General features: G+C 41.9%; 1 protein-coding gene and 6 long non-coding RNA genes across 25 annotated transcripts; 6 read left to right on the forward strand and 1 right to left on the reverse strand.

Annotated features, from left to right (window-relative positions):
• Positions 1-1,745: 1,745 nt before the first annotated feature.
• gabbr1b (gamma-aminobutyric acid (GABA) B receptor, 1b) lies at positions 1,746-116,945 on the reverse strand. 4 transcript variants are annotated; one of them, XM_080863578.1, is made up of 19 exons: positions 116,784-116,945; positions 115,397-115,557; positions 99,958-100,092; positions 70,031-70,201; positions 68,444-68,545; positions 65,809-65,874; positions 60,223-60,414; positions 58,262-58,507; positions 58,075-58,138; positions 56,444-56,521; positions 47,058-47,208; positions 46,322-46,454; positions 43,251-43,367; positions 40,915-41,025; positions 40,402-40,495; positions 40,043-40,170; positions 10,291-10,419; positions 9,586-9,729; positions 1,746-9,363 (listed from the first exon to the last, which is right to left on the reverse strand). In XM_080863578.1, the coding sequence occupies exons 2-19, from the start codon at positions 115,520-115,522 to the stop codon at positions 9,076-9,078; spliced, it is 2,475 nt and encodes an 824-aa protein (XP_080719704.1). In that variant the 5' UTR covers positions 115,523-115,557; positions 116,784-116,945; the 3' UTR covers positions 1,746-9,075. The 4 variants fall into 4 exon arrangements, with proteins under 4 accessions (XP_080719704.1, XP_080719703.1, XP_080719702.1 ...); XM_080863577.1 differs by lacking the exon at positions 116,784-116,945 and having other exon boundaries at positions 40,915-41,022; positions 115,397-116,768; XM_080863576.1 differs by lacking the exon at positions 116,784-116,945 and having other exon boundaries at positions 115,397-116,768.
• A 40,646-nt stretch (positions 116,946-157,591) lies between these two features.
• Positions 157,592-159,574, forward strand: LOC308384608. Of its 2 annotated transcripts, none has more exons than XR_013969359.1 (3): positions 157,592-158,217; positions 158,692-158,812; positions 159,509-159,574. It is a non-coding gene; the product is annotated as an uncharacterized lncRNA (long non-coding RNA). The 2 variants fall into 2 exon arrangements; XR_013969360.1 differs by having other exon boundaries at positions 157,592-157,993.
• LOC308384607 lies at positions 159,575-160,996 on the forward strand. Its single transcript, XR_013969358.1, has 3 exons — positions 159,575-159,595; positions 160,294-160,477; positions 160,742-160,996. It is a non-coding gene; the product is annotated as an uncharacterized lncRNA (long non-coding RNA).
• A 10,571-nt stretch (positions 160,997-171,567) lies between these two features.
• Positions 171,568-172,611, forward strand: LOC308385009. Its single transcript, XR_013969437.1, has 3 exons — positions 171,568-171,678; positions 172,014-172,220; positions 172,471-172,611. It is a non-coding gene; the product is annotated as an uncharacterized lncRNA (long non-coding RNA).
• A 36,236-nt stretch (positions 172,612-208,847) lies between these two features.
• LOC308384891 lies at positions 208,848-209,720 on the forward strand. The gene is made up of 3 exons (XR_013969422.1): positions 208,848-209,026; positions 209,105-209,161; positions 209,595-209,720. It is a non-coding gene; the product is annotated as an uncharacterized lncRNA (long non-coding RNA).
• A 5,205-nt stretch (positions 209,721-214,925) lies between these two features.
• On the forward strand, positions 214,926-220,894 carry LOC308384534. 15 transcript variants are annotated; one of them, XR_013969340.1, is made up of 11 exons: positions 214,926-215,661; positions 215,846-215,957; positions 216,094-216,176; positions 216,275-216,452; positions 216,599-216,698; positions 217,783-217,854; positions 217,948-218,602; positions 218,957-219,043; positions 219,592-219,634; positions 219,877-220,001; positions 220,825-220,894. It is a non-coding gene; the product is annotated as an uncharacterized lncRNA (long non-coding RNA). The 15 variants fall into 15 exon arrangements; XR_013969343.1 differs by having other exon boundaries at positions 217,948-218,585; XR_013969336.1 differs by having other exon boundaries at positions 217,948-219,043; positions 219,560-219,634.
• On the forward strand, positions 220,886-224,325 carry LOC308384537. The gene is made up of 9 exons (XR_013969348.1): positions 220,886-220,927; positions 221,678-221,879; positions 221,991-222,140; positions 222,310-222,453; positions 222,551-222,698; positions 222,815-222,880; positions 223,128-223,309; positions 223,407-223,520; positions 224,007-224,325. It is a non-coding gene; the product is annotated as an uncharacterized lncRNA (long non-coding RNA).
• The last annotated feature ends 30,649 nt before the right edge of the window (positions 224,326-254,974 follow it).

The following is a 254,974-nucleotide window of genomic DNA, read 5'->3' on the forward strand; positions in this document are numbered from 1 at the left end:
TTTTACATTAGTAATTCCTTTTGTGCATAATTTTATATTGTTGTTAATAACAAATTAATTAAAGCAAGAAAACAACCTGAAGAGCCGGTTGGGAGCCGAAAGAGCCGGCTCTCTAAAAAGAGCTGGAAATCCCATCACTAAAAGACATGCAGTTAGTGGGGATAGAATCAGAAAGACTTTATTTATCTCCAAGGGCCAATTAACATACGACAGAGCAGCATAACGTTGAAGATAAGGACAATAAGAACAGGCAATAAGAGTCAGATAATAAATACACAGAATATACACAGCTTTAAAATTACACAGTTTTAAAATTAAAGTGACTAAAAGTGAATAAAGTGTCGGTAGTATAAAAAGAATGTAGAGTAGTTGATGTTTCTGGTGTGGGAAAGCAGAGTGGCTTTGGGGACAAAGGTGGCTCTCCTCTCTCAGTCCTGCAGGAAATGCAGCGGAGGCGTCGCCCAGAGGGGAGCCATTGAAATGCGGGGTGAAGAATGTGAGAGGGGTCGTTGATGATTTTGGCTGCCTGTCTAAGGGCCTGTGGGCTGAAAACCTGTGCCAGAGTTCTGACAGGCAGGCCAATGATTTTAGAGCACACTGATGCCATGTGTTGCAGGCTGTTCCTGTTCTGAAGGCTGAGGGAGTGGAACCAGCAAGTGATGGAGAAGGTCATGATGCTTTCCAGGAAGGCATGGTAAAAAGCCATCATGATGGGTGTGCTGACTCCAAAGCAGTTGAGTTTCCTATAGTGATGTGCGATACCACTGATTTCCTTTCCGATCCGATACCAAGTAAAATTCAGGGTGGTATCGGCGATACTGATCCGATCCCGATACTCTGTACAAAAACTTAATGTTTCATTGCATTTCATAATACAATATATAATTGTATTATGTAATTGTAATAATAACATAACCATATTGCTTCATAATGATTAGAGGACATCAGACAACTTGTTTTTATTGCTTAATAATGCAGAATAATCATATAGAAATAAAAAAAACCTGACGTTGTGCGCTATTTGAGCATGTTTCCTGCCTGCAGCACTAAAGGACTGTGCGAGAGACATCTGTCTCGCCCTAGCAGCACCTGTCCCTGTCCTCCTCTTCAGTTCGCCTCAACATAAGCTTATCATATTCTGTGATGTGATTTCCTCCGAGGTGTTTGACGAGGTCAGTGGTGTTGCCACAACAACGTGTCCACACAGGACTCTGTTTGCGCTCAGCCATTGTTGTGAGTGTGCACGCCAGGGGCTGCGACACATTTATACAGCCGTATTCCGCATATGACTATGAAAGGCGTAAGAGGAAGTAGTTCCTTCCAAATTAGACGATCCGAATTGTATAGTTTCTTTCCACTGCATTCATTTTAATGGAAAAACTACAAATTTACCCCAGAGTACTAAAATATCGATATTATAATATGAGAATCGATTCTAGAACATAAATTGCTGGTATCGGAAGAATCAATATTTCAGTATCGATCCGCACACCACTAGTTTCCTAAGGAGGTATAGCCGTTGGTGGCACCTCCTGAGAATCTCCTCTGTGTTGGCAGAGAATTTCAGGAGGTTGTCAAAGATGGTTCCCAGGTATTTGTACTCCTCAAAGATAGGTTAATTGATCATTCTAAATTGCCCATAGGTGTGAATGTAGGTTGTCTATCTCTGTGTGCTAGCACTGCGACAGACTGATGACCTGTCCAGGGTGTACCCCGCCTCTTACCCCCCCCCCCCCTCCGCGACCCTGAAAAGGATAAGTACAATGAACAAAACATTTTGAGAAAAACAGTTTGTTTTATTTTCATTCTTGCAAATGAAATAATCTGCCATATTAAATGTAACAGCATATAGAAATATAGTTTGAATACTGTACCACATGAAAGACATGTTAAATATGCCAAATAATCAATTGTAATTATTTACATAACCAATATTTACACTCTGTGTGCATATTTTCATATGTATGAACAGCACATCTCCACTGCTTTACAGACTCTACAGTTAATTCACATCAACACACACAAACATACATTACATTAGATATTTACACAGGATCACCGGAAACAAATTTAGCCGAAGCACTGAACAATGTTTGCGTGGTTCACACATCAGTACCTCCTAATTAACTTGTTAGTCTACTTGGGGCAAGGTGCTTGGGACAATTTAGATTACCCGTGCTAACGAAACAAGCTGTGCTACCACAGAAAGAAAAATGAGTCTTGAGATCACACTGAATATTTGTCACGTGTAGAATATTCCCATATATTGGATTCAAAGAAACCGACATGACAACACAATGGAACGCTGGATCCTCAGTGAAATAAAAAGCTGTCACAAGAAGAGGCAGAAGTGAAACTCTTTGCTGAGAGGAAGACAATCAGTTGTGGTTGAAAGCGCTAAGAACAGCTTGTGAGAGGGGAGAATTTCCTTTTGTCTTTCCTTTCGTTTTTGGTCAAATGTCACGATTTTTGGAAATCAAACAAAATAACACAAAGAGGGGATGAAACGCTGCAGTTAGCTAACCTCTCACATCAAGCCATGTAGATGGTGTTCAGGTTAGGACTTAGCATTAGCGTTAGGATTATTTTAATTATTTCTTCAAAAAATTAATCAAAAAACTCCATGGCAACCTTACCATTATAAAGACACTAAATCTGTGATATAAATTATGGGTCTGTGCTCAGAAATAAAAACAGTGTGAGGCTATCAAAGAGTCATGAGTGGGTAATTTGAGCCTCTAATATGATTGAAGCTTACTCTGTTCTTTGTAAGAGTTTCAGAGGACACTACGTGTGGCCCAAGCAGTGTGCAGCCATGTAAACAGCCATACTGTTTCTATGTTTGTTAACATTTTTTCCTCCAATGCCCCTGCAGCCTGTGGCAGCTGCTTGAACTGTAAAAAAGTGGTGGCCCTGTCAGGGTCCTGGATGTGAGCGACCCAGGGTCCTTGAGCAGTTATGGACTTGTATTATATTATATGTGTTTTTGCTGCTCTGCACTGCTGTTTTTGTTGTCCAGGTGTGCGTGTTTGTGTGGGTGCGGCTGTGACAGGCACCTTCAGGCCTGGTGGGTGTGGCCCTGCCAGGTGGTTGGCCACACCTGAAGACCATCACACACCTGCAGCTGATTAAGCCTCGTCGGAGAAACTACTTAAGAGTGTGATGGAGCTCTCTCCAACGCTGGATCATTGTGTGACTTCACGTTAGGCTCTTGTCAAGTTAGTAAGGTTAGTCTGCTGCATTGTGGTGTTTCTGACGGCTGCCTCTTTGTTATTCCCTAAGAGAATGTGGAGACGAGAGGGCAGCGAGCACGGGGTGCTCAGACACTGAGGGGCGGAGACAAAGAACACTATCACTGGGAAGAGGACATGTCACGGGAGTCGGGAACGCACTGCGGATTTGTTGTTTTCCCTGCACTGTAAATAAACGCACTGTTGCATCAAAGAGTCCAGCATTTGGGTCCTCCTTTCCCCACATCCCCACGGTTGGGCAGCGTTAACCGTGACATATCCAGGACTGTATCTTAAGTTTGAGGTGCGCTTCCACGTGTACGGGAGAAATGACCTCATGAAAACTGCTGGATTAACTACATCTGATCTTTACTGTGAGCAGACCATACCACAAAGACCAAAGATATGTCAAAATATGGTTTGATATGATAAGAATCAGGACAGTAGCCTGATGGCATTATCCCAATGCCAAACCGAATGAGAAAAAGGAAACTGGTTAGCATTATTTATTTCCATTTATTTGCATTGAACACCTTTCTCAGCATCAAGATTTCAGTTTAGCGTGAAACATGAATTCACATTTAATTTATTTTAATTGTTTTCATGTTATTTTTCTTTTGAGAAACAGGAGGAGAATGTTGTCAAAGTTGTGGTCAGTTTTTGTATTGTTTGTGGGTATGGAAACCTTCCTGACTGAATTAATAATGCCTGACCTGCTTTATATTACAAGAGTGCCCTTTGACCAGTGCTGAAGACATAGATGGTCTCGTTTCACTAAAGTCGGTAAGACCCAGTTAAACCATTTATGTCAACATAAAGCTCTGAACCCAGCGAACTTATCTCTGTTAGGCGTACAGAAATGAAGCATGATTTCAGTTTCTCCTATGAAACCCCCCCCTCCACAAAATAGAAGCAGAAGAGAGAACACAACAAAAAACGGAAATACAGCAGCAGCCCATACAGGGGAAATCTGACACCCTGGTGGTTTTCTTGTTCTGAATAAGTTTGTTTATAGCTGTGGAGGAAGTGTGTGTGAACTGTTGGTGAAACTTGAGTTCTAAGAGGAAATGATATGATCAACCTCTTTTGAGGGGGATTCAGTAGAGACTAAAGTAAAATACCATCATGCATCTTTTAGCTCAGAAACAAACCCTGTTTCATATTAATGTTGATGATACCCACATCTAGATCTCTTTCTGACTGGTGTGCCTTTGTAAATAAAGTCCAAATGAAGGTGCAGCCCTATTTAAATGGAACAAACTGTTTATTGTATATCATTACCTTAAAAATAATGTCAGTGACTAATACAAGTTATATAAAATGAATGATTTCTCCTGGTTTGTTGACCGGAGAAGCAAAACTGCTATTATTTAAATTTAAATTTATACCTACATACCATTAGGAATTTAAGTTTTGGCATTCTAAATGATTAATTTTTAACAACTCAGAAGTCTGTATCCAAGTAATTAAAAAATAAATAAAATAAAATCTTGTGTTAATGTATAAACCCTCCTGTGAGGAGGCTCCCAGGGTCTGTACACTCTTCACATTCTACATCAGGGCACCTCCACTCCTTCCACTCCAGTCAGCTTCACTACTAAACAAATCAGGAACCAGCTGATGAGACTCCAGAGGTCATAGCCCATGTCACAACGAGACCCATGGTGCTCATTGTGAACATCACACATCATTTTTCACTATCTATGGCCCACGATTAGCCCACTGATAGTCCTCTCCATTTTACCTGGTTAGTGAGCACGGTGAGATAAATGAGAGCCAGATGCTTCTCCTTCAGCACCTTCAGACAAGCCCTACTGTTTTTTAAACTGACAGCGATGTAGGTAGTTATGCGTCCTTAGTCATCTGGATTGCCAACTATCTGACTGTCAGACCACACTATGTGTGCCTGCAGTTTTGTGTGGTGGACAGTATGGTCAGCAACACAGATGCCCTGCAGGGGACCGTCCTGTCTCCTTTCTCTTCACTGTGTATAGACTTCAGAAACCTGCCACCTCCATTAGTTTTATGATGATTCTGCAGTAGTGGGATGTATCAGAGAGGGTGACGAGGATAAATATATTCTGATTCTGAGCAAAGCCTAATCTTGACATAATGATTCCTGGTGTTTATGTGGGGATTTTGCACTCTGAGAGACATATGGATGCTAGCCATGGGGGGATTCCCATGATGCACTGAGTATTTCCTTTTTAATCACCTTTCTGCATTGAATCACACTTGTTATTTATCTCTGGCTCTCTTCCACAGCATGTCTTTATCTGGTCTTCCTTCTCTCACCCCAACCGGTCGCAGCAGGCCGCCCCTCCCTGAGCCTGGTTCTGCTGAAGGTTTGTTCCTGTTAAAAGGGAGTTTTTCCTTCCCACTGTCGCCAAAGTGCTTGCTGGGTTTTTTCTCTGTATGTATTATTGTAGGGTCTACCTTACAATATAAAGCGCCTTGAGGTGACTGTTGTTGTGATTTGGCGCTGTATAAATAAAATTGAATTGAACTGAATTGAATGGCCTGCAGTGAACTCTGCTTTGAGCTTTAAAAACAAGGTGACAGGAACTGTTCATTGGAGTTGTCTGAAATACACTGCTGGCCATATAGTCAACAGGCTTACCATTTTTAATTGAAAGCTAGTCTGGTATTACATGTAGCTACTGCGTTTATTATAATTAACCATTCTGTAGTTGACATATTACCTTCAAGCTTGCAGTTTGAATTCAACACCAATTGTCATTTCTCCAAACAGAAAAAGGCAAAACTGGTAGAAAATGTTCACAACAGAACCAGATAAATGTTATGATGTTTTTTCAATTCATATGTTTAGCTGACACCCATCCTGTCCTAAGATGGGTGTCCGTGTACTACATGCTGCTGTAAACTTGCCAGTGGAACAGTAAAACACAACAAATCATGACATTAGCACCCCCAAGTGTATAGGACAGTGTAATTACATCCTAAAAGAAATATATGCTCGTGACATAAATAAGCAGCAACAATATTAAGCAACTAGAAAAAAGGTCTAAAAACTGATTTAAAAATTGGTCATGTTGTATTTTACAGCCTTAAACATAAGATCTGCAAATGTAATTCCTACAGCAAATTTAGTTTAAATAAAACATTTTAAGGTCTTATTTTGTTTGACTCTAATTTTAAACTCTTGAAGACATGTTAAACGTCTTCAAGTGACAGTGAGGGGTTTAGCATGAACACACCCAACTATGGATTCTCTCTAAACAGCGACCAGGAACACTGTTTAAACCACCACCAAACATTTAACCAGAAGAGCTACAGTGACAAAGCGAATTAAATAATGAACATAACCACTAACAAAATTTGCAACATTTATTTAAAAAGAAAATCATATTTTTTAGTCAGTCTCTTAAATCACTATTTAACCACATTAGAAGACCATATTATGAGTTCTAAATGATTGCTAGGCTGTTGTTGCGGCATTTGATTATTTTTTAAACTGTGATTTAAAAGTGTCTTAAATGTGCCCTGTATGAACTGAGACCCTCTAGCCTGCATTTTCCTTAAGATATTTAAATAAAATAGTAATTTTATGAATAATAATAATGATGTACTGTAAGTTTTGTGCACGTTTTATGTGTTAGGAGCTGGGACGGGTGTGTTCTATTGTGTTTTGTGTCGTTTCCTTTTTTGGAATAGGCTGCTGGGCTGTGATCATCACGGTTTCCCTGATGCACCCTTTGAGCATCAGGCGTCATCAGCCGGACTATTTAAGAAGCAGCTCTCAGGTGTCAGATTATTGTCTTAGCCTCAAGCAGTAACGGATCACCCGTCTTTTATGTACTACTTTGATAACCAAGGTATTCACAGATTTCCTTCTCCTCTGCTTCCTGTCAAATGACGACACTCTCTGCCCAGCCAACCACCTGTCCACTTCACCGTGCTACCTCAGTTCATCTCTTCTGGACCCCGTCACTCCACTCGCCTACACTGTTGCTGGTCCCCGCCTCAACCTCCTGTTTTATGTACCTCCCCAAGTCCGTACTAACCGTGTGGCGACTAAGCTCTCGAATTCCTTGTGAACATTTCCGTATCTCCTCAGCTCTGTTGCTATCGGTCACTAACTTCCTTTTCTCCTCTTCCCCCTCTGGATAGTTTGAGTTTTCCATTCAATCTCATGTAAGTGTTATGTTTGATATTCGTCCTCACTGTAAATAAACCTGTTTAACTGCAACCGTGTCTGTCTGAGTGATCTGCCACCTGGGTCCACCTGACACTATGTCTATTACATACACCAGTGGGGGATGCTGACTATCATGCCTAGGTCAGCAGCTTTATCATGAATCTGTGAACATCATCATAATAGGCATGCTGATAACTGTGTGCATATCAAAGCGCCTTTTATATGTTTCTAGTTTTTTAAATGATTCAGCTAAAGAAACTCTCATTGGTCTAACTTCAGTGTTCAGTGTCAGTGGCAGCTGTTGTTCTTATGGTCATCGCAGACAGAATGCTCTTCTTCTTGTTAAATGATTACTTTGAATTTTGATAGTAAGCCTGTCAGTGCTGAAAATACCGTTGTATGCAATGTTCAACTTGATTTGTACTTCTGCATTAAATCTAGTACACAGAAATTTAGTTACACATTGTAGCAATGCACACCACAACCATAAAAGTCTGTAAACACAGTCTTTTGGTTTGCTCAAAGATGTTATCACTGGGGAACAAATGTAGAATGTAAGTATGTATGTAGGCTATAATTATGTCTATCTTGCTTATAACACAAATAGCCTAGTCTTCTGGGAATTTTGTTGTTCTACAACTCTACCACTCTCTATATAAACCCAACCAGTTTGAAAGTGTAATAACAATGATGGATGCAGCCACTCACCAGCATGTTATTAAAAGTAGGGCTTATTAGCCATCTCTTGCCTGGTTAGCAAACTGCAACCACTAACTATATTGGTGCACTGGGCAGATACTGTGGATACCTGCTAATTAGTACTAAACAACATACTAATGAAATAATAAAATTTCACTCATCAAAACTGGAAGACAGATTTCTTGGACAGACCTCTGCTCCTCTTTCACCAAACAGTGAGCACCAGGACAGGTTTAAAACTATAATTTATTTGATTCAATCCTAAGGCGCCCTGTCTAAACTAACCTCGCTAGTTTTGTAGGCTACCATTTAAATCTAATAGAGAACAGACCAGTTACAAATTTGGGAGGAAATTTATCCAGAACAATAAATCAAAAACAAATCCAGCAGAGATCAGCTTAGAAAATACTGGACTGGTACACATATAGCATTTTTCTACTGTATTTGAACACTCAAAGTGCTTCCTTACTACAACCCTTATTCACCCATTTGCACACATTCATTTACCGTAAGCACTTTTTTCTATGACTAAGTGCTGTTTACCTCATACTGTGATGGATGCCTTTGGGGCAACTCAGGATCTTGGTCAAGGATTCTTTGATGTCTGGAGGAGCCAAGCACAGAAGTACCAATCTTCCAACGGGTGGATGACCCAGTCTACATCTTGAGCTACAGCCGCTCTACTGTTTTCAAGTTGTAGTAGTAGTGGTAAACTGACCTCAAAGCCAGGGGACATTTAAAGACGCTGCTCATGCCTCAATCAAATTAATCAAAAGTACATGTGCTATCACAGGGTGTATATCTGTGTATGTGCCTTCTCAGTGTTTTTATTGAGCTGTTGCTTGACTGGAACATATTTTGCTGCACTCATTTCTGTCTGAGGGAAAATCCTTTACCTTTTTTTTAATCTTCATTTTAAACCTTAGATATTTATTTATTTTTCAAACTTGTATTACTATCCTCATCCTGCCACTGTTAACCACCATCTTACTTGTAGAGTAGCTGAAGCCGGCTAGTGTGACACTTATTTCGACTGATCTTGCTGTCTGACTGGTAGAGACTGGACGAGTTGGCGAAGGACTGTGGAACAGGATGAGGGTCAGAGGCAGGCGCTGGGTATCCTGGAGGAGGGGCCAACGACCTGGGGTCACTCTGGGTGATGGAAAAGGGAGGGGGGCTGTGGTTCTGATTAGTGATGGTGGACGCTCTTCTCCTTGATCGCAGGGCCTGTCTCTCAGACAGCTGGTTTCTCAGCTCTGACACACGTTCTTCTTTCTAAGGGAAAAGTAAAGTAAACACTCAAAAATTAAGTTATTACAGATCCAAAAAGACTTTTACATGATAAGCATCTGTTTTAACTGACTTAGTTAACAGGAGAACCTGCTTTCTTGTTTAGGTACTTCTTGGGAGAAAAAGTATTTGAGTCATTAACCTGTTAAATACAGAGGAAGAGCTTAAATGAAACAAACACTTGGATAAGAAAAGGGCCTGCCTGACCTCCTGGATGATCTTCTGCAGTTCCTTGTTCTCTCTCTCTAGTTGTCTGGACTTCTCCTCGTCATTGTTATTGGTGGATGAACCTGTCTTCATGGTCTCCTGGGCATCTGACTGCCACTCACCACGTGTTATCAGGCGCCGCATCTACAAATTGTGCAAATGTTTTTAATGTGATACATGAAAACTCCATAGTGCATCTATTACAACAGCAGGGCTTTGTAGTACTGTAGAAGAGTCCATCTGCTGATAGGTACTTCTTTTGCAGAACTTTTACCAACTCAAAACATTTTGCACATTATGAAACAAAGGATTTAACAAAGATCACCCAGGACTACAGAGCATCTAGAATCCTTTATCAGAGAGGAATGGGACCTCATTCTTACTAATTAAAATATGTTTTTTGATTTACTTGGCAAGTATGGACGTGATATTTGTGTACTTAGTTAATATCATCCTCCCTAAACTAACAGCACTCCAGGAATATGAACAGAGACACAGCACCATGCTGATTGGCCAGAGTAGACTGTTAAAGATCTGAATTGGTGATGCTGACACGGCAACACTCACCCAATTAGCAGACCCTCAGGTGATATATCATGCAATCTCAGATGCCGTCCATGCTAATGGATTTTCATCCGGTCTTACACTAAATGTGCTAGTTTAATCTGCAGGTATGGGATGAAGAGAGGTGTGAGATGGATTTACCTTGGGGACAAACAGAACCACCAGGGTGATGTAGACTGAGAAGACAATGGCTAAAGAGGCGAAGGCGAAAGAGGCATCCTGCTGGGAGGACAGAATCATGGTGACTGGAGCTGTGATCATACACAGTACCTGAAGAGAAGAATAAATAGAGTAGATAAGCTTAGCTTGTTTATTACAAAAAAATAACAAGAAAATTTTAGTCTTAGCATAAATTTAAAAAAAAAAGTGTAACAATTTCAACAGAGTTACCTATCACACTAGTAAAAAAGGACCAGGTGGAATTCAGTCCAACTGTTTTCTACAGAACATTAATACAAAACCTCTGGTTTCAATTTAATGGCGATTTTGAAGACCAGTGATGGGATTAACAGCGTTAAAAGTAACGGCATTACTAACGGCTAACACTAAATAGCCAGACTCTCACTCAGTCACCCTCACCGAAGCCTCTCTTTTCCCGTCTTCATTCCTGAAAACTCACCTTCTGTCAACCTTAACTCAGCTCTGGAATTAACCACCCTCTCCCTCAGTTGCCTTCACACCATTGACCGCCTTTGACAGTACAAACTGGCAGAAAAAATAGATCCAGCAGACGTAATTTGGACAGTGATCTCCAAACAGGGAGCAATAATTGGTGATCACGAGCAAATCCTGCAGTTTCAGGCAAAATCAGGTGCAAATCAATCAGTGACAGACAGTAGGAAATCCTATCCACATTTCCAAAGCTCTGTTCAGACATCACTCCCACCCCCAATCAGCCACCAGTACACTCAGCACAGTCCCCGTTTGCTGCTCCTGAGAAAGACGCTCCACTTTTCTCTGCCCTGGTCTCTGCAAACCATGCCTGTGTTCCATGATGCAGTGACCTCAACACTCAAACCTTTTTCCGGTGAGTTGGGCCGGTACAGGGCTTTCTCTTACAGTGCTCACTTGTGTTCGGCCAATCGCCTCTTTCTTTGACAATGCTGCTAAACTCTCCCACTTAGTAGGTCTGCTGAGGAGAAAGACGCTGGCATGGGCTGAAGCTTATTTTTCACTCACCCAGTCTCTGAGGGCAGCGTGGCCAATTATTAAATTTATGGCAGGGCAAAACGTAGTGTAGCAAAGTTTGTCACTGATTTGTACAACTGGAAGCCAGTTGGCCCGATCATTGGCTTCAGGGTTTATTTTTGCAAGCCTTAAATGTTAGCCCTTCCATTCATGCTAGAACCTCCCATACCTGCCATTGCACTCAATAACCAGGTTTTTGCTCTATAACTCATCAAACCGAATCAGTTAATCTGATCTTGTCTGGAAACCACTGGGAGACCCTCTCATTTTTCACCTTTCATTATCCTGACACCTCAGTTACCATAGTTAGAAAAACACAATTATCATATAGACTTCCACAGAAAATGGGTCCAAAATCCACATGTGTCCTTCTCTGGATTCCTCAGGGAAATATTTAGCAAATTTCTCTGTCAGTTGTGAAAGGTGCTGACAGACTGATCACTGATCTTCCCCTGAGGAGAGTTTTCCAAGATGTAAGACAAAAGTGGAAACATGTCCATCCTCTTTTCCTGGGCCCTCTCAGTCCACAAAGCAATTTCCTCTTGAAAGCTTCAACTTTGTCTGCAACAAAAAAACATGTTGCTGTTTCTCCCTTGAAGTGAGATGTTCATGTGCAAGAGGAGATGTTTTTTTCTCTGTGGGAAAAGAAACGATCTCATTCCCCAGTTCCAACAAACATTTGAGGTCCAGTCCTCTTGAAAGCCAGCTCACCTCACTGTGGTAGAGCAGCTAGACACGATCTGCTTCCATGTCCTCACAAAGCTTAGCAAAACATCTGGAATTCACACCATTATTTTTAATGAAGTTGATAGTTTTCACACTTACAATCCATCACCTCGTCACATACAGCACATGTGGCAGGGCATCACCAACTACAGGAAGATGGCACCTGCCTGTGATGGTGACGTCTCCCTACCTCTCCAACATCTATGCACGTTTTGACGCTCAGAATGACGTGTTCGTAAGGAAGACCCGGCTGCCACCCACACTGGAGCCACTGCAGTTTGCCTGTCCCCCCAGCTGGTGAACAGATTACGCCAGTGCCACCACCCTACATCTTGCCCTCGTCCACCTGGACAATAAATTCAATTTCAGTTCAATTCAGTTCAATTTTATTCATACAGCGGCTAATGACAACAACAGTAGCTCTGCCTCAAGGCACTTTATATTGTAAGGTAGACCCTAGGAAAATACAATAAAGACCCATATATACGAATGCTGTTCATAGACTTCAGTTCAGCATTCAACACAATCATTCCTCAGCACCTGATTGGAAAACTGAGCCTGCTGGGTCTGAACACCTCCCTCTGCAACCGGATCCTGGACTTTCTGATAGAGAGACCTCAGGCAGTCCAGATCGGTAACAGCATCACCAACATCACCACACTGAGCACTGGAGCCTCTCAGGGCTGTGTGCTCAGCCCACTGCTGTTCACTTTACTGACTCAGCAGCAATGCACAATTTGAACCACATCATCAAGTTCGCTGATGACACGACTGTGGTGAGTCTCATCAGCAAGATCGACGAGTCAACATACAGAGAGAAGGTGCAACAGCTAACAGACTGGTGTAGAGTCAACAACCTGTCTCTGAAGGTGGACAAAACAAAACAGATTGTTGACTTCAGGAGAGCACTGTCCAGTTAACTTCGATGGATCCTCTGTGGTGGTTGAAGAGCACCAAATTCCTTGGTGTTCACCTGGCAGAGAACCTCTCTTGGTCTCTCAACACCAGCTCCATAACTAAGAAGGCCCGACAGCATCTCTATGTCCTGCGAAAGCTGAGAAAAGCCCATCTCCCACCCATTCTCACCACCTTCTACAGAGAGACTATCGAGAGTGTCCTGCGTAGCGGCATCACTGTCTTGTATGGTAACTGCACTGTATCGGATTGCAATACCCTACAGCGGATAGTGGGAACAGCTGAGAAGATCATTGGAAACTCTCTTCCCTCCATCACAGACACCTATCACACCTGCTGCTTCTGCAAAGCCACCAGCATTGTGGAGGACCCAATGCACCCCTCGCACACGCTCTTTACCATGCTGCCTTCTGGCAAGAGGTACTGGAGCTCTCACAGCCAGACTGATGGCTTGGGGGAACAGTTTCTTCCCCAAGCCATCAGACTCGAGGGTGGCTCAGTGACTGGACTGACACACACACACACACACACACACACACACACACACACACACACACACACACACACACACACACACACACACACACACACACACACACACACACACACACTTCATACATCAAGTGACTTTTTGCAACAATGCTCAGTCTTTTGCACAACCCACTGTTATTGTTGCAGTCTACCTTTACACTGTTGTGTCTGTGTGTCTTTTGGGGTTTTTTTGGCAATTTTTGTACACTTGGACTTTATGTAGTCCTGTGTTGATTGTCTGTATATTATTCTGTATATTCTGTACGTTATACCTTATATGTAGCACAATGGTCTTGGAAGAACGTTATCTCATTTCACTGAGTACTGTACCTCTGCACAAAGTTGGAGTGACAATAAAGCCACTTGACTTGACTTCACTTTAAAGGGGCATCAACAATTTCACAGCTGAGGTCAACTGTATTCAGAGCAAGATCAGGTAGACCAAAACCACACCATCAGAAGACTAATATATTGAACTTACTCACTTTCCAACTTTATCACTGATAACGCATAATCATATTTTAATAGAGCATTTCATTCTATACACATTAATCATTTAATATACGTCAAACGAGTGGCCAATTGAGAATTAAAATTTAACTTAACAAACGTGTTTGCTTTAATGTGTGATGAAGCCACAGTAGCAGGATTTACCATACAAACCCATGCAAAAAGGACCTGGCAAGAGTTCATGCCACTACTTTTGAGCTGCACAGAAAGAGAAGCAGACCAATTGTCTGTAGAATTATATAATTATAATTATCTTCTGGTTTCATCTTTGTGGAAAAAGATTCTCATAGCAGCAGGACAAAACTCTGAAGTAATACCTGAAGACTAAAGAAACCCAAGGACTGTTGACCTGCCTACATAGTCATCTGATCTCAGTCATTGAATATGTACGGCCATTTGTAGACTGAGGAAGCTAAACATTCCTGACATGAAAAGAAGCTCTTTGTTATATTGTCAGATGGCATTTGGACTCGACTGTTATCAACAACCTAAGAAAGAGAACCACCTCTTCATACCAGCTACTGACAGCAAACAGGGAAGTTGGTTTTATATGCAAGACTCCCGTGTAGAGATGTGGAGAAACCTAAACCCTTCACAGCTTGTAACAGCAGTCTGGCGAGGAAGGAGCAGCTAGCAGGACCAGCGCACGTGTGGTAGTTAGCCAAATAACCCGAAGCCAGTCGGTTAAATCCAATAACAGACCTTTATTCGCTGTCAGCAACATTACATTATGAGCCAGGTCTCCACGGCTGTACTCGCCCGTCATACATGCGCTGAGATTGGTATCGCCGGTGCCAGCTTGTTACAACAGTACGGTGTTTCTTTTAGAATGGAACACGAGCAGCATGGAATGGCTGCCACGAACAATACACACCCACTAGGAGACTCTCACAGCTATTACAATAGTAGGGCAACCCCCCTAGTGGTGCTATAACCCAAAAGGGTTGTTACAAGCTATGGTCAGATAAAAAGAATTTTACCATTAGACAAAGATAACCTGATTAAATACAAAATGCAGTTTTTAAATAATGATGCATTTATTAACTGAAAAAAGCTCTCCATGTCTATAGTACATGGCCTTGTGTGAAAAGCAATTGCCCCCTGAACCTAATTAAGGTTGTGCCCTGCCTTGGAGCAAGAACTGCAATCACGCATCTGCGGTAACTGGAAATGAGTCTTTCACATCACAGTGGAATTTTGGCACATTCTTCGTTGGAGGATTGTTTTAATGCTTTAATGCATTGGAGGATTTTCAAGTGTGAATGGCCTGTTTAAGGTCGTGGATTTAAACTGAGAGTTCATGTAGACCAACCCAAAACCTTCATTTTGTTTTCTGAGCCATTCAGAGTTTTGGTTTACGTGCTGATGTAGTTTTGTTTTGTTTGAGATTAAGGGCACAAACTGATGCAGGGGCACAAATCATTTTCTTATTGTTGAATCATAAACACTCCTTTTGTGATCTCGTGGATGAGTCATCGATGGTTTCTCTCAAGTACTTTTGGCACTGTTCCAAGTTTTCTCCATTTGTGGATAATGGCTCTCATTGTGGTTCACTGGAGTCTAAAAACCTTAGAAATGGCTCTGTAACCCTTTAAAGATTGATAGATATCAATTACATTGTTTCTCAATTGTTCTGGAGTTTCTTTAGATCACAACATGATGTGATGCTTTCTGAGATCATTTAGCCTACTTCACTTTGTCAGAAGAGAAGTAGGCTAAATGAGTAGGACAACGCACCCACCACCACCACCATCAAACCCACAAATGAAGAAATTATTTTTGGAGGAATCAAATTTGGTGCTTATCTCTCTAGCAGAATCCTCCACTAAAGATAAGTGAAGCTTACCTCACACACTTTTTATTGTTTTTTCCTATGATCTTTGCCAGTCTTTACATGGTTTTCCATTGTGATTGATGAGCATTTCTTAATAACTTGCCAGCAGTATTCTTTCATTTTTATCATGCTAACAAACGGAGGGCAGATGAATTTGGCGGTGTCTAAAAATGTGACAGTGAAGAAAAGAGTGCATAGTATCAAATAAAGCAGGAGAAATTGGAGGTAAATCAATCGATATTAATCAGTAGTCAGTCATTTTGGGCAAGGGCTAAAAATTTTCTTCCAAATTGACAAATGCAAGCAGCAAGCTAGCAGCCATGTTTTCTCTACTATGTCAGTACTTACATGCAGCCTCGAACAAACACAATCCAGCCCTTAAATTATTATTAATAATTATTTATTAATTCATTAATGCATCGATCTTAGTGGAAGAAATAGCATTTCTGCGCACTGGGAATTGGGAAGAGCTAATCCCATCTGGAGACAGACTGTTTCCAGTGGCCTTCCATCTTTACAGAGGCACTTTTAAAATTTTAAAGTGTGCTTTATTACTGTATAACTGCATTTCTAGCCTTGTTTCAGGTGCCTTAATCTCAATTGTTGCCCAGAACTTGCTTAAATTCAAGCACTGGATTTCTGTCTATGACGTTGGAATGTTACTATGAAAAGTGTGCAGAGATTTTTATATTGTGATTTGCTGCCAAATGAAACAGAATTAAGTCAAGTGATTGAAATGGCCCAGGAGCAATTCTCCCACAGCTGAATGGAGAAATGAACTAATCAAGTGTCAGAAAATGGTCACAAAAATGTTACAAGCATGAGCTAAACAGATCTGACAAAAAAAAAAAAAAGATCAGTTCTGCAGTTTGAGCAACTTTAGGATTCTTTTTATATATGAACATGTTGCAGATAAATGATATAATTAATTGTTAAAATATCACTTATTATGTATCACTTTGCTAAAAGTATTTAAAATAGTACATATTAATTCTGCCTCAAGCAGATACAGGAGTACAAGCCAAGCCTGAAACCACATTGACTCATCAGTAATAATTAATAAAGCAATTAGAAAGGACATTTTCCAAATGAAAGCATATATTAAGCATTTATCTTTATATTTCCAGAGCACAACATTTGCTTGTGTTTCAGCATTTTTTACACATTACACACCACTTTTGTTTATCATTTGTAACAACACATCCCACACATGGCATGGTAATAGTAAAAGGGATGTTATGTTGGCATATAATATCATGTACAAATAAAAAAAAAAGAAAAGAAAAGAACAGGATCCAAGACAGACCCCAGTGAAATTCCTGATGTCTCAACAGCTGATGTGGAAGAGTATTTTCCAATGAGAAAGCCCATTGTTTAATATAAGATTGAAACCAGTTAGGAACCATACCCTTGACTCCTGCACAGTGTTCCAAGCACCCAATGAGTAAGTCATGGCTGACAGTGTCAGACAGCACACAAATCCTAGACAGCTAAGAGCTAAGACAGAACAGCCACTAGAATCAGCATCAAGTAGAATATTGTTTGTTACTTTTAAAAGTACAGACTCTGTACTCTGAAAGACCCTAAAAAAATGTCAGTTTTGATATAGGCTGACAAATGCAGACGACACAGCCATCATGGGGTGTATCTGGGATGATCAGGAAGAGGAGTACAGGAGCCTGGTGAGGAACTTTGTTGCATGGAGTCACACAAACCACCTGCAACTCAACACCTCAAAGACTAAGGAACTGGTTGTGGACTTCGGGAGGTCTAGAGCAGGTCCACTGCCGGTTCAGATAGAGGGGGAGGAGGTGGAGGTGGTCAACAAGTACAAGTACCTCGGGCTGTGGGTGGACAATAAACTGGACTGGTCATGCAACACAGAGCACCTGTATAAAAAAGCCCAAAGCCGACTGTACTTCCTCAGGAGGCTGAGGTCTTTTAACATCTGCAGGAAGCTCCTGAGGATGTTTTACCAGTCAGTGGTTGCTGGAGTACTTTTCTATGCTGTGGTGTGCTGGGGGAGCAGCACAGCAAAGAGGGACTCATCCAGGCTGGAGAAACTGATCAGGAGGGCTGGCTCTGTGGTCGGCATGAAGCTGGACACTCTGGTGACAGTGGCAGAGAAAAGGACACTAAAGAAACTGCTGGACATTATGGACAATGCCAGGCATCCTCTGCACACGGCCATTAACAGCCAGAAGAGTCTGTTCAGTGACAGGTTGCTTCTCCCAAAGACAAGAACTAACAGACTTAAAAACTCCTTTGTCCCACACGCCATCAAACTGTTTAACTCCTCCCTGGAGGGGAGAGGGAGGGGAAACAGGAGGACAAAGGAGGGGGGGAACAACTAAGCTGTAGTGCCTCTTCACCTCACTGTACAATACCTTGTGCAATACTTTTTGTAAATAGTCAACAGTGCAATAGACCTCAATACTCGAAATGTGCAATTCATTCACTTGTATTTTTATTTTTTATTCCTATTTATTCTATTTATCCCCTTCGTATATTTTATTTATATTGTCTCTGTGTTTATATATGTGTGTGTGTGTGTGTGTGTGTGTGTGTGTGTATATATATATATATATATAATATTCTGTAACTCTGGAACTTCTGTCGGTGCTGTGCTTTTTGGAAATCGAATTTCCCAGAGGAACCCACCCGAGGGATTAATAAAGTTCTATCTAATCTAATCTAATCTAAATAATCAGAACATGCACTTGAAATTTGGGGTTTTAAAGAATGGGTCAACTACTGCATGCTATATCACACAGGAGCTACGGTAAATGGTAACATTTACCGTAGCTCCTGTGTGATATAGCATGTCACACCTGTATTTGTTTAGTGCTTTACTTAGTCCCTAAGGACCCCAAAGCGCTTTACACTACATTCAGTCATTCACCCATTCACACACACAGGGCTGGACTGGGACAAAAAATCGGCCCGGGCATTTTGACTAGAGACCGGCCCCCCAGGTATTAAAGTCATAAAGCCTTTGAATGAAAACAAACGCTGTTGTGACAGTGATGTACAGTCTTGTTGGTATATGTATGATTTCTATACGTTGTACATCAGATAAAAACTTTGGTTGTAAGATTCAGAGAATTATTTAATGAAAGCGAGATATTTTAAATGAGAATAAGGAAGTATTTCTTTGTGCCCCCCCCCCCCCCCCCCTCCCTGTTAATGCCCCACCTGCCCCCCAGGCAAAACTTTGCTAGACCCGCCCCTGCACAGTTACCAGCTGTCAGCTACTTAGAAAAGGATCCTGGTGTTATTTGTCTCTCAGAAACAGTTCATAACTTCCCTTCAACTCATTCATGTCACCTAAAAGGTAAACCTGCTTCTCCATCACCTGTTCAGCTCTGATGATTCAGTAAGGACATCTCCTGGTTTCATCTTCATGTTTCCCTCTCACCAGATAACCAAACCAACATCATGACCAGCAGCTTTTACAGCTGTGGCTCCAGCAAACATCAGCTGATACTAGAAAGTAATATTAAATAAATTCTAACAACAGCTGATCAAGCTTAAACATGCTGCTGTTGTTTAGCGCGACATCCACTGGTTTCCTCTTTCTGGCACAAAGTGGGCGATAAACAAACAAGAGAGACGATCAGCTGATCATTGATCAGTTTCATGATTGAATGAGAGAAGAATGGTAAATGGTAAATGGTCTGTATTTGTATAGCGCTTTACTTGGTCCTAAGGACCCCAAAGCGCTTTACACTATACACAATCATCCACCCATTCACGCACACATTCACACACTGGTGATAGCAAGCTACAATGTAGCCACAGCCGCCCTGGGGCGCACTGACCGAGGCGAGGCTGCCGGACACTGGCGCCACCGGGCCCTCTGACCGCCACCAGTAGGCAACGGGTGAAGTGTCTTGCCCAAGGACACAACGACCGAGACTGTCGGAGCCGGGGCTCAAACCGGCAACCTTCCGATTACAAGAAGAGACAGCTGACAGCGTAAAGACAGAGAAAAACTCCAGCTTTGTGTCTTTTTCCATCCTGGCTGAAGTACGGGAAAAACTGTGTTCCTTTTCACCTCAATACGAAACGCGTAATATTTTCTCTGAATGCGGGACAATTCCGTTTTTTAGGGCACCGTTGGAAACTCTACTAACTAACCTTATGAATAAAATAAAGTTCACTATCAGTAACATAGCACCCACCCAGCTGTAGAAACTCCGTCATGCTAGCTAGTACGCAGTACAAGTTATTGTAACTGACGGTAAAAAGTCAGCACAACGAAAATAAACTCCACCTAAACTTGGTTTATTTCTGACCCAGACAGACTGAAGGTTATAACTTCTTACCTGAAGTTCAGTTCACCTGACACTCGGCCCGGCGGCTGCCTCGGGTCTCTCCTCCTCCTGCCTCACCTTTCCCTCATCCACCTGGCCTCTTGTGGCAGCTCCGCCATAGCCACCACCAAACAACTGAGTTATTTTTACACATCTGCCAGCATCTGGCCAATCCACCACCTTTCATTGTTTATACTGTTATAAAAATAAATAAATTAAAAAAAATCACCGGCCCATAAAAACAAAAAATCACCATCGACCCACCGGGCAAATGCCCGGTATGCCCGATGGCCAGTCCAGCTATGCACACACACACTCACACATTGGTGATGGCAAGCTACATTGTAGCTACATTGTAGCCACAGCTGCCCTGGGACACACTGACAGAGGCGAGGCTGCCGGACACTGGCGCCACCGGGCCCTCTGACCATCACCAGTAAGCAAACATGGGGTTAGTATCTTGCTATACCAGCAGCTAGGCTCACATTTACAATTCTGAGAACTTAATCACCCATTATATAAAAAGTTTCCTTAATAAACAAAGATAGAAGTGAAAATATGTTGTCTTTGCAGATCCAGCCCCCTCTTGAAATCAAATCAGGCATCCATCCATCCATCCATCCATCCATCCATCCATCCATCCATCCATTTCCACTTTTTCAGCTGTCTTAGTACTAGAATCTAATCTGGCGAGATTTTAAAAACTCTAATGGCACCTCATCTGTGCTCGGCTCTTTTACATTCTGTCCTGACAGCCCTGTTAGACAGAATTTAAACCTAGGGCATTTTATTCTGAGGTGGGCGGCCAAGTTCAAAGCATCTGCTCATCTGTTGCTTCTGAACTCCATAAGGTTTGAATCACTTATTTTTAGTACTGAATTAATGACCCCGCTGCTTTTCATTCTCATCTACAGTCCACCAAAAATAAAAGCTCTATTGTAGAATTCAGATCTTTTGTCCTCAGTAACAGTAATGCATGACTGCATATTGTGGGATTTTAATATTCATGGGCACTGAAAAAAACAGCTGTGGGAATCTTTTGATTTTATTTGACATGTATTCAACGGCCTCACTGATGACCATGTGAATACTCTTGATCTTCTTTTTGTCATATTTTCTTCTTTTGTCAATTTAATATCTAACATGTTGACATTGTAGAATTTTTTTTCTGACCATAAACTATAACTTTTATGACACTTTTACTCTCTAAATTTGTGGTCCTAGTATTGCAATACCTTTCGGTAAAAAGTTTGGTCCTTCCATAGCTACTCGTTTTCAAATTCAAATTTTTATTTGTCACGTACACAGTCATACACAGTACGATATGTAGTGAAATCGTACTGTGGGTGTTCAAGAGCGCACTTCTTTCATCTGTGCATCATCATGATCAGATGTCCACAGAACAAATACGCTTAATATTTAAACCCACAGTACAAAAAAACCCTGAAGTGTACGTCTTTTGGTACACTTTAGACACATATTGGGTAAAATTTAAAGAATCCATGATGCTGAACAGTGGTGGACCTAGCCTGTTTGGCGCCCCCACCCACACATTAAACATATTAAGGATTGTACATTAACATATTTTATAGTAAAAACTGTTGTCAGAACCATACTGAATTTAACCAGTGAACCAGAGAAGGTTAAAGCATGGTTAAACACACACACACATATATGAAGAGAGAGAGAGTATGCATAGTATGCAAACGGCTAACAAACAGACATCATAATTTGTCATACAATGAGAATAGGACAAATCAACAATAGACATTGACTAATTAATTTTGTGCTGAACACAGTCCAAAAGATTCAGTCAGCTACATCAGTGTCTACTGTTTACTATCATAGCCAAGTGGCTAACAAACGTAAACAGACGTTTACACTATCCCTACTAATTAATGTTTTCTTGTAGTATCTCTGTTGTGGTCAGTGCTATCCTGTATGCTGTTGCATGCTGGGGCAGCAGATTGAGGGGCACAGATGCCAACAGACTAAATAAACTGATCCACAAGGCCAGTAATGTTGTGGGGGTGGAGCCAAGGGCGTAGATTTGGCATGGACGGAAGGTCCCCACCAATAATTTGATCTCTTCGAGTAATGAAAAACAAACCCGATGAAATGAATAACGTGTTTTGGAAACTAACTGCACAACAGGCAGCACTATTAGTTATCTCAGTCTCAGAGCAGCATTTCTAATTTTGATTGAAACTGTCAGAGAAAACGGCAGTCTCTCCAGGATATTAGTTTACAGAGGCTGTTAAAATTATATGACTAACATTATAATGTTGGTGACACAATAATTTCATCCTAATGGCACTGACATATTCATAGGGTTAATTTTTGAGACAAAATATCATGAGGTAGTCATGATTTTGCAAATATTCCACCTTGTAGTGCAGTTTGCACAAATTGTTTTAAAAATGCACTCACCCTACAAACATTACTGATGAGTCAAGATCTGCACAAATTGACAGAAACACTGAAGCAGCTACACATTTTATTCTTATTGTCATGTATGTCCTATTTGTCAGGTGACAGAAGAACCAACACAAAGCTCAGAGAGTAATGGTGACACAAGATCACAGGTGGAATTGGATGATGACTTGTTGGTTCATGACTGTATTTGAAGCATGTGTGACTGCATGTATGTGGAGTGTCTCACTGTTATTTATCAGGTGACAGAGGCAGCTCTGCCATGTTGTAGCTCAGACAGAGGTGAAGCGGCGAGGTCACAGGTGACTGACTGATGTTTTGGTGCTCTAGATTAACGAGAGGAGCAGGCATGTGTTTGGCTCCTTCACATAGTGGACACTGAGTTGTTGTGTGGGGCACCAGTAGTCCATATCTGTTGCTGTAACAGTAGTTCATGTTTAGAATAGAAAATCTCAGCTCACTGATCTGATCGGGGCAATAGTGCCTAAAATGTTGCATAATTTTACTGAGAGATCTTTTACTTTGTGGTAATCTTAGATGAGTAGTTTTATGGACAAAAACCATTCAGTGTTGCCTTAGTGCTAATGTATAAGAGATGTTGGTGTACTATAACTGAACTAATGTTGTTAAGTCCTTAAAGTCATGTTCTTTTATTGACATGACTATATTTGAAGCTATTTTTACTTTTGTATGATACCTTATATCTATGGAATATGGCTGAAGTAAACTAAAGCCTAAAATACTTAGTCAGTCATGTGTAAGTACGCAAACTCGTTGCCTCAAAAAAAATTAAGTAAAGTTTAGTTAAGATGATTACGGTAAGATAGGGCAACATATTTATTTTGAGTACTGTACTGTAAATAGTGGAGATGACAATAAAGTTTACTTTGACTTCAGCACAGCAGCAAGCGGGTGCACCGAGGGCTCTTGCGCTCACTTTTCGCGTATAGAATTTCGAAAAACATCGGTGCAAATTATAAGTCTGTATCATAATGTCTGGTGTTTTCATGTTTGTTGGTTTGTTTTTATTTTGTTTTATTTTGCGAGTTGGTTATTAGGTGCCGCTTCAGCCAGCCGGAGAATCCCCCATCGCCCCACCCGCATAGGTGCATGAGTAGTTTCAAACCAAAAGCGGAAACCTTACTTGTCTTTTAAACTTTTATGCAGAGAGGAATACTTCATAATCTGTCAGGTAAAATTTGGCAATTTTTACTGTGTGCTACACATAGTAAGTAAGTAACATTTATTTATATAGCACATTTCACACATAAAAATCACGAAGTGCTTTACGATAAAACCATAAATATAAATAAAATAATATAAAACAGTGAAAGATTAAGGCTACGTCCACACGTACACGGGTATTTTTGAAAACTGAGATTTTCCGTTTTCGTTTAAAAAAATAATCCCATCCACACGTAAAGGCAGAAATGAAGGAAAACGCTGCTATGAACATGCCAAAGCAACAGGTGGCGATATATATTCCTAACCGTGCAGAAATGTTGGCCAATCAGAAGTCTAGAAGCCTCGGTGGGAAAAAGTAAACAAAGCTGGGGCATAGAAGCAGAACCGAGTCGTATGTGTGGACGGACAGTAACTGTGTGTATATGTAAGCATTTAAACACTGCAGAGAGTAGAATTAACAGTATTGTAGAAATTCATTTCACCGAAACAATAACGTGGCGCACAGTGTGACGTCAAAAAATGTGCACACCTTTGACGCTGTGTTTTCTGCGTTTTCTGCGTTTTTCTCATCCACACGTAAATGCACCCATATGGAAAAGATATATAAATCTTATAAAGTTTGTATCTGTCTTGTGTGAAACTTGTATGAAAAGCATATAAGAGTGAAAACAGATATAAGATCCCTTGAAAAATTATATAATGAAACTTGTATGTTTTGGATACTTACTAAAACAATATATGAAAGTAATGAGAAAGTGGCCACTTTCATGAGTAAATCATGTAATCCTTATATGATTTACTCATGAAAGTGGCCACTTTCATGAGTAATCACATATAAGTTTTTACTATTTCTTTTCCATATGGGCAAAAACTGAGTTTTCAAAAATATCCACCCTGGCCGGAGTTTTTAAAAATCTCCGTTTTCAGTGACCAAAAACGCCGTTTACGTGTGGACGAAAGGTGCAAACGCATAGAAAAATCTGCGTTTTCAAAAATACCCGTGTACGTGTGGACGTAGCCTAATTAAAAGCTTGTTTGTATAAAAATGTCTTCAGCTGCTTTTTAAAGGAGTCAGTGGAGAACTGATGATTCAGAAAACACTTGATTCATACAGACAGTAAAAGATCTCTCCTAGATAGATACGGCATGAACCATTTTAAAACAACACCAGTAATCCTGAACAAGTCCTTCAGCCTACTTATCATGATGCTGTGATTAACAGTATCAAAAGTAGAGATGGCACGATACCACTTTTTTATGTCCGATACCGATATCATAAATTTGGATATCTGCCGATACCGATATGAATCCGATATAGTGTTTTTTAATCAACAAAACTGTTTTTTAAATATCTTGCTGCATTTTGTATAAGTTCATACTCAAGTTTAAAACAACAACTACACTAAAGCTATTCTGTTATACCTGTATGCAAAAAAAAATATTTCATAGTTCAGCAATACTGATCAATCTAATAAACTTAAACCTATACCATCCTCCCTATTCTGGTATTTTAAAGAGTACTTAGCATAAATATTAAGCAACCTAACTAATAGGGTTCCAACTCCCAGCAACAACAAAAATAAATAAATAAAAAATAGGGAACCACCCCTCACGCTCCACCTCATGATGCTTAATCGACGTAATCAACCTTAATTTGATGCAGTGTGAAAAAAAATACACAGAAATCAATTCTTTTTCAAGAAATATTAAATAGATTCAACATCTTTCTTCAACAAAATTGCAGACTGCACAGATGGTACCTTCCCAAAGGAAAAAGTACTATAGCTTACTAGGGTATATTAGACTTAACAGTTACTATATACAATAATGGACTTCTATACATTTTACATCAGATTAAAACTTTGGGTGTAAGATTCAGATAAATATTAAATAATTAAAAGCTAGACATTTTAAATGAGAATAAGAAAGAAAAGTATGTCTTTGTGCCCTCTTTTCCCTGTTAATGCCCTATCGGCCCCCCTGGCTAAACTTTGCTAGATCCGCCCCTGCACAGTTACCAGCCGTCAGCTACGTAGAAAAAGATCCTCGAGTAGAAAGTAATAATAAATAAATTTTAACAACAGCTGATCAAGCTTAAACGTGCTGCTGTTGTTCAGCCGCTGGTTTCCTCTTTCTGGTGCAAAGTGGGCCAAAAGCAAACAAGAGACACGGACTCGCGACAGAAAAGCCGATCAGCTGATCATTAAGCAGTTTCATGATTGAAGTAGCAGCCGGAGAGCGAGAGGCAGTCGCTCGTTAAGCTTAACGCAGGAATGCTTTACAAACATTCAGAGATGGACTTACACACTTGCTTTACTTCTCTCGGGGATAACTTTGTCGGAGATGAAATGCGGGGTTGCTAAGCGAAGCTCCACATGCTATCCAGACCACCGACAGGTCCCGCATGCCACAGCCGCTCTATCACGTGATGCATACTGCTCCGACGTGCTAATGTTCTGAGGTGAGTTACAGCGTGTTGCAAGTTTTGTGAGGTGCTTTCGTGATATTTAATGGATCGGATTACATTTTTTATTTTTCTCCGATATTCGATCCAGTAATTTAGGTCAGTATCGGACCGATACCGATACGTAATATCGGATCGGTCCATCTCTAATCAAAAGCAGAGGTGAGATCCAATATAACCAGAACGGTGTACTCTCCAGAGTCTGCTGCCATCAGAATGTCACTAGACACTTTAAATGATGCGGTTTCAGTGGAGTGCAATTTGCGGAAAACAGACTGGAAAATGTCCAGAACATTGTTTTTCTCCAAAAAATTGTTAAGCTGCTCTGCGACCGTTTTTTCCAAGATCTTTGACACCAATGGTAATTTTGATATTGGCCTGTAACTGCTTGGAAGAGATGGTCCAAATTAGGTTTCTTTAATATAGGTTCAACAATAGCTTGGAACTGAGCAAGTATAAAGAGTAGTATTAATTATTTCCAGAATACAGGGGCCAATAGAGTCAAACACACTAATGAAAAAGGATGGAGGAAGTACATCAAGGTGACTTGAAGTCAGTTTCATATAACCAAGCAGAGCACTGATGTCCTGTAAGGTAACAGGAGTAAAAGAGGAGCAGGTATCAGAAGCAAGCAAAGTGTCAGTGTGATGCTGAGAGGATGATGGAGAAATATTAGACCTGATGGCAGCGACCTTATTAACAAATAGTTCGAAAAATTCATTACAATCAGATTTATTATAGATTGGTACAGGAGGAATTTCAGGAGAGACCATATTCTTAACCTCAGACCCTAACTGATCTCCTGCCTTTTGCCCCCGTATCAGGGTGCGTTGGGGCTTAAGTGGTTAATTGTATTAAATAGGGATGGGTATCGTTTAGGTTTTATCTGATACCGGTGCCAAACCGGTACTTTTGAAATGGTGCCGGTCCTTAAACAGTGCTCAAACTGGTGCTTAAAGAATGGAGAACACAAACTTTATCCAAAAACCTCTTATATTTAGCTGTTTTTTTTTGTAAAAAGATAACAATGTTAGCCTTTTCTGCAGCTATAGGGCATATAAGGTATCAGTCTATCAAGCAAGAAGACACCTGCATGTAACTACGACGGTGTTTGCAAGTTCACCTTACATGCATTAATGTAATAACGTGGTTAGTAGGGATGGGTATTGTTTAGGTTTTATCCGATACCGGTGCCAAATCGGTACTTTTGAAACGGTGCCGGTGCTCGAACCGGTGCTTAAAGAATGGAGAACACAAAATTGGTCCAAAAACCTCTCATGTTCAGCTGTTTTTTTGTAAAAAGATAACAATGTTAGCCTTTTCTGCAGCTATGGGGCATATATGGTATCACTCTTGGCTGGAAGCAGTGCTTAAACAATGGAAAAAACAAACTTTATCCAAAAACCTCATGTTTAGCTGTTTCCCTCTTTTTTCTTTGGTCATTTTAGCCTTTTTGGCCAGGGTGAAGGGAGTATCTGCCATCAAACAAGAAGACAGCCGCATGTAGCTATGACGGTGTTTGCTAGTTCACCTTACGTGCATTAATGTAATAACGTGGTTAGCCTACTCAACGTAAATTACACACGAACAACATTAAGCTGCTCACGCAGAGAAGAACGGCTGCTGCTGCCATCATTATCCATCACCATTTCTGCTACACTGGCAGGGCTAGGGGCCAGGACTCTCCTCTTCAGGTTCTTGGTGGGATGTTGCTAACTCCGGTTCCGATAACAGGCAACCCACCCGCAGTAGATGCGCTCGGTGTGAGGTCTTGCAGCAAGCTATCAAATACGGTGCATTTCTCGGCTTTTAAAAAAACGCTATGCGTCTCCAGGTGTTTCATCAGATTCGAGGTGTTACCTCCTTTGACAGTATCACAGTATCAGCTTAAAGCACTTGTTGCAGGCTGCTGAGTTTGCATCTTTTGCTGTGAAATACAGCCAGACTTTTGACCACTTCGCCTTGGGCGTTTTTAATCTGTAGCTCTGCTCTAAAAGAACGTACGTACCTGGGCCTGCCTACTCTCCTTGGAAAGGTAAAATGATTGGCTAGAATCCAAAGTGTATGACATCTCAAGAAAAAAAAGCACCGAAATAAAGCACCGAAATGTGCGCTGCTTTTCGGTCTGCTTACTACCGTTTATGTCAGAACCGCACCGGATACCGGTACCTATCCCTAGTATTAAACAACACTTTGGGATTTTTCTTTTTTGAAGCTATTAGATTAGCAAAATATTCAGTTCTGGCATTTTTATCATTTCTTTAAGTGAGAAAATTGATTCCTTGAGATGTACCCTAAGAACCTCGAGCCTTCTATAAACATTCTAATTTGCGACAATATTTTCTAAAATTGTGAATATTTTCATTTATCCAGGGACAGAAATTTGAAGAATGGACAATACTTTGTTTTCTCTTTTAACAAATGAGAAAATAAGTGAATCAACATCATTATGAGCCATGCGAGGGTCAAACATGACAGAGAACCTAGCAGCATCCTGGTTTATAATCTGCCTTTGGATCATCATCTTAGGAGGTTAAGGATCAAAGTAAAATAACAAATTAAAAAAATATGCAGCTATGGTCACTCACATGGACATCCTCCACACATACGTCATGTATAGTTAAACCCAGGGAGAAAACAAGATCCACTCTGTGGCCCTTTGTTTGAGTGGGGGCAGAAACACTCACACTGCTGCTTAAAGTTAAAAGACTCAGTGATAGCGATGAGCTCTGCAGCAGTGTTACAGGATGCATCATCAATATGAAAGTTTAAATCTCCCAGTATTATAACTTTCTCCAATTTAATGATGGAAGGTCGTTAAATTCAGTTAGAAAGACCCTGGCAGGTCCAGGAGGTTGATAGATTAAAATACAATGAAAGGTTTTCAGAGAACCGACCTTCATCATCTGTGATTCAAATGAAGAAAAAGAGTCCGAGGTCATCAGTCTGTATGTGAGTCTGTCCTGGTAAACAGCAGCAAGTCCTCCACCATGTCCCAAAAGACGCGGAGTTCCAATGACAGAGCAGCCAGCCGGGCAGATTTCATTCAAGTAAACATAATCCTTACGGTTCTGCCACATCTCACTCAGACACATAAAATCTAATAAAATTTAATAAAGAGATCATTTAGAATAAATATTTTGTTCATTGTGGAGCGAACATTAAGCAGGGCGAACCGAACAGATGATGGTTTATCTGCGAAATCAACAGCTGAATGCAGCGGCACTTGAATTAAACACCTGTGCACACCTGTGGACCTTCTGGGCAGGGTTGCGACTCTGTCATGAGCAAAACGGAGAGTAGCATGCACTCAGGTGGGGAACACACCAAAGGAGGAGAAAAAAGTTTTCCTGTAGCTCTTCCAGCTGCCACAGTAGCTCTCCATTGAATCTTTGATGTTTAACAGTGTAACCCGATCATAAATTGAAGCAGCAGAAGCAAAGTCAGAACACAAAAGAGAAAAAACTATATTGCAAACGACGATTGACGACAGTGAAAAACTACACTGCGAGACCTGGAGGGGCGTGATTGGGAGGAACGGACTCCCTGATCTGAAACCCGAGCAGTGTTTTGTTATTGGACTTCTGTGCAAATCACAGTTTGGCCATAACAAACACCTTGTTCGAACATAAGAGTGTCCATAAGTGCACGTGGCACGAGGATGCTCTAGGCCACACTTTGATGATCGATTTTGTAATCGTATCACCAGACCTGCGACCATATGTTCTGGACACTCGGGTAAAGAGAGGGGATGAGCTGTCAACTGATCACCACCTGGTGGTGAGTTGGATCAGGTGGCGGGGGAGGACGCTGGACAGACCTGGTGCACCTTCAGGCAGTGGCTGAAGCAAAAACTCGGGTGTGGGGGGAGTTCGGTGAGGCCATGGAAAAAGACTTTCGGACTGCCTCGAAGAGATTCTGGCAAACCGTCAGGCGTCGCAGGAGGGAAAAGCGGTATTCTGCTGCACTGTGTATAGTGCTGGTGGAGCGCTGCTGACTTCAACTGAGAAAATTGTCAGGCGGTGGAAGGAATACTTCGAGGACCTCCTTAATCCCACTGACACGTCTTCCGAGGAGGAAGCAGAGTCTGGGGATGAGGGGAATGACCCGCCAATTTCCAGGAGCGAAGTCACTGAGGCAGTTAAACAACTCCTTGGTGGCAGAGCCCCTGGTGTGGATGAGGTCCGCCCCGAGTTCCTGAAGGCTCTGGACGTTGTAGGGCTGTCCTGGCTGACACGCCTCTACAATGTTGCGTAGAGATCAGGGGCAGTAACCCTGGAATGGCAGACCGGGGTGGTGGTCCCCATCTTTAAGAAGGGGGACCGGAGGGTGTGTTCCAACTACAGGGGGATCACACTCCTCAGCCTCCCTCGGAAAGTCTATGCCAGGGTGCTGGAAAGGAGAGTTTGTCCGCTAGTCGAACCTCAGATACAGGAGGAACAATGCGGTTTTCGTCCTGGTCGCGGAACACTGGACCAGCTCTTTATCCTCTCGAGGATACTTGAGGGTGCATGGGAGTTTGCCCAACCAGCCCATTGCTGTGGGCCATTCGATCCCTATACAACCGTTTCAAGAGCTTGGTTCGCATTGCCGGCAATAAGTCGAACTCGTTCCCGGTGGGTGATGGGCTCCGCCAGGGCTGCCCTTTGTCATTGATTCTGTTCATAATTTTTATGGACAATATTTCTAGGTGCAGCCAAGTGGTGGAGGGCTTTCACTTAGGTTGCCTCAGAATTTCATCTCTGCTTTTCGCAGATTATGTTGTTCTGTTGGCTTCATTGGGTGATGGCCTCCAGCTCGCACTGGAAAGGTTCGCAGCCGAGTGTGAAGCAGCGGGAATCAGCACCTCCAAATCTGAGGCCATGGTTCTCAGCCGGAAAAGGGTGGAGTGCCCACTCCGGGTCGGGGATGAGTTCCTGCCCTAAGTGGAGGAGTTCAAGCATCTCAGGTTCTTGTTCGCGAGTGATGGGAGAAGGGAGCCAGAGATCGACAGATGGATTGGTGCTGCGGCTGCGGTGATGTGGATGCTGCACCGGTCCGTCGTGGTCAAGAGAGAGCTGTGCGTAAAAGCGAAGCTCTCAATTTACCGGTCGATCTACGTCCCTACCCTCACCTATGGCCACGAGCTGTGGGTAGTGACCGAAAGAACGAGATCACGGTGGTGGAAATGAGCTTCCTCCGAAGGGTGGCTGGCCTCTCCCTTAGAGATAGGGTGAGAAGTTCAGCCATCCGGGAGGGGCTCAGAGTAGAACCGCTGCTCCTCCACATCGAAAGGAGCCAGCTGAGGTGGTTCGGGCATCTGACAAGGATGCCTCCTGGGTGAGGTTTTCCGGGCATGTCCCACCGGGAGGAGGCCCCGGGGCAGACCCAGGACACGCTGGAGAGATAATGGCTGTATCCCAATTCAGGGTCTGCAGCCTTAAAGGCTGCCTTTTAAGGCCGATTACGTCACAGCGATGCGACGAAGGCTGTCCCAATTCAAAGGCTGCCGAAATGCAGCCCTCAAATGCCTTCTCTTGTGCTATTTTGTAGCAGTGTATACACCTGAGACTGTCACCTGTCTGTCTGTCCTTCACTCTCTCTCTTTTTCTTTCTCTCTGATTGTGTAATAAAAGTATGAACATGTATTTATAAGTTACACTTGTGTTTGAATCCTGCAGCTTATCACACATTTGATTTCCATGTGTGACAACTGCAAGTGTCCAGAGTGAGGACAGAATGAGGGACCCACTGCTGCACATCATCTGTGAGGCTTTGCACCCCTGATGATCCACCAGGACAAACTCAGCAGTGTGTGAGGCAGAGGAGGAGGAAGAGCCAGCAGCAGCTGGAAAGATGGAGAGAATAGACAGACTGTTCCCTGTTTGTGAAGGACTGCTAGAAAAGTTTAAAATAACTAATTGTCTGTGCTGAATCAGTCTTATTAGGCAATGTTCAAATAATTTTATCATTCCAGTGTTTTCAGTGTGGAAGAAAGTACTCAGGGCCTTCAAGTTACACACTATGAAAGGCAGAAACAAGTTTAATATTCAGAAACCTAAAGTATGTATCAGCAGCAGAATGGACCTAAAAATAAATGTTTGTTTCAGTTCTATGAAGCTTTGAGTATTTTGGATTAGTAGTACTGCTGTGTTTGTTGCAACATATTGCTGTAATTGTTTATTTGCTTTATATATTCTGAGGTAAGTTCATCTATAGTGTTACATCATGTTCTATAAGGATGTTATGTGTTTGTATACTTTCTGCCCAGTTTGACCCATTTAGCAGCAGAGATGGGCAGTAACGTGTTACTGTAATCCGATTACTTTTTTCAAGTAACGAGTAAAGTAAGGGATCACTATTGTAAAAATGGTAATTAGATTACCGTTACTTTCCCATAGGAACGCTGCGTTACTGCGTTACTAAAACCGTGATTTTTTTGCGAGAGTGTCTCATGACAGTGACGTAAGCAAGTGCGATGTTCGTGACAACAGCTGTGTGCAGATCAACAATGGATCATATATCGAGTGCGTGAGAGAGTATGAGCATGCAGCGTTTAAAGCGTGGAAGCACTGACCTTAATTTAAGTTTGATTCCATAAAAAGTGACAAAAACATTAGCGTCCGCTGTTCGTGGGAAGAAAACTTCTTTTTACAGCGAAAAAAACCCTAAACTTCCAAGCAAACACCGAGTGCGCTACGACGTAATGGGAAATTCACAGAGAAACTCGCGGATTCTTCAACTGACCGCTGCGGCACACCTGTACCATGGTAAACCTCCGCCTACCCAACTCCTGCTTTACAGGTGAAAATAGAGCAAAAGGACCGCTAGTGTTTGATTTTATTTATTTTCTGCTGTGTTTTACTTGCATCTATTTGAAAGAGTGAGTATAAACACAAAAAAAAATATTTTATTTTATGTGCTGGAATGTGCAGAAAATAGGTTTAAACAAATTTCTTCCAGTCAGAGAATGTTGCATATAATTTAATTTTTGCTTGATGCATAAAGTGAAAATATTAAAAGTATAAAACAAGTTTTAAAAAGAGACTTTTCCATTTGATTACATTTTGTATGATGGATTATGCAGAAAAAGTAGAATTGGGCTGACAGATCTATCGCTTTATCACCTATTCGGGTTTTAAATCGTGTTTTTAAAAAGTAACTAAGTAACTAAGTAATTAATTACTTTTGAAAATAAGTAATCAGTAAAGTAACGGGATTACTCTTTTGGGGAAGTAATCAGTAATTAGTTACTGATTACTTTTTTCAAGTAACTTGACCAACACTGTTTAGCAGAAGTCAGCCTGTTTAAGGCTCTGATATCTATTCTGTATGACTTAAAGCAGTTATGACATGGTCTGATTTTCTCACCCAATAAAAGAATATTTAATATATCAGTGTACTCAGTGTTATCACAGCTCGTACATTTCCTTTTTACAAAAGCACTGAGCAAAATTTAGTAATGCCAACATAATAAATTAACAATATTTGTCTCTTATATATAATATATCTATTTGTACACTGTCAAAGATACTTGTCTTTGAGTGAAGATATAAAGTGATAGGAAATATAAATAACTGCAACTTGAATGTTTACTGAAGCTCAGTATTTGACACAAAGTTCAAGTTCACTGCTGTAATAACTGACCATGATTAATATGATACTAACTTTAATATTGGCCATTTTATATTTACATTTACATTACAATGTAGCTTGCCATCACCAGTGTGTGAATGTGTGTGTGAATGGGTGGATGACTGAATGTAGTGTAAAGCACTTCAGGGTCCTTAGGGACTAAGTAAAGCTCCAAACAAATACAGGCCTTTTACCATGACTTTAGTGTCATGAACATCCATCCATCCATCCATCCATCTTCATCCGCTTTGTCCGGGGCCGGGTCGCGGGGGCAGCAGCCTAAGCAAAGAGGCCCAGACCTCCCTCTCCCCAGCCACCTCCTCCAGCTTATCCGGGGGAATACCAAGGCGTTCCCAGGCCAGCCGAGAGATATAATCTCTCCAGCGTGTCCTGGGTCTGCCCCGGGGCCTCCTCCCGGTGGGACATGCCTGGAACACCTCACCCAGGAGGCGCCCAGGGGGCATCCTTGTCAGATGCCCGAACCACCTCAGCTGGCTCCTTTCGATGTGGAGCAGCAGCTGCTCTACTCTGAGCCCCTCCCGGATGGCCGAACTTCTCACCCTATCTCTAAGGGAGAGGCCAGCCACCCTTCGGAGGAAGCTCATTTCTGCCGCTTGTATCCGCGATCTCGTTCTTTCGGTCACTACCCACAGCTCGTGGCCATAGGTGAGGGGACGTAGATCGACCGGTAAATTGAGAGCTTCGCTTTTACACTCAGCTCCCTCTTCACCACGACGTGTCATGAACAACATTAGCTAATTTTAATTTACTAACTAATCTTAAAATGACTGTTCAGTAAGGAAATGAAGCCCAACAATCATGTTTTACAGTCCCGTGGTCTCAGCCTCCGATACTTATCAAATCACACAAAGCTCATGTGAAAACAAACAAAAGATTTTCTCTTTCATTTCTGTCAAACAATGCTGTATGAAACATTTCCAGCGGTTGGTGTCATGGTTGCTAGGCAACCTGGGCAACGCGACGGAGGCTAGACCGTCCCATTTCACAAGCCTCGCACTTCCAGCCTTAGCGGTCTTTGAGGATTTCAATTAACAGTAGATATGCAAAGTTATGCTACAATGTTATTGATTAACTCAGTAGTGTATATATAAACTCATTAAAAATACTTCCAGCTGTAACATTAAAATTAAAAAAATGACTCAGTAGTAATGAATGAATATTGTACAGCATATGTGAGCTGGAATGCTGATTCAGCATACAAAGTACAAAGTACACAGGATCTGCGATTCTACTGCCAAGAGCAGAAAATACAAATAAATGTGAAACTTTTCTTTTTTTTTGGTTCATAAATGTTCAGATTATTGACATAATTAAGGATCAGCAGCCTTTTTCAGTAGGGATGGGTATTGATAAGATTTTCACGATTCCGATTCCATTTTCTATTCTGTTTAACAATTCGATTCTTTATCGATTCTTTTTAAAAAAGGAGATCACTAAGGTCGATTAGCTTAGAACTTTGTTTTATATCTTCTCTTTGAACAAGATAGAAATTTAAGAGTAACATGGCCTTACAAACCTAACAGTGAGATCCAGCCTATGGCTCTTCAATGAGGGTCCCCAGGAAAAAAAATTGTAGATGTAAAATAATAAAATAAATATTCTTCTGTAGCAACAACAAAGTATAACATAAATTATTCAGTAGCAATTACACAAGAATATCCAGTAATGTCCCTGCCTACAATTAAACACATTCACTTATCTAAACTCAGGGGCATCTGCTGTGGCAAATGGGTTCAAGCCTTTTACCACAAACTTAGTCACTGCTTGGTGACATTCGTCTATCCTGGCCTGAAAGGAGACGCTACCGGTAGACTGCAGCGAGAACTGCCAGCATCTGAGCCAGACTCTGTCTCTCTCATCATGGTCGCCTAAATGCACAGTAATGGCAGGTTTGTAATAAGGCAGATCACGCTAACATAATATGCACTGTTAGTTGATTATTTACCTGCTGCATTAACGGGAGAGGACGTGCAAACGTTACCGCTGCTGCTGGGTTGAGATCCACGAGTCCGGAGCGGAATTAAAAACACAACATTCATTTGAGGTTATCGCGTGTTTTGTGACCAAATGCTTTTGCATATTCGTAGTGTTTCCTCCCTTAAATGAAATATCTACTTTGCAAGTATTGCAAGTTTCCCCGTTGTCATCCGTTCTCGTAAAGTATAATCAAACTTTTGAGCGTTTGAGCCGCCGTGTTTCCTGCCAGGTAAATGACGCTCCGCAACGTGGTGACGTCATTCGGGGCGACTGGAATCGATAAGGGAATCGTTTGCAAAAATGGCAAACAATTCCAAGGAATTGAAACAGTGGGAACCGGTTTTCAACAAGAACTGGTTTTCGATACCCATCCATCCATCCATCCATCCATCTTCATCCGCTTTATCCGAGGCCGGGTCGCGGGGGCAGCAGCCTAAGCAAAGAGGCCCAGACCTCCCTCTCCCCAGCCACCTCCTCCAGCTTATCCGGGGGAACACCAAGGCGTTCCCAGGCCAGCCGAGAGATATAATCTCTCCAGCGTGTCCTGGGTCTGCCCCGGGGCCTCCTCCTGGTGGGACATGCCTGGAACACCTCACCCAGGAGGCGCCCAGGGGGCATCCTTGTCAGATGCCCGAACCACCTCAGCTGGCTCCTTTCGATGTGGAGCAGCAGCTGCTCTACTCTGAGCCCCTCCCGGATGGCCGAACTTCTCACCCTATCTCTAAGGGAGAGGCCAGCCACCCTTTGGAGGAAGCTCATTTCTGCCGCTTGTATCCGCGATCTCGTTCTTTCGGTCACTACCCACAGCTCGTGGCCATAGGTGAGGGTAGGGACGTAGATCGACCGGTAAATTGAGAGCTTCGCTTTTACACTCAGCTCCCTCTTCACCACGACGGACCGGTGCAGCGTCTCCATTACTGCATCTGCAGCCCTAATCCGTCTGTCGATCTCCGGCTCCCTTCTCCCATCACTCGCGAACAAGACCCCGAGATACTTGAACCCCTCCACTTGGGGCAGGAACTCATCCCCGACCCGGAGTGGGCACTCCACCCTTTTCCGGATGAGAACCATGGCCTCAGATTTGGAGGTGCTGATCCTCATTCCCGCTGCTTCACACTCGGCTGCGAACCGTTCCAGTGTGAGCTGGAGGCCCTCACCCGATGAAGCCAACAGAACCACATCATCCGCAAAAATCAGAGATGAGATTCTGAGGCCACCAAAGCGAAAGCCCTCCGCCACTTGGCTGCACCTAGAAATCCTGTCCATAAAAATTATGAACAGAATCAATGACAAAGGGCAGCCCTGGCGGAGCCCATCACCCACCGGGAACGAGTCCGACTTATTGCCGGCAATGCGAACCAAGCTCTTGAAACGGTTGTATAGGGATCGAATGGCCCGTAGCAATGGGCCAGACACCCCATACTCCCGCAACACCTCCCACAGGACACCCCGAGGGACACGGTCGAATGCCGTCTCCAAGTCCACAAAACACATGTAGACTGGTTGGGCAAACTCCCATGCACCCTCAAGTATCCTCGAGAGGATAAAGAGCTCGTCCAGTGTTCCGCGACCAGGACGAAAACCGCATTGTTCCTCCTGTATCCGAGGTTCGACTAGCGGACGAACTCTCCTTTCCAGCACCCTGGCATAGACTTTCCCAGGGAGGCTGAGGAGTGTGATCCCCCTGTAGTTGGAACACACCCTCCGGTCCCCCTTCTTAAAGATGGGGACCACCACCCCGGTCTGCCAGTCCACAGGTACTGCCCCTGATCTCCACGCAACATTGCAGAGGCGTGTCAACCAGGACAGCCCTACAACGTCCAGAGCCTTCAGGAACTCGGGGCGGACCTCATCAACACCAGGGGCTCTGCCACCAAGGAGTTGTTTAACTGCCTCAGTGACCTCGCCCCCAGAAATTGGCGGGTCATTCCCCTCATCCCCAGACTCTGCTTCCTCCTCGGAAGACGTGTCAGTGGGATTAAGGAGGTCCTCGAAGTATTCCTTCCACTGCCTGACAATTTTCTCAGTCGACGTCAGCAGCGCTCCGCCAGCACTATACACAGTGCAGGTAGAGCACCGCTTTCCCCTCCCTGAGACGCCTGACGGTTTGCCAGAATCTCTTCGAGGCAGTGCGAAAGTCTTTTTCCATGGCCTCTCCGAACTCCTCCCACACCCGAGTTTTTGCTTCAGCCACTGCCCGAGCTGCATTCCGCTTGGCCTGTCGATACCTGTCGGCTGGCTCCGGAGTCCCACAGGCTAACCAAGCCCGATAGGACTCCTTCTTCAGCCTGGTGGCTCCCTTCACCTCTGGTGTCCACCATTTGGTTCAGGGATTACCACCACGGCAGGCACCAACCACCTTGCGGCCGCAGCTCAATGCAGCAGCTTCGGCAATGGAGACGCTGAACATGGTCCATTCGGACTCAATGTCCCCAGTCTCCCTCGGAATGCTGCTGAAGCTCTGCCGGAGGTATGCGTTGAAGATCTCGCGGACTGGGGCCTCTGCTAGATGTTCCCAGCACACCCTCACTACGCGTTTAGGTGCACCAGGTCTGTCCAGCGTCCTCCCCCGCCACCTGATCCAACTCACCACCAGGTGGTGATCAGTTGACAGCTCAGCCCCTCTCTTTACCCGAGTGTCCAGAACATATGATCGCAGGTCTGCAATCGTATCAGGTCTGATACGATTAAAAAATTGATCATCGACCTACGGCCTAGAGCGTCCTGGTGCCACGTGCACTTATGGACACTCTTATGTTTGAACAAGGTGTTCGTTATGGCCAAACTGTGATTAGCACAGAAGTCCAATAACAAAGCACCGCTCGAGTTCAGATCAGGGAGGCCGTTCCTCCCAATCACGCCCCTCCAGGTCTCGCGGTTGTTACCCACGTGACCATTGAAGTCTCCCAGCAGGACAACAGAGTCTCCAGGTGGGGCACCTTCCAGCACCCCCCCCCCCCCCCCCCCCAGGGACTCTAAGAAGGCTGGGTACTCCGAACTGCCACTTGGCGCATAAGCGCAGATGACAGTCAGGACCCGTTCCCCGACCCTAAGGCGCAGGGAACAAACCCTCTCGTCCACCGGGAAAAACCCCAACGTACCGGTAGCAAGCCGAGGAGATATTAGAATACCCACCCCAGCCCGCCGCCTCTCACCAGGGGCAACTCCAGACTGAGACAGAGTCCAGCCCCTCTCCAGGAGACTGATTCCAGAGCCCAAGCCATGCGTAGAGGTGAGCCCGGCTATATCTAGCCGGTACCTCTCAACCTCACGCACTAACTCAGGCTCCTTCCCCACCAGAGAGGTGACATTCCATGTCCCTATTGCCAGTCTTGGCAGCTGGGGGTCGTCCGCCAGGGCCTCCGCTCCTGGCCGCCACCTGGCACGCAATGCACCCAACCCCTATGGCGCCTCCTGCGGGTGGTGGGCCTGCGGGAGGATGGGCCCATGTCTCCTCTTCGGGCTGTTCCCGGCCGGGCCCCATGGACTAAGGCCCGGCCACCAGACGCTCGCCCTCGGGCACCCTCCCCGGGCCTGGCTCCAGGGCGGGGCCCCGGTAACCCTATCCCGGGCAGGGTAAACTGTTCCCTCGATGTTCTTTTCATAAGGGTCTTTCAATACCCATCCCTATTTTTCAGTCTATATGAAGTTCTAAAGATGGCTCCAGAAATTAGTGATTTGTATTGTCAATTAAGTCGTAGTGACAAAACAATATGACTACAAGAGAAGATTGATAGGGAGGTAACTTGCTATATTTTGACCTTTTCCTTTTATCAGTTTGTCTTCCTCATATTTCTTTAGATAGCTCTTACTTTGGCCTTTCTTCACTAAAGGCCAACTTTAGCTAAGCTGCGTGGGACTTTGGGAAGATTAGTTTTATTTTGTGCTTGCAGGTGATTGCTTAAACATCTGTCTTTGATTGTAGGCTAACTTCAACTAATCAGATTAATGAGCCATAGGACATGGGGCCTGTAAAAATAAAAAATAAACCACACCGTGAGGGGTTTTGAATGCTAGCAAGCAGTTAGTGTAGCTAAGTGCTGTGTAGTAACTATTTTTGCCCTCTGAAAAGATATTGCCAGCAAAAACCACCTCCAGGGAGTTGCCACACACACACACACACACACACACACACACACACACACACACACACACACACACACACCACTTTAAACTTACGGCAACATTATAGATGGCCATGCCCACAGCACGATGATCATTGATTTTCTCTGTAGAGATGGACTTGGTCTCATAGGCGAGGAAGATGCCAAGCAGCAGTAGTAAGCCTTTATAACCATATACCACACCTGCAGATTAATTCGATAATAGCAGTGAGGAGCAATTCAGCTTGTATTTGCTGTTTTGGAATAGGTAATATATGAAACAGATCCAGTATATGGGTCAGTTTTACTATAAGGACTGCAGTTCTAACTGTCTTTTAACTTGGTTGAAATGCACTGCAAGTGCAAGCAACAATTTTGATAAAAAGAAAATTTGAGAGAAATAGTGAAGGCACGTTGAGCTAGTGTTCTGCTCACCAAGCCAGGTGTTCATCTTTTCTGAGTTGCAGTGCTCCAGTAAGGGCTGGATCAAAACATCAAGATCCCCCTTGGGAGCTTCTCTGGTAAATTTCTGCTCCAATAAAAACACAAGAAAAAGAAAAACAGGTAAACACAATAAATACACAGGTCAAGAACCTCACCAGCTACAAATTCAACAGCCTAGGATTGTGTAATGTTCTAAAAGCCTAAATGTTTGACTGGAAATGAATGTTTGTTTTAGTTAATGAATGTTTGTCTCGCAAGATTTACATGGCTCATGAAGATTTACTCATTAAAGTGCTCCCTTTTTAGTGCATGACAATTTGAAACATTACCATTGGTCTCAATCAAGGTAGCACTATGTTGTATAAAACAAATTTGCAAGGAAAGAAAAGACGTACGAGTCTTATGAAAACAAAGAAAACAAATGTTTACAACTAAAGCAAAGTTATCTACATGGGTACTCACAAAAAACTGTTACAACTAAACCAAAAATGAAAATGCTCATACCTCCACTGTGATGTGCAAAGGATCAACAATCTGCCAGATCATGAGGGACAGGATGTCGATGCCAAGCAGAACGCCAACAGTCGCATAGAGTTTCCATGGTTCCAGGTGCTGCTGGGAAAGAGAGTAGTGGTGATCACTAAAGCAGGATGATGAGGGATCAGAAAAACACATAAATCCTCTCTTTTTGATTTTGTGAGAGAGGGATTTATGAAGCCATAAGTAGACTAGACCAAACTGGATGTGAAAACAATAATCCATCATTAACTGAGGCCAATTCAATCTACCCTCTAAGCACTTAGTCATGGCAGGGGAAGAGACAAAGGGACCATACTGATGATACTCTTTTTCTTTGTTTTACATTTAGAGCTGTTGAGCTGCCACTACTTGAAATATTATTTACACTTTCTATTAACTTAAAATAGACTCTCACATTTCCATGTATTTCTACAGAATCTAATACAAGCATGTTTGTTTATTAGACGGCAATTGCCAGCGGCCTTCCAGTGTAGAGCATAGTGCAGCTAACTTCTCAGATTAACTCTCCAGGAAATTGAATGCACCACTCCATTAAACCATCCCTAAATCCGTTCAATGGAAACGGATTGTGGTAGTAAGTGTCTGTCCCAGAATTCGTGTCCTATAACCAAATTAACTGTTTTTTGAATAAACCAAGATTGCTCAACCTAACCTTAGTCTTGGATGCGATTTTCTCTCATATAAATGTGATGCTATGAGACAGACCATTTTAAAAACAACAAAAAACAAAACAAAAACAAACAAACAGAATCATGGATGCATTTGGCAGGTCATGCTTATTGGTTTCTCTTCTCCTCGCTGTCTCCTGCCTGCCTGGGCGGAGCTCATTATTGGGCTCCCGCCTTTGGCCCACACACCTGCTCTGATTGCCACTTCCTGCTGCTTATTAGTCCTGTCTCCTTGGCCACTATTTGAGGCCGTGAGCGTCTCATAGCAGAGCTGTTGAACAACCTGAGTTTGTGCAGCCCCATCTTAATCTAATTTTTGGTCGCTGTGTATTTGTGGCTTGTATTAATACTCGTTTCTGTATATAGAAAACGGACCAGGACCAGTTTGTGAACCTTGTTCCTAGATCCCTGAGTGCGGCAGTGTGAGCTGGAGCGTAAGAGGCGAAAGTGTGAGTGGCAGAAGAGGAGTGTGTGTGAGCGGAGGAAGTGTGGACATGAGATTGCTGAAGGAGATGTGTGGATTCCCTTTCCCTCATCCCTCGGAGCCTTGGACCCTCCATCCCATCCCACACCTTGTATATATTCTGAACCTTGGTGAAAATTGTAAATAAACTCGTGAACTCTTGTTTTCAGAGCTGTGTCTGCGCCTGAGTCTGTTCGGTCCATTGTGACATTTTCATTAGAAAATAAAGTTTCATTTTATGAAAAGGTCAAGAAAAGGATGGTATTAATATATATATTTTAAATTAACTGAAGAATAAATCTTGTTCTTTATGTCTACTATGTGTAAGTTATGTTTAGGGTTTCTTCTTCCTATTTCTAAGATTAACTAGTTAAACTTTACTTTGTCTGCAACTACATCCATACTGGGATTTCAGGGGTCTGTACACTATTAATGGGAAAAAAAACAAGCCCAGAATCCTTTCCCTAATCTCTGTTTCTACTATAGTCACAGTATGTGTGTTATTTAAAAGTCACACTTTTAAATAACACACAATATTTTCTCTTTAATAACTGAGCAGCAATATAATATTAAACACACTTGTTATTTCAGCCTTTATTTGGGGGGGGGGGGGGGGGGGGTAATGGTAATGTTAATGGTAATTAGTCCCATGGAAACATTGCTAGCTTACTTCTTCCACACTATTATTTCAATTCCTGCAGTCAGAATCGCTTTTCTTTCTTTGCCTTGGCAATGCAGACTTTTCCACTTTCTCAGCTTAAACTGGAGACAAATATGTTTCCAGAGATATAGAGATTTAGAGAAGTGGTGTGACGGTATGCAGACAATATAACGATTGCAGGAAGGGAACATGTGCTTGTGGACTTGCAATGAATCTGATTAACTAAAAAGACATATGGTGGTTAAGAACAAATTTAGGTGGTGTTATGAGTCTGACAGTTTTACCCTGAATGTTTCCATGCGCAAATGAGTAAATCTTGTGCAAATTGTGCGGTTACAGCCAAGATTTGTGGTCAACAGGCAGCTTCCCATTTGACTTTACAGTAGAACACTGGAATGCTCTTAGTATTGTACAAGTGTATTTAGTTTTTCAACAAACTGCATAAAGTCCCATAATTCAAATTCAAAGAGCTGTCAAATGTAAAGTTTCAACTCCCTGTCTCATTTACCTTCTTCTTATCCTTCTTTTCATCCTTCTTTGTGAAGACAGTGTGAACCCACCAGATCTTGGTGAACATGCTGCCATATGCAAGACTGAAACCCAGGCCAAGCAGCCACAGGCGAAACTAGTGGAGAAGAAGAGACATGAAAGGTTTTAAGATTACATTGATTAATATATCAAGTAGATGAATCAAATAAGCTCTTCAGTCATTCTTCATCATTAAGCCCTGTTTGAGTTTGAAATGACAAAAACCCTCTGTGAGGCTGTCAATCCTGTACACAACCCTCTGTGATAGAGCAGTGGTGACCTGCCTGCTATGGGCAGAATAAGTCAGACAACTGACATCACAAGGAAGAGTAAAAGTTTAAGTCAAAGTCTCATCAGGGAGGAAGGAGTAACAATGTTTTACTATAGGATAATATCTGTTTTTCATTCCACTTAAAGAAATCTGAAATAGTTTGAAGACTTCAAAATACAGAACAATTAGTTGCTTTATCTTTTTGTCCCGTTGATACAGAATTTGTCAAGGCCAATTCATTTATACAACAACCAGCCAAGTAGGGCTGGGCTATATCATACCGTTCACGGTAATACCGGTGTAATTTTGGGCAACGATAGGAAAATGAAATATCGCGATAGAATATGGGTAAAACACACAAGAGCAGTGCCTTTGTTTACATACGCACATGGTGGCGACGCAGAATCAGGAGAGCGAAAGTGGATCGTTAAATGAAACGGATGAAGCAGAACTGGTTTGTAAAAATGCTGCAACTTCAGTGGTGTGGAACTGGTTTAGCCTTTGTCCGTCAGATACACAACAAAGCACTATTTTTGGTAGAGCATGCTAGCGGGCCGTCGTTATTACTGTGTTGTTTGGAAAATACGGCATACTTAAAATCGATCCTTTGATTTTTCTGAAACTCGACAGTGCCCCTTATAATCCCATGTGCCTTATGTATGAATTCTGGTTGTGTTTACTGACCTGGAAACTATTTTATGTACACGGCGCTTGAAAATCTGTCAAATGTTTTAGTACGACTTTGCTGAGCTACGAAGCCGCACCGCTTGATGGATTGTCGGAGCATCACGGCTATCGTAGGCGGAGCCTCGCGGAGTGATACGTACTGTGCTTCAACATAATGTTACCGTATTGTGTGTGTATAACCTCTTTTTAAGTTTTGTGGATATTTTACATGGTTATGCTGAGGATATGTCGGCCAGTTTCCACTGGAAATGCCTTTTGGTTAAACTGTCAGCAAGGAATTTGCATTTGCACTGTTACATTTTATATAACTTTAATGCACATAAAAAACAGCTGCTTGTTTAAGTGAAAATACATTGATGGGTTTTTTTGCACTAATAAAGTTGTGGAGTTGTAAAGTAATTTTTCTAGTGCCAATTATATCGTCAGTTATATCATTATCGCAAATTTTCAAATGTATATCGTGATAAATATTTTTGGTCATATCGCCCTGCTCTACTTCCAAGTCTAACTGGTGTCATGATCTGGGTATGCTATTTTTTTTCTGTTCCTCTCTCACTTCTTATGAGAATCTTTCACTTTTTAGGTGGAGTTCTGGGTTCCTAGGGTCAACCTATTGGCCGAATCCTTCTGCTTGAGTTGTCCTCCCACCTGCTCTGAATAACCTCATCAAGCCCTGGATGGTACAGGAGGGCACCACCATATTGTCTTAGCCGTCATAGTTGTGTCTCTCCTAGCTACTTCTGCTTCAGTTTCCCATTGACAAACTTACTGTTACTCTGTCTGCCTTCTGATTAGGGGTGGGCGATATAAACGATATACGATAGAAACGATATAAATTTGGCCAACGATAGAGATTTTGACTATATCGCTCCATCGCGATAGCGCATGTTGATGATGTCATCAAGCTGCGCCTGTTTGGTCGAAAGCATCGCAGCGGTTACAACCATTATCATCTGCAAATTATGCCAGTCGACAGTCATAGCAAAGAGATGAAGCACTTTAGAAATATGGGAAAGCCAAAAACTGCGCTTCCTCCACTTCCGTAACATTGATTCATTAATGTTGAATTCTCTTGCAGCTGCTCTATTCCCATGTTGTTGCAGTATATTAATAACTAACCTTGTATTGTGGATGAATAATCTCAGTTGTTCTCCTGACTGACGTTTGGCCCGTGTATAGCATCCTGCTATGCGATTGCATTTGTCCCTGACCACCAGAATCCCTCACGTTAACTTTTATCGAGTGGAAAAAAAATTGGCGTTCATCCTCCAGCTTCACTGTGCTAATGTTATGCTAACATAGCTGTGTCGCTAGCAATCACGTAGCACAACATTATATACCAGGTAGTCGAACTTCAGTAACCCTGCAAACGCCACTGCTGTTTAGTTTTCTGTCTTCATTTATGTTGGAAGTGGTAGCAGAGCTGTACGTTTTAATTAGTTTCAGAAATCTCTCAGTCAGAACATGGTATGTCATGTTTCGGTGGAAACTAGCGAGCTAACTTCCTGTTAACTTCTAACTCCATTTTTAAGTCTCAGTGTTCGTTTGACTTTGGGACTTGAAGCGGAAGGAGTTTTGGACCCAGATTACTCCGCGAAGCTCCTCACTACGGCAGCCGTAATGCTCTGACAATCCATCAAGCAGTGCGGCTTACCAAAGTTGTATTAGAACATTTTTTAACAGATTTTAACAGATTGGTTCGAGGTCAGTAAGCACAACCAAAATTCATACATAAGGCACACTCTCGATTTTTGAGAAAATTAAAGGATTTTAAGTGTGGAAAATACGTTATACAGAAGAAAATAATATATCGCGATATATATCGTTACCGCACATGCTTCAAATTATCCCGTGATATGGATTTTAGGCCATATCGCCCAGCCCTACTTCTGATTGTCAGCCTATGCCTTACCATGCTAACCTGCTCTGCTCCACTCCTGCTGTCCTGTGTTATCCACCTGCCACTCATTTTCTGAATTTTGTAGTTGCCGTTCAGTAAAGAACGATAATTCTAATTAGCACTAGGAAATTAATCATCAGTGTTAAAAGTCTTTAGCTAAATCATTGTGTTAGATGCAACTTTAAAAGTGTACCTGGCAGATGATAGGAAACTGCTTCCTGTGGACATGAAGGCCATCAATACCCAGAGGAAAGACAGCAGCCAGAGACATCATGCAGCCTACTGCTGTCATGTTGTTAAGGTAGGGCTGAGAGTTCTGAATGTACCTGGAGCAACAGCACCAACAGTTATTTTAAAGAAGCAAGTAGAAACATAGTGTATGTATTGGGATGATTACTTTTAAAATGCATTTCACCACAAACCAAAGAATGCATGGCCTTCAGTGGAATTTGTGATGTATTCCACTAGAATACTCATAGTCAATAAAAAGTGAACCCTCTGGTGCTTTGAGCAGTAACGAAACCTCATAAAGGTTTGAACTAAATGCTGACACAGACAGCGAAAATGATTCTTTGCAACACAATGCACACTGTCTCCAATGATGTTACCCTTTCTATGACTACTTGTAGAGTACTTATAGAATATTCTATGATATGACATTTAATTTGTGTCATATCATAGAATATTAACAAAAGATTTAGCTGATTTATTTTTACTGCAGCTCAAAACAAAGTAACTCTCAGTCAGTCCTTGTTTACTTGTTTCAAATGACTCAAAAAGCTTTCTAAATGTTTTGGTTTTTCCTCAGCATCACCATTTCTGCATAGCTCTTGCGTGGGTAGTATCTCGCCTCTTGCATAACAAAAAATGTATTTGCTCTATTGTTTATATAATTAGTACAAAGTGAAAGTAGAGTTGAGTTTTTGTACCTGACGTTGCTGTTGTAAATATTGAAAGTGAGGCAGACAATTCCCAGAAGGATTCCCAACCCAGCAAAGACAGACACAGACACAAAGAGCTTCTGAGACAGGTAGCGAAACTCTTCAATGACCACTGTCTGGTCTGCAGGAGGTCCAGAGCCTAACAGACACACAAAACATGAAGGTTAAGAACACTTTAGGCAACAAAGGACATGAGCAAGTGGGATCAAGGGGAAACTAATTAGCAGAGCAGAAATGCTAAATGCATGCCAGTGTTTGGTCTCCTGTCAGTTTAGTGTCTAGCAAAGCCCATCCTCCAAGAGCCATTAATGTTAGTAGTGAGTCACACACAGCCACATAATATGTGGCCCCATTGGCAAGGTTAATTTACCATTCACATTGCAACCAGCACTAATAGGTACAGAAATGCAGCTCTGGACTAAATGTCTGGATTATTTTTTTATTAACTGATTTCCACGTTGTTCATGAGTCCTTTCCCAGATTTGCAAAGTAACATTATGAATCCAATTCACCTGATTTGGTCCAAATCACAGTAACAAAAAATGCACTGGAAAGGTAATAACAAGACAACCCCTCGAAAACAGAATAGTTTTTTCACATGTTACTAGTTAGTATAGTAGAATGTTATTAGAAAAATATAACAACAGCAAATAAGGACTGTTTGCACCTTATGGCTACAAGTCACAAGAATAGGCTGGTTTTAAATGACAACTGGCAATGATAAAGCATTGTTGGAAAGTTTTGTTTGACTCGGACCTAATATTTAGCATGAAGGGGTTTTTTTGGCTTTCAGGACTTTCAAAGGTTCAGAGTACCCCTGCTATCAGCTGCAGCCAGGGAATCGCTACTGGAAACAGATTTATTGAAATTGTCAGACGTAGGTAGACTTATCAGCAACTGAAAAGTTAACCAACCCGGTGGAGACCTCCAGAGATACATATAAATATACATTTTTAATTGTAGTTATTGTCACAGTCCTGAGTTTTGACCTATTGTTTTGAGTTTGTTTGGGCATTTTGTATTACGTGTTTTGCATTGTTTGGTCTTGTTCATGTTTTAGGGAATTAGGGGATTATTATGTTCAGTTTTGAGAGCCCTGGTGCTAGTTCTTAGTTCTTTGAGTTTTGTTCCGTTTCATGTTCTGTTTGTCCCACTCTCTTTTTGTGTCCGTGTGTCTGTGTTTCTGTGTCTGTCCCGTTCTCTCTCCCTGTGTCCCTCATGCTCGTTTTGTGTCCCTCGCTCTCTACTCTCTACTCTGGATCAATGATTCCACACTGCTCATTGGAAGCACCTGCTGCACCGGCTCCAAAGATGTTCCTTCTTCGAGGTGGAAACGGGGTTCTCATTGTCAGCAATCCTTTCCTCAGCAAGAGACAGTTTTTCTGCCTGAGCCTGCGTCAGCTTTGTTTCTGAGCTGGTTAACTAAAGAACCATTTTTTCTGTCCCTAAGTTGGCTAGTTCTTCTCTGCCAGTACAGACAAGGAATATGAACTATGGACTGTGGCCAGGATGTGGTCCCTGGTTCAGCTGCAGGGGAGAGGTGGAAGAGTGAGCTCAAGAGGCGGTGCCAGGCAGGTGAGTGGACAGGTTGTGGTGATGCGCTGACAAGCTCTCTACTGTTTTAGTGACGCTGGAGTGGAGAGGAAGGAGGCTTCAGACGTGTGCTGGGGAGGAGCAGTAGTGGGACATGCATGTTTGTCAAACCTGTGGAAATACACTGCTGTGTGGCAAAAAGGAATAAAGAGACATTCCGTGCACACTGTGTGTGTGGGGTCTGGTCTTTCCACATATGCCTTCAAGCTGGGCAATAAACAAATGTGTGAAAAAGTGTAATATTATTCAACTGTAACCACTGTTGCTACCATGATATTACTTGCATATTAAGGGGTTTTTACTTTGGTAATTGAGTGGTAATAACTTACTTGCTTCTTAAGACTTAGTGACTACACCCTGATATGATGTAAGAATGCAATCAAACTGTTAACAAAGTGTGATTTTTAGGACACAAAATCCTAACATTAGCTGGTGTAATGCTAGCTCTCATAGCATGTCTATTCTGGTGACAATAAATAACTGCAACATCATCAGGAATAAATAGGTATGTTTATGTGTTTCTGTGTGTTCGAGTTTTGACTTGAGTTCACGAGATGAGGCTTGCAGTGAGGAGGATGAGGATGACATTTTATTAAGGTGCTGCTGGTGTTGTGTCTTTCCTTTGCGTTTTTTGTTTTCATATTTTTTTGGTTAAAACAGACATTTCACATCAGCGCCTATAATATCTTTTCTCTTCCACCTTTGGTGATATTTGCATGGGGCGATCTCTTGTCACATAAGTAAAATGCAATTAGTCAAAACAGAGATGTCGCTCGCTGACACTGTATTCAAATATAGCTACTGTGTTTGTGTGTGTGTGTGTGTGCGTGCGTGTGTGTGTGTGTGTGTGTGTGTGTGTGTGTGTGTGTGTATATATACACTTTAAGAAACTGTCTGCCACATTAGCATTTTACATTGTAAGCACTGCTTCATTTTAGCTCTGTTTTCGTGTTAAAGTTTTAGGAAGCATTTTTCACCCTCTGTGCAATGCCTTGTAAATACACATTCTGCAGTAAAAAGACTAAACTGTAGGGAGCCAGGATCATAACTCATAAAGACTATGCACTGTGCAAGTGAGTGGGTGTGTTTGCTGAAGGGAGATAATCTACCTGTGTGTGTGTGTGTGTGTGTGTGTGTGTGTGTGTGTGTGTGTGTGTGTGTGTGTGTGTCCGTCCTTTGGGAAATGTGTTCTCCTACATTAAGACCTCTCCCTGCCCCTTGATGGTAGAATCAGGATAGTATGTTACCATGACAATTGGCTCCATAACGGTTACAATTACATTATGTGAGAAAGCCAGTGATTGTCAAAGAGACTGAAAGAATGAAGAGGAAGTATGGAGATGAACAAACACTTGAAAATAAAAGTGAGAGAGAGAAGAGAGAAAAATGACAGGTTAGACAGATTTATATAGATAAGAAACTAATGAATCAGGATGGATTATGAAGAAAGAATTTGCAGAAGAAAGAGACAAACATGAGGAACAAGGGGAAAACCTGTATGTCTCGTACAATACCCATTGCTGGAACACAAAGACACGTAAGAACCAATCTACAACAAACTCACAGTAAGGAGGCCTAATTCTGTCATGTCACCACCACAGCTACCTTTGGCACCAACCAATTATAAGGACAGGACGGACAGCAAGGGAAGGAGAGCAACTAGACATGTCCCTTAGGGTGACTGCCCATCATGACTGCATTACGTAACAAGTCCACTTGCTGAAAGCATCTGGCAACTTACAGATGTCCCTCACTTGAATATGCATGACTGCAAAAATACAACATATACAACAAGCCCTCCCTTGAAGGTTTGTCATACCAGAGAGAGGCCACTTGGATGACCTTGTTGTCTAAAAGTTACACTTTACACCCTAAGGAGCTACGAATGACACTGAGCACATTTATTATTCATGACTAGGGATGGGTATCATTTAGGTTTTATCCGATACCAGTACCAAACCGGTACTTTTGAAACGGTGCCGGTGCTTAAACGGTGCTCGAACCGGTGCTCGAACCGGTGCTTAAAGAGTGGAGAACACACACTTTGTCCAAAAACCTCTCATGTTTAGCTGTTTTTTTGTAAAAAGATAACAATGTTTGCCTTTTCTGCAGCTATAGAACATATATGGTATCACTCTTGGCTGGAAGCAGTGCTTAATCAATGGAAAAAACACCAATTTTGTCTAAAAACCTCTCATGTTTAGCTGTTTTCCACTTTTTCTTTGGTCATTTTAGCCTTTTTGGCCAGGGTGAAGGGAGTATCTGCCATCAAACAAGAAGACAGCCGCATGTAACTACGATGGTGTTTGCTAGTTCACCTTACGTGCATTAATGTAATAACGTGGTTAGCCTACTCAACGTAAATTACACACGAACAACATTAAGCTACTCACGCAGAGAAAAACGGCTGCTGCTGCCATCATCATCCTCATCATTTCTGCTACACTGGCAGGGCTAGGGGCCAGGACTCTACTCTTCAGGTTCTTGGGGGATGTTGCTAACTCCGGGTCCGATAACAGGCAACACACCCGCAGTAGATGTGCACGTTGTGAGGTCTCGCAGCAAGCTATGGAATACTGTGCATTTCTCGGCTTTTAAAAAAACGCTATGCGTCACCAGGTGTTTAATCAGATTCGAGGTGTTACCTCCTTTGCACAGCATCACCTTAAAGCACTTGTTGCAGGCTGCTGAGTTTGCATCTTTTGCTGTGAAGTACAGCCAGACTTTTTAATCTGTAGCTCTGCTCTAAAAGAACGTATGTACCTGGGCCCGCCTACTATCCTCAGAAAGGTAAAATGATTGGCTAGAATCCAAAGTGTATGACTCTCAGGAAAAAAAGCACCGAAATAAAGCACCGAAATGTGCTCTGCTTTTCGGTCTGGTTACTACCGTTTATGTCAGAACCGGTCCCATAATGGCACCGGATACCGGTACCCATCCCTATTCATGACTGATAGCAAATTAGCCCCCATTATAATTCACCTTGTTTGGAAGAAAACGATCTCAAGAGATGACAAAGAAAGTAGGTAGGTGAAACATATCTGTGTTCAAAACAACATTAGAGGTGTAACTTCCATCTCCCTCATGAATGCAATGTGCATGCTCTTCCATTTTGTATGGCAATAGCAAACTGCATCCCCCTTTGGTGTTAGTGCACATAACTGGGCATGTGCTGTCACCTCCATTTCAGCTGTCAGTTTTAGTGGTACGCAGTGCTGTAGGTAATCTTTTTTGTTGTTATTGTTATTTTCCAATATGAAAAGATATTCACCACTTATAAAAACAAAACTGTAACAAGTTCCAGATAAATGTTTGGTTTTATGTGTTACTAAATAAATTTAGTATCAGGCACATTCTGCAGCTAATTTGGTTAATTGGGTTCAGGTCAGTAAGATGATTGGGTAATAAAAGAGCATCTTACAAAGGCAGTGTTTCAGAAGAAACAAAGGTTAGCTAGACTGCAAAAAACATGTCTACAAATTGTGGAACAGTTTCAGAATAATGCTCCACAATGTAATACTCTAAAGACTATCAATATGTCATCATCCACAGTAAATAATATTAAAATTCACCAATCTGGAGAATCCTCTTTGTGAAAGGGACAAGGCTGAAAATCAGTATTGGAGGCTCATTATCATCAGGACCTCTGGTGGCACTGCACCAAAAGCAAGCATTGTGGGGAATTAGGGTGGTAAATATAGTAAATATGATACATAAACCTCAATTTTTAAATAATGTTTAACCTCCTAACACCTGAACTCTTCCAGAGCATGCATTTTTAATTTAATATTAATTTAATATTTAATATTTGGGCATATTGGGGCCCGATGAATGTAAAAACAAAGAATTATCAAATTTTTTTTTTTTTTTACCTGATTTTTGTTTCTAAGAAAAATGAGAGCCACAAATGAGGATATTTGTTAGAATTTTGATAGAACAGTGGCAGTATAACATCCTCATAAGTGGATATCAGGCCCTTGTAGGCAAGGCAAGGCAAGGCAAGGCAAATTTATTTGTATAGCACAATTCAACAACAAGGTGATTCAAAGTGCTTTACAGAGACATTAGAAACAAAAACAAATAAAAAGTATGATTTAAAATTGATTAAAACAAGCAAACAAACAAACTAACTAAACACACACATTTCACACCTGTTCGCGCGATCTGAACCCTTATCGTAAGGGGAGCTACCAGTCCTTCTGTGGACAAGTTACTTTCTATTTTAAATTCCCTGAATTTAAAATACTCTCTAGACCCAGTCTAGACCCAGCTGGGGAGCTACCCAGAGCTCTAATCCGACTTAACAAACAAACAAACAAACAAAACAGTATATAAAATCAAAACAGATAAAATCAGAACAGTAGATAAAATCAGTAGTTAATGTAAGTTTTGAAATTTAAGCTTAACTAATTAACAAACAAACAAAACAGTATATAAAATCAAAACAGATAAAATCAGAAATAGATAAGATCAGTAGTTAGTGTAAGTTTTGAAATTTAAGCTTAAAAGTGTGGATTTGGTGCTTTATTCAAATGCAGCTGAGAATAGGTGAGTCTTCAACCTGGATTTAAATAAACTGAGTGTTTCAGCTGATCTGAGGCTTTCTGGGAGTTTGTTCCAGATATAAGGAGCATAAAAGCTGAATGCAGCTTCTCCGTGTCTGGTTCTGACTCCGGGAACTGATAAAAGACCGGATCCAGATGACCTGAGGGATCTGGAAGGTTCATACTGCGTCAGGAGGTCACTGATGTATTTTGGTCCTAAACCATTCAGAGCTTTATAGGCCAGCATCAGAACTTTAAAGTCTATCCTCTGATGGACAGGCAGCCAGTGTAAAGACCTCAGAGCTGGACTGATGTGGTCCACTTTTTTGGTCTTAGTGAGGACTCGAGCAGCAGAGTTCTGAATGAGCTGTAGTTGTCTGACTGATTTTTTAGGTAGACCTGTAAAGATGCTGTTACAGTAATCAAGCCTACTAAAAATGAATGCATGGACTAGTTTTTCCAGGTCCTGTTGAGACATCAGATCTTTTATCCTTGAAATATTCTTGAGGTGATAGTAAGCTGATTTTGTTATTGTCTTAATGTGTTTTTCTAAGTTTAGGTCTGCATCCATCACTACACCCAAATTTCTCGCCTGGTTTGTGGTTTTTAGATGTATGGATTGAAGTTCTCTAGTGACCTGTAATCGTTTTTCTTTGGCGCCAAAGACTATTACCTCAGTTTTGTTTTTGTTTAGTTGGAGAAAATTGTGGCACAACCAGTCATTAATTTCCTCAATGCATTTACCAAGAGCCTGTACAGGGCCTCGGTCTCCTGGTGACATTGTGATATATATTTGTGTGTCATCTGCATAGCTGTGGTAGTTTATTTTGTTGTTCTTTATAATCTGTGCCAGTGGGAGCATGTAAATGTTAAACAGAGGGGGTCCCAAGATGGAACCTTGGGGAACTCCACATGTGATACTTGTCTGCTCGGATGTGAAGTTACCTATTGATACAAAGTATTTCCTGTTTTCTAAGTATGTTTTGAACCAGTTTAGTACAGTTCCTGAAAGACCTGCCCAGTTCTCCAGTCGTTTGAGTAATATGTTGTGGTCAACTGTATCAAATGCTGCACTGAGATCCAGTAAAACTAGGACTGACATTTTTCCACTGTCTGTATTCAGACATATGTCATTAAACACTTTGGTCAGAGCGGTTTCAGTGCTGTGGTTCTGTCTAAAACCTGACTGGAAGGCATCATAGCAGTTATTCTGTTTTAAGAAGTAATTGAGCTGTTGAGAAACTGCTTTTTCAATGATCTTACTTAAAACTGGGAGATTTGAGATCGGCCTGTAGTTGTTCATTTGTGTCTTGTCAAGATTGTCCTTTTTCAGTATAGGTTCAGTGGTTCTGGAAACACACCTGATAATAAAGAAAAGTTGGCGATCTGTAACAGGTCTGACTCTAAAGTCTTTGAGACCTTTTTGAAAAAACTTGTTGGCAGGACATCTAAACAGCAGGAGGAGGAGTTCAGTTGACCTAAGATGTCCTCCAGGTCTTTGCTGTTAATCGGGTGAAACTGTTTGATGGTGTTTAAACAGTTTTTCGGTGGACACAGTACATATCCTGGATCTGCTGTTGATGTACCAACTGCTTGTCTAATCTTTTGGATTTTGTCTGTGAAGAATTTGGCAAAGTCATTGCAGGCCATGGTTGAATGAAGTTCAGCTGCCACTGGCACAGGAGGGTTTGTTAGCCTGTCAACTATAGAAAATAAGACCCGAGCATTATGGCTGTTTTTAGTGATGATGTCAGAGAAGTAGGACCTCCTTGCACTCCTCAGTTGTAAATTATAATTGTGAAGTTTCTCTTTATAGATGTCATAATGAACCTGGAGGTTTGTTTTTCTCCATCTGCGCTCAGCTTTCCTACACTCTCTTTTTTCGTTTTTCACTAGTGTGGAGTTTCTCCATGGAGACTTTTTCCTTCCAGAGATAACCTTCACCTTAATGGGAGCAATAGTGTCCATTACATTTAACATTTTTTGCATTAAAGCTATTGACGAGCTCATTGACTGAACCTTTGGACAGGTCAGGTGTTAATGGGAAGACCTGGTTAAAGATCTCACTACTGTCTTCAGTTATACACCGTTTTGTGATCACTGCTGTTGATATATTTATGTGGGCTGAGATTTTACTTTCAAAGAAAACACAGTAATGATCAGATAAGCCCACATCAGACACAGTAACTTTTGAAATGCTCAGGCTCTTGGAGATCAGTAGGTCAAGAGTGTGTCCTCTATTATGTGTGGCCTCTGTTACATGCTGAGTCAGCTCAAAGTTGCCCAGAGTGTTACTCAGGTCTTTAGTCCCTTTGTCCTGAGGGTTGTCCACATGGATGTTAAAATCCCCAACAATAATTACAGAGCAAAAGTCAATATTTTGGTCTAAATAACCCAAAATGTGATGTCCACATATGTGGATGCAGGGTCCTAGGAGGTTAACTCTATTCATTTATTATTTATTTTGTATATATAAGAATTATATATATATATATATATATATATATATATATATATATATATATATATATATATATATATATATATATATATGCAACATTCTCCACAGTTTTTCAGTGCATTAACCACTGTGAGATCTGCGTTTTGTTGTTCGTGCAGGCAGAACGGAAATGGATGCAGTCTCAGATCTTCCGTGTGCTTATTAGAGAACACAGATCCACCCAGATTACTTGACTTCTAGCAGCCACCTTCTGTTTAATGTATCGCTGTCATGGCATTAAACTTGTTTTCATGCTTAATTAATAAATTGAACCTAACTGCCACTGCACAGCAGTGCTGTGCAGTGGCACATTGCTTAACTGTTGTTATCTAGGTGTGACTTAACTGGATATCTGGTGAGCTTTTAAAATTTAGCAAATTGTTGCTGTTCCCACATGCTTGTATATATCGTACTTACTATTGTTTGAGTACTTGCGATTATTTTATTGTACTTTTTATATTTTACATTTATATTTATTATTTATCTTGCACCAAGGGAGTGGCACTCCAATTTCGTTGTACTCTGTACAATGACAATAAAGGCTATTCTATTCTATGCTAAACAAAACCTAAAAAAATGTATGCAAATTGACCACCAATCTTTGACCACAGAGAGTGAGATGGTAAAGAGGAGAGGGTAACAACAGAGGGAGGAAAAAGGAATTTGGGGGAACAAGGGTGCAGGGTGGAGTACAAGACAGAGAAACAAAGGGGCATAGGAAGATGAATGTTCCTCACCTATCCACTTGTCATTCCCATACCAGGACAGATTGCCTTTAGTGCTGTCGTAGTATCCGATCTTTTTATAGCTTCCTCCTGTGAAATACAGACAAAGAGAGAGAATGAGAATGGAGGCTCACACTCTAATGCCTCTTAACATAATTAATGAAGATCCAGAAGTGTCTTCAACCTTACTAACAAGCCAAATATGTATAGGGACATTTGTCCTCTAAATATTTCAGTACAACAGCAAAATTATACCAGAACTGAACTCAAATTAAATGCTTGGCATTTTGTGAAGTGGGCTGCCTCACTTTCCTTTTGAAGGATGTAGGCAGCTTAACATACAACAGGAGAAACATTGCATCTCGTGACTTTAAGTGGACCTTCTGGTTTAATTGGGAACTTCACAGTGCTGGATCCTGAAAAGAGGATGGTCCAGTGTTGTTGACCCAATTTGTCATGCTTTTGGACTTTCAGGTACTGCTTATTATTAAATATCTTCTGTTTGTTTTTCTGTTTGCTGTTTATTTACATTTCCAGCCTTATGCATTTCAGACTTTCCAGTCTTAAGTTCTTAATTCCAGTTTGTATTAAAGTTTCGTTTTTGTTTCTCTCAGTGTCTGTGTTTGGTTCTCTAGTCAGGTTTCATTTTCAGTCACTTGACTATCTCATAATGTATTTACCTGTACCTTCTTTCCCCCCACTGTGATGTATTTCACTGACTGGTCCTCAGGGTGTTTATATATATGAATATAGGTAGTTACAACCGAGGGGATCACACTACCAGAAGGCAACATTGCAGACTTAGAGGACAGCTACAAGAATCCCACAGACAAATTTGAACCATGAAGAGGCCACTAGGAGAGCTGCAACCAGTAAGCACCTGCAGAGAGTCAGGCAAATCCTGAGGAGTCAGCTGAATGGTAAGAAGTTGGTGGGACAATGTCTGTGATCTGTCCCAGTATGTTCCTGTGGATTTAGGTTTGCCTTGCTTTTTGGACTTTTTGTTTGATTGAATTTGTCAGCAGCCTGAATAAACAGGCTCACCTTTGTTAAATCAAGTCTGCTTTTTGGAAATAAAATCACAATTTTCTACATGGCATCAAATCTAGCATTTTGACTGTGACAAGAAGACTCTATGAGCTACTGAAAATCTAGGTAAGCAAATAAGTTACAAGCTTCATGGGGACATTTTGTGTTCGTTTAAATAAATCTGCTTCAATCTGTTGGTATAGATGGTGTCAGACTATATTATCCACATCCTGAATGCCACTGTGTACTTAATACAAAGATGTGACACTGATGTCTTTTTTTGAATTAGATGAAATAGACCCCTACGACAAGACCATCGAGGGAACAGTTCACCCTGCCTGGGATAGGGTTACTGGATCCCTGCCCTGGAGCCAGGCCCAGGGAGGGTGCCCGAGGGCGAGCGTCTGGTGGCCGGGCCTTAGTCCATGGGGCCCGGCTGGTCACAGCCTGAAAAAGGGACATGGACCCATCTTCCTGCAGGAGGCACCGTAGGGGTCGGGTACAATGTGGAGGTCCTGGTGGACCAATCCCTGGCTACCAAGACTGGCAATTGGGACATGGACAGACCAAACAATCAGTTCTATTTGAAAGTAGACATGTTTGCTGTAGCATACCTTGAAGCTGTTCAATTAAAGTCCAGGCCATTCGAGATCCTTGAGCATCAAATACAACATGACCCTGAAAGAAGCATAAAAATGTTGATGATGCTATATCTACACACACCCTTCACACAGTACCCATGTGTCTTTCTCTTTGCAACTTTTTTTCTCTCACTCCAGCACCAGTAAGTGTTGCACTTACAGACACTCCTTCAAAAGAGCTGGTGTTCATTGCTCGGTAGATCTCAGCAGTGATATCTCGGTTGTTATAGTTGAAATCTTCAAGACGATGACCCTTGGCCCTAAGGGGCCCAACGGTTTTGTTGAGGGCCAGCGCTAGAGCCCACACAGCGTCATACGCCAGCGGAGCCTCTTGGAAACCACCTGTTTCTTCTGGATTTTTACCCCCAAGTTTGGACATGAGCTGAGCAAGAAACTCTTGAGAGGTCTGGATACGGGAGACCATGACAGAGCAATAGTTAGACACAGGACACACTGATCATAAGGTAAAACCCCAACAAATATGAAAGAGAAGCCCAGTGACTACATCATTTCACTTGCTTTGCATGGTCTTTTGTGTGCATGTGTGTTTGTGTGTGTGTGTCAGTGAGAGAGAAAGGGAAAGAGAGAGAAAGCATATTGTGACCTTGAAGCATTTTACTTGAGGCATATTTTAAGTTGTTAGATTCTTATATCCAGATATACCACAGAAAACATTTTCCTTTGTGTACAATGCTCATTGTTCATGATGTGCACAAACCTCACCTTAATTCTGTTTGTCTTTTTTTCCATGTCTGCCTAGCCCTAATTGCAAGTAACTAGGGCTACGCAAAATGGCTAAAAAAACCCTCTTCCTGTAGATTTTAAAAATCATTGCTACACCGTATATGATGAAAGCTTTAACTATGTTAAGTTATAAGAATTTTAGTTATTAGGCAAAAAATAATTAATAATTTGTTAACAATAATCAGTAATAATAACTTATTAATTAATTAATGACGTTTCTAAAAATATGTGCACTGTGTGAAGGTATTGGGGATTATAGGGTTAAATTCCAACAAAACAATGTTATGTTTCTTGTAACAGAAAGGGAGTATAAAATACTTAACAATATGGTCACATGCTCAGACGTTTTCACTGAGCATATGTACTAAAATTGCAGTTCTGCTCTTCCACTGATATGTAACAAAAGTTGTTCACACTGCAAGTTATTGTCATTTCAGTAGTGAACCTCCACGAGTCTTCATTAAATCTGCTTGAAAAAGGCTTGGCAGACAATCGTTTGATGCTGTACAATTTTTGTTTCAAACAACACTCTGACTTTACAACAGGGAACCCACAGTGACAGTTAGTGTCTACTTTACAGTTTTAATGGTACATGTAAAAAGATTCAGAATAATCTGTGACTGTTTAATCACTTAAAGTTTAATACAAAAACAAGTTTAGGCATAGAAAAATGTCTGTTTTCCATAAGTGACATTATTTCTAAGTAGTCACAAGGTGTGGCCTACTTATGTGTTTTAAAGTGCTCAGGGAATTCAACAAACACTAACTGTTGAAATTATTTCAGTCTTCTTGTCATTATTGCTTGTGATGATATAGCCATGGATTCAGGGATCACACAAATGACTGACCGGATTGCGAAACGTCCATCCTCTACACTTTTATGCATCTAACATCCTTCTGCCTTGCCTTTGCTTTACTGCATGCTTTCTTTTTTCTTTTTTTACCTGTCTTGTCTTGCAGTGAAGGCCAAGAAAAACTGCAGAAAAGACTTATTTTCCCAAGTGAACCATTACGGCTTTTGCTATATTGATTTTCAAAGTTTATTTGATGTTTATCATTTTTACAGTGGCTTGCAAAAGTATTCGGCCCCCTTGAACTTTCCCACATTTTGTCACATTACAGCCACAAACATGAATCAATTTTATTGGAATTCCACGTGAAAGACCAACACAAAGTGGTATACACGTGAGAAGTGGAACGAAAATCATACATGATTCTAAACATTTTTTACAAACAAATAACTGAAAAGTGGGGTGTGCTTTGAAATACTTTCATTTAGGGTTTTCTTTTTAGCTTTTTAAAAGGTTCGATTTTTTTTGCAACAATTTTTTTGAGCATCACTGATAAAGTTGTGTCATAAGATAATGCATGTCTTACCAGGTTAGAAGCTCCTCGTACTGTTTCTGGGTTAAGCATGACAATTTCAGTAGTTACATGACCCTCCACAGCCTCTGTCATCTGCTCCACAGTACAGTTGATGGATGGGTCTTTGATCTTAAACCAGTTGTCTGCATACCAGCCAATGAGGAACCAAACATACTTTTTCCCATATAACTTCTCCTTGTAAACCTGCAAAAAGATGATGGAAGAATGTGTGAAGTTGAAATTCAATTCAACACCAATTTTATTTAAGGAAAAGAGAAGTGAGAAGGATCTTGCAGAGCTCCTGACCCAACCTGCTTAACTTTAGCATCCTACAGTTTATGTTCCCTTGTTACACATTCAACATTATGGCATTCTTCTTCTGAACCTAATACAACCATATAAATAATACATCAACAATGATCTGCTCCTTGGGTGTGGATCTGTGGCATAAAAAAATTGTCTTGATCTAGGGTGGGCCATTTATATGGATACACCGTAATAACATGGGAATGGTTGGTGATATTAAAGTCCTGTTTGTGGCACATTAGTATATGTGAGGGGGCAAACTCCTCAAGATGGGTGGTGACCATGGTGGCCATTTAGAAGTCGGCCATCTTGGATACAACTTTTGTTTTTTCAATAGGAAGAGGGCCATGTGACACATCAAACCTATTGGTAATGTCACAAGAAAAACAATGGTGTGCTTGGTTTCAACGTAACTCTTTCATGAGTTATTTACAAGTTTCTGACCACTTATAAAATGTGTTTAATGTGCTCCCCATTGTGTTGGATTGTCAAATGCAACCCTCTTCTCCCACTCTTCACACACTGATAGCAACACCGCAGGAGAAATGCCAGCACAGGCATCCAGTATCCGTAGTTTCAGGTGCTGCACATCTCGTATCTTCACACCATAGACAATTGCCTTCAGATGACCCCAAAGATAAAAGTGTAAGGGGGACAGATCGGGAGACCTTGGGGGCCATTCAACTGGCCCACGACGACCAATCCACTTTCCAGGAAACTGTTCATCTAGGAATGCTCGGACTTCCTAAATGAACCCATAATGTGGTGGTGCACCATCTTGCTGGAAAAACTCAGGGAACATGCCAGCTCCGAGTGCTACGCTGTGGGCTCTTGCTGAATGAATCTAGGACAGCCACTGATGTTTCTTTATTAGTGACAGTTTTCTTGCACCCACATTGTGGCAAATCCAACAATGAACCAGTTTCACGAAACTTAGCAAGCAGTTTGCTAACTGTAGCATGGGAGATGGGTGGTCTCGTAGGGTGTCTTGCATTGAAATCTTCTGCAATGACCCGGTTACTGCGTTCACCAGATATCAATGCAATTTCGATCTGCTCCTCACGTGTTAACCTCTTCGACATGTCAATGGCTGTGAACAAAGAGAAACTTGTAAATAACTCATGAAAGAATAAAGTTACGTTGAAATCAAGCACACCACTGTTTTTCTTGTGGCATTACCAATAGGTTTGGTGTGTCACATGACCCTCTTCCTATTGAAAAAACAAAAGTTGTATCCAAGATGGCCGACTTCTAAATGGCCACCATGGTCACCACCCGTCTTCAGGAGTTTGCCCCCTCACATATACTAATGTGCCACAAACAGGACTTTAATATCACCAACCATTCCCATGTTATTATGGTGTATCCATATAAATGGCCCACCCTGTACTATAACTTTTCACCTGTGAGTGTTACTTTTGAGGGTTTAAGATCAACAACAATAGTGATATTCAATATATTAAAAAAACAAAACATTTTATACCCATCAAGTCTTGTGAAACAGTACATTTGAGACATAAAGTGTGTTGCTGTTACAGCCTGTGAAGGCTCTGTCTGACACTGGTTAGGTTTGAGACATTAACGTAAACTGACATTTAAGTGGCCTTGTAGTGTTCAAAAATATTAAATTGTTCTTGTGAATATAAACAAAGAAGCTCTAAGTAGTATGAAGTCTACTTTTTTTTCTCTCAGGCCTCTTTATATACAGAACTTATTGCAATATCTTCCGAGGCCTGTTAAAAATTGTAACAAAATCTATTTGGAACATGGAATAGTAAAATCCAGGATATGATATGTATGATATGTACATTTTGTAATAAACTGCTAGCACTTGGTGGTGGTAACTTAGAGAGTAAAATAGCAGAATTGCATATTTATTGAATGTGTATGATAATTCTAGCTCTCATTGCTATGTAGAATCAATGTTCCATCATGTATGATAATTTGATAATTTGGAGAATTATATTTATTATTTATTTATTGTTGTGTTTTTGGGGTTGGTTTTTTTTTGCATTTTACAGCCTTCAATGTTATTACACAGAAGGATTAATGTAGGTAGGAATAGGTAGGATTCATTCCAGCATTATAAGATGGTAAAATTTCAATTTTTATTAAATATTATTATGAGGTTACTATCAAGTCATTATGTTAAAATTTTCAATGCAAACATATTACCAATACATTACTTACATTACATACATTATTTCAAAAATACTATATTACCATCCATCCATCCATCTTCATCCGCTTTATCAGAGGCCGGGTCACGGGGGCAACAGCCTAAGCAAAGAGGCCCAGACCTCCCTCTCCCCAGCCACCTCCTCCAGCTTATCCGGGGGCACACCAAGGCATTCCCAGGCCAGCCGAGAGATATAATCTCTCCAGCGTGTCCTGGGTCTGCCCCTGGGCCTCCTCCCGGTGGGACATGCCTGGAACACCTCACCCAAGAGGCGCCCAGGGGGCATCCTTGTCAGATGCCCAAACCACCTCAGCTGGCTCCTTTTGATGTGGAGCAGCAGCGGCTCTACTCTGAGCCCCTCCCGGATGGCCGAACTTCTCACCCTATCTCTAAGGGAGAGGCCAGCCACCCTTCGGAGGAAGCTCATTTCTGCAGCTTGTGTCCGCGATCTCGTTCTTTCGGTCACTACCCACAGTTCGTGGCCATAGGTGAGGGTAGGGATGTAGATCGACCGGTAAATTGAGAGCTTCGCTTTTACACTCAGCTCCCTCTTCACCACGACGGACCGGTGCAGCGTCCGCATTACTGCAGCTGCAGCCCCAATCCGTCTGTCGATCTCCGGCTCCCTTCTCCCATCACTCGCGAACAAGACCCCGAGATACTTGAACTCCTCCACTTGGGGCAGGAACTCATCCCCGACCCGGAGTAGGCACTCCACCCTTTTCCGGCTGAGAACCATGGCCTCAGATTTGGAGGTGCTGATCCTCATTCCCGCTGCTTCACACTTGGCTGCGAACCGTTCCAGTGCGAACTGGAGGCCCTCACATGAAGCCAACAGAACCACATCATCCGCAAAAATCAGAGATGAGATTCTGAGGCCACCAAAGCGAAAGCCCTCCGCCACTTGGCTGCGCCTAGAAATCCTGTCCATAAAAATTATGAACAGAACCAGAGACAAAGGGCAGCCCTGGCGGAGCCCATCACCCACTGGGAACGAGTCCGACTTATTGCCGGAAATGCGAACCAAGCTCTTGCAACGGTTGTATAGGGATCGAATGGCCCGTAGCAATGGGCCAGACACCCCATACTCCCGCAACGCCTCCCACAGGACACCCCGAGGGACACGGTCGAATGCCTTCTCCAAGTCCACAAAACACATGTAGACTGGTTGGGCAAACTCCCATGCACCCTCAAGTATCCTCGAGAGGATAAAGAGCTGGTCCAGTGTTCCGCAACCAGGACGAAAACCGCATTGTTCCTCCTGTATCCGAGGTTCGACTAGCGGACGAACTCTCCTTTCCAGCACCCTGGCATAGACTTTCCCAGGGAGGCTGAGGAGTTTGATCTGTAGTTGGAACACACCCTCCGGTCCCCCTTCTTAAAGATGGGGACCACCACCCCGGTCTGCCAGTCCACGGGTACTGCCCCTGATCTCCACGCAACATTGCAGAGGCGTGTCAACCAGGACAGCCCTACATCATCCAGAGCCTTCAGGAACTCGGGGTGGACCTCATCAACATCAGAGGCTCTGCCACCAAGGAGTTGTTTAACTGCCTCAGTGACCTCGCCCCCGGAAATTGGCGGGTCATTCCCCTCATCCCCAGACTCTGCTTCCTCCTTGGAAGACGTGTCAGTGGGATTAAAGAGGTCCTCGAAGTATTCCTTCCACTGCCTGACAATTTTCTCAGTCGACGTCAGCAGCGCTCCACCAGCACTATACACAGTGCAGGTAGAGCACCGCTTTCCCCTCCTGAGACGCCTGACGGTTTGCCAGAATCTCTTCGAGGCAGTCCGAAAGTCTTTTTCCATGGCCTCGCCGAACTCCTCCCACACCCGAGTTTTTGCTTCAGCCACTGCCCGAGCCGCATTCCGCTTGGCCTGTCGATACCTTTCGGCTGGCTCCGGAGTCCCACAGGCTAACCAAGCCCGATAGGACTCCTTCTTCAGCCTGGTGGCTCCCTTCACCTCTGGTGTCCACCATTTGGTTCGGGGATTACCACCACGGCAGGCACCAACCACCTTGTGGCTGCAGCTCAATGCAGCAGCTTCGGCAATGGAGATGCTGAACATGGTCCATTCGGACTCAATGTCCCCAGTCTCCCTCGGAATGCTGTTTAAGATCTCGCGGACTGGGGCCTTTGCTAGATGTTCCCAGCACACCCTCACTATGCGTTTAGGTGCACCAGGTCTGTCCAGCGTCCTCCCCCGCCACCTGATCCAACTCACCACTAGGTGGTGATCAGTTGACAGCTCAGCCCCTCTCTTTACCCGAGTGTCCAGAACATATGATCGCAGGTCTGCAATCGTATCAGGTCTGATACGATTAAAAAATCGATCATCGACCTACGGCCTAGAGCGTCCTGGTGCCACGTGCACTTATGGACACTCTTATGTTCGAACAAGGTGTTCGTTATGGCCAAACTGTGATTTGCACAGAAGTCCAATAACAAAGCACCGCTCGAGTTCAGATCAGGGAGGCCGATCCTCCCAATCACACCCCTCCAGGTCTCGCTGTCGTTACCCACGTGAGCATTGAAGTCTCCCAGCAGGACAACAGAGTCTCCAGGTGGAGCACCTTCCAGCACCCCCATGGACTGTAAGAGGGCTGTGTACTCCGAACTGCCACTCGGCGTATAAGCGCAGATGACAGTCAGGGCCCGTTCCCCGACCGTAAGGCGCAAGGAACAAACTCTCTCGTCCACTGGGAAAAACCCCAACGTACCGGCAGCAAGCCGAGGGGATATTACAATACCCACCCCCAGCCCGCCGCCTCTCACCAGGGGCAACTCCAGACTGAGACAGAGTCCAGCACCTATATTACCAGGTTATACTAATACTAATTGGTTTTGTCTGAAAGGCATGTTTGTTCCCACATCAAGTGTTAGTTTATTATTACCCAGTTACAGAAATTTGATCCAAGATAATTACTTGAATATCATTTGGCTGATCACTGACAAGTGATAACTTGCTATCTCTATAACATTACCAGCTTATTTCCACCTTATTATCCCACTATTATCATATTATTTTAAGCTGGGCCAAAAAGTCCTCCCTAAAATGTTTCTGTTATGTAATATTTTAAAGTATACACATGAATCTGGTTAGAACATTACCTCACAGAAGACCTTCCTTGCCTCTGTCTCATAGAACAGGCCGACAATAATTCTGGCATCTTGACGCTTGAAAGTGAAAATAAAATGAAGACAGCACAGTCACAGAGAGAAGAGACAGAACACACACTTTAAAAGCCATGCCGGGCTGGGTACAAAGAAGCCAACCCTCATCCTGCATCAGACAATAATAGACGTTCTCTCCACTGCAAGACATTTATCCCGTTACCATGTTTGTGTTACTACAACTAGGGTGGCATGCTGGGCTGGGTCATTGTAAGGTATGTGTGTGGCAGGAAGAAAGCAAGTCAGCCAACACATGTCAGAACTTTTTTTTTTTTTGCAGCTTTCTCAAGCTTTGTCGCCAGCAAAGCTCTCCAGGTCTGGGATCCTGATGACTGTGCAGAGACAAAAATGACCATCTTTGGTCTGACAATACATATCTGATAACTTAACCAGATAAGACATAGAATCTGCTGCTCAGAGAGAGTAATTCCTCAGCTCTGTTGCTCCGAGTAAGAAATGTCCAAAAAGAGAGTGTTTATGTTTATCACTGTAGATTTTCTTCTGACATTCTAAACAGCTCGGTCAACTATCAAAGAACAGGATTTTATTTTTAAAAAAAGAAGAGAATTCGACATTTTTTATGTTTCACACGAGCTTCATTTCCTCCTAGAAATGAGGCTTAACACTTGGCATCCATCTTGAAACAACCCTGGTCACTTCATTTGGCAGTAATTTTAAAAAATTATCTGAATAAACATTATTTCCAGTGGTCACCAGACAATCACCACTTAATACAGTGCACCAAAGGTCTGGTTTGACTGTAGTTGTACAAACCCAATTCTGGGGTAAAATGTAAATACACAATTCACAATATAAAACTAAACATATCAAATATTCATAGTGACAAAAATGTACCTTTTTATGGTACACGGTCATAAATAAAACTTTGTAGTAACCCTTCATCTTTTGATAACAGTCCATATGTGTGTGGGAGCTGAACAGAGCAACTGCTGAACTTTTGACAGAGAACGTTATGCCATTCTTGTGATAGAGCATTCTAGCTGCTCTGCTTCTTTGTTCTATCGTTATATTATGCTCCAAATGTTTTGGAGCCTGAACTGTAGGTAGGTAAGTTCAGAACTACGATTCTTCTACTATGAAGCTGTGCTGTTTTAATAGCTGTAGTATGCAGGTTAGCATTATCTTACTGAAGTCATTTGGATGCGAGAACACAATGGTGTGAAAATTTGCAGTAACTGGCAATCTTTTATAGCGCTATGGAGGAATTTTGGCCGATTCATTTTGCAGAATTGTTGTAATTCGGCCACATTGGAGGGTTTTTCAAGCATGCACTGCCTTTTTAAGGTCATGCCACAGCATCTCGGTCGGACAGTGGTCAGGACATTGGGTAGGCCACTACAAAGTCATTACTTTGTTTTTTCTTAAGCCATTCAGAGGTAGACTTGCTGATGTTTTTTGGATCATTATCCTGCTGCAGGACCCAAGTGCGCTTCAGCTTGAGGTCATGAACAGATGACGGCAGAGCTGTGTGCTGTGTTAAGCCGAAGAAGGCAGCTGGAAAGCTGCACAAACTAAATCAATGCAAATAAACATTCACTTACCTTGCAATGCCATGTGCCATTTGTTACAGTAGTATTTTGAGTTTTTGACTACAAAATTTGCAGTTACTCATCAACATTGTCAACACTGAAACATTGTCACTGTATTGCTTTCCAAGGAGCTGGACAAATTTTGACCATCATTAATTGCATCGTAAGGGTATTTTCACAAATGCTGTGTTAAATCAAACTCTGGTCAGGCTCCCTCAGTGAAGTTCATTGGTGTGTGGATCAAAACAACCGTATTGAGACCCTTTGGAGGAGGTGGTCTCAGTAGAGTTCCAAACAAACTCCAGGGCACTTTATTTATGGTGTGAATGAGATCTGACCCTGATCTGAACCATGTGTATGTTACAAGTTTGGGCTAAAAAATGTCCCGTAGCCACGTGTGCTCTGTATTGTCAATGTAGGAACATACTATAGACGTGCAAAGGTTTGTACAGGCCACCCCAATGGGTGGCTGTAGCTCAGGAGGTAGAGCAGGTCATCTGCTGATTGGAAGGTTCGATCCCTGGCTTCCCCCAATCTGCATGCCAAATATCCTTGGGCAAGATACTAACCCAAAGTTGCTCTCTGAGTCCTCCGGGAGAGGTAGAAAAGTGCTATATAAGAATCAGTCCATTTACCATGAAATAAATGTAAATTCTTTGGCTTCTCCTGTAGTCCAGAACATAGCACCTTCTTACTGTATCTACTCATTATGTACAGGCCAAATCTACACACTTACAAACTCATCCAGTGATTTCAACCAGAAAAAACAAACAATAGGTGTGAAAACATCCCAAGGACACTACAATACAATTATGATCACACTTTTTACACCAGAGTTTCGTCCATTGGGAAGAACTTCCATCTGTTACTAACTCGACATTCTGAGCAGCAGGCTACCTCTGAAATTTCTGTCCTATTTTTGCCAAGTATCCAAACACTCTGGCAGTTAACTGGCCAGACAAGGCCTGACTGATCAGTGTCCAGCTGGCTGGTATGTGTAAGAATGATTGGGGAACTCGCACCTTGAGGTTTTTGACAGCCACAGCTGGGTCGGTTAGGAAGCTCTGACGAACACTGATTTCAATCCCTGCCTCCTTCACCCTCTCCTCCAGATCATCCAGAGTCTGTGACACACAAAAAGAGACAAGCACAATAATAAGCACACAGAAGAGGACTGAGCAACAGAAACAGCAACTAAAAAAGGAAAGAGAACGATAATGGAATAGTAGGCAGCAGGAAGAAATGCAAAGAACAGTTAACAGCAACTGAAATAAGTGCAAAGTAGTGAGGGGGAAGATGAACTGGTCATTCTGAAAAATGATGGTGAGTGGTGGAGGTGATGTTACTAACAATCAGATAAAACAGCACAGATAGAAGCCTGGAGAAAAATGAATCAGGAGAGACATAAAACCATATGTTGAGGATAAAAGATGGCAAATGGTGATGGAAATGAGAACAAAATCTTATACATATCACGAAGTGATACATATAATGTTGGAGAAATCAACAAGTACACTCATCTTCTCTTGTCCATATTTGTCTTGTCTCAAATAACATTTTATCTATTGATTTTTATTTTAAATTTGTTTTTATGAGCATAAATAGTCATAAACTGTAGTGCTTATAAAAACCACAAAGTCATCATTAGCCAGCAGGGTGATGACATGAGCAGCAGAATTTTCCTCAGGTTTTAATAAACACCATGGAAGGTCTCTGTACTTTGTTTTCACTCACAATTTGCTAAATGTTGTGGCCCAAAACTACTTGTGTAGATCAGATCATGGTTTGAGTTAAAAAGAACTCTTTCACAATCACATTGTCACGTCTTCGCTGGCAGATGTGTGGCGTGAGACAGGAAATGAGGGAATGAGACACATGAGACATGGAGACATGACTGACTGGGAGATGCACAAACATAGAGACAGGTGTGACTAGACATGAAACGTGTAACACATAGTAGCAGAAACCTAAAGACTAGAATTTAAGGATACACACATGGAGAACAATAAGGAGAACCAAAAACATGAATAACACTAAATCCAAAAATACAGATTAATCAATAAACATAAAACACTGGGTCACGGACCCAGTACCGTGACACACATGTTAGAAAGCAGCCTGGGGGACAAGTCCTTTCCACTTCACAGGACAGTATTGAAAAATACATGGTGCAACCATAAAATTTAGTTTCGAGTGAAATATTTTAGTGTCAAAGTGAGCTGTCGCAAAAAAACATGTTGTATTTTTAAAGTAAAATAAAAGCTTAAGATCATTATTCTTGTTTTAAATGGCAAAATATTTCACATTATTATAGTCTTATCCTTCAGTGAATTCAGAGTAATTTATTTTATAAAATGAGAGAAAGCTTTTCATGTTAAGTTTTCTGCCCTTGCAGTAATTGGATGTGTTAGTACACAGTTTGAGTGGAGCATATTATAAGACTATGCATCTAGTTCACAATTTTGCTTGTGTGCTAACAAAATCCTTAAATATACATTTAGCTAAACTTTGACTAGCGAGCTCCTATTTAAAGGTGGGGCCAGTGTAGTGTCTTCACCACACCCCTCATTGTACATGAGTTCACAGAATTATTGTAATATATGACTCACTGAGGTAAATACTTCTGTTGTTTGCTGGATAGTGGCAATCTTGGTCCATTTCCACTTCTGGAAGAGCTGTACCCGAGTGGGGTTGTGCAGTGTAGCAGATGGATGAGTACGGAAGAAAGTGGGGAAGCGCTGTCGGTTGGACAGAGCAGGAGAGCTGGAGCCATATGACAGCTAAGAGATGTAAAGACACAAAGAAATGCATTTAGTTTGATTATGAAACCCCCAAAGATCAGTTTGTGACGCTTATATAATTTTTTTTAATGTTCTCTCTATATATTAAAAGGAAACTACTGTAAAAACTAGAGACTATTAATTTCTTTTCAATTGGGCAAAATTACAAATTCACCAGGGGAATTATTTCCCCTACTGTATACCTTCTTTGTAATAAAGGAACCACTTTTAGGCCTCCTGATTACTCTTTGTGAGATTAATTTGGATACATGACAGCATAACAATGAATGTAGATGTGTCAAATGCTTGAAACATGGCAGTTAATTTTTCAAAACAATTGTGTCTTTTAGTGAACTCACTTATCATAATGATGACAGAAATGTCACCATATACAATCCGAATTAAGCTTGAAAAGAGATACATTACTACGTGCTGCTGTCATAGTTTTCACAGTAAAGACATGAACATGGTCAGAAGTCATCGCAATAAAAGAAAGGAGTGCATTTCTAAAGGGGGGTTTAAAGTCAGTTCACCATTTCTATTTAAATCATGTTGGAGACAAGAATTTAAATGAGTGCATTTAGGACTGTGAGCCTACTGACATCCTAGAAAATAAAGAGCAAAGAGAGGCTGCAGAGCAGTGGCGGAGCGGGGGGGTGGCTTACTGGGCTTAAGCCCGGGTTGTTTTTTCAGAAGCCCGGGGTCTTTTGGAGTGTAATTTTTTCATAGTTAGATGCCTGGCTGACAACTGTATAAAACAAAAACTACACACAATATTCGAAGCACATAGTGCACACTGTGGGAATTTACGACTGTGCGTAAATCCCCCCTAATATTGGTATGATCCGAGCTCAGACACTAAGCGACTGAGCGAGGGGGCGGGGCAGCTGCTGCCTGCGCGTGCGCTGTTGGAGAAGCGCAGCCAGGCAGACAGAGGAGAGCTGAAGTTTGAGCAGGTACCAAAGCAAATCATTCGTACTGTACCAATAATGTAAATATGACGGTGTATCACAAAAGATTGATATCAAACTGATCATTTGACCCATGTTAAGTTACTTGCTCTTCAAGTGAATCAACAAATGGCAACATGAAAAGCCGAACAACAACACTGCTGTTTTTTTAGAGAGTCTTAGCTTACATGTGTGTTTATTTCATATTTTCAGTTGTTACCCTCCACGGCTAAATAAATCGGTTTCAGTAATGCACTGATATACAAGAATGGACATAAGGAGCTTCTTTCAAAGAAAAAACTCAGGTAGATGTTATTTTATATATTGTACTTTGTATGTTGTTCAGTATATTCCTATGCAAAACAAAAATTTCAACACACAGCAGTATATTGACAGTTGAAACCAGATATTTACATACACTTTATGGAAAACACAAGAACATTTTTTTACTGCACAACATCAGTTTAGAGTAAACTTGTTTTGTTTTGGATAAATAAATATTGAAATATCTTTTGAATTAGTTAAATGTCAGAATAAAGAGAGACAGAGCTTTCTATTTTTTATCTCTTTCATCAAATTTAGGAGTACATATACACTAAGTTTATTGTTAATTAATAAGAAAACTCCAGACGATTCCATTCTGAGCTGAAGAAGCTTCTGATAGGTTAGTAGAGTCCATGTGAGTAAATTGGTGGCACAGCTGTGGATGCATATAAGGCAAAACACAGAGCCTGTTTCTTTGACATGGGAAAATCCAGAGATATCAACCAAAACACCTGGAAAAGAATTGTGGAGCTCCATAAGTGTGGCTCAGTTTGAATACAATTTGGTGCCATTTGCAATTAAGAAATACAGATAGTTTCTCTCTTTACTCTTAAAGTTAACAAATATGTTTTTATATTTATCAATCTAAAAAAATAAACATTTAGTCTGATTTGATGTTACAATTAAAAAAGTGTTTTTATCTGAAGAGTCTGTAAATATCTGGTTTCAACTGTATATTTGATGATGTTGGTGTTTGGCTTGATTGTCAGCACAAAGAGGGAGAGAGAGGAGCAGAGAGAGAGAGAGGAGAATGAGGACAGAACAGAGATGAAGAAGAGCAGGTGAGACACACATGTTAGTCAAATGGTTGTTTACCAAAAGTATCACCGTATCATAGGTCCTCATGTATCTCGTACCTAATGTTTCTTTTTAGGTTTGTTATTTTTCAAATTCTACATTTATTAAGTTATGCAGGCTTGTTTTCACAGCAAGGCTAAATAATTATATGAACCTTTCTGAATCTAAATAGTGGACTTCGGTAGAATTAAAAAATAAGTGTAGTGCAGGTTTTAGTGCTACTATCATCTAGTTCTGATTCTGGTTCTGTCTTGGTTAAGTCCTAAGTAGTCCTGATTTTGAACTGTTGTAGTCCTGTTTTAATTCCGAATCAGTTCTGGGTCTGGTTGAATTGGGGTTTAGCCCCGACTTTGTTCTTGCTGCTTAATTTAAAACCTATATGAAGTCCTGCTTTTTTGAACAAAACTCAAAACAGAGCCTATAACCCCCCGCCCCCATCCCACATGCATACTACCCTTTAGGGCTAAGCCCTGGGTGTATCAAATGTCTGCCTCCGCCTCTGCTGCAGAGATAAGCTAAAGAATTTATGAACCTCTAGTTCACAAAATGTGATATCTAAGATTTTCCTTTGAATACACATATTTTCAGGCAGTATATCACAAAGTGAACACTTCTTCCAGTTTTGGTGTAGGAAGTGGAGCAAAAGCTCTCGAGATGAAAATAGCAACGTGTATAAAAAATTAAGGAAACCGTCTGGAATTTTTAAAGATGTTTTTTTTTAATCAGTACACTTTACAACCAAATCTCCAAAAGCATGTGCTTTGCTCTCAGCTCAGACAGCCACATAGCTGTGTAGGTGATTTGTCTATTGGATGGCGTAAGACAAGTGTAAGATGACTCACTGTCATAATAACAATCATCATTTTCCAAAAACAATAAAAATAATAAACCTGTCATGGCCTGGGTCTAAGGACCCAGGGCTCATGTATCTTTTGTATATGTTTATTTTTCCGTATGTTGTGTTTTTGGTGGTTTTCGCTGCTTTTTTCCTCTTTCTTCCTGTGTGTGGTCATACGAGCTCCGGGATATTTTGGGTCGCTGAGAGGACTGCAACCCAGAAGTGTTCTCACACTGGAGGCTGCCACACCTGCCGCTTGTTAGCCTTCACCAGCTGCAGCTGATGGCCTCATCAAGAGAGTCCTATTTCAGAAGGTGGCAGAGCTCCAGTCAGTGTGGAATTATACTATGGCAAACCTGTAAAGTACCTCAGTTGATGAGTTTTTATGTGAACGATATCGCTACTGAGGGTTTCCTGCTAAGCTGTATGTGTTTTGTGTCACCAGGAGTCGGGAGCAAGAAGCGTCGTCATGAGGGGAAATCACGGAGCGGAATCGGGTTTTGGAGTTGTCACATTCTCACTGTTTATGGACACGTGCACTGTGTAGGATTCACAGAGGAATCGCCACGGGAGCCACAGTGCTGTATTTGTACATAGTTGTTTTTTCCACTCACTATAAATAAATCCACTGTCCTTCACTATAAGAGCGTTTGGGTCCAACTTTCCTCAACTCCACGGTCTGCCATCGCTGACCATGACATAATAATTCCGCTATAATGGGCCCAGCGGACTCAAATGTCGCCTCAGAGGAGAAGTTGCTCGCCCAGCTCTGGAGTTACTGCTAGAGCGTAACCCAGGCTGCAAATCAGCATCAGAGTCACATACTGGTAGTGTTTTTTTTGATACTTTTCTGTCATCCACTACCTTTTCTGTGAGCTTTTTGGACATTAAAAAACTAATTCAAATTGTAACCATGCTGAGGGCAAGCTCCAGCTTTGAGCTGTTTGGTTTGGGCAGTACGGGCAAGGAGGATGCAGCTGCCTCCCTGGGAGCCCTTGCTGCCTGTTTTTTTTCTTCATAGGCGGACAGTTTCCCTACCATTGCTTGCTGCTCACTTGTTGGACCCTCCACTGAAGGGAAGAAGGCTCCCTTGCCATTGCCAACCTACCCCATCTCCTCTCCCTCCTTGAACGTTTGTTGAGTCAGCAAACAAATGACCGGCAGTGCTAGTCACCACAGTGAGTAGACTGGACTCTGTCACAGAGGATAAAAATACAGATAATCAGGAGGGGACAGTTTCCATACATGCGGCCCCACCTTCTCGGAGGAGACGGTGCCCATGCCATCATCAAACCAAATCTCACCTCACTCCTGTGGCTTCAGAAGAATCAGCTGATTCTGGACCAGCAGTGCAAGGCGCCGCAGTGAGTAACTCAGACTCCACCATAGTTGTAACTCCATTTGCTATGAACAAGAAAATGAAGGATGTTTCTTCCCCGCTCACTAGCAATGCTAAGCCTGCTCAAAGTGGTGAGAGAGAGATTTTGGCTAACCTGTCCATCATGGGTTTCTCTGGGTCAGTGGGCCTGGAGACTATTAGTTCAGTGACTGTCAGCTCACTGTCAGTTCAATTTCAAGTTCAAATTTTATTCGCCACATGCAGTGGCAGGTTGCCCTGCAGTGGAATGAACCCGCCCCCGACCTTACACACACTACACAGACATCACATGGGGATACAAGTCAGAGAACGGTTGCATTACAGAAAAAAACACTAAAATGTACACTACAATGGGAAAGTACAAGAGGAAAAAAAGAGATCTCTACTCATGCTGGGCTATAGGAGGACAGCATGAGAACAAAAAACAAAAAAACTCCTCTGCACAGAAAGCACATAAATGTCCACAGTACAACATTATAGAGCACGTGACCAGCAACAGGGTTTGGTAGGGGGTGAGGAGTAATCCCAGGCAACACAGCAGCCATCCTTCCACTGCGCCGACTCTCCAGCGCGGGCCCAGACGGTTGCCAGGAGGTAACAAGCATCGAAGGCATTGGAAGGGGAGGGGGGATGTGTGAGTGCTTATCAGTGTAAGTGTATGTATGTGCGTGTCCATAGTTCAGCTGAGACAGTGTCCTTCGCTCTATCAGGTTAAGTAAACAGTCTACCAGCCAACCCAGGTGGCCTTGCACAGAGTGGGAAGAACAGTCAACACACAGTCGTTATCAGGGAGTTTTTGTTCGGCTCCAGCCTTCAGCCCACAGCTGGCGCCGAGGAAGTATCCGCATTATGATGTTGATGTTGTTGATTTTTCTTTTATGCGAGCAGCTCAGGAGAATTTCAAAGCTGTTCTTTAACACTCCGACACTGGTCTCTCAAACTCCCGTTGGAGAACCGCGAGCTTCCCCATGATGGTATCAAACTTCCGTTCCGTGGTGTTGTCATTCTTTTGCTCAGATAGCCGATTCTGAGAACTCACAACTGCAGTGAGCTGTTCTGCGATGTAATCCAACTTTCGCTCAAAGGTGTCATTTTGAGCAGGCCTCTCCTTGATGTAACCCAGTATACGCTTGGAGGTGTTATTCTGAGTCTTCACGGCAGTTGTAAGCGTCTCCAAGGTCTTAACTATGCTGCTTTCAATGAGCCCGTTCTTAGAAGTCGCGCCTCGTCCCATCGTTTCAATCCCAGCGGACAGCCTTGGGGGGGGTTTGAACAGCCGGTTCCGCTTTCTTAATTCTCCGATAAACCAGGGCCAAGCCAGCTCCGATCAGCAAGAACCCTGTTATCATGCTTCTGAATAGGTAGATATCTTCAGCGTCCTTGATGGACAGTCCCGCCAGGCACACGATCCTCCATTTATGCCACCCATCCATCGTGTATCTGTCAGGGAAAGTCCCTCCAGGGCACTCGAGCTCTCCCGAGCCCAGACTTCTCGTTGAGAAAAGGGTGTCAATAGCATTCAGAGACCAGTTGATCAAATCCATAATTCTTTTAGGTTTAGAGAACAGACTGTGAGAGAGTTTTCCAGGGAAAAGTAATACACACGAGACAAGACAAGGACACAAGAGGCTAAGCAGGGAAGATAAGGGGAAGGAGGAGGAGGAGAGGAGAAAAGTGCGACTGCCTTCGCCGAGAGCCAAACGAATTGGCCCTGTAGTTACTAATTGTGAAGCTGTTGTGAGTAACCGAGACATTTTGTCATTACCTGTTGAAACAGTGACTATTCATTCTGGGGAGGAGTGTTGTTCAGGGAGTGGTGGAAACTATTTTTCTTGTGCTCATTCTGAGCCTGGAGTGTTTAAACTAGAGCCCATTAATAACAATGCTGTGGATTTTCAGACTGTTTGTGTGGCTGTTAACCAGACTGCTTTAAAGTTAGTAACTCAGCCGGGGTTGATTCTGAGGCTGAACATGGTTCTGGAACTGCCCCTGGACCTCTGGAGAGTTTGCAACCAGAACTTCCCACACTTCCACCTTCGTCCTTGGCAGGGAGATCAAGTAAGCTGATTCAGCGGACTGTGGACAGTGTAGCTTTTTTAGTGGACTTTGAAATTGCACATGCTGAATTAGGGCACTCTTATTTAGGGAACTCTGAGTTGTGGCCAGAACACTCAGAGCCGCCAGCTCAGCATGAAACTCAGCAATTAGCTCAGTCAACTGCCCGGCCCGCAGCTTAGTCAGCCGCCCGGCCCGTAGCTCAGTCAGCCACTCAACCACCTGCTCAACTTCACCTACAAATGTCACTACAGTCAGAACCTCAGTTTCCTGTGTTGCCACGAGCTCAGTCTCTAGTGCAGTCTTCTGTTCCGTCATCAGTTCAGCTGTTAGCACAGCCTACTGTAGCTCAGTCAGCCGCCCGGCCTGTAGCTAAGCAGTTTGCAGTAACCACACCACCATCACTTCACCTGCCTATTGCTGCTGTATCACCGCCCAATCTACCACCAGTGGCTGCTACACTAACATCATCTCCACTGCCTGCAGCTGCCGTATCAACATCATCACCATCGGCTCGACCATCTGTAGCTGCGGCGCTGCTGGAGGGACCTGCTCTGCCCGAGCAGGAGGTCAGCGCGCCGGAGGGACCCGCTCAATCGGAGTTGGAGGTCAGCGCCCTGACTGGCCTGCACGTCCAGCACGGCCTGCACGTCCACGTCCAGCACAGCTTGCACGTCATAAACCACCTACTGTGCTTTGGCATTGCTCATTGGAGCTGTTATGTGGTCGGCCGCCGGAATTGCAACGTCACCTCCGCCAGGTCCACGGCTGCCTACCTGAACAGTTTCGATGCCACTGGATCCGTGGTCAGCCATCAGAGCTACTTCGAGGCTGTCATCAGACCCCTGGCCGCCCACCAGAGCTGCCATGTTGCCTCCACCAGGCCCGTGGTTGGCTGCCTGAACTGTTCTGCCACTGTTGCCGTCCATCGGTTCGGTCACCAGAATAGCTTTGTCGCCACCGCCTGGACTGTGGTTGGCTGTTATGTGGCCATCGCAGGGATTGCAATTGGGCCTACGGACTGGTTGAACTTTTGGACTGATTGAGGTTGTTTTTGTTTAGTTTGGGGAATGGTTATTGTACATGACTTTTCCTTGCAGTGGAAATGTTGACCATTTCTATATTAGATTGTTTCCTGGCATTTTTAGTATAACACATCTAAAATTACAAACTTTAAACAAGCATTTTGGCTTTGAGTGTTGAAATCATTTGTTGAATTTAATTAGATTTACTTTGAAAAGTAACATTCTTGCTAATGTTCTATTAAAGAAATAGTTGCCTCTTTGTTTTCATAAATGGTTATGACTGTTAGTGACTGTCTCTCAACCTAAGAGGACATGTTTTTCTGCAACTCCAAAAAAACTGAAGACAGCGACTGAATGCTGGTGCTGTAAAGGCCTGGCAGAGCCAGCATAGGGTGATATCCCTGTGTTCTGGACTTCACATTGGCAATGACTCAAATAAAATGCTCTTCTATTTATAAAAACAAAAGTCCTTATACTTAGAATCATGCTAGTTTTTGCAGTTACCTTTGAATCTCTGAAAATGGGGGACTATGTCTGTCATTTCTAACCTGTTACATGAATACTTAATGTTAAACTTCTAGAATCAAAGCTAAGAGAGGCAAAGTAAAAAAAATGTATAAAAACTTGCAGACCTACATAAGTGTACACACATGGAATCCTACTTTAATGTCTTAAGGCTTCACTGAAAAACCCTGAGTCTGTGTGTGCCAGTGTGTTTAGTCACCACCTGCCATACTTGACACCATAATTCACACCTTGTGTTATGGCCTGCAGGTTTTGTTTGGATTTCATAATTAAATTAAATTAAATTACATTTAAAAAAATGTATTCAGTTTAGGGTTAGAATTCCAATTTATCTCTCTGTTGTTGTTAGGCTACATTTTGATTCCTGTTAGTTTCCATGAGTATTTCCTAGTTTAGATGTTATGGAGTTTTTATTTTTTGTGTTTTTCTTGTACTTTGGAGTTTAGTGTTATTGTTTATTTGCTTAATGGTTTATTTGCCCTCAGTTTTGTTAGGTTTTGATCATTCAGTCCTTCACATTTTGAGTCTTTAGTTCCTGTTGTACTTTAGTTCTAGTCTGTGTTTATGACATTCACTTAGTCCCCACAATGTTTCCCTTTATCTCATCCTTAAGTGCCAGTCCCCTCTGTCAAGTTCAGTTTTAGTTGTATTTTATTTTGGTGGACAATTACCTATATTGTCCAGTAATTTTACTTCTGGGCCCCATAACTTGTCTAGATTTGGTTCAATTGTCTCTTGTTACCCTTTCTGGGGCTTGTACTTAGAAGAAGAATTTAATCTTATCCCGGTAACTTAAGAATTAAAATGACTTGCTACTATGAAGTTGGGTCACTTTTTACTGAGGAATATCAGTATGGTAACTTACTGCTCCAGAGCAGCCTCATGACTTCTTGGTGCAGTTGCCGAGGAGATCACTACCACAGACACATGTGTCGCACAACTATTCCCCAGTTGACCATGGGCACATCCTGACACCTCAGCCCCTCCAGCTGACCAGACTCCCCAGCATGGCACGTGGTATTATCAGCAGGAAGATAATAATCAGCTCAGACGAGAGGTTCAGACTTTGCTTGGTGATCTCTCTCTCTCTCCAGTCCTCAGCCCCTCAGTCGTCTTCAGCTCCCCAACCTTCAGCACTAGGCTCAAGTACCCAGGACCAGTCTCCTCATCCTGACCATGCCTCCAGGCCCTACCTACACACTGTACGTTCCTTTCACATACCAGAGGATGACTGTTACGTCCCCACATGAAAGCTAGGTGAAGAGGGTGGGGGACAGTAACAGTTTGATCCGGGTTGAAATGAAAAGGACGCTAGGCAGAGGTGTTTAACACAAAATAAATCTTTATTATAATCAATTAACCCAATAATCATATAAACAATAACAACAGAAAGAGACAGCAACACTGCTTTAATGATAAATCAGCCAAAGAGATGGTGACCACTTCAAGAAAGAAAACAACTATAAGGTTCAACAGAAAAAGACAGCAACGCTGCTACTAGAAGTAACCAGGCAGGCCAAACCAAATAATGGAGGCCGCCGTCACTTAAGGAAAACCACTGCTCAGTTAAGAGCTACTCACAAAGAGCCATGCACAGTGGGGCTGGACACACAGCAGGCCTTTTCCACACCTAGACCAGTATCACACACTGACCAGCACAGAGGAAAACCACCAGAAGCCTCTCCCACTGCTCCTACCACTCCACACCGTAGGCAGGACAATCACACACCTAGCACTCAAAGCGGAGACACCAGAGAAAGCCACCCTCCCACATCCAGCCCATCCTCAGCTTATATAACCTCAGAGAGGCGATTGCTGACTGGGCCTAGTTGGTTAGGCATAGCCTGCCAAAACTGCCAAGACCTTTTTGATGGGTCGAAAACACTGAATGGGGTTGGCTCAAGTCCCTCAAAATAGTGTCCAAAGTGACAGCCAGGTGTTTTTTGAGCCATCACATATGGAGAACCCAGCGAATAGCTAGAAGGCCTTTCCGAAACACTTTTCAGACGCTTCTTCGCTAGGTCATGGTGACAGGTATGCTGGTTAGCCAGAGGTGCAGGTTTGAATGTTTGTGTCGTACACAATGTGTCACACTGTAGGTCATCTGGACCCGAAAGATGGTCAACAGGTGGTGGATTACAATTAGTCGATCTCTGACAGTGACCAAATGTCACAACCGAGCAATTATGCTCCAGTTGTCGCCTAGGATTGGCAACTTTGTCCGTTTGTGAACCACAGTTCACTCTTTTGAAAGCAGATCGATTTTGCTTTGAGTTGGCTTTTGAACAGTGAGCAATCAGGTGGCCAGGTTTGTGGCAAAAGAAACAGAGCTTTATTCTGGATCTTGAAACCATGCCTGCATTAGCATTGTTAGCGGCACACTCCTAGCCCTCAAGACTGACTGTTTCTGTTTGTAGGTCTTACAATTTACTACTAAATGGCTAGACTTGAAACAGAAAAAACACTTTCGTTTTGCCTTGGGATGGGAAACAAGTACCTCACTCTTTGGGTATTGTGCAGCTGGCATATCACTAACCTTCACTGAGGCGTCGCGTCGGCCATGCTTAATGACACTGGTTTTATGGATGAGGGCAAACTCATCAGCCAGTGTTACAGCCTGCTGTAATGAGGAAACCTTCTGTTCACTGAGGTATACTGCAATCCTCTCGGAGATGCAGTTCTTAAATTCCTCCACCAGCATTAATTCACGCATCGACGCCAGGTCAGTAGCTTTGCTGGACACACACCACCGGTCAAAGAGGACACTCTTTTCCCTTGCAAAATCCAGGAAGGATTGACCCTGCACCCTTTTCAACCCCCAAAATCGCTGCCTATAAGCCTCAGGGACTAGTTCGTAGGCTGACAGGATAGCACTTTTCAGTTTGTCGTAATCCAAACTGCACTCAGCGGACAACGAGGAACAAACTTCCTGTGCCTTGCCCACCAACTTGCACTGCAGCAGGATGGCCCATGCATCCCGCGGCCAACGCAAGGCTGTCGCTATCCGCTCAAATGATTCAAAAGAAGTCTCCACCTCAGTGTCACAAAATACAGGGACCAGACGACTATTCCTTCCCACATCAAACTGTACCTCTGTCTGTGACAGCAAAGCCGCCACAGGAGGGGAGGAGGCCTGCTGGAGTTCCAGCTGTCGCAGCTTGACCTTAGTTTCCACCTCCACCTTCTTCAGCTCAACCTCCCTAGCCCTAGCCAGTTCCGTGTCCAAACGCCTAAGCTCTAACTCCCTTTTCAGCTGGAACTCTCTCTCACGCTCCTCCTTTTCCAGCTGGAGACGAGCCAGACAGACTTTGAGCCTAGCATCCTGCTTAGAACCCTCTGTTGACTGGGTGGAGAGCGGCTCAAAACGGGGCAGCGTCATTGGCCCGCCCTCGGGTAGCCCCTGGCCCACAGGTGTAGACACTGACGGTTCCACGACCTGGCTTGGAACATGAGGTGCTGCACTTGGTCCAGTCGGACCGGGTGTGCTCGGGGGTTCTTGCATTACAACCACCCTCTTCTCCAACAACCCAGACACCAGAGCGGCCTTCAGCTTTGCTTTGCGTAGACCAGCGGAGACACTGATCCCGTAACATGTTGCCACCTCATGCAGATCTCTCTTCCTACAAACATCCAGCAGGGCAAGCGACGGCTTTGCCTTAAACCCAGCAATATCAAACGTGTCCATGAAACGCAAAACACAGACGAACCACTAAAGGGCCACACAACACCTTCACTACACAACCAAAAACAGATGAAATAAAATGTGTTGTGTCAAGTTAACCATTAACTAAAATTCTACCCACACTCCCCCCAGTCCTACCTACTCAGAATTTAGCCTGACCTAGCTTCTGGAGTGTGCCAGGCTCGAGTCCACTTTAAAGGCAAATCATCAAGTGCCAAATGCACCGAAAAGCCTACCCCAACAGAGAATTAATCCCCACCCGGGTTTGCTCCGAAAATAACAAAGGCAAAACAAAAAACGAGTGTCCGAAGGAAGAGCAAACGCTCAGCTAGACACTCCCCTGTGCTAGCCGGGGAGAGCAGCAGCTAGTCAAATGACACTCACACAACACACAAACACCTGTTCAAACTCGTACTCAACTCAATTCCTTTCATTCCTATCCCGGACGAGCCCCCACTTTGTTACGTCCCCACATGAAAGCTAGGTGAAGAGGGTGGGTGACAGTAACAGTTGGATCCAGGTTGAAATGAAAAGGACGCTAGGCAGAGGTGTTTAACACAAAATAAATCTTTATTATAATTAACCCAATAATCATATAGACAGTAACAACAGAAAGAGACAGCAAGGTCAACCCAAAGAGATGGTGACCACTTCAAGAAAGAAAACAACTATAAGGCTTCAACAGAAAAAGACAGCAACGCTGCTACTAGAAGTAACCAGGCAGGCCAAACCAAATAATGGAGGCCGCCGTCACTTAAGGAAAACCACTGCTCAGTTAAGAGCTACTCACAAAGAGCCATGCACAGTGGGGCTGGTCACACACAGCAGGCCTTTTCCACACCTAGACCAGTATCACACACTGACCAGCACAGAGGAAAACCACCAGAACTCACACCTAGCACTCAAAGCGGAGACACCAGAGAAAACCACCCTCCCACATCCAGCCCATCCCCAGCTTATATAACCTCAGAGAGGTGATTGCTGACTGGGCCCAGGTTGTAAATGAGGCCAATGAGCAGGTACTGTGTCCTGGGGAGAGAGAAGAGCAAGAGAGAGACAGAGGGGTGGAGCAAGAGAGGAGGAAGCGGAGAAAAACACCACGCCCACACAAGGGCAGTATCAGAAGGCCCACCTCAGATGTGGTATTATCAGCAGGAAGATAATAATCAGCTCAGACGAGAGGTTCAGACTTTGCTTGGTGATCTCTCTCTCTCCAGTCCTCAGCCACTCAGTCGTCTTCAGCTCCCCAACCTTCAGCACTAGGCTCAAGTACCCAGGACCAGTCTCCTCATCCTGACCATGCCTCCAGGCCCTACCTACACACTGTACGTTCCTTTCACATACCAGAGGATGACATACAGAATTTACCTTGGCCAGAGGCACCACTTCCACTTGATCCTCAGAGTGATGAGCCATTCCCCCTCCTACCACCTCCATGTCAGAGATTCCTGCTAGTGCAGCAGCCTCAGTTCCTTTCAGATGTACGTCACCTTATCAGTACAGCCAACTTCCTGTGACTGAACAGGTCAGGAAAATTAACGTGAAGGACGAGTATGGCCCTGGAGCATGCTTGAAGAGACAGGTCACCCCTGAATATGCAGAGCCATACACCTTTCAGCGCCAACAACCAGAAAGCTTCCAGGAGATGACTGGGGACCCACCTCATTGGCCGCCAATTGATTCCAAAGACTGGAGGAAATATGGTCAGCACGAACCTCTACTGAGTACAGAGACTGTGTTCCGGGGATCAACACCACACATTTCATACTTCACGTCTGATGACCCCAGCCAGTTCGCTTGTTTGCGAATGGCCCTTGACTATATCCTGCGTCATGATGCGACTGAACGTTTCAAGTACCAGATCCTAGTCGATCACCTCAAGTTGGAAGACGTCCTCCTGATTGCAGATTCCTACAGCAATAGCTGCTACACATACAGACAGACCATGTCGTCTCTGATAGAGCTGTATGGTCAACCTCAAACTTGCCCTGCAGCAGATCACTGACGTGTTGTCTGAGTCTCCTGTACGGAGTGGTGACAGCCGAGCACTCCGTCTTTTTGCCCTGAAAGTAAGGGCTCTCGTGGGAATGTTGGAAATCTTGGGAAAGAGGGGAGAGCAGAACTGAAATGTGGGTCACACGTCACCAGACTGCTGTCCAAACTGCCACACAATCATTCAAGATCATGATGTGTATTTCCATCATCCTCAGCAACCTTGAGAGCCACGTGTGGATCGTGGGAAGGGTGCCAGACCCATGAGGTTAATGCATCGCGATCCACTAGCTCTGACAATCTCCTCCAGAGCTTTGCATCATTTCCCGAAGCCCAGCAACTGGTCAACAAAATCCAGCAGTTGCTACTCACTGGTGGCTTTGAATTACGACAGTGGGCTTCCAACTACCCAGAACTCATCAGTCATATGCCACCTGGATCAGTCTCGGAAAACAGTGAACTGTGGTTTTCCCCCAATGGAACTGATGTACCAGAGCAGACTCTGGGCCTGAAATGGCATTGCCAGTCTGACAAGCTAAGATATCAGATACGGCACACCGAGCAGTTGGTGGAGCCCACAATCATCTATTGGGTTCTGGCCAAGCAGTATGATCCGCTTGGCCTCCTCATTCCTTACACCACTCGGGCCAAAATCCCGGTCCAGCACCTCTGGAGAAAAAGGAGAGACTGGGATGATCCGAATCTGCCAGTTGACCTGTTGCAGCTGTGGCATGCATGGGAAAGTGAATTGATTCAGCTCCCTAATGTCTCCCTGTCACATTGTCACGTGCAGCTGGAGACAGACCTATCCCTTTGCAAGCAAAGCATCCACATCTTTTCCGATGCATCTGAGAAGGCATATGGAGCTGTGGTATCCCCTCAGACAGAAGATCAAATAGGGGGAATCCAGGTAGCCTTCCTAGCCGTCCGATATCGAGTTGCTCCCGTCCGTCAACAGTCCATTCCTAGGTTGGAGCTCTGTGCTGCTCATGTGGGAGCCCAGCTTGCTGCTGTTCTCAAGAGGGAACTCACCCTTCATATCTCCATGCCACAGGTTGTCTACCCAGAAACAGAAATCTTGAGCCGTTGTAGGTGGAGGCAGTGCCAAGCCTTGGCAGATCAATTCTGGATCCACTACATTTGGAATTATCTACCTTCACTCCAGACGTGGCACAACTGGCAACACGAAAGAGATCAGTTGACTGTTGGCACTATCGTTCTCATTGTGGACCAGCAGCTCCCTCGTGCCCTGTGGCTCGTTGGGAAGGTCATCCAAGTCATCCCTGGAGCAGATGGCAGGGTTTGGACTGCTCAGATACAGGTGGGAAACAAGGCATATATACGATCAGTGGCTCAACTCATCAGACTTCCAGCTCTTCCACCAGAGTCTACTGGCTGACCTTCCTAAGTGAAGTGCACCTTTGCTCCGCAAAGTTGGGGGCGGCTGTACAAAAGGCCAGTCAGTCAGCTGTGCTGACAAACAGAGCCACTCTGCTGAGTAAATATACAGGGAGTGCAGAATTATTAGGCAAGTTGTATTTTTGAGGAATAATTTTATTATTGAACAACAACCATGTTCTCAATGAACCCAAAAAACTCATTAATATCAAAGCTGAATGTTTTTGGAAGTAGTTTTTAGTTTGTTTTTAGTTTTAGCTATTTTAGGGGGATATCAGTGTGCGCAGGTGACTATTACTGTGCATAATTATTAGGCAACTTAACAAAAAACAAATATATACCCATTTCAATTATTTATTTTTACCAGTGACACCAATATAACATCTCCACATTCACAAATATATATTTCTGACATTCAAAAACAAAACAAAAACAAATCAGCGACCAATATAGCCACCTTTCTTTGCAAGGACACTCAAAAGCCTGCCATCCATGGATTCTGTCAGTGTTTTGATCTGTTCACCTTCAACATTGCGTGCAGCAGCAACCACAGCCTCCCAGACACTGTTCACAGAGGTGTACTGTTTTCCCTCCTTGTAAATCTCACATTTGATGATGGTCCACAGGTTCTCAATGGGGTTCAGATCAGGTGAACAAGGTGGCCATGTCATTAGTTTTTCTTCTTTTATACCCTTTCTTGCCAGCCACGCTGTGGAGTACTTGGACGCGTGTGATGGAGCATTGTCCTGCATGAAAATCATGTATCTCTCGGAAGTGACGGACAAGGTAAGCGACTCATGTTGTAACTGACGTCAGACGCCGGAGATTTTGGCGGAAAATTAAAGCAAATGGTAGTTTAGATTTGAACAAATTCATTTAAGCTTCAGTATTACCAAATACACTTATCAATTGTCTTATAACTAACACTATTTGTCTAAATAATCTCCAACACCCTGGAGAACAACGAGGAGAGTTTAGAGACTCTCCAAGATTATATTGATCAGTGCTTTCAGGATCTCGTGATGAAGAAGACCCAGTGTGCATCTTCCCCGGCCAAACCTGAGACGCCGTCGTCGAAAAGACAACGCCCGGCAGATTCCCCCGGCTCAACATCGCCAGCCGGCAAAGATATTGCTGACATACTGGAGTCAATCGACAAGCGATTGTCCAGTTTCGACGCAAGGCTGTCCTTGGTGGAGATTCTTCACCGAGAATTTAAATGCTTGCGAGAATCCCTGGAGCCAGCAGCAGGTGGAAACGCTTGCTGCTGAAAATGCCACGCTAAGGGAGTCGGTGAAATGTCTCACAGATAATGTTACCCAGCTCAATAGAGAAAATAAAAAAATAAAAGAAACAGTTATCGATCTACAAGCTCGTAGCATGCGTGATAATCTGGTATTTTCTGGTATTCCAGAAGCCGCTGGAGAGGACGCGGAGACCACGGTAAAAAGCTTCATCAAAACCCACCTGAAGCTGCCGGAGGACACTGTGAAGAACATCGTCTTCGATTGGGTACATCGCCTCGGCCCCATTCGGGCTACGGCCGGGAGACCACGTCCTATCGTGGCCAAATTCGGCCACTTCAAACAAAAGCAACATGTGAAAAGCCGCGGCAGGGAATTAAAAGGAACGGACTTCAGCGTGAACGACCAGTTCCCCAAAGAGATCTTGGAACGACGCAGGGTCCTCTTCCCAATCCGACGCGGCTTTATCCAGAAGGGCTCCCGCGCTGTCATCGCTGTGGACCGGCTGTACGTGGACGGACAGCTCCACCGCGACCCCAACATCACTCCGTGGCTGTATTAACCTCACACCAGATAAGAATCAGCTACACCCTTTCCCTATCCACACACACTAACTTGCATTAACATCTGTTTAACTTACCAGTATCAAATCGCATCTTAAAGTGTGATTTCATAGCAGAATTAACACCGTCACTCTCCGTCAGTGATTTAATTGGAATGTTTACGTTTTGTTTGTTTTTTGTTTTTTTCTTCTCGTTTTTTTTCCTCTCTTTTCCCCCTCTTGGATTTATGCTGCTCACCCCTGTCCTTGGTTTCTTTCTTTATTCCTTTCACTGCCTCGATCACCTGCTTCGACACTCATCCGCAAACATCCTTTATTTCGACACATTCGCACCATGCGCTCAACGGCAGCACATTTACTTCAGTCCGACAGCGCACACAGTCGTTTAGGATACACACACTTAAGCCAAGCCTACTCATATTAGTAACTATGCATACACAAAGTCAGACTCAGGGAGCATCTCGCCACACATTTTTTCTCTCTCTCCTTCTCTTTATTTATGAACAAGTGACGTATTCTCTCCACCTGTCTAAGCGACGCACACAGCATATATCCCTAGTTATACACAAACATCCATGGGTACACGTGAGGTTCATTACATGGAATATAAATGGAGCTGGCTCCAGAGTAAAGAGGTTAAAAATATTTAACCAACTCAAAAAACTACAGGCAGATGTTGTCCTTTTACAAGAGACCCACAGACCTCTTAGAGGTTCGAATGAACTTAAAACACCTGAGTTTCCTAATGTGTTCTCAGCTTGTTATAATTCTAGACAAAGGGGAGTAGCAATTTTAATACATAAAAATATTAATTTCACAGTACTCGATACAGTTATAGATCCAGAGGGCAGATTCTTAATCATTAAACTATCTATACTTGATAAAAAGCTATGTATTGCAAGTGTATATGGTCCAAATGTTGATGATCCCTCATTCTTTCACGGTTTTTTCAGTGCACTCTCTGAACACTTAGATGGCACACTTGTTCTTGGAGGCGACCTCAACCTTGGACTAAATGAAGACATGGATAGGCTCAATACAGCGGGAACTCAGCGTAATTGGCAGTCCACAAATATAATCAAACAGTATATGAGCGACTTTGGTCTTTGCGATGCATGGCGCTCCCTTCACCCCACCAGTAAGGAATATACTTTTTTCTCACATGTCCATCACTCCTACTCTCGTCTGGATTATTTTTTGGTCAGCAGCTCACTGCTGAACGACATTTCAGACACTGAGATTCATCCTATAGCTGTCAGCGATCATGGTCCTGTATCTTTAACACTAATGCACAAGAATAATACTACGCCAAGAAAAAACTGGAGATTTAATATATCACTACTTAAAGATGAAGACTTTATTAAATATTTTAAAAAAGAGTGGACTTCATATTTGGACTATAATGACACTCCCGAAACATCAGCTTCTGTTCTATGGGAAGCAGGGAAAGCTGTGATGAGAGGTAAAATAATTTCTTTCTCATCACATAAAAAGAAAAAAGAAAACAAAAATATTCAGGAATTAGAAAAAAACATCAAATCACTAGAAGAAGCCTACGCGTCCCACCAAGATCAGGAAACATTGAACAAAATACGCAAAACAAAACTAGAATTAAATGAGATAATTGATAAAAAAACAAAATTCTTAGTACAAAGACTACGCCTACAAAATTATGAACATGGTAATAAATCCGGTCAATTTCTAGCAAACCAGCTAAAAATAAATAAAGAAAAAACAACTACAGGTGCTGTTCAAGATTCATCTGGGAACACAATATATGATCCGATACAAATAAACAACATTTTCAGGGATTTCTATAAAACGTTGTATTCACCACAAATAAACCCATCTAAAAAAGAAATTGATCAGTTTTTGGACAACATAACTCTTCCAAAATTATTGGACACTCAAGCAATGGCACTGGATTCACCACTGACACCAGGTGAACTCCAGGAAGCCCTGATAAGTATGCCCAATAATAAGGCTCCAGGTCCAGACGGCTTTCCTGCAGAATTCTACAAAGAATTCTGGTCGATTCTAGCACCAGTTTTCTACAGAACGTTGTTGGAAATTAAAGAAAAGGGCAGACTTCCATCAAATATGAATTCTGCAAACATTAATCTCCTGCTAAAACCAGGCAAAGACCCTGTATATCCCTCAAGCTATCGTCCAATATCCCTTATAAATGTAGACCTTAAAATAATCTGCAAAGCTCTCTCAAAGAGACTGGAGAAAATAACCCCCCTCTTAATTCATCCTGACCAAACTGGTTTCATAAAAGGTAGGCACTCATCAACAAATACACGTAGACTACTTAATTTGATAGACTACTCATACAGTAAAAACCTAGAAACTACAATATTCTCTTTAGATGCAGAAAAAGCATTTGACAGAGTTAACTGGAAATTTCTATTTGCAACTTTACACAAATTTGGTTTTGGATCCTCTTTCATAAACTGGTTAAAAATATTATATAATTCCCCAACAGCTTGTGTCAAAACAAATGACCAAACATCCTCCACCTTCTGTCTGCTGAGGGGCAGCAGGCAGGGATGCCCACTCTCCCCTTCACTGTTTGCAATTTTTATCGAACCACTAGCAGCAGCAATTAGACAGAATTCAGTAATTAAGAGCATAAAATGCAAGAACGTGGAACATAAAATCAGCCTTTATGCGGATGATGTGTTACTCTTTCTCCAAAATTCACAAACCAATATCTCTGGGGTGATTGAATTGATAAACTCTTTTGCAAGAATATCAGATTACTCAATTAACTGGTCAAAATCTACAGTTCTACCGATTAATTGCTCCCTCCATAATTCCTCTTCTACACCACTGCAATCAGGAAATATAAAATATTTAGGTATTAATGTTTCTCCCAAGCTTGCAGATCTAACTAAATTAAACCATATCCCACTTTTAAAGAAGGTAGAAGATGATCTGGCTAGATGGAAATGTCTACCCATATCACTCATGGGAAGGGTTGCCGCTATAAAAATGATGGTCTTACCAAAAATAAATTATTTATTCTCAATGATCCCAACTAAACCGCCACAAGATTGGTTCAGATCTCTAGATTCATGTATGTCCAAATTCCTTTGGAAAAATAAACCCCCACGTATAAGCTTAAAAACACTACAAAAGACCAAGGATAAAGGAGGACTAGAACTGCCTAACTTTCAGCACTACTTCTTAGCCAACAGGCTTCAGTTTATCTCAGGATGGCTAAAACATACCCTCTTAGATGAACCTTGGCTAGATGTAGAACAAGCACTCTGCAATAATCTAGAGATCTGAGACCTACCATTTATCAGCTCAAACATCCAACGACATGAATGCTTTAAAAGCGTCAACATCAGCTCTTCTCTGACAGCATGGTGGGAGTTTCTAAAATTGACGGAGTTTTCATTAATCCCATGCAAACGTACACCTATCTGGAGCAACCCTGACATATTACAAAACAATAATATGATAAACTTTTCAGATTGGAGTGGTAAAGGAATCAAATATTTAGAACATATACTAGAAGGAACAGAATTTATTTCATTTGACGGACTAGTTACACAATATGGGATCAACAAGAAAATATTTTTAGAATATCAACAAATTAAATCCATAGTAAAAAAGAAATTTAAACCGGGTCAAGTTGAACTACAAACACCACCAAGTGTGGTTCAATTTCTTACTCTTAAAACCCCCAAATTACTATCCAAAATATACAGAATGCTTTCTAAAACAGATGAATCAATATCACTTCCTATTGCAAAATGGGAAGCGGATTTATCAGTTAACTTAGACCTAAACTTCTGGTCTCAGATTTGCTTAAAAACCTTTCATCTAATTAGAAATCCCAGTCTTCAATTAATTCAATACAAAATATTACATAGAGTGCACTATACAGGTCATCGGATGTTCAAGATGGGCTTTACGTCTACCAACAACTGCTCACACTGCCAAACCAATTCACCGGACAATTATATCCACGCTCTTTGGTTCTGTCCACCAGTTCAGAAGTTTTGGCGCGAGATATGTGAAGACTTATCGAAGTGTCTGAAATGTAACATTCCAACTTCCCCCTTAGTGTGTTTGTTGGGCAGCTTAGATAATGTCACTTCAGAAAAGAATATAGCCCATATGGTTTTCACTGCCCTATGCATAGCCAAGAAAACAGTCCTCATGAACTGGAAAAATAAAAATAATCTTAATTCTAACCAATATAGAAATTATCTATTAGATTACATTAGTCTTGATACAGCCTCTGCCACCACATCAGATCAATTGCTCTGGGCTCCTTTGATCAGCTCCATCACCTAGTGGGGGTGGGGGGTCATAGTTTGGTCCCGCCTTCACTGTTGTGATTGGTGTGGGGGTAGGGACAGGCTTAGGGCGTCGGGGGGTTCCCCGGAGGCATCTTCCTTGGGGGGCTCAACCCGGGGTAGCGGTCATGTCCGGTTAGGGGCTCTGTTGGCTCTCAGGTGACTGTTTCCTCGCGGCTGCGTGCAGCGGGGCTAGGGGAGGGTCTGTGCTGACGGACGTGGGTTACTGACCTGGTAGCCTGGCTGCCCCTGGGTGGGTCCGGGATGGGCGTGAGGTTCTGGGGGCACTCCGTCTCTGGGCCCCCTTTCCCTGGCTAGGAGGAGGAGTTGGCCGTCCGATTGCGGTCTGGAGTGTGGGGCCTCCCTGCTGCTGCGGAGTCGGGGCGGTCTGCCTCCCCCCACCGCAGGGAAAAGGGTAACACCACCTGGGTCTGGGTGCAGTTCCCTCCTCCAGGGGCAAGGGTACCTGGACCCGGTTTGTAGAGTACGCTTGGGGAGTGTGATCGTGTGTACAGCGTCTCTTTATGTCTGTCTCCACGTTGGTTGAGTGTGGAGTAAGTGCATATGAGAGCATGAGGGTGGGAATGGATGTTTGTATATGTGTGTGCCTGTATTTCTGTGTCTATATGTCAGGTTGGGTGTCAGGCACCACCTCTCTGGGGACATCTTAGGCCCTCCAAGGTTTGGAGGCCTATCTCCCCCTACCACCACTTCCCCTGCCAGTGGCGGACTCCCTCAGACATCGGTGCGTTGGTGGTTCTTTGTGTCCGGGGATGGGCGTCCAGGTACTCACCGGCTCACTCCTTGGCGGCCGCTTATCGGGGCCTGGAGCCTGGGGCTCGCTCGGGCCACTTCGGAGGTGGGGTGCCCCCTCTCGGCCTGGGGCTCGGTCACTCAAGCACAGCTGGCTGCCGGCGGAGCTCACGGGCGCGTCACTGCAACTCCCCCTGGCTTCTGCTCCGCGGCTGCTGAGTGAGCCCTCATCTGGGACTCTCCTCAGCTCTTTCTGGGACAGTGGCGCGGCTGCCCCTCTGTTGGTCTTCCTTGGTCTCTTGTGTTCTGGGGGCCTCTAGATGTCTGGAGTTTTGATCTCCTCCATACCTGCTTCATGCCCTGGAGGACGGGGCTGTGGCCCCCCCACACCCTCTAGCAGATTATTACATGAGGGAACCTTTTAAAAAAAAACAAAAAACAAGCGCGTCCATGCTCACAGGTGTACACACGGGTGATCACACCCACAAACTACACCCTTTTTGGCTCCTACCTCAAAGCAGACTGTGTTCTGTTGATCTTATGTGCTGCACAATAATGTTTAACATTTAGTATTTACTGTCATATTTCCATATATCATAATGATGTTGTTTATTCTATTACTCTTGTTCTCTTCTGCTTGTTTTCTTTTTTCTTTCTCAGCAGGTGATCCAGGTGATTGATATATGCTTTTTTTTTTCTTTTTTTTTCTGCCCGTTCTGTTGGTTTTTGTCTTTTGCCCTTCTCCCTCGTCCCTCTTCTCAGCTGTTTCTCTTTCCCTCTTTCTTTCTCCCCTTCTTTCCCCCAGTCAAGTCTGTCCCGTATTCAGTAAGTGAAAATAAAATAAACAAAAAAAAAAGAAAAGAAAAAGAAAATCATGTTTTTCTTGAAGGATGCAGACTTCTTCCTGTACCACTGCTTGAAGGTGTCTTCCAGAAACTGGCAGTAGGACTGGGAGTTGAGCTTGACTCCATCCTCAACCCGAAAAGGCCCCACAAGCTCATCTTTGATGATTAGGGATGGGTATCGAAAACCGGTTCTTGTTGAGAACTGGTTCCCACTGTTTCAATTCCTTGGAATCGTTTGCCACTTTTAAAAACGATTCCCTTATCGATTCCAGTCGCCCTGAATGACGTCATCACGTTGAGTAGCGTCTTTTACCCAGTAGGAAACACGGCGCCTGAGCGGCACAAACGCTCAAAAGTTTGGTTACACTTTATGAGAAAGGATGACAACAGGGCAACGTGCAATACTTGCAAAGTAGAGATTTCATCAAAGGGAGGAAACACTACGAATATGCAAAAGCATTTGCTCAAAAAACACGCGATTGCTTTCAACGAATGTCGTGTTTTTGATCCGCTCCGGACTAGCGAAGCTCAACCCAGCAGCAGCGGTAGCGTTTCCACGTCCTCTCCCGTTAATACTGCAGGTAACTAATCAATTAGCATTGCATATTATGTTAGCGCGATTTACCTTATTACAAAACCTGCTATTACTGTGCGTTGCATTTAGATAACCATGATGAGAGAGACAGAGTCTGGCTGGCTCAGATGCTGGCAGTTCTCGCTGCAGTCTACCGGTAGCGTCTCCTTTCAGGCCAGGATAGACGAATGTCACCCAGCAGTGTCTAAGTTTGTGGTCAAAGGCTTGCACCCATTTGCCACAGCAGATGCCCCCGATTTCACTTTGGTAAGTGAATGTGTTTAATTGTAGGCAGGGACATTACTGGATATTCTTGTGTAATTGCTACAGAATAATTTATGTTAAACTTTGTTATTGCTACAGGAGAATATTTATTTTATTATTTTACATATACATTTTTTTCCTGGGGACCCTGTGACACCCCATTGAAGAGCCGTAGGCTGGATCTCTTAAGATCTCACTGTTGGGTTTGTAAGGCCATGTTACTCCTAAATTTCTATCTTGTTCAAAGAGAAGATATAAAACACAGTTCTAAGCTAATCGACTTTAGTGTTCTCCTTTTTTAAAAAGAATCGATAAGAGAATCGATAAGGAATCGAATCGTTAAACAGAATCGAAAATGGAATCGGAATCGTTAAAATCTTATCAATACCCATCCCTATTGATGATACCAGCCCAAACCAGTACTCCACCTCCACCTTGCTGGCGTCTGAGTCGGACTAGAGCTCTCTGCCCTTTACCAATCCAGCCACGGGCCCATCCATCTGGCCCATCAAGACTCACTCTCATTTCATCAGTCCATAAAACCTTAGAAAAATCAGTCTTGAGATATTTCTTGGCCAAGTCTTGACGTTTCAGCTTGTGTGTCTTGTTCAGTGGTGGTCGTCTTTCAGCCTTTCTTACCTTGGCCATGTCTCTGAGTATTGCACACCTTGTGCTTTTGGGCACTCCAGTGATGTTGCAGCTCTGAAATATGGCCAAACTGGTGGCAAGTGGCATCTTGGCAGCTGCACGCTTGACTTTTCTCAGTTCATGGGCAGTTATTTTGCGCCTTGGTTTTTCCACACGCTTCTTGCGACCCTGTTGACTATTTTGAATGAAACGCTTGATTGTTCGATGATCACGCTTCAGAAGCTTTGCAATTTTGAGACTGCTGCATCCCTCTGCAAGATATCTCACTATTTTTGACTTTTCTGAGCCTGTCAAGTCCTTCTTTTGACCTATTTTGCCAAAGGAAAGGAAGTTGCCTAATAATTATGCACACCTGATATAGGGTGTTGATGTCATTAGACCACACCCCTTCTCATTACAGAGATGCACATCAACTAATATGCTTAATTGGTAGTAGGCTTTCGAGCCTATACAGCTTGGAGTAAGACAACATGCATGAAGAGGATGATGTGGACAAAATACTCATTTGCCTAATAATTCTGCACTCCCTGTATAAGCATACAGATGACGATTAGCCAATGAGTGTAATTGCTCATGTTGGATCTTGTGTAAAGTGTCTAATTGGGACTTATGTAAATAGTAAAATTAGCACTTGTTGATATTCCTTTATTTTGGTTGAATGTTGTACTACCCAGTATTGTTTGTATTGTTGTATTACACATTTAATTTACTCTGTTCACATAATTATATAAGACTTTTATGTTCTCTTCCAACAGAAACCACACCATTACTTCAACACAGGGCATATAGAATTCTACGGCACGTTAAATCCCCTCACTGACATTATGGATGTGTAACTTGGATTCTTGTTCAATAAATGAGTGAACGACAGATACCCGAGTGGAAGTGGATTTGTGGATAAGCCATCTGTTCTTATCAGACAACCCTGCTGAAATTGTGGATTCATAGTGTCAGCACCTTATCATCTTCATCATTCATAGTCAGGAGGTCAAGTCCGCCTCTCTTAAAGTGACATCTTCGATTACACTTTCCCGTTCCCTGGTCATGTCGGTATATCGATCGATCGATAGATAGTTGACTGAATAACTAGCCACTACTCAATAACTATCTATCTATCTATCTATCTATCTATCTATCTATCTATCTATCTATCTATCTATCTATATATATATATATATATATATATATATATATATGTAAAGTAATTCATTATTATCAGGATGTCCAAAAAACTCACTGAAAAGCCTTCAGCTAATCCAAAATGCTGCAGCAAGAGTCCTGACAGGGACTAGAAAGAGAGAGCAGATTTCTCCTGTTTTGGCTTCCCTTCATTGGCTTCCTGTTAAATCCAGAATTGAATTCAAAATCCTGTTCCTCACATACAAGGTCTTAAATAATCAGGCCCCATCTTATCTTAATGACCTTGTAGTACCATATCACTCTATTAGAGCACTTCGCTCTCGCTCTGCAGGCCTACTTGTTGTTCCTAGAGTATTTAAAAGTAGAATGGGAGGCAGAGCCTTCAGTTTTCAGGCCCCTCTTCTGTGGAACCAGCTTCCAGTTTGGATTCAGGAGACAGACACTATCTCTACTTTCAAGATTAGGCTTAAAACTTTCCTTTTTGCTAAAGCATATAGTTAGGGCTGGATCAGGTGACCCTGAATCCTCCCTTAGTTATGCTGCAATAGACGTAGGCTGCCGGGGGATTCCCATGATGCATTGAGTTTTTCCTTTCCAGTCACCTTTCTCACTCACTATGTATTAACAGACCTCTCTGCATTGAATCATATCTGTTATTAATCTCTGTCCCTCTTCCACAGCATGTCTTTTATCCTGTCTTCCTTCTCTCACCCCAACCGGTCGCAGCAGATGGCCGCCCCTCCCTGAGCCTGGTTCTGCCGGAGGTTTCTTCCTGTTAAAAGGGAGTTTTTCCTTCCCACTGTTGCCAAAGTGCTTGCTCATAGGGGGTCATATGATTGTTGGGTTTTTCTCTGTATCTATGAAGCGCCTTGAGGCGACTTATGTTGTGATTTGGCGCTATATAAATAAAATTGAATTGAATTGAATTGAATTCGGAACCGCTACATCAATCACTACGGCCGTCTTCTTCTGTTTGACTACCACCACTATGTCCGGTTGGTTAGCCACCACCATTTTGTCCGTCTGTATCTGGAAGTCCCACAGGATCTTAGCTCAGTCATTCTCCACCACCCTTGGGGGCATCTCCCATTTTGACCTCGGGACTTCCAGGTTATACTCGGCACAGATGTTCCTGTACACTATGCCGGCCACTTGGTTGTGGCGTTCCATGTATGCCTTGCCTGCTAGCATCTTGCACCCTGCTGTTATGTGCTGGATTGTCTCTGGGGCATCTTTACACAGCCTGCACCTGGGGTCTTGCCTGGTGTGATAGACCCCAGCCTTTATGGATCTTGTACTCAGAGCTTGTTCTTGTGCTGCATGATTAGTGCCTCTGTGCTGTCTTTCAGTCCAGCTTTGTCCAGCCACTGGTAGGATTTCTGGATATCAGCCACCTCCTCTATCTGCCGGTGGTACATACCGTGCAGGGGCCTGTCCTTCCATGATGGTTCCTCGTCTCCCTCCTCTTTCTTGGGTTTCTGCTGCCTGAGGTATTCACTGAGCACTCGGTCAGTTGGGGCCATCTTCCCAATGTATTCTTGGATGTTCGTTGTCTCATCCTGGACTGTGGTGCTGACACTCACCAGTCCCCGGCCCCCTTCCTTCCGCTTAGCGTACAGCCTCAGGGTGCTGGACTTGGGGTGAAACCCTCCATGCATGGTAAGGAGCTTTCTTGTCTTTATATCAGTGGCTTCTATCTCCTCATTTGGCCAGCCTATTACCCCAGCAGGGTACCTGATCATGGGCAGGGCGTACGTGTGTATGGCCCGGATCTTGTTCTTACCATTCTGCTGACTCCTCAGGACTTGCCTGGCCAACTGCAGGTACTTGGTGGTTGCAGCTTTTCTAGCGACCTCTTCATGGTTCCCATTCGCCTGCGGGATCCCCAGGTACTTGTAACTGTCCTCTATGCCTGCAATGTTGCCTTCTGGTAGTTTAATCCCCTCAGTTCTGACTACCTTCCCTCTCTTTGTTACCATCCGACTACACCTCTCCAGTCCGAACGACATTCCAATGTCATTGCTGTATAGCCTGGTAGTGTGGATCAGTGAATCGATGTCTCGTTCACTCTTGGCATACAGCTTGATGTCATCCATGTACAGGAGGTGGCTGACAACTGCTCTGTTCCGTAGTCGGTATCCGTAGCAGTCTTGTTAATGCTCTCACTGAGGGGGTTCAGGCCTATGCAGAACAGCAGTGGGGACAGAGCATCTCCTTGGTAGATCCCGCACTTGATGGTGACTTGTGCTATGGGCTTGGAGTTGGCCTCTGTTGTGCGCCACATCCCCATTGAGTTCCTGATGAAGGCTCTTAGGGTCCCATTGATCTTGTACAATTCTAGGCATTCCAGTATCCAGCTGTGGGGCATTGAGTCATAGGCCTTCTTGTAATCAATCCAGGCAGTGCACAGGTTGGTCAGTCTGGTCTTGCAGTCTCGGCTGACTGTTCTGTCTACCAGTAGCTGGTGTTTTGCGCCTCTGGTATTCTTGCCAATTCCTTTCTGTGTCCCGCTCATGTATTGACCCATGTGCCTGTTCATCTTAGCCGATATGATGCCTGGCAGGAGCTTCCATGTAGTACTGAGGCAGGTTATTGGTCGGTAGTTGGAGGGGACCGGTCCCTTCTTGGGGTCCTTGGGGATCAGGACCGTCCGACCTTCGGTTAGCCATTCCGGGTGTCTCTCGTTAACTAGCAGCTGGTTCATTTGTGCTGCCAGACGCTCGTGGAGTGCAGTCAGCTTCTTTAGCCAGTAGGCGTGAACCATGTCGGGCCCTGGTGCTGTCCAACTCTTCATACTGGAGACCCTTTCTTGGATATCTGCCACTGTGATGGTTACTGGACCCTGTTCAGGGAGGTCGCTGTGGTCTGCCCTCAGATCCACTAGCCACTGAGTATTGCCGTTATGGGTTGCGTCCTTCTCCCATATGCTCTTCCAGTATTGCTCGGTCTCCAGCCTTGGTGGTGCTGTTCTCTTATTGTTCCCTTGCCACTGAGAGTACACCTTTGCTGGTTCTGTGGAGAACAGCTGGTTTATTCTCCTGCCTTCTATCTCTCTGGTGTACCTCCTCAAGCGGCTGGCCAAGGCTGTGAGTCTTTGCTTGGCAGTTTCCAAGGCCTCAGGTATGGACAGCTTGTTGTATTTCTTATGCACCTTCTTTGTCGCACCTTTCTGCAACTCCGTTAGTTGGCTAACCTCCCTCCGTGTTACTTTGATCTTGCCCTCTAGCCTCCTTCTCCATGGAGGGTACTGCCCCTTGTGGCTGTTCAACTTGTACCCAAGCATCTCACTGATCACTGCTGCCGTATTGTAGATCAGCTTGTTAGTGTCGGTAATCGTGGTTGTAGGTATTGTCCGTAGTGCTGCATTAACATCATCTAGCAGACCTTCTGAGGGTACTTCACGTAATCTCGGTAACCGGCTGCGGGGGATCCAGGTTTCAAACTTGGCCATGTATATATATAATATATATATATATATATATATATATATATATATATATATATATATATATATAGAGATATCCACTTGATAGTTGACTGAATAACTATCCACCTGTTTTACGTTTTTCTTGGCCTTCAGACAATAATTCCTGTTTCTATAGTGTTGGACAGGACAGTCAAAGAGCAGAACAAAAGAAAAACGAAAAAACTATGCAAAAACATCAACAGGTCATCTACTAATGAGTAGCTTCGTTGTTTGATCCCTGGCTGCTCCAGTCTTCATGCAAATATCCTCCAACTTGCTCTCCGATGCGTGAATGTGTGTGGATGTTAGGTAGAAAGCATTCATGTAGAAAAAGCATAGAAAAAGGAGCTTGTATGAATGGGTATGAATGTGGCATGTTGTATAAAGTGCTTTCAGTTCTCAGGTAGAGCAGAAAATTGCCCTATAAGTCCATTTACTATTTATCATTTGTTTCACCCTTTGATGCATAAATTACTTTAACTTCAATCAGGATTTTTTCTTAAGTATTTTTATTTATCTTTACGCATGAAAAGATAAATGGTTGGATGAATCCGTATCACAACCTTAACCGAGTATTCTGCAGCTGACGCCCTAATCTGACTGTCTCACTGTGACATCTCTTTAGCTCACTGTCTTCAAGTATATATTTTGGCTCTGTATTCTTGGTGTAAAGAGTTGCTTCCTGTGATATTTTTGTGTTTTGTTGTCACCTATAGTGCTAAGTGTTCTTGGTGGTATTTTCACACAACAGCACCCAGAGATTACTTATCACCTAAACGCTGTGGGCAGCCTTTGTGTTTCCTTTTCTTTTGCATCAGTATTTTTGTATGCACAGTTCTTCTTTCCAGTTTCATTGTGACTTGCACTATTCAGTAATACTACTGCCATTGTTTTTTTTTTCTTAAAACAATGTAATTACATCACTGAATTACTGTTTAGAAGTTGTATATTGAAGCTCTAAAAATGTAAAGGCTTTTACCACTATGAGGTTCCACATGCGAGCCGCTTCGGCCACCAATGTGGACACAGAGCTGCAGCCTGGCATCAACACGATTTTGATAGGCTCTGTGTACAGAAGGTCATACAGCAGCTTGGTGGCCTCACCAGGATCACACTATAGGGACACAAACACACAAGACATGTTTGTCAGCATACATTGTTCCAAACAACTTTACATATGATAACACTAAATAAATAACTGTTCATAGGTACAATTAAGTCCATAAGTATTTGGTCAAAGAAATTTTTTTGTGATGTTGCCTCTGTTCACCACCACTGAACTTTAAATCAAACATCAAGATGCACTTACATTTTTTTAGTTAAGGGTTTAACAAAAGTATTTAGGTAACTATTCGGGAATTAAAATAAGGCTAAAAAATAATGGCATAAAAAAACAGAATTTTAAATGTAAGGAATTAAATCTGGATGCGTCATGACTGCGCGTGGCAGGCAAGAATGGTGGACCCAAAGTGCAGACTCACAGAGGCAAAAAGGTGAACTCAATGCAGCTTTATTGCTGAATGCCAAAAAAAATAACTAAACTGAAAATACAAATAAACTAGGTAGGCAGGCTGACAGACGGAACACATAGTACAAGATGATAAAGATCATTACACAGACCAAGGAAAACACACGGCTTAAATACAGGGAGCCATCAGGTAATGGGAGACAAGAGGGGGACACAGGTAGGACAAATCAGACCTAACAACACAAGGAAAACAAAACTAGAAACACTGACATGAGACAAAGCCCTTCAAAGTAAAACAGGAAATATAACACAGAGACACGAGAAGGGGACACAGCTGACAGGAGAGACAGGGCAACCATGAAACAGAGACAGAAACCAGGAGACTAAGAACTCTAACATAGAAACCAAAAGACTAGAAATTTTAAATAATGACAAAATCAAAGTGCAATAATAATGCAAAACTCAAAACACTGGGTCAACAACCCAGGTACCCTAACAGGATGAAAAATTTTTTGACCACGTCTAGAACTCATGGATATCACCAAATGCTGTACGTCCCCCTTAAGATGTTCTAGCAGGTCTTTACCGCAGCTGTCTTACGCTCCTGCTTGTTTGTGGGTTTCTGTGCCTTCAGTTATGTTTTCTGTAACTGAAAAGCCTGCAGGGGGTAGACATTAGATGATTGTCTTGTCCGCTCAAAAATCTCTCTCTTTTTTTTTCCCTTGAATTGCTTTTCACTGTTTTGGGTCATTATTCAATTGCACTGAGAGAGATGCTGTCTGATTACTTTAAAACATTTGGCTGAATCGTAGCATAGCCTTCAGAATTCATCCCCACTACTTCTATCAGCAGTCACATCATCAGTAAACACAAGCGACCCAGTTCCAATAGCACGGAGGGATGAATGTAGAACTAAAATATATTAACCAATTTAAATACATGCCTGTACCATAACACGGAGGGATAGTGACATAAAGAAATTTTTAATCCACCCAGCTTAAAAGTAAGGTTAACTTTTTTGTCTTTCTGGGTTGTTGGAGGATGGTGGATAATTGCAGTCAAGCACTAAACAAAAAACAAAACAAAACAAAAAAAAAAAAAAACAGAAAAAAACTCAGAACAAATTAATGTGGAAGGACACTAAGCATAGGATATATCAAAAATATGATACACGGTTTGCTGAATGTAGAACTAAAATATATTAACCAATTTAAAATGTGTTTTCTTCTGTATATGTACAGAGAGCCAATAAAAAAAGGGTTGCAAAGGGGCGATGTGAGGCACGTTCCAAGGTCACCTCAACCAGAGCCATGGCGGGCTCATCTGGTGAAGCAGACAGAGCATCTACCCATGTGTTTCTGGAGAATGCATATACCCACCAGTCAGATCCCATCATCTTGACTGTCATATTACAAATGATGCCTGACTTTCTCTTTATAGCCTATAGTCAATGAAATCAATAAACCATTTATATGATAATGATGAGTGTGGTAATCATTAAACATTTAACAGAGAGTTCACAAACAATGAAATTAATGTTTATACAAATCTGTGTATCATCACACAGGTTTGAGCCATAAAAAGGGGTTTGCATAGCCATGCCTAACTGACATTTTCTTACACACTGATCAATAAGACCTGGTGCCCAAAACTTTTAGGTTGATTCAGTGACATATCTTTTAAAAGAGAGCATACTGATATAACCATAAGTGATGTACCAATACCAGCTTAAACATGAACTGTATATCAAAGGTTGGAATTGTGACATTAAAAAAATAATGATTGCTTAAAGAAATTTAATTTGTAGTTCTAAATAAATTCTAAATGCATTTAAGACATTTTTTACTCACTGTATGTCTCTTCCACGATGTTATTTCTCTCTCCAACAACGCAGGTTACAATTACATTAGCATGACCAAGTATGCAAATTAGACGATGACGTCATTTAGCGACTTCTAGCGATTTTCCTTACTGAGGATTTGGCAACGCTGGCGCGATGTGTTCAGTTGATGTTGGAGAGGAATAAAGAAGGATGGAAGAAAGAGTTTCTACCATCAGCGTTTTGGCGCCAGAGTGCGTCGCTGCCTGCCGCCTTGCGCTTTTACGGCCCAGGGAAACGGACCCGCCAGCGAGCTGTAGCAGCCATGACCGCTGGCAATACAGAAAGGCTGCTCTTCATACAGGGAGTGCAGAATTATTAGGCAAGTTGTATTTTTGAGGAATAATTTTATTATTGAACAACAACCATGTTCTCAATGAACCCAAAAAACTCATTAATATCAAAGCTGAATGTTTTTGGAAGTAGTTTTTAGTTTGTTTTTAGTTTTAGCTATTTTAGGGGGATATCTGTGTGTGCAGGTGACTATTACTGTGCATAATTATTACGCAACTTAACAAAAAACAAATATATACCCATTTCAATTATTTATTTTTACCAGTGACACCAATATAACATCTCCACATTCACAAATATACATTTCTGACATTCAAAAACAAAACAAAAACAAATCAGCGACCAATATAGCCACCTTTCTTTGCAAGGACACTCAAAAGCCTGCCATCCATGGATTCTGTCAGTGTTTTGATCTGTTCACCATCAACATTGCGTGCAGCAGCAACCACAGCCTCCCAGACACTGTTCAGAGAGGTGTACTGTTTTCCCTCCTTGTAAATCTCACATTTGATGATGGACCACAGGTTCTCAATGGGGTTCAGATCAGGTGAACAAGGTGGCCATGTCATTAGTTTTTCTTCTTTTATACCCTTTCTTGCCAGCCACGCTGTGGAGTACTTGGACGCGTGTGATGGAGCATTGTCCTGCATGAAAATCATGTTTTTCTTGAAGGATGCAGACTTCTTCCTGTACCACTGCTTGAAGAAGGTGTCTTCCAGAAACTGGCAGTAGGACTGGGAGTTGAGCTTGACTCCATCCTCAACCCGAAAAGGCCCCACAAGCTCATCTTTGATGATACCAGCCCAAACCAGTACTCCACCTCCACCTTGCTGGCGTCTGAGTCGGACTGGAGCTCTCTGCCCTTTACCAATCCAGCCACGGGCCCATCCATCTGGCCCATCAAGACTCACTCTCATTTCATCAGTCCATAAAACCTTAGAAAAATCAGTCTTGAGATATTTCTTGGCCCAGTCTTGACGTTTCAGCTTGTGTGTCTTGTTCAGTGGTGGTCGTCTTTCAGCCTTTCTTACCTTGGCCATGTCTCTGAGTATTGCACACCTTGTGCTTTTGGGCACTCCAGTGATGTTGCAGCTCTGAAATATGGCCAAACTGGTGGCAAGTGGCATCTTGGCAGCTGCACGCTTGACTTTTCTCAGTTCATGGGCAGTTATTTTGCGCCTTGGTTTTTCCACACGCTTCTTGCGACCCTGTTGACTATTTTGAATGAAACGCTTGATTGTTCGATGATCACGCTTCAGAAGCTTAGCAATTTTGAGACTGCTGCATCCCTCTGCAAGATATCTCACTATTTTTGACTTTTCTGAGCCTGTCAAGCCCTTCTTTTGACCCATTTTGCCAAAGGAAAGGAAGTTGCCTAATAATTATGCACACCTGATATAGGGTGTTGATGTCATTAGACCACACCCCTTCTCATTACAGAGATGCACATCACCTAATATGCTTAATTGGTAGTAGGCTTTTGAGCCTATACAGCTTGGAGCAAGACAACATGCATGAAGAGGATGATGTGGACAAAATACTCATTTGCCTAATAATTCTGCACTCCCTGTAGAGGACTCGTGCTCCAGGAGACGTTTTGTCGTGGACTCCGGCTCCCAGAAGAGCCTCCTTCCCCCGACCGCTGCCGACAGACTAGCAGCGAATTGCGGGCCGCAGCTCATTGCAACTAATGGCTCTCCCATCACAACGTTTGGGGAAAGGTTGGTGACTGTTTTCATGGCCGGGATTTCCAGTGGAACTTTGTTGTTGCCGCTAGCTCTGTACCTATTTTAGGTGCTGATTTTCTGTGTGCCCATGGACTGCTTGTCGATGTTGCAACAGACGTTTAATAGATGCTCTCTCGTTTTCTTCGCTACCCTGTTTTACTCGGGATGCCGAGCCCCTGATTCGGGCTAATGTAGTGATCTCCGGGGATGCTTTTCAGCGTTTGCTTTTATAGTTTCCTTCGCTGTCTGTCCCTAATTTCTCTAGCACGGTAACGAAACACGGGGTTGAGCATTATATTCCCATGGTCGGGCCCCTGGTGTTCGCGCACGCCGCCTCGACTCCGCGAAACTGTCCGTTGCTCGGGAAGACCCGAGCGATGGACAGTTTGCAGTCATGGAGCGCCTTGGCGCCTCCTCCTTGAATCGCTACCTTATCGTGGTGGAGGGGTTTGTGTGTCACAGGGATCCCAGGGGCTATGTTGGCCCTGGGTGAGGGACCAGACAAAGAGCGATTCATAAGACTCTTATGAAAAGGACACCGAGGGAACAGTTTACCCTGCCCGGGATAGGGTTACTGGGGCCTCGCCCTGGAGCCAGGCCCGGGGAGGGTGCCCGAGGGCGAGCGTCTGGTGGCCGGGCCTTAGTCCATGGGGCCCGGCCGGGCACAGCCCGAAGAGGAGACATGGGCCCATCCTCCCGCAGGCCCACCACCCGCAGGAGGCGCCATAGGGGTCGGGTGCATTGTGTGCCGGGTGGCGGCCAGGAGCGGAGGCCCTGGTGGACTGACCCCCGGCTGCCAAGACTGGCAATAGGGACATGGAATGTCACCTCTCTGGTGGGGAAGGAGCCTGAGTTAGTGCGTGAGGTTGAGAGGTACCGGCTAGATATAGTCGGGCTCACCTCTACACATGGCTTGGGCTCTGGAACCAGTCTCCTGGAGAGGGGCTGGACTCTGTCTCAGCCTGGAGTTGCCCTTGGTGAGAGGCGGCGGGCTGGGGTGGGTATCCTAATATCCCCTCGGCTTGCTGCCGGTACGTTGGGGTTTTTCCCGGTGGACGAGAGGGTTTGTTCCCTGCGCCTTAGGGTCGGGGAACGGGTCCTGACTGTCATCTGCGCTTATGCGCCGAGTGGCAGTTCAGAGTACCCAGCCTTCTTAGAGTCCCTGGGGGGGGGGGGGGGGGGTGCTGGAGGGCGCTCCACCTGGAGACTCTGTTGTCCTGCTGGGAGACTTCAATGCTCACGTGGGTAACGACAGCGAGACCTGGAGGGGCGTGATTGGGAGGAACGGCCTCCCTGATCTGAACCCGAGCGGTGCTCTGTTATTGGACTTCTGTGCTAATCACAGTTTGGCCATAACGAACACCCTGTTCGAACATAAGAGTGTCCATAAGTGCACGTGGCACCAAGACGCTCTAGGCCGTAGGTCGATGATCGATTTTTTAATCGTATCAGCAGACCTGCGACCATATGTTCTGGACACTCGGGTAAAGAGAGGGGCTGAGCTGTCAACTGATCACCACCTGGTGGTGAGTTGGATCAGGTGGCGGGGGAAGACGCTGGACAGACCTGGTGCACCTAAACGCGTAGTGAGGGTGTGCTGGGAACGTCTAGCAGAGGCCCCAGTCCGCGAGATCTTCAACGCACACCTCCGGCAGAGCTTCAACAGCATTCCGAGGGAGACTGGGGACATTGAGTCCGAATGGACCATGTTCAGCGTCTCCATTGCCGAAGCTGCTGCATTGAGCTGTGGCCGCAAGGTGGTTGGTGCCTGCCGTGGTGGTAATCCCCGAACCAAATGGTGGACACCAGAGGTGAAGGGAGCCACTAGGCTGAAGAAGGAGTCCTATCGGGCTTGGTTAGCCTGTGGGACTCCGGAGGCAGCCGACAGGTATCGACAGGCCAAGCGGAATGCGGCTCGGGCAGTGGCTGAAGCAAAAACTCGGGTGTGGGAGGAGTTCGGAGAGGCCATGGAAAAAGACTTTCGGACTGCCTCGAAGAGATTCTGGCAAACCGTCAGACGTCTCAGGAGGGGAAAGCGGTGCTCTACCTGCACTGTGTATAGTGCTGGCGGAGCGCTGCTGACGTCGACTGAGAAAATTGTCAGGCGGTGGAAGGAATACTTCGAGGACCTCCTTAATCCCACTGACACGTCTTCCGAGGAGGAAGCAGAGTCTGGGGATGAGGGGAATGACCCGCCAATTTCCGGGGGCGAGGTCACTGAGGCAGTTAAACAACTCCTTGGTGGCAGAGCCCCTGGTGTTGATGAGGTCCGCCCCGAGTTCCTGAAGGCTCTGGACGTTGTAGGGCTGTCCTGGTTGACACGCCTCTGCAATGTTGCGTGGAGATCAGGGGCAGTACCCGTGGACTGGCAGACCGGGGTGGTGGTCCCCATCTTTAAGAAAGGGGACCGGAGGGTGTGTTCCAACTACAGGGGGATCACACTCCTCAGCCTCCCTGGGAAAGTCTATGCCAGGGTGCTGGAAAGGAGAGTTCATCCGTTAGTCGAACCTCGGATACAGGAGGAACAATGCGGTTTCCGTCCTGGTCGCGGAACACTGGACCAGCTCTTTATCCTCTCCAGGATACTTGAGGGTGCATGGGAGTTTGCCCAACCAGTCTACATGTGTTTTGTGGACTTGGAGAAGGCATTCGACCGTGTCCCTCGGGGTGTCCTGTGGGAGGTGTTGCGGGAATATGGGGTGTCTGGCCCATTGCTACGGGCCATTTGATCCCTATACAACCGTTGCAAGAGCTTGGTTCGCATTGCCGGCAATAAGTCGGACTCGTTCCCGGTGGGTGATGGGCTCCGCCAGGGCTGCCCTTTGTCACCGGTTCTGTTCATAATTTTTATGGACAGGCTTTCTAGGCGCAGCCAAGTGGCGGAGGGCTTTCGCTTTGGTGGCCTCAGAATCTCATCTCTGATTTTTGCAGATGATGTGGTTCTGTTGGCTTCATCGGGTGAGGGCCTCCAGCTCGCACTGGAACGGTTCGCAGCCGAGTGTGAAGCAGCGGGAATGAGGATCAGCACCTCCAAATCTGAGGCCATGGTTCTCAGCCGGAAAAGGGTGGAGTTCCCACTCCGGGTCGGGGATGAGTTCCTGCCCCAAGTGGAGGAGTTCAAGTATCTCGGGGTCTTGTTCGCGAGTGATGGGAGAAGGGAGCCGGAGATCGACAGACGGATTGGGGCTGCAGCTGCAGTAATGCGGACGCTGCACCGGTCCGTCGTGGTGAAGAGGGAGCTGAGTGTAAAAGCGAAGCTCTCAATTTACCGGTCGGTCTACGTCCCTACCCTCACCTATGGCCACGAGCTGTGGGTAGTGACCGAAAGAACGAGATCGCGGATACAAGCGGCAGAAATGAGCTTCCTCCGAAGGGTGGCTGGCCTCTCCCTTAGAGATAGGGTGAGAAGTTCGGCCATCCGGGAGGGGCTCAGAGTAGAGCAGCTGCTGCTCCACATCGAAAGGAGCCAGCTGAGGTGGTTCGGGCATCTGACAAGGATGCCCCCTGGGCGCCTCCTGGGTGAGGTGTTCCAGGCATGTCCCACCGGGAGGAGGCCCCGGGGCAGACCCAGGACACGCTGGAGTGATTATATCTCTCGGCTGGCCTGGGAACGCCTTGGTATTCCCCCGGATAAGCTGGAGGAGGTGGCTGGGGAGAGGGAGGTCTGGGCCTCTTTGCTTAGGCTGCTGCCCCCGCGACCCGGCCCCGGACAAAGCAGATGAGGATGGATGGATGGATGGATGGATGGATGGATGGAGCGCCTTGGCATTGTACAGCGCTCGAACAGCGCATGGGCTTCTCCGCTTCACATGGTGCCCAAATCGGACGGTCGGTGGTGGCCATGCGGAGATTTCCGCCGTTTAAATTGCCACAGAGAATGACCGTTACTCCATCCCCCACAATCAGGATTTTTCTGCCAATCTCGCCGCGTTGATGGGTTGATGACCAGCGTTTGGCAGCTCACAGCCTGATCATCAACCCTTCCAAGTGCCAGTTCGGGTTGCCTGTTCTGGATTTCCTCGGGCACCGCATTTCTGCTGAAGGTGTGGTTCCGTTGCCCGACAGAGTCCAGGCCGTTTCGGTTTTCCCGCGTCGGCCCTGCTGGCCCACCCGTTTCCGTCGGCGGAGATCGCGTTGACCACTGACGCGTCCGACGTGGCGGTGGGTGCCGTGTTGGAACAGCGGGTTTCAAGGCGGTACCCCTTGCGTCCACGACAGCGATGACGGTGGCCAGAGCATTTTTGTCAACGTGGGTTTTGTGTTTCGGTCCCCCTGCTGACATTACCTCGGACAGGGGCCCCCAGTTTGTTTCTGAGCTTTGGTCTGCCATGGCTGATGGCCTGGGGGTCAAGGTCCACCGCAGCACAGCATGCCACCCACAAGCTAACGGGATGTGCAAGCGGTTTCACCGGTCACTCAAGGCCACGCTCCGGGCTTCCTTAACTGGTGGCGACTGGGTCGACCGTCTTCCGTGGGTTTTGCTGGGATTGCGTAGCCCCACCAGTAAGGAATATACTTTTTTCTCACATGTCCATCACTCCTACTCTCGTCTGGATTATTTTTTGGTCAGCAGCTCACTGCTGAACGACATTTCAGACACTGAGATTCACCCTCTAGCTTTCAGCGATCATGGTCCTGTATCTTTAACACTAATGCACAAGAATAATACTACGCCAAGAAAAAACTGGAGATTTAATATATCACTACTTAAAGATGAAGACTTTATTAAATATTTTAAAAAAGAGTGGACTTCATATTTGGACTATAATGACACTCCCGAAACATCAGCTTCTGTTCTATGGGAAGCAGGGAAAGCTGTGATGAGAGGTAAAATAATTTCTTTCTCATCACATAAAAAGAAAAAAGAAAACAAAAATATTCAGGAATTAGAAAAAAACATCAAATCACTAGAAGAAGCCTACGCGTCCCACCAAGATCAGGAAACATTGAACAAAATACGCAAAACAAAACTAGAATTAAATGAGATAATTGATTAAAAAAAAACAAAATTCTTAGTACAAAGACTACGCCTACAAAATTATGAACATGGTAATAAATCCGGTCAATTTCTAGCAAACCAGCTAAAAATAAATAAAGAAAAAACAACTATATGTGGTTCTAGTTTCATTCATTATGCAATGTTCTGATTATAAGGTTGGAAAAACTTGCAGTCAGCTGAGTGAAGAAGTCATCGTAAACCCTACACACAGATGTAGGGTTTACGATGACCATAATCAACTTTTTTGGATTTCCTTACTTGGACAATTGAGCATGCTTTAAGACATTATTATTCAAAGAAGTTAAGTCAGTTAAACTAAGGCCTTTGAGGTTTCACTATAGAATTACTTTGTATTCAGTAGCATAGACTGAGTGTCACTTATGGGGAAAAAATTATATACAACTATTAATACACTAATTAGTCCCCATCTCACCCCTCCACTGTTTCCACAACCTGTTCCCATCTCCCTGGGAAACTGCAAGTTCTACTCCTACACGGAGGAAGAACAGTGCTTGTCCACACTAGTAAAGTGTGTGTTTTGTTGTATTGTTGAAAACAGGGCTTAATTTGTAAAATCTGAAAGTCAGGAAGACAGAGAACGTCAAGGAAAAGAAAAAGACATTAAATGCATTTTTTAAAAGTCCACGAACACACTACATTTGTAGAGCAGAGTTCTCCTATACTGGCTTCTGCTCACTGGCTTCCTGTTAAATCTAGAATTTCTCCTGTTTTGGCTTCCCTTCATTGGCTTCCTGTTAAATCCAGAATTGAATTCAAAATCCTGCTCCTCACATACAAGGTCTTAAATAATCAGGCCCCATCTTATCTTAATGACCTTGTAGTACCATATCACCCTATTAGAGCGCTCCGCTCTCGCTCTGCAGGCCTACTTGTTGTTCCTAGAGTATTTAAAAGTAGAATGGGAGGGAGAGCCTTCAGTTTTCAGGCCCCTCTTCTGTGGAACCAGCTTCCAGTTTGGATTCGGGAGACAGACACTATCTCTACTTTTAAGATTAGGCTTAAAACTTTCCTTTTTTCTAAAGCATATAGTTAGGGCTGGACCAGGTGACCCTGAATCCTCCCTTTGTTATGCTGCAATAGACGTAGGCTGCCGGGGGATTCCCATGATGCATTGAGTTTTTCCTTTCCAGTCACCTTTCTCACTCACTATGTATTAATAGACCTCTCTGCATTGAATCATATCTGTTATTAACCTCTGTCTCTCTTCCACAGCATGTCTTTATCCTGCCTTCCTTCTCTCACCCCAACCGGTCGCAGCAGATGGCCGCCCCTCCCTGAGCCTGGTTCTGCCGGAGGTTTCTTCCTGTTAAAAGGGAGTTTTTCCTTCCCACTGTCGCCAAAGTGCTTGCTCATAGGGGGTCATATGATTGTTGGGTTTTTCTCTGTATCTATGAAGCGCCTTGAGGCGACTTTTGTTGTGATTTGGCGCTATATAAATAAAATTGAATTGAATTGAATTGAATTGAATTTAAAATTCTGCTCCTCACGTACAAGGTCTTGAATAATCAGTCTCATATCACCCCATTAGAGCACTTCGCTCTCACACTGCAGGCTTACTTGTGGTTTCTTAGAGTATTTAAAGGTAGAATGGAGGGCAGAGCCTTCAGTTTTCAGGCCCCTCTTCTGTGGAACCAGCTTCCAGTTTGAATTCAGGAGACAGACACTATCTCTACTTTTAAGATTAGGCTTAAAACTTTCCTTTTTGCTAAAGCATATAGTTAGGGCTGGACCAGGTGACCCTGAATCCTCCCTTACGTAAGCTGCAGTAGTTGTAGGCTGCTGAGTATTTCTTCTTCACTCACCTTTTCCCCTCACTATGCGTCTATATACTTCTCTGCATTTAATCATTAGTTATTACTAACTAATGATCCCTTTACACAGCCCCGAGCATTTGTCTTTCCTCCGATAAGAACCTCTCCCCCCAGTCTTTACACTCCCTGCCACACCTCAGACTTGCTGAATAAACGTTAATTACCCGTCACAAGAACGCCACCGGTTTTTAGCGACACTTCACCTTCCCAAAAGAATCTCTTATTACTCTCTCGTATTTAAGCTAAATATGGCAAGAGGCAACAGATACATAACCTTGATCTCAGGTACCATGCACGTACATACATGAGTGTTATTCCATTTTTCTCCATAAAATGTGACCAGTTTGACTGAGGAAGATACAATATTTATACATACTGTAGTATAGTGGTTCCTTAGTGAAGTGTTTTACACATTTTCATGAAAAGCAAACCCGGTTTCATTCTACAAATCCCTTTGGGGTTACATCATTTAGGGCATCCAGTGTAAACAAAACAAAACAAAACAAAAAAACCAAACATGTATAACTATCGGTGTTGACAACCATATCTGAATAAGTTAGTAGCCCAAAGTAGCTTTGAAACATACTTTAGCATCAACTGTGATGATACTTGATTTGACCCAGTATGTCCTGCACCCACAGGGTTTTTGTTGTCTTGGGTTCGTGAATTCTTTGTGAATGTGATTTTGGGTTTGTGGTTTTATTGTTATTCCAATGTTTGATGTTTTTATTTCTATGGGTTCCGGATTTCTTTATTCTGGTTTTCTCATAATTTCAAGCTTTATTTCCTGCAAAAACGTTGAGTGTTTCCTCCCAGAAACATGACCAGATGGCATCTAACGAGACAACTCTGGATAGCATTGCCTCCAATAACACCGTGGTCATTTTTGACCAGCATATGTCCTTCAATGCACATAGTAAACACACGTGAGTTCTACTTCACTCAGCTTTTTCTCACTGTGTTTATACACCACTCTGTATTTAATCATCATCATCTCTGATGATTATTCATCTCTGGCTCTCTTCCACAGCATGTCTTTTGAATGTAGTGAATGAGGTTCTTTAAATATACAATTTGGTATCTAAGTATTTGGACAACAACACAGTTTATATTTGGTTTTTTACACTTTGCCTAGATTTTACCCAAAAAAAAGCCTGCACGATTTTGGAAAACAACATTTTGGAAAGAAACTAAGATGAACTTGTAGAAGAATTATGAGGGGACAAAAGTATTGAAAAGGAAATGAATAGTTCATGACTCAAAGGATACTGCATCATCTGTGAAACATAGTGTTATCGTATGTGTGTGGCAGCCACTGGAACAAGGTCAGTAGTGTTTATCGATGATGTGATTGCTGATAAAAGCAGTAGAATGAATTGTAAACTATACAAAGCTATACTTTCTGCTCAGATTCAGCCAAATGTTCAGTTGAAACTCAAAATCTACCCTTCATTTGCATCTTTTCATTTGAGATTAAATTCACTGTGCAGGTAAACAGAGGCAAAATTGGAAACAGCCCCCATCCCTCTCTCTCATGGACCTAATTTTATAGAATGGATGGTTAAATGTGGCTTCAAAGTGCTTTAAGAGGTCAGTAAAATGAGAGACCCACTGCAACAGATGATTCAGCCATTTTTTCTGATCTCTCAGAGATCTCTTTGTGTGGTTCCGGACTATGATCTGTGGGAGATCCATCAGAGCATGCTTAGTGTAATGTGCAGTTGGCCTGGCACAGCAGTGGAATAGGTTTAGTCATCTGTGATTGATGAGTGACCAAGCTAGTGCTTGTTACATTTGGCTAAGTGTGCTAAATATGGTTTTCTCACCACAACAGGTTTACATCATGCATCCGTCCATCTGCTCCTGTTGTGTCATCATACAAGGTGCATGATCTTGCCTTATTCTTGTAGCCAAATCTGTGTTTGTTTGAACTGCAGTTGTCGTGGTTACTGTTGTCACGCCAACCTACACCCCCACTACCACCACTCCTGGATTTTGAAGTAGAGATCCAATGCAGAGCAGCTTGAACCAATCACAGTGATGCTTCTTGGGGAAAAAAGAATACACTTGTCACATTAAATTTAACTGTTTATGTGTGTGTGTGTGTGTGTGTGTGTGTGTGTGTGTGTGTGTGTGTGTGTGTGTGTGTGTGTGTGTGTGTTTACATTCTGGAAACTAACTGAAACTAACAAATAAAATTAAAATATAAATTAACTATAAAATACAAAATTATAATAACGCTAAATTGCAAGTCTCGATCAGTTGTGCCAGAAAAAATGTGCCGGAAGAAGCAGACGCACTGCCTGTTTTCCTGTCGGAAAAAGCTGCCCGTCTGCAGTTAACCATGTTTATATTCTTGTGACAGTCACTTTCGCTAACTCTAAAGTCCAGCTGCACTGAACACATGGTGTATGCAGACTGTTCATGCAGTGCATTTGACGCAAAATGAATGCTTCTTATTGGTTTTGCCTGCAGCACATTGTGCAGGACAACTGCCAAAACAAGATGAACTTTTATTTTAATGGGTGATCTTGTGTCTTCAGTTATTCCATTCATGTAATATAAGGAAGTCATCATCCATAGAGCAGTTCTCATAGACTTCAGCCTGTTTTAGCTGGTGCTGACAAAAAAATTGCTAGAGTCAATGCCTGTATACCAAATCTTTAACTGAAACACAAAGCTGTTATTATCCATTTGTCTATAAAAAGAAATCAAACACCTAAAAAGATCAAGGGCAAACACAAGCTTTCACTGACAGTGATTTCTTTAAGCCCTTAGAAGTTATTCTAGGCTTGTCTTATGCCTCACTGAGCATTCGGTGTTGTGGTTTTGGAATCCTCTTAGCTGTCGGCCACATCTATGGCGAACAGAAACTTGTATTGTCAGTTGTGGAAAATGTGACTGTCACCATCTAATCTGAGACTCTGTAACCTTTTCCAGGTTTATTCAAGTACAAAATTCTAGATTATGAGCCTCCTGAGATGTTTTCATATTGTTGTTCACTTTGATGAAAAATGTGACCATATATATGGGTTCAGTCTCAAGTCAGCCATCTCCAGAACCATCTCCAATTTGTATAAAAATGTTATTGCTATTTTACTGCATGGAAAACATTTGAATTCATGATACCATGTTGCTTTTGTAACATTCAAGTTGCAGATTGAATGCAGACAGAAATAGATGAGTTTCCACAGTGAGCACACACAGAGCCATTAGCACAGAGTGTGGTGCTGTTTGAACATGTGCAGGCTGTATAGCTGCTGTTCTTTTGCAAACAAACACAGATGCAGTTTTCACATCACTATACAGTAGGTAGAGCATATCTCTTGGGCTGCGACCCATTTTATGGCCTGAATGCTGCATTTTAAAAACATACAGAAAAGACTGCCACTTATTCTTCTGATGGCATAACATGATCCTGGAAATGTGTCTGAGGGGTGCAGAGATATCTGATATGTGGAGGGGAGACAATCTATGCCTTTAATTTGGTGATTAATGGTCCTTCCACAAAAGTCATAAGTTTAGCATTTTCTGCACACTTTCATCCCATGACTACTGCCACTGTTAAATGTCGATTAATAGATTTATTATTTATTCTTTCTGGATCGACAGAGACAGTAATAGAGTGATAAAAGTAAAAACTTTTGACACAAACTTTTGTTGTTGAAAAAAGAGTGCCGTTAGAAATGTTGGTTCGCCAATAATAAATAATTTGGGTCCCATGCTATATGATTAGCCTTCCACCTCTAGTTATAAATGATTGTGGCTCATTGTTAAAGAATTTTAATCATCAGCTCTGCGGGTCTGTGTCAATTAATTAATTTTTGTCCAGATGTGTTCAGCCATTTTTACCAGTGAAGGGAGTATTTTAACCTAGAAAGTCAAATATTATTTTTAATAACTGCTTTGTAAAACATTATTGAATGCAAATTCAGCAATGTTTAGTAAAGCTATTAGTTTACACCTACACGTCTCATTAAAGTTGCCTTAAAAATATTAATATAGCCATATCAGGCTACGCTCCTTAACACCATTCAAAAGAAACAGAAATTCTAGTGTTAGTTTTTTTGTTTCGTTTTTTTGTGTTGTGCCCTTGTAGCCTTTGTTGTGTTGCAGCAGGTGCTGACTTATATGAGAAGTCCTACTAGATCTGATCAACATTTGCACACATGCAGTTAAAGCTGGAAAGAAATTAGGGTAAGCCTTCGTCTGTACTTACCATACTGTCATAATGTATCAGCTCCAGCTCATAGTCAGGCAGGATGTCTGTCCTATTATTCACCAAGTCCAGGGCCATCTGAGCAGCGGGGAGGCAGGCTTGTCCACCAGGCCAGCCTCCACTCATGGGAAACAGGGCTCCAATGTAGAGCTTCTTCTTGCCTAGAGCCGGGCAGGAGCAGGATAGAACAGTAAGGATAAAGGTCAGAGAGTAGCGGGAGACCGGCCTACGGGGGAGGTTTTGGCAAAGCCTTTTCATAGCTGGGGGATGCTGAAGGTTGAGCGAAGCTTGGAGTCAGTGTATTCCTTCTATACACTTTTCGGCTTGGAGGGAGCAAGGTGGTATTGCGTGTGGCTCGTGAAGAATGAAATTCTATGAATGAGCACACGCTGGTGTTCCTGAGAGAAGAGAGCCCATTTGCAATTCTGTGTTATTTACATAATTTTAATGTGATCGTAAGCTTTTTGCAACCGACAAACAATTCAAATCAACGCAGATGACTGTCATCAAGCTCTTCTCCCGTTACATTAAAACTAGGAAACCTATCATCGCTTGTGTTTGGAACAGAACTTGTAAACACGCAGCTTCAACGCTTTTATAAAGTACTCTGTCCACAGGTACAACGATCTCCATCAAACTTATTAAATGCAGCTGGTAAACCGGGGGGACAATTCATTGGCAGAAAGCAGCTTTAAAGTTGCTGGAGTTGAATAGAAGGTTGAGATTGGTGACTGAATCAGGCTTCAGGCTCTTTCCACCGTCTAAGGTACCGAAAGTGTCGGAGGCTGCCTGGATTTCAGCTTCTCTCTGTTTCCAGGAGATAACCGATTGCTGTAACGATGCTTTCCTTTTTCTGCTTATGAAAAATTGAGAACCATCCACACCGAGCCCACGAAGACACGCGGAGATTTAATTTGTCCTCTCCGTCATTTATCTGCCCTTCTCCATCTTATCCGCCTACATCCATAGCCTACTCACGGATCTCCAGTCCAAAGCCTTATTAGAACGTTTTAAACATGTTGTACACAGACCACACCATACAAATGAAAAAGCCTGGCTTTCAGTAATCCAATAGGAGAACGGTCGACTAGACAGCAAGGTCGATCTTCAGATGAAAAAGTGGCCTCGGTGTTGCTGGAATGCAGTCGGCCGCTCGGGAGAGAGCCGAGAAAAATGACGGGAGCTGCTGAGCCCACTGTGGCTGACTGCAGCAGCGTGCGAGAGCGGAGAGAGAGAGGAGGAGGATGCTTCGTCCCTCCGTTTCACAAACCACTTTACAATCCCTTTACACAGCCCCGAGCATTTATCTTTCCTCCGATAAGAACCTCTCCCCCCAGTCTTTACACTCCCTGCCACACCTCAGACTTGCTGAATAAACGTTAATTACCCGTCACAGGAACGCCACCGCGTGGACCGTAGGTTTTTAGCGACACTCCACCTTCCCGAAAGAATCTCTTATTACTCTCTCGTGCGTTTGCCGATCACAATTACAATACCAACTGTATTCTCGCCAACATGGAAAAACATCATTAAGATTATAATGGCTAAAACTGTCCTCTGAAATTCATTCAGTCATGTCAGTTCAGTCATGAAAAGGGCAGGACCGGATTTACACAGTACATGTACATTTTAGCCCCCCACCCTGCTGAGGGAAACCTCCGACCCTACTGGTCTTATGACTCTCTCGTATTTAAGCTAAATATGGCAAGAGGTAACAAATACATAACCTTGATCTCAGGTACCATGCACGTACATACATGAGTGTTATTCCATTTTTCTCCATAAAATGTGACCAGTTTGACTGAGGAAGATACAATATTTATACATACTGTAGTATAGTGGTTCCTTAGTGAAGTGTTTTACACATTTTCATGAAAAGCAAACCCGGTTTCATTCTACAAATCCCTTTGGGGTTACATCATTTAGGGCATCCAGTGTAAACAAAACAAAAAACCAAACGTATAACTATCGGTGTTGACAACCATATCTGAATAAGTTAGTAGCCCAAAGTAGCTTTGAAACATACTTTAGCATCAACTGTGATGATACTTGATTTGACCCAGTATGTCCTGCACCCACAGGGTTTTTGTTGTCTTGGGTTCGTGAATTCTTTGTGAATGTGATTTTGGGTTTGTGGTTTTATTGTTATTCCAATGTTTGATGTTTTTATTTCTATGGGTTCCGGATTTCTTTATTCTGGTTTTCTCATAATTTCAAGCTTTATTTCCTGCAAAAACGTTGAGTGTTTCCTCCCAGAAACATGACCAGATGGCATCTAACGAGACAACTCTGGATAGCATTGCCTCCAATAACACCGTGGTCATTTTTGACCAGCATATGTCCTTCAGTGCACATAGTAAACACACGTGAGTTCTACTTCACTCAGCTTTTTCTCACTGTGTTTATACACCACTCTGTATTTAATCATCATCATCTCTGATGATTATTCATCTCTGGCTCTCTTCCACAGCATGTCTTTTGAATGTAGTGAATGAGGTTCTTTAAATATACAATTTGGTATCTAAGTATTTGGACAACAACACAGTTTATATTTGGTTTTTTACACTTTGCCTAGATTTTACCCAAAAAAAAGCCTGCACGATTTTGGAAAACAACATTTTGGAAAGAAACTAAGATGAACTTGTGTGTCCTTGTCCTGTCTTTTTCCTCTTACCCCCAACTGGTCGTGGCAGATAGCCGCCGGTCCCTGAGGATGGCTCTGCTAGATAATGCTTCCTGTTAAAGGGAATTTTTTTTTCCCCACTGTCATCTGATGGGGTTTTCTCTCTCTCTCTTATTGTTGGCTCTTTACAATGTAAAGCACCTTGAGGTGATTAGTGATGGGATTTCCAGCTCTTTTTAGAGAACCGGCTCTTTCGGCTCGGCTCCTAAAAAGAACAGACTCTTTCGGCTCCCAACCGGCTCTTCAGGTTGTTTTCTTGCTTTAATTAATTTGTTATTAACAACAATATAAAATTATGCACAAAAGGAATTACTATTTTTTTTTTTAAAAATGTGGTTTTATTTATATATGTTTATATATAAATATATACGGTGGCCCCTAGAAACAAAGCACGTACAAACTCCAAAACACATTTCTAGCATGAACTGAACTTCCAAAACAGATCTACCTAGATCGCTTAAATTACACAATTGAAAGCATATGTGTATTGTTTGTGTGTTTATACACAAGCACTCATAATAATTCAAATTTTTAAAAAAAAGTTCATTTACCTGTTACTACCACACACCAAATCCGGTCGTTGGTACTTCCTGGCTTGTGTAGCCACTAGGTAACAAAAGCTCAACACTGCGCCCTAGCATCCTGGAGCACTTCTGTTGTGTTTTGTACGTGTTTTGGAGTTAGTATGTGCTTTGTCTCTAGGGGCCACCATAAATATACTTTTATTTATTCACTCCACATAAAATGTAATAAATAAATCATATAATACAAAAACCAACTATTTACATTTCAACTTTTAACTATTTAAATTTTCAGCTTTTTCCTTTGAAACACATTTAAAGTGAAACAACACAAAACACTGCAAACCACAACACAATTAAATATAAATTAAAATATGAAAACAAAAAGCAGATGCACCTTCTCTGTCATATGGGCCTGCATGAATAAACTTTCTGTATCCTTTATCATCCGCAACTGAAAATAGTTGTGGATGATTACTATACCTTTCTAATGTGACGTTGTTGTCCCTGGCTCTCTCTCTCTCCCTCCCACTCTGTTCCTGTACTGCATCTAACTACCGCCCCTCCCCCCTCTGCTCAGCGCATAGCACAAGGCTCGCGTGCGGAGTGAAGCGGAAAAAAAGTGTGAGAGAGAGGGTGAGAGAAAGGAAAAAAAACCCATGGCTCCCAATCCAGTTGTTCAGTCTGACGTCACTAGCCGTGTCTGGACCTAAACTCCGCTGCAGGTCCATATATCAAACGATCACTATGGCATTACTGAGAGTTGAAAAACTGTCTAAAGTCTTTCATCTTTAATAAAATGATCAGCGTTCTGCTCTACCAGGTGTAACAATTGAGTTTAACATCCAGGCATCCATGAAAACGGAATTTATGACATTTAATGGAGTTAGAAGTTAGCAGGGAGTTAGCTTGCTAGCTTCTATCTAAATACAATATAGCATGTCCTGACTGCCGGGTTTTGGAAACAAATTAAAACGTACAGCTCTGTTATCACTTCCAGCATAAATGAAGACAGAAAACTTCGAACACGTCATTCACCTTTTCCTTACTTGCAGACTGGACTACTGCAATTCATTGTATTTTGGTCTCGACCAGGCCTCCATTCATCGTCTTCAGATGGTCCAAAATGCAGCTGCTCGCCTGCTAACTGGTACCAAGCGGAGACAGCATGTAACCCCAGTTTTATCTTCTCTACACTGTCTCCTACAGGATCCAATTTAAACTTTTACTTTTTGTTTTTAAGTCACTTAACGCCCCTTCTTACCTGTCTGGGCTCCTTTCAGTTTATGCTCCAGGAAAAACCATGAGGTCTAGCTCAAAATTAATGCTATTCACATGGACTAATCTCAAATTTTGTGGTGAAAGAGCCTTCTCTGTGGCAGGTCCCAGACCTTGGAATAGTCTCCCCCTAAATATTAGATCTGCACAAACACTTGATCAATTCAAATCACTACTAAAAACACATTTTTATGCCCTGGCTTTTATCACACTATGAGCCAAGCATTTTGGTCTTATTTAATAGTCTTAGTTATTGTTTTAATTATTTTATTGTCCTATCATCGTATTATATTGTTATTATTGTTTTACATTGTTTCTTTTTAATGGCATTTTTATAATGTTAAGTACTTTATGCAGCATCGTCTGTCTGGAAATGTGCTATATAAATAAATTGGACCTTGACCAGGGGAGAGAACACTCCAGATCATGTTTACTACAACATTAAGCATGCATATTGAGCCATACCCTTTCCCCACCTCGGCCAGTCCATCCACCTCTCCTTCCTGCTCTCCCCAGCCTATACCCCCCTCAGACGCAGTGCAAGGTCCACCACAAAGACTGTTAGAACCTGGCCTGAAAATGCACTCTCCAAACTGCACAACTACTTCACACAGACAGACTGGGACATATTTGAACACCAGGACCTAGAATCATTCACTGGATCAGGAAAGGGTCAGCTAAGTCATGAAACAAAGAATACTAATAGTTAAATTAGAAAACAGATCTAACTCCAGAGCAGAATGACTGCATTAAGCTAAAAGAGGGGCCCTTGAGGCAAGATGAACTGTTATCCCCTAATATCCCCAGATCAACAACAATAACAAGTTGTGGTGGCAGGTGTAGTTTTAGATAAAAATCAGAATACTTTATTAATCCCTGAGGAAATGATGTGGTCACAGTTGCTCCAAGACAGTAAGAACAGTAACTACCCAAATGAAAGCAACAATGGAACTTCAGAAACCTGGCGTTTTATTTTGAAATAAAATATAACATATTGATTAATATTGACATGCAGTAACTGTTACAGCAGTTTATTTTATTTTGATTCATTTCATAAACTGAAATCAGTCATTGTCTTATATCATTTTTCTTTGCAAAATAAATAGCTGATGAGAAACAAATTTTTGAGTATTTAGAGAAGTGAAAATGTTGCTCTGTACAGCACCAGTATTGTTGGCCCAACATGTCGGCCTGCCTTTCAAACTTCAAGTAGATGCCAGCTATGTGGAGGGCTTTGTCCTCTTACAGGAGAACGAAGAGGAAATAGATTGTATAGATAGATTGTACAGTAAGCTTCTTTTTAAAGAAATTATTCTGTCAATGAAAAAATGCTGGCACTGGTGTGAGCTCTATAACATCTATAACAACAGGCGGGTGTGACTAAAGTGCTTGACCTGCCCTGCTTTGTCATCTCTGGGTTCCATATTTCTTTGTCGTCGCTGGCCACCAGCCAAGCCTCATGTCTTGGAGGCTTCGGACACTGAGGCCACCTGAGGTTTCCTCTCTTCCCCGCGTTCCAGTTTGGTTTCACATCTTCCTCTGGCCACCCTGGCCAACACTTGTAAAAGTCTGTCCACCATCAGCAGCAAAGCAAAGCATGCCAAGATCGGTCTAGAATGTTAAGTATTCTTCTATTATGTTTACTATTTCACTGCTGAATAAGTCAGTCATCAAAGGCATCTGTTCCTAAAAGAATTGACAATATGAATTGGAATATGTCACAACTTGTCACGGTCTGGCTGGCAGACCGTGGGGGATGTTGGAGAAAGGACCCAAACGCTGGACTTAGTGGAATGAGCAGTGGGTTTATTTACAGTGAGGTAAATGTACACCACACATTAAATCTCCAAAAGTGCTCCCTCGACTCCCGTGACGTGTCTTCTCCTAAGTGCTGGTATTTCGTGCTCTCGGCCCCTGTGCCTTCGCACACCCCGTGTGTCTTGCAGTCCTGTGTTCCGCTGTCCTCCTGAGGAAAAACAACAGACAGCCGTTATGGCACCAACTCCAGCAGGCATACACTGAACAGCACTTTAAACACTGACATGGAGTCTAACTCAACGATTCTGCACCGGAGGAAGCTCCATCGCACTGTTAAGTAGCTCCCCCGACGAGCCTGATCAGAAGCAGGTGTGTGAGAAGCTAGGCGTGACCGGCAGCCGGCAGGGCCACACCCATCAGGCCTGCAGGTGGTTGTCCTTCATCCTTCAGCCACACCTGCAGACACCCACACACACACCAGCATGGAACACAAGAGCACAGTGCAGCAAACATACATCCAATACAATAATAACAATAACAATGGTCCACACTGTTCAAGGACCCCGAGTCCCCGGAACCGTGTCCGTGACACAACTGATTAGGTTTGATTTCATCTAGGTGTGTTTTGATTATTTGGACTGTGTGTGAAAACCATAAACTAAAAAAAATGATAACTTGTCAGTAGAGGAGGGGAATCAAAGTGAAATTGAATTGGTTTTACACACAACCTCTAGAAAACAGGAAGTGCTTTTACCCCCCTCCTGGCAGACCCTCTCATATATGCCAGCTATGGTTGTTAATAGCTATCATGTCAAACCTGCTACATGAGGCTTTTCAGGAGAAAAGGTTACAGTGCTGTGGATTTATGAAAGAGAACAGACCTAAAAGTGTTTTAATATTTGATGGTTTTGACAGGACATAAGGAGCTGCAGGCAGCATCTGATAATCTTTCTGTCTCTGGCTCAGGAATGAGCCTTGAGGGTTGTTCTGAAGCCCACCTGCTCTGCTTACACATTAATGCTCCTATAATAACAACAACAACAACTAAACCCAAAAACAAAACCAGCAATTAAATGCCAATCCACACAAAACAATTAAACCAAAAAGAAGGCCATATCTCAGAAGTAAATGGTTGCGTCTTATTTTGAAGCTTGCGCTGTCACGGTCGATAGCAGGGTCTCAAGTGCAGACCAGGGGTCCGTTCTTCGTACTTCGCTTACTACATCCAAGATCAAATCATCGCGCTAATAATAATAATAATAATAATAATAATAATAATAATAATAATAATAGATTGGATTTATATAGCGCTTTTCAGGGCACCCAAAGCGCTTTACAATGCCACTATTCATTCACTCTCACATTCACACACTGGTGGAAGCAGCTACGGTTGTAGCCACAGCTTCCCTGGGGCAGACTGACAGAAGCGAGGCTGCCATATCGCGCCATCGGCCACTCTGGCCAACACCAGTAGGCGGTAGGGTACATTTATTATATTATATTACATTATATATTATATTATATTACATTATATCCTCTTTCACATTAGAGCCACAACAGGACCCACTAGAACATGGGAACAAGTAAAAGTGAAATATAAGAATATCCTACAGAATGGTAATATTGATCACTTATATTGCTTTTCGTCTCTTGGAAAGAGACCCTGAAACAATCTGTTTGTTTGTTCATAACAGCAACCAAGAAAAGGGCAGAGCAAAAAAAGACAGGTGGTGGTCCTGCACCCCCTCGTCAACAAGTTGGTTAAGTGAATAATATCCTCACGGGAAAATCGATATCTCTCAATGAGCACACTGTCGCGCTGAGCTAAAGGATCCTGTCTATCCCGCAATATACGCTGAATTCTGAAAACTCTCCTTATCAATCTTGCACCTTCTGCAATGGGCTGCTCGCGTACAAACGGAGAGGACATGGCTGCGACAGACTTCCCAAATCCCCCTTCGCTTTTATAGCCGTGGTCTCTCATCTTGAATACATGAAGTAATTTACTATTACTACTGTGAAATATGAATTACATCTGAAATAATCACATACATGAAATAGAATGTTAATAGTACATTTCCCTTTTTTTAGGAAATGACCTGTATGTATCTGTATGAAATCAATAAAAGGATCAAGTGCTGCATTATCTTTAGTTACATTGATAATAGAGAAGGGAGCCGGAGATCGACAGACGGATTGGGGCTGCAGCTGCAGTAATGCGGACGCTGCACCGGTCCGTCGTGGTGAAGAGGGAGCTGAGTGTAAAAGCGAAGCTCTCAATTTACCGGTCGATCTACGTCCCTACCCTCACCTATGGCCACGAGCTGTGGGTAGTGACCGAAAGAACGAGATCGCGGATACAAGCGGCAGAAATGAGCTTCCTCCGAAGGGTGGCTGGCCTCTCCCTTAGAGATAGGGTGAGAAGTTCGGCCATCCAGGAGGGGCTCAGAGTAGAGCCGCTGCAGCTCCACATCGAAAGGAGCCAGCTGAGGTGGTTCGGGCATCTGACAAGGATGCCCCCTGGGCGCCTCCTGGGTGAGGTGTTCCAGGCATGTCCCACCGGGAGGAGGCCCCGGGGCAGACCCAGGACACGCTGGAGAGATTATATCTCTCGGCTGGCCTGGGAACGCCTTGGTATTCCCCCGGATAAGCTGGAGGAGGTGGCTGGGGAGAGGGAGGTCTGGGCCTCTTTGCTTAGGCTGCTGCCCCCGCGACCCGGCCCCGGACAAAGCGGATGAAGATGGATGGATGGATGGATGGATACATTGATAATATTTATTTATGGTAAAACAGTGGTAAAATATCGCTGTTGCTTTCGTATAAATGAAGCGGACATACCTGAGTGGCCGCGATCTAATCCTGTTTACATAAAGTAAGCCTGCTCCCGAGCAGGTTTACGCTTACGGCTCTGTTGCTATGACAGCAAGTCCCGGATGAGCTTCGGGGAACCGAACGATCCAAGATCACGCGAAATCGTCAACAATCAAATCCAGCTAACTTACTTAGCGCGGTACGAAGAACGGACCCCTGGTTGACGTTTCCAAACAGTTATTTACAACACCAGTGCAGAATATATACACTGAGGGGGAAAATCCGGGGTTCCAAAGGTCCTAGGGAAAACTCTCTCGCACTCGTTCCCGTCTCCACATCCAAACACACATGTCCACGCAGCAGGAGGGTCACAGGTCCGGGGAGGAAAACTATCACATAGGAGAAGGGAATTACTCAAAGTCACAAAATACACAAGCATAGATTCACGGGAGCTGAGAGGATCACTAACGTGTCTAGCACAATCATCCAGAGATGAGAAGGTCTGCGTCCTGGGGCCCGTTCTTCGTACGTCGCTTACTACATCCAAGATCAAATGACACATCCAAGACCGAATCATCGCGCTAACCGTGAGCTCGCTAATCCGGTTCTCCGAACACACCTGCTGTTGACGATTAGTACAGCTGGATGAAGTAATGTGAGATCACTGGGTGTCGTAAAAGGGGCTACGCATCGATAGTAGAAACATTGATCGGCAACCCTTTGATTGGTCGGCGAAAATGTCGAAGGAGCGCGTTCGGTAATTTTCGGCAGCAGAGCAAGAACTCCTGAGTGAGGGATTTCAGGAGTTTCAGAGTTTAATCAGAACGCAAGGGAACACTGCAAAGGCTGCAAAAGCAAGGAGAGAGGGCTGGCAGAAAGTTACTGACAAATTAAACTCGTAAGTAATTTCATATCACACTATATTATCAAATATTATATTACATTATATTATATTATGTTATATTATATCCCCTTTCACATTAGAGCCACAACAGGACCCACTAGAACATGGGAACAAGTAAAAGTGAAATATAAGAATATTCTACAGAATGGTAATATTTATCACTTATATTGCTTTTCGTCTCTTGGAAAGAGACCCTGAAACAATCTGTTTGTTTGTTCATAACAGCAACCAAGAAAAGGGCAGAGCAAAAAAAGACAGGTGGTGGTCCTGCACCCCCTCGTCAACAAGTTGGTTAAGTGAATAATACCCTCACGGGAATATCGATATCTCTCAATGAGCACACTGTCGCGCTGAGCTAAAGGATCCTGTCTATCCCGCAATATATACGCTGGATTCTGAAAACTCTCCTTATCAATCTTGCACCTTCCGCAATGGGCTGCTCGCGTAAACGGACAGGACATGGCTGCGACAGACTTCCCAAATCCACCTTCGCTTTTATAGCCGTGGTCTCTCATCTTGATTACACGAAGTAATTTACAATTGCTACTCTGAAATATGAATTAAATCTGTAATAATCACATACATGTAATAGAATGTTAATAGTACATTTCCCTTTTTTAGGAAATGACCTGTATGTATCTGTGTGAAATCAATAAAAGGATCAAGTGCTGCATTATCTTTAGTTACATTGATGTTATTTATTTATGGTGAAACAGTGGTGGAATATCGCTGTTGCTTTCGTATAAATGACGTGGACATACCTGCGTGGCCGCGATCTAATTCTGTTTACATAAAGTAAACCTGCTCCCGAGCAGGTTTACGCTTACGGCTCTGTTGCTATGACAGCAAGTCCCGGATGAGCTTCGGGGAACCGAACGATCCAAGATCATGCGAAATCGTCAACAATCAAATCCAGCTAACTTACTTAGCGAGGTACGAAGAACGGACCCCTGGCCTTAAGTAGTGGACAGGTCAGGACAACTGGACAACAACAACAGGACAACTAATCGCGAACAGGTGTGTGGGCCAAGGGCGGGAGCCCGCAGTGAGCTCCGCCCAGGCAGAGCAGTGAAGGAGAGAGAGCGAGAGAGAGAGAGAGAGAACACAAAACACAAGTAGCCTTGCGGGGCAGGCTGGGTAGACACAGGGACCATGACATGCGCATGTTTCCATTCGAAGCCAAACATATGCAGCAAGCCTCATCAACATTTTACACCATGTGCATCATATGAGGACAGAAATGGCCAAATCTGGTCTTGAGACCTCCTTTCTAGTAGGATTCTGCTTCTGAATGGAACTGTGGGTATCTCAGCAGGCTGGATTTCACCACAGGCTGCAAAGTCTCAGACAATTATTCAGGCATCTGTGATTGGCTGCACATGGTGCAAGGTCACAAAATGCAACACATTTGGCTACATAAGTGTGTGCATCACTGTAGGGTTGCACAATTGGCTCAACAGGCTGCCAAGATCACTACAGGATGTGCCAGTGGAGAGTGCTAATAATTATCACAAGTCTGAGAAGTGGGTACAGATCTCTTTTTCATTCAACAAATCCACAAAAACCCACAAAATAAATATCAAAAGATATAAATTATCCTTAAAACCTTAATCAGGAATCTAGTTCCTTCTGTGTGAAGAAATGACCTGTATACCTATATTTTAATGATAAAATAAAGTGTCTCCTGCCATTTTGATTCACATTTTGGTTTACCTTATCTCATATGTCTGTGAAGGTTCTCAGTCATCCAGGTCATTGTAGTTTAAGGAGCTTGGAAAGAAAAGCGTCTGGACTTCTTTAAGTTGCTTGAAGACATTTCACCTCTCATCCGAGAAGCTTCTTCAGTTCTAAGGTCAAATGGTGACAATCAGACAGCAGCTAGGGAGGATAAGAAAGACAGACGCAACAACATTGTCGTCCCCTATCAATGTTGACCAGAGAGTGCAAAAATATACATTTTTGCACTCTCTGGTCAACTGACTCAGTGACTCAAATGACTCAAGAAACGCGATTCACTTTGGTGAGTGACTCATTAAAACCCGATTCAGTAAAAAGAATCGAATTTATGATCACTACCACTGTGAGCAACAGCAGACGTGTGCACTGTGGTCACGCCAGCATTGAATCCATCCAAGTTACATGGTTTATTAAAATAATCAAATTACAGCATTTACATTTATGTTAGACTACTTTTAATTAACTGCTTTAGCCCACTTACAATGAAAATTAAAAAAAAATCTTGTTCCTGACCTGTGTAGTATGTTAACACTATTGGAAGTAAAAAATAACTTGAACTCCAATTTTGAAAACAAGAATTTCTTTTTCTTTTTCTTTTTTTTTATAAAGCTCTGACTTGTATTATGAGTCTGTGGTCTGGGAGAGAGTCCTGTAACTCTGTCTTCAAAATACAGTATATAATGACCAATGTTGGGCAATTAATTATATAGTTACTTCTTCAAAAAAGTAACTGAGTTTTGCAAACAACAAAGTTTTTTGCAGCTGTTTACCTAAAAATGCAGCCAAGGCGTTTTTTTAAATAAACATTTCAAACTATTTACAGAACAATCAGCTGTTCTGCATCAAATCTGATGCCACACAAATTATTTGTGCAACTCCAAAAAATTATTTCTGTCCACTATGAGATAAAGGAGAACAACAGCCTGATACCTGCAGGCCTGACAACAGGAGATGTATCACTGCTGTAACACCTGTAACATTCAGCAGTCGCCTCATTGTTCTGACACACACAACAAAACTATTGACTACACTACACACTAACTACACACTAACTACACACTAACTACACACTAACTACACAAGATTTGCACTAAATGTTGAAAATCTCTCACATCTCAAAACACCGCCGTCACTCCTAAACCTTCCCCCTTCCTAAACAACTAAATGCCATGTTGCCATATCATTTTTTGATTGGTCGACATGATACATTTTTCGACCAATAGGAAAGGGTGGGGGTATATTTGGTTTTGTTTTTGCTCACAGGCGGCGCTTTGAAGCGTTTTCCTTATAAAACGCCGGTTTTACTGTTTCTTCCTGCAGTAAATATAAACAACGACAGTATTCAGGAAGAAAACCAAACATTGCAGATATTTTTATCATAGCTCTGGTTTTACATGGCCTATCAAGTCCACACTTTTTCCGTCAGTTGTTCCGTCTGTCCTGCTCACATCTCCAATGGTTGTACACGTTGTCATTAACGTGGCTTCACTCCACATCAGCCATGCCACTTTGCTAGCTAAAACATCAGTGTCGGTACATAAGGACGCTGTCATATCCTGTCAACGATGTTGATTAGCTGCGTATATACGAATGCGAATCGCATCATTGGCTGGACTATGGGATAAAGTGGCATCGTTGTAATCCCATACGGGAGCAGCCAGTCACTTACTGACTAACACTGCAAAACAGAAATGTTAAAGTATTAGTTTTAATTTCAAATCAAGTTCGATTTTTTTTTTGTACGCAACGCAGATTTTCTGTGCGTAGAGACTGTGCCAGCAGTGCACAATTGTGCACACGTGCAGCTTAGAGGGAACATCGTCCCCTATGTAGCCGGTGTATCAGAGAAACTCAGGAGAGTTTTTTCCAAGCTCGACATCTCAGTGCATTTCAGACCCAGGAACAATGCCTGAACAATTGGAATCTGTACTGGACCAATTGTGTACTAACGGAGAAACACACAAAATCATTGAAGAGAACATGACGTCCTTATTTTAAGAAGCTGAATGAACTGCTTACTCCCCAATCTGCCCCAGCAGGGGACTGATTACCTGTCCTAGCAGTTTTTTGTTCAGCATATGAGCTGTGCAGGGATCACATCATACATCACTGTGAGCAGAGGCTGTAGTGTCTCTTCAGCATGAGAGTATCAAACCTCATTATGCAGCAACTTTCTACATGTTCCTGTAAATATTACTCGTGTAGGCCCTCTTTAGAGCACAGCAACCATGTAGGTTCCCACCCTTGGTGTTGCTTTGGATCCTCAGAATTGATGTGTTGGATGAAACCATCATATCATGACTCTTTCACTGCAATGGGAAACAAAAAAGGTTAAAGATCTCAATAGAAGACTCTTCCCATGAACATTCCCTACTGCCAATATCTGCTTTGGAAAAAACAGGAGAGACACTGTTTAATGTCACTTTTCAAAATAATTTCCAATTCTTGTTTTATAATATTTAACTTTCCAAATATCCATTTCCTACAATGCTCTTAAGGAAGTAACATGTTTATTTATAAAATAATAAGGAGACTAGGAAACCTATACCTCCAATACTACCTTGGCATAATTTCTTAGCATAACAAAGGCTTCTCATTTTATCAGTCCTGTAATTTGTTTTATCATTCCACTATGGATTCTAGTTTTCAGGCACATTTGCACAATTTGACACCAAATTGCATTTGTTCAAATACATATGACATCAGCACCGGTTTCCAGCTTACAAGATCAGATTGCATTTAACAGAATGCGCTACAGTGGAGGGGAAAACAAACAAACAAACAGACATGATGGACAGTGGCAGACCATGATGTCATGATTTGGCTGACTCCTGCCCAGACAGAGACGAGAACATTACTGCAGATTTTACACAAAGTGTGAGACCAATAAGAACTGTATTTGAGGTCTTATAACACACTTTTGAAACAGCAAGTAATAAAACTATAGCTTTAAGCCCTCTACTGCATTACCCATCACCCAAGCTGTTATGCTGGACTGGAGTGTATGAACTGTGAAATATGAATGGCCACTGCTTTCCAAAACACCTGCTGGTCTAACCGTCTGTCTCGGCTACTCTACGCCTTCTTATAGGCCTCATTCACTGTTCATCTTCTGTTGTAGCCATCCTTTACTTAGCTCACAATTTGAAAATGCAGCATTTCAGAAGTTTCTAATTGGATTTCATTTATGTCAGAATTAACATAACATATAGTATTAATTCCAGGATGTAACCATATCAATACCCAATTCTTTTTTTCTTTTCTTTTTTTGCCGGTCCTGTTTGGTTCTTTAGCCATCAGAATTGTTGTCTGAGGGCCAAGAACGATGACCAATGGATTTACTTTACCAAGTGGATCATCACAGCCGTATTGGTCTATTTGAGGTGAAGAGTGACAGTGAGAGAAGGGACTTAAAAAAAGAAAACAATCACCACAATCACCTGTTTCGAGAAAAAAAGAGAGAAAACTAGCAAAAAGAGAGCAACACAATACACACAACATCATTGCAATAATCTAAATAAGTGTATTGAATTTCAGGAGCGGGACCACTCCTCTTTCACGCCCCTAAAAGTCCCCCTTCACCAATACCTGCTGTTATCATTTTCATGCGAACACCCCTGTCGTCAGACGCCTCGCAAAATTCTAAGAGCTTGATTCCTACTTGTTGTGTGCCCACCTTATTACTGAATTAGGCAGAGCACTCTGAATTAAATCAGGACATAAAGCACGGTCTTTGTTAGGTTTTGTATTGTTGATTGTCATTTATGCTTAGAGATATTTAACCATATATGCTTAGAGGTGTATAATCAATTGTGTAGTGATAGTCTGCAAACTTTGTGTGCATTAGAGAGCACTTTGGGAGCACGAGAGAGGTCGTACCTTGTCTTATTGTTTTATGGTAGGATTAACGTAGCTACGTCTGTTTTAGTCTAAGTGCTTTAACTGCTGGACTTCCTCACCATGTTATCTAGGGTGAACCATCTAGGGTGAGGGGGAGACTACCCTCTTCCTGACCAAGGATGTTTGCTTTTGTGCTTTCATGTTATATGACCCTTTGATCAGCAGTACCACACACACACACACACACACACACACACACACACACACACACACACACACACACACACACACACACACACACACACACACACACACAGTATTCTTTGTTCACATGTATACCTATGTAAGATGCTATATATTAATGACCCTATGCATATTCATGTAACCACAATAAAAGGAGTGCTATGGGGAACCTGGCTGAGAGTCTGACGGAGGTCAAGTGGTGGAACGACACTTGGCTCCAGGCAGGTCTCCCTCATGCATGAGTAACATGAAGAACTTTGCCTACTTCGGGTCTTGCTTGCTGTGTAATTATATTGTCCTCAACGTTCCAGCGAATAGGTTCAAGCTACAAACCTATCAGTCTTTATCTTGCTTTATTGAATACTGTCGATCTGACAACTAGCCACTTAACGAGGCCTCCTTCTGACAACAACATCCGGTTCAAAAGTCACCACAATAAGACATAGCCATATATCAATACACAGCATCCCCCTTTTCCTTAGACTCAAACTTTAGTCGTAATAACTTTGATGTCTTTTTTTTTCCAACATTGAACATTCTTTCTTGTCTTACTTTCTAACAGTTATATTTTCTAACTGTCTCACCACACATGTACCTTTTTTTTTTTTCCAATATATACATGTCGACATACACATATGAACTTGGAACTTGCCAATTTTAAGTTGCCTCTTCACCTTAACATATTATAGTTCATTTCACCACAAAATCACAAAACCTCTCAGGCATCTTTTTAGCCCTCTGTGATTTACTTGGTCTCTCTGGCCCCTGGGAGCCCTCTTGTGGTGTTGGAGTGAAGGTGTCAGTCTTTGTGGGTGTTTCATCTTCCTCCCTTTCAGGTATTGTGTTTTGTTCGTAGTGTCTTTCTCTGGTCTCATTTGTCTCGTATTTCTTCACATATGTCGTATTCCAGTGATAGCGAGCTCCTGTTGGTGATTCAATAATGACTTGGTTTCCAGTTCTGCTTACAACTTTGTGTGGTGTTGCATTGAATGGTGTTGGAAACGTGTCCACTTTGTTTTGTTGAACCAGCACTGTGTCTCTCGTGTCAACCTTTGAATACTCAGCTCCCCTTCGTTCATCAGCAGAAAGATTTTCCTTTCTGTTCAGCGTCTCTGTCACGCACGTCCAATTCCGTTGTTTTTGCCTCACTGATGTTCTGTAACTTTCCTCTCATTTTGCAGTTGAACAGGAGTTCTGCTGGACTTTTGCCTGTGGTTGGATGTTCAATGCTGCGATACACTGTTACAAGTCCTTCGGCTGGTACAATCCTGATTCTTTTCATCAATGATGCATTTTGACGTTCCACTTCTCCATTTGCTTGAGCCCATTTTGGTGTAGTTCTTATATGTTTGATTCCATTAGTTTCACAATATTCTCTGAACAGCTCAGATTTGAACTGTGGGCCGTTATCAGATTTGATGGTAACTGGTAGCCCGTGTCTGCTAAATACTGTGTATTTAGCAGACACGGAGTCAATGACTTTTTCAGCAGTTGTAGATGACATTACATCATACTCATAGTACCGACTGTAGTAATCTATCAGTACAAGTATTGAGTGGTTTGAAGGTAGCGGTCCCAGTAAGTCTACCGCCACATCTCGCCATGGTCCATCCGGTAAAAGTGTGTTTCTCAGTGGTTCAGGTGGATCTGGTCTGGCTACTATTTGACACCCGTGACAAGCTTTACAAAATTTTTCTGCAGCTTTGTCCATCCCTGGCCACCAAACTTTTGTTCTGAGATGCTGTTTGGTTCCAACAATTCCTAAATGTCCTTCATGAGCTAGTGAAAGTGCTTGAGCTCTGAGGTTTTCTGGCAATACAATGTGAGTTCCCCGCAAAACTATGTAGCCGATGACACACAGTTCATTTGCAATGGGTGCACATGTTTTGCATTTTTCAAAGTGTCCGTTTTCAATAGCTCTTCGCACTTCTGTTAATTCTGAGTCTGTAGCAGAGGCTTCTTCAACCTCTCTTGTTGTGAGTGCTTTTGGAGTAGCATTAACTCCAACAAATCTCACATATTCTTCAGAATAAGTATATTGTACTTACATGATGGTATATTGTTAGAACAATGAAGTTTTGACATTATAATGTGATATGGCTCGATTTTTCTTTTGCCTGGGTGGCAGCTCAACGCTTCCATAACTGCTTTTAAAACGCAACGAGGGCTTGAAGTTGCACAGGGATCATGCTGGCTGATCAACTGATGGTGGTGCAGGTAACAAGTAACAGTGAGCTGACCTGAGCCATCTGAGCTGCAGTGTCTCCTTTAGCTCCCAGGTAGACCATGGCCAGGGTTGAGCTGATGCTCAGAGGAGAGACCAAGACGTTCCCAGCAGGGTTTGTCTGGCTCAGAGTGTGGAACCGCTCCAAGGCAAAGGCTGTGTTTGAGCTGCTGACGGCGGACATAGCTGATCGTGTTTTCCTGTAACATGCAAACAACCGTTAAACTGCTACAGCGTTACATACAGGAAACACAACAAAAGACTTTAGATTAAAGCATCAAGAAAAAGTGACTTTTTTAGGAGAGTGCATACATACAGAAACAACAGCCGGAGCTGCCCCACCCACTGAAGCTAAGACACTGGACACGGTGCAGCCCGTTTCAGAAACTTGTCAACAGCGACTCTCTGCTCGCTTATATGAGAGTACAACCTACTTTATTCACAAGAACACATTATTCAAAAGTGATACACACATAAAACGCTTTACTTGCTGTGTGCGAGAAAGTCAAAGCAAGACGCAAAGACAAAGGAAAGTAAAACTATACACACACAAAACCGAGGACAAATCCACAGGACTACCTGATTTACACGGAGCAAAGGACTACGTGGAGATATGAGTCTAACTGCAGTTTTTGCTGGGTTTAAATAAGGTTGGTGGAATGAAGAAGGGCGGTCCTATGGAAGAGGATTAGGGCCACTGGGGGAAAAATTTGTTCTTCCACTCTTGCATGCAGCTAAGAATAAACCCTGAATGGGACTTTGGAGACCAAATGGAGGTGTTTTTTTTTCTGTTCTCAAACTGATCTCCCTGTTGGAGCTCAGTCTGGGGGGAGTTATTTTTTTCTCCTTATCTTTCCTCATGTGGTGCATTTTCCATTGTTATACCTCTCTGACCTGTCTTCCCCATGTGATGTTTTGTGTAATGTATGTATGGTCGGAGGTCGGAGGGTAAGATGGCGCTGGCACGGCTGGCAGCCTTAACCCAATTTCCCTCGGGATGAATAAAGTATTATCAATCAATCAATCAATCAATCAATCAATCAATTAAATCATTAAATCGTTCAACCTCTGCTGTTGACTTTTTTTGTTTTTGTTTTGTTACATCATCCAGGACCCGTATCTCATGATGCCCTTCTGTGCCTCTGTTAGACGACTAACATCCTTCAAGGCACCCGCGATTCTGGCATCCAGCTTTCTTCTTCTCCATGATGGGAATTCTTGATCTTCAGGATGAGTTTATTTTCCAAGCAATTAATATGTTAATTAATATGTTACTAACCCTCTGGGGTCCACGGACACGCTGCACCTCCAAATCACATGACTGATTTAAGCTGACATAACAACAAGCTGCAGCCACGCTGGGTCTTTCAGCCCGTGTTGAAAGTTCGGAGTTTTGGGAGTGACGATAACGGTGTTCCAGATTAACTGGCGTTGCAGATCAACTGCCGTTGGTCAAACAGATGTGTGGTAGACTTGCTTTTCAGGAGCCGCTACCGACAAAACAGCAAATAGCCTAGCCTACAGCCAGATTAACTTTTGACACACATCTGCACCTCTATTGCCACGTTTGAATTCATTTCATGCACAATACATCTGGAACTTTAAGTGTTTTCCGTTCTTTCAAAAAAAAAAAAAAACCTTCAACTACATGACATGCAATTGTGTATTTTCACCTTAAAACTTGAAGTTTTACAAATCCCCACTCCTTTTGTGTATATCATTTCACAGCAAAAACAAAATAAATACCTATTTCACAAATATATGATACATTAATATTTGATCAGTGTTCTCACAACACATTCTGTCAGTATAGTCAGCATTTATATGTATATCCTCATTCTGGCATATGTTTTCAAAGACCTTTCCCAGCTATGCCATGCCTGTGGTGAGAGAAGTTCAGGTGCAGAAACCGATGAGTGTGTAAAATAACCAAATCAATACCAGAGCCTGAAGCACTCTGAATGGGTTACTTCAATATTGCTGGGTGACATGTCAGTTTGATGCACCAACAGAAAAATTATAGTTGAGGTAACCTGTGTGCCTCTGCACTTTAAAGACACTGAAGCAACTAAGGGATGCATGGAAACATTGAGTGATCCATAGACTTTTGGACAGAAATCTGCAGTATCTGCACATTTAAACATGTTTAGTTGCTTCACTCAACAGCCTGACTTTAGATGCATGACTGTGACAATCTAATTTTTCTTACAGATTGAATGCACCTTCTGCGGAAGGTGGTACCACACACTGTGCGTGGACATCCCCTGTACGGAAGGCGACTACAAATGTTGTGCATGCTAAATAAACAGAAACAAATGATCCCTGTTGTCTTTGCTTAATGACTGGTTTTAGTCCTGACAATCCACATTGCTGGCATCGTATCTTTCAACATGTTTGTGGGTCGATTTGAATGATCCAGATGTAAGTGCAGCCACTCAGCCTCTACTGCAGATGTGTCAAGAGTTAATCTAGTAGTAGGCTATGGCACTTGGCCACAGGTGGCAGTAGTGGACTGACCTCCATTTGAGACTGCTCCAGATGCTACGTGACAGTCAGTAGATCTGCAACAAATTACAGATCATATGCAAGTTTTGGAAATTACATTATAAATATTTCTAACTTAGCTTTAAAACCAAGAAATTCTAACTCTCCCCCACACTCAAAAACAGATGACAAACCAACTGACACACCTGAATCACTCACTTTCTTAAATGCACTCACTCTCACTGGCTCTGTTTATTACTAATCACTGTGTGACTGCTGTAAATTCACAGTAACTGTCATCTCCTTACAAATGTTTATTATATTATATTAACCACACTTATACAGACTGTATATAACTACCAACCAGGGCTGGAGTGGGACAAAAAATCAGCCCGGGCATTTTGACTAGTGACTGGCCCACCATGGTATTAAAGGAAAAGCCATAAAGCCTTTATATAATAAACTTAAACCTACACCATCCTCCCTATTCTGGTATTCTAAACAGTTCTCAGCAAAAATATAAAACAACCTAATTTATAATTACATATACCTAACTAATAGGGTTGCCAACTCCTAGCACAAAAAGAAAAGAAGAAAAATAGGGAACCACTCCCGTACCCTCTACCTCAAGATGCTTAATTGACAAAACCGATTTTAATTTAATGCACATATAAAACAAATGCATAGAAATCGATTATTATTCTCAAGTAATTAAATAGATTCAACATCTTTCTTCAACAGAATTGCAGACTGCACAGATGGTACCTTCCCAAAGGAAAGAATAATATAACTTACTAGGGTATATACTAGACTTAATATTTACTGAATACAATAATGGATTTCTATACATTTTACATTAGATGAAAACTTTGGTTGTAAGATTCAGATAATTATTTATTAAAAGCTAGACATTTTTAAATGAGAATAAGAAATAAAAGTATTTCTTTGTGCCCCCCCTTCCCTGGTAATGCCCTACATGGCCCCCCCTGGCAAAACTTTGCTAGATCCGCCCCTGAAAGTAATATTAAATAAATCCTAACAACAGCTGATCCACCTTAAACATGCTGCTGTTGTTTAGCGCGACCTCCGCCGGTTTCCTCTTTCTGGCACAGAGAGAAAAGCCGATCAGCTGATCATTGATCAGTTTCATGATTGAATTAGCAACTTTCTAGCACATGAAGTAGTACTGGACAAATCACGTTCCTTTTCACCTCAACTTTAAAGTCCAACCTCCTCGGCTGTAATTGGTCCAGCCCAGAGTCATTCATGACCAACTGGCCAATCCACCACCATTCATTTACACCGTTAAAAAAAGAAAAGAAACAAACCCCCATCGGCCCATAAAAACGAAAAATCACGAGCGGCCCACTGAGCAAATGCCCGGTATGCCCGATGGCCAGTCCAGCCCTGTCTGTTGTCTTTGTACTATCAGAATAATGATTACAGTTTCAATCATTTTTAAATTACACATATGTTTCATAAGCAGTGGGAGCAGGTGGACTGAAAGACACATCTCTGGTGTAAAAGTCCACATCTTTATTTATCATACACCAGTGTAAATGCTCAATGCAGGGGTCTCCTTGTGGTGATGTCAGAGATCAGGTGACACTGGTGAGTACACTAATCCCTTCTGTCAGTAGGATTCTCTCCAAAAGATCTCCTCAACTTTCCAGACCGGAGTATCTGCACAAAGAAGAAGCTGCTGAACAGAGAGCAGAAACTGCCCTGCAGAACACAGGGACCTGGACTTTTTGTTGCACTTACAGTCTGTATTGTGCTTTTTCTTCTTCATATAGATCCTCAAGGGGGGGGATAGCTCAGTAGGTAGAGTGGTTGCCCCATGATCGGAAGGTCGGGGGTTCGATTCCCCTTAACAGCTACCCTGAGGTACCCCTGAGCAAGGTACCGTCCCTACACACTGCTCCCCGGGCGCCCAATGGCTGCCCACTGCTTCACTGAGTGAATGGGTTAAATGCAGAGAGCAATTTCCCCACGGGGCTCAATAAAGTACAATAATGTACACACTTTCTTTCTTTCAAATCTGTGTCAATGATGCACTCATTTACTCACATGGCACAGTAACAGTATCTGCATTAACACTAGGACGTCTCGTGGTCTGACTGTAAATACATTTTGGTGTTCTTCTGCACATCGTACAGGTCAGCTGTTACATGCAGATTCCAGGCTTTTATGGTGGAATAAGAAAAAAACGCAACATCCAGACTGTAACTGGCAGTGAAAAGCACAACATGTTTGTAGTTCCATTGTTGATACGACCTAAACGTGTGAATCTTAACATGTACAGTCCTGCTTCGTGGGTTTAAAATTGACTCCTGTGGATTGGAGGTGATCGACTACATGAACGTTCAGCCTGTAGCTGACCGGCCGTGATCGTATAGTGGTTTGTACTCTGCGTTGTGGCCACAGCAACCCCGGTTCGAATCCGGGTCACGGCACTGAGGCGAAGCTTTTAAAGCAAATACAGCAAATGAAGTGGAGCAAGAATGAGGGTAAAATGGTGATTCTCCTGTCTGAAATCTGCACGAGAGATGAGACAAAAGCAGATACAAGATGTTTGAAATATTAATAAAAACAGGTTAATTTAAGAAGTCAACTTGTAACCGGTGATCAGTGGGTAACAAAAAGGCACCGCACGCTGTGCACTATTTACTTTTTTTTGTTATTTCCACAACAGCTTACTGAGTTAGGATCAGCACCGTGTTAAGCACGAACACTTTGACCAGACTTTGTGCCTGTACATTTTTATTCACAAAGTTGTTGAAAGGGGGCAAAATCCGTCAGAGTATGGATGACATGCAACAGTAAAAGACACTGAATTAAAAATGTTTTTGATTAAACAGAAGATTTCCAACAAAGACATAACACAGCCAAAGGTTGTGGTTTCAAATAGGGGAGCTTAACAACTTAAGTGGTGACTAGTTGTTTGTTTGTGTGTTGTTTTCCTTTTTTAATCTTTTGTTCTATTCTCACTCTCCTGAGTCAGGATGTAGAGTGAGTACTCAGTACTGTTTTTCTGTTTGTTTGTTTGTTTTTTGAGGCAACAAGTTTCCAAAACATTTTTAAGCTCTGGGAACTAATTTGACTGTTGTTGTTTTTTTTAAATCCCTTTACTGACCTCTTGTGGTAAGATATGATCATGTAAATACTGTGGTGAATTACTTGTCAGTTCATGCCTTTAGGTGGCACTGATTGACTGATTGTCCACCTGCTCCAACTCCTTAAATAATGATTCGAACTCTCATCATTATTCTGATGATAGTACCTTCCTTTTGAAAACTTTATGGTCATACTTTTTTAGATTTCAGACAGGAAAACCACCATTTCACCCTCATGGATACTTGTTCCACTTTGTCTGCTGTATTTATACGATCAGGGCTGGTCAGCTGCAGGCTGAACATCCCTGTAGTAAATTACCTCCAAACCATACAAGTCCATTTTAAACCCACTAAGCAGGATTGCACATTTTAAGTTTGACACGTTGAGGTTTTATCAACATTGGAACTACAAACATGTTGTGCTTTTCACTGCCAGTTACAGTCGTTGGGCTGTTGGGCTATTAAATATGCTGTGATCGCACAGAGACGCTTCCAAAGTATACATGTATCTGTTGTGGTGTCAGCCACTGGACTCTGGATTGGTGCAAATGTAGCTAAATAAAGGGAGGTGTAGCCCTAGCAGAAACAGAGCTTTGATTCATGCACCCACAGTATGCTAACTTTTAGTAGTAGCAGCTGGTTGGCCTTGTCAGTATGCTTTTGGAACAAGAAGCTTTTTAGCTGCAGGCACATCAGTGGATGAGCAGGTGACAAAGCAACTGATTTGAGGGGGGGTGGTACGGTAATCCAGCAACGCTAAATGATTGTCTACTGTTTTGTTCCACAGTTTCTTCACCGTCTGAGCATCTCCATTAGCGTGAATCGTGTGAGGTGATGAAGTTTGATGTGAGATACCATATTTCTCACAAAAGCTTTTGAACTCTTCTGCAGTGTACTTTGGATCATCTGTCCACGGGATGCCATGTCTACTAAACTGGGCTTTCAGTCGTTCAATGACACTACGACTGCGGTGGTGTTTCAGTTCATCCATGTAAATAAATTTTGAGTAGTAATCTATCAGTACTATATAGTGTTTAGATTCAAAGTTACAAATGTCAAAGCTCACTTGCACAAAGGGAAGTCTTCATTTGACTCCTTCTGTTTAAAATAAAAAATAGGAACCAACAAGAGCTAATCAAATTGCACTGATTGTTTCTTTTAGTATCCTTTTCTGACTTCAACCTTGAGGTAAGGCATAATGTATGACATTTTAGATTATTTTCTCTGTAAAAATAATAAAGTGAAAATCCAAAAGAATTCGGGGCTGGGCTAAACCCTCAATGTTTTAAGATCCTTGCAACACTCCTGTCTTGGCTGATGTTGTTGTAAGAAACCTTGTAGTTGAAAGACCAGCATAGTTTTTAACCGTTTCATATGTTCCCTTACAGAAATCTTGAAAATGTCAGAATATGTTTAGAAAAAAGAACATCAAGAAGTGCAAACTAGAAGGAAAAGTGTTGTTTGATGTGAGGCAGATGTTGCATTCAGGGTAAACAGAGTGAATCATGATGATATAACAAGCAAAGACCTAAAATATTACCGACAGTGGGTGTATGGCTTTATACAGATCAGCAACTCACTCACTACTTGGGAGGGGAAAAAACGATATTGTTCAAGAGTAGAGGGGCTTAGTTTTACTTTGTTAATCTGTTTTTGATTCTTTAATGTTATAAGCTTGGTTTGAAATGGTGCATGAAATAAAAAGGTCAAAGTAAAATATTTCGAGCTAACTTTATGCAAGATCAGTGCTGGAAACCCTTGAGAACCACAACAACCAAACTAAACGAACTAAATGAAATGACTGTTATTCACTGTAATGCACTGTAATCTCTTCCTGTCTGTTGAACAGCTACCCTCAGATCCAGAAGCCAGTAGCGATACACATAACAGATGGAAATCAATCACAATGAGAAGTACTGATAGATTTATGGAAACGTGGAATTTGGGGTAATTATTTATGAATTAAAAAGGCATATGCTGAATTTCTGACAATATATCAGTATTTACAGCAGAGATGTGTTAGGTGGAGAACAATAAGCATGACTACTCGGACACATGCAGTGACTCAGCAACAGTAATGACAACAATAAAGGAAGTTACATTCATGTCCGACCTCATTTTGATAAATAGTTTTGGTCAGTTTATTCATAAGGTGGTTTTTGTTTGGCTTCCAATGTTTGCATGTTTTTGTTCATGGCAGTGCAGATGAAGATCAGTTGGCAAAAAGAGTCGCTCTTGAGGAAAGAACAGAATATACATCGGTCATAACCACTGAGGAATTGTGCAAAAAATATGTGGGAAACAAGGGAAACAGAAAACCTTTCATCCATGAAAGCCATGAATAATAAACTTTCCCTCCACAATCAAAATAGTTTTTTTTATAACCAGGTGGATACTTGGTGGTTGTGGATTAGTGATCGAGGTGACTGATTTAATAAAGACCCTGATGGAAAGTGAGAGTGGGCATGATCAGAGAGAGTCAAACGTATTCTCATCTGGAGACTGAGTTGTTCTTTTCACAGGAGGAAACTGTTTCAGCATCATGAGTAGCATTTTTCAATCTTGACGCACTTTAATAGTACGTAGGGATTACATGGGTATCTTAATGTTAGACTTTTGAATACAACACACAGTCCAGCAGAGGGCAGCAACACTTCAGCACTCTGTCTGCCTAACATGAGCAGAGGCTCCCTAACAACCAGCTGCTCCTAATACATCTAAGTTCTCTGTTTTATTCACATAACCCAACAATCTGTAACCTTCAGGGAACCATGAAAGGACATTCCTTCAAAGCTCCCTGAAGGTTGTGATGGCCAAAACAAGGCTACGCAAAACTCTTAAACATTTAGAGCGGTTTTATTTTTTTATCAAGATGTTTTTACAGTGCAAGGCTGTTCTCTCTCTGCTGATGTGAGCAAGTTTAACTCACCCAGCAGTCTGTTCTTTCTGCTTTTTTAAAAAATCAAAGAATAGGCCAACATTTATTTAAGTAGACGTTCCATGTTTAAGTTGGGTGACTAGCTTACACTGGTCTTAACAATCCAGAATCCAACAGAATCCAACATTAACAATGAGACATTCGGTATTTTCTTTTATACATACATTAAATCAGTAATTTGAGGCCCAGTCCGAACTTGGTGCACACTTGAATTTTACTCTAGTGCTCTCCACTACGAAATTCAGGACCATTACTCATTTCACCTGCCGTCACTTCAACAATGGTTTTTCCAGACTGCTCACCTGAAAAGGCTCCGATGGCTATCTTCTCTGGAAACATTCACGGAGCCCACATCTACCTGCCCTCCTGCCCGTCACTCACCTCCAGATCACTCCAATGGTTGGGTTGTCCTTCTCACTTTCTTGAACACTAGTGTAACATGGTAGACCTAGAATCTTTCTTTGGGTGTGTTACACTAGCTTGGCTACCCTCCTGAGGCCTGGGCTCACCCAACCTTTCTCCCTTTTGACAGTAGATTGTTCTCTCATTTTAGTTATCATAGTATTTTTAAATGGGTGTACAAACAAACAAACAAACAAAGCCAGATACATTGGCTGCATTTTTAGATAAATAGTTGTATATAAGTCTGTTTACAAAATTTGTGCATAAGTTTTCAGAATTTACAATTTACATGTTGAGCATAATTTACTAAACATGTCTGTGGTTTTTACAGTAACAAAGTTTCCCTACTACTAGGATTTTATGTTTTTATGTAATGAGGTTGAGCTGAAAAGAATGATACCAAGCAAGGCAAGCTGAAAATATTAAAATAAAACTATTTGAAGGTGAAATACAAATGTAAAATCAAAAGTAGTCCAAAACAGTCAATTATATTTTGGACCTCAATCAGGTTTACATTTTTGTTCATGACAGTACAGATTTCTAACATTTTTGGTTTTTTTGTAAATTTAAGTGTGTAACAATTTGATTTTTTCAACAAAAAAGAGTGAAACTTGTGTTTGTAAATGAACCATCCCATGTTTTGTAGCTTTCAGGATTTTATACTGATTGTGCTAAATATTTATTTATTATACTGGCTCTGTATATACAAACACTGACGAAGGTTGTCTAACTGGGAGTGGCTGCAGTGAATAAAAGCTGCACAGCAGGCTTAGGTATCCTTTTCCAAGATGACTGCCAAGCCCACAGTTCTACTGTTGTGGTAACTATTGTCTTTTATTTATTTAATAAACTTGAGTAAATAATTATTTTGATCACAAAATTTTTGCTTTCAGATTTCTATTACCTATTTGTAACAACAATAATGATGCTCGTGTCCTCTATAACTTTGTGGCGAATATCAATTGAGGTCAAACACATATTTTTAACTTTTACAAATGTTAACATTTGTAAGAAAAGTGGGAGACACATGGTCAGAGCTGAGCCATGTTGTTGATGATGTTGATGAAACAGAGCAGGACTTACCTGAACTAAAGTTGTCTTTTCTGAGCAGTGCACACGCGGGACTTTGGTTGTGATTCTTTATGGTATGTTTAAAAAAACAATTGGTAATTTTGTCCAATATCTTCATATTGTTTCCCCCTTTTGGATTTCTTTCTGTCAAACCAAAATAAATGTAAAATAAGCTCATGGCAGCCAGCTAAAAAGCTTCTGCGTCACATTCTCGAGCATAACTGTGCGAAATATATCGTTATATCGGTCAAAGCAGCAAAAGCTATGACTCTTCGGCTGTGGTAACCAGCAACTTTTACTTGTTTGTTAAACAGTAGTGAGCAAGGGTTTTATTTAATTATGCCTTTATTTCAAATTCGTGTTGGCTGCTCGTGTAAAAACTGTTGGATACATCTCTTCTATGAAAATCCAGAGCTAGAGTTTTTTTCTTTACTTTTGTAAACACTCAGCGTGGTCGCATGCGAGATTGAACAAGAAAACAGAAGCTACACTTTGGGTCTTGTTGTTCATTTGACATTTCACAATATGCACAACAGAAATCATGTGTACAGGTGGCAAACAAAAAATGTAAAAAAGATTCAGATTTATTAAATTTAGATTTTACTAAAATGTTTTAAAATATATTTTATATTGACTTACTTATGATATATACATGCATATTTTTAAAATACTGTGCAGAAAAGATTTAATAAAAACTGGCTCTAATATGAAAGCAAACCCATGTAAAACTAGTAAAACATGACCGTTTAGTTTAGTGCACCCTCTGTTATTTCTGTCTTCATAGTAAGAAGCGTCCACATCGTCAGTCAGCCTGCGACTTCTCCTCGCCACAGGTTTCCGCACCGGCTGCTGGCACTTGCAGGTGCGTCCAGTTTTATCTCTGCCGCAAACATGCGCTCCACCAGACCCAAAGTGCACACAGGTGTAATTAGGTGGAAGTATGGTGTAAACAAAAAAATCCTTACAGGATACCCACTGTCACCAAGCAATAATGTATTATGATTTCCTCTCTCAAACTGAGCAGTCAGTGATGAGTTTAAAAAAATCCGGGACCATGTATAGATCTTGGAAATCACTGGAAAACCAGTTCTTGCTATTTCCTGTTCCTCAGCATCTGGGGTGGAGGGACGTTTTATGGGAATATGGGTTCCGTTGTTGCAGCCTATGTAATTATTATTTTGGGACTTGATTTGGGATTTATTTTACTTTGTTGTTCTGTTGACCATTTGCAGTTCCCAACTTTAAGCTCAGTTGTCTTGATGGTTTACATTTTAGTGTTTGCTTTTTTTGTTTGTTTGTGTGTTTGTTTTTGTATGTGATTGTGTTTCTATTGGAGACGCAAAGCCACATAGATGCAAACAACAGAAAAGTAACTCTATTTGATTGGCTGAAAGTTTTTCAGTGATATAAATAGGCAGAAAAGCTTGTTATATTATTTCACTGTGGTCTTAGTGAACCAATAAAGTTTTCAAATATTTATCCACCACTGCTTTTAATGATGTAATTTAATTTTTTAGGTGACAGAAAATCAGAATGGCTCCATCTGTAAAGCGTCACAGGTAAGAAGCAGTTTTCTGATATTTAGGCTGTACACACCTGATTTGTCAGATTAAACTTCAGCTCTGTTTATGTTTCCAGCTGTGAGGTTTTTGTGTTTTGTCATGAGTATAGTGTTATTCGTCATGTAATTTTTCTGACCTGTGGATTTATTTATGTAGTGAGGATTAGAGATGTGTACTTATGGTACTTGATCTGCAGCACAAGTAAACTGGAATCTATGATGTTTAAACAAAACAAAAGAAAGTAACAAATAATTATTGTTGATTGTAAAAATTTTTTTTTTTTCCTGTCCCATTTGGTTCTTTTGCCATCAGAATTATTGTCTGACAAAAAATACATATATCAATCACCTCGATCACCTGTTGAGAAAGAAAAAAGAGAAAACAAGCAAAAAAAAAAAGAGCAATATAATAAACAACATCATCGCGATGACCTATGTGAATATAACAGTAAATACTAAATATTAAACATTATTGTGCAGCACGTAAGATCGACAGCGCACAGTGTGCTTTGAGGTAGGAGCCAAAAAGGGTGTAGTTTGTGGGTGTGATCACCCGTGTGTACACCTGTGAGCATGGACGCGCTTGTTTTTAAAAGGTTCCTTCATGCAATGATCTGCTAGAGGGTGTGGGGAGCCACAGCCCCGTCCTCCAGGGCATGAAGCAGGTATGGAGGAGATCAAAACTCCAGACATCCAGAGGCCCCCAGAACACAAGAGACCAAGGAAGACCAACAGAGGCGCAGCCGCGCCACTGTCCCAGAAAGAGCTGAGGAGAGTCCCAGATGAGGGGTCGCTCAGCAGCCGCGGAGCAGAAGCCAGGGGGGATTGCAATATCTCCCCCTCCTGCAGAGTGAGTTCCTGGAGAGGAGACCTCCTGCAAGATGTAACAGCCTCCCCCACCAGTTGATTGTTGATTGTAAATTGGCATGAGTGTGATATGAAATCCAAGCATCATGGACATAACCTGTAATGAGCTGGATTAACTGAAAAGTGAAATTTCCGATTGAATCAAGGAATATGGAGCACATCTGTACACTGACTTAACCTCTTATTGAAGACTGCCTTTCACACAGAGGGAGAAGAGATGCACAGGAGTGAAATGAAACAAATACTTCTAGGAAATATACTTAAATAATTCAGAAACATTGACAGACAGTAACAACCACTGTTGTGACTGAAGATGAGGACCCGACTCTGACTGTAGACTGAACCCTTGAACCAAACACTCACAGGATGTATGGACTCAGGATTGTAGATGGTTCAGTGCAGAAATGGCAACTTATATCCCAAGCACAAAGCTTCTGAACATACAAAACAAATTACTGTGATGCTATGACTTCAGGAGGATAGACATAACAGTAATTATTTGGCATTAAGTTCCATACAGTGAGGCTGACTGATTGGGCTACAGGAGCACGAGAGACAGGATGACAATGGATTGTAAAAGGAAAAATGTTCTTATAAACTTTATAACAATCATAATATCTTCTGTATTTCAGGTTGAAACATAACCTTCCTGTTGTGTCTCATGTCCCACCTGTCAAAAGAGAAAAAAGTACAGTACAATCATCTCTGTCTCATGTAAAAGGAAGGCTGAAATAATTATTTTCCATCCTTAAAGAAAAGATTGTATCTGCAAATAAAGGTGAGCGTTTCCCCTTAAAGAAGCCGGCTGGTGCCACATTGAGGAAAGCAAGGCTTGAGGACACCGTTTACAAAGATAATTTTCTTGTGGTGAACGGTTGGGGGAAATTCTACCTTCCGAAGGTTGTAACCATGCAGGTTATTGGTGTGGTCGAGGGCATCTCGTTCCCATGTGAGCAGCTCGTTCTGATGACCTGTGAGGACCAACAGGTATATGGCTATGATGAAGAGGAGCTGCATCTGGTGGCTTCAAGCATGAAGCAGTTACGTGACAAGGGAATGGAGTATCCAGGCTCCACGGTTTATTACAGGGGAGAGGCCTTTAAAGACATGGTGAGAAGTTAAATTTGTTTACTGGACTTGTTCGTTAATAAAGATGATCATCTGTAAACACTGTCACTAAATTATGTTATTGTCTGTTGTGTGTAGCCCAGGGAGAATCGGGCAGACACGAGCATGAGCGATTTGGGCAAGAGGTTGGACGAAGAGTATAAGAAGCTGGTGGCAGAAAGGAAATCCAGCATCCTGGAATATCTGAAACACAGCAGAAAGCAGAAGTCTGAAAGTTTTTAAAAGTTGTGGTCAGAGTTATATTGTTGGATTGTCATTTATGCTTAGAAACATATACTCATTAATGATTAGAGTTATATAATTGATTGCATATTGATAGGATGTCTGATTCTTAGTAGTCTGCAAAGACTGTGTGCATTCCAGAGCACTCAAATTGTAAGGTGATTAATTGCAAATAATGTTACAAATTTTTTAGGTTGTTTTCAAAGATAATGTGCCGCATTACTGTAAAATAGTGTATTTTCAGCACATTAGCAGTGTAAAAATAAAGGCAATTTATCATTTGTCAATTTGCAGTAATTTAGCATACACATTACAAATATTTACTCTTTTTGATGGTCATTTACAGTTGAAATTTCAGTTATTTACAGTAATTATTAAATACATTTTTAAGTGTAAGTCCTTTTCCATTTGTTTTACTTAATGTGTACCACTAGGTTCTGTTTTGGTAACTTCTGCTCTTTGTGCTAAGATGACCTAGGTGAATGGAGGACTCCATAGTATAATTCCGTTTTTGCATAAAAAATTAATACCCAACTGTAAAAGTTATATTTGTTGTTTTAACCTTTGTGAGGGTTTAATTTGCATTTTCTAAGGCAAATAACAGAAATCAGACAACAAGCTGCAGCAACTGGAAAGGTTCTGTATAAATAAAAAATTAAATCGGGTGGTTTAGCTAAACTGAAAATTTGTTCATTTCAAGCGTGGTTCTTTAATCATATTCAACCATTTACCTGAAAGATAAATCTTTGATTTGAAAACATATCTATTTCTTTGTCAGTGTCCCTGACTGTCATGTGATTTTGAGTATTGACACTGATTTTAGTGTAGGAAACAAAATATATATTTTTTTTTTTTCAGTCAGTTTGTGTCATACTAAAATTGGGAGCCTATTTATCATAGCGTGAAGTATTAAAGCTGACAACCACAATTTAAAATAGCTTCTGTTTGCCTCTCTCTCTCTCACACATACTAATGGACACCAGACAACAGCTGAGTAACAGCAGGGACTGTTCATGTGTCAGATTTTCAAATTTAAGGCCCTCATTATTATAATGGACGACCAATATACATCACATGTTGTAAATTGTACAATATAAGCTATCAATGTGTTATAGGAGTTTATCAGCATACTGTAGTGGGTCAGGGTTGTTTGGGGTGGGACAGCTATGTTCTGTTGTTCCAGGCCGCAGGTTATGTTGCCATGGTTACAGGTGACGCTGTCTCTCTGCGACTGTGTGTTTCTGGGTGGAGAGAGCGCCTTTTTGTTGTTGTTGTTGTTGTGTTTCTGTTGAATGCTAATAAACGGCTGTGCTCCCGGGCTAACTCGCGGGAAGCAAGACCAAACGACACCTCTGTCTCCTCCTTGTCTGAGCCACAATACATTATTTCTAAGATGAAAGACTTTAATTACATTTTTTGAACTTTTTGCAGTTATCACTGCCGTTAGTGCTGTAACATCCCTTCAGCTTTTATAACCATTCTGTTTACCTCCAAACACCGATCAACAGACAATCCCACCACAATTTTTTCAGCAATTGCATCATCTAGTTTTTCATTGTTTCAGACTGCCATAGTGGGCAAATGCTGAAGTCAACTTATTTAAAAACTTTGTCACTGCATTACAATTTTTAATTGAAATGCAAATCTTCTGTTGTGCAAGATCAGAGCCCTTAAATGGTAATTCATTCAAGCTCTATTCACAAAACAAAAGTAATTCCTCTGCTTAGCAACTGGCACATTTGTGTGTGCATTCATTTGTTTATCCTGCCACATGTTGCACAAGAATGCACCCAGAGCAACTATGTAATGTGACGTGTCACGTCAAAGTATGTAGGCAGGAATAGTTTGACTGAAGTGGGAGAGCTACATTTCCAGTTTCATTTACTGTGCACTTGCAATGGTGAGTTTCTGCTTTTATGCAGTTTTCAATTTTATTTTATTTTTTAAAACAAATATCTTCAATATCTTTTTGGGTTATCACTGAAATGTTTAATTTGGTAATGTGTTGTTTTCTTCCGTATTGCTTTAGACTTCTATGGAAGACAGCAGGTATCTATTAACTGGTCTTAAAAGTTTATCAGAGCATTATACTTTTTTATTTAACTCTAAAAAAATTAACTGTTGTTCATCATTTTAAAAGAGAATGTGAAGACACTGAAGCATATAATTCTAAGAAAAACAGTTTGATAATGATTGAGGAAATGCTGAAACTGAAGACCACGATTCAACAAGACACTACAACATTGATTGATGAGGTACTTTATCTGATGGGGACATAATGAATGGTACTGTCAGCGTGTTTTGAACACACCATTTTTATACAGCATGGAAAATGATATATTTTTGTGCAAACAAATGCTTCACAGCATCTTCTTTCTGGGAAATATCATGCAAACATCAGTTTCTCCTGAAGACATCATCCCTGATACGGAGATCTTTCAAAACTTAAGGCAAGACTATCGAAGGCCTTTTGAACTCTATTCCACTCATCTGCCCAGGCGGAGTCCGTTCTCCTGTGTGCTTGACATGGTAAGAAAATATGACTGCTACTTTCATTCAGTAATGATTCATTTTCACTCAAACTTCATGTATAAATTAATATCAAATCCAAAGAAAAACTAAAGCACCTTCTGTACATTATGGTTCAGTGCCAAACAGAAGGTGATATGGGCAGAAATCTGTGCCATTAGAAACTGAATTTGAATAAGTTAAATTTGAATTTGAATTGCTCAGATTGAATCTGAATTGTAACTTGAATAAATGCTTTTAAAAACTGAATATGAATTATCCTAATTTGAAATTCAATTTATTGGTTTGAAAATGATCATCACTAAATTGAAATTGAATTTTATATTTTGAAAATGAATTGATTTGCTTTGAAACTGCATTTTATCCTTTGAAAATTTAGCTCTCGAATAATTTCAGATTCACTTCTCACCATTCAGATTCAGTTCTACAATTCAATTTCAGTTCCAAAATTCAGTTTTTTGGAACTTACATCCGGTTCCGGTTCAAGCGCAGATTAATAGAACTACGTTTTACTAGCGGACCGAAAGTGTTACCGACGGGAATCTACAGCGTCTTGAGCTGAATTAAGACTTCAGAAGTCATTCGTCATGTCGAATGACCAGCGGATAAACTCTCAGGTTGGTAATAAATGTACTACATGTATAAGAACAAGCGTCATGTTAACAAATGATAGCCGTACAGTAACTGTTATGCTTATTGTAGCTGTTAGCTAAAAACGGTAATTTAGCGTAGTTTGCCCTGAATTCAGCTTTGACAACAAATATGATCGACTGTTTCTAGTAGAATTCCAAAGCTGTCATCTTGGACCCTCTCAGAGTACCCCCTCTGTATGCTTGCAGAGACCCCTACAGTAGAGAAACATGCAAAACAGTGTCCAGACCTTTGTATTTTAGCTTTATTTATGTCTTACACAGCATCCCAACTCTTTAGCTAACTTAATAACTTTAGCTAAAGTGAATAGTTAGTCTAATTCATTAGTGCAGCATTACTGGATCACCTCTGTTTGAAGTGTTATGTGACTGTCACTGTGTTTAACTACCATAATAATTCTTAGGGTACTGATTGCATGCTTAATTAGGTTTTTTTTTAACACACTACTCCATTACTATGTTTGACAGGCTGAAGTTATCGGGTCACCTCCTAAATCGACCATCTTTTACAGGTGTTTTGTGCCAGAAATGGAGTGTCCACTGAAGACTGAAGATACTGAATCTCTACGCCTTGCCATCCATCCCTCTTGTGCCTTCATCTAGACAAGAGACATTAACTTAACCACTCTCATATGCTCTGTACCTACATCACCTTCCCTGACAGTCGTAGCTTGGCTCATCTGAGGGTGAAATTATAAGAATGTGTTATTTTGCAAAGTGCTCTCCAGGGTTCCTAAATAAAATATGGCATTGAGGTCATTTCTTTTGAATTAATCCCTTCTTCTGAAATATAAGAACATCTCCTGGTTTTAATGGCACTTTGGATTTCTTTACTTTCTGTTCCACTTCCAACCCCAAATAGATGCTGAGAAGCTGCCACAGTAACATGGAAGAGGGAACGAAGTTGGAAAGGACTACTATAAATAAACCTAATGCCTAACAATGTAAAATGTAAAATAAGAAAAATAATAATAATAAAGATAAAAGATGAAGTAACAAGTTTTTAGTTTTTAGTTTATTCCAAATGATCATCCAGATGTCTGTGACATGTGATGACAAACACCATAATGGAAGGCCTTTGTCATCACATGCTTAAATTCATATATTTTTGCACATGCTGAACAGGCAGTCAGACATGCTGTAACTGTTGGGTAGAAAACTGCATGAACACCATACAGCAGGGGTCTCAAACTCCAGTCCTCGAGGGCCGCTGTCCTGCAACTTTTCCATGTGTCCCTGTTGCAATACACCTAGTAGGTCATTAGCAAGACTAAATAACTTGACTGCATGCTGAGGTGGCAATTCAGCCATTTCATTCATGTTACAGCAGCTCATGAGTGAATGAACATGGTGCAATAAAACTATTTTAGAAGTATATGTTCCCAAATACATACATTTACTTAAATTTACTTGAGTGGGGTTAGGGGTTGCCACCTCAGCATGCAGTCAAATTCTATACTCTTGCTAATGACCTACTAATTGTATTCAGGTGTGTTGCACCAGGGACACATGGAAAAGTTTCATGACACCGGCTCTTGAGGACTGGAGTTTGAGACCCCTGTCATACGGAATATGACAGGTGTGGTTGAACTGCATGAAGACTCTGAAGTTTCTCTTCTCTTCTGGCAGGACAGGAATGTGGCCTTGTCTTTGTGGGGGTTAGACAAGGCCACATTATTTTTTCCTTTCTACCAATAGAAAGGAAAAAATTATGTGCATATTTCCACGAGAGAAATCCCATGCCTCGACCGTCATTGACCGCCGCCATGATTTTAGCCTACATCACAGCGTCATGTGCGCTTTTTACATCCAACACAAAAACTGCAGTCGTGGTGCTTTGATTGTACTCAGAACTCGGAAATTCTGCCTTCCGAATAGGAAGATGTAGGTAACACCAGACTGCAGATGAGCTGCACACAGGGCTGGACTGGGACAAAAAAATAAGCCCGGGCGTTTTGACTAGAGACCGGCCCACCATTATAGGAAAAATCATAAAGCCTTTGAATGAAAACAAACGCTGTTGTGACAGCGATGCACACTGTTTTCATGTTATATATGTATCAATCTATCAATCGTTTGTTGTAAGATTCAGATAATTATTTTTTAAAAGCTTTTAAATGAGAATAAGAAAGAAAAGTATTTCCTTGTGCCCCCCTTTCCCTGTTAATTCCCTACCTGGCCCCCCTGGCAAAACTTTGCTAGACCCGCCCCTGCACAGTTACCAGCTGTCAGCTACTTAGAAAAGGATCCTGGTGTTATTTGTCTCTCAGAAACAGTTCATAACTTCCCTTCAACTCATTCATGTCACCTAAAAGGTAAACCTGTTTCTCCATCACCTGTTCAGCTCTGATGATTCAGTAAGGACATCTCCTGGTTTCATCTTCATGTTTCCCTCTCACCACATAACCAAACCATATCATGACCAGCAGCTTTACAGCTGTGGCTCCAGCAAACATCAGCTGATACTAGGAATGAATATCAAATAAATTCTAACAACAGCTGACCAAGCTTAAACATGCTGCTGTTGTTTAGCGCGACATCCGCTGGTTTCCTCTTTCTGGCACAAAGTGGGCGAGAGAAAAGCTGATCAGCTGATCATTGATCAGTTTCATGATTGAAGTAGAAACAGGAGAGAGAGGGGAGAGAATGAGAGAAGAAGAGGCAGCTGTGCAGCAAAGACACAGAATAACTCCAGCTTTGTGTCTTTTTCCATCCTGGCTGAAGTCCGGGACAAACTGTTCCTTTTCACCTCAATACGAAACACATAATATTTTCTCTGAATACGAGACGATTCCATTTTTTATGGGACGGTTGGAAACTCTAATAATTAACCTTATGAATAAAATAAAGTTCAACATCAGTAACATCATAGCACCCACCCAGCTGTATAGAAACTCTGTCATGCTAGCTAATACCCATTACGAAAAAGTCAGCATAACGAAAATAAACTCCACCTAAACTTGGTTTATATCTGACCCAGATAGACTGCAGGTCATAACTTCTTACCTGAAGTTCAGTTCACCTGGCACTCGGACCGGGGGCCGCCTCGGGTCTCTGCTCCTCCTGCGTCCCCTTTCCTCACCCACCTGCTGGCCTTCACCACTTGCTAATGTTACTGAATCTGTGGATAGCCGATAGCCACCACACAAAGTAATGAATAACGACCCTATCTTAATCCTAGTAACGATTAACGCGGTCCTGATTTTGGCATAATAACTAGTTACCGTGCTCGTTACCACAATAATAATGTAGTTACTGTAACACGTTAGTCCCAACACTGGTCTTGTGTGACAATCTGGTAATAAGAAACCTTTTAATAGGTAGGTGGGACTGAACCAGCTGACTTTAATTTGATCTAACTGAGACATCGGCTAGTGTCATGACTCTCCATGTGTACAATACTGTTCCCTGTGTAATTTCTGAATTTACATTGCCCACAAATCCATCCAGTGCATTTTCTCTCACGCACTCATACCACTGCTTTGTTTCTTTTTAAAATCAGCTTAGACACAGCAAAATATTTCAGCATAAAGTTTAAACTTGTGAGCATGTCATGATCCAACAGGGCTGTCACAGAGTTTCATTTCATGATAACTGGTAAAAAACATATTCTAAGTATTGATATGATAGTAATAGTTATGGAAATTTGGAAAAAGAATTGTAACATCAATATCTGTAACCATTTCCAGATCGTCCGGCAGAAAAATCCTGAGAATGAAGAACAAATAAAGAACAGTCTACAAGATCTTGTTAACAGCTTGGAATCAAATCTTCTGGTCTCATCCACCATCTGTATCTCTCAGAACAATAACAGTTCAGCCAGGTACTACGGAGTCTCCATGTCCACCAAAGGCTCTAACCCAGGGAAAATTGTGATTGGTGCCTCCTGTCTTAGCAAATGGCATGAATATGTATCTGGTGCAGTGATGACCTATTATCCAGTAATGGTCAGGAAAACTTACTTTGATGGAACTTGTGCTGATCAGCTGAGTGGGATTTTTCACTATATCTTCTCACTTTCTTTAGAGCTACAGACGGTACCTAAGATTTGGAAACATGCGATCATTGTTCCTGTTGCTAAGGGCAGTTCTCCTAAGGCACTGAATGATTTTAGGCCTGTGGCTCTGACTTCTTTAGTGATGAAGACATTTGAGAAGATAATTAAGAAGGAGATTTTAATGCAGGTTGAACACCATCTTGACCCCTTCCAGTTTGCCTATAGAGCAGGGAGAGGTGTGGAGGATGCTGCTGTCACACTCCTGCATCTCTTGTATAAGCATCTTGAGGCCCCCCACACCCATGCAAGATTATTATTTGCTGACTTTTCATCTGCATTTAATACAATTCAACCCCTCTTACTTGCTGACAGGCTTTACAATCATTTCAAGCTTGACACTAGTCTGGTCGGCTGGGTGACAGACTTTCTGACTAATAGGTCACAATGTGTGAGGGTAAATCGTGTCTTTTCTGATGTGCTCTCCTCCTCTACTGGATCACCCCAGGGTTGTTGCCTCCCTCCCCTTCTGTTCATTCTGTACACAAATGAGTGTCGCAGCAATTTCACAAACAGACACATCCTGAAGTTTGCTGACGACACAGTGATCGTCAGTCTTCTAGCGGGGGACGAGTCAGGCCATGGACAGGTTGTAGATGATTTTGTGAATTGGTGTGATGAGTCCTTCCTCTCACTTAACGTGTCAAAAACTAAAGACATGATTATTGATTTTAGGAAGTCCTCTTATAGCTCATCACCCACTATCATTAAAACTGCCGATATTGGGATCGTTGAGAGTTATAAATATCTAGGTGTGGTACTTGACCATAAACTGTGTTTTGAATCTCATGCTGATGCCACTACTAAAAAAGTTCAACAAAGACTGTTCTTTTTAAGGAAAATGAGATCTTTTAATGTCTCATCTGAGATGTTGTCCTTGTTTTATAGAAGTTTTATCGAATCTGTGATCTCTTTTTGTATCGCTGCCTGGTTTGGTAACCTGACGGTGAAGAATAAGAATCGGCTGGGACTTCTGATAAAAACTGCTAGCAAAATTTCAGGGCGCTGGCAAGATGGACTTTTGGCCATTTACAATAGAAATGTGCTTAGAAAGGCTCATTCTATTATTAATTGTGTGAACCATCCACTTCACAGTGAGTTTGAGTTGTTGCCTTCCGGCCGCCGTTTTAGAGTACCTCCGAGGAGGACTAAAAGACTCCAGGTCTCTTTTATCCCTACTGCGTCTTGTCTCCTTAATGGCAAATAATTGTCCTTGAATTTTCTATCATTATTATTGTTATTATTGTTTTATAGTATTGTTCTGTTTGTTCTTATCCTCCTGCTGCTAAACTAATTTCCCCTTGTGGGACAATAAAGAAATTGAATTGAATTGAATTGAAAGTGGGTATAATTGGCCGTTTTTGACTACTTATGATTTTACCTCTACATTTCACCTTTAAAAATTATTCATCTTGCCTTGTTTGGAGCAGACGCTCGCGAAACACAAGTGGATGCTGTGTAATTATTCAAAGCTATACGAAGACAACACACTAGTAATGACTTCATGAACTTCTTCACAAATAAAATTTTTATCATTAGAGAAAAAATTACCAATAATCATCCCACAGATGTAATATTATCTACAGCTACTCTTAGTACCATTGATGTGAAGTTAGACTCTTTTTCTCTAATTGATCTTTCTGAGTTATCTTCAATAATTACTTCCTCCAAACCATCAACGTGTCTTTTAGACCCCATTCCTACAAAACTGCTCAAAGAAGTCCTGCCATTAATTAATGCTTTAATCTTAAATATGATCAACCTATCTCTAATAATCGGCTATGTACCACAGGCCTTCAAGCTGGCTGTAGTTAAACCTTTACTCAAAAAGCCATCTCTAGACCCAGCAGTCTTAGCTAATTATAGGCCAATCTCCAACCTTCCTTTCATATCAAAAATCCTTGAAAGAGTAGTTGTCAAACAGCTAACAGATCATCTGCAGAGGAATGGTTTATTTGAAGAGTTTCAGTCAGGTTTCAGAGCTCATCACAGCACAGAAACAGCTTTAGTGAAGGTTACAAATGATCTTCTTATGGCCTCTGACAGTGGACTCATCTCTGTGCTTGTCCTGCTAGACCTCAGTGCAGCGTTCGATACTGTCGACCATAATATCCTATTAGAGCGATTAGAACATGCTGTAGGTATTACAGGTACTGCACTGCAGTGGTTTGTATCATATCTATCTAATAGACTCCAGTTTGTTCATGTAAATGGAGAGTCCTCTTCACACACTGAGGTTAATTATGGAGTTCCACAGGGTTCAGTGCTAGGACCAATTCTGTTTACATTATACATGCTTCCCTTAGGCAGCATCATTAGAAGACATAGCATACATTTACACTGCTATGCAGATGACACCCAGCTCTATCTGTCCATGAAGCCAGATAACACACACCAATTAGTTAAACTGCAGGAATGTCTTAAAGACATAAAGACCTGGATGGCCGCTAACTTTCTGCTTCTTAATTCAGATAAAACTGAGGTTATTGTACTCGGCCCTGAAAATCTTAGAAATATGGTATCTAACCAGATTCTTACTCTGGATGGCATTACCTTGGCCTCCAGTAATGCTGTGAGGAACCTTGGAGTCATTTTTGACCAGGATATGTCCTTCAATGCACATATTAAACAAATATGTAAGACTGCGTTCTTCCATTTGTGCAACATCTCTAAAATTACAAATAGCCTGTCTCAGAGTGACGCTGAAAAACTAGTTCATGTATTTATTACTTCCAAGCTGGACTACTGTAATTCATTATTATCAGGATGTCCAAAAAACTCACTGAAAAGCCTTCAGCTGATCCAAAATGCTGCAGCAAGAGTCCTGACAGGGACTAGAAAGAGAGAGCGGATTTCTCCTGTTTTGGCTTCCCTTCATTGGCTTCCTGTTAAATCTAGAATTGAATTCAAAATCCTGCTCCTCACATACAAGGTCTTAAATAATCAGGCCCCATCATATCTTAATGACCTTGTAGTACCATATCACCCTATTAGAGCACTTCGCTCTCGCTCTGCAGGCCTACTTGTTGTTCCTAAAGTATTTAAAAGTAGAATGGGAGGGAGAGCTTTCAGTTTTCAGGCCCCTCTTCTGTGGAACCAGCTTCCAGTTTGGATTCGGTTTTTCTGAAAGTTTTTCCTTTCCAGTCACCTTTCTCACTCACTATGTGTTAATAGTTGGGTTGCGGTCACGTGGTTCTGATGACGTGCGGAGGCAGCGCGATTTTTGAGTGGAGGGCGGAAGTAAACATGGAGGACACTGTGGAGAGTCAGGAGAGCAGCTATTGTGCAACTTTAGACCCCGTTTCTCGGGAGAGATATAAACAGATAGTTAAAAAATATATCGGACGTGATCCGTATTCTTTGAAAATGTCCGAATACACCACAGAAGTAAAGGATTTGCCTACTATCGAGGCTGTGGATATCACCAACTACTTGGTCCTCCAGACTTCTTACTACACTAGGCAGCAAATGAAAGCTTTCAAGAGTCTGGAGGCGTACAATTTTTTTGTCAGCGGGTGGGTCCACAACCTTGGAACAAAACGTCTCCGTGATGGATACAGTTTGGTGTTTGCAAGGGTGAGTGTTTGTTCTTATATTGCTTTATCTTAAACACGCTAACAGTTAGCGGTAGCGGCTTTAACGTCAACAAACATGCCACATCCTTAGGACTTCGTTAGAGTGACAGTTGTTTGTTTCAAGGTAAACCATTCTCAGCGGTCTAACGAGACACCTCTGAAGACTTGGGTAATTGCAAAGGAGGATGGAGAAGTGATTGCAGCTCATTGCAATTGTATGGCAGGGTTAGTAGCCTAATTAAGTAGGATGTTATTGCAATGAGAACACACACACACACACACACACACACACACACACACACACACACACACACACACACACACACACACACACACACACACACACACACACACACACACACACACATAGGGCACTGCTAGCATTTTGCAGGTGTACTTCAGTAGTAGTGGGGAGAGAGTGTTTTCTTTTAGCTAAGAATTCATCAGCTAAGAATTTGTGTGATTGCCTTAGATCCCTCATGACACTCAGATGCATTTTTCAGATAGAGGGTAGAACTATTCAGTCATGTCATCACCTAGATAATGATTTCTCTATAGGCTGTTGAGAAAGAGTTAATGAATAAACATGTTACTTCAAATAAAGTGCCATTGCACATTAGTATTAGTAAGCTATGCATCATCAAAATGTACTGTAAATATTGCATTTCATGTTAAAAAGATTATGTGCTCTATTTCCAGACTATCAGAATCATGCTCGCACGTTGGAGCTGTTCTTTTTGCAGTTGAAGCTGGGGTGAAAATGAGAGCGACATGCACATCAGAGCAGTGCAAGTGGCTGATGCCATCTCATGTTAAAAAGGTAAGCCAAAAAGCAAAATGTAGGATAAAGAATGTTATATTGGGACTTCATGTGACAGTAGGATAAAAATATCTTCCCCTATACTGCTACCTTGTCGTGGTGGGGAAGCTTGAGTGCCTCAATGACCCTGTAGGCTATACCGTCGGGGGCTTCAAGCTCCTGGTAGATCTAATCAAGCCGGGCAGGTTGCAGGTGAGGGGTCAGACAAAAGGCAGTACTTTAATAAATGAAGAGTTCTATTCCAAAACGCTATAACAGCATTTAAAAGCCATTTCCTTTTTCATGACTAACATAACCATGACTGCAGAACCGTATACTGTATATCACACCCTTCTCATGCATGCCTCAACACCCTAGCACTTGTTTTCTGCGCACACACACACCTGACTGCAGCACTTTATATATTCACATTTCTCATGCATTCCTCAATACTCACAACTCCTCACACCACATTTTCATCAACATGGAACTGCTTACTTTCCACTCCTTTTATACCCAGCACATGGCACCTCCATCCCCACCCAACATACACACACACACTTCACTGCCAACCAACCACTATACCCAGCCTAAAACACACATACTCACTCCACTGCCATCACTGTTCAATTTCGAATATTTTTGGAAACGAATATATAGCGTTTTGGAAAAGAGCTTTTTAAATTTTAATGATCTTCTTTGGCTTAATTTTTCCAGATTCCTGCTTGCCCAGTAACTCTGATTGACTTCTCTTCAGCAAAGTCAAAAAAACGAAAGCTTGAGGGCTGCACAAGTACACAAAAGGTTGGGAAATCACTTCCATGCCCAAGAGTGCAGAGAGATTCAGAGACATACTGTAGGTTTTTTGAGAGTTTAAGCAAAAACTGTCCAAGGAGTGCAGCACTGATGTCTAGGGAACCTTACCACAAAGAATTTGTCCCCCAGTCTAGCATGCTTCCTAAAACTGTGCCTGAGTACAGAACACCAGAGACACTGCAGCTCCCCCCCAAAGACCTTGAAGAGCTATGCCTGGACTTCCAGCTTGAAGAGCTCACCCTGTCCCAAGTCCAGGCTGTAGAGAGGGCGACTCGAAGTCAGAGTGCAAGCAGTATTTGGTTTAGGCAAAGAGCTGGACGCGTAACTGCCTCTAAGCTGAAACAAGTTCTTAAGACCAACCCCCAGCAACCATCAAAGAGCTTGATCAAGGCCATATGCTATCCAGAGGCATATAGGTTCACCACAGCTGCTACAAGGTATTTAGGGTTTGATGTAGGGTAAGGCAGAGTTAAGATTTGGGGTATGAAACTGTCCATAACTGTAACTAAAAAAGTGTTATGAAGATGGAGGTTAGTTATAGGCTTATACGGCTAGGGTTATACAGGGTAAGAACTAAGTATAGTTTAGGGTAATGGCATATTGTATAATACATCACTTTACTGTTTTACACATCCAATACTAAGTAATAATTTCCTTTTCATGTTTGGCATGTGTACTGTTTATAGTTATGGATGCAAACATGAAGCACAAGCCAGAGGAGCATATGAGAAGCTTATGAGCCAGGAGCATGCAGGCTTCTCATGTATGGACAGCGGTCTCTGGCTGAACCCCAAGTGGCCATACATGGGGTCCTCCCCTGATGGGATAGTCACTTGTGACTGTCATGGAACTGGCATCTGCGAGATTAAGGTATTGACTCTGTTGTAGTCAAGGCCATAGGTGTGACATCTTTCCATAAGAATCAGTGAACTGAGTAAAAATGCAGGAAATACCTTTTCTAATTTCTAATCTATTGTTCAATTAAGATAAGATGAGGCTTTATTGTCTGTGTCAAATAGACATTTGTTTTGGGCAATGAGAGATTATGATAACACAGACCACACCCATCATCTTTGCTTCTTCACTGTTTCATCAGATAAATCTTGATTGTTGTTCTCATCACTGTGATTTTAGTGCCCACACTCTCAGAAAGATGCGGTCAACCTGCGCATGCGTGCTGGGGAGAAGGGCTTCTGCCTCATCAGTGACGGGGATAATGTCACACTGGACCCAACTCATGACTACTATTACCAAATTCAGGCACAGCTTCACATTGCAAATGCAGAGTACTGTGACTTTGTTGTGTGGAACCGCAATGACATATTTGTTGAAAGGATTTTGCCTGACCTTGAGTTTTGGGATGATGCGATTCCTAAATTTGAGTGTTTTTTTAGAAACAGTATACTCCCAGAAATACTGGGACAGCAAGTTACAAACATACATGTGTAATGTGATAAAAGGACGACAACATAATGACATTTTGAATATTGTTATGACCTGATGGTAGTCATTATTATTAGTTCTGGCTATTGTATTTGCTCTGACGTAGCATTAGAGCACAAATTGTCATTTAATTTTATTGTACATTTAATTGTGTCATTTAAGTGTTGTGTAACACTACACAATGATTAAATGCTATTGAGGCAGCATAATAATACATTGGTGGTTTATTTACAAGATTAGACTTTTAAACAAATAAACAAAATAGATTGCAATCCATCTCACAGTATAATACTGTACAAACTGCCAGCACAATATGACAGTTGGAGAAAAATATTTCATTTGAAAACATTTACAGACTAATCAGGAGTCAGGACTTAGGTACTACTATTACTCTACCCTGTTCTACTTATCACCAGAGCCAAGCAGCAGATACTGGACACTACTCTTCCTCTCCACCCCCTTCTGTGAGCCGTGACAGTGACAAGACATTTAATTTTTTTTAACTGATTGATTACCACCCACCCCCCTTACTCCAGTGGGACAACAGACTCGGAGAGATTTGATAAGGCACAACAAATTACCCCAATCTTGTCGATCAATGCATGTGTCTCACCTGGCTTTGTGGACATGTTCTCTATTGGCATAGCCCTGCTCTGCAGAATTTGATATTTCCTCCTGACTAAACCTATGACTCGCTCAACATGGATACGCAAATTGGCTATTTTCCTTGTCTCTGCCACTTCATAGGCTGACAGCTGTTTTCTCCCTTTAGAATCAGAATCAGAATGGGTTTATTGCCAGATGTTGAGGTTTACAACATTAGGAAATTGCTGCGGTGCTTCAGTGCAGACAATAAGAATTAAAGTGCTATGTAGAAAGAAAGATATGTGCATGAGATATACATGAGATATATACATGAGAATAAGAATTGTGAGTGCTACGTAGAAAGATATATACATGAGTGCAGGTGGTGATCAGTGCCAAACATGAAATGATGCAGTGACACAGCGTAGGGTCATGTGTTATTGGCGGGGACAATCATGTGGTTATTGTTCATGTGTCCAACAGCAGAGGGGAAGAAACTGTTCTTATGGCGAGAGGTTCTGGTGCGAATGGACCGGAGCCTCCTGCCTGAGGGGAGCAGGTCAAACAGACTGTGTCCAGGGTGAGAAGGGTCAGCTGAGATCCGGGCTGCACGCCGCAGTGTCCTGGAGGTGTACAGGTCCTGCAGAGATGGGAGTCTGCAGCCAATAGTGAATGCCGGTGTCTGTAGTGAAGCACAGTAAAACCCCACATTATCGCCAATATTGAACCCACGATCTGCAAGGACAATATCTCCAGGTAACAAGTTCTTTAGGAGGCCACTCTCTATTGTGATCTGCTTATCGCTAACTCTCCCTCCCCAGGCAGAAGATATGTAAGTGACGTAGCCTTGGGGGGCAACACCAATCAAAAATTTTACAGTGTGATGGTGCTTGTAGTTGGACCAAGTTTGAGCTTGTGCAAGAAGATTAGATGGTCTCTCAATAAAGACTTCAAAGCAATCAACAATCACAGCCACTTTACATCCAAATGCCTGTCTGAAACTCAGTGGCATCGTAGCTTGAAGAACATGTCGCTCTGGCCACTCAATTAGGAACTCTAACCTTTTATGAAGTATGTCAATTGCTTTATGCCAAACTCTAGAAGCAGTGGACAGAGAAATATTGAACCTGAAAGCTAAATCTTTCAGGAGCAGATTTAGTCTCAGCCTCAGCAAAACTAGTATGAATTGTTCAAATTTGGACAACAAAGACATAGGTCCCGAGGTGATATAGGGCTCGCACAGTTCAAAAATCTGAATTAAAACTAAGAAGTTGGGGAGCCCTGTGTAGAACTTTGTCTTGTCTTCATTTTTTTCAAAAGCCTCCTGGCTGAACTGTGTGTCCAGAGCCTTGCTCCGAAGATCAACCAGCTCTGCTGTGTTCTGTCTCAAAACATCCTCCATCTTCTCGATGTCATCCATCGTCAGCTCTGTCTGGCATCCAGCATCCGCACAGCCTGCAATATAACAGTGGGGGAGCATAATCAGCATAATAGAGGCAACCTCAATTTTTACTCATTTTCACTGTAGGAGTTTTTTAGTGGGCTATTAGAATCTGGTGTAATGTGTTTAATTCACTATGTTAATTTAATGTAATTATTTTTTTTAATCAACAAAAAAACATGTTGCGTCTAAACAAAAAATATATTTATATGTTTCTCACCACAGAAACCTTACATTACGGATATCTTTACTTATCTGTGAAAGGAGACTGTCTGGAATCTGGCAATATAAGAACCATAGCAGTGTACAAAAACCTGTGGTGTGTGCCTGACGGTAATAAGTGCCACTTTTTCTTTTTTTCTGAATAAAATGGTATGGATTTACTCTGTGATAACTTGGACCATAATCATTACAGATAATGGCATCTTTTTCTCTTTGACATGATTCTTGTTTGTTTTACATCTCAGCACAATATCTTACCTGGATAAGTGAATGTCTCATTCACACTGAAGTCTTCTGGTTGTGGATTCTCAGCTGGAAGCTGCAGTTCGGGGTTCTCCACTGTCACTAGGCTCAAATCCGGGCTCTCAGCCGTCTGTTGCATATCCAAAATTGCCTCTGCACATCGATGCTGTTCTGCCTTAAGCTTCATTCTTTTCTCTCGTTTGAGAACTGATTCCGATCTGGGTTTTCGTTCGTAGCCGAGATTGACCGTCGGAGCCCAGTCCTCCGACTCTTCGTCATCCAAAGCACTTGGGCAGCCTATAGTCCCAATCAAGTCAATATTAGACTACTAACTTAAAAGCACTAAGTAAACGAGAATTTAACGACAACCTAATGCTAATAAGTTCGTTTGCAAACATAACATTACCTCTGACGAAGTGGTCGCTGCAGACACGGGCATTGGCAGACTCTGCTCCTACCGACTGTAAACGTAAATTTAAAATCCATTTTTTCCTACGTTTTTCGGTTAGAATTTTCCATTTTTCTCCTCTTCGTTGGGCTATTTTTGGTACCCTAAAATACCGTTTATCAGTTTCTCTGGTCGACCTACTGGAGCATCCGTAAACACAACAGGACATAGGCATTTTGCGTACTGTCTGTCTGTGATTTTGCGCTTATCTTTTTCACTTCCGACCGCCAGTCAAATTTCGCGCTTTACGTCGACGTCACGTCTACGTCAAATGAAACCTAGCTATAGACCTCTCTGCATTGAATCATATCTGTTATTAACCTCTGTCTCTCTTCCACAGCATGTCTTTTATCCTGTCTTCCTTCTCTCACCCCAAACGGTCGCAGCAGATGGCCGCCCCTCCCTGAGCCTGGTTCTGCCGGAGGTTTCTTCCTGTTAACCCTTGTGCTCCCCTTCGGGGCAGCTCCGGACCCCGGGGGTCCCAGAGTACCCCTGGGTCGCATTTCACAGGCCACGCATCAGGGTTGGCTCCTGCGCCCCGTACACCCACGTTTCCCTCCCTGAATGCCACTCCCGTTTCAATTTTTCTCCTAGTTTCAGGCAGGCTCTATCACGTTCGTCCATGGGAGGCCGCTGTTAAATGCCTCTCACTTCATACTCCATTATTCAAAGTTGTTAAGAATACATCACACGAGGTTAGGTTTGCAGGGGACATCTGTTTTCCGGCAATGGAGTAAGGTGTGTCGGCCAGTAGCACCTGCCTAACTTTTTTTTAAATTTTACTCTCTGAGCCCCATTTTGCTGTTCGATACGAATTTTTTGGGTCATTTAAGTGTCACACTGGAAGGATGTTCAAGGGAAGGAGACAAACCGAGAAAAACCTTACTGGCGAGAGCTGTGCTAACGCTGGCGCAGCAGACGATGCTAGTGCAGCCCTGAACCCGGCGCTTGTCGCCCTGCTCGAACAGCACAGAACAGCCATAGCCGCAGATTTTAAGACTACATCGGATGTGATTAACGGTAAGTTGGACAAGATTCAAGCGGAAGTTGCAAATCAAGAACTACGTATTGGTGAGCTTGAATCAAACGCAGTTGATGTTGTTCAGCATTTAGCAGCGCTCGAAGCTAAGTATGATTCACTACAGGAGGAAAACAAACTTTTCAAAACTAAACTTTCTGACCTGGAGAGTAGAAGCAGAAGGCAGAACATTCGTCTGGTGGGTTTGCCGGAATCGGTGGAGCCGGGTCCTTGGCCAACTGAGTTCTTTTCCCGGCTGCTGGTGGAGGTCTTCGGCGCACAAACTTTGCCATCCCCCCGGAGCTTGACAGAGCCCACCGTAGCCTTATGCCCAAACCGGGCCCTGATGGAAGTCATTATCCGCTTCCACCGCTTCCAGATTAAGGAGCTGCTGATGAGGGAAGCACGGAGACGCCGAGGGATGTTGGAGTACTGCGGACATAAACTCCAGTTTTATGAGGATTACAACGCCGACGTCCAGAAGCAGCGAGCCCAGTATAAGGATGTTATGGCCGAGTTATACTGGAGAGGCCTTTGTCCTTCCCTTCTCTTCCCCGCCAGGCTCCGCGTTACTCTTTCAGATGGGAAAATCCGGCGATTGGAGTCAGTTGAGGAGGCCTCTCGCTTCATTCAAACCATGGAAGAAAACCGAAGCTCTCCATCCTGAGTTGGACATTGTAGCCGGTTAGAGCACTCACCCTAATTTGCAACTATAACGGGTCGGACTAGCCTAAGTGGCGTCCTCGTTGTGACTGACATTATACAGCCGTGCTGTTGGCATAGCAATATATTCTTTGCTGTCCATTTTAAGGTAAAACTGGTTTGTTGTTTGGTTGATTTGTTTTTTGTTCTTTCTTCTTTCTCTTCTTCCTGGCCTGAAAACTGAGTCTCTGGCTCGAGTTTAGGGGCTACTGTTCAAGGGTGCAGGTATGATGCTAGTGGTACGGGGAGTTCTTGACTAATATGGGAAGAAAGCAGGGGCTTACGCGGTTGCTTTTTAATGCAACCTGCTGGGGGATATTGGTGGGTGGTATTGTTTTAGGGTTTTTTTTTACACAGTGATATGTTATTGTATTGCATTTTCTTTCTGGGGTGGGGTTGGTTGTCATGGGTTTTTTTTTGTTTGTTTTGTTTTGGTCCCCTCCCTTCCCTCCTTGGGCAACTCTGTACATAAAAATGTGGGACTTCCTTGATGAGTGGTAATCTTACCTTTTTTAGCTGGAATGTGAGGGGGTTGAACCACCCAATAAAGCGAAAGAGAGTCTTATCACGTCTGAAGCAATTTAAGCCCAGGGTAGTTTTTTTGCAAGAGACTCACTTGCAGGATTCAGATCACTCACGCTTGGCAAAATGTTGGTCAGGACAGATGTTTCACTCTAATTTTAAAGCAAAGGCTAGGGGTACAGCTATTCTTATCGATCGGAACATCCCATTTGTTCCATCTAATCTTGTGTCAGACAAAAACGGACGGTTTATAATAGTGTCTGGCAAACTCTGCAACAGGTCTGTGACTTTGGCTAATCTTTATGCACCCAATTTTGATGATATGCAATTTTTTCAACGCCTGTTTTAAGGCTCTGAAGGCATTTCTGAGAGGAGAAATCATCTCAGTGGCAGCATTTAAAAGACAGTGTGCACAGCGGGAACAGAAGCTTATTTCAGACCAGATTTTAAACATCGACAGGCAGTACACTCAGTCACCATCACCGGCGCTATACAAAGAACGCTTAAGTTTACAAACCAAACACAATCTACTTTCCACTCGACAAGTGGAAGGATGTCTGATTAGGAGCAAGAGCGATTTTTACGAACACGGTGGAAAGACCGGTAAGCTTTTGGCCACCCAACTGCGTGGTATTAGGGCTAAACAAATTATAACTGGCTTGAAGGCAGATGATGGAGTGGTGACTAGGGATCAGAAGGCTTATATACATCAGAATCTACTGTTAATGTAAAAGATTTACATGGTTTCTTTGACTCCATTGATATGCCCTCGCTTTCCCCAGAGCTCAGACAGACTCTGGAAGCCCCTATCTCAAAGCCGGAAATTCAGGCAGCAATAGCATCTATGAAATCTGGGAAATCTCCAGGCCCTGATGGATTTTCTGCAGACTTTTATAAAAAAAATTCTCGGACGATTTGGCCCCTTTTCTTTGCGAAGTTTTTACAGAGTCGCTAGACTCTGGGGCACTTCCTTCATCATGCTACCAGGCCTGTATCACAGTGTTACTTAAGAAGGGCAAGGACCCGACTGACTGTCTTCCTATAGACCTATATCTCTGTTAAACATGGATGTTAAAATTCTGTCTAAGCTGCTGGCGCACAGGCTGGAAAAAATTCTTCCTGCTATAATATCTCCCGACCAAACTGGCTTTATAAAAAATCGGCACGCCTTCTTTAACATATGGCGACTTTTTAATATTATCTATGCCCCCAGCCATGTTGTGCCTGAATGCCTTATTGCTATGGACTCGGAAAAAGCATTTGATAGGGTGGAGTGGGAATATTTGTTTTTTACTTTAGAAAGGTTTGGAATGGGCCCCTTATTTTGCTCATGGATCAAACTTCTTTACGCAAGCCCCACAGCTTCAGTGGTAACTAACTGTCGCTACTCTGACCATTTTAGGCTCCACCATGGAGCGACACAGGGCTGCCCTTTAAGCCCTTTGCTTTTTGCCCTTGCAATTGAGCCATTAGCGATTGCAGTCCATGGTAGCGGGCACATAAAGGGCATATGGAGGGGGGGGGGGGGATTGAGCATAGAGTTTCACTGTATGCCGATGACCTTCTTCTATTTCTTTCCAACCCGCTTACCTCCTTACCCGCTGTACTTAATATACTGAATGCTTTTAGTCACCTCTCTGGACACAAAATTAATATAAATAAGAGTGAACTGTTTTTGATTAACGAGAGTGCTTGAAATCTGGATTTGGTAAATGTTCCCTTTAAAATAGTCACAGATCACTTTGATTACCTTGGGATATATGTCACAAAGCAATTTCATTGTTTGTTTAAAAGAATCTCCTCCCCATGCTGGAACAGTGCAAGCACATGCTGTCCAGATGGTCCCCATTATCCTTATCTTTAATAGGTAGGATTAACTCGGTGAAAATGATGCTACTTCCAAAATTCTTATATGTTTTTCAATGCCTCCCTATCCTGATTCCAAAATCATTTTTTTAAATCTCTAGACTCACTAATCACTTCATTTATTTGGAATGGTAAACCTCCCAAATTGAAGAAATCTATTCTTCAAAGGCCCAAGCCGGTTGGAGGGTTAGGCCTCCCTAATTTCCAGTACTATTATTGGGCCACCAATATCAGGTGTTTGTTGTATTGGAGACACTACCATCTCGAACCGTCACCACCAGTTTGGGTTGCCATGGAGTCATATTCAAGTGGGAAAATTTCTCTACTTGCGACTTTAGGTTCATCACTCCCTTTTGGCATTGCCTCTACCCAGTAACAATAGAGTTGTCCAGCAATCTCTTAGAATCTGGTCTCAGTTTAGGAAGAGTCTGGGTCTCCGGGCTTTCTCACTTCAAAGCCCAGTTGCAGCAAACCACCTATTTGTTCCCTCAATGGCAGATAATGCTTTTCATATCTGGCATAAAAAGGGCCTAAAATCCTTTGCAGACTTATATGAAGATGGACAATTTGTAAGTTTCTCTCAAATATCCACCAAATTTGGCATAGCTGCAACTCAGTTTTTTCGGTTCTTACAGGCCAGACACTATATGCAGAGTGTGACAGCAGAATTCCCCCAAATGCCTCCACACAATCCAGTAGATGATTTTTTAATGGTAAACCCAACCTCAAGGGGCATAATATCAGCCTTGTACAGCTCAATTTCCAATTTACAAGGCTCTTCAGTAGCTGCTATTAAATCTAAATGGGAAAAGGACCTTACCTTTCATATTACGGATGAACTGTGGGACTCTATCCTTGGCCAGGTTCACAATATATCAATGTGTGCTCGACATACACTTATCCAATTTAAGATTCATCGGGGGCATTGGTCCAGGGATAGACTGGCACACATATACCCAGGGGTGGACCCAGCCTGTATAAGGTGTGGGGGTGCTCCTGGTACATTGTTTCATATGTACTGGTCCTGCCCTTCTTTGTCCACCTTTTGGAAATCTGTTTTCCATACCATGTCTGAAGTCCTGCTGCATCAAATTGAACCAGAGCCACTCTGTGCTATGTTTGGTCCGGTCCGGAATCTGAATCTGTCCAACTCCAGACTCAGAACATGAAACTTTTCATTATTGTTGGCCAGGCGAGCTATACTGCTTAAGTGGAAAGACTCTTCTCCCCGCTCACACACACAATGGCTAAAAGATATAATGTCTTGTATGGATTTAGAAAAAATTTGATATACAGTTCGTGGGTCAAAAATAAATTTTATAAACTGTGGTCTTCCTTTCTGGACTTCTTTGAAAGGCCCACAACTACTGTTACTGAGTAGTCCAAGGAACCCCCCCCCTCCCCCGTCTTGTTTTTTTTTCTTTTCTTTTATGAGTCTGTTTGTTGTTTTTTGCTTTTGTTTGTTTTTTTCTGTTTGTTTTTTGGTTTGTTTTTTGGTTTAGTTGGGCAGCAGGCTGCCAATTATTTGTTGTTTTAAGGGTTAGGGTGGGAACAAGATTGAAATTTTGGAATATTCTGAAGCATTTTGTGTTATTGTATACATTGTATTGGAACCTTTGTCTAATAAAAAGACCTTTGAAAGAAGAATACATTACACTAAGTGTGCATTTATGTCTCATAGTGATGCATTGTACATACTAGGAATACACTGCTGCTGCTTAGTGTAGTCTAGACCGCGGTCAGCTCCTCGACTAGATGGATGAGGTCCCAATGATACCGAGATTTTTCATTTTGATCATTTAGAGACAAAAAACCTCCACGAGGGTTGCATATTTTCTGGTTCATGCCCCAAGTCACGCACATATAAAATTATAATAAATAAGATGTAATGTTAATGGAACACCTTGAAAACCCATCAAATGTCAATGAGAAAGAAATCATGCTGGAACAAAAAGATGTCACAGCGTTAGACAGAAATGAAAACGAGCATCCTACATCCCAAAAATCAAAGTAAAAAAATTACTATTAAATTTTACTTGATAACTAAATCAAAACTAATGCACGAGGACAAAAACGATGGTTGACTGCATTGACACTTTTATTAGCAAATAAAAAAACAAAAACAATCATTTTCACTTAGTTATTGGATGTGTATATGATCTGTTTTAATAAGTTATTTATTTTCATACTGTAAAATAGCCTAAAAAACATACTAAGCATTCTAACTTTGTGTTATTCAGTCAGTCCCATACATGAACATGGACACACACTTGATCTTGTTTTATCTCATGGTTTTTCTGTTTGTTTCTGTTTTTAACGTAGAGATTTGTGATGCTGTGTTTTCTGACCACAGTCCTGTGATGCTTCAAGTTCCTCTTGTCTGTACCTCAGTTAAACCGCGCTGCTGCTCGCCGCTGTCGTATTTTTGACCCACTGCTGAACAGTTTTTAACAGTTTTTAACCAGAACTGTAAAGTCCCAGAGTTTTTGTGCAGCCAGACTGAGGAACTGAGCTCATGGTTTTATTTCAACTACCAGATTGCTTTGGACACTGTGGCTCCGTTAAGAACCAGGCAGCCTAAAACAAAATCTGACCCCTGGCTGAAGGCTGTCAGACGCAAGTGCTGTCGAGCTGAGTGTGAATGGAAACAAGCTACAAGTGTCATTCCAGATGCTAAAGCCCTGTTGTATGGAACGCCAGGACTGCCATAATGAATTAATTAAATACACCATTAAATAATTAATTAAATGTGGCAATAATTAATTAAAATTGGCAATAATTAATTAAATAAATAGTTATGACACATTTAATTAATTAATTATTGACACATTTAATTAATTAATTATTGACACATTTAATTAATTATTTAATGATATATTTATTTATTTCATTTTGGCAGTCCTGGCGCCTGGCTCTCATCATGAAATAATTTTATCTGTCAGCCTCACCCATCACAGCAAGGAGGCGGGGTTAACGCTCTCCCTGTAGCTTGTCTGACATCTGATTGGTTAAACTGTAAAGCAAGTCCACACAGATCGATCCCTGATAATAGATTGATGTCCGTCCATCCATCCATCCATTCGCTTCCGCTTATCCTTTTCAGGGTCGCGGGGGGCGCTGGAGCCTATCCCAGCTGTCATAGGGTGAGAGGCGGGGTACGCTCTGGACAGGTCGCCAGTCTGTCACAGAGCCAACACACAGGGACAGACAACCATTCGCACTCACATTCATTCACACATTTGGATTATCCAATTAACCTATCCCCACAAGCTGATGATTGATGTACTCCCATTAAATCTCACTCCGATCCTTTAGGTGGTGATATTCATTTTTTAACTTTGCTTGGATGCGCTATGCAGTTGGAAGCAAGAAGTTGCCGCCATAAAAATCAAGACACTTGACAATAGTTGTGTACCTCAATTGATACATTGCACGACGTGTACGAGAAATGTCAAAAAGCTGTCCGGAGCTGCTGAGAGAAGCAGCGAATTTAATTGAAGAAGCTCTGAGGACAAATTCCCCGACTCCGTCAGCTCAGACACAGCAGATACCTGCGGCACCATTACATACACCTGTCCAAAGTAAGTAACGTCAGCCACGTGTTATACTAATTGATGACTTAGCACACAGTTAAATCTTAGCAATTCATATGAGCATCTAAATTTCAGTGGGCGGGGGTTGTGCACCTAGGTTTATGTGTGGTAGTTAGCTAATTATGCTTTGTGTGTGACTCACTTTCGTTGTGTGTGGATGGGGCATGAAACTAGATAGTCAGTAAAACGCCCTTATTTTGCAGCACCATGCCTGGTGCTGATGTGTAGCGTTAGTGACGTTTAAAATGATGCTAAGCTGAAAGTTCAGACTGTTGTAGCTGACTGGTGGTCTGTTCCGCTGGGATATTTTCTTTGTGTTGCAGCCGAGCTAGCAAGGCTCTTTGCTCCGTATAATGGTGGGAGTAGAAGAAATATGATAAGACGGTCAGCACAGAGCCTAGTACCTAGAAGAAGCTACACACATACGTTCTGTTGCTTGGCTGATCACAAGGCTAACAAAGTTCCAAGCATTCAGCTTAAAGCAGACCTCCATGCTGCAGGACTTGGAGAGCAAAAAGTGACATTTTCAGGTAAGTCTGATAGTAGAAATTTACCAGAGCCCAGTTTTGATTGTGGTTCACTGTAGGGTTTTTTTGTTTGTTTTTTGTTTTTATAATTTTTACCGTGAATGTGATAAATATTTGGTCATTTTAATTTAAATTGGACTTAAATTTCAACTGTGTGATTGTTATTTTGTGGCTATTAGATAGTACTGGCTTGTTTTCAAATATGTGGGTGTTTGATTGAATGGAGATTATCTGTTTATTCTTTTAAATACAGGGAATGACAATGATCCCGAGACTGTAAGAACTAAACTGATGGAAGTGTTTCCAAAGCTCCAAGAAGGGGGAGGATTTGAGTTTCTAAAAATTACAGGATCTACTCGTAGTCGAAATCTTGCATTGCTTCAATGTCCCAGCACTGGATATACCATTGCGTATCTGAAAGACCCATCTGCAGTGATTGGGCAGGCTACAATCTACATCCGTCCACTTCAACAGGACTTACACTTTGATTGTGTACATAAATCTATATTGTCATCATTTCACACATAATAATATAAATAAATAGCATTGTGGAATTTACATTTATAAATGGATGTTTTTTATCTTTTAGGAGAGCTCAGGTCATGCCTCTGGTCCACTCATCTCCTGTATTACTTGTCAGAAGGAATTTTCCTTTTCTGAAATAAAAATGCACAGAGACAGCTGTGCTGGGTAAGTACTAACAAAGACATATGTGTACTACATATTCATTTTACATTAGGAAAATGAGAGAGTATGACAATGTCAATTTTGTTAACTTCAAGGACATCCACGCAGGAATCACATAGAGAACGAGAGGGAGGCCATGTTGAAGAAAATGATAGAGAGCCAGCCACAGTCAGTGAAAGTGTGCCAGTTAGGCCTGAAACATCAGAAACCTCAGCTCAAAGTGCAGTAGTAACTGGTACTGAGGAATTTGTTCACAAAGAACCTGACAATGGTTTGTGTAAACACATAGAGCTGCTATAAGTTTGCAAACAACTTACATTCATTCAGTAATAAAATATTACCTTTAATAAAATTACTTTAAAATAAATAGTACTGCATGTAATCAACAATATAATTCATGACTATTAATGTTAAAATACTTTCTTGGGTTCTTAATGTTGTTTGGAAACCCTGAAAGTGATGCTAGGGTAACTGAAACCAGGAATCAAACCTCATTCTGTGCAGAAATGGAATATTTAGAATATTTCTGGTAATATGTATTAGAAGATTGATTGGGTGAATGCGACTGTAGTATAAAGGCCTTTTAGTGTTCGTGGTAAAACACTATATAGGTACTAGGCCATTTGCCTTTTGGTGCTGCACTGAATGACATTTTTCAGGTGTTCTTCATCTTTGACTGTAAAGGAATGCATATCTGCATGTAACATGTTAAGACGGTTTTTTCTATGTGTAATTGTTTCATTTATTTTTGCGGTCTAGATTGGGTGGTGATTAAAGATCCAGCTCATGCTGCCAAAGTTTTCAGAGAAAATCTACTTCGGGAACATGCATCTGGGACACCACTTCAGCTGAGGATGGATGTGAGGGACTCTGAGGAGGACAGAGACCGGGCACTTCTCTCATTCTATAAACAGCAGCAAGAATGGGCATGTCCACTTCATTGTACCCTTGATGGTTAGTAATATATATATATATATATATATATATATATATATATATATATACCAACCAATAACCTGCCTCAGTACTACATGGAAGCTCCTGTCAGGCATCATATCGGCTAAGATGAACAGGCACATGGGTCAATACATGAGCGGGACACAGAAAGGAATTGGCAAGAATACCAGAGGCGCAAAACACCAGCTACTGGTAGACAGAACAATCAGCCGAGACTGCAAGACCAGACTGACCAACCTGTGCACTGCCTGGATTGATTACAAGAAGGCCTATGACTCAATGCCCCACAGCTGGATACTGGAATGCCTAGAATTGTACAAGATCAATGGGACCCTAAGAGCCTTCATCAGGAACTCAATGGGGATGTGGCGTACAACACTAGAGGCCAACTCCAAGCCCATAGCACAAGTCACCATCAAGTGCGGGATCTACCAAGGAGATGCTCTGTCCCCACTGCTGTTCTGCATAGGCCTGAACCCCCTCAGTGAGATCATTAACAAGACTGGCTACGGATACCGACTACAGAACGGAGCAGTTGTCAGCCACCTCCTGTACATGGATGACATCAAGCTGTATGCCAAGAGTGAACGAGACATCGATTCACTGATCCACACTACCAGGCTATACAGCAATGACATTGGAATGTCGTTCGGACTGGAGAAGTGTAGTCGGATGGTAACAAAGAGAGGGAAGGTAGTCAGAACTGAGGGGATTGAACTACCAGAAGGCAACATTGCAGACATAGAGGACAGTTACAAGTACTTGGGGATCCCACAGGCGAATGGGAACCATGAAGAGGCCGCTAGAAAAGCTGCAACCACCAAGTACCTGCAGAGGGTCAGGCAAGTCCTGAGGAGTCAGCTGAATGGTAAGAACAAGATCCGGGCCATCAACACGTACGCCCTGCCCGTGATCAGGTACCCTGCTGGGGTAATAGGCTGGCCAAAGGAGGAGATAGAAGCCACTGACATAAAGACAAGAAAGCTCCTTACCATGCATGGAGGGTTTCACCCCAAATCCAGCACCCTGAGGCTGTACGCTAAGCGGAAGGAAGGGGGCCGGGGACTGGTGAGTGTCAGCACCACAGTCCAGGATGAGACAAGGAACATCCAAGAATACATTGGGAAGATGGCCCCAACTGACCGAGTGCTCAGTGAATACCTCAGGCAGCAGAAACCCAAGAAAGAGGAGGGAGACGAGGAACCATCATGGAAGGACAGGCCCCTGCACGGTATGTACCACCGGCAGATAGAGGAGGTGGCTGATATCCAGAAATCCTACCAGTGGCTGGACAAAGCTGGACTGAAAGACAGCACAGAGGCACTAATCATGGCAGCACAAGAACAAGCTCTGAGCACAAGATCCATAGAGGCTGGGGTCTATCACACCAGGCAAGACCCCAGGTGCAGGCTGTGTAAAGATGCCCCAGAGACAATCCAGCACATAACAGCAGGGTGCAAGATGCTAGCAGGCAAGGCATACATGGAACGCCATAACCAAGTGGCCGGCATAGTGTACAGGAACATCTGTGCCGAGTATAACCTGGAAGTCCCGAGGTCAAAATGGGAGATGCCCCCAAGGGTGGTGGAGAATGACCGAGCTAAGATCCTGTGGGACTTCCAGATACAGACGGACAAAATGGTGGTGGCTAACCAACCGGACATAGTGGTGGTAGACAAACAGAAGAAGATGGCCGTAGTGATCGATGTAGCGGTTCCGAATGACAGCAATATCAGGAAGAAGGAACACGAGAAGCTGGAGAAATACCAAGGGCTCAGAGAAGAGCTCGAGAGGATGTGGAGGGTGAAGGTAACGGTGGTCCCCGTGGTAATCGGAGCACTAGGTGCGGTGACTCCCAAGCTAGGCGAGTGGCTCCAGCAGATCCCAGGAACAACATCGGAGATCTCTGTCCAGAAGAGCGCAGTCCTGGGAACAGCTAAGATACTGCGCAGGACCCTCAAGCTCCCAGGCCTCTGGTAGAGGACCCGAGCTTGAAGGATAAACCGCCCGCAGGGGCGTGCTGGGTGTTTTATATATATTTATTTTTTATTTTATTTTATTTTTTTATTTTTGGCCTGTCCCGTTTGGCTCTTTTGCCCTCAGAATTGTTGTCTAAAGGCAAAGAAGGATGCCCAACGGATTTACTTTACCAAACTGACCATCCCAGCCTTGCCGTAATGGTCCATTTGATTCACCTTTTATTGTTTATTTTATTTTCACTTACTGAATACGGGACAGACTTGACTGGGGGAAAGAAGGGGAGAAAGAAAGAGGGAAAGAGAAACAGCTGAGAAGAGGGACGGGGGAGAAGGGCAAAAGACAAAAACCAACAGAACGGGCAGAGAAAAAAAAATGCATATATCAATCACCTGGATCACCTGCTGAGAAAGAAAAAAGAAAGCAAGCAGAAGAGAACAAGAGTAATAGAATAAACAACATCACAATGATATATGGGAATATGACAGTAAATACTAAATGTTAAACATTATTGTGCAGCACATAAGATCAACAGAACACAGTGTGCTTTGAGGTAGGAGCCAAAAAGGGTGTAGTTTGTGGGTGTGATCACCTGTGTGTACACCTGTGAGCATGGACGCGCTTGTTTTTTGTTTTTTAAAAGGTTCCTTCATGTAATAATCTGCTAGAGGGTGTGGGGGGGCCACAGCCCCGTCCTCCAGGGCATGAAGCAGGTGTGGAGGAGATCAAAACTCCAGACATCCAGAGGCCCCCAGAACACAAGAGACCAAGGAAGACCAACAGAGGGGCAGCTGCGCCACTGTCCCGGAAAGAGCTGAGGAGAGTCCCAGATGAGGGCTCACTCAGCAGCCGCGGAGCAGAAGCCAGGGGGAGTTGCAGTGACGCGCCCGTGAGCTCCGCCGGCAGCCAGCTGCGCCTGAGTGACCGAGCCCCAGGCCGAGAGGCCGGGGGCACCCCACCTCCGAAGTGGCCCGAGCGAGCCCCAGGCTCCAGGCCCCGATAAGCGGCCGCCAAGGAGTGAGCTGGTGTGTACCTGGACGCCCATCCCCGGACACAAAGAACCACCAACGCACCGATGTCTGAGGGGGTCCGCCACTGGCAGGGGAAGTGGTGGTAGGGGGAGATAGGCCTCCAAACCTTGGAGGGCCTGAGATGTCCCCAGAGAGGTGGCGCCTGACACCCAACCTAACATATAGACACAGACATACAGGCACACACAGATACAAACATCCATTCCCACCCTCATGCTCTCATATGCACTTACTCCACACTCAACCAACGTGGAGACAGACATAAAGAGACGTTGTACACACGATCACACTCCCCAAGCGTACTCTACAAACCGGGTCTAGGTGCCCCCGCCCCTGGAGGGGGGAACTGCACCCAGACCCAGGTGGTGTTTCCCTTTTCCCTGCGGTGGGGGGAGGCAGACCGCCCCGACTCCGCAGCAGCAGGAAGGCTCCACACTCCAGACCGCAGTCGGACGGCCAACTCCTCCTCCTAGCCCCCCTGCTCCAGCAGGTCGCAGAGAATGGGGGTGAGAGAAGACTCCAAACCTCCCTCCACCCGCTCATTGTAGTGCTGATGCATGATGGTTTTAAGGTGCATTTAAAACCCAGGAGGGCTTGGAGCTACCTGCCAGAGAGCAGCAGGTAAGCGCATGGTCCCTCCTGCTAGCCCTCAATGTCTATGTGTATTTAAAATTGAGAGGTAGGCAACGATGCCAGGGGTGGGGTGTACACCCTGATGGTACTTTGGACTCCGTGTATCGTGCCCACCCCCAAGATCCTATATGTATGTGTAATGAGAGTGTGAGTAATGTGAATGTCTAAGTTGTGGGATAAAATTGAGGTAGAGGCAGCCAGAAGGGGACAGGGGGGGGGGGGTAGCCTCCTCTGCACCCTGGTGACATACCCCTACTCCAAGGCCCTGCATGTGTGGGTGGTTGTGGTGGAGCGGGAAGAGGGAGGCAGCTGGAGATGGGGAGGGAAGGAAGGGAGGGGCAAGTGACCCCTCCCTGGGGTCAGCTCCCCCGCTGACCCCAGTAGGCACCCCCACACTCCGCGACCCGCCAGGGAAAGGGGGCCCAGGCCCATCCAGACCGGGGCCCAGTGCAGCAGCGCCGCCCGGCCCCACAGAGCCCGGGACAGTCCACCCAACCCCACCACAGAGAAAACTGCACCCACCCCACCATCCACTCATCTTCCAGACTACATAAGACAATAAACACCCAGGCTGAGATCTTCCTCCACCTCTCCTGTATCTCCCCCTCCTGCAGAGGGAGCTCCTGAGGAGAGGAAAGCTCCTGCAAGATGTGACAATCTCCCCCACCAGTTGAAGAGCCCCCCAGGTGGCTCGATGCACCGGCGGCACCCTGCTCCAGGGCTGGGCCCCCATGCACCCACCCGCCCACAATCCCGGCAACACACCAACCAGGACCCAAGCCCCCGAGGCCCGGTCCGGGTCCCAGCCCAGAGACGGAGCGCCCCCAGAACCTCACGCCCATCCCGGACCCACCCAGGGGCAGCCAGGCTACCAGGTCAGTAACCCACGTCCGTCAGCACAGACCCTCCCCTAGCCCCGCTGCACGCAGCCGCGAGGAAACAGTCACCTGAGAGCCAACAGAGCCCCTAACCGGACATGACCGCTACCCCGGGTTGAGCCCCCCAAGGAAGATGCCTCCGGGGAACCCCCCGACGCCCTAAGCCTGTCCCTACCCCCACACCAATCACAACAGTGAAGGCGGGACCAAACTATGACCCCCCACCCCCACTAGGTGATGGAGCTGATCAAAGGAGCCCAGAGCAATTGATCTGATGTGGTGGCAGAGGCTGTATCAAGACTAATGTAATCTAATAGATAATTTCTATATTGGTTAGAATTAAGATTATTTTTATTTTTCCAGTTCATGAGGACTGTTTTCTTGGCTATGCATAGGGCAGTGAAAACCATATGGGCTATATTCTTTTCTGAAGTGACATTATCTAAGCTGCCCAACAAACACACTAAGGGGGAAGTTGGAATGTTACATTTCAGACACTTCGATAAGTCTTCACATATCTCGCGCCAAAACTTCTGAACTGGTGGACAGAACCAAAGAGCGTGGATATAATTGTCCGGTGAATTGGTTTGGCAGTGTGAGCAGTTGTTGGTAGACGTAAAGCCCATCTTGAACATCCGATGACCTGTATAGTGCACTCTATGTAATATTTTGTATTGAATTAATTGAAGACTGGGATTTCTAATTAGATGAAAGGTTTTTAAGCAAATCTGAGACCAGAAGTTTAGGTCTAAGTTAACTGATAAATCCGCTTCCCATTTTGCAATAGGAAGTGATATTGATTCATCTGTTTTAGAAAGCATTCTGTATATTTTGGATAGTAATTTGGGGGGTTTAAGAGTAAGAAATTGAACCACTCTTGGTGGTGTTTGTAGTTCAACTTGACCCGGTTTAAATTTCTTTTTTACTATGGATTTAATTTGTTGATATTCTAAAAATCTTTTCTTGTTGATCCCATATTGTGTAACTAGTCCGTCAAATGAAATAAATTCTGTTCCTTCTAGTATATGTTCTAAATATTTGATTCCTTTATCACTCCAATCTGAAAAGTTTATCATATTATTGTTTTGTAATATGTCAGGGTTGTTCCAGATAGGTGTACGTTTGCATGGGATTAATGAAGACGCCGTCAATTTTAGAAACTCCCACCATGCTGTCAGAGAAGAGCTGATGTTTATGCTTTTAACCTTCCTGCCTTCTTGGGACCTTTTTGTGCCACTGCTATGTGTTAAATGGCTGCCATTTCCACTGTGTTCAGTGGAATATAACCAAACTTGCCACAGGATAGTTTTTACCTGTCAATGTTAATATTCCAGTGTGAATTCCTTAAATCAGCCTAAAATGGCTGAGCAGCAGAAATCCCCACACCCATCACCCTGGGGACCATTTTCTGCCCATTGACTTCCATTATAAACGCTATTTTTCAACCCCAAATTATCATCATATGATTTTATTTTTTCTTCTTTTCTTGGATGTCAATGAAGACTCAGGGCCTTGAAGTTTTAATTTTTAAATTGCAAAAAAAATGCAAAAAAAATAATGGCAGGTCAAAATGTATGTTGGTGCCAATCTTTGGTCCATCTAAAGGCCTACTTATAATGACAATCACATATTACTTCAACTGGTTTTTTGTGGAAATATTTAGTTTCGTTTTTTGGTTTTTGGGGCTTATAACACAGGGCGCTCATGTAATAACACTGGGATTTGAAGGGTTAAAACAACGAAAATATAATTAAAACTTTACATGAATATTTCAGGGAGAAGTAGTTTTACAAGGTTGGCTAATTTAAAGTGGAATAAAATATGGATATATGGTCTTTTTATGGCGTGGCTGAGAATGGTCCCTAGGGTGATGGGTGTGAGTTTTTTAAAGGATGGCAGGAGGGTTAAAGCATTCATGTCGTTGGATGTTTGAGCTGATAAATGGTAGGTCTCAGATCTCTAGATTATTGCAGAGTGCTTGTTCTACATCTAGCCAAGGTTCATCTAAGAGGGTGTGTTTTAGCCATCCTGAGATAAACTGAAGCCTGTTGGCTAAGAAGTAGTGCTGAAAGTTAGGCAGTTCTAGTCCTCCTTTATCCTTGGTCTTTTGTAGTGTTTTTAAGCTTATACGTGGGGGTTTATTTTTCCAAAGGAATTTGGACATACATGAATCTAGAGATCTGAACCAATCTTGTGGCGGTTTAGTTGGGATCATTGAGAATAAATAATTTATTTTTGGTAAGACCATCATTTTTATAGCGGCAACCCTTCCCATGAGTGATATGGGTAGACATTTCCATCTAGCCAGATCATCTTCTACCTTCTTTAAAAGTGGGATATGGTTTAATTTAGTTAGATCTGCAAGCTTGGGAGAAACATTAATACCTAAATATTTTATATTTCCCGATTGCAGTGGTGTAGAAGAGGAATTATGGAAGGAGCAATTAATCGGTAGGACTGTAGATTTTGACCAGTTAATTGAGTAATCTGATATTCTTGCAAAAGAGTTTATCAATTCAATCACCCCAGAGATATTGGTTTGTGAATTTTGGAGAAAGAGTAACACATCATCCGCATAAAGGCTGATTTTATGTTCCACGTTCTTGCATTTTATGCCCTTAATTACTGAATTCTGTCTAATTGCTGCTGCTAGTGGTTCGATAAAAATTGCAAATAGTGAAGGGGAGAGTGGGCATCCCTGCCTGGTGCCCCTCAAGAGACAGAAGCTGGAGGATGTCTGGTCATTTGTTCTAACACAAGCTGTTGGGGAATTATATAATATTTTTAACCAGTTTATGAAAGAGGATCCAAAACCAAATTTGTGTAAAGTTGCAAATAGAAATTTCCAGTTAACTCTGTCAAATGCTTTTTCTGCGTCTAAAGAGAATATTGTAGTTTCTAGGTTTTTACTGTATGAGTAGTCTATCAAATTAAGTAATCTGCGTGTATTTGTTGATGAGTGCCTACCTTTTATGAAACCAGTTTGGTCAGGATGAATTAAGAGGGGGGTTATTTTCTCCAGTCTCTTTGAGAGAGCTTTGCAGATTATTTTAAGGTCTACATTTATAAGGGATATTGGACGAAAAAAAAAGTAATAGAAATATATTGTGTTAAATAAATTTAATTAGTTAAATGTCTTTTAATGGAGTTGTCTTAGTGGCTTATTGATTTCATGTGGCTGAAATGCATCATACGATGAGCTCCGTTGGCCAATCATGCTAACTACAATGACAGTTATAGTGTTTTTACTCTATCACACAGAAGTAGCCCTGTTACAGTGAAAAACTGAATTGAATATTAAATAAATTTAATTTGTTACAGGTTAATAAGTTTGTTGTGAATGGGCCCAGTGGTCCTAAATAATATACCTTACCACTATTAATATAAATGTGTATTGTACAATACTCCTCTTTTTTTGTTTTCTGGCAGGGTCAGGATTCTAGGATTCCAACCAAAATAATATTGCTTTCTCTTTTAAAAAAAAAAACAATAAATAAACAATGTTTTTAATTAAATAGGTTTGGCAATAATACTCAGCAATTTTTTTTGTACAGTGTAATCATCTGTATTTTATTCCAGGTGATGCTGCTGTTGGACAAGGAGTGATGCGGTACTTTGTGACAACAATAATATCCAAACTCCAGTTTGGATTCAGAGTAGATCTTGGTAAGTGTACCACTATTTTCATATGCTTTTGTTGTGGAATTTTTCCATTTAAATAAAGCCTGCAGACGAGCGGTAGCTAACATTCTTTAATCCAAACACACAAAGAACAGACAACCAAGCTTGGTGGAGCCTGCATGTCCGCGGGACAGACGGTCAGCAGAGTCTCTCTGAGCCCAGCATGGCTCTCAGTTAAATACCTTCTCCAGGAACAAAAGGCAGTACACACTGTTTCACACCTTAAGGTTCACACTCCCTTGCTACCTCCCAGAGTCCTCGAAGAGACAAAAGACTCTTCCTGTGGAGTCGTCTGCTCCCCTAACTTCCTTACCTAGACCCCCATCATTTGTCTTGCTGTATGAGTGTGAGACTTGTTAAAATCCAGTGGCACCAAGGCATTATACGATAAAATAATGTGATTAATACATAAGTAAAATAAATTCCTATACACGGTATTTCACCACTTTTAAATGTATTTTACTCTTATGTGGTGTTTGTGTCTGGATTTTTTTTTTTTTTAAATTAACTAAAGGATAATATTGGTATATATTATCATAATTACCTTACTCTCCTTGTTTTAAAGCTTGTGATAATTTTGAAAATTCAGTTTTACATAAAGCACTGGCAAATTTAAAAAAGTAAAATAAAGAAAACCCTGCTTTCTTGGTACTTCTAGGAGGAATGGGTCGAACACTGCTATTTGAGGGTGAACCGGACCATCTGGTCCCAGCAACATCAGAGGTACTTATCGAGAGCAGCCTCTTCCGGGTTGCAGGAAGGATGTTGGCCCACACCTTTTTGCATGATGGTCCCCGTGTCACAGGATTAAGTCCTGCAATAATTCACGTGCTGTTCAATGGTGACCCGGAATTGGCAACAATTGTTATAGAAGACTGTCCTGATCTGCACATCCGGAGTATCATACAAATGGTATGTAAAATTAAAAAAATAATTGAATTACAATTAGTGTGTGGACTACCATAATAACTTGTTTAATCTTAATTTTAGCTTGAACTCGAAGAACTTACTCAGGAACAGCAAGACACAGTCTCTGATCTTTCCCTGTCTTGGGATCTCCCAGCAGTAAATAAAACAAATAGGAGATGGCTGCATAACAAACTTCTAGTGCATGCGGTAGGTTCTTGCTGGTTAAGTATCAAAGACATTGTTGTAGTTGTTGAAATTAATAAGCAGACGGATTTGTATAGAGTAGCTTTTTCTTCAACACTGGCAGGCAATGGTCATGTTTCCTTCCCCCCCCCCTTTTTATTAGTGCCGAAATTAGTTTTGTAAATATTTGGTTTTTAAGCACTAAAATTTACCATTCTCCCAGTCAAGTTAAAATTCTTCTTCTTCTTAAATCATGCACATAGTTTTTCATAACCAAAAGCTGACCTTTTCCTTCATACCTGGAAGTGTTGGCACTCACACCCTAATTCCACAAATGCGCGCACACAAGATGAAACTTCAAACACAGAAATCCCGTTACAAAATATCTTCAGGCTGTAGTATACTGACAGCAGTTAAAAAATTTACTGTATGTTTGTGTTTTTAAAATTCCCTTCTTAAAATAAACACATTCCAAATCACTACTTGATTTAGAAAGGGAATCTGCCCACTCACCCATCAGTTATGCCTTCAGCAGAACAGTTATCTCAAGTCTGCATTACCACGTTTTGCACTTAAATAGGAATTAAAGACACATTGTAGTTAATGAAAAAGGTTACCTTAGCAATTTTTTTTATTTATTTTTTTTTACTGCAGAATGTGGTTTGATGTTGGGAAAATAACAAAGCCCCCATAAAAGATGTGTGTGTGAATTGAAAAGTACACTCAACAAAAATATAAACGCAACACCTTTGTTACTGCTCCCATTCCCCATGGGATGGACGTAGAGACCTAAAATTCATTCCAGATACACAATATAACCATCCCTCCCAAACAGTGGTCACAAAGCAGTCCAAATGTGTGGTAGTGGTCACATCTGCTATATTGAGATAATCCATCCCACCTCACAGGTGTGCCACATCAGGATGCTGATCTGACATCATGAGTAGTGCACAGGTGTACCTCAGACTGCCCACAACAAAAGGCCACCCTGGAATGTGCAGTTTTTTGCGCTATTGGGGGTCTGGGGACCCAGAACCGGTCAGTATCTGGTGTGACCACCATTTGCCTCATGCAGTGCAACACGTCGTCGCATGGAGTCTATCAGATTGTCAATTGTGGCCTGTGGAATGTTGGTCCACTCCACTTCAATGGCTGTGCGAGGTTGTTGGATATTCGTGGGAACTGGTACACGCTGTCGTATACGCCGGTCAAGCAAATCCCGAACATGCTCAATGGGTGACATGTCCGGTGAGTATGCTGGCCATGCAAGAACTGGGACATTCTCAGCTGCCATCTGCCCTGAACAATGTGAACCATGATTCATCCGTGAAGCGCACACCTCTCCAACGTGCCAGACGCCATCGAATGTGAGCATTTGCCCACACAAGTCTGTTACGGCGACGAGCTGGAGTCAGGTCAAGACCCCGATGAGGACGACGGGCATGCAGTTGAGCGTCCCTGAGACGGTTTCTGACAGTTTGTGCAGAAATTGTTTGGTTGTGCAAACCAATTGTTCCAGCAGCTGTCTGGGTGGCTGGTCTCAGACGATCTTGGAGGTGAACCTGCTGGATATGGAGGTCCTGGGCTGGTGTGGTTACACGAGGTCTGCGGTTGTGAGGCCGGTTGGATGTGCTGCCATATTCTCTGAAACGCCTGTGGAGACGGCTTATGGTTGAGAAATGAACATTCAATGCACGGGCGACAGATCTGGTTGACATTCCTGCTGTCAGCATGCCAATTGCACGCTCCCTCATTGCTTGTGGCATCTGTGGCATTTTGCTGTGAGACAAAACTGCACATTCCAGGGTGGCCTTTTGTTGTGGGCAGTCTGAGGTACACCTGTGCACTACTCATGATGTCAGATCAGCATCCTGATGTGGCACACCTGTGAGGTGGGATGGATTATCTCAATATAGCAGATGTGCCCACTACCACACATTTGGACTGATGTGTGACCACTGTTTGGGAGGGATGGTTATATTGTGTATCTGGAATGAATTTTAGGTCTCTACATCCATCCCATGGGGAATGGGAGCAGTAACAAAGGTGTTGCGTTTATATTTTTGTTGAGTGTATATTACTGTAAACTGTGCAAATTTATTATATTTGTCTTTGGTGTATACAGTCTACTACAGTGTAAATAGATATGGCAAAGCACGTCAGTGTGTCTTCATGTAAATTTCCTCTACCGTGCCAACTTGTGTAGAATTCAGGAGGATATTTGTTCTTATACTATGGCTTGTGTCTCTCTGCCTGGAAGGTTATTGGGAGAACCATGCGCCAACTCAAACAGCAGAGAAAGGGAATCAAGGATGTCATGGTATGGCCCCTGCTAACGAGTAGGCCAGATGTTGTCCCGCTTCTTCTCCCACGAATGGCAGAAATGCAGTTCACACCACAGGTAAACCAGTTCTTTCTCATCACTGATAAGAGCGGTCCCCAACCTTTTTTGCACCATGGAATGGTTTATGTCCGACAGTATTTTTAGAGACCAGCCTTAAATCTGTAGTGGATTAATACAACAAAATAAAACCAGTACCGCTAACAAAAAAAGATGTATTCATAGCACACGGGTAAAGAACCAAGGAAACAGAGTTAACGATAAAAACCCTGAAAACCATAAATTTCACACCTGAGCATCAACTCTCACAGCCCCTGTACCTGATGACTCACCGACCGTTCCGTGGCCGTGGACCACTGATTTATGAGACCTTATTTATAAATGTATTTGGCGAACTTTCCATGATATAATATACTGAAATTGTTGTTTCCTATTAATAAAAATGATAAAATATATATTCTTTTCACCAGTACTGTAGACCAAGTTGTCCTCTTCCATGTTCTATCAGATGGTAATAGACAAAATCACATGGGCAGCTCAGGATAGTGATGAAGATGAGGAATTTGATGTTGAGTCCATGTGCCGCATCACTGGATTTCTACGGATCTTCATTGAAACCGGTATAGGCACCTTTTTTTTTTTTTTTAAATAAAGCTATTGCTCATATTGCAAATGCTTGATAATAAGCATTGAAAGTTATAATGTATGAAATTCACAATTTCACTGTATATTCTCTGCAGCATGATGAACAATTAACTAAATGTTTTCTTAACTCCATTTCTGACTTTCTGGCTGGCCCAACTGATGAAATTCTGGGTTGGCTGGGAGATGCTTCCTCCTGAGCTCACTAACAGATCACTTATTCATAAATTTCAATAACAGGCTTATTATACTCACCAGGGACACGCACACCTCTTGCATTCAGAAATCCATGCATTAGCTTGTAGCCGGTGTTTGGATGGCTTCTGTGGACTTCACTTACAATACGATCCAACTCCTCATCAGTAACAGATGAATAGAGGTCTGTCTTTCTACACAGATGAAAAACACTGAGTAATGTTGGAGTTTACGAAATATTATCTTAGACTGGTCGACAATCAGGTCTATAAGTGATGACGTGATGAATCCTGCTTCCACGCTCAAACTGATCTGTGTTTTTTAAGGCTGTTGTGCTTTTAACACGTTTTAATGCTTTGCATCTTGGTCTAACTAATCTCAACAAGCCCCTAAAAACAGTCAGTGATCACTGTCGGCCTCTCTAGGGTTTCATTACCACTGTTGATTTTAAAACTCAGTTTTTAAAACCTGGGTGTAACTGCAGCCCAGCCCATGCAGCAGTATATTAATGACTAACCTATATTAATGACTGGGTGGATTATCTCGATTGTTCTCCTGACTGAAGTTTTGTCCATTTACAGCAGGGGTCTCGAAGTCCGGGCCTTGAGGGCCGATGTCCTGCAGGTTTTAAATGTGTCCTTGAGCCAACACAGCTGATTTAAATGGCTAAATTACCTCCTCAACATGTCTTGAAGTTCTTCAGAGGCCTGGTAATGACCTAATTATTTGATACAGGTGTGTTGACCCAGGGTGAGATCTAAAACCTGCAGGACACCGGCCTTCGAGGCATGGAGTTCGAGACCCCTGATTTACAATCCTGCAATGCGATTGCATTTTGGCCCTAAACATCGAGAAAAGTTAGCGTGCTCCAGCTTCACTGTGTCTATGCTGTGTAGCTAGCGATCACATAGCACATCATTATATACCAGCTAGCCCAACTTCATTAACCCCACAAAACGTTTACTTTCCTGTCTTCATTTATGTGAAGTGATAGCAGAGCTGTACATCTTAATTTGATTTAGAAAATCTCTTGGTGTGAACATGCAATATTATACTTAGATGGAAACTAGCGAGCTAACTTCCTGCTAACTTCTAACTCCGTTAAATTTCATAAATTCTGTTTTCATGGATGCCTGGATGTAGAGCTGGGCGATAGAACGATAACGATATGTATCGCGATATAACTTTTACTCGATAGAGAAATTAAACTATCGCGATAGACTTCACCGCTCTTGTCCTCTTAAAAAAAAAAAAAAAAAAAAAAAAAAAAAAGGTCAGCCAATCCAAATTAAGTAGCGCAGAGCCGAACCAATCACAGCCGCAGCGTCACGTCGCGTGACTTGTTATGTACAGCACAAGTGCCAAGCCGCACGTGTGTTTGTTTGGGAAGCAGCCAGCGGGTAATGGAGCCAGCGCGTAATGGAGGAAATGAGTGTGCCGACTAGAAAAATCAACCGAGCGTGACCGAAGAGAAAACAGATGATGGTTCCAATGCCGGAGAGATTGTCGAACGGAAGAGCCATAGAAGTTCCGTAGTGTGAAGGTATTTCGGCTATTTCAAGTCTGACAAAAAACAGAGTAGCGTGCACTGTAAATTGTGCCGAAAGCAAGTCTGGAAATACAATAAACTGGTGCATGCGTCACACTGTGCGCCACGTTATTGTTTCGGTGAAATGCATTTCTACAATACTGTTACTGTTAATTCTACTCTCTGCAGTGTTTAAATGCTTACATATACACACAGTTAGTCCCTCCACACATACGACTCGGTTCTGCTTCTATGCCCCAGCTTTTACTTTTTCCCACCGAGGCTTCTAGACTTCTGATTGGCCAACATTTCTGCACGGTTAGGAATCTAGCGCCACCTGCTGCTTTGGCATGTTCATAGCAGCGTTTTCCTTCATTTCTGCCTTTATGTGTGTGAAAACGGAAAATCTCAGTTTTCAAAAACACCCGTGTACGCGTGGATGTAGCCTCAGTCTCTGACTGGAAGCGCTAATTCGTCATTCGTCATTTGTCAGACTAAAGTAACTGTTAAAACTGTTTGAAAAGCTCAGCTATACAACAAGGAGAGATTGAGAATTTCCTTTTAGTTCTCAGTTTATTTGATATTGACAAAAGTTAGTCAGTTTTGTCTGTTCTTCTGTAAAACAAACTAAGATTTATTTTTAGAATTAATATTTTGTTTCTAAGTGGAATTGACAATTTAGTAGTCTGTTTCGTTTGTTCTATTTTGAAACTTAACCGCTTTAGCGGCTGCCTTTTGTGTAGTTTGTAATATTTGCCTTTATTTATCTGAAAAAGTCTCATGTTCCTTAAGTACATCTACCCTGTTGAACTTATTATGGGAAATAAATATTTAAATAAAAACAAGCTGCTGATTATTTCACATTTTACTTGTGAGCAACGGCACATTTAAATCTTACAAATATAGTTATTTGGCTTATATCGTGATATATATCGTTATCGCCTGAAATGAAAAAAACATATCGTGATATGAAAAAATCTCGTATCGCCCAGCTCTACCTGGATGTTAAACTTAATTGTTGCACCTGGTAAAGGAGCAACGCTGATAATTTTATTACAGAATTTAGACAGTTTTTCAATTCTCAGTGAGTAAATACCTTAAGCCGTTTTGTTCCATACGCCTCCTGACTGTCCTTTCAGACACTCCGAACCTCGTCGCAATTTCACTCGCTGTCAATCCACAGAGAACATGATGCTCTAAAACGTCAATCGGTATATCAAAAGCGGGGCGTCCCGTTCTGTGAGTTTGCCGCTGTTCCGCGATGCTTTGCTGGAGTACTTCATGTAAGTTTGCAGTCACTCTACCATCAATGTCTTGGTTGGAGAGTGCGGAAATAAGTCCAAGAATTTCAATAAATTCCTCAGTTTTATTTGTCACATGCTCCGGCTGAGCAATTCCTGCTTCAACATTATCTGCTAGGTCTAAAATATCTCTTACCAACTCGAGAGCGATTTCACGAAAATCCCCCATGACGGTAGCCATGTTTTGCAAGGAGCCACTCCAGACCAAAGCAATAGTTTTTGACTCGATAGGTGTTAACCCCGCCTCCTTGCCGTGATGGGTGAGGCTGACAGATAAAATTATTTCATGATGAGAGCCAGGCGCCAGGACTGCCAAAATGAAATAAATAAATACACCATTAAATAATTAATTAAATGTGTCAATAATTAATTAAAATGTGAAATACATAAATAATTAATTAATTAAATGTGTCATAACTATTTATTTAATTAATTAATTCCAATTTTAATTAATTATTGCCACATTTAATTAATTATTTAATGGTGTATTTAATTAATTCATTATGGCAGTCCTGGCGTTCCATACTGTTGGCATCAATATCAAAAAACTGTAAAAGATGCCAAAAGACAACACTTATCTGACATTATTTCGTCAAACTGTCGCAACCTGCATGTTTTATTTAAAACCATTAACTCTGTTCTTAGTGCACCACATACTGACTGCAGCCTCGTCTGCAGCCTGTAAACGTTTTTTTAAACACTCTTTTATTGAGAAGGTCTCCTCCACCGGGGCTCAAATCTCTTGGTAGCCCTACTGAGACCCCCAATGTGTATTTAGATACCTTGGCACAGTACGTTAAACCAGCTGTGACAAACATGGAGGTCAAAGTGAACTCTGAACTGAAGCTTGGCAGTCAGATTAAGGCAGTGGTAAAATCAAGCTTCTTTCAGCTCAGGCAGCTGATAAAATAAAGACATTTATTTCACAGCAGCACTTTGAGACAGTTATCCACGCCTTGGAGGGAGCTGAGAGGTAACTCAGGTTTTAAAAAGGCCAAATCATCATCCAGGGATGAACAATCATATTTAAAATCTGGATGCATGGGTCTCGGAGGCAGAGGAACATCACTAGGACACATGAAAAACGTCACTTCATCATCCAGGGATGAACGATCATTTTTCAAATCTGGATGAATGATCTTGTCAGTGTCCTTTGAATGAAAGCTGGCATCAGCAGGTGGAGGATTTGAAGAAACTGGAACATCCCAAGTCATCAGCCTCATGCGTTTAGGCATCAAATGTTCCTCTTCATCCTCCACAGAAATAACACTTGAATATCTGCGCTTTCTACCCAGACCTAACTCTGCAATGGGTGGAGGTGTCAGAGGCAGAGGACACATTAAAAAGGCCAAATCATCATCCAGGGATGAACAATCATATTTAAAATCTGGATGCATGATCTTGTCTGTGTCCTTTGACTGAAAGCTGGCATCAGCAGGTGGTGGACTTAGGAGCTCACATGCAGGTGCGCTGATAGGTCTGAACATGAAAGCGGGAACTTCATTGTCCAGAGCACAACGGTCTGCACTGGATGAGTGTGGGAGCTTCTCCTTTGCCCGTGGAGGAGGCAGACTTTGAGCCAAAGGGATCTCGTGTTGCAGAGAAACATTCAAGTCATCTGACGTTTTGCTCTGTTACATATTATTATTGTTGTTGTTGGATTTTTCTTTAAAAATTCACACAATTTAATGTTTAGAAACAGACACAGTGAAGGGTAACTTACCACAGCTCGAGCCATTTTAGGCGTCTGTCAAGGCAAAGACGCAGGATTTGGTTTCTCTGTGTAACATTACAGGACAGTTGTCAGTTTCAGTTTCAAGTCAGTTGGATAAATTCATATCAAACTTCTCAAACTGTATCATTAAAGCGTTGTTTAGGTGGACAAATATGAAAGATATGAAGATAAAAACAGTAACAGCTGGCAATCAAGGGAAAACAACCTTATGAAAAAGGTCTTAATCATTATTGTTTAAAAGTAAATCTTTCAGTCCTTACTTCAGTGATTGTTTGAAGTCTCTGTGCTTGTTGTCAGTCGCAGATTTGTGTAAAATATTTGCAGTTTGTGCATAAAGTTTGCAGGAGCTCCAAAGTTTGTCTGTTCAATACCAAAGTAATGAGGAGACTGAGTGCAGGTTTGGAATCCTCAGTGACAGAAGAATGCAGCAATGTTTGAATTTGTTATATTAACAACAACTACCAGGATCATACCATAGCAGCACAGTGATGCCCAATCAAATGTCAGGTACAAGGGATAGCCCACATACACATCCAACAGCACAGTAAAGCAATGGGCACCAATGCCACCAGTCAGGCCTTAAAAATACCAGAGTTATATAACAGCACACTGACAGTGTCTCATACAAAAATATAAAATGTATAAATACAGTTAATATAATTTTTATTTACATTTTATTTAATTCTCTTCATATAGTGCCAAACAGATGTCTCAAGGCGTCACTGTTACAACATAGATAAACATGAAATCCATTATTTAATTCTCTTCCATTCACTCCAGTTCAATTCAATAGCTATATAGATGGATAGACAGATATTTTATTAGATACTGTATTATATACTATATTGATTCCAAATGGAGAATTAATGTGTTATATCACCAGGATAATGAATTCAAGCAGTACAATCTCCAATAAACAGACAACACAGTTCAAGTTCAAAGTGCAATGTGTGCAGGATCCAGGCTTTATATTGTAAGATGCAAAATGTTTATATATACATAATATTGTCACTGTGGCTGATGTGATTGCAGTATGAACCCAAAAGCAGACAAGGGAGAGATGGAACTGAATCTTAACAAAAAGCAAACCATTTATTAGGTTGAAAAAACATGAACACAAAACAAGGCCCAGCAAACAGGGGTGAAAACTAAAACCTACACTGGGAATAACTCGGTACAACTATGACAGGAAAAACATGAACATGAACCTAAACAGAATCAGGAGATAACCTGAAACCCGGAATAACGTGAACGGAGGAAAACAGACGCACCAACACTGACCAGAGGAAGACAGCGGACTTAAATACACAGAAGAGAAAGGAGGGAAGTGGAAACACAGCTGACACAAATGAACCTGACACCACAGGGGAAGCAAAATGAAACACACTGAACATGGAAACACAACCCTTTCAAAATAAAAGACAAAACAAGGAGAGACGTAGACGTGTGATGGGCTGAGTTGAAAAAGCAGGAGGAGTCACAGGAATTATTACAAAAACATGGTTTTCATTTATTTAACCCAAAAAAGCTGTGATGGATGGCCTTCGCCTCACGGTAATGCACCAAAGCTTTATCCGCCACCCTCCAGCCCAGAGGAACGAGACGCTCTTGTAAAATTGACATTCTCCTCCCTGGCAGCGTCCCCAGCAAACCATGTGGAAGTCAACCTGACCGCGGAGCTACTCATGCAGCAAGGTGGTTCCCCTCTCTTCCTAATCTGTCTTGGGTGTGTGAGGGCTCAGAGAAGCACTTCCAGTTCATTAAAGGAAATGTGCCATCTTTCTGCACCTTTGGTAATCACATCCCATTTGCTTTGCCATTCACACAAATTTTGACTAAGGGTCCCCAGCCTCTGCATGCCATTTTATATACTGTTGCAGAGTCAGTCACAAACCAAACATGAGAAGACAAAACAAAATCTTAACTTAAATAACGTCTTAACATTATCAAGGTAAACTTATTTTAGAAGAGGTCTTTAAAAAAGAATTTTACAAGCAGATCTTCAATTCAGAGTAACAATCGTGTTGTACACAGTTTTTAACATCTTTCCATGAGCGATTAGCTAGGTCTTTTTCCACTTCTAAGCATTTCATGCAGTGTTCTTTTTTTGGAACTTTGCGCTCTGCTACAAATTTTCCCAGCCGTCTTTGCACTGCCGTCTTCTCTGCTTCACTCCATGGCCTCCTGACCTTCGCACAGGGGATCTCTACAAATAACACAAAAGACAACATGGACTGTTAACTTTACAACATGTATGTAACCGTAGGTTTTGTTTGTTTGTTTGTTTTTAAAATGGGGTTCTGCTTGTGTATATATACAGAAAATGCCTAACCAAACGGTAGGTTCAACAATTTACTCAACATTTTGTACCCAAGATATGTAGTAAGCAGTTTAAAATTAAGTATTTTGAGTTTACAGAAACATGAGATCAGTTGTTGAGTAATATACTTAGAGTGAAACAGCAGCCAGTTTACTTCTATACATTTTGTTTTCACAGGTACTTGTTGCATCTAGCCTTTTAAAATAAGATACTAACTAGTTATTTCTGCTAAAATCATTCGCCATAACAATATTGTTGTAAACAAAACAAAACAAAAAAACCCTGTCACACTTTAATAATTTGTTTTTGTTTTAAATAAGGCAAATATTTCTGATGTACTAGTAATAAAAAAAAAACTGTGGTGTTGGTAATAATCATAATCAGCCCTAAATATATGCTTTAGCAAAACAGTAAAGTTTGAAGCCTAATCTTAAAAGTAGATAGTGTCTGTCTCCCGAATCCCAACTGGAAGCTGGTTCCACAGAAGAAGGGCCTGAAAACTGAAGGCTCTCCCTCCCATTCTACTTTTTCAAGGCCAAGTACAATAACCCAAGTTTTATCTCAATTTATAAGCAGAAAATTAGAGGTTGTCCAGGTCTTTGTCTTTAAGACATCCCTGTATTTTATCTATCCATGAAGCCATAAAACAGGAAGTGATACGATACCAACAACACCAAGTGAAAGAACCAGTGAGCAGTCAGTCAGCAACCATGTAGTCTACTTGATGAGCTTTGTTGCTTGTACTTGCCGTTTCTTGCTGTCTTTTCACAAACCTCTCACTGAAAATGATGGTCCAGACTGTCAATCTAGTTCACTTTAAAGGTTTTGATTTTAAAACACAACATCTAAAATATTCATTGTAAGAAAATAACATTGATGTAAAGTAGTTGTCTTTAAGTGGTAAATCATAGGACTAGTGATGGGATTTCCGGCTCACTAAAAAGAGCCGAACCGGCTCTTCAGGTTGTTTTGTTGCTTTAATTAATTTATTATTAACAATAATATAAAATTATGCACAAAAGGAATTACTAATGTAAAAAAAAAAAAAGTGGTTTTATTTATATATGTTTATATTTAAATATATGCGGTGGCCCCTAGAGACAAAGCAAGTACAAACTCCAAAAGACATTTCTAGTGTTAACTGAACTTCCAAAACAGAGCTACCTAGATCACTTAAATTACACAATTGAAAGCATATGTGTATGGTTTGTGTATTTATACACAAGCACTCATATATATTCAAATAATTTAAAAAAATGTTAATTTACCTGTTTGTAGCAAGTACATAAGCTAAAGAGTAAATTGAGTTGGTTATGAGTAGTTGGGCTAATTCAGAAGATATCAGATTCGGCTCTAGGAGGTGAGTGAAGTACAATAAACATACAACCACAGATATTGTGATTACAGTTATTATTTATAGTGAAAATAAAGTGCAATTACCAAATACCAATATTTACAAAATCTGCAGACAGGAAAAAGATAAACCATAATTCAAACTTGTAAAATATCCGCTGCACAGCGGTGCAGCAACCTCGTCCAACCTCTGGCAAACAATGTCCATAAAGTTTATTTCATAATTGATATAAGTCCAACGCGTATGACAGTCTGTAACAGGTTGAAATTGGAAGTGTGATGATCAGCACTAAGATTCCAAGACTAAAATCTCGGAAGTGAGATTTAGGGGACTGAAAACCAGGGGGGGAGAGTGTAGGCCGCAGCAGCCTCCTACCAGACCGCAGGAAGTTGTAGCTGGGGTTCTGGCTCGTTGGGCCTAGCTCGCCATCCAAGGTAGTGGTGTCGCTGTGGTCTCTCCAGGGCACCACTAGCCTGCACATTCACTACGTGCGATGTCACATATGAGCCTTCACGCATCTACCCACGGCGGTATCAAAGTACTGTTGCTTCCATCCGCTAACGCCTCTCCCCCGCGTCTTTCCGAGACGACAACCCGGAAGGCATATATCGGTGCCTCGCGAATGTGATTGGTCACAACAGGCACGTGCAGACTCGCGGCGTGGCGTGCGTCATGACGCGTCGCGATGCCTTCACGGACACGCTCCAGTTGGAATTTAAGATTTCGGTTTAGTTATAGATGGAGTTCTTTTTATTTTTATGTGGGTTACATGTTACTACCACACACCAAAGCCGGTCATAGCCACTAGGTAACAAAAGCTCAAAACTGCACCTAGCATTCTGGAGCACTTCTGTTGTCTTTTGTACGTGCTTCTGAGTTTGTACGTGCTTTGGAGTTTTTACGTGCTTCGGAGTTTTTACGTGCTTCGGAGTTTGTACGTGTTTTGGAGTTTTTACGTGTTTTGGAATTTGTACGTGTTTTGGAGTTTGTACATGCTTCGGAGTTTGTGCGTGCTTCGGAGTTTTTATGTGGTTTAGAGTTTGTAAGTGCTTCGGAGTTTGTACGTGCTTCGGAGTTTTTATGTGGTTTGGAGTTTGTACGTGCTTCGGAGTTTGTACGTGCTTCGGAGTTTGTACGTGCTTTGGAGTTTGTACGTGCTTCGGAGTTTTTATGTGGTTTGGAGTTTGTACGTGCTTCGGAGTTTGTACGTGCTTCGGAGTTTTTATGTGGTTTGGAGTTTGTACGTGCTTCGGAGTTTGTACGTGCTTCGGCGTTTTTACGTGTTTTGGAGTTTGTACATGCTTCAGGGTTTGTACGTGCTTCGGAGTTTTTACGTGCTTTGTCTCTAGGGGCCACCATAAATATACTTTTATTTATTCACTCCACATAAAATTTAAATAAATCATAATACCAAAAACAACTATTCACATTTCAACTTTTAGCTTTTTCCTTTTAAACAAATTTAAAGTGCGAGAGACAGATTTGGTGTTACAAGCTTCATGTTATGGATTAGTCAAGTGTAAAACTATTTGACCACACAATATAATTTCCAATTCAATATAGCAGGACAGGGGAAAAAAAGACAATAAATACTCTATCATACATACCAGCAACAGAAACCTCCAGGGTGCTGAGGTTCTTGCCCCTTAAGGTGCCAGTGCCTTCCTCCATTGCAAACAGAAGCTTGCTTATCTTAGCAATTTGAAAGGTTTTATCTGTCTGTCTGTAAAAGTCCTGGTGAACTCTGATGTCATGTCCCATGAACCTTGCAACTTGCTCGAGCTCTTGATCATTAAGATCCAGGAGTTGACAAAGTGTGGCAACCTGTTTTCTTAATTTAGTTGGCCTCAGAAGCTCAGGGGTTTCTGCTTTGCTTTGGTTTGCATATTTTTGTGGGCAGTCACATCCACGTATGTGTGTCATCCCACCAGGTCTAGCAAAGAGATAGGGATTTTCAGCAGGTACACCAGCTGCTTCTCTCTTTTTCACCAACAAATCCATTGACTCCTTTATTCTGTCGCTCAAAAAACACTGCCACTTTCCTGCCTCTCTTTCCCCTGATTCCCCCTGCGGGTTAATAGCTTGCTTGGCTCCTTTTCTAATGGTGACAAGGTTTCGTAAATGTCTTCATTAATGGGACTTGTGTTTACGTTCTTGTAGGTCTGAAGAGTCAAGCATGATGCTTCCCCTTCACGTCACTTGTTAAAGACAATAACCTGTGCCAAAACAGTCTCGTTCAATGCCTTGTATGCTGCCAAATCCATGTGCTGCATCAGTCTCTCTCTTGCTTCACCTTCCACGGTACGGAGATGGTCCCTCAGAGCAATCACATATTTGGTGAGGGGAATGTCATCCTGTTTATTCCACCTCTTTTCTTGTATTGTTTGGTGAGCACTGACAGATACACTGTTCCTCCAGTTTTTGTCCAGAAGTTCAAAGAATTTTTTGGCCGCCTTCTCTGCATGGTCATCAGCATTCATAAGAGTCTGTCCAATCAGGACCTCGACTGCTCCTTTAAGACAAAATCCAATTTTGACTGCTGTTGACGGTTTGCCATATTCATTTTTGCCTGGACTAAAGTTTGTAAGATGCTTGGCAACACTGACAACTATTATACCCGATTCTTTGATCCCCATGATAGAACAGAGAAAACCTGACTCAGGAGTGGTCAAAACATTTGTAATTCTTTATTCAATCATCTTCCGGAAGAGAGAGCCCTGCACAGCCCAAAGCCCAAAGCAGAATCTCTAACATTACAATCTAAAAATGCGTCTCATATAGTGTTATTTTGGTACTTCACACGTCACACAGTTTCAGTACAAACAACTCCTTATATGTCAGTAGCTTCCTCTTTTTCTGTCTAGCTTCCTCTATTTATTAATATGCTTGTACAGCTGCACACAGACTTCCTGTTTTTCAGTCTGGCTGAGCACTTAGTTTGTGAGTCAAAAGTGGCCTTGGTTTACAAGCCTTCATTACTGAAATACATAAAACAATATAATCAGCAAATAAGCATTAAGAATATATATTTATTTCTTAACACAACAAACTCAAATTTTGATGGTTTGCACAAATCTTCAAGAACATTCACTGTCTTGTCCATATCTTTTGCAGCTAACATGAACCGGCCAAGCTCCCTCATGTAATGTATTGGTGCTTAGACTTCACACGGCCATGTCTTGCATATAGCGATTCTCCATATTTGCAAATCAGAGAATCACTCCTGATGTGAAAGGACACTTGATCTTGTCGCATGTTGTTAATAATAGTCTGACATCCTTTAGATTAATGTTTTATTGGAAGCAGGCGTGCAGCATAACTCTGGACTCTAGGATGTCTTTTTTTTGACACACACAGTTTTTTATTTTTGAATGACAACTCACGTTTCCATAATGTCTTTTTGCTATACATTCCAAAGCAATACAGGCAAGGTAAATATGTTCCTACTATGGCTTAATTAGATGGCTGCTTCCATGTTACAACTTGTCCTCTGCCTTTTTGTATGACTTTGCTGTTGTGCTTAAAGTCTCCTTTATTGCGAAGTTGTTCTAGAAGATCCTTCCTTTCTTTGGAACCTAGAGGGTAGCTAAAGGCATATGCCACATCACTCATCTCCATGTGCTTCCTCTGCAGGTGTCTTGATGTTTTGGCTTGGGACTTCCCACAGTAAAGACAATAATGTTTTTTGTCCCATACTCGTTTGTTGTCCTACCTTTTTGTACATGTTTTTACAGTCACCTCTGATTTCCGTTTAGCCTGTTTAGCCTTTTTTTTTCTCCCTTGTGATCATTTCTTTCTTTTCCCATATGTTCTGGGTGTCTTTTTAAGAGTCATGTTTCTCAGTTCTTTATTATCACTGTCGCTATTGCTAGAAACGTCAGTGATCTTTAGTGTCTTACTTTGTTGACTGTGGGTGTCCTCATCACTTAAGTCTGAAATTTGACTTGGCACGTATTCAGAGTCGGAACAAATGGAGAAATCCAGCTCAGAGCAATCACTCTCCTCCTGAATAGGTAAAGAGAATAATCATCGTGAGAAGAAGTCAATTATAGGGATAGAGTTATGTAATAAAGCTGTAAAACTATCTTCCAAAAGTTGAGACGCTGTGTAAAATGCAAGTTAAAATAGAACGCAATGTTTTTCAAAGCCCACATCTCAGTGTATGGGGGTGCATTAGTGCCTATGGAGCTAGCAGCATGCACATGTGGAAACGCATTGTCAGTGCCGAAAGAAAATACAGGTTATAGAGCAACATATGCTCCCATCTAAACAACATCTTTTTCGGGGAAGGCCTTGGATATTTCAGCAAAGCAATTATAAATCGCATAGTGCATGTATTATAATGGCATTGTTTCATAGTCCAATACTCTGAGTGCTGAAATGACCAGCCTGCAGTCAAAACCGTTCACCTTCTCATAACATTTGGAGCATCATGAAACGAAAAATACGACAAAGGCGGCCCAGGACTGTTGAGCAGGTAAAATCTTACATCAGACAAGAAAGGGACAACATTGCTCTCCTTAAAGTCCAGCAACTGGTCTCCTCAGATCCCCGATGTTTACAATGTTGTAAAAAGAAAAGAGAAAATTCACAGTGGGAAACAAGGATAAAGCATCCATAAATTCCGTGAGAGGACTCAGTGCTTTATTCAAAGATTCAAGAACATCCATGTCCTGCCATGTTAGGACTAGATGTCTTGTTTTTTTGTCTGCACGGAGAACCTGTGAGAGCGCTTTCTCTTGCTCTATAACTCTGTTAATCATATGTTGTAGGGAGCCCCACCTGGTAGGGGTGTCTGATAAGCTGGTGAGCAGGTAAGCCCAATTCTGCTTGAACCTTGGCCAGTTCATGTCGTCTTTTCCATGAATTGGAGAAGGCACTCACCAATCGCTTGCAGACACCAACTGCTCGTTCCACCTGAGGTAGTTTCAAATTCCTCTCTGTGTAAAAAAAATGTAAGATACATATATTTATCGGTTACACTTTAAGGCAGAAGTAACATTTTTTTAGGCTACATTCTAGTAAAATGTTAATTTGCACATCGTAGTGTGGCAAATCTCCGTTAATGAGTTACAGCATTTCGCCCCGTGCGTGGGGCTGGACGGCGCTAACGGAGACTCGTTAACGGAGATTTGCCGTGTTAATGCAGTTGTGGCGTAAACGTAATTTTAACAAGATTAACACTGACAGCAAACGCTGCAGGGAAAATTATGCCTTAAGCAAATTGTTTTGGTAGCAATTAATCTTCCAAGCTTTTAACATGCTCGTTTAAATTGTACCTTTAGAACTGTAATATCCTACGTGGCCTGCTATTGTTTATTATTATTGAAATATAATTTTGCATTTAGACACTCACCAATGGCTAGGTGGAGACGGTGACCAAAACACTGTAAGCGTGTCCACTCATTCAGCTGAAGTGCAAGGATGTTGTTTGCAGCATTATCCGTAGTGACACACACTAGACGATCCTCATGCAGTCCCCACGACACAAGAGCTTCCCTGAGGCCTCTGGCTATCATTTCTCCTGTATGATCATCAGGAAAATAACTTGTCTGCAAACATCGACTGTAGAGTGTCCAGTCTCAGATGAAATGACTGACTTAATCATAGGGCCTTAAATTCTCTATACATGACAGTGAATATTTTAAAGACATTAGCTTGAAACTTATCTTTCTCATACAGTTTATTTAATGTTTCAAAAGCCTCTTCAAAAATGCACTGTATTTTCATTTTCTATCTGTTACACACAAAGACTGAGACCAGCCAGATTCAGAAGACTGTGAGCTGCCTAAAGCCGCAACCAAACAGCTTTCCAAACAATGATCTGGACCTGAAACATCCAGAGCCTGAAAGGGTAAATATAATCCAGTGTACCACTTAATGAACTAATAATTTAATCTATCATCATTCTTTATGGATGCTGTGTGTGTGTGTTTGGCAGTCACCTGGGTGTGATGTGATTTACATGGACCGTGGCTTGTAGGTCCTTTTCATTGTTTCAAAGTGCAAGTCTGGATAACATCTGAGTGTGTTTGTGTGTTAACCACCCAAATGTGACTTAGGAGGACCACACTGTTATTGGGGGACTCCGTCAAAGTTTGCTTCATGGTGACATCACTCTGGTTTTAGGAGGGGTCTTCTCGTATTTTTTTGACAGTTTGACCTACAGCATGCAGAACTGACTGCATGTGCTTTGTTTCTAAGTTGAAATGGTTTGAAACTCAGGCTTGAACATTAAGATAGATAGTACTATACAACTTCTTAACTTGTTTTAGGCACTTTTTACTGCTGTAGTGCATGGGTTCTCTCTGGCTGTGTACTCTGGCTTCTTCCCACAGTCCAAAGATGTAGCTTATGGGGTTAGGTTAACTGGTGATTCAAAACTGCCCTTTGGTGTGAATGCAAACGCTTGTCCTTCCATGTTAGACTGGTGATCTGTCCAGGTTGCACTGCCCTATGGTAGCTGGTATAGGCCCCAAACCTGCTACCCCACAATCCTGATAAGGATAAGTGGAAGAGGATGGATGACTGCAAAGGAATCAGCTGTTAATTGGAGTGACAGGCTGTCGCAGGGTATCACATTGACAGACTCTACCACACTCACACCTATGGGCAATTTAGAATTACCAGTCCAGCAAGCCCCACTAACTGGATGTCTTTGGGCGGAAGCTGTAGTTGCCAGATACAACTCGGGTGAGAGGCATTGTACACCCATCATATTTGGAATAGGTTCCAGCTGCAAGGATAAGCAAATAAGGAAGGATTGTTGTTTTATTTTGTTTTTGTTTTTTGTTTTTACTCTGACCCACCTCACGCAGATAAGAATGCATGTGCCATTTTTAAGAAGCTGCAGTGTTTTAACTCAATTTGCTATTCTAGATAACAACAAAGTGAAAGAATCAATTCCCCTAATCCCAGTAAAATGGTTCCAGTAGAAAAAAGTGAAGAGGTCAATTGCGTTCAAATTTTATACTGGGATGAAGTGTATTAGTTGATATCTGAAACTGAATTGAAAACACCTCACCTTTCCAACTGTCCAAAACAAATAAATGTTGCAATATTTTGCTAACAGTGTCACAATCATCGTCTGGTGTGCACAACAATATCATCTTTGGACAAGTGCATTCAGTGTGTGGGACCGGTTTCCTCCCTCAAGTGGCTTGGCTATAAGTGCAAAGGTGAGACATTTGGTAAATGGCCTGTATTTATATAGCGCTTTACTAGTCCCTAAGGACCCCAAAGCGCTTTACATATCCAGTCATTCACACACTGGTGATGGCAAGCTACATTGTAGCCACAGCCACCCTGGGGCGCACTGACAGAGGCGCCACCAGACCCTCTGACCACCACCAGTAGGCAACGGGTGAAGTGTCTTGCCCAAGGACACAACGACTGAGACTGTCCAAGCCGGGGCTCGAACCAGCAACCTTCCGATTACAAGGCGAACTCCCAACTCTTGAGCCACGATCGCCCCACTAAATGTGTACCTATTCACATTTAGTGAATAGGTACAGTATATAGTAAAATTAAGATAGCTGAAATGAACACTGCTCCCTTTTTAATCAGTGGGTGGTCACGTCTAATTAAAGAAATGTAGTATTACCTCATTGGTCACTTTTGAATGCTGGCGGTGATTTCATTTTAGTGGTAGCATGAGACAGTCTACAACCCACACAAGTGGCTCAGGTAGTGCAGCTCATCTAGCGTAGCACATCAATGTGAGCTGTGGCAAGAAGGTTTGCTGTGCCTGTTAGTGTAGTGTCCAGAGCATGGAGGTGCTACCTGGATGTGGAGTAGGCCATAGGAGGGCAACAACCCAGCAGCAGGACCGCTACCTCCACCTTTGTACAAGGAGGAACAAGAGGAGCCCTGCAAAATGACCTCAAACAGGCCACAAATGTGCATCTGTCTGCTCAAATGGTCAGAAACTGACTTCATGAGGGTGGCTTGAGGGTCCAGCGTCCACAGGTGGGGATTGAGCTTGCAGCCCAACACCATGCAGGATGTTTGGCATTTGCCAGAAAACACAGTTTGGAAACTTCGGCACTGGCACCCTATGCTCCTCACTAGAGCAGGGCGATATGGCCAAAAATATTTATCACGATATATATTTGAAAATTTGCGATAACGATATAACTGACGATATATTTGATGCGAGACAAAATACAACTCCACAACATTAATAGCGCAAAAAGACAACCTTCCATTTATTTTCACTTAAACAAGAAGCTGGTTTTTATGTACATTAAAGCTTTATAAAAATGTAACAGTGCAAATGCAAATTCCTTGCTGAAAGTTTAACCAAAAGGCATTTCCAGTAGAAATGGGCTGACATATCCTGAGCATAACCATATATAATATCCACTGAAGTTAAAAAGAGGTGCTTTGCAACATTAAACTGCAGTGTGCAGGACGCATTTTTTGGACCATAAGGTGCACGGGATTATAAGGCACATTAAGCGAAACAAAGCAGTCAGATAAATCAAACTTTATTAAACTCATTCTTCTTGCTTCCTCCACTTCTGTACCATTGATTCATTAATGTTGAATTCTCTGGCAGCTGCTCTATTCCCATGTTGCTGCAGTATATTAATGACTAACCTCGTATTGTGGATGGATTATCTCAGTTGTTCTCCTGACTGAAGTTTGGTCCGTTTACAGCATCCTGCCATGCGATTGCGTTTGTCTCTAACTATCAGGAACTTTAACGTTAACTTTTATAAGTGGAAAAGTGTTAGTGTTTGTCCTCCAGCTTCACTGTTTATGTTATGCTAACATACAGTGGGGCAAAAAAGTATTTAGTCAGCCACCGATTGTGCAAGTTCCCCCACTTAAAATGATGACAGAGGTCAGTAATTTGCACCAGAGGTACACTTCAACTGTGAGAGACAGAATGTGAAAAAAAAATCCATGAATTCACATGGTAGGATTTGTAAAGGATTTATTCGTAAATTAGGGTGGAAAATAAGTATTTGGCCACCTCAAACAAGGAAAATCTCTGGCTCTCACAGACCTGTAACGTCTTCTGTAAGAAGCTTTTCTGTCCCCCACTCGTTACCTGTATGAATGGCACCTGTTTGAACTCATCATCTGTATAAAAGACACCTGTCCACAGCCTCAAACAGTCAGACTCCAAACTCCGCCATGGCCAAGACCAAAGAGCTTTCGAAGGACACCAGGAAAAGTATTGTAGACCTGCACCAGACTGGGAAGAGTGAATCTACAATAGGCAAGCAGCTTGGTGTGAAAAAATCAACTGTGGGAGCAATCATCAGAAAATGGAAGACATACAAGACCACTGATAATCTCCCTCGATCTGGGGCTCCACGCAAGATCTCATCCCGTGGGGTCAAAATGATCATGAGAACGGTGAGCAAAGATCCCAGAACCACACGGGGGGACCTGGTGAATGACCTGCAGAGAGCTGGGACCAAAGTAACAAAGGTCACCATCAGTAACACACTACAACGGCAGGGAATCAAATCCCGCAGTGCCAGACGTGTTCCGCTGCTGAAGCCAGTGCATGTCCAGGCCCGTCTGAAGTTTGCCAGAGAGCACATGGATGATACAGCAGAGGATTGGGAGAATGTCATGTGGTCAGATGAAACCAAAGTAGAACTTTTTGGTATAAACTCAACTCGTCGTGTTTGGAGGAAGAAGAATACTGAGTTGCATCCCAAGAACACCATACCTACTGTGAAGCATGGGGGTGGAAACATCATGCTATGGGGCTGTTTTTCTGCCAAGGGGACAGGACGACTGATCCGTGTTAAGGACAGAATGAATGGGGCCATGTATCGTGAGATTTTGAGCCAAAACCTCCTTCCATCAGTGAGAACTTTGAAGATGAAAGGTGGCTGGGTCTTCCAACATGACAATGATCCAAAACACACCGCCCGGGCAACAAAGGAGTGGCTCCGTAAGAAGCATTTGAAAGTCCCGGAGTGGCCTAGCCAGTCTCCAGACCTCAACCCCATAGAAAATCTGTGGCGGGAGTTGAAAGTCCGTGTTGCTCGGCGACAGCCCCAAAACATCACTGCTCTCGAGAAGATCTGCATGGAGGAATGGGCCAAAATACCAGCTACTGTGTGTGCAAACCTGGTAAAGACCTATAGTAAACGTTTGACCTCTGTTATTGCCAACAAAGGTTATGTTACAAAGTATTGAGTTGTATTTTTGTTATTGACCAAATACTTATTTTCCACCCTGATTTACCAATAAATTCTTTACAAATCCTACCATGTGGATTCATGGATTTATTTTTTCACATTCTGTCTCTCACAGTTGAAGTGTACCTCTGGTGCAAATTACTGACCTCTGTCATCATTTTAGGTGGGGGAACTTGCACAATCGGTGGCTGACTAAATACTTTTTTGCCCCACTGTAGCTGTGTCGCTAGCGATCACGTAGCACATCATTATATACCAGCTAGCCCAACTTCAGTAACCCTACAAACGTCACTGCTGTTTAGTTTCCTGTCTTCGTTCATGTTGGAAGTGATAGCAGAGCTGTACGTTTGAATTTTTTCAGAAATCTCTCAGTCAGAACATGCAATATCATGCTTAGGTAACTAGCGAAACTAGCGAGCTAACTTCCGCTAGCTTCCTGCTAACTTCTAACTCCGTTAAATGTAATACATTTTGTTTTCATGGATGCCTGGAAGTTAAACTTTATAGTTACACCTGGTAAAGTAGCAATGCTGATCGTTTTATTAAAGATGAAAGAATTGAGAAAGTTTTTAACTCTCAGTGATGCTGCAGTGTTGTTTGACCTGAAGATTACGGAGTTTAGGACCCAGATTTAAGAGCATCTTAGTCCGACAAATACGACAATAACAACGGCCGCTTGCATGTTCTGCAAAAAAATGTGCTTTGTCGTGTATCTGACGGACAAACACCAAACCAGTTCCACATCACTGAAGTTGCACCATTTTTACAAACCAATTCTGGTTCATCTGTTTCACTCAACAAGCGGCCATGTGCGTATGAAAACAAAGGCACTGCGTATGCGCGTTTTACTCCCATTCTATCGCGATATTTCATTTTCCTATCGTTGCCTAACATTATACATTACCGTGAATGGTATAATATGGCCCAGCCCTACTCCTCACAGCTGAAAGGAGGTTCAAACTGAGCACGTGACAGTCTGGAGATGCCGTGGGGAACGTTCTGCTGCCTGCAACATCCTCCAGCATGATCATATTGTGTGTGTAATGGTGTGGGGTGGCATTTCTGTGCCTGCCAGAGAGCCTGACTGTCATTGGGTAACAAGATGAGATCCTCGGACCCTTTGTGAGACCACATGCTGGTGCGTTTGGCCCTGGGGTCCACCTAATGCGAGACGACACTGGACCTCATGTGACTGGAGTATGTCAGCAGTTCCTCCATGACAAAGGCATTGATGCTATGGACTGGCCCGCCTGTTCCCCAGACCTGAATCCAATTGAGCACATCTGGGACATCATGTCTCACTCCATCCACCACAAACTGTCCAGGGGTTGGCAGATGCTTTAGTCCAGGTCTTGGAGGAGATCCTTCAGGAGACCGTCCGCCACCTCATCCCGAGCATGCCCAGGCATTGTAGGGAAGTCATACAGGCATCTGGAGGCCACACACATTCAACTACACACTTTCATGCCATTCAACTACCTAAAGAACAAAGTATTTAATAAGAATAATTCATTCATTCACATCTGGGATGTCCTTTTTTGGGGGGGGGGGGGGGGGGGGGATTAGCAGTGTATGTGTAGTCATTAAAATATCCTTAAGTGTGAACAGTTTGGGGTTTTTTTTTTTCAGCATTTGACATTACTGTAATGCTTTGACAAAAAACTACTTCACTTAAATAGAACTGCAAAGCTAAATTAAGTCTATTAAAATGTGTTTCAGTTTGTTTAGGGGTCTGGCACAAATCCTGCCTTGCAAAATTGGCAAATGAGAATTGCCACCAGTCAACACAGGTGTGTATCCCATTCATATTTGGCTTGACTTTTTTCAGTTTATTTTTTACCTGTCTAAAGTATTGATCAATTAAAATAACTTTTATTCTTACATTCCAGAAAGAAGAAATTTCTGAATATTCAGGGGAGGATGTCAAATATCAAGCGATGATGATGGCAACCACAGCATATCAGAAGAAGAATATGTGCCAGATTCAGAGTCATATGATGAAGATTCAGATGAAGACATCTCATTATTGCCAAGCACATCAAAAGGTCTGCTATGCCAAGATGACATCTCCAAAGCGCATGAACAATCAGATTCAATGAATTTAATCCACAACTTGACAAAGGACAAGCCACAAGATAAAGTGAGCTTTGCGAAACTGAATCAGAAAAAATGACTTTAAGTAAAAGAAATTACTGCTATTTTTGTGGCAAACCACAAGCTAAAATTTCCCGCCACCTGAAAACGCACAAAACAGCTCCTGATGTTGTGCATGCATTTTCCCTGCCTAGAGACTCAAACGAGCGTAAAAGTCTGTTAGAGAAATTGAGAAATAAGGGAAATTTTAAGCATAATGCTGCAGTTTTGCATGGTGGAGTGGGACCACTGAAAGTGAAGAGAAGACCCAAGATTAAAGCAGTAGAGGGAAAGTTTGCTCATTGCTTTTATTGTCAAGGGATGTATGTTCGCAAGGATCTTTGGAGACATGTCCGCAGATGTCCTAACAAACCAAAAGATGACACGGATAAAGAACCTGGAAGAACCAAAGTACTCGGCCTGGCTTTAACTCTGGAGTCTCAGTGTTATCCGCAGGTGTCAAGTGGAGTCTGGAAGGTTCTTGCTGTTATGAAACAAGATGAGATTGCCTCAGCTGTGCGAAATGACTTTACTGTTATTCAGTTTGCCTAGTCCCTCTACAATAAACATGGACAAGACCCTACAAAGTATGATTATATACGACAGAAGCTTCGTGAAGCGGGACGTTTGTTGTTGTGTCTGCGCACAGAATCCTCAGTGCATAACATGGAAGAAGCTATTAAGCCTGCTAATTTCCAGAGAGTTGTGCAAGCAGTAAAGAAAGTTTCAAGTTTTGATGAAGAGACACTGTCATACAAAACTCCAAGCCTTGTGCTGAAACTGGGACATACACTGCATAAAATGTCTGACATTATCCATTGTCGTGCCCTCATGACAGAGGATGAAGCCCTAATCAAGTCCACTGATGCGTTCAAGAAGTTGTATGTCTCCAAATGGTCCGAGATGGTGTCTCATCGTGCCTTGAACACATTGAGTGAGGCAAAGTTTAACAAGCCATCAACATTGCCCTTTACAGAAGATGTTCGGATTCTCCATCACTACCTTCAAAAATCTGCAGAAAGTGCCTTTTGCAGCTTGGAGAACGAAGCCACAGCTCAGAATTATGCCCAACTTGCACAAGTTACACTCTCACAAATCATTGTGTTCAACCGAAGACGTTCTGGAGAGGTTTCAAAGATGCGCCTCAAAAGTTTTCTTGAAAGAGACAAAACGGCACTCCACACAGATGTTGCCATGGGGCTCTCAGAAATGGAACAGAGACTCTGTAACTATTTCTGTAGAATAGAAATAATGGGAAAAAGGGACAGAAATGTTCCAGTTCTGCTAACACCAAGCATGCTGGATGCTCTGTCACTACTGGTTAGTAGGAGGCCTGGCTGTGGTATTTGTGCCACTAATATCTACCTCTTTGCAAGACCCCGATCAATGAGTCATTACAGAGGAATGGACTCCTTGCATGTTCATGCACACCAGTGTGGAGCAAAGCAGCCTGAGTATCTAAGATCGACACAGCTCAGAAAACATGTTGCCCCACTCTCACAAGTCCTTAATTTGAAAAACAACGAACTTGATCAGGTTGCAGATTTCCTGGGTCATGATATCCGCGTTCACCGCGAATTCTACAGATTACAAGTTCCCACAACACAGCTGGCCAAGATTTCCAAACTGCTTTTAACACTGGAAAAAGGACATCTTTCCCAGATCCAGGGGAAATCACTGGATGAGATCAAAATAGAAGGTTTGTATCGAAAGGAGCAAATATTAGGGCAGTAGTTGAATATTATGCTTTATCAACAGAATTAAAACCTAAAAGCACAGACCATTCTGTTAAATGTCCATGATTTAAGGTTCTTAAAGTCTATTGTTTCATCACTTTGCAACATTTGGCAAACTGCAGAGTGGTGGCCTTAAATAGTAAAACTATGTACTATAATTTCCAGTATTTGTTCTGTATTTTGTCATATCTCGTTGTTAATGTGAGGTTTTTGGGGGGGGTTGTGTTTGTGTTTGTTTTTTTCCCCCCACAATTTCTCAGATGAAATTGCATTAAGTGATGCTGAAACAAAGGACAGTGAGAGTGAATCAGATGATGATGACACAGCACTCACAATGTCGGCGTGTGGCACCAGTGAGCCTGTACATGCAGTAGCTGATTCCACAAACACAGCGCAGCTCCAAGACACTGTAGATTGTGGTAAGTTACCACTAGCTTCGTTTCTGTGGATAAAATGTTTGTTACAAATATTAAAACTTAATCAAATTGTGTAATCAGCAGATGAAGGACCACTCACAATGCCTGCAGCAAGTGAGACTGCTGCTCCCTCTGAAGGTAAGGGGTGCAGTTGGTTCTCTAAGCTTATTATTGTTTCATCACTTTGCAACATATGGCAAACTGCAGAGTGGTGGTAAAAAGTCACTTGGATGAGTGACAAAATGTTTCTCCCACTGAAAACGCTACGTCCAGATTAACAGAATCAACGTTTTGGGATTTACTTACCTGGATGATTGAGCATGCATCAAGAGACTTTTATTCATTTTTTTATTCAGTCTTTTATTCACAGTGGAACGCTAAATGTTGTCTCATTTTAGAAATTTGATAAATTTTCAAAGAGAATTTTAGCTCGTCTTGATATTGATGGTAGCAACACATTTCAGAAGTTAGTACAGGGTAGCATCCATTCTTTTAACAAGCAAATGTTTTTTTGTTTTTTTTGTTTGGTTTTTTGTTTGTTTTAACTACTACTACTTTATATATCTTCCAGAGAAAAATGCTGCTCAATCCCACAATTCCCGAAGAGCTCCCAAAAACATGTGGTCCAAGGCTGAGGTTGCTGCAGTGATGAGGCATTTTAAAGACCACATAAACGAAGGGAAACTAGCCACCAAAAATGAATGCAGTCATTGCAAATTGGTAGAAGATCTGGTGTTGGCAGGAAGAACAGTTCAAAACATAAGAGATTTTGTAAGAAACAGAGGATTAACTGCAAAAAGGCAGACAAAAATGAACTAAAATAACTGTTTAGCCAGATGTGGTTTTACATCTTGGTCAGATTGCCAATTGTTGTTAACACTGATGTTCTGTTTAAAGAAAAAAAAAAAGTTCTTGTCAATTACAGAAGTAGTTTGTATTTCATAATTTTTACATTTAATTTATTTAGGGTTTTTTTTGACAGGTTATATTTAAAATAAAAAATTATAAATGCATATTTTCTCCCCTTAATATTTACCTTTAGACTATTAAAATTCATTTTAAATGTTATTAATTTTTCTGTTTTCTATATTTTTATATTTCTGTGGGAAGCGTGGGCATTTTTGTCCATAGATTTCTTTTTTATTTATGGTTAAAATTAATGTTCAGATCCAAGAACACTAATAAAATGATGTTCCAGTAATCCTGTGTCCTGTCAGATGTGTATTCATGGTAATGATGAGCTATTTAAATATTACATCATTGTCCCTTTAAAGACCCAATATTATTTTTTTTGGACCTCATAAAACACATTGTTGTCAAGTGGACAATGTCTCCAGAAAACACAATAGAGTCTGGTTGATGTGTATCAGTGTATCTAGACTTCTATAGGGAGTGTATGAGGTCTGAAGTGACCCAAATTTTTTTCAGATTTTTTCGAACACTTTAACCTCGCTCCCTTGGCTCCAAGTCCTTTGAAAAGGGTAGTCCACTTAAACCACCACCGGGCGGATTGACGTAGGATAGTCCCTCCATACCACATAGACCCGTGTGTGTGTGTGTGTGTGTGTGTGTGTGTGTGTGTGTGTGTGTGTGTGTGTGTGTGTGTGTGTGTGTGTGTGTGTGTGTCTCAACCTCAAAATGCACTCTGCCTCACCCCGCCCGTTGACGCTTCTGACCTTTTACCAGACAGAAGCTCTCTGTGATAGGTGTAATAACCTTAACTAAGAACATGTGTAATCTATTGAATGAATGCTTTGATGAAATTATAATTAATGTAATGGTAATGATGGTTATGAATAGTAGCAGTAAAATATTTCCCTGATCTCCACACTCCCTCTCTTGAACTCTTGACCACAAGAGGTCACCATACGTTGCGCTGTGTCACTCCTCGGCCCACTCAGCTGCCTCCATGTCCATCAATGGCATGATGGGCCCGGGTCACCATTCCCAGGTCCACTGCCCTCGCTCTGACCCTCTCTAGCCGTCCTCTGGCCCAGGGAATGAGACAACACCCTCTGAGACATGAGACAAAACAAACACCTTTCCCTACTACGCCTCCCTCACGTATCTCCTCAATTGGTCTCTTAATTATTCAAACTTGGTTCAAGCTATCATGTTTGGGACTCTCTAATCAAAAACGAGCCTAACTTATGGCCTTGGCTCCCTATTTCGTCTGCCTTCAACAACGGTGGGAGTGAAGCTTCCGTGGAATGTGCTCTCCGTCTCCTCTATTATCAGAAAACAAGGTCCTGACTCTCTGAAAACAGTATTTCTTATAACTCAGCAGTATAATGCATCATAAAACAATATCATTCATTCACAATAAATCAGCAGTCCAATGTAATACAAACCAGTTTCACAAATGTAATAGTTATCACCTTCTTCTAATTCAGGAGAATAATGCAAACTAAAACTACATAATAGTTTCACAATCTTTAATTAGGGGTATAACGTGGCATAAGATAATAGAATAATCTCACAGTAGCTTTCATTGCGACAGGAAACGGTTATATGTGGTTACGCTGTCATTACATAATTATTATTAGTACACTGAACTTTTCTTCGAGGCCTACGTGGACAAAAATTTTCGGTTTACCCACCAACAATAAAATGGAAAGGTGAGTAATTAACACTAAAATTGGACTATTAACAAGAAACGAGAACATTCCAGCCTTTTAATGCCAGTTATTTTCCTCAGTCTAATTAGAGAAAATTGTTTTAGATTGTTTGCGCTTTGTATATAGTCTTTGTCCAGAAATGTGTCTAAAATCATAATTTTTAGAATTTGAAAACTTCAATAATATTGATATATGCTCTCCATTGGTTAGTATATATAGAAATATAACATATACCTAAGATTAGATTTTGTACTCTTAGGCTACGTTCACACTGCAGGCGAAAGCGCATCAAATCCGATTTTTTGACCCTATGCGACCCATATCCGATCATGCTATGACAGTGTGAACGGCGCAAATCCGACATTTTCAAATCCGATCTGGGTCACTTTCGTATGTGGTACTGAATCCAATACATATCCGATGTTTTAGAAATCGACTGCTGTTTGAACGGTCAAGTCGCATTAAATCCGCCTTTTACGTCACCGACACAAGACTGAAGCCAATTATCAGCGCCAGAGAAGCGCCCGAGAAGACATCGCGAACGCTTCCTGGCCATCCAGTGTGGATGTCAGTGAAACTGTTGGGAAGACAACGTAAACATTTTATTTGTACTGTATAATCTGCAGATTCTGACAGAAATCTACAGCTATCCTTTGAAGCACTGCTCCTCTCTTAAACGGCAATAAGGATAATTATTAGGTTATTTACATTATTATGTAAATAACAAAATAACTTAAAGCAAAAATTGGGAAACGTGAAGACCGAAGTCTTTATATTAAGGGCCATCAGTCAAACAATACTGTTCCTCTGGGTCTAAACAGAGCGCGTTGTGTGTGACATCTTCTTTTGCGCATGCGGGCCGCTTTGAGCGTTCACACTAGAGAGCGTTTGCTGTCGCATTTTATTTGTAGTGTGAACGAGCAGACAAAAAAATCGGATTTGATCAAAAAATCGGAATTGAGCATTAAGACCTGCAGTGTGAACGTAGCCTTAGGCGTACATTTAAAAGTAACACCCTCCATTTAAGCGTAGTGAAAACTGTTCAGTCGTTTGACTTTTGATGTTGTATCTTTTCTTAAATATATATATTCATTAAGAAAAAGAAGTGATAACACATTGAGATAATTGAAAAATACGTAACATTTTCTAGTACGAACAAATACGTTAAAACAAAATCAATGTTTGGTTGCATTACTTGTAAAACAACCATAATAAGTAACACTGTTCACCATGATAAATAACTCATCTTACAAAAGTGTTTTTGTCACATAAGGTCATAAATTCTCTTTTAAGCAACGATTTGCATTGGCTTGACACAATGACTCTTTCAAGTCATGGTGATTGTGATAATGATTGTAAAGTCCATTCGGAGCAACGGTCTTTAACAGCTTGTTTTTGTGGTTTAGGAGCCACTCAAAATGTATATGTAACATAGTATGACATTATTAATATTAATAAATCAATTAGGGAATGTGTATTACACAGTGAATTAGTGCTTGTGTTTTTTAACTATAGTGTTAATTACAGTAATTTGCACTGTGAATTTTACAATTTAGAACTTAGAGATAGTTTCTTAGCAAATAAACGTTAACAAGGGCTGTGTTAGTTAGCGCGTGTATGTCCAAAAATCTAAATGCTACCTGTTATGTTGTTGGCATAGAAAAAGGATTTTCATAGAGACACTGTAGTGACAAACATTGAAAGTGTTTATATATATATATATTTTTTTTAATGTATATCTGAATGTTGCAGAGGAATGAATCAGATGAATCAGCTAAGGTCAACACAGACAGTAGCAGTTCAGAAGAAATATTTTTCACATCTGGTTTGCCACAGCAGAAAAGTTTCTTCTTCATAAATGAGAATAAATGGAAGGAGTTACGGCAACATCAGTCAGGAAGACTATTTAAAGGACTGCAAGTGGACAAATATAATTGCCAGTGGAGTCAGAACCCTTAATCCGTACTGCAGTTTTGGATTTCGGAGACAGTGTGAAAAAACTCTCTTCAAGATCAAAGGCACCGGTTTTCAGGTTTATGGGGTACTGCAGATTTCAGGACTGCCCTGTCACTGTGGCTGTGGTGGTTTATGACAAAGAGACACTGAAAGCAGAAGTCGTTTTCAAAGGAGGTGAGGTCTGCCATAATAACAAAGAGCTGAAAAGGCAGCCTGTGCGTGCACAATCACGTCAAAGTGCTGGAGAACTCCTCAAAAACAAATTACCAAGGAGCTTGTACTTGGAGTCTTTACAGAAAGTGCCACAAAAGGTGATCCAATCTGGCAACAGGGATGATGCTCCAACAAAAGAAATCTTGAAAAACATTACATGGTCTGAAAGAAAAGCCAGTAGAGCAGATCCCAACGAGTTGATTAGCTTACAAAAGATAATTCAACAGTATCAGGACACTGAAAAGGACGTACTGCAGAAGATTCTGATGCATCCAAAGGGCGTAATGCTGTGGTCTAAGAAAACCTGGTCAGTTTTCCATCAAAGATGCAAAGAAGACATTGTGTACTTTGATGCCACTGGAAGTATAATAAGAAAAGAAAGTGCTGGAACGCCACCATACTATGTGTATGAGTTGGTTGTCAGAAACCCATCCAAAGGTGCTTCTCCTCTTCCAGTTGCTACATATGTCACATGTGACCACACTACAGCCTCTGTGACATACTTCTTGCAGGCCTTTCAGACTGATCTGGTCAGAGCATTTGGTAATCGGGCCTACAACAGGCCTGTCATGTTCATGTGTGATGGATCCCTGGTACTCCTCCGATCCATTTCCATGACATTCTGCAGAACAAGTCTAGAGGATCTGCTGCAGAAGTACTATGTCTTACTGAGTGGCCAGCATTCAGCACAGCAATTCAACATTCCCATTCTTCATCGATGTTTGAGCCATGTCATGAAAAATGCCAAGGACCTTCGTAAAAAACATTTATATCAATAATTAAAAAAGAATACAAGATTTGTAATGTAAAGGTCCTACTAACAGTGATTTCATTCGTTCATTTTCCCAGCATTCCAGAGAACTACAGGCTTGGAATGCATGTGTTTGGGCTCCTTGCATGCTGGGATAACTTAAAAGTAGTGCTGTCAAAATTATCGCGTTAATTGTTAAGATCAACGCGAAATGTTTAATGCATTAAAAAAATTTAACGCTGATTTTGTTTTTTTATTAATTTCCTGTAATCTAAGACCTTTAAATTCATGAGCACCTCTGGAGGAGGGGGCAACAGTGTGCTATGCTGGCGTTTGGCCTAACAGAAATGATTAGAAGAAGAAGTGACACCATGCTACTATCTAGCTAACACACGCAAGCATGGACGAGGGCGGACTTTTGGGTGGAAAGTTTCTCTTTAAGAAGTTGCCTGATGGCTTGTTGGACAAAACGAGAGTAAGATGCACAATTTGCAACGCTGAATTCAAGTACCACAGAAGCAGTTCATCACTGGCGTATCACCTGAGAGCAAAACACCCAACTGAATCCACCTCTACGGGACCTCGCCAGTCTACGCTTCAGGAGTATGGTGCTTGTGGACGAATAACAAAAAATGTGAGAGAAAAGGTAACCAATTCCTTGGTTGTTTGGATAGCTAGGAACCATTGTGTCGAGACTGCACACTTTGTATGGGGACCAGAGGGCTCAGCAGTCCAGCAAGCTTGTGCAAGTAAGGAATGTCGCTCTCACCGGAGACCACTGGACTTCGGTGAACAACGATAATTACTTAAAATATAAAGAATAAAAAAAATGTAATTGGAGCCAGGCTATTAATAAAGTAATTGAGATTAATCGCAATTAATAACAGAAAATTGTGAGATTAGTTAGTTAATTTTTTTTAATCTATTGACAGCACTACTTAAAAGACATGGATGATGTTGTCCATAGTGCAGCAATAGTGTTTTGCAGTCCTTGTAGTGGAAGGAACGTAACAAAACACTACAACAACTTGAAAATCCTTATGCAAAAACGGGGGACCCTGGATTTGGATGAAAAGACTGTGATTGCTGAAGATTACAAGGTTAGCTAAGATTTATTTTTTAAGTAACCATATTAATAACATTTTTACTTGTGTCTGACCCAAATGAATTAACGAATTCACATTATTTTAAAAATATGTATTTTAAACCACAATGACATTTTATATAATTAATTTTTCTATGGTTTGATAACTTGCTGAATACAGATATGTATCTGTTTTACAGACTGATGTTCAGAATGCCCCCTTGAAGACCCATTTCCAGACAATTGTTGACAATGCAACACTGGACTGTGAGGGCGAAAGAAACATTTTTCATGCACCCAAATTTATTGCCGGTCTGGTAAATCACCTTCTACCACATGCAACTTTGTGGTCATCAATGATGTATTACTATCTTAAATTGATGTAAATCTGCTAAATGTTGAATTATCCATTTTAATTATGTTTTTGAATTACTTGTATTCTCCTTAGGGGATCTTGGACATCATGGTACTGGTCCTGCTTACCAGCAGCTCAGTAAACTCTATGGTGACATTCAGCAATCCAAGAACCAGGTATCATAGCGAGAAGAATAAGTGAAAAAGAAACATAAATTGTATATAAATTTACAATACATAGATACTGACTTAAACAATGTACTATTGCATTTAAGAATTTTACACAAGACAACAGAACCCAAGGAATCATGGAGAAAAGCCAGTGGGATTTGAAAAAAATCCGTATCCAGAGAAGGAGACTGACAAGGCTTGATGACTTTGTGGAAATTTGTCAAAAAATGCACGATGCCCTCCTGCTTGAATATGCAGACATGAAAAAATCAAGACAAAAAGGTATGAATAACTTTCTAATAATGAAAATTGTGTTTTATACAACTAGAACAAGAAACTAAGAAAAAGTGAAAACATTTGGCTATGACTATAGAATTAAGAGATAATAAAATAAGTAAGCATTAAAAGTATGTATGTGTAATCAACAGTCTTTTCGCGTGGAAATGGAAAGACAAACGCCTTAAACGAAAAGGTGTGTACGTGTCACCGTTAGTGACAGAACTGCCACTGAAGAAAAAGAAAACTGAGGTAAGTCATCATGTTCCCATTATTTTCAATAATTAAACCTTGTGATGTCCTCCCGATTGCCATACTCCTTTGGTCCTCTGGGGTAAAGCGTCTGCTTTGACTATTTATAAAGCATCAATTATAAATTTGCCGCACAGCAAGAAGGTCCTGAGTTCAATTCCACCATCAGGCCGGGGTCTTTCTGTGTGGAGTTTGCATGTTCTCCCCGTGTTTGCGTGGGTTCCCTCCGGGTACTCCGGCTTCCTCCCACCGTCCAAAGACAAGCAGTTTGTGGGGATAGGTTAATTGGATAATTCAAATTGCCACTAGGTGTGAATGTGCGAATGAATGTGAGTGTGAATGGTTGTCTGTCTTTGTGTGTTAGCCCTGCGACAGACTGGCGACCTGTCCAGGGTGTACCCTGCCTCTCGCCCTATGACAGCTGGGATTGGCTCCAGCACCCCCCACAACCCTGAAAAGGATAAGCGGAAGCGAATGGATGGATGGAATTATAAATTATCATCCGTCTCCATGTTTCAATGTTTTATCAAACTGTATTCCAACTGATTACCTGAAATCTTTATGTGTTTTGACATTTTCTTACACCTAGGCATGGGCCTTAGTGAACCCCCACTTTAATGCCAAAAAATGCATGTCCATAGGTGACATAAGTGCAGGAGGAAGCTCAGGTTTTTTGCTTTTTGCTGGTCACACCATGTACAGCTTTGTTTTCAGCAGTTGTAGGCCAAGGGCATATGAATTAAACAAGCTTTCAAGGGTGATCATTGTCTTTTGGAGACCTACTATATTTAGCAATCTACACTAGCATGTTCTCTGTACAGCTGGACCGGGCATCACATACTGACAATGTTTTTATCTCATAGTTCCTCTGTTTACTTGGGATGTAATGTTGGACAGAATCCTTTAAGGGGACTAGGCACTCATACACAGTCATATCAGTTCCTGTATGGTACACCAACAGCAGGACAGATGCTCACTCGTTACATACATCTCAAATCAGAACACGTTTGTCTCATTCATGACCATATTCTTTTGTATAATATATTCTATTATATAAAGTCATTCAAAAATGTTCTGTTAAGAGGTAAAAGGGAAGAACACTGTTCAAACCTTTAAACAGGAACAGCACAAACAATATGATGCTTGTCAAAACCAGGTATTTTTAGAAATGTTTTTAATGTCTACATTTATGTTTTGTGTGTTATTGTCATAAATGACTCTGAAAATTGACATGTGTCTATCTTTGTAGGATGAGAGCCAGGAACAAATAGCCGTTTGCCAAAAAATAGCAACATACATGGCTAATAAAGCATCGGTCACAGTACGGAAAAGAGATTTATGTGCCTTCAAAGTGGATGCAATTGTTAATGCAGCTAATGAAAGTCTCTCTCACATGGGTGGACTTGCAAAGGCACTGTCTGCTACTGGAGGACATACTATCCAAGCAGAGAGTGATCTCTTCATTGCCAAAAATGGCAAATTAAAAGGCTGGACAAGTTGCAGTTACCACAGCAGGCAAACTACCTTGCATGAAGCTGATTCATTTGGTAGGCCCGTGTCTGCAGAATGACCCAACAGTGCACATGATATCCCATGCAAAGAAACTTTTGACTAAAGGTATTTTGAACGTCATGACATGTGCAGAGGAGCACAAATTTTCCTTTGTTGCCATTCCAGCAGTGAGCTCTGGAATATTCAACTTTCCAGTCTCAATTTGTGCTGATGTTGTAGTCACCACAATCAAAAAGTACTTTGAACATAAGAACCGCACAAGTCCTCCATTTGAAATACACCTGGTAAAAAACGATGATCCAACCGTGAAGGAAATGGAAAGGGCCTTCAAAGAGATCCTTTTGGAGCCACTCTCTGATGTCAGGAGGACAGCGAGTATACCCATTTCTAAAGTATAATTGTCATCTTTAGTGTTAGAAAAACAATTATAACAATAAGCATGAATAAGTAATTATTATGAAATAATAAGTGAAACTTAAGAATTAGAGCATCTTTGATGCATAGAATAACCCTTTTCAAATTGTGCAATAAAAATTAGCAGTCATTAAATACATTCAGGCTATGTTGTTCTTCTTCATTTGTTATGATTTTGTAATCACCGCACTTAGTGAGTATTATGTGAAATATATCAACATTAAAAACGTGTAATTCATGCAAAAGGTAATGCAATTTTTTCCTTAATAAAAAAATTAAAATGATCACAGCAGTAACAAATATTTTCGTTTAAATTCAAACCACAAATCAAGGGGCCAGAGGATTCTCCATCTACACTGGAAAGGACAGAGCACCTTGTGAGAAAAACAACCGGTCTGACAAAGGACACTGCATCACAGGTGATGTTTCACAAACAAACTCATTCACAATCAATTCAATAACTATGTCATCTGTTTGAAAAACCAAGTTTGTTTGTACATATTTTTGTAATTATATATTAGATTTTATTATATGTATGTGTTGATGAATGAAAAGTACAGACCACAGAAAAATGACAAATGTCAGTCCAACAATAAATGTAACTTTTACATGTTACTGGCCTTAATATTACAAAAACAACAGTAACTGACTCAATTTTTAATTTCTTAATGTAGTTTAACATCTCAAATAAATTACATTAAAATCTATGTCAAATTTGGAGATGTTTTCGTGTTGTTGCGTCAGGTACAAAAATACTTTTAAAAATTAGATTTAAAACCGTTGTAATCGATTACAATGAATGTTCTCATAAGAAGAATTATTTGAATTTAGTTACTATTGTCTTCAAATGTGTTGTCCACAAACATGCGACACAGGTCGCATATTTGTGGAAACAACAGTAAACGGAAGTTGTTGTTTCTGTGGTCCCATCTCAGATTAGAGGTAACAACTTTGTCATACATCACAGTGAGTTCCTGACCCTTAGACCACACAGCTGGCTTGTTGGAGAGGTATGTAATCCAGTTAATTAAAAAAAGAAAAAAGTACTGCATAAGGTTAACGTTAAAGCTGGGGCAGAACATTAGTTGTTCCCTACACATTCAGTAAGTACTGCTTTAGATCGACATTCCAGGCATATCCTCATGACCGAATACTGAATATACGCAAGTAAAAAAAATCTTTATTAACCTTTGTATTCCAAAACTTTATCATGTTTACAAAGTAATAAAAGCTTATTTATTATACTCCTCAGGTCATTGAAAGTCTCCTGCACCACTGGGCCTTTCGGAGCAGAGTGAAGCTGACCCCCCCACCCACTTGAAACGTAAAGGCAAATAGGCGGAGCGGTTAGTGCTACGTTTGTGCAGATTTGTGCAGGTAAAATTAGCGTTTGTGCTGCTACGGTTTCCGAGATATTAAACTTTATTTTATAGGTCATTCAAAGGTCACCATCCCCCCAGACTGCTCCAAAACAAACCAAAATGGTCTACTTTTTTAGTGCTACGTTTGTGCTGATTTGTGCAGGTAAAATTAGCGTTTGTGCTGCTACGGTTTCCGAGATATTAAACTTTATTTTATAGGTCATTCAAAGGTCACCATCCCCCCAGACTGCTCCAAAACAAACCAAAATGATCTACTTTTTTAGTGCTACGTTTGTTCTGATTTGTGCAGGTAAAATTAGCGTTTGTGCTGCTACAGTATCTGAGATATTAAAAGTTATATTTTTTGCTGATGACATCACCATCCCCCCAGACTGCTCCAAAACGGGCCAAAATGGTCTACTTTTTTAGTGCTACGTTTGTGCTGCTACAGTATCTGAGATATAATGATTTTAATTATCACGGCCTACGCTGTATAACACCAGTGTCTGTGGCAGTGAGTTTCAGCAGCTGTGGAGTTTTGCACTTTTTCTAGGCTTGCTGCATATTAACTTTTATTAGTTTACACTTTAGGAACACAATTTATTCAGCGGAAAGGTTGATATTTCTTTTGTTACTAGTGCAGAAACGTACACAAGGTAGGCTAAAGTTTTTATTTTTTCTGTGGCAAAACTGAGTTTCATGTGAAGTGATTCACGTATACCTAAATTATTATTATTTTTTACATACCCAGTTGGCCTCTATGATTTTGTTTTGAATTATATATGTTCATTATTATTAATGTAGCTGTCTCAGAAAAAATGAAGTGTTTGCTTTGATAGGTTGTTACCTACGTGTAGAAAACTGAATATTCCACAGCACCCAGGCGAGGGATCTTCAACATGTGGCTCTCCGGCCCCTCCACTGTGGCTCTTATAAGACCAAGTAAGTCATTTTTTTTATTATAAAGACAACAAGAAAGGGTTCTGTTAACAGTTTTTTTTTTAATGAAATATCTGCATTGACTATTCACTGAATGTACAAGGCTTTTAAAAGTGATTTAATGTTTCTTAGGTTCAAATCTGTTTACTGTAATTTTCAAGTTGGTTGCCCATCTTTCCTAATTTTCAATTATTATGGAAAGGACTCACGTAGCTGGCTTCATTTTAACAAATACTTTTTTCCGTTATAAAGCTTTGATGATTCATTGTCTTATCAAATCTAAAAATAAGCATTTTTATTTACATTTCCATAGCTTACACGATACAACAACTCATTTTCTAGATATTTATAGGCTCTTTCTTTTTTTAGGCTCTAGACAGGTTTTGTAGCAGCAGGGGGAAAAGGGGCCCTTTGAAATGAAAAGGATGCTGACCCCTGACTTAAGCCACCAGGTAAACACAAAACAAATACAGAAAAATTATTGACAGAAAAATGGAACGGGTACTTTCAAGGCTACGGGTGAAGGTGACTGGGTGTGTAAAAGCAAATATGCATCAGACTGACAAAGAAAAGAGTGTTAAAAGATTTTTAATTTAGAACTTTAACTTTATGTGCAAAACTGAACTTACTGATAACACACACTAGCCATTTGAACACATGTAACTGTAATGAACCAAATAAAACAGAAAAATGCAGGCAGCAATCATTATACTGTGTATAACACAGCATGGGGTTGTATTTTTTTCTTTTCAGATGCTCCTGTCACTCCATTTCCCAGGTCATCATAGCACTCCCACACACATGGAGCTCTCCTGCAGTATGCAGTGTAATGCCCCAAACCATCAGTGGTCATCTTTCCATGGAAAGCAATTAATGCCCTCAAAGTGAACGACTTTCCTTGGAGAACCAGGTTGGAGGGAAATTCATTCAGTGGAAATTCTGTTTGGTTTGCAAGGTCAGTATCAATCCACACGATATCTCCAATGTTGTAGCTGTGAGTAACTGTCCCTGCACAGAGCTCATTTCCTGTGGTGCTGTCTTCTGTTTTGAATTCTGATGGACACAGAGATGGATTGGACAGTGGCCTGAGGCAGGTAGACTCAGGTAGGCCAAGTCCTGCTTCCACAGCCGTGCCAAGATAAGCCATACCAGACTCTTTGAGGACAGAGATGGCAGGAGAAACAAATGGCACTTCCCTTGTCATCCCTTTGCTGAGGTAGCAGTGCTGTGAGGAGCAGTGTTTGGTAAAATAAACACTTGAGATGTTCCTCATTGTCTTAGCAATTACAGCGGAGATATTGCACTGAGCATCGATTTGGATCGCAGCAGACCTCAACGAGACAGCTTCAAACATTACACTAAGCAGCTCTGCTCTCCTCCTGTAGGTTTGTTGGGTCACACCATCTGTGGCAATGGCTTTCACCAGCTGCAGGACTGGGTTTTCACTGTCTTTCAGAACAGCATTTTGAAATGTGGAGCTGTCACAGAAGGCACAACATAAGCACTGAAAAAATGCATCAAATGCACAGGTATTGAGCACAGAGATTGTCGATTCCCCTAATCTAATAGGCTGATGGAGGTTTCCATTTTTTAATAATCCCACTTTCACTCTTTTGGCCCCAAAAGTTTCATCTGCATGGAGCCATTCGGTACATGAAGAGAGGTAGGAAGTCCTCTTCCTTTTTTTGGGTGGAACAGCTAGGCCCCTCCAGTTCTCAACTGCATCCCCATCAGCCGGAAGAATGTTTGTGGTAGCATCAGATCCCACAAACGGGTGAGCATCCATTTTTATTTTGTCTTCTGCATTGTGAGTCGTCATGGATCCAGAATTGGCATCTGTGACTTTCAGTGGTCCCACTGTTGCCTCATCTTTGACCTTTTCTTTTGCAGAACAAATCCGCATATTTCCCTCGATGAATGAAAGATGACGAGCAATGAAGCGATCGACTCGAAGAGGCAAGTTGTCATGTTTGAAAAGGCCATGTTTTATGTTTTTGAACTCAGCTTCAACAGTGGCTGAACTTGCTGTGATGCTGGTGCTTTGGAAGAGAGGGACCATTATTCCTGTCCAGAGTGGCAAGTAACTTGCCAGTCTTATTATATGAGGAATGATCTCAGGGAGGAAGTGAATATTATCTCTATCCCTGTTTGCTGCAGTAAGTGACCTGCTCTCCTCACATATTTCTGTTACCCACTGTCGTAGGTCAGTCTGGATCTCATCCACTGAATCCACTCTCTCACTTTCCTCCGTCTGTTCATCTGGAATGATGATGGAGTCTTGAGCAATTTGGGCTTTCAAGTATTTCTTGCACCTTTCTGAAGGAAGAGGGGCTCCAGAACTGTCATCACCTTCTGCCTCACTGAGGGCCACAACAGTGATAGCATGTAGGAGCTGTTTTGCATGGTCCAAGCATTGAGGCTGAAGAAGTTTTGCTAATGACCTGACAAAGAAATCTTTAACACGATGTGTTTTCTTCTTCAGGCAGTCCCACTGGCATATCATCTTGATGCAGTGCGCAACATCAACCCTGATATAACAAGGGGGGGGGGGTTTGGCAGACTGGGTTCCAAGAAGGACATGAAAGCATTCATTAAGGTAGGACTTCAGATCAGGATGAGGAGTGAAAGCCTTGACCAGAGCTCCCAGAATTGCCAGAGAAAAGTCACTCACAGCTTCCTTTGGCACAGGTGCACCTGCACGAATCCATTCTGTCAACCAGTTTGCGATGGCATTAACATCATGTTTCTCTGACAACATTTGCACCACTGGGACACTGGGGCAATTGTTTTCTTTCAGAATACCTTGATAAAGGACGATATGGCCAGATTTGCCATTTGGTCTCAGCAGTTTTTTCACAACTGAACCGGTTGCATCAAAACACACAGTTGGGGGAGATTTTTTTGACAATGTCTTATAAACATGCATCTGTGTTTGACTCCAGTAGTGACAGAAAAACTTGTCCAGTCCAATATCTCGGATGCTACCACTGTGAGGAACACTATATTTTAACAATTGCAGAGATGCAATGGGGTCCTTATCTCCTAATTCCAAGTCTTTTCTCTCTTGTTTGGCTTTTCGCAGTGTGGCCAAATTTGGAAGGTGGCTTGGCTCAGGATCTCCAACATCCATCAGATCTGCTGCCCTCGCTGACCTCCATACAGCTGGTTCCATTCTGCCCTCACACAGCTCTTTAGCGATCTGTTCACGCAGGTTTCCAGACATGAACCGCTTGGAGTGGCCAGTGTGCAGGGAGAAATCTGTATTTCTCATGAAACACTGGAGCACCATTGGACTATTAATTGCTGGCTGTCTGTCACATGACATTTCTAACTGGCCATGACACTCCTTACAGTCGCCTCTGATGTCCAGATATTTATTGTTGACAGTTGGATGGACCTTTGCTCTACGGAACACAAGTGTACATGTATTTTTGATCTTCCATATAAGATCGTTGATGATATGAGTCCAAGTGCCAGGTTTCAAAATTGTGTATTCCCTTTTTTGGGTAGGAGAAAACTTGTCATTGTATTCAACCTTTTCAGGAATAAATTTAACCCAGTCCTCAAAAGGGACTTCTAGTTCAAAAGCTTGACAGTTTTCTTGTCCAGGAGAAATGCAATGTGAATCTAACTCTCCTTCACTATTACTTTCCTGATCACTGATTTCCAAAGCTGACCAGATGTTGTGTCTATTTAGCTTCACAAAAGTGTACAGGGCCTTTGCTGACATCTTGTCTTCTAGCTGCTGACTCAGCTCTTTCCAGACTGATGCAGCTGGAGTGGCTATTTTGCCATTTTGGACTATGGCCTCTTTTGAATTGCAAAGAACTGCAAAAATGGAAACCTTGTCTACAGATGGCTTTCGAGGCATCTAAAAAAAACAACAACACACTGATTATGATGGAGCAAAATGTGATTTCTGAACTATATATACAGCCAGGAGCAACCCCTCCCCCAAGTTCTCCACCAATCTACACTTTCATATTTTGTGGAATTATTGTTTTTAAGATGGAGCTATTGAATTTGTGAGTTTATTAAATTGAGTCTGAGTATTTAACCCATGTACTGTACAGCACTTTAGTCCAGTGTACTACATGTTTTAAAGTGCTTTAGAAACTTTTTTCTTGGACATTTTTGAAAATGTTTAACATTGAAAAAAAATCCTTTTGATCCAGACAGTTAGCTATATCATGTATTAACTCAGTAACTAAAACCTCAGTATTTTAAATGTAAGCTTACCTTGTTCAGAAATCAGATGAACGCTGTTCTAAGAATCCTTCAGACACAGTAATGCCAAAAAATAGTTTTTTCTGCCAGAAAATGTGTATTTGATGCAAAAGACTGCTAGCTTGTTCGTTTCTCAAAAAGTGTTCATGGGAGTGTAAAATGTTCAAATGTAGTTTTCAATAAAGTTTTTTTAATCCACTCTAAAAAAAAAATAAATACTCAAGCATTTGCATCGTGGTTTCATGAACAAAAAGTGATTGAAGTAAAGAAATTGAAGTTTAAAAAAAAATACACTTATTACAAATTTAGCTTATTAAATACAACGAGGGTTTTTTTAACAGAACTTTATTGAACAAGTGAACACACAAAGTGAAAGGTCATTTGAAAAAGACATTTTTCAGCAGTAAACCATAACAGGATATCTCAAATCACAGGAGCACAAACGCTAATTTTACCTGCACAAATCAGCACAAACGTAGCACTAAAAAGTAGACCATTTTGGTTTGTTTTGGAGCAGTCTGGGGGGATGGTGACCTTTGAATGACCTATAAAATAAAGTTTAATATCTCAAAAACTGTAGCAGCACAAACGCTAATTTTACCTGCACAAATCTGCACAAACGTAGCACTAACCGCTCCGCCTATTTGCCTTTACGTTTCAAGTGGGTGGGGGGTCAGCTTCACTCTGCTGCCATTCGGCTAAATCTGGGGAATAATATCTACATTATGAACCACTACACGAGCGATGTGATCCTCTATAGAGAGAACTAATCAGGAGACAAAGCTTGTCCAAGGTAAAAAAAAATAAATTAATATATTCTAGAATTAATTTTTTAAAATTTTATTAATGTCTCGAGATAAATGGAAAAGTATTGTTGCAAATTTGTAATTAATTTCTAATATGTCACAGGTGAACTTTGACAACTACAGAGCCATTTTATCCTTTGTGAACATTGGAAATGTACACTGGAAGTTTCTGGTTAGTACAAGCAGCATTTCTGTGAAAAAAAGTTTGTTTCAGTAACACATTCTTCATAATTTATGTACTTTTAAAATTTATATATCTATCGCAGTACATAAATGCAGATGACAGCTGTCTGTATTTTGTCGATCCGTCAAGAAACTCTTTGGAGCAGGAAGAGTCTGACCGTGCAGCCAAAAGATTCCGGTAATTATGCGTTATTACATCTATACAATAACATAAAATATTAGAAAAGTGACAGGAGGACTTAGGTCTTTTTCTAAAGGTGAACATATGGTCGTAGATGAAAGTTTAATAAAATCCGTGGTTATCAGTTCTTTAAAGAATTTAAAAAAAAAAAAAACTTCAAAATTACACACATATGTAATTTTAAATAATAATAAAAAAAAACCCTGACAGTGTTTAAGCAGTGAGACATTTGAGACAGTTAACATTTGTAGATTTAAAAAAACATGTTATTAATTTTGATACTTCATGTAACATAATCTAGAGCACAGGGCTTTCTGACACACCATTAAAAACATAGTGATATGTATTATATGTGTCTGTGATTTATGAATGTTCTTTTTATGTGTGACTTTTATCTTTCATTTGTATATAAATGTGATACGTTATGTTCACAAAGTGAATACTTTCACATACTTCGTATGTCTTTGTATGTCTCTACCAGCTTTGCACATCTAGAGACTGGTAGAGACATACCCTAAAAGACTGGCAGCTGAGTATTGAGTCAGGGGGCTGAATAATTACGCACACCCCACTTTTCAGTTATTTATTTGTAAAAACTGTTTGGAATCATGTTTGATTTTCATTCCACTTCTCACGTGTACATCACTTTGTATTGGTCTTTCACGTGGAATTACAATAAAATTGATCCATGTTTGTGGCTGTACTGTGACAAAATGTGGAAAAGTTCAAGGGGGCCGAATACTATTGCAAGCCACTGTAGTAATTATTTTCTCATCAAATTCGTAATGTTGGTTAACACACTTACACCCCCCCTTCTCCCTCTTCAGGTGCAGTGTGAGTTTTGTCTCAGATGGGCACATTTTGGATGTGCTCAATATGAGAGCAGCCTGGTCAAGTACTTGTGTAAAAAATGTGCATAGTTTGTTATGAATACTGTTTCTTTTTCAGCTCTTTCTCCCTGTGTTCTGTTGGATCTGTAAATGTCAAATATATTTATCTGTAAATATATTCAGTAAATATATACTGTAACTCTAATGGAGTGAGTTCATTGTCAAAGTTTATATAGTCAGGTCATTTCAATGGTGACAGGTGTATAACTTAAGCACCTTGGCATGCAGACTGCTTCTACAAACAAGTGCCAAACCATGCTACCTTTGTTATTATGAGCTAGAAGCATACTCTGACAGGAAGAATTACGTGCCAAACCATGCTACCTTTGTTATTATGAGCTAGAAGCATACTCTGACAGGAAGAATTACGTGCCAAACCATGCTACCTTTGTGAATGTGACCTACAAGCACACTTTAACGGGTAAAAAGAAGTGGCAAACCGTCCTGGCTTTATGACTATGAGCTACAAGCTCATAGTCATAAATTTAAATTTATGCTGGAATTATTGTGTGGCAGCAGAAATGTGCATAAATTACGTACAGTAGGACATTTTGCCAAAGTAGGGCAGTTTGTCAGGGGACACCGTAAAATTATCCTGCGGGTAGGACGGTTTACCAAAGTAGGGCAGTTTGTCAGGGGACACCGTAAAATTATCCTACGGGTAGGACGGTTTGCCAAAGTAGGACTGTTTGTCAGAACACCGGTTGTTTATTGAGCTGACTTTTGTGTATTTAATCACGGCTTGTTTTTGTTGTGTTTTGTGGTTGCAAAAATGGGTTACATGAGATTTTAGCTGAGATTCTGAGGTTTCTGAGGGTACCACACATGTCGGGACTTTTATATTTATATATTATATTTCTGACCCAGTGTTATAACCGATTAAACTTGATCTAATTCCCTTTTTCCCCTGGTACCGGGGGTGTGGGGCTTAGTAGGTAAAGCTAGACAGCTTTATAGTAGAGGATAAGAAGTCACTGAGCTCCAATTAAAATAACCTGGCTCAAATTATCTATCTATCTTGAATGTAGATGCCATTTGAGTACAGTGAACTCATTGTTGTGTTTAAGAATGCAATTTGAGATTATTTGAGCTTTGTCACATGGTGTATTATCCTCCTGGAAGCAGCCATTATGAGATGGGCACTTCTGATGGCTAGGACATATTTACTTTTTAAAAAGTATTAAATAACACACAATTGAATATTATATTACATTAGAGATTATATATTAATGATATATTTCCACCAATAGAAGCTTACTGTAGAGGAACCAGCTTTTAATATAAAAGAGAACATGGCAATATATGTATCCTTTATATGAAAGCATGGGCTTTTCTGCAGAGTACTCCAACAAAATTTACCAGTGTGATTAATAATAGTTCTTTAAAAAAAATACTTGAAACAAAACTATAGTTGCTTACAAATTGTCTATACAGTCTTACAGAGACACACTTTGTAGCTCCCTACTAAAGCCAGATGGTCTTTCAGATTCAGTCTCCTATTTGTGAAGATATTTTTGGAAAATACGCTGGTAACACTACATGGAAAGCAGACCCTCAAGACCTTAAATGGTGTTTTGAACTGAACGGTCTACAAAAGTTACCATGTCATTTCTATAGAAGAGAGCTTGTTTAAAAAAAAAAAAAAAAAGCCTCATTCACACCCACTTGCATAAGTGGGTGTGAATGAGGCATGTTGTATACAGCGCTTTGAGTACTCCGGGAGAGTAGAATATATAAGAATCAGTCCATTTACCATCATGTTTTAAAATAGTCAGCTGAATTCTGTACTGATTGAACGTTCTGATTTGGGGGGAGGGGAGATTTCTAAACACGTATGTCCTTTCAAAAATTGGATCATGCAAGTTAATCCTCACTGATATTTACAATACAGATCCACAAAGGGAACTTGGAAGTGAGGTAAAGTGGCTTCTTTTATGGTTTACATGCTAAAATTTTCCCAGGAAAATTGGTTGTAGCTTACTGAACGTAATAGTATTGTAAATATGTTTTTTTAAACTTCAGGTTATTAATGCTTATCTGACGCTCTTGGTGAGCAAATTCAACAAAGAAAGTGCTGACAGAGCATTTATGGTCAACACATTTGAAATGACACTCCTATGGAAGCAGAATAAACCAAAAATGTACGTATTAAACAATGTTCTGTCATTAAGTTGTCTTTAAAAGCTTCATCATTGAGGTGGGTCTAGTTAACGTGTTTTTTCACTGTCTTACAGATTGACCCAGGGTTGTACAAGTACATTTTGGGAGTTGCCAATGAAGGTCATCACTGGATGCTGGTGGTAACAATTTTTTCGTACTTCATGGTCATTGCCGTATATACGTAATAGGTGACAAATTAAATTCTCTAAATTATAGACTTGGAGAATTAGTTGCAATGAAGAAAAGAGAATGTTGAAAAAACATCTAACTAAGACATTGTAGGTATTGTTTTAAATAGTTTGTTACCCATGTCGATCTCATGGTCAAGCATAAATAAAGTAGTGCATTCAGTCTGTAACTCTAAACTCTAGTACTTCAACATTTAGGTGATCATATCTGGCGAGAGAAGCAGCATTTTTCTAGACCCACTGGGTGAAAGCAAAAAGCACATCAAACACTGCCAGGACATTACAAGGTAAAGTAGTCTCTGCATACTTGAAAACACAATGTAAATATAGTATCACAAAAAACATTGACAATTTAGACATTGACATTTAAAGTTAACATAAAACTGTAGTAGTTGCAGTGATCTTTAGAATAACCCATTTTATGAATCCCCGTCTGGCATTTCGGAGTTGATGTATGTTGGCAAAAATATAAATACACAAACCAATCAGACAATTTTAATTCTAACAAAACTCCACTGATGGTTAATCAGGTATTGTATGCATGCATGTTCTTTGTGTCTGGGGATGGGCATCCAGGTACACACCGGCTCACTCCTTGGCGGCCGCTTATCGGGGCCTGGAGCCTGGGGCTCGCTCGGGCCACTTCGGAGGTGGGGTGCCCCCGGCCTCTCGGCCTGGGGCTCGGTCACTCAGGCACGGCTGGCTGCCGGCGGAGCTCACGGGCGCGTCACTGCAACTCCCCCTGGCTTCTGCTCGGTGGCTGCTGAGTGAGCCCTCATCTGGGACTCTCCTCAGCTCTTACTGGGACAGTGGCGCGGCTGTTGGTCTTCCTTGGTCTCTTGTGTTCTGGGGGCCTCTGGATGTCTGGAGTTTTGATCTCCTCCATACCTGCTTCATACCCTGGAGGACGGGGCTGTGGCTCCCCACACTCCCTAGCAGATCGTTACATGGAGAAACCTTTGGAATGCAAGCATGCTGATCCACACAGGTATGCACACAGGTGTACACACGGGTATTCACGGACACGGACTACAGCTTTCTTGGCTGCTGCCTCAAAGCACATTGTGCGCTGTCTATCTTGCGTGCTGCACAATATCGTTTATTATTTAGTATCTACTGATATCTACTGCTAGCTAGTTTATTGTGATGAAGCTGTTTTGTTTTTTTTATTATGTTGCTCTTTGTTGTTTGCTTTCTCTTCTGTTTTTTCTCCATACAGGTGACCCAGGTGTTTTTTTTTTTGTTTTTTTCTTTCTTCCCCCCTTCTCATCGTCTCTTCTCCCCTTTGGTTTTCTTTCTCTCCCTCTCTTTCTTTCATTCTTTCTCCCTGTCCTATCCCCCAGTCATGTCTGTCCCGTTTGTAGCAACTGAAAATAAAATAAATTCATAATTATAATAAAGGTCAATCAAATGGACCAATATGGCAAGGCCATGATGATCCACTTGGTAAAATAAATCCGCTTGGCATCTTTCTTGGCCTTAAGACAACAATTCTGATGGCTAAAGATCCAAACGGGACACAAAAAAAACAAAACAAAGGTATTGTATGCATGCTACAGTCAGTGTGCCTAAAAGCAATTAATGCTTCTTGTGTGTAAACAGCATCTTCTTTTGGGAATAATGCAAAATCTGCTTTGTACCCCAGAAATAATTTTGGATAAGAGGGCAGATTGTATCCGTTAAAAATACCCTCAACCTTTTAAACATTAAAAGAAAAAACCCATTCCATGCGTGCTAGACGAGGTAAGACTTTCGCTTGTTAAAGATTATTTTTCCTCCTAGGATTGTATAGACTTGTTATGTTCCCTAAACACACTTAAAATGTCATTAAGTATTTGAATTTGTGGATTACAACAGCACAATTTATGTCACTCTCAGCAGATTGCTTCCCTGATTGGACATCATGAAATGGACATCCAAGGTGGACTGAGACAGCTCAAGATATGTAGCAAAAAACAAACAAACAAGACACCTTTATTGTCCTCCACATCTGTATCTCTGACTGGTGAAAATTCACTCATGCACTCCATCTCCATGTCCAGTTCTGATAATACATCTAAAAGAATCATGGCTGGCACGAATATGTAGCTGGCGCAGTGATGACTTATCTTCCAGACTACAAAAATAAATAAATAATAATAATTATTAAAAAAAACTGATGGAACCATTAAACTAGTCGAGGGTGTCGGTTGTGAAACATGACTGTTCAGGAATATCGTCATCACTACAGCAAATGTGCCAAAGTTGAAAATCTGAGCAAAGTGCTTGCGAATGAGATGCAAGAGTGAGTATAATACTATGTGACTTGAGGAGAAGGAGGACACAAAAGATTTGTCTGCTGTTGTTAAGGGATACCAGATCAGGATGGTGGTTTAATGTAGTATTTGATTATATTATAAAATACAAATTTCTATTCTTCTGCTTTGATATATAGAAGAATATTACCTAAATGTCACCTATCGTGCCCATCTGTAAATAAGAAAAAAAAAAACTTAAACTACTTGTTTGAGTTTTGTTGAAGTTCTTTTGTTTCAGCTACATTTCATGATTTACGGCAACCTTTATTTAATATCGCAATTTTTTCTTTGTATGCTCTGTCTGAATTAAGTTATGTGCTTATTTGCCACATATGCACACAGTCTCTTTCATGTATCATACAATGTGAAGTGCAGTTGGGACCGAAATGCAAGGATGCAGAGAGGCCAAAAAGAAGGCAAAAAGCATAAACTTAGCAGGGGACAAGTAAGAACAGACTCTTAGCCATTAAACTGATATAAAGTAAAGCAACACGACCAGACAGCGTACACAGTGTGACAAGACAAAGAAGCATTACAAACGGAGGCTTTAAATACATGCAGGAGATAATCAGGGAGAGTGGAAACATAAGGTAACAAGTCACAGCTGAAACTAATTATGACAAAGGAGGCATGACCAACAGCAAGGCACAAGAGACAGTGGATTATAATCCTAAACATGGAGACAGCAATTTTACAAGAACATACAAAGTTGTAAAGAGGAGGCCAGAATAAACTAAAACAAAATTAATTAAATATTAATATACTCCAAGAAAGACAAAGTCCCAATAAACAAACAGTAAAACTTGTTAAAAGCTACCTTTCAATATATTCAGTTTCTAAAAGGCACAATGACCAGATAAAGCATGTGGCAGTGTTGATATTTAACACAGACCACCAAGAAATGTTTTTGATGAATCAACTGTGGAATTTAACGTATCTAAAATTCATATTGCGGTATAATTTGAAGCATGTGTGGTAACAATATATGTATCGTGATATATTCTTTTCTTGTGTGTCATATACATGTATATGATCTTAAAATGACTCAACATACACATGTCAGATATATTGCAGATGAATAAACACACTTCAAAAAAGTACAGAATGCCGTTTTAAGAACATTTATTGTGCAAAACTTAAAACAAATTTAAATGACAAAACTTTTCAACTTTTTCCAAACAATGTAACACAAAATTCTTAAATAACAAATACAAATGAAGATAAATGCACGAACATTTCTGAGTAAAATGCAAGTAAAATATCAGTAAAACTCAAAATTCTAAATTGTTTAAAATAAAGTGCAAAATGTAAATAAATACACATTACAATTCTCCCTGCTGTCCTGATTACTTATTTATATTGCACATAAAGCTGCACATATTTGAATTGAAAACCCTTCACGTTTAACAGGTGTTACGGCCGAGACCGTTTTGGACGAGTGACAGGACTCAAACGCAGGACGCCGAACAGCTCGTAAGTAGATTTTAAGAATAAAGTTTAATGTTTCCACAAATATTCATAAACAAAAAGGTGAGAGTAGACAAGTACGACGTTCCACCACTGAAACTAAGTAATGATCTGGTCCGGGTCAGAGAGGACAGCTATTCCAGGGATTGGACTGGAAAGCAAGTCACATTTGATCCAGGAAAAGGTCGGGGTCACTGTAACAGAGTGCAGATGTTCAGATACGGATAAGGAGACATATGAATATGTTGCTGGTTCAGAATCCTCCTTCGTACTGCGTACTTGCCAAAGGAGGTCGGAGATGACGTAGAGGGGTGAGTAGTCCGGGTGTGAAATCCAAAAAACTCCTGGCGTGGAGGCAGAGAGGCAGGTAGGTAATTTGGGTAATAGCCTGTGGGACTGCCAGATGGTCCAGCATCCAAGTAGGTGCTCTTCGACAGGAGTTGACAGTTGGGTGTAGCTAAGAGAGAGGCGCACAAAAGACAAACATACAGTGAGGCAAAGTGATTCACAAAATACATAGGGAATGATGGTGGTGGCCTGCACTGACTGACGTTAGCAGAGAATCTGGCGAAGAGAGATTGAGTACGCTGGCCTTATGAGTCCCCGGCTAAATTACCCACAGGTGTAAGCGATCAGCAAAAACACTGAGGCCCCTCCCCGGGGTGGAGACGCCGGCTCGGAGGGAGACACACTGGCACACACCCGGACCATGACAACAGGTTCCTTTTCTGTTAAATATAGCACAACAAATTTCAAACTTGCGATATGTAGTGCAAATACAAACACAACAATCACACAGATTCTGTCATGTCAGTGCCCTGCCAAGTTGGTACCAGGTGCCTGGTTTTTCTGTCTGCTTTCAGGACCTGTGATTAGTCCTTCTCCTGTTCAAGCACCCGTTGAATCATCTGTTGTCAAGACTTTTTCCCATTGTAAGAAAAGGCACTTACTATTTTCTTGCACTTGCCAATTGCACGTTCAACACAGGTGTCTTTCATACTTCTCTCTCTCCAGTAGCTGGAGTTTGTAAGGGTGCCATTTGTGAGTAGCTAATATCCGCCGAAGGGATGTTCGACTAATGCCACTCTCCAGTGACATGCAGCGAGTGCTACGCTGTGGGCTCTTGCTGAATGAAGCTAGGACAGCCACTGATGTTTCTTCATTAGTGACAGTTTTCTTGCATCCACATTTTGGCAAATCCAACACTGAACCAGTTTCACGAAACTTAGCAAGCAGTTTGCTAACTGTAGCATGGGAGATGGGTGGTCTCGTAAGGTGTCTTGCATTGAAATCTGCTGCAATGACCCGGTTACTGCGTTCACCAGATATCAACACAATTTTGATCCGCTCCTCACGTGTTAACCTCTTTGTTCACAGCCATTGACATGTCAAAGAGAAAGTATTCAGAATACGTTGCTCTCATTGAGTGACATAACAGAATATGTTACAAAATACATTTTGGGCCATGTAATCTCTAATCTGTAGTGGAATACATTTTAAAAGTAGTCTTCCCAACACTGACAGAGATGATTGTGAGAGACCTACAACCTCTTTCCATAGTGGAGGATGATGGCTTCGGGAATTTTGTTTAGACACTTGACCCCAGGTACAAAATTCCAGGTAGAAAATCTTTAACGGAGGGGAAACTACCAGCTTTTTATGAAGACTGTTGTGCTAAGATTAGAAAGGCACTGAATGGTGTGGGCAATGTTGTGCTCACCACTGTGATGTGGACATCAAGAGCCACAGAAGCATATTTAACAGTCTCATGCCACATGATTGATGAAAACTGGCAAATGGTGGCATACGTGCTATAAACATGCTGTGTTCCTGGATAACACACTGCAGACAATATTTTTGCACAATTAACTAGAATTACAGAAGAATGGGCCATAAAGGAGAAGATTCTGGCTGTTTTAACAGATAGTGCTGCTAACATGGTTGCTGCTGTGCGCAAAGCAGGATGGAAACACTACTCATGTTTTGCAGACACTTTAAATTTGGTGGTGAAAGACTCCATTAAAGCCCTGCCTGACTTGCTTGAGCTTCAGCAGAAAAGCAGTGCTATTGTTGCTTTCTTTCACCACATCACTAAAGTTGCAGACAAGACAAGAAGCAGCAGAAGTTCCCTGAACAAAAACTTATTCAAGCAGTTGAGACAAGGTGGAACTCCACATTCTACATGTGGGAGAGATTGCTTGAGCAAAGAGAGGCAGTTACCACAGGTCCTCTGTGTCCTTGGGAAGAGCTCACTTTGTTTAAATGAGGAAGAATGGTCTGTCATTCATCTCTCCATCAATGCACTGAGACCATTTGAGGAAGGAACCAGAGAGAGGGATCAGGATCCACTACTTTGGTGGAAAAACAATGTACAAACATTCCCCTCTCTGAGCAACCTTACCAAAAAAATACCTGACAGTGGTTGCAACATCAGTGCCAGCTGAGAGGATTTTTTCAAAAGCAGGGCAGTTAGTGATTAACAGAAGAAATGCATTAAAGGGAAAAAAGGTTAATATGATACTGTTTTTGAACGAAAACCTGTAACCAAAACCTTTGTTCTGCACAGACAAACTGAAGGCTTTGGGGGTTGTTAAGTTGTTTACTTAGTATTTATATTTTCACCAGTTGTTGTTTTTGTTGTTCAGAATTTTAATTGTTATTTTTTGTATTATAGTTTCTCAACTGTACTTGTTTGTTTAAATTTGTTTACTGGTTTGGGTGCACTTTTTTCTAAAGGTTTTTCTAAAAAATATTCATAATAAAGCATTTTCTATGTAATTATAAATTTTCTCCTGATTATGTCCTGGGTTTTAAAAAAAAAAACACTTAAGGTCATGAAAATTAATTGAGATTTATCAATTCAATGACGCATCCACCTTATTTTGGGGCGATCGTGGCTCAAGAGTTGGGAGTTCGCCTTGTAATCGGAAGGTTGCTGGTTCGAGCCCTGGCTCCGACAGTCTCGGTCGTTGTGTCTTTGGGCAAGACACTTCACCCGTTGCCTAGTGGTGGTGGTCAGAGGGCCCGGTGGCGCCAGTGTCCGGCAGCCTCGCCTCTGTCAGTGCGCCCCAGGGTGGCTGTGGCTACAATGTAGCTGCCATCACCAGTGTGTGAATGGGTGGATGACTGAATGTGTAAAGTGCTTTAGGGCCCTTAGGGACTAGTAAAGCGCTATATAAATACAGGCTTTTTTTTTTTTTTTTTTTTTACCATTTATTTATTGAAAAGTATCGGTATCAGTGATAGTGGCACGTGTTTACTTGGTATCGGATTGATACCAAAATATGCAGTATCGCACACTACTACTAATAAGCTTGTGTGCTGCAGGGTAGCTTTAAATTTTAATTTGATAAGTTCTGGGACCTGCAGGTAAAAGAACCTTGGGAGGTGCTGGGTATGGATTTAATTGGACCACTCCCAGAAACACGTCTAGACACACGTCCAGGACTGCAGCGGAGGTCTCTGCAATCATGAACTCTAAGTTACACATGTTTGGGATGGTCAGGAAAATCATCACTGACCAAGGAAAGGAGTTTGTGAACTTGTGAAAGTGTTATTCGTACCTTGACATATGATATGATGTATTTAGGCTAAGTCTGCTCATGCAGCTCAACAACAGCATTTTCAGCATGCTGAATGTTAAACATGCTGTCTCCAGTGCTTACCACCCCCAGACCAACATTTGGATATCTAACCTCGAGTAACTCATATGAAATTAGTCATGCTTATTTATCTATTCTACAATACAACTCAAAGGATGAGAGGACCAACCAGAACATTAAGCGTGCTCTCAGAAAGTACGTCAACCAGAACCACGATGACTGGGACGTTCACCTTGCTGCTGTGGTGTATGCTATCAACACTGCATTCCTGTTTTGACATTTTGTATTACTTTTAAGATACTTTACAGTGTAGCATCATTTTAAGAATGTGTTTTTAAACTTAATTTTAAAAAAAAGTTATTGACAAGTGCAAGAGAAAATGAAATAATGGAGAGATTTTGTGTGATCAGTACTCCACCCGTCACAGTCCCTATTTCCTGCTCTTCCACCGACATCCACGTCTTCCTGCTGTGATGAACACCTGTCCCATGGGTGAGGACTTTGAGGTTGCAAACCCAGAAGAGGACATCAACACAAGAGTTGAGGAGATGACGGTTCTGATTAAAACAGTCTGTACAATTAAAGAAGGGTGAGTGACCGGGAAAGGAGATCTGTTGAGGCAAAAAGGGAAAATGTAATACAGTGTGTTGGTCAAGCAGGTGATGATGCTCTTTTGTCAGGTGATCCAAAAAGGAGACAAACTGGAGATAAATTATTCAGCCAGCACCAAGGACCGTACACTGTGGCCAGCGTCACACCAAGTGGGGTGGCCAGTATTGTGAAGGGAGCAACTTGCCAGAAGGTAAACATGTCCAGGCTGAGGAAATACCACAGATCAAAAAGTAAGAGTATGAGTAGGGTTGCCAACCGTCCCTTAAAATACGGAATCGTCCCGTATTTCGAAACAAAAGTACACGTCCCGTATTGAGCTAATAAGGGACGCACTTTGTCCCGTAATACAGTGAGAATCAAAAGTAGTCTATAACTTTTAATGGAATTAACGCTTTGTTTGAAAACATAATTCCCAGCCCCTCTCCTGCTTTGTGACCAATGAGCTGACAGCACACTTACGAGTATGACAATTCAGATTACCGCTCATCTCATTGGTCGAGGAAAGGTCGCTTACGGAGAAAATACCGGAAGACAACAGATGACCACAACAAGAAGCATGGCCAACAGGGAAACAAACGCCGACACTGCGGTGCAAGTAGTGATGGTGAGATGAAGCCTCATGATGAACTGAAGCTTCCCATCCAACTGGTCGACTCATGGTTCGAAGCATTGTGATGATTCATTTGCTCTACTGCGCCATCAAGTGGACAATTCAAGTGAAACGGGCTCAATGATTATAATGATGTGATGAGTAAACCGCTAAACTGAATAAATAAATTGTTTTTCATGGTTATTTATCCCGAATATTGTCTCAGTATGTCTGATACAAAAGAGAAAGTGGAAACTATCAGTACACAGTTTTTGGGATGATTGTGTAACTGCGTAATCATGCTTATGTACATCTCAATAATGACACAAACTAGTGTGTGGCACTTCAAGTTGAATGAATAAAGGAATTACTATTGTTCATGACACCAATAACTGAACTCTAAATATTAGTTATATTTAATATTATAATAATTTTATATTATATTAATTTAATTAATGTTTGTGTATAATTGGCAGCTTAACACAGGAATGTACATGGAAACAAAAAGGGAGGGAGTTGTGATGTGACTTGTGACTTGTGACTTTTCCCTAGTGTCATGAGCACTGTTATAAAGTTTTCATTTGTTTTTATTCAAAAATAGCAGCTTTTCCACAGTGCTGGGCTTAAGACGGTTCCTCTTTTTTGAGAGGATTTCTCCTGCTTTTGAAAATATCCTCTCACAGGGCACAGATGAAGCAGGGGTTGCAAGAAAAACCACAGCAAGTTTATACAAGTTTGGATAAAGAAATTTGTGTCCAGTACTCCAGTAGCTATGTAACACGTACGTAATCCAATTCCACAACACGATGTGATGGGGGAATCAGCTGTGTTTTGCTGTCCATTTTATTTCGAATCTGGCGCGAACCGGTGAACCAGTTCCCGAATCAGTCACGTGGTACGGACTGCCCGCGAGGCCTCGAACGTCACTGCATACGTAATCAACGCAAGCCTCGATACGCGCTTCAGAAAAACGCCCCCGCGATTACCCGACGCGCGATTCGAAGCTTCGACACACAGGACACATCACTAGGTGCAAGTCTCGGACGACAGTACACCTAAAGCTGGGCAGACACTGTGCGATTTTTTTCAGTCACGTTATTCAGCTCCTGCTCAAACTGCACGATTGACTCGCAGGGGTTAGAAGTTGGTAGGTCACGATGCAGGTCTCACACTATACCACCCGATGCTCTAATGCGACCTGAGTGCTCACACTGTGCCTCCATAAAATGAAGGTTATAACAGAAAATCTGTCGCGCTCTCTCTCTCCGTCTTACACTCACACAGACACACACCACCACCATCAACTTTGCTAAATTGCTAATGAAAAACATTGATCGGGCAGCTGTGACTGAGCAGCAATGTAAATCCAACTATTTTCACGGTTGTGTGCCTCCATCGCTTGTGTCCAGATCACACGCAGCACTGCCGTGCTGCTCCATCTTTTACACCAACGTTTACGTGTTTGCGCGTGAGCGGCTGTGGTGAGACCCTCACGAGCGATTGATGATCGGGAGCTGGTCGTGAGGTGTTAATCACTTCTCGTTACCCCACGTATACTACACGACGCACGATGAAGGCCAAAATCGGTCCGATCACTCAAAAATCGGCTCAAAATGGGCCAAAAATCGCACAGTGTAAGCCCAGCATTAGAGCAGCAATGTTTGTTCCCCTCAGAGAAAGGGAAGAATGGGAAAAGGAAAACACCTGGCTGGAAAAAGTTAATATGGGCATGTGCAGTGAATATCAGTGCTATGTGGCCAGAAGTGTGATAATATAACTTATTTTGTGTAATAAACAACTGCAAGGATAGATGATTACAACAAATAGATGACTAATACATAAAAGTAATACATAGATGAATAATGATGATGAGTTATGATGCGTAGTCATGGGAACAAGCGGGTTTACAAACAGGAGCAGCTGATTAGCATTAGAAAAGCTGAAATAATACCTCAACTGAAGCCAATTGTACTAAATGCACTAAATGTGCACTGTTACAAGAATGTTTTTCTTTCTATTGTTTTCTATTATTTTAAGTTAAGCAGGACAGAGTTAAAGAAAGATTTACCTGCCTGTACCGCCGGTCAGAGGAGGACACGAGAGATTCAGCAGGTTGTTTACGCTGAATAAATGGCTTACAGTGGGGCAAAAAAGTATTTAGTCAGCCACCGATTGTGCAAGTTCCCCCACCTAAAATGATGACAGAGGTCAGTAATTTGCACCAGAGGTACACTTCAACTGTGAGAGACAGAATGTGAAAAAAAAAAAAATCCATGAATCCACATGGTAGGATTTGTAAAGAATTTATTCGTAAATTAGGGTGGAAAATAAGTATTTGGCCACCTCAAACAAGGAAAATCTCTGGCTCTCACAGACCTGTAACGTCTTCTGTAAGAAGCTTTTCTGTCCCCCACTCGTTACCTGTATGAATGGCACCTGTTTGAACTCATCATCTGTATAAAAGACACCTGTCCACAGCCTCAAACAGTCAGACTCCAAACTCCGCCATGGCCAAGACCAAAGAGCTTTCGAAGGACACCAGGAAAAGTATTGTAGACCTGCACCAGACTGGGAAGAGTGAATCTACAATAGGCAAACAGCTTGGTGTGAAAAAATCAACTGTGGGAGCAATCATCAGAAAATGGAAGACATACAAGACCACTGATAATCTCCCTCGATCTGGGGCTCCACGCAAGATCTCATCCCGTGGGGTCAAAATGATCATGAGAACGGTGAGCAAAGATCCCAGAACCACACGGGGGGACCTGGTGAATGACCTGCAGAGAGCTGGGACCAAAGTAACAAAGGTCACCATCAGTAACACACTACAACGGCAGGGAATCAAATCCCGCAGTGCCAGACGTGTTCCGCTGCTGAAGCCAGTGCATGTCCAGGCCCGTCTGAAGTTTGCCAGAGAGCACATGGATGATACAGCAGAGGATTGGGAGAATGTCATGTGGTCAGATGAAACCAAAGTAGAACTTTTTGGTGTAAACTCAACTCGTCGTGTTTGGAGGAAGAAGAATACTGAGTTGCATCCCAAGAACACCATACCTACTGTGAAGCATGGGGGTGGAAACATCATGCTATGGGGCTGTTTTTCTGCCAAGGGGACAGGACGACTGATCCGTGTTAAGGACAGAATGAATGGGGCCATGTATCGTGAGATTTTGAGCCAAAACCTCCTTCCATCAGTGAGAACTTTGAAGTCCTTAGGGACTAGTAAAGCGCTATATAAATACAGGCCATTTACCATTTAAATAAATGCAGATGCTTAATAACACAAGCTGTTGCTACGAAATTGATCTAACCTTGTTCATTCTTTTATAGAACCTCACAAGACATTACAGAAAGGTCACACAAGAATTATTTGGTAGAGGACTATTTTTGTGTGTGTGCATGTGTTTGTGTCCATTTTTTGGTTTTGTTTTTGTGTCTCCCACAGCCTGTCATTGCTGGATTTTAGTTCAGCAGATTTAGCCTGATAAACTGGCAGATAAACACAGAGGCCACACAGTAAAATGTACTGCCAAATTTTGCACCATTCGCTAATATGCACTTCTGAAGGAACTTTGGCGGAGACATTCAACTGATGTCTTTTGTTTTCATGTGTGAGGATCGTTAGGGGAGGCGGGGGGGGGACCTTGAGTTGACACTGTTGAAAGAATAGGGTCTAAGGTGAGACTGAGACAAAAGATAAAACTTTGTCTTTTGAGAAAGCCAAGGGTGTGGACAACAGTTATGGAAAGTAGTCCCCTGCTGAATAAAGGTCTATCTACTAAAGGGAGAAAGAAAGTGTTGAGTACTGTTCACTGTGTTTCCATTAAAATTAAATTTGACATGACAAATGGCATATATCAATAAACAGTGAAGGTTCAGTTCAGTGTCCCATTTTAAGATATGGGACATAGAAAAAATACTCTATGAACTACTATGGAAATTCTGGCTACATGCAAACAAACACAAAGTGTTTATTTGGAAGAGTTTGTGATGAACCATTTGGAGAAAAGTGTGAACCTATGATTATTATCATGTGTTGTTGTCTCCATTTGTTTATTTGTTTTTTTTAATAAGGTTTAGATGTATGCAAATATCATTTTTATCCATGCAATTTTTTGATTGCTCTATACATAACAAATGTGACTCAGGCCACCACTCAGACAGGGGAAGAGTTGTGACAGATGTGTGAATATTTTATAATAAATGTTCTTGTTTTAAATTTTGGTTTTCGTTGACTGTTTATTCATCCTTATGGTATATGTGTCATTAGTTTAAATTCTCAAAAAGAGATGTAGGAAGACTAAGAGGAGGATGAAACTTTTTCACATGAAATGTATAATAATAACAAGTATTGTGAATAAGAAATGCGTTTCTAACATAGATGTTTATGAATCAAGATTTATAAAACACTAGTTATGTAACTGGTATCATTTTGGCTTTAAAATAAAAACAATCGAACTTGTGTTTTATGAACAATTTGATGTTTTGATAATAATTAATAACTGCATTCAATGTCACTGATAGTTTTAAAGACATTAATATTAAAATGTATAAATTACACTTGAAAGCTGTACACTACTTCATTTTCAGTGTTTGTGAGCTTTTCCTTGCTCAAAAGCAAGGTAAGCTTTAGGTGACACTGTTGAAAAGAGTAAGGTGTAAGGCGAGGGAGATGTTCAAACTGAGATGATAGATAAAACTGTGTCTATTGAGAAGGTCAAGATGTGGACTACAGATGTGGAAATTAGTACCCTGCTGATTAAAGCTTTTAACTAGTAAAGGGGGAAAAAAGGTCTTGACTACTCTGTTTTGTTTCCAGACTGTTTTTTAATTAAAACATGAAAACAACTTTGCTGTCCATTTTGACAGCTTCTTTGTTTGACAAACAAGTATCCTCTGTAGTTAAATGTAGTTTCTACTAAATGCATCAAATCCCCAAGGCCAAGTACTGCATACCACACGAGGACCTTAAGAAAGTTATTCATGCTTTTGTGACCTCTTGATTAGACTATTATAATTCCCTTTACTTTGGTCTCCACTCCACCCTTCTTTATAGATTGGAGCTTTTGCAGAATGCTGCAGCACGTTTTTTCCCAGGAATTGGAAGGTTTGCCTCTATTACCCTGGTCCTTCCTGACCTGCATTGGCTTCATATCAAATATAAGTTAATATGAGCATTGAGTTTAAAATTCTGTTGCTTACCTTTAAAATCATAAACAGTACTGCGGCATGTAACCTTAGGAGAGCCGTAAGACCATCAGGACAATGACTTTTAGTGCAGCCTAGATCTCAGCTAAAGCAAAGAGGTAACCATGCTTTTGCCCTGGCATGCCCGAGACTCTGGAACAATCTTCCTTCTGCTATTTGCGTCTTTTATTCCATCCATTCATTTAAATCAGGGTTAAAAACTTAACTGTTTGACTAAGCATTTTCAGTGAGTTGTTGTTCATTCCCTTTATTTTATTCCCATGTTATTTATCTTCTATTGATGTACCAATGTATAAATATGGCCACCTTATATTTACAAATAGTCATTGTGTTTTTTTAAATTATGCTGACATAATTTATTTCTCATTTTATCTGTATTGTTTGTTTAATTATCATTTCTATTTTGTTAGTTTGTACTCTGTTATGCTGTTATGTCTGTTATGTTTGAACCTTGTTGTGAAGCACTTTGGTGTACCGTATTGTAAATTTGACATGACAAATGGCATATATCACGGGAAATTCATGTAAATAGAGCTCCTCCAGATATTGGCTTAATTTTTATATAATAGGAAGTAATTGAGTAATGCTGCTTAATTTTTGTAATAATTATTGGTTATTTTGTTTAAAACCAACAACAAACAACCAGTGTTGTAGAAAAGTAGAACCCCTAACCTTTCCCCCTCCTGACCCCTCCTCTTTAGTTTTACACTCCCTTCCTTACAGTGGCAGTGATTGGTTAAATCCTGTTGAGTGATGTTCTCTTCAGGTTGGGTATTTAGAGACTATGGCTTAGATATTTTGTCTTAAACTTTATTGCACGGTCCGAGGTATCGGCTGAATCATCCTGTTTCCCCTTTTCGGCTCTTCTCCTTCTCCACGGCATCCTCCTCCTCTTCTTGGGCTTCTTCTGTACATCCTTTCATGTGTTGTTAATTATTAGTCCTTCCCCCAATGTCTTTATTCCCCACAATCCATAAAAAGGTATAGTTGACACACTCTGCAATGTCACCTTTTTTGATAGTAAAAGACCCATAGCCACAAATCTCCCATAACTCTCTGGAGGGGATTCAGGCTCCAAGAGAAAAGAACTTTATCATTTTGGTTTTCTTATTCATATCAAACAATAATATGTAACCCATGCAATTAGTATTTACAATAAACCATCACACTGTTAGTGTTTCACTCTCTGTTCAAACCAGTTATCATGCAATTCTGTTACGGGGACTTATGGCTATCAGGAGTACATATACCACTTTAATCTTGACTTTTTAGTCTTGGATTTTTTTTTTTTTTTTTTTTTGTGACAATTTGCCCTGTAACACAATTATGATCTGTTCCTCCACATATACATTTCTATGCTTTAACAGCAAACAACAGATTTCCAGACCATTTTCTTGGTTGAAACTTTCTTTATTTCACACTATACCTCTAAAACCTTACCTCTATAAGTATATTCTAAGGTTTTATTCAATTTAGCCTCATATAACAGTCGGAGAATACGATGAGGTATCCGGGCTTGGCTCCTGAAAATTACAACAGGAAATCCAGATCTTTCTGCCCTCCCTCCCTCAGACATTGAAGTCTCCACGGATTATTTTAGACCATATTATATATACTTCATATTAACAACATCATAGGAATACAAGATTATTAAGATCCAAACCCATAACAAATATATACAAATAAAGAACCAGAGAAACGTATTTCCCACAAACGTTTCTCAGGCAGGCACATTCAGACCCGTTGGCATATAAGTTTTCAGTCTGTCTATCCAGATCTTCTCCATCCTCCTCCGCTGACCGACCGACCAACCCGGATTAGCCTGCAGGCCCATGATGCTCAGGGCCTCCTCTGTGTGTTCCCTGAAGTGGATGGCCACTGTGGAACACGGCTCACCTGCCCAAATGGCATACAGGTGTTGCTGTAAGCGCCCTCTCAGGCAGGCCCCAGTTTCCCCCACATACATTATCCCACAACACCTACACTGTATTGCATAAACCACATTTTTTACCTCCAAGGAAAATCTTCCAGAGACCGCCCAAGAGGCCCCACTATGCGGATTATTAATCATGTGGCTATATGTCAAAAAGCGCTTGAGTGCATCAGGTGGTTCTCTTTCCCTCCCCCCCCAGTTTGGCCCTAACCAAAAGGTCACCCAAACTAGGATTTTTCCTAAAGGCCTTAATCAAACGTACCTCAAATACACGACCCCGAGTTTTCATGTCACCAAGGTTCTGTTGGACACCGGCAAGAAAAGGTTTGTAACTCTCATGGAACGTACTAACAAAAGGTAAAAGACTATCCCTTTCAACTTCATCCCCGATGGCATTTGGATCGAGAGGAGTGCCCTTATCATCCTCCTCACGGGCGCTCGGAGTGCAGAGGTTCGAGAGTGTATCTCTGTATACTCTCCTCAAAAAGGAACGTGAATAGCCCCTCCTTCTCAAACTTTTAAACAATATGCGCGTTGCATTATTGAAGTCCTCCCTTTTACTGCATATCCTGTGAAACCTTAATATCTGTGATTTTACAATCCCTCGGAACGTGTGAGGTGGATGGTAACTGGATTTGTATGAACGCATGCGTATCGGTGGGCTTAAAGTATACTCTCGTGTGCAGCCTCTTCTCCTCCTCCCCCTCCTCAAAAAAAAAAAACCCGTAGTATCTAAGAAATTAATCTCAATATGGCTATACTCATACTTCAACTTTATTGATGGGTGGTGAGTATTTAATATATGTACAAACTGATGGAAGGTGTCCTCCCCGTGTGCCCACGCGCCCACAATATCATCCAAGAAACGTAAATAAAATACTGGCTGTAAAGGGCACTTGGCCAGCGCCTCTCTCTCCCATTCGCTCATATAAATGTTCGCGTATGAAGGAGCATATCTTTGGCCCATCGCCGTGCCCTCCATCTGTAAATAGACTTTATTTTCAAATTGAAAGTCATTATTAACCAGGCAGATTTCTAGCAGCTTCAGAATCTCCACGTCCGGACGCGCAGCATCCGGATAACGGCGGAAGATATTGCTGACTGCCCTCAGACCCATTTCAGTATTGATGTTCGTATACAAACTATCAATATCTATTGTGAATAAAAATGCATTGATGGGCACTGACAGAGCGAATGATATTTAAAAAATGATATGTATCCTTGAGATAGCTCGGGTGCCTATTAGATAACGGCCCGAGAAACGAATCAATATATTGCGAAACATTATATGTGGCGCTACTACAGTCCGAGACAATCGGCCTCCCGGGTGGAATTTCAAATTTGACAGTCCAAGTATCGGGGCTCTTATGGATTTTAGGCAAGAGGTAAAACAAACGCAGGCGAGGATCATCCGGGCCCAAGAAATAGTCACGTTGCTTAGCGGAAATATGTTTATTATAGTACAATGAATAAATGATCTTCCTGATACTCCGCTGCACTTCAGATTGGATCGAATGTGAAATACATTTATAATACTTTGTATTGCCCAGCTGTCTTTGGGCCTCCAATCTAAACTGTTGTTTATCCATGATGACTATTTTGGACCCTTTATCCGCCGGTTTTATCACAATGTTTTCATTCTCCTTCAGTTCCCTCAGAGCCTGCCGTTCCTCCCTCGAGAGACCGCCCTCCCCACCCACCTGCGGCCGAAATGAATGAAATAACCGGATATCCCTCTTTATTAGATCTCTGAGCGATTCACTCAAGGTTCCCCACTCCGGCTCCCAAACGGATGGCTGAATAAAGGGCTCTCTACAAAAATCATTATCAAAGTAGTCCCTCAACTTTAATCGTCTATGATAATAATGCAAATCACGACGGAGTAGCTCTCGGGAGAAACTACGCGGCTTTGGGCTGAAAGTAAGGCCCTTCTCTAATAGACTTAGTTGTGCTGACGATGGAACAAAAAGCCTGGAAAGGTTTAACACGTTGGAGGAAGAGGACCAACTTAAATCTAGCAGAGGAACAGGATTCATCTCCTCAATCCGCTGCTCCACTCGCGGTTCTATCATCCCTCTAAACCCTCACTAAGTCGCAGGCTTTCGCACCAGCTCCCAAAGATTTTTCCAGCAGTCTCCTTCGTCCAGTGAATACCATCTGCTGTAGTGTGAAAATGTTGCTGTGATATACATGGCAAATAATTGTAATGCGTGCTAATGAAATTATTAATCATGGTGAGATTATACTGCTGAGTTTTGGACAATGACTTGGAGAAATGGACGTGAGCTACAAAAATATCCGCATTCGGAAACGCGATTTTCTCACCATTCACCACCCTACGCAATTGCTTGATCGAAGTCTTTTGAGGGTCCTGATCCTTATTATTTAGGCCTATAGATAGCACCACCAGTCCCGTATTGTCACATACCAGTGCTGTCTCCAACAAGTTGAAGAAATGATAGAAATTCGCACCCGGATAGCTCTCCACTTGAATCTGATCGTTATTGAAGGGGGGTATCCTACTTAGATTAGAATCTCCCAAGAAAACTATAGGTTTATTAACCTTAATTCTCCAATCCTGCAGTTTACGACTAACCCGCGCCCGATGGTAGGTTGGCGTATGCCACACCCTCTCCACGCTCTTCGTCTCGGCCCTCGCCCCAATCGACTCTCACCCCTGTGGGCTCGCGTCTGCTGCAATCCTCAGTTTGCTTTTTTGACCCCACGGTTTTAAATTCTTCCACAGAGTCATTGCTCTCATTATCTTCCTCGCTCAGGTGAAAATTGCTTTTAATATTAAAATAGTAGGGATCAGCGCGGTCCAGTGAGTCACTGCTCAAGGCGCCCGCTGGCTCCTGCTGTTGCAGGGCCTCAATCGTCATCTCACCCACTTCCCTAACCCTAACCCTCTGAAGAAGCGACAGCAGTCGCGAAACGTTAGGGATGCCCCTCAGACCAGCGTGAACCAGGGTTGTAACTCCCCCAGAACAAGGTAATTTGGAGTAAAAACTGTTTTTTTAGCCTCACTTTTTTACTGGGAGTAAAACACAATTGGTTCTCCCAATGTGGGCTTAAATTGAATGATTGAACAAGGCAGTGGGTAATTTAAGTCTCCCACTTTTTGGTTTTAAACCTTTTTATTTAAACTAAACAGGAATAAGCAAAACTAGCCCTCCCAATTCATATTTTACTTTTTTAACTAAGTGGGAGTAAGTTAACATAGCCCTTCTGCTTCAAGAATTATCTTCTGGGGAAAAGGAAAATTAGTTATTGAGCCCTAAACCAGGAAAGTAAGATTTCTTTTAACCCCCTTCTGGATTTTAAGAGGGGAGCTCAAGTGTGTTTTTAAGCCTATATCTTCCTGTGGGAACTACATAAGACTGCAGCCATCCTAAATGAACTCCAACAAAATAGACTATATAAAAGGAGTAATATTATGGGGGAAAGGACACGGTTAAAAGAAACCCAAAAAGGTACAGCACACTGTACAGGAACCACGGAGCGGCAGGCGAAGATGAAATGCATTATGGTGAACCGCCCAAGCTGTTACTGGTTATCACGCATACCAGAAGACTGCTTCGGTGTGATCCAGTGGACTCAGGCTACACGTGGAAAGGCAGGTGAGCTCTCCGGTAAGACTCCTTTTGAAATCCAGATGGATGGGGGTTGGAAGAGGGTCGTAAGAGCTGGTCTGAGGGGACAAGCAAGGTGGGGCAGGGGGGAGAGGTTGATGGACATTCCATTTTTGAAAGCTAAGATAGGCACTTAACATGTAACACAGAGTATGAGTATGTTCAGGTATCTTTTTATGGGTTGGGGAGGAAGGAGGGAAGGATAGTGAGGGAGGGATTAGGTGTAGCACACATTTTTTTAGGAAGATAGCTAAGATGAGGTTTTATTGGATGTATTATTTATGAAAGATTTTATTGGTCTTTTAACTTTTTTCCCCTTGTTTTTGTATCTGGCCTGGTTAAACATAGACGCCTCCTCCACACGGGAAGATATATGACACAATCAAGGTAAATCACAGTCTAAACAGACAAACTATAGGGGAGATGATGAGAAATGTCCAAATATGAGTAATATCCCATGGTACCACACAGATCCCCTTTATTCTAATAGATTAATAAAGTGATACCTTAATTGAGGCAGCATAGTTGAAACTAACATTGCTGCCATTGAAAGAATTAGTCATGGAAACGTGTGGTTGTATTATTAAAGGAGGATGCTGCCACATTGAGGAGAGGGCTAGATTGACTAAAGGGATGTAATTCGGCTAGTTGGCCTTTAGGACCATTCAGGACGAATCTGCAAGAACTTTCAGGCAAAGTGTCCAGTCTGGAGATGCAGCTGGAACAGGAGAGTCAGGAGAAAGAGACGGCCCTGTCAAATCTAGATGTGGAATAAATCAGGACGAATAAATCTAACCGAAAATCGTCCGTTAATGAATATAGCATCCAGATTGACAGCTTCATCAGAGCGGGTCTTTTAGATCTACACAGGACGGCCTGGCAGACATTGGAGGAGTGATTCTTTTATGGGGAAATATGTTTTAAGTCTTTTATGCAATTCGGTGTAAAGAGGGATGATATAGTTCTGTTTTTATTATTTATTAATAATTTTATCCAATTTTATTGGTTTTTATGTTTTTTATAGAATAAATGTAGCCAGCATTGGAGGCTAAATTTTGACACTGACGGGTGGGCTGATCTTCCCTCACTGAGGAAAGTACTAACATTGAGGTGTGAATAAAGAGTTCAACTAAAACTAATATAGTGTGAGTGCTGTGGTTACTAACAGCTGCATGGACTCTGATATTTACTAACACACAAATAAAACAAAAAATGTCATAAAAACCTGAATTCTGTGAGGGTGAGATTCCCCTCATGGAGGTGAGGGAGGATCGGCTCACCTGTTGGAGATAAGTCCATTTTAATTCTTTTATGTTTTGTGCTTATATATTAAGCATTGTAGATTTTTTTTTCCCTATTGGTTGCATTCACAGAAAATGGGGACTAAAAGCGCTGTATTCCCCTTATATTGTATACATATTAAGATAGCTAAGGCTGACACAGTAGGACGCAGGAGGCAAACAAAGGAGGAACATAAACCACACTGGGACATTGAATGGAGAGTAAGGGTCCAGTCGGCCCCTAGGACCGTGCACCTAAGCTTAAAAAAAGCCAACTAAGCCACAATTCCCTAATACCTAACCCCCTAACCCTAATACCAACAATCCTTTTCTTTAAGCAAATTGGAGCAGCAGACATAAGAGTTGGCGAGCATTATCTTAATGTCATACATTGACTCATTTACACATTCATTCTGGATGTGTAAAGTGCTTTGGGGTCCTTAGGGACTAGTAAAGCCATTTACCATTTATATATACGTTTTGTCTTTTTTGAATGAATGTAATCGCATTACTGATCACTATTGTGAACTAACTACATGTTTGTGTGTAAGTAAAGTCTCTTTGAAGCTCTCATGTTTGCATATTGTTTGAATGTTGTGTAAAATGTAACTAATTAACCTCATACTTTATCATAAATAGAGAATTGTCATGGTCCTGGGTCGGTGACCCAGCGCTTTGAGTTCATGATTATTATTTTCTAGTTTATTCTGATTTTGTATTAGTTCTTGGGATTTGGTTGTCGTGTTTATTTTCCCTACCTGTGTCTCCCTCTGTGCTCTGTACAGGTCCCCGACTTTTGTGTTGTAAAGCAGTCTGTGTGTTTCCTGTTTTACTTTGTAGGTCTGTGTCTCGCTATGCCCATTAGTTCCAGCTGTGTCCCCTCCTGTGTGCCATTTCCTGATTACCTGGTGTGTGTATTTGTGTCTGCCTGTGCTTCTCGTCGTGTCGTCTGTGTTTCTCTGTGTATCTGCCGTGTGTTTAATGTTATTCCGTGTTTCTCTGAGTCTCTCTGCTCCTCGCTCCTCGTCCTCCTTTTGTATTAGCTTTTCCAGTTTAGGTTTATGTTCAGTTCTGCCCACACCGTGGTTATTGTGCACTGTAAATAAAACCCACTTGCACCTCCGCCACTGTCTGCTTTTGGATCCTCCTTCCTCAGCTCCACACAACTGCCGCCCCAGCCGTGACAAGAATGGCATATGCTTCCCCAACAAAGTTTGCTGGGATTAATGATCCCGAAGTTGAAGCGTTACGTCAAGAATTTCAACTATAAACTGTAATTAACAAATATTTAAATTGTATTTAGTGTAGAAAAATCTGTTTTTACGCTACATTACCTGTTACAGAGCTGGGCAGGATGCTGTGTTTAGGGTTTCGCTTGCTTGCTTGCTTGCTTGCAGTCACTGTTAAGCTGTAGACTTTTATGCAGCTGTTGTTGTGATCTGGCACTATTTTGTAATTTCAGTATGCCTGATTGGACCCAGGGGTGAGCAGAGATGATCTGTATACAAGGTGCCTTCAAGTTCATGCAAAGGCAATGGACCTCTTGGTTCGGCAGGTGCGGCTCAGGCGTGCAGCTGAAAGAAAGGTTTCTGTTTTAAAAGAACAGCTGGATGTCAAAAAAGAAGTGCTGAATAACACTGCCCAGGAGCTGGATGCATTGCAAGCTTCTATTATATTTGCACGTGATGGTAAGTCTTAGTGTATTGTTTGGATGGTATAAACAGTGAATGTTGGCTTACAGTCGGCGCACACCAAGAATCGCCTCTGGTAAGTCCAATGCTAACCCAAATGTTTGCATTTGTGCAGAGAAGTTGCAAGCATCCATTGTTGCTGGGACTGCTGTTCAAGGTGCACCATTCACTTCAGATGTGAATGCCTCAATTGCCCGCAGTGTTGTGGCTGCAATCAAGCATATGATAGCTCCAGTGTGTACATGGAAATGGGAGGATGTTGATGATATATGTGTAGAGGGGTGCCAGTTAGTTAGGTATATAGCTATGGCAAGACAGGACAGTGGCAGCAAGCATAGGGTTTACAGGCTGATAGGAGAGCACACTGTGTTTGGTCAAAAATGGAAAGTCGATATTGGCCCGCCAGTTTACAGATTTTGGGCTGTCGGAAGGGGAGGCTGTGTTGTATGGAAAGCAGGAACATCTGAGGGATGGCATGTGTCTGTTGGATCTTCACACTGCAGTTAGTGTCATCATTAATCACATGAATTATTTTGTTGTTGTTGATTGTGGCACACGTAATGCAGCTGGGCTGGCATCTGAGATTGGCACAGCTGTGGCTGTTTTTAAACACATGCCTTGACGACCTGATGCTTTACATCAGAAATCTACAGAAGTCTTTAGATGCACAATGGTATGCTGTTAGCAGCATTTCTGTGCAGGCAGGTCAAGCTGATGTTGACGTGGAGAGTAGTGCAGTGTTTGTGGACAGGGATGTTGATACAAATCTTACAGCTAAACTTGATAACACTTCTGTCAACCTTGAAACTGTTAATGCTGTCACAGGAGTTGGAGCAGAGGATAGAAGTTGCATTATAAAGAGTGTGAGAGGATCATTTCCCCAGGCTGATGATCAATTTAAATATGGAGGAGTTCAGTGTATGGCTATAAGTCTGGTTAGCCTGGCAAAACATAAAGTTGATAGCGTCCTTTCATGGGAGACAAAACATCTTGACAGAGTTGTAGTTTTAGGTGACCTTTTGTACATCAATTTGAGAGACTGCAACATGATAAGCACTTCATCCAGTGTGTTGTGTGTCCCCGATTTGCCTAAAAGTTCTTTTATTGATGGGCAAAACTTTGAGTTTAAGTATGGAGATTGTTGATGTGCTTGATGGGGAACTCATTGAGAATGGTGTCTACACTACCCTGCAGAGTGGACTGCAAAAGATTTGTGCCATGTATGATACATGTCTTCTGACATTGTGTGGGAGTACATGTGCAGTCATTTCTGAGAATGGACAATATGCAGTAGTTGATTCTCATGCACACAGTGCTGTGGGTTTGGTGAGTGAGCAGGGAAGAAGTGTTGTTTTGTGCTTCAGGTCTCTTGAAGATGTGTTCGGACACATCTGCCGGCTGGCAACTGGCCTGAGTCAGAAGCAAAAGCCTTTTGAAGTAGCTGGTGTTTGTGTTAGGTACCTTGTGGCGTCAGAAAGTGCCAGACCCAAAGACAGTTGTGAAGAAACTAGCAAAACCTTTACACCTGAATCAAGTTTTGATTCAACCCAAGATGAACCAGACATCAGTGGTGTTGGCATTGTGGAGTCTTTAATAGAGGCAGAGAGTTGCAAAGCTTCTGGTAAGACCATGACTAGTTCTGAGTATGATTTAGGTTTATTGTGTAATGATGCAACAAGAAAGCGCAAGATTTCAGTGGGTCACAGTGAAGCAAAAAAGTTAACAGTATGATGTGTCTCAGGTTAGTGAAGTGACAAACAACAAGCTGGTGTTTAGTCCCATTTCTGAGTTGGTTTGTCAGGCTTTGTGCACACAGTTTAATGTGGAGTTTGAAAAAATTAGTGTAACAGCATCTACATGTGTTGGTTTGTTAGGTGTTCCATGCAAAAATGAAAGCATAGTGGCAGATGGGAACTGTTTCTTCAGAGCTATTTCTCAGGTTGTGACTGGCACACAAAAGCACCATCGCAAGATAAGATTTGCCATTGTGAAAGAGTTGGAGAGGAATGCTGCAATATATAGAAATATTTTAAGAACAGAGTATTCATCAGTTGCAAACTACATTCAGAAATCTAAAATGAGAAATGTTAACAGCTGGGCTACAGAAGTTGAAATCCAAGCAACTGCAAACAGTTTAGGAGTTGATGTATTTACATTCTATGATGACCGTTGGCTAAAATACAGCTGCAATGGCAAGCTTTTGTCAGTAAAGGGAATATATTTAGAAAATCGTCATGGGAATCATTATGAGACGGTGGTTTGTGTTTATAAGCCTGAACTGCAGACCTGTTATGGCTACTGCAAAACCAGTCCATCTGTTATCGGAGGATACAGCACTAGGTCTCAGAGTAAGGATAAAAGTACTTTTGAGAAAACACAGGATCACACATTTTGTGCAGATGCAGTAGTACTAGATACAGATGCTGATCTTGAGGTTTTGAATGATGAAGGTCAGGGAAAGATTAGCTTTAGTCCTCTTTCTAATGGAGTTGCACATACTTTATGCTGCAAATTTAATGTTGAATTTGAGAAGCAGGATAAAAACGTTCATTCTGTGTATGGTCCTTTAGGTGTTGTTTGTAAAACATAAGGTTGTAGAGGATGGAAATAGTTTCTTCAGGGCTTTATCTCAATCAATGGTTCTCAGAAGAGTCATAAGAAGATAAGGCTTGCTGTTGTAAAGTACATAGAGAATAATGGTGAAAAGTACATATCAGAGTATGTTTTAAAGTCAAAGATAAAGTATGTTGGACATTCTGCTACTGACACAGAATTTCAGGCTGCAGCAAATGCTTGTGGATTGGACATATTTATATTTAATGGTGACAAATGGAAAATGTACAGCTGCACGAGTACTGTTGTCATAAATGAAGGGATATATTTAATGTGTCAAAATGGTCATTTTGAGCCAGTAATTTGTGTGCAAGATGTTGATATAACAACATAAGATGCGTGTTATTGCTGGTGTCAAATTAAAAAGGCAGCAAATGAAAGAAAAGGCAAAGCAGTCTGATTTTGTGATGACAAAAATTTTTTAAAGTAAAAGATGGACCAGATTTTGTTTGCTGTGTCTGCCATAGGTTGTTATTTAGACATCAGGTGTT

The sequence above is a fragment of the Rhamphochromis sp. 'chilingali' genome, assembly GCF_963969265.1.
Source record: "Rhamphochromis sp. 'chilingali' genome assembly, chromosome: 17".
NCBI lineage: Eukaryota > Metazoa > Chordata > Actinopteri > Cichliformes > Cichlidae > Rhamphochromis > Rhamphochromis sp. 'chilingali'.

Coding starts and splice junctions, on each gene's coding strand:
- gabbr1b (XM_080863576.1), bottom strand. CDS start 115,654: ATGAAAAGGCTTTGCCAAAACCTCCCCCGTAGGCCGGTCTCCCGCTAC. Junction 41,026..43,250: donor AAAAGAAGGATAAGAAGAAG/GTAAATGAGACA, acceptor TCTCTTTCCCAG/CAGCACCTGGAACCATGGAA. Junction 9,730..10,290: donor TGGTTCTGTTTGTCCCCAAG/GTAAATCCATCT, acceptor CACAATTTGTAG/ATGCGGCGCCTGATAACACG.